This window comes from Artemia sp. Qi Xiang Cuo, chromosome 12 (assembly GCF_049724085.1).
Source record: "Artemia sp. Qi Xiang Cuo chromosome 12, ASM4972408v1, whole genome shotgun sequence".
NCBI classification, from domain to species: Eukaryota; Metazoa; Arthropoda; class Branchiopoda; order Anostraca; family Artemiidae; genus Artemia; species Artemia sp. Qi Xiang Cuo.
The window spans coordinates 69,155,020-69,400,296 of record NC_142805.1 but is presented as its reverse complement, the minus strand read 5'-3'; the positions used below and the strand labels follow the sequence as shown (position 1 = coordinate 69,400,296).

At 35.7% G+C, this 245,277-nt stretch overlaps 3 protein-coding genes across 3 annotated transcripts; 2 read left to right on the top strand and 1 right to left on the bottom strand.

The window, feature by feature from the left end:
* Window positions 1–30,922: 30,922 nt before the first annotated feature.
* LOC148946445 (carbonic anhydrase-like) lies at window positions 30,923–129,158 on the bottom strand. The gene is made up of 9 exons (XM_089098469.1): window positions 129,095–129,158; window positions 105,059–105,144; window positions 92,372–92,462; window positions 73,610–73,660; window positions 68,335–68,499; window positions 50,281–50,419; window positions 38,120–38,225; window positions 35,580–35,810; window positions 30,923–31,833 (listed from the first exon to the last, which is right to left on the bottom strand). Exons 3-9 carry the CDS (start codon window positions 92,421–92,423, stop codon window positions 31,660–31,662), a joined length of 918 nt encoding a protein of 305 aa, XP_088954595.1. The 5' UTR covers window positions 92,424–92,462; window positions 105,059–105,144; window positions 129,095–129,158; the 3' UTR covers window positions 30,923–31,659.
* A 13,579-nt stretch (window positions 129,159–142,737) lies between these two features.
* Window positions 142,738–146,482, top strand: LOC148946444 (uncharacterized). Its single transcript, XM_089097702.1, has 2 exons — window positions 142,738–142,779; window positions 145,616–146,482. Exons 1-2 carry the CDS (start codon window positions 142,738–142,740, stop codon window positions 146,480–146,482), a joined length of 909 nt encoding a protein of 302 aa, XP_088953828.1.
* On the top strand, window positions 144,600–173,326 carry Elp4 (Elongator complex protein 4). Its single transcript, XM_089098005.1, has 5 exons — window positions 144,600–144,818; window positions 151,695–151,846; window positions 162,076–162,283; window positions 165,666–165,883; window positions 173,007–173,326. Exons 2-5 carry the CDS (start codon window positions 151,823–151,825, stop codon window positions 173,280–173,282), a joined length of 726 nt encoding a protein of 241 aa, XP_088954131.1. The 5' UTR covers window positions 144,600–144,818; window positions 151,695–151,822; the 3' UTR covers window positions 173,283–173,326.
* Window positions 173,327–245,277: the final 71,951 nt, after the last annotated feature.

Here is a 245,277-nt window from a genome sequence, read left to right as displayed (position 1 = left end):
GGTTGTCGTAAAACTTCAACACAGGCTCATTCGATTGGAAATTCGAAGGGCTAGTACCCTTTTTAAAAGTCAAAATTGATTGTAGGGCCACTAGCCCCCCCCCCCCCACCCATCATTCCCCCAAACACATCCAATCAAAATTTTGAGATAGCCATTTTGTTCAGCGTAGTTGATTCCCAGATAGAAAATATGTTTTTTGACGAGGACACTCCCCCAAAACCCTCAGGGCAAGGGTTTTCAGTTATGCCCTGGGGGCATATAAGGTTTTTATAGAAGGCATTGTCGTAGAAACTTAAAAAAAGGCTCATTCGTTTTGAAATTCAAAGGGCTTGTTCCCTTTTTAATAGTCAAAATTTATTTAAGGGCACCTAGCCCCCCCCCCCCCACCCACGCCCAACAGTCCCCCAAACACATCCAATCAAAATTTTGAGATAGCCAGTTTGTTCAGCATAGTTGATTACAGACAGAAAATCTGCTTTTGAGGAGGACACTTCCCAGAACCATTGGGGGAAGAGTTTTTAGTTATGCCCTGAAGGCATATAAGAACGATGTCGGCACAATGTACTATTTATTATTTTTTCTTTTAGGACAGGGCACCATATCGAAAAGGTCGTCGTAGAAGCTTCAAAAGGGGTTCATTCGATTGGAAATTGAGAGTTCTAGTGCCCTTATGAATAGTCGAAAGTGATTAGAAGGCAGTTAGCCCCCCCCCACGCCCAGAATTCTCCCCAACACATCCAATCAAAATTTGGAGATAGCCATATTGTTCAGCTTAGATGATTTCTAAATAGAAAATATGTTTTTGACGAGGACACTCCCCCATAACCCTCAGGGCAAGGGTTTTAAGTTATGCCATGGGGCCATATAAGGTTTTTATAGAAGGCGTTGTCGTAAAAACTTCAAAACAGGCTCATTCGATTGAAAATTCAATGGGCTAGTACCCTTTTAATAATCGCAAGTGATTGGAGAGCAAATAGCCTCCCCCCATGCCCATCATTCCCCCAAACACATCCGATAAAAATTTCGAGATAACCATTTTGTTCAGCGTAGCTGATTTCCGGTTATAAAATATTTTTTTTTGAGGAGGGCACTCCCCTACAACCCTTAAGGCATGGGTTTTAAGTTATGCCCTGGGGGCATATAAGGTTTTTATAGAAGGCGTTGTCGTAGAAACTTCAAAAAAGGCTCATTCGATTGGAAATTCAAAGGGCTAGTGTCCTTTTTAATATTCGAAAGTGATTGGAGGGCAACTAGCCCCCCACCCTCCCACGCCCATGATTCCCCCAAAGCCATCCAATCAAAACTTTGAGATAGCCGTTTTGTTCAGCGTAGTTGATTTCCAGATAAAAATATGTTTTTGAGGAGGACACTCCCCCACAACCCTCAAGGCAAGGGTTTAAGTTATGCCCTGGGGGTATATAAGGTTTTATAGAAGGCGTTGTCATAAAAACTTCAAAACAGGCCATTCGATTGGAAATTTGAAGGGCTATTACCCTTTCTAATAGTCGAAAGTGATTGGAGGGCAACTAGCCCCCCCCCCACGCCCATCTGTCCCCCAAACACATCCATTCAAAATCTTGAGATAGCCATTTTGTTCAGCGTATTCGATTTTCAGATAAAAAAATCTATATTTGAGGTGAACACTCCCCCGCAACCCTCGGGGCAAGGGTTGTAAGTTATGCCCTGGGAGCAGGTTAGGGTTTTATAGAAGGCGTTCTCGTGGAAACTTCAAAAAAAGGCTCATTTGATTGGAAATTTAAAGGGATCGTGCCGTTTTTAATAGTCAAAAGTGATTTGATGGCAACTAGCTCCCCCCCAAGCCAACCATTCCTCAAAACAGATCCAATAAAAAGTTTGAGTTAGTCATTTTGTTCAATGTAGTTGATTTTCTGATAGGAATTATGTTTTTGATGAGGACACTCCTCCACAGCCTTCCGGCCAAGATTTGTAAGCTATGTCCTGGGGGTATAAAAGATTTTTATAGAAGATGTTGTTGAAAAAACTTCAAAAAAAGCTCATTCGATTGGAAATTCAAAGGGCTAGTGCTCTTTTTAATAGTCTAAAGTGATTGAAGGGCAACTAGCCCCTCCCCACGCCCATCTTTACCCCATTAACATCCAATAAAAATTTTGAGATAACCCTTTTGTTCAGCGTAGTAGATTTCCAGATAGAAATATATTTTTGAGGAAGAAACTCCCCCGCAACCCTCAGGGCAAGGATTATAAGATCTGCCCTGGGGGCATATAAAGTTTTTACAGAAGGAGTTGTCGTGGAAACTTCAAAAAAGGCTCATTCGATTGGAAATTCAAAGGGCTAGTACCCTTTTTAATATTCAAAATTGATTGGAGGGCAACTAGCCCCCCCCCCCCCACGCCCATCAGTCCCCAAAACACATCCAATCTAAATTTTGAGATAACTATTTTGTAGAGCGTAGCGGATTTTCAGATAGAAAATATGTTTTGAGGAGGTTACTTCCCTACAGCCCTTAGGGCCCGGTTTGTAAGTTATGCCCAGGGGGAATATAAGGTTTTATAGAATGTTTTATCGTAGAAACTTCAAAAGACGATCATTCAATTAGAAATTCCAAGGGGTTGTACGTTTTTGTCTAGTCGATAGTGATTGGAGGGCAGATAGCCCCCCCATGCCCCTAATTCCCCCAAACACATCCAATCAAAATTTTGATATAGCCATTTTGTTCAGCGTAGTTGATTTCCGAATAGAAAATATTTTTTTTGAGGAGGACACTCCCCCACAACCCTCAGGGCAAGGGTTTTAAGTTATGCACTGGGGGCATATAAAGTTTTTATAGAAGGCATTGTCGTAAAAACTTCAAAACAGGCTCATCCGATTGGAAATTCAAAGGGCTAGTGCTCTTTTTAATATTCGAAAGTGATTGAAGGGCAACTAGCCCCCCCCCCATGCCCCGCAGTCCCCCGAAAATATCGACGCGAAAATTTACGATAGCCATTTTGTTCAGCGTAGTAGATTTCCAGATAGAAATATATTTTCGAGGAGGAAACTCCCCCACAACCCTTAGGGCAAGGAATATAATCTATGCCCTGAGGGTATATAAGATTTTTATAGGAGTTGTCGTGGAAACTTCAGAAAAGGCTCATTCGATTGGAAATTCAAAGGGCTAGTGCCCTTTTGAATAGTCGAAAGTAACTGGAAGGCAACTAGCCTACTTCACCCATCAGTTCCCTAAACACCTCCAATAAAAATTTGGAGATAGCCATTTTGTTCAGCGTAGTTGATTTCCACATAGAAAATATGTCTTTGAGGGGGTTACTCCCCTACAGCCCTCAGGGCAAGGGTTTAAGGTATGCCCTGGGGGCATACAAGGTTTTTATAGAAGGCGTTGTCGTAGAAACTTCAAAAATAGCTCATTAGATTGGAAATTCAAATGGCTAGTGCCCTTTTTAATAGTCGAAAGTGTTTGGAGGGCAACTAACCCCCCCCCCCACACGCCCATCATTCCCCCGAACACATCCAATCCAAATTTTGAGATAGCCATTTTTATCTGCGTAGTTTATTTCCAGATAGAAAATATGTTTTTGAGGAGGATACTCCCCCACAACCCTCAGGGCAAGGGTTTTAAGTTATGCCCTGGGGGCATATAAGGTTTTTATACAAGGCGTTGTCGTAAAAACTTCAAAAAAGGCTCATTCGATTGTAAATTCGAAGGGCTAGTAACCTTTTTAATAGTCGAAAGTGATTGGAGGGCAACTAGTCCACCCCCCTCACGCCCATCATTCCCCCAAACACATCCAATCAAAATTTTGAGATAGCCGTTTTGTTCAGCGTAGTTGATTTCCCCATAAAAAATATTTTTTTGAGGAGGACATACCCCTACAACCCTCAGGGCAAGGCTTTTAAGTTATGCCCTGGGGGCATATAAGGTTTTTATAGAAGGTGTTGTCGTAGAAACTTCAAAAAGGGCTCATTCGATTGGAAATTCAAAAGGCTAGTGCCCTTTTTAATAGTCGAAAGGGATTGGAGGGTAAACAGCCCCCTCCTCCAACACCCATCGTTGGAGAAGGGGGGCTACATCCTCACAACCCTCAGGACAAGGGTTATAAGTTTTGCCTGGGGGTATATAACGTTTTTATTGATATCTTTGTCGTAAAAACTTGAAAAAGGGTTCATTCGATTTGAAATTCAAAGGGTTAGTACACTTTTTAATAGTCAAAAGTGATTAGTGAAATCTGTTGTTGTTGTTGTTGTTTAGACCAGTGCACTTCACATCGAAGGAGCTGTCGCGGGAACTTCGAAAGGAGCTCATTCGATTGAAAATAGAAAGAGTTGATACCCTTTTTAATATTCAAAAGTCATTGGAAGGCAACTAATCCCCCTTCCAGTACCACCCTTCAACACACATCCTCCCATTTGCCCATTATGTTTAAAAACTAAACGTGGCCTTAAGATTAAACAAACAATACCGGAAAAAAAATTCTTTTTTTAATTGAGACTGATTAAAGAAGTGACTTTAAAGGTTACGGTCTGGTTTATCAACCACTCGAGACATTAATTTTGAAACAATATTTTTCTCCAAAATGTATTTAAAAGGTACTCTACTCACCCTTTAAGGTGGAGTCTGATATATGCTCAGAACTGGTAGAATTGAGGCCATGTTTTTCACTATTTTCTAAATCCCTTTAAATCATTTTTTATTTTTTAGACTGAAAATGGCTGTTTAAACCTAGTGATATATGAGTTTCCAACCTATCTATACTACAGAAGATATTCACAAAACAATATTAAAAACACGACATTAAACATCACTATTTGAGTCAGAAGCCATGGCGGCACTTGTTGTTGCAGATTTTCTGTACCCTTTTCCAGTCATTAGAAGTACCTAACGATTTTAGGAAAACCTTAATTAAGTCACTTTATAAGAAAGGTGATAAAAGTGAGTATGGTAGTTATTGAGGCATTAGTCTCGTCTCTGTAGGTAGTAAATTACTTAGTAATATGATACTTTTTAGACTGAGAGATGCCTTAGACAAAGTTTTAAGAGAAGATCAGTGCGGTTTCAGAAAAAGGTAGAGGATGTGTCGACCAAATTTTTCACTCTTAGGCTAATAATCGAGAAGGGCCTGAGTTTTCAAACATATTTGGTCCTCAGTTTTATAGATTATGAGCAAGCGTTCGATTCTGTTGATAGATGAGTTGTAGTAAAGGTTTTAGCCTTGTATGGTATACCAGACAAATACATTAAAGTGATTAGTACTATGTACGAGAATAAAACTGCTGCCCTTAAGGTAGGAAATAAGGTTAGCAGCTGGTTTTGTATTAAATCAGGAGTTAAGCAGGGTTGGGTTCTGTCCCCCTTTTTATGGATTATTTTGATGGAATTTGCCTTAAGGAGCAAAGGAAAGGCAATGAGAGATCAGGGAATCAAATGGGGAGGAAAAGGTCTCCTGGACTTTCCATATCCTGGAGACATTTTGATGTTAAATTTTGAAAATTTGTCGATCCTCTTGAAACGAGTTTATCTGTAAAACAATGCATTTTATTCTCAGTTTTTTAAACATGAGTTTTTTTGCGATTTAGCCAACAGGCTTCAATAAAAAACTCACACTGTCTTTATGTCATCAATGCTGGTCTTCAAAATTCAGAAATTTTACAAATACAAGTACCAAAGAAGAACTTCACTGGTCATGAGATAAAATTGTTTTTTAATTACATGATCAAACAGTTCGTGGTAACAAACTGTAGGTAAGGAGCGAACCGGCTCAATAGCAACCGAATCTCTTAAAAACAGGATTTTTATACCATAGACATATCAAAAGACTTGCCTTTTTACGCTGATTTCAAATATATAAATTTCACTAAGTTTAGTTTTACCCATCAAAGGTTACGAGCCGGAGAAAATTTTCCTGATTTTTAAAAAAAGAGAGAAATTTATATAAAATCAAGTGGTCTTAATGAAAATCACACCATCAGATTCAGCGTATCAGAGAACCCCATTGCTAATGTTTCAAGCTTCTATCTGCGAAGATGTGAATTTTTTTATTTTTTGCCAGAAGAAAGATCACAGATGTGTGTTAATTATTTTTTTTTCCCCAGGGGTGATCGTATCGACCCAGTGATCCTAGAATATCAAGAAAGGACTCATTCGAACGAAAATTAAAACTTCTAGTGCCCTTTTCAAGTGACCAAAAATTAGAGGGCAGCTAGGCCCCTCCCAAGCACCTTTTTCCCATAATCGTCTGATCAAAATTTTGAGATAGGCATGTTGTTCATCATATTTTAAAAGGCCCAATAAACATGCGTTCGGTTATAACATGATCCCCCCCTCCCACATCCCCCGGGTATAGGTCTTTAGGTTATAAATTTTTCCGTTGTTGGGGCATAGTGTTTGTTATTGAGATGTATGCATACATTATTGGGTGGGGGGAGGACACATTTTCTTCTGGGAGGTTTTCCACGGGTAACTTTTCCATGGAGAGAAAATTTTCCAAGGAGTAAAATTTTCAGGGGATATTATGCACTGGGGGAATTTGCCAGAATTCTTATACAAAGTTTTTTTTTTATGTCTTGCTTTCTCTTTTCCTTCTCAATTTTATGCACGGAGTGGTTGAGAGTAATTGTCGGGGGTAAATTTTGACCGGGATCGAATTGTCTAAAGAATATTTCCGTGGGGAGAGGGTATCTCCGTGGAGGTGGGGCCAGATTTCCTGGTATTATTTAAAAACGATCAGAAATTAAAAAAAAGTCTTTTCAACTGAAAGTAAGGAGCAATATCAAAACTTTAAAAAGACAGAAATTGTTACGTATATAAAGGGGGTTACCCCCTCCTCAACACTTCGCTCTTTACACTAAAGTTTGAATTTTGTCCCAATTCTATAAGAATGACTCCCGAAAGACAAGGACCGTTTAATTAGAACAATAGGCTAAGACGCTTTTTTAAGAGTATTAAATAAATAAAAACAAGTTTTTTTAACTGAAAGTAAGGAGCGACGTTAAAACTTAAAATGAACAGAAATTATTCCGTATATGAAAGGGGCTGTCCCCTCCTCAACGCCTCGCTCTTTACGCTAAGCTCTTTACGCTAAAACTTAACGCTCGCTCTTTAAGTTTTTCATTGTTTAAACAAAATAGAGTTGTGAGAAAGTCAAACTTAAGCGTAAAGAGCGAGGCGTTGAGGAGGGGACAGCCCCTTTCACATACGAAATAATTTCTGTTCGTTTTAAGTTTTAACGTCGTTCCTTACTTTCAGTTAAAAAAAGTTTTTTTTATTTAATTTTTGAACGTTTCTGAATTAATGCAGGTTTTGATTTTTGCTCACCGTACATGAATAATAAAAAAAAATTAAATATTAATTTTACTTTTATTTGGTTAAATGGCTTTCTCGAAACCTATTTAATTTTATTTACGAGCGTTTTTATTAGTAATAAATATACGTTACTTACGAATTAACTTACGTAACGAACCTCTATATTCTTATATTTTTAATACGTATATTAGAGGGTTCGCCCCCTAGTCAATACCTTGCTCTTTAAGCTAAAGTTCAAATTTTGTTCCAATTCTTTAAAAATGACCCCTTAATCACAAATGCCGTTAATTAGAATAAATAGCCCCCCTCATTACCAGAAAAAATCCTTTCTGAAAACGTCTGTATACTTCCCAATAACCAATACTATATGTTAACATTGGGTAAAGTTCATAACTTTCAGCCCTCCCCCCGGAGACTTTGGGGGGTTAAGTCATCCAAAAAGACATAGTTACCATATGTTCGACCATGCTGAACAAAATGGCAAAATTCTCAAAATCTCAAAATTTTGATCGGGTGACTTTGGGAAACAAATTAGCGTGGGAGGGGGCCTAGTTGCCCTCCATTTTTTTTGTCACTCAAAAAGGGCATTAGAACTTTTAATTTCCGTTCGGATGAGCCCTCCAACGATATTCTAGGACCACTGGGTCGATACGATCTCCCATGGGAAAAAAAAAAACAAGCAAATAAACACGCATCCGTGATCTTTCTTCTGGCAAAAAATGCGAAATTCCACATTTTTGTAGATAGGAGCTTGAAACCTCCGCAGTACGGTTCTCTGATACGCTCAATATGATGGTGTGATTTTCATTAAGGTTCTATAACTTTTAGGGGGTCTTTCCCCCTTTTTTTAAAATCATCCAAATTTTCTCAGGCGCGTAACTTTTGATGGGTAGGACTAAACTTGATGAAACTTATATATTTGAAATCAGCATTAAAATGTGATTCTTTTGATGTATCTATTGGTTTCAAAATTTTCTTTTCTACAGTTTGGGTTACACTTGAGCCGGATCGCTCCTTACTTACAGTTCGTTACCACGAACTGTTTGACTAAAAAACTTGAGTGCAAAGAGCAAGGTGTCGAGGAGGGGCAACCCCCTTTATATACGTAATAATTTCTGTTCGTTTTAAGTTTTCAACAAGTAAAATGAATCATTTTATGCAATTCTGAAAAAAAGATAACTTCAAAGTTTGGTAACTACAATTTTTTTGCATAGATAGATATTTATTGCAAAACAAAAGCCTCTTTGGGCCATGGCAAAAACAAACACAGTTGCATATAAAGTCAAAACACATGATAATAACATATATAACAATAACTAAACATAGCCCCTAGCAAATAAAAATAAAATTACATAACAATTGCAACACAAAAGCACACATAATACTATAAAACTAACTCACATAATTACACACAATGTCACACACATAATAATAATAATAATAATAATAATAATAATAATCGTGTATTCAAAAGCCTTTCTACAGCGCCATAAACACTAAACATCAAATATAACCGGAAAACAAAAGTAAAACTCCCTTCAGCATTTTATTCCAAACCATAACAAATCTTCTTCACAATAGTTCCTTTCTTATCTTTAGTGCCTGATCAAAAAATCTACATAATCTACACATGAGGCTAGGTACCGTCTGAGACAACATGCCCCGAAGTGAAAAATTACTTTTCCCCAAAATACCCTCCCTCAAATCGGTAAGCCCCTGGCACCGGCACAGAAAATGATCCAGATTTTCCTCTTCGATATTACAAATGGGACACGTGTACCTAGACGCCGGGAACCCCTTACCTCTCTCAAATACTTTACTCCTCCATCTTAAAGGCAAACAGTTGGCCCGCAACTGCAACCAATAGGACAAATACTTACTTGGCAAATAAATTTAAAATAAATCTCCTGGCCAAACACCTTTTTAACATCCTTATAAACGCTTAATGTCTCGGATCTCTCAATTTCATTCCCCCATGTCTGTATCTCCTGATCTTCTAATCTTTGTTTAACTATTCCTATTATATCAATCTGACTATTAGCGGGGCCTCTACCATCATTTCATATATATGACAATCCTAATCTGTTTAATAAGGATTTAACCCTAAACGGCCACGACCTCTTACGCCCTGAAGAAAGCCTCTTACGCCTCTTACGCTCTTCATAGGCCTCTCTAATACGTTTACCTCGTGGTACCTGCACTATCTTCATCCAAAATCTAACTACCTGAACCAGCCTATGTTTAAGGAGCGAAAAAAGCCCTAGCTCCCCTTTCAAAAACTGGGTATGCGTAGTTCTATGGAGGCCGAAAAGCCTTTTGTAATAACTTACCTGAAGGGTCTCCAGCTGTTCTGCCGCTTCCATCCCCCATAATTCCCCACCATAATGAATAACTGGCATAATCTTCGTTAAGAATATTCTCTTATGCATTGCTAGACTTTTAATACCCATAACTGTACCATTCCTAAAAACCGTCGATATAGCCGATTTCCCCCTTATTACTGACTCTTTAATGTGGGCACACCAACTACCATTATTTTGAAATACAAAACCTAAATATTTCGAATTTTTAACTATCTTTATTTCGTCTCCATTAAACATAAACTTACTTACCATTAACTTACCATAAACTTACTTACTTACTTACCATTACTTACTTACCATAAACATAAACTTACCATTACATTCTTCCTCCTTTCTCTTACCCAAACCTAACTATTTCTGTCTTCTTAACATTAAGTTGGAGCTTCTTCAGATCTAAATAATCTGCAACAAGATCTAACAAAATCTGTAATTCATGTGCAGACTTAGCTACAAGTACGCAATCATCAGCGAAAAGCAAAACTGAAAATAATTTTGAACCAAGACCCACTGTCGGAGCCCACCTTCTTTCCAAAAACTGAAGTAAATCATTTATAAAAATAGAAAACAAACGGGGGAAAGAGCACTACCTTGTTTTACCCCTTTACGGTTTCTATATACTCTAGAAAAACCCTGATCTATTACCTTTACTACCGCCTTAGTTCCGCAATACATGCTAGGAACTAACCTCACAAAAATACTAGGTAAACCTTTGCTTCTCAGAATATCTACCAAAAGCCCCCTCTCAACATTATCAAAAGCTTTTTTTAGGTCTAAAAAAGCTTCATATAGACGGCTAGTCCCTCTTTCATACTTATCGACTAAAGCTCTAAGCACAAATGCCCTATCTGCTGTACTATAATCTTTCCTAAATCCTCCTTGCTCTTCATTTATAATCTTATTTTTATATAACCACCTATCTATCCTCCTATCTAAAAAATTTTCTAACACTTTACTAAAAACTGGTGCTAGAACTATGGGCCTATAGTTATCATTCCAGCTAGGGTCCCCCTTCTTAAAAAGCGGTATAACAACTGAAGTTTTCCATAATTCTGGTCACTTACCTGTAGATACAATATTATTAAATGCTATAACTAATATCGACAAAAACACCGACACAAATTTCTTAACCACCCAGGCTGGTATCCCATCCAAACCTGGTGCTGAACCTCCTTTCATCTTACTAACTACTTCTCTAACCTCCTCTCTAGTCACTTCCCCTACTAATTCATAATCATTCTCCTGCAGCGGGAAAATACTTTCACCTGAACATGAATACTGACTGTCCTCTTCTAGCCCTTCACTGTCTCCTTCTAAATTATCAAAATAACCAGGCCACGACTCCGGCGAAGGAATTCGACCTGAAATATTAGCTCTTTCCTTTCTCATTCTACTCCAAAATTCTTTAACATTCCTTAGTGTAAAATCTTACATCATTTTTTTCATTTCTAAACTATCCCATTCCCTAATTTTCCTCTTCAGCAATTTCTTATATTCCCTATTCTTAACTCTATAAAAATTCAACGCTTCTAACCGCAAATCTTCATCCTGGCACTGCCTAACAATTTCTAATTCTGTTTCTACCTCCTGCTTTAACCTTCTACATTACTACTACTACTAACAACTCATCGCAGCACCAAGCCGCCTGAGGCCAACACAGCTACGCACGCTCCTCCTCCACCCCAATCTATTCAAAGTCTCCCTTTTTACACCCGCCCATGAAGTTCCCATTTCCTTTAAATCTGTCTTTAGTCCTCCCACCCCAGACGGGGACGACCTGCTTTCCGTTTAGCCCTAGATGGTTGGCCGAAAAGAACAATCTTCGGTAATCTGTCATCCTTCATCCGCACAACATGCCCTAACCACCTCAACCTTTCTTTCATTATAGACCTAGAAAGCGGTATTGAACCACATTTTTCGTATAGCCTATTGTTTGAAATACAGTCAGTCAGCCGGGTACCCAGAACAATCCTTAAGCAATTTCTCTGGAAAACACCTAGCAAATCTTCATCCGCTTTTCAGAGCGCCCATGCTTCAGAGCCATATTTGACCACTGTCATCACTGTAGCTTCTAATATTCTAATCTTTGTATGCAGATTTATCTTCCTATTCTTCCAAACTTTTTTCAACTGTGAGAAAACACCCTGGGCCTTGGCTATTCTATTTTTAACATCTTCACTGCTCCCATCATCTTTACTAATAATACTACCAAGGTAAGTGAAGCTGCCCACCTGATCAATCTTTTCATTACCCAACGTCACCTTTTCATCTTCACTTATTCCTAGCCTTAGTGACTTAGTCTTCCTAACATTAATTTTCAAACCAATACTAGCACCCTGAACTCGCAAAAACCTCTAAAACTTCATTCATTTTGCTCACACTTTCATCAAGGATGCTTAAATCATCAGCATAATCCAAGTCCAGGAGAATTTTTCCTCACCCTTTGATTCCCTGGTCTCGCATTGCCTTTCCTGTGCTCCTTAAAACAATGTCCATCAAAATAATCCATATAAAGGGGGATGGAACACAACCCTGCTTGACTCCTGATTTAATACAAAACCAGCTGCTAACCTCATTTCCTACCTTAACCGCAGCAGTGTTATTCTCGTACATAGCACTAATCACTTTAATGTACTTGTCTGGTATACCATACAAGGATAAAACCTTTACTAAAGCTCCTCTATCAACAGAATCGAACGCTTGCTCATAATCAATAAAACTGAGGACCAAAGGTGTTTGAAAACTTAGGCACTTATCAATTATTAATCTAAGAGTGAAAATTTGGTCAACACATCCTCTACCTTTTCTAAAACCGCACTGTTCTTCTCTTGAAACTTTGTATACGGCATCTCTTAGTCTAAAAAGTATAATATTACAAAGTAATTTACTACCTAGAGAGACCAGACTAATGCCACGATAATTACCACACTCACTTTTATCACCTTTCTGATAAAGTGGCTTAATTAAGGTTTTACTAAAATCATTAGGTACTTCCTCTTTTTCAAAAATTATATTCATAATCTTCAATAACTTATTTCTAACCTCAGAGCCACCATATTTAAGAAACTCATTTACCACCCTATCAGCACCTGGAGCCTTATTATTTTTTAATCCTTTTAGTACTGTTGCTAATTCCTCCTCACAAAACAAATCTTCCTTCACATCCAAGGTATCACAAACTTTTTCATTTTCCTCTATATCTTTTCCTGCAACTCTATCTCGGTTATCCAAATTCTCAAAATGTTCGGCCCATCTCGCTTTAGCTTTTTCCTTATCGCTAATTGCTACCCCTTTCCTATCTTTAACTCGGACAAGTCCGGATTGACTACTATCTCTCAATTTGTTAACGTGCCAGTACAATATTTTACTATTATGCCGTCTAGCTGCATCTTCTAAATCCTCGGCAATTTTATCCATGGCCTCCACTTCACACCTCCTTAGCTCATATTTCAATGCTTTCTCCACTTTCTTTACATTTCTTTTGTTTTCATGCGATCTATCACTCAGATAATTCTTGTACAATTACTTTCTCCTTTCTATTAAACCTAAAGCTTTTTCACTAATATTCTTAGCTGCAGTTCTAGCATTCTTCCCTAATACACCTTCAGCAACTTCACAAATTATTTTTCTAAAATTATTCCAACCTTCTTCCACATTATAAAATTTTAAACTCTCAAGTTTAGTATTCAACTGTTCCTGGAAAGTTTCTCTCAAATTCTCATCCTGGAGTCTACTAACATCATAACTTCCCGGGAGGTAATTACCCTTCCGATATTTCCGCTTTAAATTAACCCTTGACACTACTAGATGGTGATCTTTACTTTTAACATCAATAACAGCACTCCTATATACCCTAGTATCTTGTATTGATCCTGCCAGTCTTCGGTTTACTATAACATAATCAATAAGGTTTGCTCTCTTACCATCACGTGAATACCATGTTAGCTTATGAGCCATTTTATGACCAAACACCGTATTGGTTATAACTAGATTGTTATACCTACAAAATTGCAAAAGTCTGTATCCATTACTGTTTTCTTTTCCTACACCAAATTTACCTAAGCTGGGATACCATCTATCCTTATTTCTACCAACCTGGGCGTTAAAATCTCCCAGTAATAACATCATATTTCTACCTGGAACCCTGTCTATTTGCTCCTGTATCTGTAAGTAAATTTCATCTGAGTCACTAGTATCTCCATCAGTCGGTTCTACAGGGACGTATACTACTATAACTGGTACCCTTAACTTTCTGGTCATAAAATGAGCAATTAGTATTCTATTATTAATACCATCCCAGCCTAAACAAGACTTAGCAGCTTCCTTATTCATCATGAGCCCTACTCCCTGTCTATGTAACCCATCCTTCCTGCCTAAGTAAACAAATTCTATATCACCTAATTTCAGGCTTCCTACCCCTGGGATATGAGTTTCTGAAACTCCTAATAAATCCAGTTCGAATCGTCTGAATTCGTCAGTCAAAATGTCAATACGATAGTCATTTTTTAATGTAAACAAATTCTATATCACCTAATTTCATGCTTCCTACCCCTGGGATATGAGTTTCTGAAACTCCTAATAAATCCAGTTCGAAGCGTCTGAATTCGTCAGTCAAAATGTCGATACGATAGTCATTTTTTAATTTCTTAACATTCCAAGTTCCAATTTTCATGTTCTTTAAATCATTGAAATTTGTTTAGCCTCAGGAAAAGCAATGATCCCGGATACCAGTGCAGGACGGGGATCACATATCTTCTCAAGTCTACACCAACGTGCTTAAGTTGGCTTAGAACCGGACAGAAAGAAGTCAGTAGAACCTCCATGAATGGATGCTGTGTGCAATCCTAGGCCCATCTTGGTCATAATATGGTTTTTAGCACTTGATAATGTTCCTCTATCAACAAGAGTCGAAATCCTGAACAAACAATCTCAAGCCTATTACCTCCGACTCATTATATATTCATTCCTATAAATATTATGCAACAATGGGGAGGTAACCCGTAATAGGTAACTTAGCTAGGAAGAGGTTTTTTAGCCCAAAAACGCCCATCAAAACATACCATTCCCAGAAGAATTGTCCATTAATCAGAATCCCATGCGAATGCTGTGTCGTTTACTAGGCTATAATTTCCTCGAGGGTCACCACTTTTCAAGCGGGATTAAAGTTAATCGCAATATCCCGAGTCATGCTAATACCCCGAAAAGGTCAAGGCAGCCCTTAGCATAGGCCGTTGTCTAGATATCTGAATCTTACGTCCTGCCATAGTTGTCCTCCTATAGAGGATCCTCCCGCGCTGGTGGTCTGCATCACCATGCAATTTAACCCATTGCTGGGAGAAGGTTTGCAACTCATGGAACTTGTGGACAAACCAGTGGGCCCTTTTGAGTATACATTTGAGGGGCCTTCTTCCTCCTCCTTCTGTATTTATGACCCCGGGCAAGGGTGCCCCAGATTCTATTATGGACCCCCAGGGACAAGGTCCCCCCTTGGTCAGTGCCTCCTATGGAGGTACCCTACATATCTGTAGAGCTTTCCCCTATCGCCACCTAGGGACACGCTGAATGGCCCGGGGGAGGCCAGATAAACGGATCACTTTTGTTTTGCAAAGGCCATAACTCAGTGACATATTTAACCTACTACTTATAAATATACATAACTCACTGACTAGGCCTATATAAGTTTTATACACAAATATATAACTCAGTGAAATATTTAACCTACTACTTATAAATATGTGTAACTCACTTCATAATATCGATTAGGGTGCTGACTTTTCAATGACGTCATATAGATAGAATATAACCACTAGTGTCCTCATACTATAAATTAGAAGAATGATATGATGTTGAATATCACGTTTGTATTATAATTTTAACGTCATTTACCATATGACGTCATTTAGCAATATAGAAGGATACGTAAACTCAAGTCAGCTTATTACATTAAAATACTTCAACAGAAGATTTCGTTATTGAAGGAAAAGGTCTGGCAAATAAGTATGAGTTCTAGTGAAGTGACAGAAGATACTCCAAATCAAAGTGGAGTTGATCGCTTCAACAGTGTAAGTATTGAAGGAAGAAAGTTCCGGGAAAAAGAGGAACGAGATAAACTAACTAACATGCTTCAACTTGAGATATTGGAATTGGAAGAAATTTGTTCATTATTGGTAAATAAATGCCTTAGGGTTCCAGATGAAACTTTCAAAGTAAAACAAAGGTATTTAAGCGAGGAATTGTCCAAAGAAAAGGAGAAGGTCGATATTCTCAAGAGTCAAATTTAATAATAATATTTAATAATAATATTTAATATTTCAATAATAATTCAATAAATTACATATATTAAAGTTTAGTACAACAAATTAAATCTTACAAAGTCAAAATCCATTTAAAATTACGAGCAAATGAATAGCAAGATACCCGGAGCTATTAGAATAGAGCTTGGTTCAACTATTAAATTGAGCATCCTGTGCTGAGCGTGAGGGTTGTGGGAGGTGGAGGGGGATATTTACTGCAGCATTAGCGGTGAATCTGGCTGAAACCAAGCGTATAAGGCATTCACCTTATCCACCCGAAAGCTTGTTTACGCTATACTACTGTCGTCTGCAGCAGCTCATTGCTGACAATTTTAGTAATAATCTGACAATTTCTCCTTCTCTCACTGTAAAAGTCTAAAGCCTACTGCGTCATTGGCGCTTTACTCAAAACTATGTGCGTCTTGAACCTTCCTAGAAAGTGTAAAAACTTCAAATTAAATATTTGATGTATAAAGATATTAATTATTGAAAGAACCATCAGTTCAATAATTTATTTCGCAGTAATTTAATTTTCGTTTTAAATGCTGTAAGAACTGGAAAAGAAATCATTTGTAATATGATTCATTTTCAGTTAAGTGCCAATGGCGCAGTAGGTTTTTGGTTTTTATTTACAGTTAAGAAAGGAGGAAGTATCCAAACATTTGTTTGTAGTGAAACTATTTTCGTCTTGAACAACTTTAAAAACAGCTAATAAATTAAACTGAATATTTGATGCATAATGATATTAATTGCTGAAAGCTCATCAGTTCAAAATTTTACTATAATTTTAATGTTTATTTTCAATATTGCGAACAAAAGAAAATATTTGTCATAAAATTGGTTTTCAGTAAAGCGCCATAATCAGAGGCAACGCTATAGTGTTGCCTCTGATTATATTCACTATATTCAATAAATAGAGATTATGCTAACTTTAATAAAACTGCTATACAAAATGAAAAAAATAAATAAAAAATAAAAAATGGCCCTCTGTTTCCAACATTGCTCGACATTTTTCTCAGCCAGGGTTAATCTTGGTGATTCGAAAACTGACTGAAGTACCTCAACATCAACTGATTGACGCATCAACTGACTCGACTGACTCGACTACGGCATCAAGCCGTAGTCGAGTGAACATCGTACCTGCGCTAGTTTAGTTATTGTGGTAGTTTGAAATGTGTGCTGCAATAGAAAATCCCGCCAAATGTGAAGTGCGTGCTGTTATAAGGTTTTTTACAGCCAAAGGATACTCTGCAGCAGCTATTCATCGTGAGCTTTGTGCCGTGTACGGACCAAAAGTTATGAGTGAAGGAGTTGTCCGTGAATGGATACGTTTATTTAAAAGTGGACGAGAAAACGTTCATGATGAAGAGAGGAGTGGTAGACCATCCTTGGTGACGGACAAACTTGTTCAGACATTTGATGCAAAAGTTCGTGAAAATCAACGTTTCACAATGGTGGAGTTTTCTACTAATTTTCCACAGATTTCTAAGACTCTTTGTTAAAAAATAATAACAGCAAGATTGAGTTACAGTGAGGTCTGTGCCTGATGGGTGCCAAAAGTTCTTACTGACCACCACAAAACTCAAAGAATGGCCTCTGCATTAGACTTTCTGTCATGTCTTGATGACAATGGAGAACCCTTTTTAAAAAGAATCGTGACCAGTGACGAAACCTGGATTAAGTACGTGAACCCTGAGACAAAAGAACTGTCAAAGATGTGGGCACATTCAGATTCGCCTACCAAACCAAAAAAAGCCCGGCAAGATTTTTCTGCCAGAAAACTGATGGCAACGGTGTTTTGGGATGCCAAAGGGGTGCTGTTGGTTGAATTCATGGAACGTGGGACGACCATTAATCAAGAAGTGTACTGTGAAACACTAAAAATATTAAAACGGGTTATACAGAACAAACGCTATGGTATGCTGACGTCTGGTATCGTTTTTCTCCACGATAACGCCCGTCCTCACTCTGCTCGCAGAACAACAGCCCTTCTTGAGTCCTTCAAGTGGGACGTTTTCAACCATCCACCTTCCAGCCCAGATCTGGCGCCAAGCGATTATCACCTCTGCATGCATATGAAGAAATGGCTCGGGTCCCAGCGGTTTGATGACGACGAAGAGCTCAAAGATGTGGTCACAGGCTGGCTCACGGCACAAGCAGGTGATTTTTATGCAGAAGCAATTTCAAAGCTTGTGAAGAGATACGATAAGTGCCTCAATCGTTATGGAGACTATGTCGAAAAATAGTGCAAAGATGTAGTTGTAAGATGTATATATTAAAATATTTTTACTTAACTTGGTGTATTTTTTTCAATCAACCGGAGGTTGGTTTCTGAGTTGCCCTCGTATAATAGTCTATAAACAAATCTGGGCTACATATTTGCACATTAGGGGGGGGGGGGTAGCAAAAAATGTATTAAATACGTAACCTAACCTAGGTACCTACCCCCCCCCCCGAAACCCCAAAAAACAACAGTTTAAATATCATAAACGCAATGAAAACCACGCTTTGCATTGTATTTCCCTATAGCGGTCTCTTGCAGTTAACCTATCTGGCGATTTTTTTGTGACTGGTTTCTTTGCACAAAATATTATGTCATATATAACAATATAGGTACTCCTTCGTTATACCTACTCTTTTATATATGTCAAACTGTAGACGCGACGAAAAACCCATTTTTACGGTATGATTCAAGACACAGCTGCAGAGAAATACAATGTATAGGGTGGTTTTAATTGCTTATAAGTTATTTAAAGTGTTGTTTTTGGGGTTCTGGGGGGAAAGGTACCTAGGTTAGGTTACGTATTTAATATATGCTATAGCTTTGCCCCCCCCCCCCAATGTGTAAATATATAGCCCGAATTTGTCTCTAAACTATTATATATTCATCCTATTTTATTTCATTAGCATTAACCAAACTAGCAGTATATAAAAGAGTAGATATAACGAAGGAGTGCTACAATATATATATATATATATATATATATATATATATATATATATATATATATATATATATATATATATATATATATATATGCCCCCCTAATTTGTAAATATATAGCCCAAATTTGTCTGTAAACTATTATTTATTCATCCTATTTTAATTCATTAGCATTAACCAAACTATATATATATATATATATATATATATATATATATATATATATATATATATATATATATATATATATATATATATATATATATATATATATATATATATATATATATATATATATATATATATATATATATATATATATATATATATATATATATATATATATATATATATATATATATATATATATATATATATATATATATATATATATATATATATATATATATATATATATATATATATATATATATATATATATATATATATATATATATATATATATATATATATATATATATATATATATATATATATATATATATATATATATATATATATATATATATATATATATATATATATATATATATATATATATATATATGCAGTTGAGCTAGATCGCCTTATTCTAAATTTCTTCTTACTGTTAATTTCTCTTAGCAGGTTCCTTTGTCCGTAAGAAAGACTTTCAATCTGAGGAGATTCCCCTTGGGTGGTTGGTTTTTGTTTTTATTCCACTAGATTACCAACCATCACGAATCCAAGTGTCATTATAGCTTCGTTTTCAATCGGTAAGACTTGATGTTGATACACAGAAAGATGTTTTTGTAAATCTTTGGACACCGGAAGTGAAGTGTATAAGAAAAAATGCTGGGTGACTGCTTGTCTGTCCCTTATCTTGACTATGAGGACCAGATCAGGGTGAAATAAAATATTTGTAGATCAAAGAATAAAGACAAAAGTACAAAAATACTGGATTGTACCACATTGTACCATAATTTTGTAAAATGTACCATATTTTATGGGATTGTACTAAATTGTACCAGTAGAGGTGAAATGTACCAACATGGTACAATTGAACCACGTTTGGCATCACTGCTACCGGCCACTGCCCGTAGTTCAAAAGCAAAATCTTTATAAAACCCTAATGACAAATAATCATTACGTGACGTAGCTTAATCAGAAATGGATAGTACCTGTTTAAATAATCTTGTCGTCTGACTCAACTAGAAGAGCTAGTAAACGTTAGGAAAAAAGTAGACATAATAGGCATTAAAGGAAAAAATACTGTGAATGGAAACAAAAGCGAAGCTTGCAGACTGCTTGCGTTCGTGCAGACTGTCTCCTTGAAACTAGAAAACCAGCATTTATCTTATTCTAAATCCAGCGTATACGCGTTTTTCCATTGAATTTTTGTAGTATTCCTCTAATTCTAAGACATTTTCCGTGGTTCAATTGTTAGCTAACAGTTTTTTTAGAACTCCGGAAACAGATGTGTTAAGTAACAAAAAAATCTCTGCAGCCAATTCACGGAAACGTAACAATTGAACGAGAAATTTTAAAATCGCAAAACTGGAAATAAAGTTGAAAATTTCACGGATTGTTATGGGGGTCAAAGGACCTCGAGGCAGGATAAAGCAGACATTAAGAACTTGTTGAATATAAGAAATATTAGCAGTTCACAACTCTCTAACAATGTTATAAGCACTGAAATTCGTCATCGTAGTTTGCTATGTTACCTATTTTTTGAATATTTGGATTAGAATTCTCGAACAGTTTTCACCAACAATGACTCGATTTGTCAGAGAGATTCTCAAACCATGTTAGCTAACAATTTTGTTTGGACAACAGAGGAAAATTTTTGGGAAAACTGATAAATAACAGTTCTTGTTTAGACGGTGGAAAAAATCCTTTCATTGTGTCTTGAAGACACAAAAAATAGTAGTGGTTTTCCTTTTCTGCACAGAAATTCTAAATTCAGGCAGAAAAGGATTTGATGGCATTTGTTTAAAAACAATGCTGGTTTTCAATAATTTCAGGTGGAATAGAGATTAATTAATTAACTGTTTCCATGCCATCAGTCGCGACAAAATTTTCACATGCAATCCCTAAACCCCTAAATACCATCAGTCCTGCGAAAGTGATTGAAGGGCAACTAGCCCCCCCCCACGCCCATCATTCCCCCAAACGCAACCAATCAAAATATTGAGATAGCCATTTTGTTCAGCGAAGTTGATTTCCCGAGAAAAAATATGTTTTTGAGGAGGACACTCACCCAAAACCCTCAGTGCAAGGGTTTTAAGTTCTGGCCTGGGGACATATAAGGTTTTTGTAGAAGGTGTTTTCGAAGAAACATCAAAAAAGGCTCATCTGATTGGAAATTCAAAGGGTTAGTGCCCTTTTTAATAGTCGAAAGTGATTTAAGGGCAACTAGCCCCCTCCCCCCTCTCACGCCCCTCAGTCCCCCAAACGCATCCAATTCAAATTTTGAGTTAGGCATTTTGTTCAGCGTAGTAGATTTCCAGATACTATATATGTTTTTGCGGAGGACACTTCCCACAACCCTCGGGGTGAGGGTTTTAAGTTATGCCCTGAGGGCATATAAGAACGATGTTGGCACAATGTACTGTTTATTATTTTTTCCTTTAGAGCTGGGCACTTCATATCGAAGGGGTCGTCGTAGAAACTTCAAAGGAACTCATTCGATTGGAAATTGAGAGTTCTAGTGCCTTATTAATAGTCGAAAGTGATTGGAGGGCAATTAGCCACCCAGCGCCTATAATTCTCCCAAACACATCCAATCAAAATTTTGAGATAGCCATATTGTTCAGCGTAGTAGATTTCCAAATAGAAAATATGTTTTTGAGGAGGAAACTCCCCCATAACCCTCATGGCAAGGGTTTTAAGTTATGCCCTGGGGGCATATAAGGTTTTTATAGAAGGCTTTGTCATAGAAACTTCACAACAGACTCATTCGATTGTAAATTCGATGGGCTAGTACTCTTTTTAATAATTGAAAATTATTGGAGGGCAACTAGCCCCCCAAGCCAATCATTTCCCCAAACACATCCAATCAAAATTCTGAGATAACCCTTTTGTTCAGCGTATCTGATTTCCGGTTATAAAATATGTTTTTGAGGAGGGCACTCCCCTACAACCCTCATGGCAAGGGTTTTAAGTTATGCCCGGGGCCGCTATGGTTTTTAAAGAAGGCGTTGTTAAAGGGACTTCAAAACAGGCTCATTCGATTGGAAATTCGATGGGCTAGTATACCCTTTATAATAGTCGAAAGTGATTGGAGGGCAACTAGTCCCCCCCCCACACCCATCATTACCCCAAACACATCCATTCAAAATCTTGAGATAGCCATTTTGTTCAGCGTAGTTGATTTCCAGATAGAAAATATATTTTTGAGGAGGACACTCCCCCACACCCCTAAGGGCAAGGGTTTTAAGTTATGCCCTGGGGTCATATAAAGTTTTTATAGAAGGCGTTCTCTTAGAAACTTCAAAAAAGGTTCATTCGATTGGAAACTCAAAGGGCTAGTGCCCTTTTCAATAGTCGAAAGTGATTGGAGGGCAACTAGCCCCCCCCCCACGCCCATCATGTCCCCAAACACAACCAATAAAAATTTTGAGATAGCTATTTTGTTCAGCATAGTTGATTTTCTGATAGAAAATATGTTTTTGAGGAGGACACTCCCCCACACCCCTCAGGGCAAGGGTTTTAAGTTATGCCCTGGGGGCATATAAGGTTTTTAAAGAAGGTGTTGTTGAAAAAACTTCAAAAAAAGGTTATTTGATTGGAAAGTCAAAGGGCTAGTGCTCTTTTTAATAGTCGAAAGTGATTGAAGGGCAACTAGCCCCCCTCACGCCCATCTTTACCCCATTAACATCCAATCAAAATTTTGAGATAGCCCTTTTGTTAAGCGTAGTAGATTTCCAGATAAATATATATTTTGAGGAAGAAACTCCCCCACAACCATCAGGGCAAGGATTATAAGCTCTGCCCTGGGGGCATATAAAGTTTTTACAGAAGAAGTTGTCGTAGAAACTTCAAAAAAGGCTCATTCGATTGGAAATTCAAAGGGCTCGTGCCCTTTTTAATATTCGGAATTGATTGGAGGGCAACTAGCCCCCCCCCCACGCCCATCATTCCCAAAAACACATCCAATCCAAATTTTAAGATAACCATTTTGTAGAGCGTAGTTGACTTCCAGATATAAAATATTTTTTTGAGGAGGATACTCCCCCACAGCCCTTAGGGCACGGGTTTTAAGTTATGCCCTGGGGGCATATAAGGTTTTATAGAAGGCTTTGTCATAGAAACTTCAAAAGAAGCTCATTCGATTTGAAATTCAAAGGGCTAGTACGCTTTTTAATAGTCGAAAGTGATTGGAGGGCAACTAGCCCCCCCCACGCCCATTATTCCCCCAAACACATCCAATCAAAATTTTGATTGAGCCATTTTGTTCAGCGTAGTTGATTTCCAAATAGAAAATATTTTTTTGAGGAGGACACTCCCCCATTACCCTCAGGGCAAGGGTTTTAAGTTATGCACTGGGGGCATATAAGGTTTTTATAGAAGGCATTGTCGTAAAAGCTTCAAAACAGGCTCAATCGATTGGAAATTCGGAGGGCTAGTGCCCTATTTAATAGTCAAAAGTGATTGGAGGGTGACTAGCCCCTCCCCCCCACGCCCCTCAGTCCCCCAAACACCTCCACTCAAAATTTTGAGATAACCATTTTGTTCAGCGTAGTAGATTTCCAGATAGAAAATATGTTTTTGAGGAGGTTACTCCCCCACAGCTCTTAGGGCAAGGATTATAAGCGATGCCCTGGGGGCATATAAGGTTTTTATAGGAGTTGTCGTAGAAACTTAAAAAAAGGCTCATTCGATTGGAAATTCAAAGGGCTAGTGCCCTTTTTAATAGTCGAAAGTTAATGGAGGGCGACTAGCCCCCACGCCCTTCATTCCCCTAAACACATCCAATCAAAATTTTGAGATAACCATTTTGTTCAGCGTAGTTGATTTCCAAATAGAAAATATGTTTTTGAGGAGAAAATACCCCTACATCTTTCAGGGCAAGGGTTTTTAATTATGCCCTGGGGGCATATAATGTTTTTATAGAAGGCGTTGCCGTAGAAACTTCAAAAAAGGCTCATTCGATTGAAAATTCAAAGAGCTGATGCCCTTTTTAATAGTCAAAAGTTATTGGAGGGCAACTATCCCCCCCACGCCCATCATTTTCCCAAACATATTCAATCAAAATTTTGACATAGCCATTTTTTTCAGCATAGTTGATTTCCAGATAGAAAATATGTTTTTAGGAGGACACTCGCCCACAGCCCTCAGGGCAAGGGTTTTAAGTTATTCCCTGGGTGCATATAGGGATTTTAAAGGTGTTGTCGTAGAAACTTCAAAAAAAGCTTATTCGATTGGAAATTCAAAGGGCTAATGCCCTTTTTAATAGTCGAAAGTGATTGGAGGGCAATTAGCCCCCCATGCCCATTATTCCCCTAAACACATCCAAGCAAAGTTTTGAGATAACCATTTTGTTCAGCGTAGTAGATTTCCAGATACAAAATATGTTTTTGAGGAGGACACTCCCCACAACCCTCAGGGCAAGGGTTTTAAGTTATGCCCTGAGGACATATAAGAACGATGTTGGCACAATGTACTATTTATTATTTTTTCCTTTAGAGCTGGGCACTTCATATGGAAGGGGTCGTCGTAGAAACTTCAAAAGGGGCTCATTCGATTGGAAATTGAGAGTTCTAGTGCCTTATTAATAGTCGAAAGTGATTGGAGGGAAACTAGCCCCCCCTCCAACGCCCATAATTCCTCCAAACACATCCAATCAAAATTTTAAGATAGCCATATTGTTCAGTGTAGTTGATTTCCAAATAGAAAATATGTTTTTGAGGAGGACACTCCCCCACAACCCCCAGGGCAAGGGTTTAAGTTATGCCCTGGGGGCATATAAGGTTTTTATAGAAGGCGTTGTCGTAAAAAACTTCAAAACAGGCTCAATCGATTGGAAATTCGGAGGGCTAGTGCCCTTTTTAATAGTCAAAAGTGATTGGAGGGCGAATAGCCCCCCCCCACTCCCATAATTCCCCCAAACACATCCAATCAAAGTTTTGAGATAACCATTTTGTTCAGTGTAGTTGATTTCCAAATAGAAAATATGTTTTTGAGGAGGTTACTCCCCCACAGCCCTTAGGGCAAGGATTATAAGCGATGCCCTGGGGGCATATAAGGCTTTTATAGGAGTTGTCGTAGAAACTTAAAAAAAGGCTCATTCGATTGGAAATTCAAAGGGCTAGTGCCCTTTTTAATAGTCGAAAGTTAATGGAGGGCGACTAGCCCCCCCACGCCCTTCATTCCCCTAAACACATCCAATCAAAATTTTGAGATAACCATTTTGTTCAGCGTAGTTGATTTCCAGATAGAAAATATGTTTTTGAGGAGGAAACACCCCTACATCTTTCAGGGCAAGGGTTTTAAATTATGCCCTGGGGGCATATAAGGTTTTTATAGAAGGCGTTGTCGTAGAAACTTCAAAACAGGCTCATTCGATTGAAAATTCAAAGAGCTGATGCCCTTTTTAATAGTCGAGGTGATTGGAGGGCAACTATCCCCCCCCACGCCCATCATTTTCCCAAACATATTCAACCAAAATTTTGAGATAGCCATTTTGTTCAGCATAGTTGATTTCCAGATAGATAATATGTTTTTGAGGAGGACGCTCCCCCACAGCCCTCAGGGCAAGGTTTTTAAGTTATGCCCTGGGGGCATATAAGGTTTTTAAAGAAGGTGTTGTCGTAGAAACTTCGAAAAAAGCTCATTGGATTGGAAATTCAAAGGGCTTGTGCTCTTTTTAATAGTCGAAAGTGATTGAAGGGCACCTAGCCCCCCCCCATACCCCTCATTCCACCGAAAATATCCAATCAAAATTTTAAGTTATCCATTTTGTTAAGCGTAGTAGATTTCCAGATAGAAATATTTGTTCTATGAGGAAACCACCCACAACCCTGAGGGCAAGGACTATAATCTATGCCCTAAAGGTCTATAAGATTTTTATAAGAGTTGTCGTAGAAACTTCAGAAAAGGTTCATTCGATTGGAAATTCAAAGGGCCAGGGCCCTGTTGAATAGTCGAAAGTAATTGGGAGGCAACTAGTCTGCCCCACTCCCATCATTTCACTAAACACATCCGATCAAAATTTTGAGATAGCCATTTTGTTCAGCGTAGTTGATTTCCAGATAGAAAATATGTTTTTGAGGAGGATACACCCCCACAACCCTCAGGGCAAGGGTTTTAAGGTATGCCCTGGGGGCATATAATGTTTTTATAGAAGGCGTTTTCGTATAAACTTCAAAAAAAAGAACATTCGATTGGATATTCAAAGGGGTAGTGCCCATTTTAAGAGTAGAACGTGATTGGAGGACAGCTAGCCCCCCCTACGCCCATCATTCCTCCCAAAACATCCCATCAAAATTTGGAAATTGGCATTTTTTTCTGAGTAGTTTGTTTTCACACGTAAAATATATTTTTGAGGAGAACACTCCCCCACAAGCATCAAGGCAAGGGATTTTGTTTATTCCTTGGGGGCATAGTAGGCTTTTGAACAAGGTGTTGTCGTAGAAAATGCCAAACAGGCTCATTCGATTGGAAATTCAAAGGGCTAGTACCCTTTTTAATAGTCGAAAGTGATTGGAGGGCAACTAGTCCCCCCCCCTCACGCCCCTAATTCTCCCCAACACAGCCACTCACAATTTTTAGATAACCGTTTTGTTCAGCGGAGTTGATTTCCAGACATAAAATATTTTTTTGAGGAGGACAACACCGGCAGCTCTCAGGGCAAGGGTTTTGAAGTTATGGCCTTGTGGCATATAAGGTTTTATAGAGGGCGTTTTCATAAAAACTTCAAAAAAGGCTCATTCGATTGAAAATTCAAAGGGCTAGTGCCCTTTTTAATAGTCGAAAGTGATTGGAGGGCAGCTAGCCCCCCCCCCCACCCATCATTCCCCTCAAAACATCCGATCAAAATTTTGAGATAGCCATTTTGTTCAGCATAGTTGATTTCCAGATAGATAATATGTTTTTGAGGAGGACGCTCCCCCACAGCCCTCAGGGCAAGGGTTTTAAGTTATGCCCTGGGGGCTTATAAGGTTTTTAAAGAAGGTGTTGTCGTAGAAACTTCAAAAAAAGCTCATTCGATTGGAAATTCAAAGGGTTAGTGCTCTTTTTAATAGTCGAAAGTTATTGAAGGGCAACTAGCCCCCCCCCCACGCCCATCATTCCCCAGAAAACATCCAATCAAAATTTTGAGATAGCCATTTTGTTCAGCGTAGTAAATGTCCAGATAGAAAAATATTTTCGATGAGGAAACCACCCACAACCCTAAGGGCCAGGACTATAAACTATGCCCTGAAGGTCTATAAGATTTTTATAGGAGTTGTCGTAGAAACTTCAAAAAAGGTTCATTCAATTGGAAATTCAAAGGGCTAGCGCCCTTTTTAATAGTCGAAAGTAACTGGAGGGCAACTAGCCCACCCCACCCATCATTTCCCTAAACACATCCGATCAAAATTTTGAGATAGCCATTTTGTTCAGCGTAGTTGATTTCCAGATAGAAAATATGTTTTTGAGGAGGTTACTCCCCTACAGCCCTCAGGGCAAGGGTTTTAAGTTATGCCCTGGGGGCATATAAGGTTTTATAGAATGTGTTGTCGTAGAAACTTCAAAAGAAGATCATTCGATTAGAAATTCAAAGGGCTAGTACTCTTTTTAATAGTCGAAAGTGATTGGAGGGCAACTAGCCCCCCCCCCACACGCCCATCAGTCCCCCAAACACATCCCATCCAAATTTTGAGATAGCCATTTTTATCAGCGTAGTTGATTTCCAGATAGAAAATATGTTTTTGATTAGGATACTCCCCCACAACCCTCAAGGCAAGGGTTTTAACTTATGCCCTGGGGCATATAAGGTTTTATAGAAGTCGTTATCGTAAAAACTTCAAAACAGGCTCATTCGATTGGACATTCGAAGGGCTAGTACCCTTTTTAATAGTCGAAAGTGAATGGAGGGCAACTAGTCCCCCCCCCTAACGCCCATCATTCCCACAAACACAACCAATCCAAATTTTTAGATAACCGTTTTGTTCAACGTAGTTGATTTCCACATAGAAAATATGTTTTTGAGGAGGACACACCCCTACAACCCTCAGGGCAAGGGTTTTAAGTTATGCCCTGGGGGCATAAAGGTTTTTATAGAAGGCGTTGTCGTAAAAACTTCAAAAAAGGCTCATTCGATTGAAAATTCAAAGGGCTAGTGCCCTTTTTAATAGTCGAAAGTGATTGGAAGGCAACTAGCCCCCCCCCGCCCATCATTCCCCTCAAAACATCCGATCAAAATTTTGAGACAGCCATTTTGTTCAGCGTAGTTGATTTATAGAAACAAAATATATTTTTAAGGAGGATACTCCCCCACAGCCCACAGGGCAAGGGTTTTAACCTAAGCTCTGGGGTATCTAAGGTTTTTATAGAAGGCGTTGTCGTAGAAACTTCAAAAAAAGCTCATTCGATTGGAAATTCAAAGGGCTAGTACCCTTTTCAATAGTCGAAAGTGATTGGAGGGTAAATAGCCCCCTCTCTCCAACGCCCATCGTTGGAGAAGGGGGGCTAAATCCTCACAACCCTTGGGGCAAGGGTTATAAGTTTTGCCTGGGGGTATATAACGTTTTTATTGAAATCTTTGTCGTAGAAACTTGAAAAAGGGTTCATTCGATTTGAAATTCAAAGGGCTAGTACCTTTTTTAATAGTCGAAAGTGATTGGTGATATTTTTTGTTGTTGTTGTTTTTTAGACCAGTGCACTTTGTATCGAAGGAGTTGTCGTGGGAACTTCAAAAAGGGCTCATTCGATTGAAAATAGTAAGGGCTGATGCCCTTTTAAATAGTCGAAAGTGATTGGAAGGCAACTAATCCCCCTTCCAATACCACCTCCCCACGCCCACCCTCCCATTCGCCCATTATGTTTAAAAACTAAACGTGGCCTTAAGATTAAATCAAAATGCACTGTGATAATGCTAATTCCCAATAAGGCATCTCAGCAGTATCCCAAGAACGACTGAGGGTATTATGTTCAAGCTTTCGGGGTTACTTCTGCTCTTAAAATTTAACAAAATCAAAATAGCGTAAGTGTATGCAAGCTATCGAAGAAAGTAAACATATTTTTTGGCGAACGGTATCAAGTTTACTAGATTAAGGACTACTATTTGTGTCCAGATTTTTAAAAGGGTGCATGTTGTTAAAAATTGCTGAAAAATTTTCTCCAGCATACAAATAGCAGGCCAAACTATAAAGTCTCAATAAAAAGAACAGATTTAAACTGTTATTTTCTTTTTCATTGAAAAGACTAGGTCAATATAAAAAGAACAGAAATTAATTTAAAAAACCTTTTTCCACAAAATGAGTTTTTCAAAGAAAAGTAAAGAACTCCATTAAACTAAAAATGAGCAAAAATAATATCAAATAATCTACCAAGCGTGAAACTACCACATATCAGCATCGATAAATAAAAGGAACCAAAAACGAACAGAAATTACAATAATTAACCGAGTCAAACTCAAAACAAGCAGAAATGAACATAAGTTGGGCGCAAAACCCTTATGCCTTCCCAAGGCCTGAACAAAGTTTGCACTTTACTGAAAAAATATAAATGGTTTTACTTTCATATCTATAATAAATCAAATAATATTAACATTTTGATTACTAAATATCAGTATATGTATATTAAACTGACAATGCTCATTTATTTTTATTTTTTCAGTAAAGTGCAAATTTTGTTCTGGCCTTGGGAAGGCATAGGGGTTTTGCGCCAAACTTATGTTAATTTCTGCTCGTTTTGAGTTTGACTTGGTTATTTATTGTAATTTCTGTTCGTTTTGGGTTTGTGAATACCATGAAATACGGGAATACGTAAATACCATGTTAACTTGCGGGCCATTTTATGACCAAACACCGTATTGGTTATAACTAGATTTCTATACCTACAAAATTGCAGAAATATGTAGCCATTACTGTTTTCTTTTCTTACACCAGATTTACCTAGGCTAGGATACCATCTATCCTTATCTGTACCGACCTGGGCGTTGAAATCTCCTAGTAAAAATACCATGTTTCTACCTGGGACCCTGTCTATTTGCTCCTGTAACTGTAAGTAAAATTCATTTGAGTCATTAGTATCTCCGTCATTCGGTTCCACAGGGGTATATGCTATTATAACTGATACCCTGAACTTTTTACTCATAAAATGAGCAATTAGTATTCTATTATTAATACCTTCCCAGCCAAAACAAGACTTAGCGGCTTCCTCATTCATCATGAGCCATATTCCTGTCATATTCCTGTCATATATATATATATATATATATATATATATATATATATATATATATATATATATATATATATATATATATATATATATATATATATATATATATATATAAAAATATATATATATATATATATGTGAACAATTTATTACACTCCAAAGAGGTGACTACTACTGTAAATGCTTAAGTGTTATAGCTTGACTGCTTGAGCTTCATTGTTTCTTCTATATTGCATTGGAAAAAACAAGTAAAATTAGCTTTGCTTTGTTTTTTTTTTGCTATTCTCCGCTTTCACTAGAAATTATCATATTTATCACGCTAAATTGGTCTCAAGTTGTTACATGTCTCAGAAACTCTTTTGCTGGATATAAAGAATTCGCTTGTAATCACGTTATTTTATGATTCCATAGCTAAGAATTATCCTCTTCAAACTCAGTCCACTCTAATAATCAGGTAACCTTTTCGAAACATAAATTTTAAAATTTGGTCCCTTTATTTTTACCCTGGAGTTCCCGGCTTGGCTCATTATACTCTGACAGTTTTTTTTTCGATATTTCTTTGAATGTCATTTATCTTTGACATAAATTTGCTCTAAAGTAAAAAAAGAAAAAATTAGCACGAGATTCTGGGCAAGAAAATTTTCGTAAGGAAGTCAGCAAACTCAGTGCAACTAATTCTTCTCAGTAAGCTAGAGTAACTTTCACTTTAGATGAATAAAAGTAGATTATTATTTTCATCAAATCATAGAGATAAATTCACATAATTCAACACTAAACAATTACTTAAGGCATCATAATATGGCACTAATCTTGGATTCGTGAATATTACTCGTAGGATTCATTCTATTTCTGCCGCTCATGCATAACCAGCTGGCAATATTGCTAAATTATACGCTATTAAGCCAAAAGAGCTTTGAGATAAAGACACAAGGTTTGTACATTACGATATCCGCCTTTGAAAAACCGATTTTACTAGATCTCAGTATTCTAAAACCGGTTCTCTTTAGGTCAATTATGAATGAATGCAAGGCCGTACCCAGGATTTTTTTTTGGAGGTGTTTAACTCAATTTTTTTTTTGGGGGGGGGGATACACAAAAAAAAATAAAAAAACGCATACAAAATTTGTTTATATCTATTTTTGTTACGTTTTCACAAGTCAGACAAACATTTCGGGGGGGGGATCCAACCCCTCGAACTCCCCTCTGGGTACGGTCTTAGATGAATTAATCACATTAAAGCAATGGCCTGAAGTCCAAGTCTTTTCCTAGTCACTATAGAAAGACAATTCGAAAATACCTAAAAAGAGGAGCGTCAATTTGCCGAGATGCAAGGTTTTTAAAAAAGTTTGTGCAGATTTCAAATAATCAAAGATAAATTTTGATGCAAATCACAGCACTAAAAATTCCTAAAGCTTATTGGGACAGTTTTTGAATGATGAGTGCAGCTGCAACGGTCAGCACTGAACTGGTTGTGAAGGCTGCTCCTGCGCGAACATAGACGGTTCGAGTTCCTAAATTCTGCGGAGGTCTGAAATTATCCACTAGAGCCGATCCATCTTCAGCCAAGAGCTGTCTGAATTCCTTCAGCTGCAAAGAAACGAATAAATCATGTACCGATAAAATGAATCGTTCAGTCTATTATCGAACTCCTTTATAAGCCGTTCAAAGGCTAGTTAGACAGAACTCAATCATTTAACGGATAAAAATAAATAAATGAATGTATCTTAGCAGATCTAAGCAGGAAGCAAAGCCTATATATTATCAAATAAATTGTATCAAGCATCAAAGTCAAAAATCGGAGAAATAGCAAGAAATACATAAAAACGAAGAATGAAACAAGTTAGAGAAGGAAATGGCTATAGGAAACTACCCTAGCTTGGAAAAATTACAACACGATAAACAAAAAAAGGAATTTATAAATACTGAATCTCAATTTGGTTTCATACTTAGTTGCAACTGGGTATCCTTCTGATTTCACTCCAACCACGTCAACAGATCAAACGGTTTAAAGGTTTAAGCACCCCTTATAATCTTTAAACCAATTATCAACCCCTTTATTCAGTCTCTTGAATATGAAGAATGATCCTGAGAGCGTTTTAAAAAAGCTTGGTATTATCGGCTTCTAAAAAGATTACTTCTTGTTCATCATTTGTTTCCCTTAATTCTTATTCTAGGGGAAGGTTATTCAGAATCTTTAAAGCCGATGTTAATCAAGTGATTTTACGTTAAACCAGAAAACGAATCGAAAAGAGTAGACTTGGTGAGACTGGCTTCTAAAAGTTCCACGCTGAAACAGGGTTGTCAACTAGTATCTTTTCGTGTTAAATGCACTATTTTTTACCTCAGAGGGAATACGGAAGAATGAAATTCACAATTTTTGGGCGTCAGTTTTCTTTCTCTTTAAACGTCAGTAGTTGGCATATTCGTCAAAAGTGTATTTAACCAAAGGAAAAGAGTTGCCAACTTGCACACTTTTCGTGTTAAATGCACTCTTTTTTCCTCAGAGCGGATTCAGAAGAGGGGATGCGCAAATTTTTGACTTGTACTCATTTTTAGCATAAATCACTCTTTTTTGGCCTTGATTTGCGCTTTTTTAGAAGTCACCAGTTTGCAACCCTGCCCAAAAAACCTATATAGTTAGATATTGTCTTTCAGAAGATTTGAATTGTTGTTTTGTTATAACTATAGCAACAATGTTTTTGGAGAGCAATAATGAAGCTACTAATGTTATGGTTAAAATTTGTGCTAGGTTATAGATTTACTGTCGTTTCACTTGTGTTAATATAGTCTTATATTGGTCTCACCAATTGCAATACCAACGTTTCATCCAAAAGTAATTCGTAAACTGAAAGGAATTCGACTCGGTGAGATTAGCTTCGGAAAGTTCAATCCCTCAAATTCTAAATAGCTCGAAGTTGTAATTTCTCAGCACTTAAATTAGTTTCTCAACTGCAAAATTTAATTTTTTTGAAAACATGTAACGACGAAGACCACCCACCCTTTCCATCATAAAAACAAACAACTGGAAAAACAATAGGGAATTTTTCTAAGGCTGCGAATCTAAGACAGTGAAATTTGATCAAATCTTAAATGAATATTTCGGCTTTATATCAAAGAGCCGTCCTCAGCTCTTTTTGCTTGTTTGTTTTTATTGAGGACAAAAACGGAGTTATTGATACTATTTTCAAAAAGTTTTGGTAGTTCAACAATTTTAATTTTAATTGACTTGTGCTAATTCAGTCTTCTCCTGTCTTGCCAACTTAAAGAAAAAACGATAATAAGAAAAAAAAATTTATATATATTTGCTTGACGATTACTTTGTTATTTGCAAAAATATATTTCAATAAAATAATATTTCATTAGCACTAAGAAGAAGAAGATGAAAAAATGTATCTACAGACATGTTATTTCCAGGCATAAGTTGACAAAAGGAATCTTTAATTAAACCCAAGAAGAAGAAAAGTAACGTTTACGAGGCGTTTACATATACTCTTTGATTACTTTGCTATTAAGCAGTAATAAGGTTGAGATAAAATTATCTTTGATCAAAAATAAGAAGAACAAGAAAACAAATATTTGCACGGAGAAATTATTTTTTCTTGCTGATTACATTGCTATCAGTATTTGTACTGATATTGTAAAATAATGTAATCTTTCAAAACATGAAATATATTGTGAAAGATATATATTTATTGCTAATTTCATAGCAATAAATATTATGGTTTCGGGCAAAAAAAAAAGTTAGTGTCCGTCCATAACTCCATATATTTTATTGATGATTGATTATAACTGGACTTTTATTGAGTTTATGGTTGATGATTGACTTTTATTGATTTTAAGTCTTGCAAAACCGTCAAAACTCTAATCAAAACCAAAAAGAAGGAAAAAATAACTAAAAAAAATTAAAAAACCTGGTGCTTAAGATATTCTTAGTGATTATGTTGATATTTCTAATGATAATTTAAAATAAAACTTCAAAACGTGAAAGTGAATGTTTGCTAATAATAAAAACCCTTTTTCTTGATATAAAAAGAAAATTACCAACATTATTTTGAAAATCGTAGCTTTCAATTAACTCTTATCGATTTCATCTCTTCCAAAAGCTCCCTTAGTCATAATTGAAAAAGTGAAGTAGCAGTGTCCTTGGAAATTTTCCTTTGAAAATTTTAAGAAAAAAAATCGAATCTCTAATGCTTTAATTGTTGCTAAGGTTAAATATTTTGATTGACTAAATCTTTAAACAGTCTATAACAGTTGAACTATTCCCGATTTCAAGTCTTTTTTTCTCATTTGGCAAATTTTGCTGAATCACAGAAGTCATCGGTATTTTTTTGTTCTGCCAAATTACTTCTTTTTCTTCCCCTTTAGACAAGAAACTACTACTGCTACTAACAACTCACCTCACTATCATGCCGCCTGAGGCCAACACAGTTATGCACAGTCCTCAATCCCAATCTATTAAAAGCGTCCATCTTTACACCCTCCTAGGAAGCTCTCATTTCTCTTAAATATTTCCTTACGACATCTTACCAACCCAACCGAGGACGACCTGCTTTTCGTTTAGCCCTTAGACAAAAAACTGCTATTTGATACTTGAACTCCGTTTACTTTGCCTAAATTCTGTTGTTTATAAACGACTTTTATATTTTCATTCTTTCTTTTCTGTGTTGTCTTATTCACAATAATTGTTATATATGCAATTGCTTCTGTTAGTGTTTATTTAATATTTTCATTTATTGTACGAATGCAACAGCGCTATCTATTTAGTTCCTCCCTCTTGATACTTTCAAGCATTGCTGTAAATTCTTGTGTATGCTGTTGTGTTTTTTTTTTCTTCTTTTTTTTACTGTATCTTTAAAATAATTTGTTTAGCTTTCGTTTTAAAAAAAAGCTCATTATGCTGATTCTAAACATATAAGATTCATCAAGTTAGCGTTAATAATCAAAAGTTTCAAGGCTGAGAAAATTTACCTGATTTTTGAAATAGGGGGAAAACTTCCCCTAAAATGAGCGATAAATGATCCTAAAATCCCCTAAAATGAGCTTCTGTTGAGGAGGAGCAACCCTTTCATATACTTAAAAATTAATGTTCTTTTAAGTTTTATTTTTGCTCCTTATTTTCAGTTGAAAAAACTTGTTTTTTCCTATTTAATAAATAAGTGGAATTGAATAAAGTGACAGCTCGTTACGTTATTTTCTGAAGCCAGAAGTTATACTGAAGTTTATATAAACTATTTTTCTTCACGGCTCGTATGTACATAAAACTTTGAAGTTGCAAAAAGAAAAAAAAATACTGTGTAACTATACCAATACAATCCAATGTTAAGTCTCACCTGTCTGTCAGAAGCAGTAACTGGTGTCTCAAACATTGTCCAAAAGACAACTTCATTACAACTTGGAGTAGTGAGGGATCCATGGTATCGGTAAAATTTGGACAACTCTTCAGGCAGAACATCCTTCAGAGCAAAGTCAAGCCCCATTCCAGTAACATTGGCTCCTGCGTCTTTGACATCTTCAAGAAGCCGAAGGAATGGTTCCATATTCTCGTTATCTTTTTCGGTCGCCTTAACAGAATATGATATATTTTAATATAAACCCTTCAACATATATTACAATTACATACACGCTTAAAGAGTTGGTAGAATCATGGGTGTGGCAAGGGAAGGGAACAGGTGGGAAAAACCCACCCTGCAATCTTTCTGCAAAGATTTCCGTTCTTTTGACTCATCATTATTCCAAGATCTCGCAGCTCACGGATGTTAGCAGAAAATGTGAAGGACGCCATCTTTCTGCCATATTGAACAGTGATGAGAGAACTTTGATGATATATTCATCTTTGTGCTTAGACCGCTGATCAGAGCAGAATGATGAAACGCGTTTGCAAAAGAACACTATAAGATGTAAGAGCTTAGTGATAATATTTCAATTTTAAGCGTTCTTTGTCAAAAGATTTAATATCTTAACAAAAAGATAAGTAAAAGAACGGCCCTATTTTTTCTGGGATGAAGATTTGATTCCATTTCTTGTTAAAAGATCATGTGCTACTACGCATAAAGCTTAAAAGCTTTAAGTACTACTACAGTTTAAAAAGCTGATAAATAGAAGAATTCAATAAATAAGGTATGTTGTCAATTTTCAGCATTTAGTAAATCATGGAAAGTAGGTACCTAGTACCTACCTGATAAAAACAATGTTTATTACCGTATAGATTGAGGCAAGAATTACACAATAAACATCATTCTGTAATCCAAGATTAAACTATTACTGTCTACACTCTGACAGCCTTATTTATATACCGCAGATATAAATAGCTATAGGAGTAATCTCACTATTGTAAATATTTTTAAGAAAGCAGAAAGTATAAGGATTAACATATATGTTATGTCCAATTACACTATTGCAGAAGGTAGCATAGTAATTTATTGAATTCAGTATTTGCTTAAGGGTTAATTTTAGATTTAACATGAAGTAATTTAACAAAGGTAAACAAATATTGTACCAACTCCATTTTTTCAAAAAAGCTTATTTAATAAAAGATGTAAAGATATTGTTTTAAAAAATCAACCTATATTCAAAAACAAAGTTTTGAAAAATGTCCTAGGGATTAGTTCAAGTAACAAACCTAAACGACTGAAAGCATCAAAAGTTTTTCATAAAATCTTGTCACAATAATATAATCTAGTTCATTTGTTATTTCAAATTTTTAATCCAGTTACTTTTCTGTTTTTTTTAATTTAGCGCCTGCAACTACCAAAAAGAAGAAATGCATATGTCGGTCATTTTCATTATAATTGAATTCCCAGTTTCTCCTAATTTTGTAAGATACACATAGTCGCGTAAGTCTCCACTTAGGCTACCCAATTAAAAAAGTAATAAAACAAAACTGAAAAAATAATTTTCAATGCGTTTTGTGATTCGAGGCTAATTATTGAATATTGAACAGAATGTTAATTATAGGAATATTTATTTGGTCTCCTTGAATAATTGATATTTCAAGATGAACTATCTATAATCCTATCTAAATGTTATGTCTTCTGATCCTATGGTTGTACTGGATCTAGGTGATATAATTAACAAAGGAGATATTTAGGGAATCTGCTAAATGTAAGGTATATGGATTAACTACCCATAAAAACTTTCTCAATAATTAATCCAATATGTTACACAGATAGGTACATATATTTGCTGCTACTGTTTTTATCGAATCCAGAAAAATCTCATTAATGCAAATTTAAACCTGAAGAATGTTACATACAGGGCCGTCCCGTATGGGGAGGGAGGGGGACGCCCCCCCCCCAATGTTATTGGTCACTCGAAAAAAAAATCGGTAAAATCTAATTATTGACAAAAACATTCGGTCAAAATAACCAGCCAGTCGGTAAAATCTCTAGCCCCCCCCCCCAAAACATTTGGCTAGTAACGACACTGGTCACAGATAGGTGAAAGAATGCAAATATGGAGTATGCTGTCCGCTTTTTTCCGTTCCACTGAAAACAAAACAAAAAAATCTCAAGATAAAAAAAATCTCAAATCTCACAACATTCCGTTAAAGGCCTTTAATTCCTAACCCCAAAAAAGTAAATTCTGGGTTAACTCTATATGCAAGGTAGCCCTTATCCAAGGCTGTATCCAGGGGGGGGGGTTGACCCCCCACCCCCAAAAAATGTTTGTCCGACTTGTAAAACCTTAACAAAATTAAACATAATTTTTTGTACGTTTTTTTGTACCCCTTCCCCCGAAAAAATTCCTTATGTAAAACTCCTCCTTCCCCCCTGAAAAAAATCGTGGACATGACCCTCTCCTTATCTCTTTATAAGTGTAGCTGGATATGTAACAAATTGACAGATAGAGCAAAATCACTGTAAACATTCACCTCAATAAAAATTCCAAGAACAGTCAAACCATCCTTATTTCCCAGGGCTTCACCCAGATTTCGATATTTCCTGTTCCAGTGAACCAAGTGCAATTCTGCAGCATAGCTAGAATGAAAAAAAACAACATGATTTTCGCAGGCCTTAAGGGAAAAACGGATTAATAACAGTTTCTCAAAACGGTACTATCTAGGAATTCATAATTAGTGAGTTGAAGGGTAAGAAAGTTGAAAGATAATTAAAACATAATTTAAAAGATACGAAGCTAATAACGATTGTTTATCAATCTTTGGAGCTCAACCTCATAACTCGATCAAAAATTTAATTGACGACATATCTGAGCATTATTGCAACTGATAATTTTATTAGCATAATAAAAATAGTTTATTTTTATTGTGATTTAACAAGTTTCCAGCTGTCTATCACATGTTGTAGATCTTGGAACAATATTCTTGCCACCGTATGTGGCATACTTTCATTATGCCACGCCTGTACACACCGTCTCTGGTAAACGGTGCTCGCAATTCAATGCACACGGCTTTTGAAATTAGGTAACTGCTTGCTGTGATTCAAAAGCAGTTGTTCGTAAGAATAAAAGTTTTTTTTTGGGTTTCTGAGACACAATGAAAACAATATTGATATCTGCACACCCTTTTTCAGATATATCTGTTAGTCAGAAAAGAGGATATAAGAGGTTTGAAAAAACGACACAATGACGTGATTTCACAACTATTAGAAAAGAGTTTATTTGGGAAAAGTTGGTAATGGACCAACCAAAAAGTTGGTTGGTCTTGGTCAACCAAAAAGTTGGTTACCAACTTTTTATTCCGGTAAAAAGTTGGTAATGGACAAGTGGTAAAATGTTCCTCATTACCAAATATGCGGAAAACCAAAAGTGGGTGTTTTGTTTCGAGATAAAATGGCATAAGTTTGGCTTGTATATGCTGCAGTTTAGAAATAAGAGCACAAATTTTGTTGGGTTTTATGTTTTGGGTGTCACGTTGATTGCGTTTCAGAAATTAAAAGATAAAGTAGGTTTTAAAAAGAAATAGTCCATTTTAGTTTCCCTTGAAGGAACATATCATTATTTTTTGTTTTATTAAAGAATTATTTTAGGACATGTTACTTTAAGAGTTTTATTGAGTGAAAAATTTTGCTTTTTTATGTTTTCTTTTGAAAAAGTTATAATTTTCTATTCTACTCGTTTTGCAACTTTTTTTTTATCATGTGTTTTTATATCAATTGTATTTTATACTTATTATCTTTCAAATATACTTCATTAAGTTCATCCATATTTTTTCGTATTTTTATACAATTTATTCCACAAAATCAATTGTGCCATCTTCAGTTGAATCTAGAAATTTCAACCAAAAGTGGCTGAAAATCTAAGTTTTGTGCTTAATTAACTTTTAAATATGACAGAAATGTGGAGTATAATTAGCTCATTAGTGTCTATTTGTAGCTCATTATTAGTGTCTATTAGTTAGCTCATTAGTGTACCCCCGATCCTCCTCTCAGAATCTAAAACACATTGATCGCTAAAAATATTTCTTTTGCTAAAAAGGATAATGTGATGATACTTGGCACAACGAGTGTAAATCTTTGCTTTTTCTTAATGGCTTACATAACCAAGTGGCATTCCTTCTATTACAGAAAAGACATAACACTGGAAACCATTTCTCTAAATGTTTATCCAAGTAGAAGTCTGTAACTGCTGAATAATTACTATCTCATTGATTGATGATTTCCTGAATTAGATTAATATCAAATTTCCCAGTTTCCAATATGTTTACGGGGATATTGTACAGTGCTTCAAATGAATTAAAAAAAAAAAATCATAGATGTGTTTTTCAAAAGGGCTAGCCTCCAAAAGGCTTCTGAGTGTTTGTTGGAAATTAAATCTGTTTTATTTTGCTAGAAATATCACCTTTTTCCGAAAATAAAGTAAAAAACTTGTTCAAAAGTGAAATTTTTTAAAGAGAAGTAGAGCGCTAGATCAAGCCAAAGACGATTCACACAATGTTTCAAACTTAAAATGGCCAATAATTACCATAAATGTATAAATGAGACTAAAACCAAACAGAAATTGCAAGGAACAATCAAGTAAACTTAAAACGGTAAGGAATTACCACAAATAGGGGCCTTCTTAAGCCTTCTAAAGGTCAAAGCGTCATTCACACTTTACTAAATTATTCAACTGAGTACGCTTGGCCGTTCCTGAGATATTGTAGATACGCCATTCTGACAACTAGGATGCACACAGTGTCTTTTTAATTTATTTTGATATCCACCTCAACAACACCTGAAAGTTTCAAATTAGTACCCTTACTGGTTCCTGAGATATTCCATTTACGCCATTTTGGTATCCTGGATACAACTATTGTCTTTTCATTTAGCTCATCATCTTCCTCAGTGTTCCCTGGTAGTTTGAACTTAATACTCTTAGCCGTTCATAAGACATGACAGATATGCCATTTGGATAATCTGGATGCACACAGAATCTTTGGATTTAGTTCACCCTCCCCCTCAGCATTCCATGAAAGGTTCGATTTAGCACCCTTACTGAGGTACTTCTGATATACTGCGGGTGTGCCATTTTGACGACCTGGCAGCACATAGTCTGTTATTTCGCTTCTAAACTATGCTAAAAACCATGAAAAAAATTCCAAGCACTAAACCACAAGGAGCTTATAGTCTAAAAACATTACTTTTATTTGTATTAGAAATTAAAATTGTTTCGTCTTTTCCCCTCCTCCTCCTCCCCCCACTGAATTGCAATTTCTCTTGTCCCACGCCTCCCTCTTCCTTTGTCCAACAGCGCATGGAACTCCATCCTCCAAGCCTTTCCCAGAAATGTTGAGTGTGCCAAACAGTGCCTTTTTAATTTACCTTCACCCTCTACTTCAAGTCAAAATTTAGTATCAACTTGACTCTCTATCTCTCCAATACTCCCTTTAAATAACAACTTGATTTCTTAAGCCGTTCCTAAGACATTTTAAATAGTTGGTAATCTCAGGTGCCCAGTGTCTTTTGAATTACCCGGGTACGTTTGTTGTTTCTAGAGTGAACTCTTAGGAGGCCCTGAGAATCTTGGAGTGGTGAACAATCCGTAGGAGCTCGTTCAATGCACAACTATTCAAGGCCAACAAATATAAAACGAATTATTTCTTGTCGCTGAAAATGATCTTGAAAATGAGGTAATCGAAAACCAAGAACCAAACATACCTCCTTTTTCTAAAATAAAATCTACATGTAAACAATGACAACTTGCATAGCTTATAGTTCTTACCCCAGGGGCTGAGTAATTCAAGAATATGCTTTCATTGATGTTAAACGGATGCATAGGTGTTCTAAAGATGTTCAAATGTTCTAGAAATTTAGGAAAAATTCAGGAAATCAGACTTCACGGGTTTGTCGATATCGATATTTAGTTCGAGGAAAATTGGCTCCGGTAGGAAGTGAGGTTAGTAGCTGGTTCCGCATTAGATTAAGCAGAGTTGAGTTCTATTTCCATGTATATGGATAATTTTCATGTACATTGTCTTAAGGAGCACATGAAAGGCAATGAGAGAAAACGGAATCAAATGGTGAAGAAAAACTTTCCTGGATTTAGAGTATGCTGATGATTTAAACATCCTAGATGAAAATGTCAGCAACATGAATGGTCTTTAGAGGTTTTACGAGTTCAGGGTGCTAGAATAGGTTTTAGATTTAATGTAAGAAGACTAAGTTTGCAAAATATGGCAAGGGGGAGGGATCCTGAGTACTCATCCCCCTTGAAATTCAAAATTTTCTGAATCTTCTGGTTACATTTTATTCAAATTAACAAATAAATTTGTTTTTCTTTTTTTCCTCGAAAGGACAATTCCTCCATTCGTGCCTCAATGCAAAGAATTTCAAAAATAATTGACATATTCCATAGGAGTCTTTTTTTTATACCTGATAATATCTCAGGCTGAAATATTTTGTCCCTTATTCATTGTTCAAAATTGCTTATGTGAAGTTTGTGGCTAGGTAGAAACTTTGCAATATATCCAAAGGACCGACAGACAAATATAAATAGGTATCCATTGCGAGGGACCAAGTACTTACCCCCTCCCTAGAAAAATCAAAATGTACAGTTTGCGAAATTTACAATACTTAGTAAAATTCTGGAGCCTTAGGCAAAAAATTGAAATCCCCACTTTAGACTTTGAAAAGTGTTTTTTTTCAGATTTAACCCCCAACCGTTGAAAATTTTTATGGTTGCCTATATAGAGGTAATTATTTACATGTTTAGGTAATTTTGGGTTGAGACAGTCGGTAATTTGTTGAACTAAAGCAATTCAGATGCAGACAAGCTCAATAAAAAAGAAATCTTGACCAAACCCTATTCCAAGTGGTTCTGTATGTACGTTGTTGCTATACCAGCAGAACATATACATCATTGGACTTGCGCAAAAATATTGCGCAATGATTGGTCCAATTGGTATGATCAGTAATGTGTTAGATTTTCTGTGTAAAATTAATAAATATGGCAGGTGCTTCTTGGCTGACTTTCTCGTTTTATGTACTGGTCCTTGTTTTTCAGGTTCTTTGTGCAAGTCTCAGCCATGCTCTAAACATCAGATTTAATGCGATTGACCAAGACTTTTTTTTTTAACTAAGTGGTTCATACGCTAGCTGTATTTCTCCCAAGGGGTCAGTCACTCTGCAATATCTGGTTTACATACTGGAGCTCCACTTACTCCGTTAAACCTAGCAAAATTCCGCCACGCCCTCCCTATTCATGCATCGCACTCAGAGCTTCCACTTTCGAATCTTAAAAATCGGGGACAAGTCTTAAGAATTCGGGGAGTTTTCAGGGACAGGTCTTCAAGATTCGGGGAATTTTCGGAGAGAAAACAAAATGGAATTTCGTTGCGAAAATTTGGGAGCCAATATTGGTTTTAGCTTCGTTTTCAGGATGAACGTTTTTATGGCTTGGATTCAAGTAGTAAATCAAGCCTTTTACAGAATAGGTTTTAGAGCCAAACCACGGGATTAGAACCAATAGCTGAAAACGCTTATTGCTGACAGTGCGGCAAAAACTTCAAAATTGTTTAAAAATAAAAAAAAGGCTGAATTACACTCTGGAACTCCGTTGATTTAGGTTTTACAATATCTTTGTTCCTTTATTCTCTAAGCACGAAAACGAGACTTTTATGTCACTTATTTTCAGAAAGATGACAAAATAAAGTATAGACATGCAATAATTGCAAACAGAGCAATAACATGTGAAATGATTTTTACACCAGGGGTTTAATAAAAAAAAAAAATCACCTGAAAGTAAGGAGCAGCATTAAAAATTAAAACGAATAAAAACGATAACATAATAAGGGGAATTGCCCCCTCAAAACACCCGACTATTCACGCTGAAGTTTTATAGTAGTTAAGCTTCTTAACCTATAAGTAAGGGGCAATGTTAAAACTTAAACCAAACAGGAGATAAATTTAAAAAAAAGTAAATTTAAACTTAAATTAAAAAGGGAATTTTGACGACAATTGATGAATTATTGGTTTTTCATGCTGATTCTCAGGTTCTAGGTATCCCCCCTCGTAAATCTCGCCACGGAAAAAAATACTCCCAAAAAAAATACTTCCCTTCAAATTCCCTATTTTGCGATCTTGTACATAGTCTATAGCAAAATTTTGCCTCATTAGGAGGAGACAGGGCGGGGCAAAGGGGTGGTGCAATTTTTACGGTAAGAAGATTATTTTAGGGATAGTTTTAAAAAGAAATACAATTATACAACATTTTTCTTAAATTCTTTTGTTTCTATCTCATGATTAGCCTTCATATAGGGTTACTAATTGTCCAAGCCTTAGAAGTTGTAAAGGTAGGCCTAATTATCTAAATAAATTTACCAGGCTATCCCTAATTTGAGTAAGATATATTTTGCGTAAAATTTCCTTCGCCCAACTAACAGCTTTGGAAGACCGTAAAAAGATCCTTAAACTTCAGTTTAAATTATTATGTCCACTGAAAATATTACATGGGTGAAGGGACCAGAATAATAGTTGTGAGGGGAATGGAAGGTGAATACGCTTGAGGACAAAAGGTGGTACGACAAATACAATCCTCAAATAAAAAAGAAAACAACCTAATTTTTACCCATCGAATGAAAAAAAAAATTAAGCGTTAAGAATCCCTGGCAAAAAGATCAATTCCTTCAATATATCATGCATTCAATCATTAGGTATTAAACATTAATACAGTATGTCTAAAACCAAAAATAGCAAAAGAAAACAAAATTTAAACTTACAATTCGGCTTTTAAAAATATTCTCCTTTAGAAATTCAATTTCAAAATCCAACTCAAAGTTTGTGATACCTTGGATAAGAAGGAAGATTTGTTTTATGGGTGAGAGTAAGTGACTGTCCTAAAAGGATTAAAAAGAATAAGACTGCTGGGGCTAGTATGGTTTATAGGTATCCCAAATCTTGTAGCTCTGAGGCTAGAAACAAGTTATTGAAAATTATGAATATGACTTTTGAAAAAGGGGAAGTACCTAACGATTTTAGGAAAACCTTAATTAAGCCACTTTATCAAAAAGGTGATAAAAGTGAGTGTGGTAATTATCGAAGCATTAGTCTGGTCTCTGTAGGTAGCAAATTACTTAGTAATATGATACTTTTTAGACTGAGATGTGCCGTAGACAAAGTTTTAAGAGAAGAACATGCGGTTTTAGAGAAGGTAGAAGATGCATCGACAAAATTGTCACTCTTAGGTTAATAATTGAGAAGTGCCTGAGTTGTCAAAAACCTTTGGTCCTTAGTTTCATAGATTACGAGCCATTCTTCGGTTCTGTTGATAGAAGAGCTTTAGCAAAGGTCTTATCCTTGTATGGTATACCAGGCAAATACATTAAAGTGATTAGTGTTATGTACGAGAATAACACTGCTGCAGTTGCAATGAGGTTATTTCCTGCATAGGCAGGAAATGAGGTTAGCAGCTGGCTTTGTATTTAATCAGGAGTTAAGCAGGGTTGTGTTCTATCCCCATTTATAGGGATTGTTTTGATGGATTTTGTCTGAAGGAGTACAGGAAAGGCATCGGGAGACCACGGAATCAAATGGGGAGGAAAATCTCTCCTGGATTTAAGTGATACTTGTGATTTATGTATTCTAGAGGGAAAGTTTGTACAAAAGGAATGAACTTTTATAGGTTTCTCGAGTTCAAGGTTCTAAAATGGGTTTGTAAATTAATGCTAAGAGGACTAAGTCACTAAGGCTAGGAATAAGTGAAGATGAGAAAGGTGACGTTGGGTAATGAAAAGATTGATCAGGTGGGCAGCTTCACTTACCATGGTAGTATTGTTGGTGGAGATGGTGGGAGCAGTGAAGATGTTAAAAGTACAATAGCCAAGGCTCGGGGTGTTTTTTCACAGTTAAAAAAGTTTGGAAGAATAGGAAGATAAGTCTGCAAACCAAGATTAGAATATTAGAAGCTACATTGATGACAGTAGTCAAATTTGGTTCTGAAGCATGGGCGCTGCGAAAAGCAGATGAAGATTTGCTAGATGTTTTCCAGAGAAATTGCTTAAGGATTGTTCTGGGCACCCGGCTGACTGACCGTATTTCAAACAATATGCTGCACGAAAAATGTGGTTCAATTCCGCCCTCTAGGGCTATAATGAAAGAAAGGTTGAGGTGGCTAGGCCACGTTGTGCGGATGAAGGATGACAGATTGCCGAAGATTTTTCTTTTAGGTCAACTGTCTAGGGCTAAACAGAAAGCAGGTCCTCCTGGTCTGGGTGGGAAGGATGCCATAAAGAAAGATTTATAGGAAACGGGAACTTCATGGGAGGGTGTAAAAAGGGAGGCTTTGAATAGATTGGGATGGAGGAGGAGCGTGCGTAGCTGTGTTGGCCTCAGGCGGAATTGTGCTATGGTAAGTTGTTAGTAGTAGTAGTAATAGCAGTATAAGGCACAAAACGACAATCGAAAAAAAAAAATGCCTGATTAGTGAATGGAAGTCTTGCCACTCTGATTCAAAGTTTAACGGGCTAGTAGCTGAACTACGGCGGCTGATGATCAAATTGAATCTATTTGTTGTTGTAGGACTATAATTGTGTAACTTAGGGTCCTTTTCCCAAAGACAATCGACGGAGGAGGGTCATGTCATCATCATCAAAATCATAGTTATTGGACCTTATTCAGCAAATACATGCGTAATTGACTATTATAAAACATTGAGTTAATAAAAGTTTCTATTATAAAGAGTGAGAGCATTAAACTATATTTGGTGAAGCTGAACTTTTGCGAAAATGAGGGGGGAAGGGCGTACATCAAGGAATAGTCCTTAAATTTAGAGATTCAATTATTTGTTGCTATATGAATTTCTTCCTCTTAAGAACATTCGATATCTTAAAAATCATCAGATATGAACAATAGCTTTCAAATGAGCAATTAAACATCTATCTAAGAAGTTCTGGTAGACCACTAGCCCCAGCTTTTCTGCTTGAGACATGGCACCAATACTGCCTTTTTAGTGCTATTTGGCACTTACGGATCGTGAAATTTATAATGAAAACGTAGATATCAAAAATCGCTTTTATGTGAGCTATTAAACATCTGCCTAAGATGTTTTCGTAGCCCACTAGCCCCACCCTTTGAGAAATGGCACAAAAAGTGCCATTTTTAGTCCCATTTGGCTCTTGCAGATGGTGGAATTTATCAAAAGCATGTAGACATAAGAAATAGTTTTTGAATGAGCCATTCAGAATCTCTCTATGATGTTTTGGTAAACCGCTAGACCTGAAAAAAAAGAAAAAAAACTCTGGGAACAGATTAGTGCTACCCATGCAAAAAAGTGATTTTCCCTGTTGTTCCAGGCTGGGGACTGTAATTTCCCTGTAAAAGGTTTCCGACTATGCTGACTCCAATGGTATACTTTTCATTTTGATCTGACGCCATTTTTGAGGGTTTCAGGTTTTTTTTCAACATCACCATACATTTCTTTTCGCAATAAACTTTTACTTTTAAGACGAAGCGAAATAATATTTACTACTCCTGAATCAGAGTCAGATGGCAATTCTTTTCACTAAGCATTTTTTTTCGAAATGCTTTTTTTAACTTTGAGTTACTATTGGTTGTTGTCCACTCTTTACTAGGCTGCAGCTATAGCTTCTACCATGATTAAATAAAAAAAAAGTTTTTTTTAACTGAAAGTAAGGAGTGACACTAAAACTAACTTAAAACGATTAGAAATTATTCCGTATATGAAAGGGGCTGTCCCCCCTCAACACCTCGCTCTTTACGCTAAAGTTTTTTATTGTTCTACAAAATAGAGTTAATAAAGAGCCAAACTTTAGCGTAAGGAGCTAGGTGTTGAGGAGCGGGCTGTCCACTTCTTATACGGAATAATTTTTTTTTGTTTTAAGTTTTAACGTCGCTCCTTACTTTCAGTTTAAAAAAACTTTTTTTTATTTAATTTCTGAATGTTATTGAACTAATACAGGTTTTGATTTTGTCTCACAGTAGATCAATAACTAAAACAAAACTTGCATATTAATTTTACTTTTATTTGGTTAAATAACTTTCTCGAAAGTTGTTTAATTTTATTTACGAACGTTTTTACTAGTAATAAATATACATAACTTACGAATTAACATACGTAACGAACTTCTATATTCATATATTTTTAATACGTATACTAGGGGATTCTCCCCCTAGTTAATACCTCGCTCTTTACGTTAAAGTTCAAATTTTGTTCCAATTCTTTAAAAATGACCCTTAATCACAAAGGCCGTTAATTAGAATAAATAGCTCTTATAAAAAAACTAAAAAAATCTTTGGCTTAAAGAGCGAGGTATTGACTAGGGGCGAACCCAATCATATACGTAATAATTTTTGTTCGTTTTAAAGTTTTGGTGTTACTCCTTACTTTAAGTTGAAAACTTTTTTTTAATTTAATTTCTGATCGTTTTTTAAATAATGCTGGGAAATCCGGTGCCCCCTTCATAGCAACGTGCCTTCCCCATGAAAACTTCTTCCATGGAAAGAGCCTCCCACATAACCCCGACCCCCCCCCCCACTACCAGAAAAAATACCCCCTAAAAACGTCTGTATACTTCCCAATAACCAATACTATATGTAAACATTAGGTAAAGTTCATAGCTTTCATCCCTCCCCCTGAGGACTTTGGGGGATTAAGTTATCCTAAAAGACCTATTTATTATATTTTCGACCATGCTGAACAAAATGGCTATCTCAAATTTTGACCGGGTGACTCTGGGAAAAAAATGAGAGTGGGAGGGGGCCTAGTTGCCCTCCATTTTTTGGTCACTTAAAAAGGGCACTAGATCTTTTAATTTTCGTTTGAATGAGCCCTCCCACGATATTTTAGGACCACCGGGTCGATACGATTACCCCTGGGAAAAAAATAAACACGCATCCGTAATCTTTCTTCTGGCAAAAAATGCAAAATTCCACATTTTTGCAGATATGAGCTTGAAACCTCTACTGTAGGGTTTTCTGATACACTGAATCTGATGATGTGATTTTCATTATGGCTCTATAACTTTTAGGCGGTGTTTCCCCCTTTTTTCGCAAATCAGGCAAATTTCCCAGGCGCGTAACTTTTGATGGGTAAGACCAAACTTGATGAAACTTATATATTTAAAATCAGCATCAAATTTTGATTCTTTTGATGGTATTGGTATCAAAATTCCGTTTTTTAGAGTTTCGGTTACTATTGAGCCGGGTCGCTCCTTGCTTACAGTTCCCTACCACGAACTGTTTGATACCAGACAAATATATTAAAGTGATTAGTGCTATATGCGAGAATAACACTACTGCGATTAACGCAGGAAATGAGATTATCAGATGGTTTAGTATTAAATCAGGAGTTAAGCAGGGTTGTATTCTACCCCCTTTATATGAATCATTTTGTTGGATTTTGTCTTAAGGAGCACAAGAAAGGCAATGGGAGACCAAGGAATCAAATGTAGAGGAAAAAATCTCCTGGACTTAAATTATGATGATGATTTAAGCATCCTAGATGAAAGTGTGAGCAAAATGAATGAACTTTTGGAAGTTTTGAGAGTTCAGGGTGCTTGAATAGGTTTGAAAATTAATGTTAAGAAGACTAAGTTACTAAGGGTAGGAATAAGTGAAGATGAAAAGGTGACTTTGGGTAACAAAAAGATTATTCAGGTGGACAAGGTGGACAACTTCACTTACCTTGGTAGTATTATTAGTAAAGACGGTGGGAGCAGTTAAAAGTAGAATAGCCAAGGCTCACGGTGTTTTTTTTGTAGTTAAAAAAAGGTTTGGAGGAATAGGAAGATAAGTCTGCAAACCAAGATTAGTATTTTGGAAGCTACAGTGATGACAGTGGTCGAGTATGGCTCTGAAGCATGGGCGCTCCGAAAAGCGGGTGAGGATTTGCAAGATGTTTTCCAGAGAAATTGCCTATGGATTGTTCTGGGTACCCGGCTTACTGACCGTATTTCAAAACAGTAGACTGTACGAAAAGTGTGGTTCAATCCTCCTTTCTAGGGCTATAATGAGAGAAAGGTTGAGATGGCTAGGGCACGTTTTGCGGATGAATGATGACAGATTGCTGAAGATTGTCCTTTTCGGCCAACGTCTAGGGCTAAACAAAAAGCAGGCCATCGGCGGTTGGGGTTGGGAGGATGTCACAAAGAAAGATTTAAAGGAAATGGGAACTTCCTGGGAGGTGTAAAGAGGGAGGTTTTGAATAGACTTGGATGAAGGATTAGCGTACATAGTTGTGTTGGCCTCAGGTGGCTTGCTGCTACGGTAAGTTTTTAGCAGCAGTTAGTTGTGTTTAAATGAAAGACATTATTGGACGTAAGAAAATGCAAAATATAGCTTTTGAATTTTTGAAAAGAAATAACAAAACCCATTTATATTGTCAATTTAAATAATAAATTATTTCGTCTTCTATTTCAGTAGAATGTTATACTTTGCGTCAATCAATATCTTAACTTTTCTCTTTTTATTTTTTGATATTATCTTGTGTAAACGGTGTTTAACTTTTTTTTATTGCAGGGGTTCTGATGACCGTATATACAAACGTCGTTATGCAGTGCAAAAATAGAATGAAAACACAATACATAAACAAAGATATCTTGGTAAAAACCATATATCTACATCAGCTACAAAAACAATCTACCTTGATCCTCCAAGGGTATGTTCAGAGCCTACTGAATTATTTGCACCCCAATGGAAATGCATCTGAGCAAAGTTGTATTTTCCAATCAATCCTCCATCAGCTATGTAGGGTGTCCTATCGATGTCCATAGACAAAACGGCTGAAAAGAAAAATTATTGATGAATTTGTCTGATGCTATTGTAGTAAACGCATTAATATTGACTTTGCAAACAATTACATTTTTCACCAGCCTATCATACCAAATGGATGATGATAGAAAGTTGGAGTTGGGTCGATTTGACGCCAAATTTTGAGATATGGCTATCAATTTTGATGACTAAAACCGAAGTGATGACACCCATTTCAGTCTCAATTGTGCACCTGAAGCCATATTTTAATCAGAAGGTTTTAAAGGTGCGAAAAATACGCCTCTAGGTCTAGGGGCAATATGATACGCGCAACCCCTGGGTAAAACGATCCACTAAGCAAGTAACCACTCTTAAGAAATAGGGTTGATAAAAAAAATTGTTGTCGAAATGTAGACATGTTATGCACTATTGGAATGATGATTAAGCAAGGGTGTTTATCTGCACAATTGCTGAGCTTGGCGACCCAAGCCTCCCACGACTTCTAAAATTTGGAACTGTTCAGCCTCTTTTCAGGACTGTTCAGGGACCTCAATCGAGACAGAGTGAATAGTTTTTCAAACATTGTGCTTAACTTCAGTTGGTATCTGAAGGTATTTTAAGTCGTTAACTACAAAACATGAGGCTAAAGTTTAGATTTTTGCCAAGTTCATGCCGCCACCTCCTTCGGCAAGGGCTCTAAATTGCTCAATTGTTGAATACATGACTGTATAAAAATTTCAGTAAATGTAACTGCAGAGCCCTAGGTTCCAAGCCGACCAAACAACCAAAACTTCTTAAGTTTAGAAGTTTTGGTTGTTTGGGTTTTTGGTTATTCTTGAGTTTAAAAGTTCTGGTTGTTTAAGTTTAGAAGTTTCATGTTACATCTCTTTCGATACTTAAATGCTTATGGATCATCGACAATAATCAGATGACTATCCTAAACTAAAACACATGGTGTTCATTGATGTGTCTGGTGTGAAGGACTCTTCGGATTATGTATTTTTTATCTCCACACTTAGTGCTCAAAGCAATCTCCTGGGGCTAACCCTTTAAATATTTTCGGAGACCGCACTGCCTCTTCATGATGATAAATAAAAGTTCAAATAGGGATAAAATCCTTTTAATAGACAGTGATAAATTTCACAAAAACAATATATATTTCAGTGACATATGCAGTGACCATCATGTGAAATTCATCACTGTTTGTGAAATTTATCACTCTATTAAAAAGATTTTATCCCTAATTGACCTTTTATTTATTGGCTAAACCTCTCCCTCCTAGCTTGATAAGTGTAGACATTATGTACCTCTCAATACTCATGATTCTTTAGTGGCCATTTAAAGAGTATATTTGGAGGTAACAGTGGACTTCACCTTATAATAGGGCCGTTCTTTTACTCATCTATGTGCTAAGTGACAAAGAAAGCTTAAAAGTGAAATCTTAGCACTAAGATCTTACATCTTATGGCGTTCTTTTGCAAACGTCTCATCATTCTGCTCTGATCAGCGGTCTGAGAACAATGATGAGTATATCATCAAAGTTCTCTCATCATTGTTCTATATGGCACAAAGATGGCGTCTTTTACACTTTTTGCTAACATCAGTGAGCTGTAAGATCTTAGAACAAAGATGAGTTAAAAGAACTGAAATCTTTGCAGAAGGATGTGAGATCTTAGATGTAAGATCTTAGTGCAAAAGAACGGGCTTAATACTCCGCCAGCATCACTAGCCCCCAGCCAGCGTTTAACCCCTAGCCTACCCCCGTATCTGTAGCAAAATTTATCTTTTCAAATGGATTTACATAAAGATTACCTACTTTTTAAATTTTTTTTTGTCAATATATTGACAACAGATTAAATTGCTAGAGTCATTATACAACTTGTCAATGATGTAAGGTTTATTAGTAATATTTGAATATCATAACTTGTATTTGAAGAGATCTAAACTTAATTCAGATTGCCTAAATAGTGTAGATTTATGAAAGGATTTATAAATCTTTGTATTTTGCAATTCTCATTATCTAAAGTAGTTTAAAATGTCAGCTTTTTTATTTACCGTGAATCAAAATGTCAACTTTACTACATATTTTCGCAATAGTCTAAAGGTTTAAGGTGAATACTTCATGACTTTGATCCGTATTTTAAAATGTCTAATTCCATGCAGTCTATTTTTATTTTTTTTTATTTTTTTTTTGGCTAGAAACTTTTTATTCATTGGCATGCCGTGAAAAATAAAAAATATTCACGCAACGTACCAGGCAATTATAAAAGTAAAAATTATCAGGAAACTTTTGTTTTTTTTTGTGGGGGGGGGGGGAGGTGGGCTAACATTTTTCAATGGACAGTTATTACCTTAAGTCATTTGCGTACATTTTAGTCTTTATTTTTGCACCTTGAGGCTTAATCCCCCCTCCCTGAAATATTTGTCCGACTCGTAAAAACATTAAAAAAAAAATAAAAAAATTGATGTGTTCTATAAAGCTTTTTTTAAAATATCAAATATTGTTTTTAACATATTAAATATTGGAGTAACCAGTATCAATATTCCTCTAATACCGAGCATTTCTAATCAAACAGCGACCCGGCTCAATAGTAACCGAAACTCTAAAAATGTTTGATACCAATAGCTACATCAAAAATATCAGATTTTTATGCTGATTTCAAATACATAAGTTTCATCAAGTTTAGTCTTACTTATCAAAAGTTACGAGCCTGAGAAAATTTGCCTTGTTTTTGAAAAAAGACGGAAACACCCCCTGAAAGTCATCGAATCTTAATGAAAATCACACCACCAGATTCAGCGTGTTAGAGATTTTCAAGCTCCCATCTGCAAAGATGTGGAATTTTGTATTTTTTGCAAGAAGAAAGATCAAAGATGCGTGTTTATTTATTTTTGTTGTTTTCCCAGGGTTGATCATATTGACCCAGTGGTAGTAGAATATCGCGACAGGGTTCATTCAAATGGAAATTAAAAGTTCTAGTGCCCTTTTTAAGTGGCCAAAAAATGGAGGGTAACTAGGCCCCCTCCCACGCTCATTTTTTCCCAAAGTCACCGGATCAAAATTTTGAGACAGCCATTTTGCTCAGTATGGTCGAAAAATATAATAGCTAAGTTTTAGAGGATGAGTTAATCCGTCCTCGGGGGAAGGGCTGCAAGTCATAATATTTGCCCAATGTTTACATATAGAATTGGTTTACTGGGAAGCATACAGACGTTTTGAGGGGGATTGTTTCTGGTGGTGAGGGGGGGGGGTCGGGGGTCATGTGGGAGGATCTTTCCATGGAGGAAATTTTTATGGGGGAAGAGACATTGCTATGAAGGGGGTGTCAGATTTTCCAACTTATTAAAAAAACAAGTGTTTTCCACTGAAAGCAAGGAACAACATCAAAACTTAAAACGAACAGAAGTTATTACGTATATGAGGGGGTTTGTCCCCTAGTCGATATCTCGCTCTTTACGCTAAAGTTTTATAGTACTTTCATAAGAGCTATTTATTCTAATTATACGGCCGTTGTGATTAAGGGTTCATTCTTAAAGAATTGGAACACAATTCGAACTTTACCGTAAAGAGCAAGGTGTTGACTAGGGGGCGAACCACCTAATATACGTAATAAAAATAGAAGTTAGTTACGTAAGTTAATTCGTAAGTTACGTATATTTATTACTAATAAAAACGTTCGTAAATTATATTAAAAGTTCTAGTGCCCTTTTTTAGTAACCCAAAGAATTGGAGGGCAACTAGGCACCCTCCTCCGCTCCTCTTTTCTCAAAATTGTCCGATCAAAATTTTGAGAGAGCCATTTAGCCAAAAAAAAGTAAAATTAATATGCAAATTTTGTTTTAATTATTCATATACTGTGAGCCAAAATCAAAACCGGTATTAATTCAAAAATGTTCAGAAATTAAATAAAAAAAACAGGTTTTTGTTTTTTCTCAACGCTTCGCTTTTTACGCTAAAGTTTGACTCTTTCTCGCAACTCTATTTTTTGAAACAATAAAAAACTTTAGCATAAAGAGCGGGACGTCGAGGAGGGGACAGTCCCTTTCATATACGGAGTACTTTCTGTTCTTTTTAAATTTTTGTTCTGTTCTTTTTAAGCATCTCAAAAGTCTTGGCAAAAATATTTGGAAAATCAAGTAATCGATTTAAAATTTGTATGAATGTTGCAGATAAATTTAAGCTTTAGGGGGTACCAGTACCTGCCTTAAGGTTGCAAAAGCTTTGAAAAGTAAAAAACCAGCCAAAATAAATGGATAAAGTTCTGAATAAAAAGAAATGGAACTGAAACTCAAAGTAGCCCAAAACAATATTTTTTATTTGCGTGCAGAAAAGCATTAAAAGACAGAGAAAAAAAATATATGTATACGCATAAATTAATCAAATCAGACAGTAGCACTCAACACTTTGAAATCATACCTTCCGTGCTTCTAAGACATCCGTCAATATCTAGTAAATTTGGTTTTCAATCAAAACCGGTTGGCTAAGTAAGCAAAATTCTCAAATATTGTTTATAACATATTAAATATTGGAGAATGTAGTAACCAGTATCGATATTCCTCTATTACCGAGTATTTCTAATGACTAGTCAGGATTCAGCCTAAATAACTTTAACATGCATTAGCCCTACTCTTGGGATTTGAGTTGATCCAAAAGTTCTGATTCTTGCTGAATTAGCACCAAGTTCTAATGAGTGGTCATTGGTCAAGTTGATCAATTTCTTAGCCTAGGCCATCTCTTAAAACCATTCCGAGGAAACTATTCTAGAGAACTAGATTTAAAAATTAGAATCAAGAGAGGAGGTAAGTTTTTACGATTGAAAGTATTTCCAAAGATAGGCAAAAATTAGTATCTATCATTTGTTTTGTCCGGCAAATGGCAACAGCATAAAGAGCCATATGCTTATTTCGACATTTTTTGCTTTTTTTACCTCTAGAGGTTTGATCCATTTCTTTATATTTTTTTCTGTTTCTTCAATAAGTTCAATAGGTGGGGCTACTTTATAATTTGTTTCTAAATTAGTGTGTTGAAATATCAATAAAAGTATATTTTCTCCTTTGTCGTTTCTTCTACTCATTTATTTTCTTTTCTATTTGACTAACTTTATCTTTGAAATTTGGCGATCGCAGCATTTAGATCGCAGCATCCAAGAGGAGGAGTGAACATTTCTGATTTAAAGTAATTTCAAAATAGGCAAAGTTTCACAAAGGTACGATCGACGTTGTGTTTGTTATTACATGTGTTTTTATTTTACCATTCTCTCATTGTTTTCAAATGTTTGAGCAATTTTCTTTTATCCTATCCTTCAATGCGTAAATTTGCTTTCCATTTTGTGCGAATATTTTATCATTTGGGTTAAGTGGTAATAATAGATTATTTGTCCTTTGCTTTTAAGGTTCTACTGATGCTTTGTTTTTGTTGTTTTTTTTAGCTACCGTAAACTTGGAGATGTGGATACGTGGCAACCCTTTCCTTCTTGAACAAAATTTCTCCTCTTTTTTGAAGGCTCCAGTGATAATTTGGTTGTTTATTCCAATTACCGTAATCTTGGAGATGTGGATACGTGGCAATCTTTTCTTTTTTGAAGGAAATTTCTCCTTTGTTTGTAGGCTCAATTGATAATTTTTTTGTTCTTTAGCTTCTGTAATCTTGGACATGTGGATACATGGCAACCTTTTCCTTTTTGTAAGAAATTTATCCTGTTTGTAGGCTGCACTCATAATTTTGTTGTTTTCTTTAGCTACCGTAATCTTGGAGATGTGGATACGTGATTATTTGTCCTTTGTTTTTAAGGTTCTACTGATGCTTTGTTTTTTGTTGTTTTTCTTAGCTACCGTAAACTTGGAGATGTGGATACGTGGCAACCTTTTCCTTTATGAACGAAATTTCTCCTCTTTTTTGAAGGCTCCAGTGATAATTTGGCTGTTTATTCTAATTACCGTAATCTTGGAGATGTGGATACGTGGCAATCTTTTCTTTTTTGAGGGAAATTTCTCCTTTGTTTGTAGGCTCAATTGATAATTTTTTTGTTCTTTAGCTTCCGTAATCTTGGACATGTGGATACGTGGCAACTTTTCCCTTTCTGAGAGAAATTTCTTCTTTGTTTATAGGCTCCATTAACAATTTTCTTTTCTAGCTAGCTACCGTAATCTTGGAGATGTAGATACGTAGCAACCTTTTCCTTTTTGAAGGAAATATTTTCTGATAGTCTTTCAACGATCAGTTATAATTTTATTTGGCGTACTTTCTGCTTTTCGAGAAAAATGTATTGATCCTATAGGTAAGTATATAGATATATAGATTACGTCTATATATTTATAGCGTACAGATAAGATATATATGCACGGAAAAATCCTGATAAATTTGCTCCAAAATTACTTCCACCCAAATTTTCTCAGATCTGAAGGATGCGGACATCCATTCCAACCCATTTAAGTTGAGCCGCGTTTGGATTAGCATCACCATCAGCACGAGCTGGAATTTTGCGTTTTGATATGATTTTCTGTTGACACGAAGGGTGTTCGATTTGCAAAATGTAAATTCCATGTCGACGTTATGTCGTTTTTCGACGACAAAAAATCTTTTGTTTGCGGAAGTTATACACTGAAGTGGCGAATTCAAGATGGAAGTTGAATCGATGACATTTCCTTAGAAAAAAAAGGGTTTCTTTGTCTTCAAGACTGTAAGGAACATCAGAATCAGTTAATCGACTGAATGAAATTTGATGTTTGGTTAATTCTGAATTCAATTTTTTGTTGGAACTAGCATAAAAAATACGTTTAATTTTTATTCTCAGTCAACATGAAAGGCACAAATTAAACGTTGCAGAACAAAATGTCGACATGATGTCGATTTTCCATCGATATTATAATGCTAAATCAAGCGCAGACTTTGGGCTTGGAATCATTTACGTTTTTTTTTGTATTGTAAATCCCTTTTATTTTTGAATATACATATCTGAATGAAAATATCTTCCTTTTCACTCATTGTTACATATTATCATCAACATTGAATGAGTTCGGTTCTAGAACTGCACGTTTTTCAGTCAGGCTATATTTTACCATACCAGTATTTTACTGACCTAATTACAAATAATCATAGAAAAGGCAGGAATTTGTTTGCTGTGTTGCATTTCCTTTTGTTTTTACTATTTTTGTCTTTTTCTTCAATTCAGATCTTTTTTAAATGGATTATGAAACCCTTTTTTATTCAATTGGCAAACCAATTCATTTGAACGTGTCCACTCTCCAGCATCTGGTGCACACCACTGGGCCCAACTTGTCCCATCAAGTGTAGTCCGCTCCCGATCTCGCCGTGCTTTCGTACCACGCGTTCAATACATTTACGATGCACGGTGAACCTCTCGCACAGCGGAAAAAAATCACTTGTTTCAAGAAACACAGTAATTCTATGACATTATTAACTTAATTTTCGTTTCTCTTCAGGGATTACCCACTATTATCCACCTGCTGTGCATCTCGAAGCGTCTCTTGCTCCACACTCCACTGCATGTCATACATTTCCGGTTCAGTGCACTCCTTCGCTCCGCGCGTAGAATACCCCACCTTTTGTGCGTGATTATTGAAAGTGTACAGACCTTTAACTCCAGTTCATTTTTTTTCATTTATTTGGTAATAAATACATTTTCATTATGAGATTAGCTAACTAATTAATTCGGACAAATATTGAAGTTTTTTTTATATCATTTGCAAAAGATTTATTATTTACATAGCTATTTACAAATATTGAAGATAGGTTTACACAGCCTATCACAAAGGGGAACGCACAATGACTCTTTTTTTTCAAAAAATGTGACCAGGGACAGATTCAGAATTTTTTCGTGGGGGGGGGGGCAGAGGGGACCAACGACAGTTGGACTCCCAAATCAATATTTTTTGAGTCTCCATCTCCGTAATTAGTGCAAAGTGGATACGCCTTTGAATGTGATTAGCCTTTGGCACGATTTTGAATAGACAGGTTATCTTGTCTCATGCGAAATCATCTTTTAAAACTTGGCAATTATAGAAATATGCATATTCCAATAGTAAAAAAAACCTTTTCGCTAATTAGGAGTTCTGTAATATTTCCGGTTGAAATTCGTTGCTACAAACATCTAATAAAAACGCAACAACAGTTTGCGTCTTAAAAAAAAACCTATCAATTTTCTTTTAAGAAATAAATCAATACGAAGGTGCCAAGAAAAAGAAAAAGTAATGACTAGCTTCCCAAACTTAGTTTTGAGCCTGAAGATTGCTGAGTAAAAAGGATCTATCATTGCCAACTTTTTTTTGCCATTTTTTCCATATTTTATTTTTAATTTTTAAGCAGTAATAAATTTCGTCCAATACTATAGGCAATCAAACTTGAACTATATATATATATATATATATATATATATATATATATATATATATATATATATATATATATATATATATATATATATATATATATATATATATATATATATATATATATATATATATATATATATATATATTAAAAAACTTTTTCCACAAAATAAGTTTTCCAAAGAAAAGTAAAGAACTTTATTAAACAAAAAATGAGCAAAAATAAAATCAAATTATCTACCAAGCGTGCAACTACCACAAATAAGCATCGATAAATAAATGAAACCCAAAACGAACAGAAATCATAATAAATAACCGAGTAAAACTGAAAACGAGCAGAAATTACCATAAGTTGGGCACAAAACCCCTTTGCCTTCACAAGGCCAGAACAAAATTTTCACTTTACTGAAAAAAATCTAATGTTTTTACTTTTATGACTTTAGAATTGAAAAGTTGTAGTAAACGTTTTATTGACTCTATTGCCAGTGAAAGACTATTGAAAGCCTTCGTAGGCTAACTGACGACTTTTTTGCTTCTAATCCAGTTTTATTGCATGGGTTTTGTGTTTTCAGTAAAGCGCTAGTTTTTCAAAATTCTACAAATATGGACAAATATTACGACTCATTTTTTTATTTTCATATATATATAGTATATATATATATATATATATATATATATATATATATATATATATATATATATATATATATATATATATATATATAAATATATGTTTTAAACTTCAACTTCTCTCTTTACTTCTATTAAAAAAAACTACTTTTTTTATAAGTTGATGTATTGATACGATCTTATATAATAAGTGTATTTCTTTGATATCTCTATGTATATTTATTTTTGTTGAGGCTCTGCTCTAATAATTGGCAATTAATAGCATTTTTCAGTGAAAAGGAATTCAGTTTGCCCGGAGAAACATGCTGAAAATGTACGATCACCTAGGAATAAATACTACAAATAAACACTTATTCGTGATCATCCTTCTCGGAAAAAGTACAAAAATTCACGCAATTGTAAATAAAAGTTCGAAACCTTCGTAAGAAGGTTCTCCAATATTCTGGATTTGACGGAATAATTTTCATCAGGATCCCTCCCCTTCTTGGAAATGCTTAACCTTCCTTTCTCAAAAACACGGCAAACGTTTTCTGGATCATAATTGTTGGTGGTAAACTCAATGAATTTTAAATAATTAGAATCAACACAAAAAATCAATTTGTTGATGTGTGTTTCTTATCAAAATTTTTCTTTTAGAGCCCCCTCGAATTTTAGACAAACAAAATTGCCCCCCTCCCCTTCCCTATGATTTGAATAATATTTTTTTTGTATCTTCATTGAACCAAATTGAAAAAAGTCCCCCCCCTAAACTTTCATGAATTAATGCCCCTGTTCTTTGTCCAGAAATCAATAGAGCGTTCTCTGTCACTTTTGACAAAAACATTTACAAAAATATTTAGCAACACTATCGCGTGACGTTTTGCACCGGGGACCTGAAGCTATTCTCCGCCTGTGTGGATCTCTGTTTGTGTCAGTTTACAGTAGGTTCCATTAAAATTTGGCTAATTCTAAGCGTAGTTTTTGGTTAAAAGGATCTAATACAGCTTTCTTTAAAACTTTAGTTTACAAGAATATGGGTACATTCCAGGTGGAAAATTTAACTTAATGTGTATTTACTTAAAATTTAATACTAATTAACTACGAACTTGGAACGATTTATTAATTAATGCCGTAATACGCATTAGAATGATTATTAAAATATGAGCAATTTCAATGAGTAAAATATGGGTAAAATATGAAAAACATGACGTTGATTCTCATGTTACTCATTAATTCTTATAAATTTGGTAATTTCCCTTCATTTTTATTAACTTGATGATCACTGAGCAGAAAATAATACACTCAATATGCTAATTAACCATATTCACAAAAATTTAATATAGATTTTAAGACGAGGTTAATTTTTAATCATTCCAGCTGTTAGTTCACACACTTGGAACGAACAATTTAATTCTTATTAAATACCAAGGCTCTATCCAGGGGGTAGGGGTTTTGACCCCCCTCCCGAAATGTTTGTCTGACTCGTAAAAACATAACTAAAATGGATATAAACAGATTTTTATGCGTTTTTTAGTTTTTTGTCTAAGCCCCCCTCCCAAAAAAAATCCTTACGCAACCCCCTCCCCCAAAAAAAAATTCCCGGATGCGGCTGTTTGAATTTCGTTGTTAGCTTGAAGAGGCTGTTTTAATTAGTATGGAAGAAACTATATTGGAGAGGGCTACTTTAACTAACTGTCTTTCTAGGGGTCTTATTTCTAATGGATTCTACTCGTTAATATGTCAGAGACTGTCCTTTGCGGATCTTTTATGACCCCCACGATCCGTGGGAACAAGCCCATTCCCAGCCTTCTCAAGTGCATAGCCTACTAACCGCCCCTGGAACTTTTGTCTCAATAAATTTGTGTCAAGTGTATATTCTAAAAGTTTGTCCATGTTTCACCTTCTGCTTAACTGTACATATACCTTTTATGATTAATCAATAAAGACAATATCTTGAAGTAAACATTCTTTACTGTTTCAGAGAACTTACATCAGCCTATACAAAGTATACAGGTTTACAACGGGCAACATACTCACATGTGCTTAGAATTTATAGATTTGAGTTTAAAACAAAGATCAGTAAATGACACTGGTAGATTAAAATTTTTTATTTTTGTAACTAAAAAGAATATTCAAATAATATTTGTTGAACTTTAACAGAGAATTGGCTTTTTCTTTGAAAAGGGATGTAAAAAACCTCTTTTTTTCAGAGATTCATCTATTTTAGAAATCACCAGTGAAAGATATTACAGTTCAAAACAATTATGACTAACTCTTTCAATAGTCTTTAAAGAGAATATGCTTTGGCCGGCTCTTGCCTACAATTTACCATATAAAAAAGAAAATACGGTCACACGGTGTAGAATATTTTGAAAGTGGCTAGCCCCTCAGTAATCAGCATAAGAAATGGATCAGTTAATCACTCTAAGCCCCTCCCCAACTTATATCTGTGCCTCCATGAACGCTAGACCTGGACCCAGACCCAGCCGGGACCCGCAACTTTATGTGCTCAAAATCATGATACAAATTTTGAAATGTACGGGTTTGATATATTAAAATTGTTATTTTCCTCGTTTCATAACGATCGTGTATTTTCCTCGTTGCGATATTTAAAGCAATCAACGGCTTAAAGAAGCTATAATTATTTTTTTAAAATAAGTTCTACAGTTCAAATTACGAAATGCAAATAGCTAGCATATTTGAATTCCAACAGTTTTTTCCTGGAATTCAAAACCAGAGTATAAGAACTTGTACTAACAGAAAGGTTTTTAGATGATATATACCAAACAACACAGGCGTTGACTCACGAAAATGAAGGGGACAAGGATTTTTTTTTCTTAACAAAAATGATATTTTTTTAAATCGAGGGGGGAAAATTCAGCTTTTTTCGATTTCGTCAATGAAAATACACACAAAAAAAGTACTTTTCAAAAATCTAATGAGGGAGGAACGATTAATTATCATTTTTCAGGGATAGAACCAGGGTTGCTAGGCCCACTTGCTAGCTACACGACTCTTTAGAGCTTGGGATCCGCATTAAAAAAAAGAAGAAAAGAACGTCAGTCTTGTTTCCAATAAGCTGAAACAATGGTTTAATGGAAGGGGGAGAATTCAACAGAGGACAAGGTCTTTAATTACCTTTGTTTATTCAAAAAGTCAGCGTTTATATATGATTTTTAGCGTTTTGAAAAGTTCCGAACTTCTGAAAGGTGGAGAGCCCCAGTCTACCTCATCTTGCTGTGCAATTTTTAATTTGAAAAACCAATGTAAAACATTACTGACTATGTCGTAGAGAAAAGCCAGGCGATGAGATAAAAAGAGCATTTTCAATCTACAAAACGCAAGAAAATAAAAAAAGACATCCAAGACATGTTTTGCCTTTTCTTAAGATAAATGTTGTACCTCATGTTATAAAATACCGGGAAATATTTTACTTGAAGGCTTTTCAGGTGACCAGGGGTGGATACATAATTGATATTTCGAGGGCATTGATAAAATTTGGCTCTGCCATCGCCATTTTCACTCCCCCCAACCCTGTAATTTGTGCAATCTTCAACCCGCTGTGGAGGGAGGGGGTATGTACCCCTAAAATCACCCCTTGAACCCGCCTCAGCGGGTGACTCCCAAACAGAAAATTGGTGATAGCTAATCAGAGCTGGTTTTAATAGATATTCTTATAGACATGAGATGTGTGTTATGGGAAAATTTTCTTTCCTAAGCGAAGCCAGATTCTATTTTCCAAGCCTGCTCCACCTACTTGTACATATCCTGGAGTGTCACTTATTCCACCGTTTATGGCACATTTCTACCACACTGTACTACGCCAGCGCTGGCACCAATTCAAGGAAAATTAGGAGAGAGGTACAACGCATTTTTAAATATCTAGAGGGGGAATTTTTTTCCTTTTTAAAAATACAAAAAAAGGGGTTTTTCGATGAAAACGCTTAAAACAGTTTTTTTCAAAAATCTAAGGGGCCAAAGAAATCTAAGGGGACCGTAATCCCAAGCCCCACCCCACCCCACCCCTCACCCCTTCATTGACATTCCTGTACGTAAGAGGCGTTCAAACCAAGTTTGGGACAATTTTGCCATATATGGCATGTACCACCTGGTATATATGGATTTAAGAAGTGGGGGCTTCTCATTATTTTCTTTTGAATTGCCTGAGGTAAAGCAATTCTTATGAAACACATGTTTGAAATTGGCCCATAAAAGCGTCCTACTTGAATGGAAATGTTGGCACGAATGACATTCCGCAGTCATAAATTTGTTTAAAGTTTTGTTATTCTAAGGATTCAAACACATTAGATGCTCTCTTGGTTTCAGAATTCTCTAAAGAAAATAAAGCCAGGAAAGTGGCAATCAAAAGATAATATTAAGAGAAACTAAACGTAAATGAAAAGTTTTTGATAAAAGTAGAATTTTAAAATTTGGGGTGAAAATAAAAACTACCATTTCAGAATAGGGTATGCAGTAAATTAATCAAGCGCCTATTAACACAGCCGGGATACCGTCAGATGGCTAATTTGACAGTGTATATATATGTTACCGTGAATGTCCGAAATATGGTTAATATCGACATTCACCAGTGAATGTTCGAAATTCCTTTTCCTCTGCTTGGATTCAATTAGCTTTGCGAGTCACCTTTTCCAGTCTTATGCAGGCTATGATGGTAAAGCTAAAGTTAGGTTAGGTTGAATAATGCCAGTCTAGGTTAGATTAGGTTATATTAGGTTAAATTTGGTTCTAAATATCAGAAATGGGTTAAAAACCTAAGCTAAGCTAATCTAATCTAACTTAACTTGTCATTATCAAACCTTACATTAAATTGAAGAAGTTGACTAGCAACGCTGACTAAATCCAAGGAAAAAAAAGTAATTCTGGACATTCACCGGTGAATGTCGACATTAACCAATTTGCGGACACTCACGGCAACATATATACAATCTTGAAATTAGCCAACCAACCAATCACTATAACTGATAAGTAACAGTTTTTCTAAGAATTTCTTAGAACCTATAGCCTATATTTACAGTGAATATACCCCCACCCATGGGTACCCATAAGGGGGACAGGAGTGGGCACCAGCCCCCTCGTGGCTGAATAATGCTGCCTTATTTTTATATTTTTGTTTTGAGATTTCTATTATACAGCATTAAAAGTGCCAATTAGATCAGGTAAGCCCCCTCCTGAAATTCAGCTTATGGGCGCCCTTGCCCCCATCCCTCTATGTGCAAATATATACCCAAAATTACATCCTGAATTCAAATATGATATTCATTTGCACCACAAATGAACTTTACTCCCATATTAGCCATATGGTGGATATTCCACACAGCCACGATAGGATAGAAATCAGCTTTTAGTTCATTCATTAAGTAAATGTTATTGCCTAGCAAAGTATTATCAAGACAAAATGCATTTGAATCGTCCGGTGAAGTATTCTAATTCAATTTGTTTTACCAGATTTGAAAATGCTATCAGACTGCTCCAGAAGTGAAGTTTCCACAAAATAGCCTGTTAAGTTTTCTTAGGTAGAATGTTTGGTATTTCAGAAGAAAAAAAGTTGGAAAAATGTGCATTCAACAACTCTGAGCCCTTCACACTCATAATGTTTCATCTCTGCCTCTCTTTCCTTTTTACTTTTTCTGTAGTTGAAACCCTATTAAAGCACTGAATTTAAAAAAACCATGTGGCACAGATTAAAAATTTAGTGCACCCCATCTCTAATATGAAGCTGATCTTCTGGAGCACTGTTGATTCTAGAGAGCTGGAGTTCTTAAATTTGGGTGGAGAATGAATTTTCAAGTATAGTTTTAGATGAAATGTGTCAAAGTAGTATTATGTAAAGTAAAAAAAAATGCATCCAATTCTAAAGAGGGTGTGAGGTCGTGTTACAATATTCAAAAGGTTCGGGGACCTGGAAAGGGGTAAAAAATGTTGAACCAGAGAGCAACGCCGTACCTAGAGGAGGGGTTAAGGGGTTTAAACCCCCTTCCCGAAATATATGTCTGACTCGCAAAAGCGTCACAAAAAAGGATATAGACAATAATTTATGCGTTTTTGAGGCGTTTTTTGTGTAAACATCTCCCCCCCCCAAAAAAAAAACAAAAAAATACTTGAGTAAAATACGCCCCCCCCCCCCCCGAAAGAAAATCTTAGATACGGCCCTTTTGGAAAGGCTGTGGTAACTAAAAATTGACTTAAATGACCATTCGTTACGGGCACAGTTTATAGATAATTCTATAAACTGTGGTTACGGGTCAATACAGTCTTATACTACATTTTTGTGGAAACATGAACATGCTTCGTCAACTGACTTTCTAATCAAATTGTTTTGTAGTCAATCCTTTTAAAGGAAGTTTGAAATATTATGAAAAGTAGAAGCAATAACATTAATATTCAATTCCTAGCATAGCAATAGCTTCTGGCAAAGCCCGTGCAGCAGCTATTAGCCAATAATTAGTACAAATGTTGGTATAAGTTCTGAGCTAAACAGGCAAGAGCGGATGATTTTTTACGCATTTGAGGGGGGGCAATAATAAAAGTTTGAGGGGACGAAGGACAATAATAAAAGAATTCATTTTACAATTTGAATAAGAAATTCCAAGAAATTCAAAAAAACTGAGGATTTTGAAGGGGAGATGAGCCCCAAGCCCTTTCCCTTGTGTACGTCCCTGGAGCTAAGTTACAACTGATTAGAAACACAACCATAACATTTTTCAGGGGCGGAATAATACCAGGACTTAACTTTTTACCTGGACATAGGTTGTATTATTTGTCATTTGCTCTGTTGATACACATCCTTTTATATTTTATTCTTTTCCAGAGGGGAGGGGGGGCATCATCATATGAGGTTCATATATTAGGTATGTTTCAAAGCAGAATTCTCTGACAGTGATCCCGGACAATTTCCGCAAATAATAAAAGCAGATATTTTATTTTAAATAGTTTTTTAATTAATACATAGACAGGTTAAAAATAGCACATTTTTACTAATGTATCAATTTTAGAATCGTTCTGGCCTAGGAGACGAATTTTTCAACTCTGGCCCGATGTAAAGAGAATGGAAAACTTATGAGAGATGGATCTTCGGCAACTTTCCGTGAAAAGGCAGGGATTTAAATGCAAGCGCCACCGCTAGTTTAGTGTCTGATGAAGATTAAATATGTAGAAAATTTAAAATAATACCGTGGGATTAATATAATGAATCTACAAGGCTTTTGAATTAAATCTGAGCTTTTTCTTCCGGTGTTACTTCCGGCTCCTATCTGCAAAAATGTGGAATTTTGTATTTTTTGTCAGAAGAAAGATCACGGATGCGTGTTTATTTGTTTTTCTTTTTCTTTTGGTTTTCCCAGGGGTGATCGTATTGATCCAGTAGTCCTAGAATATCGTAAGAGGGTTCATTTGAATGGAAATTAAAAGTTCTAATGCCCTTTTTAAGTGAACCAAAAAATTGGAGGGCAACTTGGCCCCTTCCCGCGCTCATTTTTTCCCCAAAGTCACCCAATCAAAATTGAGATACCCATTTTGTTCAGCATAGTCGAAAATCTAATAAATATTTCCTTGAGGATGACTTAATCTCCCAGTATTCCCGGGGGAAGGGCTGGAAGTTGTGAACTTTGCCCAGCGTTTACATATAGTATTGGTTAATGATAAGTATAAGGACGTTTCAGGAGGGATTTTTTCCTGATGGGGGGTGTCGGAGACGGGGGTTACGGGGGAGGATCCTTCCATAGAGGATGTTTCCTTGGGGGAAGGGACATTTCTATGAAGGGGGCGCCGGATTTCCCAGCATTATTTAAAAACAATCAGAAATTAAATAAAAAAAACTAGTTTTTTAAACTGAAAGTAAGGTGCAACATTAAAACTTAAAACAAACAGAAATTATTACGTATATGAGGGGGTTCACCCTCAAGTCAATACCTAACCCTTTTCGCTAAAGTTTTTTTTAGTACTTTCAAAAGAGCTATCTATTCTAATTAACCGGCCTTTGTGATTTAGGGGCTTGTGATTCGAACAAAATTCGAAATTCGAAAATTCGAGCGTAAAGAGCAAGGTATCGACTAGAAGGTAAACTCCCTAATATACGTAATAAAACATACGAATACAGAAGTTCGTTACGGAAGTTAATTCGTAAGTTACGTCAGAACAAAATTTCGAGATAGCCATTTAGCCAAAAAAGTAAAATTAATATGCAAATTTCGTTTAAATTATTCATGTAGGGTGAGCCAAAATCAAAGCTGCATTAATTCAAAAACATTCAGAAATTAAATTTAATAAAAACAAGTTTTTTTTAACTGAAAGTAAGGAGCGACATTAAAACTTAAAACGAATAGAAATTATTCCGTGTATGAAAGGGGCTGTCCCCTCCTCAATACCTCGCTCTTTACGCTGAAGTTTGAATCTGTCACACAACTTTATTTTTTAAAACAATAAAAAAAAACTTTAGCGTAAAGAGCGGGGTATTGAGGAGGGGACGGCTCCTTTCATATACGGAATAATTTCTGTTCGTTTTAAGTTTTAATGTCGCTCCTTACTTTCAATTAAAAAAAAACTTGTTTTTTTAATTTAATTTAAGTTAAAATCTAGTCTCCACAAAGTAGGTCCAAGATAGGTAGGAAAAATTTTTGAAGGTTAAGAAGGCTAAATAACTTTAAGCTGCTAGGCCCATTGATAACAGGATTCTTTTTTCCATGCCTTCACTAAATTTTGGAGTAACTTAAAAGATAAGAATGTACCAGTTTAGGAGAGGCTAAAATGAAGGAACAATGTCATCAAACTCTAGATGGAGTTGTAATTCTCCTTTTCAACACTAGCTCTAGCGCTAGCTTTTACTTTTACAAGTTTTCGTAGCTCTTTGATCCATTACAGAAACACACTGAAATTTCTTCATCAGAAGACATTTTTCATTGGATGGACTTGAAACTCGGATGCCGAAGTGAAATTCAATTCCTGTCAGAACCTACATTTAAAGTGAACTCACCTGTATGTCCGTTATTTTTCATCGTTATTCGTTTTGGCCTCGCATCGTAATTGACTAAGAAAATTGGCTGAAACTTTTCTGGCACTGCTTCCGATGGTACAATATCTATAGGTGATTGCTCTGTCCCACCACATTGAGGATCAACACTGGACCAATGATCCGGTCCTGAAAGAATTTTTTTAGGGGAACGAAACGGTAATCTTGGTATAAAAGAATGATAGCCGGGGTAACAACATTCTAACCCACAAATTAATTTCTACTAAACAGCATAATATTAAAGTTAAACACATAGGCCTACTAATGAAAATTCTGGTATAAACTAACAATAAAGGACTGCAGTATTTCGTGTGTCCACGATGCAAAAAAAGGTTGTAACATTTTTTTAAAAGTTAATTATGACGGTAGTTGGACTTTATATGAGACAGTGGTGACGGCTTCAATGCTAATTGGAGAGCACTTTTAAAACGTGGGCTATAACCCAAATGTTTAATTAGACTAGACAGGGATGTTCGAATTTATTTGAAAGGGGAGTAACTAAAGAGGGAACCAATTTGAATAGGGCAAAAATGAATAACTCACTACGATTAAGATTACTTTCAGTTGAAAAAGACTTGTTTTTTTTATTTAATTTCTGATTGTTTTTTAAATAATCCCAGGAAATCTGGCCCACCTCCACGGAGAAGTATTCTCCCCGTGGATATATCCTCTAGACAATTTAGTCCCGGTGAAAATTTCCCCAGGACAATTACCCTTTACAACTCACCGCGTAAAATTGAGATGGAAAAGAGAAAGCAAGAACTATAAAAAGAATTTTGTATAGGAATTCAGGTAAATTCTCCCAGTGTATAATTTCCTTTGACAAGTTCAGCCCTCGGAAACTTCTCTCCCCATGGAAAGTTCCCCGTGAAAAAAAAAAACAGCAGAAAATTCATAATCCATCTCTAAAATATATGCAGGTTTTCTAACAATGCCTGCTATGTGTAAACAATGGGCAATTTTTATAACTTAAATAGCTTTCCCTTGGGGCTCTGGGGGGTTATGTTATATCCATAGGCACAGTTATCAGGCCTTTCAACTATGATGAACAAAATGGATTTCTCAAATTTTAATCGGACGATTTTGAGAAAAAGGGGTGGGGAGGGGGCCTAGTTTCCCTCCAATCTTTTTGGTCACTTAAAAAGGGCACCAGAACTTTTGATTTCCGTTTAAATGACCTTTTTCACATATTCTAGGACCACTGGGTCGATACTACCCCCCCTGGAAAAAAAATATCACACAAATAAACACACACATCCGTGATCTTTTCTGGCAAAAAACTGCAAAATTCCATTTTTTTCAGATAGAAGCTTGAAACCACTACAAAAGGTTTTCTGATATATTGAATCTGATGGTGTGATTTTCATTAAGATTCTGTGACTTTTAGGGGATGTTTCTCCCTATTTTCGAAAATAAGGCAAATTTTCTCAGGCTCGTAACCTTTGATGGGTAAGACTAAACTTAATTAAACTTATACATTTGAAATCCGCATAAAAATCTGATTCTTTTGATATATCTGTTGGTATCAACATTTTGTTTTTTAGAGTTTCGGTTACTATTGAGCCGGGTGATAATTATCATAATTATAGTTTGGTGAATGGACAGATCTAAGACTAATGGATCTAATTATATGAATATGTTGTCACTTTGGTGCAAGTTACAACAGCAAGCGTTTTGCAAATCCATTTTTCAGTGATACTATAAGCCTTAAAACCCTCTTTGGGTTGCTGGTTTTCAGTTTTTTCATGGATCTTTGCACTTTGAAGATAAAGCAGGTCTATTATAGATAAAGCAGCTATATTAGATTTACACTTTATTGCTTGCAAACAATGAATTTTAGAATGTAGTTAGTGAATGAAAATTAGCTACAGTTTCGTAACTCATACGTTTTTGCAACTTACACGTCTAACGCAACTTACGGTATTTGATAGCTTTCCAACAGTTTGTGGTGATGAACTGTAAGTAAGGAGTACTGCATATAAATTTAGACTTTATTTTAATTTAGTTTGCAATTTTAATTTAGATTACATAAATTTAGATTTTATAAATTTATAAACTATAAATTTATATACAGTGGTAGGAGCGACGCGGCTCAATAATAACCAAAACTCTAAAAGATGGAATTTTGATATCAGTAGATACATCAAAAGCATCAGCTTATCATGGTGATTTCAAACATGTAAGATTTGAAATCATTACGTGTAGTGTTACCCATTAAAGACTACGAGTCTGATAAAAATTTGTCGAATTTCCAAAAAAGGGCTGAAAAAGGCAAGGAATCCTAATGAAAATCACATCATCAGATTCAGCGTACCAGAAAATATTACTGTAGAAGTTTCAAGCTCCCATCGGCAAAACTTTGGAATTTTATATTTTTTGCCAGAAGACAGATCACGGATGTGTGTTTATTCGTTTGTTTATTTTTTTCCCAGGGATGACCTCATTAAATCAATAGTCCTAGAATATGGGTAGAGGGCTCATTAGAACGGAAATTAAAACTTCTAGTGCCCTCTTTAATTGACAAAGAAGATTAGAGGGCAACTAGCCCACCTCCTACGCCCTCCTTTTGTTGTCTGATATAGTTTTTTGAAATGGCCCTTTTATTCAGTATAGTTGGAAGGTCCAATGACTATGTCTTTGGGGATAACATGACCCCCTACAGTCCCTGAAAAAGGTCTGTAGGTCATGACATTTGCCCATTGTTTACGCATAGTATTTGTTACTAAGAAGTATAAAGACATTTCTGGAAAGGGAGGGGGAATTTCCTGCTCGGGGAATTTTCCATAGAGATGGTAGCTTCTGGTGGGTGCACTTTCCATAGGAAATTTTACACAGGGGGATTTTGTCAGAATTCCTGTACAAAATTCTTTTTATTTGTCTTACTTTCTGTTTGCTGACTCAATTTTACATGTGGAGATGTTAAGCGGAAATGCCATAGAGAATTTTGACCGGATTGGAGTTGCGTAGAGTGTCTGTCCGTAGGGGGATGATTTTACACTTGAGAAATTTTCCATGGGGAAGTTTTCCGTGAGATAAATTCTCTAGGGGAAAGTTTCTTCAACAATAACTTTCTACCCGGAAGCAAGGGGGTGGGTATTTGCGGGAGAACGTTTACACGGAGGAGGGAATAACCGGCATGATTACGTAGGAGAAGGAATTGTTCATGGATGGGGAACCGGATGTCCCGGTATTATTTGAAACGATCAGAAATGAAAAAAAAAATTCAAGTGCAAGTAGGGACCAACATCGAAACTTAAACGAAAAGTTTGAATTTTGCCCCAATTCTTTAAGAACGACTTCTGAAACACAAGAGTCGTTTAATTAGAACAAAAGAAGCTTTTTTTTAAAGTACTACAGAAAATTAGCCTGAAGAGCGAGGTATTGAGGAAGGGCAATCCTTCTCATATGTAATAATCCCTGTTCCAAAAATATATGACAAGAATAAGCCAATAAGTGCAACAGATCATTTTCATGACAGAAAGTCCCATTTTAGCTGGTGTACTAAGTTTCACAGGGATTCTAGACCTTAGGAGGCTTACGCAAAGCTGGGAAGAGTAGATTTCTCCTTGCCTTAAGTCATGTGTAAGCGAACTGAAAGATCTGATCAGAAGAAGCCTTGCCTTTTTTTCCCATATTAGTCTCTTTATTAGTAGCCATAAGACGATTAGAAATTAGATCAGCTCAAAAAAGCTCAGAGCTAAATAATTAAAACTGTAGAACGGTAGCTACTGTGGTAGAAGGATGTGATATGATAGGATGCGCGTCTAGTAAAAACTACAACTGATAACTTGCTGCAGCACCGAGCAGCCTGAGGTCAACAAAGCTGCACGTGCTCCTCCTCTAGCCAAATATATTCAAAGCCTCAGTCTTTAAACCTCCCAAGAAGTTCCAATTTCCCTGAGACCTTTCCTTACGACATCCTCCCACCCTATTCGGGGACAAACTGCTTTTGCGTTTGACCCTAAATTGTTGGCCGACAAAAACAATCTTTAGCAATCAGCCATCCTTCATACTCAGAACGTGTCCTAGCTGAAGGCCTGTTTCATTTATAGGCCATTATTCCAATTCAGTTTTCATCATTCCACATTAAAGATGTTTTTAAGGAATAGGGTTAATTGAAGAGAAACTTCCTTCACTAGAAGTTCTGATAATTCCAAATAGAACTTGATTAGATGACCATGTTAGAAATAATTCCTTAAGCAGACGAAATTTCAAATTAGAATTGTAAAATGAGAACAAGGGCGTATCTAAGATTTTTTTTTTGGGGGGGGGGGTATCTTGTTCGAGGGGAGTTTTTTTCGGGGGGTGGGGTATAAGAACTTTTAAAAACACATCAAAACTTGTTTATATGCGTTTTTGTTACGTTTTCACGTGTCGAACAACCATTTCGGGGGGGGGGGATCCCCGTCCAAATCCCGTAACCCTCTCCCCTGGCAACGACCTTGCATGAGAACTATATGAAAAAGCATTGTAATGATTCCTAAAAATTGAATAGCTAGTTATGAGAGCAAAATCAATAGATTTGGCTAATAAGCGAAGCAGATTTACAAAAATGATATGAAAAGAAATCTGATGATTTTAGAACCCTTCGGTAACTTCTAGAATATCTTTATCAATAGTTCATGAATACTTCTGAAAGATCATGAGCCTCAGCTATTTTGAGGGGACTTGTCTGCACGGGGCGTTCAGTCTCTGCCTTTCCCATTTTCAGAACTTGGGCTATTTAAGATTTTTTCTTAGTATTTTTCATATTTTGCGTATATATTGTTTGCTTTCGGTGTTTCTACTTCAAGTTCTTCCCGATCCTCAAGTTTCTGTATGAATTCCTGATGTTGCAGGCAAAACAATGGCCTTAAAACATTTTTGATTTTGCTGGTGTTTGCAAATCCAAACCTTGAATTAGCTTGGTCTACTTTAAGGGTTGTTCCCTCTTTATTGTCGAATGCACACCCCTGAACAAGACTTGTTCCACCACGCATGGCACACTCCGTTCCACGCTTAGACACACTTGCGCTACATCACACCTGCTTGTGCCACACATCAGACAGTGTCATCCCAAGTTGAACTTGCCAGATGATGTACACAGAATTTTTAAAAAGCGCAACCCTTCAGTTCTACTTTAATGACAAACATTTTAAATGTGAAATGACCATGTGCTATTATTTCTCGCGGTATTGACCCTGCTCTGTATTGATATAATATTTAATTTTATTACTATGTATTGGCGCAAATCACTCACCGTTGTCTCCAGTGTAGCCCCAACTGATCCCGTGCTCATCCGCGAATGTCACTGAAATGAAAGAAAATTCTATTTCATTTAAAAAGAGTAAAACAGAATAAAAAGATAAAATTATATATAATGAACCTTGCAATAGAAATTATCAAGAATTTTATCAAGATTATACGTTTTGCAACTAGAATAAAACAGTCAAAAATAAACTTGACTTTCAGAAGACCTCCCGACGACTAAGGTGGCTCACTAAAATCGGTGCCAAAAGGATAGAAAGTGAATAGAAAAACAATAAGCCGATGGACTAGATTTCGATGCCAAAGCTAAGGCAAATGGACCCTACCCGTTTTGAAATACAGCTTTAACGCCAAACTAATGGGTAGAAAACAATATCCTTTTAAGCGTTTCCTCGTCTCTCTAGGAAAATTGGCGCAGTACCTAGCCAGGGCTATCGGCGTTAATAAGCTTTTTCCAAATTATTAGTGGATTATATTTGGTGTGCAGCTTGTATATTTGACATGTATGATCTATGTGTTAACTGTGTAAACGGGAGAATTAACATCCTGGGTTGATACAGGAGGATACATTTCAGAGGCAACGCTGTAGGTTTGCCATAGTAAAGGCCATACGGCTCCAATGTTTTTTTATTTATTATTATTTTTTTCCTCAGTCACTTCATATGGAAGGAATCGTCGTATAAACTGCAGAGGGGGCTAATTCAATTGGAAATCGGAAGTCCTAGTACCCTTTTTAAGAATCAAAAGTGATCAAATGGCAACTACCCCCCCCCCCCATTGCCCTTTCCCCCCAAATGCATCCGATAAAAATTTTAAGATAATTATTTTGTTAAAAATAGTTCAAAAATCACTAAAAAAAAACTCCGGGGTCAACACAATCCCCCAGGACCCGGGGACAGGCGTTGTAAGTTATGTCTTGGGAGCATATATGGCTCTTAATAAAAGGATGTTCCTATAAACTTCAGATAGGGCTCATTTGATTGGAAATTGATAGTTCTAGCTCGCTTTTTAAGAGTCAAAAGAGACCGGAGGGCAACTAGCTCCCCCAGGCCCTTTTTTCCCCAAATACATCCAGTAAACATTTGAGATAGCCATTTTGTTAAAAAAAAAGTTCAAACATTATATAACGAAAACTCCAGGGTCGAAACAACCCCTCAAGGCCCCAGGGCAGACGTTGTAAGTTATGCCCTGGGGGCATACATAGTTCTTATAGAAAGGATGCTCGTATAAACTTCAGAGAAGCCTCATTTGATTGGAAATTGAAAGTTTTAGCTCACTTTTTAATAGTCAATACAAATCGAAGGGCAACTAGCCCCCCCCCTGCACGGCCTTTTCCCTCAAATATATCCGAGGAAAATTTTGAGATTGCAATTTTGTTAAAAATAGTTCAAAAGTCATATAAGGAAAACTCCATGGTCGACACAATCCCCCATGGCCCAGTGGCGGGCGTTGTAAGTAATGCCCTGGGGGCTTACATATTTCTTATAGAAGGGATGCTCGTATAAACTTCAGAGGCCTCATTTGGTTGGAAACTGAAAGTTCTTGTTCACTTTTTAATATTCAAAAGAGATCGGAGGACAACTAGCCCCCCCCCCCCTTAAGCCTTTTTTCCCGCAAATACATACGAAAAAATTTTGATATAGCCATTTATTAAAAACAGTTAAAAGATCATATAACGGAAACTCCAGGGTCGAAAAAATCCTCCAGAGCCTAGGGACAGGCGTTCTAAGTTATGCTCTGGAGGCATAGATGGTTCTTATAGGGGGGATGCTCATATAAATTTCAGGGAGGACTTATTTGATTGGAATTGAAAGTTCTAGTTCACTTTTTAATAATCAAAATAGATCGAAAGGTAAGTAGCCCACCCCCCACCCTTTTCCCCATACATCCGATGAAAAATTTAGATAGCTATTTGGTTAAAAATACTTCAAAAATTATGTAACGAAAACTCCAGGGTCGACACAACCCCCCAGGACCCGGGGGCAGGTGTTGTAATTTATGTCCTGGGGGCTTATATGGTCCATATAGAAGGGATGCTTGTATAAACTTCAGAGATGGATCATTTGATTGGCAATTGAAAGATCTAGTTCACTCTTCAAGAGCCAAAAGAGATCGGAGGGCAACTAGGCCCCCCACGCCCCTTTTTTCCAAATTCATCCAATAAAAATCTTGAGATAGCCATTTTGCTAAAAATAGTTCAAAGATCAGGTAACAAAAACTCCAGACATCACTACCCGTCAGGGCCTGGAGGCAGGCGTTGTAAGTTATACCCTGGGGGCATATATGGTTCTTATAGAAAGGATGCTCGTATAAACTTCAGAGACGACTCATTTGATTGGAAATTGAAAGTTCTAGTTCACTTATTAAGAGTCAATAGAGATGAGAGGACAACTAGCTCCTCAAGCCCCTTTTTCCCCAAATTCATCTTATAGAAATTTTTAGATAGCCTCTCTGTTAAAAAAAAAAGTAACGTTGAAACCTCCAAAAACTGCAGCACCAGTTCCAAACCCTTCGCAAAAAAAAACTCCAGGGTCGCAAAAAAAACCCCGGGCCCGGGGACAGGTATTGTAAGTTATGCCATGAGGGCTATATGGTTCTTATAGAGGGGATGCTCGTATAAACTTCAGAAAGATCTTATTTGATTGGAAATTAAAAGTTCACTTTTCAATAGACAAAAGAGATCGGAGGGCAACAGCCCCCTCACACCCTTTTTTTCCAAATACATCCGATAAGAATTTTAAGATAACCATTATGTTAAACACAACTCCAAGATCATATAAAGAAAACTCTGGGGTTGACACAACCCCCCAGGGCCGGGGGGAAGGCGTTGTAAATTATGCCCTGGGTGCATATATTGTTCTTATAGAAGGGATGCTCATATAAACTTCAGAGAGGGCTCATTTGATTGTAAACTGATATTTTTCGTTCACTTTTTAAGAGTCAAAAGAGATCGGAAGGCATCTTAACAACCTCCCCCACACGCCATTTTTTCCAAACCCATCCGATAAAAACTTTGAGATAGCCATTTTTTTAAAACTCCGGGGATCAACACAGCCCCCAGAGCACGGGGGCAAGTGTTTTAAGCTATGCCCAGGGGTCATACAAGGTTTTTATGTGGAGGTCGTAAAAACTTCAGAGGTGGTTCATTCGATTGGAAATTGAAAGTTCTAGTTACCTTTTTTGAGTCAAAACGGATCGAAGGGCATCTACCCCCAACCCACACACACACACACCCTCTTTTCCCCAGATGCATCAAATCAAAATTTTGGGATTTCCAGTCTGTTTGAAATAGTCCAATGATCAGATAACAAAAACATCGGGGTCAACGTCATCCCCCCCAGAGCCCTTGGGAAGAGTTGTAACTTACTCCCTGGGGGCATATAAAGTTTTTATGGAAGAAGTGGTCGTAAAAACCTCGGAGAGGACTCAAATGATTAGAAAGCGAAAGTTCTAATTCCCTTTTTAAAAGTAAATAGTGATCCAATGACAACTAGCCCCACCCCTGCCAACCCTCTTTTCCCTAAATGCACGCGATCGAATTTTTTTGTATAACTATTTAGTTCAAAATATATAAAGATCATATAATGAAGACTCCAGGGATAACACAGCCCACTAGAACTCAGGGGCAAGTGTTGTAAATTGTGCCCTGGGAGCATATAAGGATTTTACGAAAAGGATGGTAGTTAAAACTTCGGAGGGGGCTCATTCGATTTTAAATTGAATGCTTTATTGCCTTTTTATTAGTCAAAAGTGATCGGAGAGCAACTAGTCCCCCCCCCATCGAGGTCCCCTTTTCCCCAAATACATCTGATCAAAATTTGAGATAACTATTTTATTCAAAATAATTTATAGATAGGGTCTTATGTAAGGGGTTGTCGTATAAACATTCGAGGTAGCTTATTTGATAGGAAATCGAAATTTCTATTTACCTTTTTAAGAGTCTTCAAAAATGATTAGCAGACATATACAGCTCCCCCCCCTCTTTTCCCCAAATTAATCCGATCAAAATTTTGAGATGACCCTTTTTTTTAAATAGTCCAACGATCCGATGACAAAACTTCGGGGTCAACAACGCCCCCCCCCCGAATCTGGGGGGGGGATGACTTATGCCCTGGGGGCAGGTTTTTACGGAAAAGGTAATCGTATAATCTTCGGAGGTGACTCAAACGATTAGAAATTGAAAGTTCTAGTTCCTTTTTAAGAGTCAAAAGTGATTCGATAGCAACTAACCTCCCCCGCCAGCCCCAAGGCTATAATGCTTCATTTTTTCCCAGAGGCACTTCAAATAGAAGGGGTGGTCGTATAAACTTCGGAGGGGGTTCATTCGATTGGAAATCGGAAGTTATATTCTTCACTACAAACAAAAGTATGGATACTGTCCATTCCCCTGACGGTAGAAGCATAAGGCCTACTCCGTATTTGGTTCTTTACTAAAACCAATTATATTACATTTATTTTCTTTTGTACTTATTACAACATTGAAAATAAAATGAAAATGGCAGTGAAACCAGACCAAGATTTACCAATAGTTCTGCTAGGCCCTGGGGCTTTCACTATTGCCAAAATTTTGAGGATTTCCCCGAAAATCTTGCAAAAGCGGCAAAAATGCTTGGGCCTATAGAAGCGTCAAAGCCTTAAATCCGGCCCTGAGTGAAACAAAATCTTGAGCTGGTGAGCTTTCAGCAATCAATATCAGTATATATCAAATATCCAGTTTAATTTAATTAGTTCTTGCCAAAAGTATTAATTTTGCTAGAACTAAAAACATATTTTGGAATAGAAAATTATTTTGAAATAGCTAATTTTTAAAAACTTGAAACTTTGATAATCAAATACAAATAGAAATTAATTAAAACAAAAACTTCCCGAAAACTAAGTTTTCTAAAGAAAAGTAAAGGCCATATTAAAATTAATATAAGAAGACAGAGAAACATAAAATTACTCAAACCCAAAACGACCAGAAATTAAAATTAAAGAATAAATGAAACCCAAAACTAACAGAAATTAAATAAACATTCATAGCAAAAAAAACAAACAATAGGTAGTAATATAAGTGAATAAATAAATATTAAAACGAGTTAAGCTTAAGTTGAATATGCAAATCAAGCTTAATACGAACACAAATATTTTGCTATTGAAGTATGAATGAAATCCAAAACGAACAGATAATAAATAAACAATCATAGCAAACAAACATACAATAGGTACTAATATAAGTGAAATGAGAAAATAATTCTTAAAACGAGGGAAACTTAAATTGAATATACAAGTCAAGCTTGTAAGGAAGAAAAAATCTCTACAAACAAGAGTTTGGGTTTTGCCTCCTTCTCTGTCTGTATTAAATAAAAAAACAAGTTTTTTTTAACAGAAAGTAAGGAACGAGGTTAAAACTTAAAACGAACAGACATTATTCCGTATATGAAAGGGGCTGTCCCCTCCTCAACGCCTCACTCTTTACGCTAAAGTTTGACTTTCTCACAACTCTATTTTTTTTAAACAATAAGAAACTTTAGCGTAAAGAGCGAGGCGTTGAGGAGGGGACAGCCCCTTTCATATACGGAATAATTTCTGTTCGTTTTAAGTTTTAACGTCGTTCCTTATTTTCAGTTAACAAAAACTTGTTTTTTTTATTTAGTTTTTGACCGTTTTTGAATTAATACAGGTTTTGATGTTGGCTCACCGTACATGAATAATTAAAACAAAATTTGTATAGTAATTTTACTTTTATTTGGTTACATGGATTTCTCGAAACTTGTTTAATTTTATTTACGACCGTTTTTCTCAGTAATAAATGTATGTAACTTACGAATTAACTTACGTAACGATTATCTATATTAATATATTCTTAATAAGTATATTAGTGGGCTCGCCCCCTAGTCAATACCTCGCTCTTTAAGCTAAAGTTTGAATTTCGTTCCAATTCTTTAAAAATTACCCCTTAATAACAAAGGCCGTTATTTAGAATAAATAGCTGCTATGAAAATACTAAAAAATATTTGGTGTAAAGAGCAAGGTTTTAACTAGAGGTTAAACCCAATCATACACGTAATATTTTCTGTTCGTTCTAAGTTTTGATGTTACTCCTTGTTTTCAGTTGGAAAACTTGTTTTTTTTATATTTAATTTCTGATCTTTTTTTTAAATAATGCTGGGAAATCCGGCTCCCCCTTCATAGTAATTTCCCTTCCCCCATGAAAACTTCCGTCATGGAAAGATCTTCCCAAATAACCCCCGACCCAACCACCCCCCGACTACCAGAAAAAATCCCCTTTGAAAACGTCTGTATACTTCCTAATAACTAATACTATATGTTAACATTGGGTAAAGTTCATAACTTTCAGCCCTCCCCCCGGGGACTTCGGGGGATTAAGTCATCCTAAAGGAAATAGTTATCATATTTTCAACCATGCTGAACAAAATGGCTATCTCAAAATTTTGATCAGGTGGCTTTGGGAAAAAATGAGCGTGGGAGGGGGCCTAGTTGCCCTCCATTTTTTTTGGTCACTTAAAAAGGGCACTAGAACTTTTAATTTCCGTTCCAATGAGTCCTCCCATAATATTCTAGGAGCACTGGGTCGATACGATCACCCCTGGGAAAAAAAACAAAAAACAAAAAACAAATAAACACGCATCCTTGATCTTTCTTCTGGCAAAAAATTGAAAATTCCACATTTTTGTAGATAGGAGCTTGAAACCTATACAGTAGGGTTCTCTGATACACTGAATATGATGGTATAATTTTCATTAAGATTCTATAACTTTTAGAGGGTCTTTCCCTCTTTTTTCGAAAATCAGCCAAATTTTCTCAGGCGCGTAACTTTTGATGGGTAGGACTAAACTTGATGAAATATATATATATATTTGAGTTCAGCATTAAAATCTGATTCTTTTGATGTATCAATTGGTATCAAAAACCCGTTTTCAAGAGTTTCGGTTACCATTGCGCCGAGTCGCTCCTTACTTACAGTTCGTTACCACGAACTGTTTGAAAAGTCTACAACATACTGCATGATTGGCACTTTACTTAAAACGATTTATATTACAAATATTTTATTTCATACTTACTGCAATATTGAAAATAAACATAAAATTTTAAAGTAAAATTAAATTTTGAAAGAATGAGCTTTCAGCAGTTAATATCATTATATGTACAATATTCATCTTAATTTTATTAGTTCTTTCCAAGACTGTTCAAGACAAATGTAGTTTTGCTACAAATAAGAGTTATTGCCCCCTTTCCTACCGGTAAAAGTCCTTGGCCTACTGTGTCGTTGATGACCTTCTTAATACGAGTTATGTCACAAATATTTTCTTTTCCAGTTATTGCGGCATTGAATATGAAAATAAAATTACAATGAAATAAAATCTTGAACTGACGATCTTTGACCAATTAATAGCATTATATATCACACATTCAGTTTGATTTTATTTGAACTTTTCAAGACTGTTCAAGTTCAAGGCACATATGATTTTCAGTAAAGTGCCAATGACGGAGTAGGTTTAAGAGTTTTACAAAGTGAGAGAAAGAGGCAAAACTTAAATTCTTATTTGTAGAGATTTTGTTCGTTTCAAGCTTCATTTGCATATTCAATTTAAGTTTCAAATTTATTTACTCATTTATATTAGTACCTATTGTATGTTTGTTTGCTATGATTGTTTATTTAATTTCTGTTCGTTTTGGGCTTCGTTTAAAGTTCAATAGCGAAATATTTTTGTTCGTTTTAAGCTCGATTTGCTTATTCAACTTTTCTGATCGTTTTGAGTTTGAGCAATTGCACGTTTCTATTTCTTCTGATCTTAACTTCGAACTTCAGCGCCTGATATGCGAGATCATTAACTGACATGTTGAATGCGTGTGTTGCAACGGTTTCCGAATGCTTCTAGGGTGCGAGTTTTTTCGGCCTTTAGAGGCCAAGTTTCACAGTCGTATAGCGAAAGTTAGAAAGAGAGCAAGAGCATTAAGTTACTTAAGTTAAATGTTAAGTTAAGAGTTACTTAAGTTAAATGTTAAGTTAAAAGTTAGTTAAGTTAAAAGTTAGTTAAGTTAAGTTAAATTAATATGGCCTTTACTTTTCGTTAGAAAACTTCTTTTCCGGAAAGTTTTTTTTTTAATTGATTAAATCAAAAGCCTTCTTTTATATATTCATCGTTATATACATGACACTCATTATACTTTCTCTTTGAATAAGTAATTAATAATAAAAAAAATGGTAAGTTCTAAGTCCATGTTCATAATTTGACGGCGATTCCAAATTTAATCTTATCACATTTATGCAACAGATATCCGCTGAATTTAGTTGAACACTATGCTTTGATCCATCATTTCTCAAACCAGCAAGCACGTGGTACAATATGGACGAGATTTAAGATTTGAAAAAATATTGATGCTGCATGTTTTTTTGCCTCGAGTCAGCGAAATTTAAGACCGCCAATTCTTTTTCAGATTATTTGAAAAAAACTACGTTTTCTAAAGAGTTAAAGAGGCTGAGTCACAAGTTCGAACCTTAAAACGTACAGGGATTAAAAGGTACAGTTGGGGGGCTGCCGCCCCCCAAACCCCCTGCTTTCGCAGCCTTTAAATAAAAAAAAATTGTTAAACTGAAAGTAAGGAGCGACATTAAAACTTAGAATGAACGGAAATTATTCCGTATATGAAAGGGGCTGTTCCCTCCTCAACGCCTCGCTCTTTACGCTATAGTTTTTATTGTTTAAAAAAAAGAGTTGTGAGAAAGTCAAACTTTAGCGTAAAGAGCGAGGCGTTGAGGAGGGCACAGCCCCTTTCATATACGGAATAATTTCTGTTCGTTTTAAGTTTAAGTTTCCAGATACCTCGCTATTCTTCTGTAATTTTTTAGCGAATATATATCTAGAAATAATTGTTTTCTGACTTCAAACTGTTCATACAATTTACAACCCCCCCCCCCTTATGTGCAAATATATAGCCCAAATTATATATTTCCCGTATATTCTGTCACTTGTCTTTGTCTTCTCTTGCACTAAGCTGAAAAAAACTAACAAAGAAACCGGTTTGTTCTCGAGTTTTACACAGCGTAAACTTGAGTGAGTGGCCCATAACACACGAGTAACAAAACTCCTTTCCCTTACGGAAATAAAAAAATAAAACTGAAATAAAATTCTCAAATTTGAAAAGCCTTATTTTCCACGGGTGGGGGGGGGTATTATCTGGGAGAGGGCATTTTCCACGGAGGGGGGAGGGGGAGGATATTTTCAGGGAGGGTAATCGCCAGGGGAAGGGGGTAAACGCCGGCCACCGATTATGTAATGCTTTATCAAAATTCTGCAAGTTGTTGAAAGTGGACTCTTTCGAAATTTATGGAATAGTTCGGTTGCTCTCAGCCACCTATGTTTTTATTTCATGACTGAGAGTGTATTTTCGTAGGGATACCATTTATTTGTTTGTGTAGTTGAGCGTCTTAGGCTGAGCAGGTCAAGCTCCTTTCGTTGGTCGTCAGGGTTGCCAACTTTCTGTAAATGAATATGTCCCTTAAGCATCCAAAAATGTGTCCTTTTCAGCCAAACTATGTCCATATTTTGTTAATATTATGTCCATAATATGTCCAATTTTCCATCTTGAAATCTTAAAAGCTAGTTTTTTGACGACTTGTAAACCTCTTTCAAAGTGGTCAGTTAACATCGAATATAATGAAAACGAAAAAGATTCATTTAGTTCATCCATAAAAATGAACTAGTGTGAAAGCACAAAAGTCATAACAGTAATAAATCTACTTGTGGGAGCTTAAGGCTCATCTTCCTACGAGAGTTCCTCTTGACAAGTATGAGGGTCAGCATTTTCACTTCTTTTGGTAACTTTTTGCCAATCACAGCATTTCTTACGCATGTCACAAGGTACATTCCAGGAGCAAGCGACGTTGCGGAGCGCTAAGTAAGCTGGGTTGCCCTTCAATCGGGGGCGGGGGGGGGAATCCCCAAAGGCATATTTATTGGACCTTTGAACAATGCTGAACAAAATATATGTCTACAAATCTTATTGGCTGCTGGTTTTCGGAACTGATGGGCGCGTGGAGGGGTTGCCCTCAAATCACTTTTGACTCTTATAAAGCGAACTAAACTTCATTCAAATGAGCCCCATCTGAAGTTTATATGACTACCCATTCCATAAAACCTTATATGCCCCTGGGACATAACTTACAACCCTTGTCCCAGGGCTCTTATGGGTTGTGGAAATGCTGAGGGCATTGTTATATGTTCCTTAGACCATTTTTAACAAAATTTATATCTCAAAATTTCTGTTGGATGAAACTAGAGAAAGGAATACGTGTGTGAAGGGGGGGGGGGGTTACTCCAAGGGTGGCACGGCCCCTGTGTTTTAGGAATCGTTCTTAAAAAAGTAGACGAAAGGTCAAACATTAGCGTAGAGAGGGGGGCATTGAGGAGGGAATAGCCCCCTCATATACGGAATAATGTCTGTACGTTTTAAGCGTTAATGTCACTCCTTACTTTTGGTAGAAAAAACTAGTTTTTGTTTTTATTTCTGATCGTTTTTCAGATAATCCCAGGAAATCAACCCCCTCTGTGGAACATTTCCCCACGAAAAATTCCTCTATATAAAGAAAAAAGGCAAGAAACAAACATTCTGTATACAAATTCTGGTAAATTCTCCCCATGTAAAATTTCTCCTGAAAAGTTCACCCCTAGAAACTTCCATCCCAATGGGAAATTCTCCTCCATAGAAAATCCATACCCAGAAGATCTCCTTCCTCCCTTGGAAAATGTCGACATGCTTCCCTATAAAAAATACTATATATAAACAATGGGCAAATTTCATAGCTTGCGGCTCTACCTTTTGTGGTTCTGAGGGGTCATTTCATCTCCAAAAAAGACATATATATTTTACCTTTCAACAATACTGAACAAAATGGCTATCTCAAAATTTTGATCAAACGAATTTCAGGAAAAAAGGGTGTGGGACAGTGGCTAGTTGTCCTCCAATTTTTTGGTCGCTTATAAATGGCACTAGATCTTTCAATTTTCGTTTGAACGAGCTCTCTGGCGATGTTATTGTACCAATGGTTCGATATGATTACCCTTGGAAAAAGCAACAACAACAAATAAACGCGAATCCGTGGTGCTTCTTATGGCAAACACTTTAAAGTTTCATTTTTATAGATAGGAGCTTGGAACCTCTACAGTAGGGTTCTCTGATGGCGTGATTGCCATTAAAATTCTTTGACTTTTATGGGGTGTTTTTCATCTTTTACGAAAATTTGGCAAATTTTCTCAGGCCCACTAATGGGTTACACTGTACTTGAAAAATATTATATATTTGGAATCAGCACAATAAGCTAATTTTTGGTACATCTTTTGATATCAAAATTGATTCCAGATCATCAAGAATCTATTTTTTTTCTTTTGCTAACTTTTCATTTTCAGTAATACTTGATAAATAGATGTGTTTGCCTGACTATTGGAAGCCGGAAGCGATTGTTGACTAAAAAGGTGCCTGCTTTCCTATTATCTTGACTGTAGCGTAAAATCAAGGAGAAATAAAATCGTTTATAGATCAAAGAATACAAACTTGTAAATAATTTCAAGAGTATTTACAAATAGTTGTCTGCGGGAAAGAGAAAGCAACTCTGAAAAATAATAACGTTTGTAAAAAAAATTAGTAGAAAATAAGTAGTTAAGTAAATTTACTGATTTGGTTAAAAATATCATTTTTTTTTTTTTACAAAAATATGTATCCAGCGGGGAAATATTCCATTTTGTCATAAATTTGCAAACTATGTCCCAAATTTCTAAAATATATCCCTTTTTTGCCCTAGTATGTCATTGTGTCCCGGCACACAGGAATATGTCCTTTGGAAATAAAATATGTCCAATTGGCAACCCTGTTGGTCGTATCTGAACATGAAATAACACTACACCCAAAGAGTAGAGAGAAAAATTGTTTTCCTTTTATGAATAGCAAATATAAAAGCCATGCTCAGATAGAATTTGAGAAAAGAAAGGGTGACGAAAAAAAATGACTTTCACTTTAAAAAACCGAAAAGTCAAAATTTTAGCACCATGAAATTATTTCCGGCTATATGATATACATAATACCTAATTCAGGCGACACGCTAGCAATCTTTTTTCTTTGGGGGGATATTAAAATGAAACTAACAAAAGCATGCAATTACATGAGAAATATCTCTATATCGGGGGAGGACTGAAGACTCCCTCATGTACTTGCGAACCGCTTCTAGGTGATATCGTCTGTCTCTGCCGCTAGGTTGCAACTTCAGAAAAAGTTTAAAGATTCAAACGGTCTTAACATATTAACAGTTCTTTTTTCCATTACCTCGCGCCTCTCAAATTAATTGTCCCTTTTCCAGCCTCCATCAGCTGCTTACAAATTAGTGTAAAAAAATATGTAAGTTAAGCAAAGATGCAAAAAAGTGCAAATTTTGTTGAACTCTACATGAAAGAAAATACTAAATTAAATAGACATATTTTTCAACTTGCTGCAGCACTAAGCCACCTGAAGCCAAAACAGCTGCGCACGCTCGTCTTCCGTCCCAATCTATTCAAAGCCTCCCTCTTTACACCCACTCAGGAAGCCCCCATTTCTCTTATTTCTTTCCTTAGAACATTTGGCAATCTGTTATCCCTCATCTGTAGAACGTACCCTGGCCATCTCAACCTTTATCTTTTTATAGCCCTAGAAAGCGGGATTGAGAATCGCACTTTTTGTACAGCCTACTGTTTGAGAAATGGTCAGGCAGTGCTATTTTCAGCATCTTTAAGTATCTATGCCATCTGATTAAAAGTATTTTTACTCCCTGGACTTATCTTAGCTTTATTCATTCACGGAAACTGCGACTTTCTATGATTTTTCTTTTGTTTGTTTTGAAATTATGGAGTTTTTTGGACAGCGTCATATTTTCATCAGTGTTGCCATATTGAACCTATTCAGACAATCAGACTTTACTTTCGTTGTTCTTGGTACTTTAATGTTAGTGGCACATTAAAGTACTTACTTTTGTACTTTGTACTTGTGGCGGGAATCAGGCGTTTCCACCTCGCCCGGCATCGATGATCTTGGAGACCTTCTTGGACCATGTTGAGCGATCTTCTGCCAGCTGCTCTGCAAAAGTAAGCCACTGAGTTGACCATCTGTGTCCGAACTTTCTGAATCCCCCGATAGGTTCAAGGTCTGATTTGGCCAGGTTCCACCAGTTTTTCCTCTGTCCTCCTTGGCGTCTCTTCCAGGAGCTAATAGGCTCGACTAGAAGTATTTGGCGAGGCAAGTATTCTGGCGGCTTCCGTAAAACATGGCCCAACCATTTCAAACGGCGTTCTTTAATAGTGAGCGCAACATCTCTCTGAATATTAAAGTACCAAGAACAAAAACTGCTGCCGCCACTGACAGTGCAGAAATTCCAACATTGCTAGAAAAATTGAAAGTAGGATTTTTTTGCAAATTATGTTTCACACTTAATTTGGGATATTAAAAAAAAAAAAAATTAAAAAATAAAAATCAGTAAAGTAATATTAAGTACTACTATTAGTAGCATTATTAGTAGCATTAAGTACTACTATTAGTTTAATGTAGTTTTTCATTTAAGTGTTTTATGATGATCGCTGATCAAAGTTTATGTTATTTGTGCCTTTCATTTATGCCATTTTACTGTGTTCATGGCCGTATATTTGGCTTTAAAACACACTTCTCTTTCTATCTATCTAATATGCAGAATAATTGTGCCAAACACATTTTGCATGCAGACCCGCTATACTTTACCCCCCTCCCCTAATATGCAAATATATAGCCCAAATTTATTTCTAAAGTAACGAAAAACTAGTGTGTTCTCGAATTTTATACAGCGTAAACTTGAGTAATAATAATAATAATAATTTATTTACAACCCACTTTTATACAAAACAAGCGGAGTAAATTACAGTAAAAAGAAAAAAAAATCAATCAAATACACAAAAACAAAGATGACTTAAACCTTAATCACTGACAAAAACACACGGATAATATTATGGTTTGGGCCTAGGGACACAAAGGCATGTCCTGTTAAATTATTACTAAGCAATTCAAACGATTGGATAATGTCGGTAGCACGATACTTCTCAACAATACGTGTATTACGATATGAAGTGGGAAGTTACAGTAAAAATTTGCAATATCTAAAATAAGCGATAGGCATCTGGCGAAAATCATTCTTATTCAATAACGAATACATTCCACTTAAAAAACAAGACAGAATGGTCACAATATATGGATTACGTTTTAGCTAAAGCTCGACGTGAATATTTTCCACGGTTAGGTACAATTTTCGCATATCCGATCTTCAACTTTTCTTTAACATCTCTCAGAACTTGAAGTCGCAAACAAGTGAGTGTAGAACAAATACTAATTCCTAACCACCATAAACTCGTAACATTGCGAATTACTGAGGGTCCACAGGGCAAATTATGAGCTGATGATTTGGGACTGAAAACTAAATATTCGCATTTATCACCATTCAAAGAAATACCAACATCCCGAAACTTCATAAAAATACGTTGGACAGGTAATGCCAAAATAGACTTGGTCCAGCTTAAAACTAGCAGGTCGTCCGCATACGCAATATAAGACATATCAGATAGATTATAAAAATACGAAGGCTTGATTCCTAACAACACATTTTGAATGCATTATGCAAGCTAAATAGATAAGATGATAGCACCCCACTCTGTCGTACTCCAGATTGAATTGGTATATTACCGCAGTACCCTGTACCAGATTTTAAACGAAGAAACGAATTACTATACCGAAATTTAAGTACATGTATGACAAAAGGGTTCACTCCAAACTCTGACAAAGAGTGCCACATTTGTGCATGGCAAATACTATCGAAGGCTTTAGATAAATCCAAAGCGCAAATATGTAATTCATAACCTTTAGACAAGGCATCATAAAGAGTTGAATCTAAAACCTTATGTGCATGTTGACACCCAATACGAAGTAGAAATCTAAATTGGTTAGAGTCTCTCTCAGTTCGTTCAATAATATATGGGAGCAAAACATATTCAAAACTTTACTAATATTGCAAGCAACAGTGATGGGCCTGTATTAACTGCAATCAAAAGAGTATCTTCCGTGTTTAAGAATCGAAGTTACCGTTCCGCAAAGGAAAGAATCAGGCACCATTGACAAACTTAAACAGAACTGAAAAAGAAACTGGAGCTGAGCGACTAGTGCCGGACGATCACAACGTAAATGGTGAGCGCTAATCCCATCAAGATCACTTGATTTAGACCTAAGTTTAAGCATACAATTAGCAATACTTTTAGTTGAGACGGGAATAACATGACGTTGCAAAACTTAGGTGGCAATAATTTAGAAACTAAACCCTGAAAATGATAATAAACACTATGCTCAATCTTATAAAAATATTTTTATAATGCCCAAGCCAAGACGAATCCGGGATAACATCACTGATCCCTAATGAATCAAATTTGGACGTATTAATAACTTCTTTCCATTGTATTACCCTTTTAGGGAACTCAGCACCATTATATCGAACCAAACAAAGATACCGTTTAAACTCCGCTTCTGTCTTACTCTTTATTTCAAACACTTAGCCTCGCAAGGGCCACCCACGCGCAATCCAGATGCGAATGTAGGGTTTAACATGACTTTTACCGGCTTGAAGACGCGGGTATTCGCTCCATATCCGACTTCCTGATTGGAGTTCAACCCGGACAAGGGGGATAGCCACATCCTGAGCCTGTTTCGTGCACATAACTAAGTGAAGGTAATAAACATTCAGTTACACTCTGGCTTGTGGCGAAAAAACACTCGTGCACTGTACATTAAAAGGGATCTTGACGCAGGACAACAGAGCTGTTAGGGTAGAAATATATAAGGTCCAATTGGCTTTGCTCCACTCTCACTTCATACACCATTTTTTATTAGCAGCACAAGGATGATTAGATGGATCAGCGGTTAGTGTCACAGTAAGGGAAAGGTGAAGGTGGTCAAAATCACGTTCTTCTCCGTCGACATTAACGACAGAACAGGGAACATCGACAGAGCAAATACAATGATCAATATTGGTCAGTACCACTATTATGAATATAACTGTAATTAAGAGCTTTGGGTACTTTGCGGTAACCAATAGGCAACGAATCTAAAACTAAGTTGGTACGAGTAGAGGAGCTATAAATATCACAATTGAATTCACCTATCGTTAGCCAACGATACCCATGCTTTTCAATATTGCATAACAGGGTTTTAAGGGACGAGCAGGCATTAGAAAACTTAGTAAGTGAAGCTAGACGTTTCTGGTCGCAGGGAAGATATACATTTATAAATACAAGATGACGTAGTTGTATTGCCATAATACTATCAGAGGATTGAAATAAGATAGGTGATAAAGGAGTAGCTAATTGTTTAATAACACATGCAAGGCCCCCGGAAGGTCGGCCTTTTGTTTTTCGGACATTGGTGGTAAAAACAATTTAGGGGCTACTTCTTCGTAGAGAGTTAACGGAGATGGCGGGAAGTAAATGATCTTGCCAGAACAAAATGTCAAAATCATTTATTTTTTGATTTAATTAGCCATCTTTATCTTTCGTGCCATTGATATCAAAAGAACAGATTGAGACAGACAACTCGACAGTCATTTCCTAATCATATGTTTGCTCAGGACATCACGCAGAATACGACATTTTAGGCTATACGATGCGTGATTACCCTCACAATTTGCGCATTTTTGATCAAAAACACAGGGGAATCACGGGATGACACATGAGAGCCGGCACAGCGACTGCATTTTGTTGGCTTATCGCATTTGGTTTTCATGTGGTTGGGAGATTGACAGTTATGATAGCAAGGGGGCGGGCGCAGGAATTCAGAGACCCGGAATGATTCATAACCCACCTTGAGCCCGAGTCGTAGGCTATTACTCTGGGCTACAGCATCAGTAAAGGTAATTTTCACAGCCAGGGATTTTCCCAAACGTTCAGCGTCGATGACACCTTCACATTCCTTAAAAACTATCGCCTCATAATTAGCGGGCACCCCCTTAACAATGTCATGAAATTTCTTTGCTTGCATCATGACGTCACAGCTATTCAATACGGTTGGAACCGCATCGCTGAAAATCTTTGCTGCAGATCAAAGTATAATCACCTACGGAACAAGTACTGACAAAACCTATCCTCTTCACACAAAAAAAGTGACCCTTTGTATACCTATGCGAACCTGGGAACTAAAAACCGTAGTTACACAATTCATCCCGGCCACTCGTCGCCTGAATCACGCTCTAGCATAATTATTGGCCGGAGTAAAGTACTTTGGCTCGGAGCGATTAAGTAGTACAACATTTTGCGTCTAGAGGCGCTGAGGTACGCGGGGTCACTTTTGGAGAGTTTTGTCAGTACTTGTTCCGTAGGTGATTATACTTTGCTGCAGATTGACTATATCTGAACAAACAGCTTATCGCCAGAAGGCTTTATGCTGTGAATAGCTTCATGGCCAGGGATTTATTAATAGCAAGAGCCTGTTTTGAAGGGTCGTCAAGATTGGAATTTGGAAAGCCTTAATTTTCCACGGTTTTTTTCCGCGGGGGGATATTTTCCGTGTGGGGGTATTTTCCGTGGCAGGGGGGGGGGGTAGTTTCCGGGGAGGGGTATTTTCCAGGGGATGGTGGTAATCGCAAGGGGGGGGGGGTAAACGCCTAGAACCGTACTAGGATATTAAAAAAAACTGTAGCAAAGCAGTATCTTAATAAAAATATCATTTTATAAATCAGTGTATAGTATACCAGACAAGGTTCTAGGCGTTTATCTGGTACTATATCTGACCCCATTAAGGAGGAAAAGGAGTACTGTTATGGTAGCTACCATTATATTTAGAAAGAGTTAGGAAACTCTTTAAGAGGTATATTAGGAAATCAAATGGTAGGCTATTACTTTGTAGTTATTATAGTCTTTCCTCTAAAAGAGCCGATATACTAGACTGTTCTCAAATATAGCTTGTTAACGATCAATATTTGTATCTCTAATTATTTTCCTGAAAACGGCAATATCGTTTTTACAAAAACTGGCATACTACTATTTTCCGATGGGAAAAGTCGATCTAGATAGGTCGCGATTTTAGGAAAATTCGCTTCCCCCTAAAATTTTCATTAATATTCTGCTGACTGAAATTAGATACCCCTCTGCAGGTTAAAACCTTGGGCATAGTTTCAAGCCATAATTTCTTCGTTAAAAAATCAGCTGATTCCGAGCTTTTAGAGAACACATTCTCCCTTGATAGCCGTGAAGTAACTTTTGGATTCTTAATTGCTTTTCATTAAATGCTATGTATTGCGCCAGAAAATTAAATTAATAATTCACTTACTAGGGGTAAGCTTCGCTCGGTGATTATTTTTCATTAAATACGATTACTCTTAAAAATATATTCGTTTGTTTTCTGTTGTAAAAAACGACTTATTTAGGTCACGACTTTGAGAAAATTCGTTTAGGGCCTCAATTAATCTTGGAAAAACAGTTTTCTTTCACAAATATCCAGACATCCAACACCCTAATAGTTTTACTGTCTACAACATACAAAATAAGATGAAGTTAAAGTTTAAAAGAAAATATAATTCTTTTCACCGAGCGAAGCTTGGTCCCCCGATATTATTTTAGAAAATTATTATAGAATTCATAGTAATGTCTCTGTAAATACTTAAATTTGTTTGTAAAGACACATTTTGTATATAGATACTAAATCTAATTACTTGAAAAAAACTTACCTGTAACAAAAAACAGGAAAATCATGATTAAACCTGCTGCCCGATAAGCCATTTTTCCAGTTTCGAATTGCTAATTCAAAGCTTTGAAATCCTAAAAGGAAAAAGTGCCTTGGTATTACCGGATCTTAATCACTCTAGAGACTGAGCAATAATTATCCAAAAAAAATAATGCTTGATTATCAAATTTGACCTCTTATCAGACTTTTCTAAACGATTCTAATAGATATAAATCTTATCAGCCTTTTTATGCTTCATCAGTAATTAATATTGTTTTAAGTAGTATTAGCAATAACTTGTATGACGCATACAGTTAAGCTCAAATGACATGAAACAAAATTAAAAGATTAAAATTAAAGGAATATATTTATTGCACTTAAAAAATTCATTGAAAAGCTGATAAAAAGATATTTGGATCTAAGAAAAAATTATAAGTTGTTGCAGGAGTGTCAAGTTTTTCCTTTCTCCACTAGATTTGGAAAAATTTTTTTTTTTTTGTCTTTTCATGGAAAAATACTTTTTTTTTGTATTTTCATCAGAAAAAAAATCGAAAAAAAGGTAGCACATTGCCCCAACTTTAAATTAAGAAATTCATTTTGATCTCTCCTACATTTTCGTGAATTGTCCCTGAATTGTCATCGAACACTGCAAGTTTTTTGTTCGTTTTTCTTTTGGAGGGGAAGGGTTCCCCACTAAAACAAAACTTCTATTTCTTATAGAAAATTCCCACTACTAGTCATAATGAAAAGGGGAGATATCCAAGAGTATGAGTAACTTATAAGAGGGGAAACTGGCAGTAGTATCGATAAAAAAAACTATCAACGCCATCTAGAGTGTGGTGACAGTTGGCATTTCTTCAATTAATTTAATTAATACAGTCGGCAAAATTAAGGTAGAAAAGTGTCTGATCTTAGTTCCCGACAGGAAAAATGATTGCAAAGCTTAAAAAAATGCGATGTGACGCCATACATTTGATGGTGTTGATAGTTTTTTGTCAATGCCCGCACCACTTTCTGCTCTTATAAGTTACCCATACTCTTTCGTAGATATTGTAAATGTACTTTGAGTTCACTGAGCAGAAATATATTAGACTCAATTTCCTTTTTTATGACATCAAAGATTTCGGTGATTAGTACTAATCTAGTTTCTTTAGTTAATCTAGTTAATCGATCTCTGAAATCTTTTGAAGAAACGGAACAGTTTCGCAACTTCCTACAAAGAGAAGCGGGTATTCATTCTCCCTCCTTATAAGAGAATTTAATATTCCCATATTCTAAGGTTTTACTATCTACTCGAACTAAGGTTAGAATTTCTCCGGAATTTGAAAATAATCAGTTAATCAAAATTCAAACCAATGGCGTAAATTGGGGGGAGGGGGAGGGGTAGGGCCAAGTTTAAAGCTTTGACGCTTCTAGGCCCAAGCGTTTTTGCCGTTTCGTTTTTACGATATTTTCGGATAAACCTCCAACAATTCGGGGATAGTGGAAGCGCTGAACAGAACGCAACTGATGAATTGACGCCACTAACTGAAACTAATCAGCTATTGTATTTGGAAAATTCAAATTTAAACAAGTAAATTCAAGGAAACAAGTTTCTTCTTTTTCACAGTATCGTATCTGGAAGACAACTACTTTGTATACATTATCTATAATACTTAAAATTATTATATTTTGGTCTTCTAAATATCGGTTTTATGAAACAGGAGCACAGGGCAAATGTCTAGGCAAAGGTTTGTAGCCTTATTGCCACCTATACACATTGAAACCGCAAACACTTTCTATTGGGGATAGGAGCATCGTTTCAGGGGGTAAGGGAGGAATTTGCCCCCCCCTTAGTAATTAGGATAGAAAAAATTACTTTATAGCCCATGCGCCTTGACTATCCGGATATGGACCCATCTCCCCCCCCCGCCAAAAAAAAATGCTGGAGCTACGTCCCTAGTTGAGGAGCTACTATAAACCCCCTAGAATTCAGTCCTATTGAATTTTTAAAACAACAAGATGGAGCCAGGGGGTATTCAGACATGATAAAAGTTACCCTAAATAGAAAGGGCCTTCTACCACGTTTCTCCCAGTTTAACTTTTGGTTGTTGATTGCGCCTTACTGAAAATATTATATTTTCAGTATTGTTCGGTTGATGAAAACATAAACACTTTTTGTTCTTTTTTATAATAAATAAACAATTTATAATAAATAAAACAATTGTAATTATCAATTCGTAATTTGTCGTGTTACACTAATTTTTAGTGTTGTATGAAAGTAAAGAGAACTAGAATGCAGACTTGTAAAAAATTGCATGAAAATACCCCCCCCCCCCCAACCAAAAAAGGAAACTATTTGAAGGCCCTGTTTAGCTCCTTCTTTATTTAATGTCAATTCAAGGATACATTTAGAATCATCAAGAGCTAATAAGCTCAATCCCCTTCAAAAGTTTCCAAAATCGGAGGAGGAATAGGTTTGTGCGAAACGTTTAGACCAAGCCTACAGAAATACTCTTCGATTTGACAGTAAGTTGTAGACACGATTAGAAGTTTTATCTTTTAGGATGAAAATAAAATTTGCTTTCTATATTTAAAAGGGGTCAATAGGTGGGAATGCCGCCACGATATCACAGCAAAGAAGTCTACTTTGCAAGGGTGGGATATGGAGGGTTGATGAAACAATTCCTTTTTTAAACCAATGTTTTCTTAAGACTAGGTATTTATAAGATTTACTGCGTCCGAGCTACTGAAGCGGTAATGCCAGTTCACGATGAAACTGTAGAGGGGAGCAAGGATTTTTTAATGATATACAAAAAAAATATGTGATTTTCAGAATATTTGGGAGAGAATAATTTAGCTTTTTTCATTTTTAAGGAAAATACCAAAAAGAGAGCTATCAAAAATCCCTCGTTGGCACTCCTGCTTTGGACACGTTCCGAAGGTGCCACTGCTGCCAATTTATGAAAAATTAGGGGCAAGGACTTTTTTCTCTTTTTTTAAGTGGAGCCCCAAATGAATGATATTTTTCAAAATCTAGGAGGGGGCATTAAAAAAAGAAAATCCCGAAAACAAGTTTTTCCTAATACCCACAATTTGTAACCCTGCTTTGAAAATTATCTGAACGCGCCAGACGGTTTGACTACTTTACAATAGAAAAATAAATAAATTTTCCGAAACTTGCCAAAAATCAAAACTAAATAATAATGTTAATAACTGATTTCACGGGCAAAATACCTTAGGTACATTTTATCCGGTGATAATAAACTAATTGTAGAAACCCCGGCACGGCGAAAAGTACTGGTTTATCTGAATTAAGTAACTGTTGTTAATTTTCGCTCGGTTGATCACATGTTTTTTATAATAGCTGGATGAGCTTGATGAACGGGTGAAACGGTAGCTCTGTTGCTTTGGATATATAAAGAAGATTTTGTAAAGAATTGAAGTATGAGAAGGACTTATTTATTGTGTCAAGGTTTATGCTCTCTGTGCAAATTTTTGGTATGGTGTTTTCTCCAGCCCTACGGTAATAATGTTTAAAATATATAACTATAAAATTCTGAAAAAATAGCACTTCAGTCAAAGCTGAGCTTGCTTGAATGCTTTTTTTTATAGAATTAAAATTGTTTACTAAAATCAAGGCCATATCCAGGTGGGGTAGGGGTTTTGAATTCCCTCTCGCCTCGAAATGTTTATCTGACATAATAAAAAATGAACATAAACAAATTTTTGATGCGTTTAAGAAATTCAGTACCCCCCAACCCGAAAAAATCCAGGATACGGCCCTGACTAAGATCCATTGATTTCCAGGGCACTGGAAGATCATTGAGAGTCTTGTATATAAATCTTTTCTTTTCTACAGGCTACTTAAGGAATTTTCTGCTCCTATTCTTTTTTTGTTGCGGTGGGTTTGGGTTTTGAGTAATATACTTCCCCCCCTGTCTTAGTAGCTTTTTTTAGTAGTTTTTCATGATTCTAGAGTTATAAGAAAATATTGCGAGTCAGCTTATTTGAACCAGTTTTTTATATGTATGGTGCATAAACTGGGAAATAACAATTGGTTTTTATTTTAATTTTCGATTTCGCCCTTTAATTCACTAAAAAAACTTTTTTTGTAGGAGTTTGGTAGGGGAAGTTTTTGTAGGAGTTGTGGTTTGTACAAGATTTGAAAAATTCATGTAAGAATGGTACAATGTCTAGAATATGTATTTTACAAATGTTTTTCACTAGAACACATTTTAACAGGCGTGGCAAAGATAATTAATGCAGGCTTGCCTATTTACGAAAACTTAGGGGGAACAAGAATTTTTTTTTTTAGTTAAGATACAAAAAAAATATTTTTCAAAATCTAGGAAAAGCCATTTTTTACTATGTTTTTCAATGAAAATAACAAAAAGGGTAAATACGCTCTGAGACCACACAGGCCATACATAGCGCATAATAAAAATGGTTTTTCAAAATCCAGGGTTGGGGATTTCAAGAATTCTAGGAGGATGGCAATGGCCACCTTCTGCCCATCCAAGTGGTGCCCCCGAGTTGGTAGCACTGAAAAACGACAGTGCTTGTGGTGATGACAGTTAAAAACAATAACACTTTTCGCAATGACAGAAACAAAAAATAATGACGTCCTCTCAATAGCAGGTAGATACAATTATACTTTGACCAATGACAAAAACAAAACAATTACGATAATTTTTTCCGTGACATAGGAAAAACAGTTTCATCGGTTTGCTGGTTATTTCTAACAATGTGTTACGAGGTAATAGTCTTTTTTCTGTTTTGAAACTCGTTACAACTAGTGTTATTTTGCAGTAAAATTTGGAAAAGGCAGTTTCAAGTTTAAACGAATGACAAATCGAAAGCCAATTTGTCCTTGACACCTTGTTATTTATGCGGCTCACAAATACAAAAAAAAACAGTAAGGGCGGGGTTCTCAGTAGTTTCTGCAGTTTCTGCACATCACAGTCTATATTCTGTCTACTGTGCTGCACATGTTACATTTTAAAATACCGCAACTCTGGGTTAACGGCAGAACTTTATCGCAAAATTTTGTAAAGCTCAGGTGGTAAATTTACTGAATTACATCAGGTGGTGTATTATTTGCTGAATTACAAAAAAAAATTACCAATAATATTGCAAATCTATGGGATGCTCAAATCTCTTTTGGCATGGTTATAGGTGCTTACCACCCCAGAAAATACCCCCCCCCCCCGCGGAAAACACTCCCCAGAAAATATCCCCTGGGAAATAGCCCCCCAGAAAATATTCCCCTTGAAAATAACCTCCCGCAGAAAATAATCCCCCCGGAAAATAGGGTTTTTCAAAATTTGAGAATTGTATTTGAGTTGTGTCTTCTTTTTTTTTTAGTTTAGTTGAGAAGTGCTAAGGAAAGTGAAAAAGAGGAATTTGCACACCATAAGTATATTAAAAATTTAGAAAAAAGCCGCAGTTCAATTTCTTTTGAAAAGAACTTTATATTAAAGTATACAAAGTTCTGTGAGAGCGGGCGCCTAATAAAAAAAAGGAAGAAAAAAACAAAAAATGGTAAACGTAGGCGAAAAATCATCAAAATTAAGCTAAAATCATATGGTATCAAAAAGTTGAAGAAGGTTTAGCTTTCCTTTGGAAGGATAGTTGGCTTTGGGAACCAACAAATTCTTATTGTTTAAGCTTTTACGGACGAAGGTGTTGTCAGATTCTACGATTTAGTTTTTCTTATCTTCGAAGTGTGAAACTGCCACAAATCACCATTAACAAATAAATTAAACCCAAAACGAATATACCTAGTCAAACTCAAAACGAGCAAAAGTTAACACGAATAGGGCTAGCAATCCCTGCGCATTCTCAAGACCTGAACATAATTTGCACTTTACTAGAAAAAACAAATAACCGTGGATTGTTAGTTTAATATCCATATTAAAATTATTAAAATTTTCTCTGGGCTGAAAATTCCTCCAGACAATTCCCCTCTCCTGCAGAAAGCTCCCCCAGGAAAAGTACTCGTATGTTTTCCGCTAACAAATAATATCTGTAAGTTATGGACTAATTACAAAACTTAAAAAAGGCACTTAAACTTCTACTATGGGGATCTCTGATGGTTTTGTAGTTATGGAGGGAGAGAGATAATTCAAAGGATGCATTTTAATGCTAAAATATCCCAGCTCTCATTGAGCTATCAGATAAATACAGAATTAGTTCTGTGGGAGAGATGAGGAGAGGGTGATGTATTTTCTGCGTTTTTTCCACAGGATTCATTTTCCGGGGAGGTATTTTCTGGGGGGACGCCAGCCACCCTATTGCGTATATCTTTGGGTATCATTACTTGTGCTAAAATGTTTCGAAGAATGGCTAGCAAACCAGACGAGAGCTGCATACTTTTTCGTCTCGCCATTTCCACAGCCTTACGCATTTGTCAATGTTACGTCTACATACGTCTCTAGATCTTTGGTTGAAAGTTGAAACAAGTATATTTTGGCAGCTGTTAGAAGTGGCCAAACATTCTTAACCCGGAGAATCAGAGATGTCTAAAAATAAATTATATGGCGAGCCAAAACCTAAGATATTAGTCTTCACTGACAGGGGTGTCCAGTATTTTTTTTTTTTGGGGGGGGGAGGTTTACAAAAGGGCTTTTATTTTCGGGGGGGGGGACGGTACACAAAATGAACTAAAAAACGTATAAATTATTTTATTCATGTTGTTACGAGCCGGGCAAATATTTTGGGGAGGGGTAGTTCAAACCACCTAACCCTTTCCCCCTTGGGCCTGTTCATAGGTAGCAATGATGAACTCGACTGGGAGGGGGATTACATCCCTGGTAGGGGATTGAAGAAGTAGCGAACATTTCAGCGATGTTTTTTTCTGTGCTCTTCTTTACTCTGTCAGTGAAGCCATTTGGGGGCGAAAAATAACGATTTTGGCCCGATAAAACTAGCGAGTAGGAATGTTGATCCAGTTAGTCAATTGATTAAAGCTACCGTATAGGTGCTTGTATAAGTCTCGCGTTTTAGGAGTTAGTTTCAGTTTCAGTCATGAAATTAAATTTTTTAAACCATTTCTGCCATTATGAAGACTGGTGCAAAAAAGGAAGAGTTACTTCACATATTTGGCACCGATTGCAGAGACGTACCAAGAAAAATAGCTCAGACCCCTCGAAATTTAATAGTTTTCTGAAATTCTGGGCACTTCTTATTTAAACAGTGAAACAAAGTTTGTGTTTCTATCATGCTCTCCCCCCCCACCTGCCGGAAAAACTGGCTGCTTACATGCCTGACGGATTGAAGTTTTCACTTATATATTGTTTTCAATAGTAACATAGGACCGAAGCAAGGTAGCTCACACTTACCTAGGCTAGGTTTTATTTATTTATTAATTCCACAGTAGGTTTTATATAAAGCAGGTGGGCCCCAATTTTGAAATTACGGAATATGGCATTTCAATGCTTTTGTTTGCAGATGATATTGCATTGGTGGTAAAATCAAAAAGAAGACATACAGACAAAATTAGATCCTTCTTTGGATTACCTGGACCTCAAAAGGCTGCATCTAAATAGTGATTAATTATTAAATTTGAATTAATTTTTTTTTTTAATAAGCTAAGAAATAACACTAAGAAGTCATTTTGGTTTTCAGCAAGACCACATCCAGGGGGGCTGCCGGGTTTGAATCCCCCCTTGGCGAGATTTTTTCCTGACCGGTATAAAAGTAAGAAAAATACATATAAATAAATTTTTGATGTATTTTGTAAAAATTTTTTGCCCCCCCTGAAGAAAAATCCTGAATACGCCTTTGGTTTTCATCATATGAAAAAAATTTCAACCACTGTTGCAAAAAGCATAGCAGTCATGTTCGCTTGAACAAAATTAACAGCTTAAGAGAGGCCAATAGCTTAAAGTGTTCAATTTCAAAAATAATACCAAATTTTCCTTACTGTTGGACCTGGCTAAGCCAATGAAGTCTTTTCAGCTCCAATACTGATTTAAACGAATACACGGTACCTTAATCTCGTCATGAAAGAGGCTTTACTTTTATTGAGAAAACGAAGGTATATAGAGATTGGTGGCCGGCGTTCTCCCCCCCGGAAAACAACCCCCACGGAACCCCCCCCACTGGAAAATGCCCTCCCTGAAAATACCCCCCTGCACGGAAAATACACCCCCTCCAACGGAAAATACACCCCACCCCCGCACGGAAAATACCCCCCCCCCCCGCGGAAAAAATAAGGCTTTCCAAATTTGATTGAGTTTTTGAAATTTTATTTTTTCTATTTCCGTAGGGGGAAGGAATTTTAGTACTTGTGTATTATGCGACACTCACTCAAGTTTACGCTGTATAAAACTCGAGATCAAACCGGTTTCTTCGTTAGTTTCTTTCATCTTAACATGAGACAAGACAAAGACAAGTGACAGAATACCTAATTATATATACAGTGGTTTGAAGTCAGAAAACAATTCCTTCATGGTATGGCCGATTTTCCAATTATTAAGTACTATTATTAGGTTAATTTAGTGTTTAATTTAAGTGTTTTATGATGGTCGCTGATCAAAGTTTATGTTATTTTTGCCTTTCATTTATGTTATTTTACTATGTTAAGGGCCGTATATTTGTCTTTAAAATAAAATTCTCTGTCTATCTATCTAATATTCAGAATACTTGTACCAATTTTGCATGCGGACCCGTTATACTTTAACCCCTTCCCCCCCTAATATGCAAATCTATAGCCCAAATTTATTTCTAAAGTAAGAAAGAAACTAATAAAAAAGCTGGTGTGCTCTCGAATTTTATACAGCGTAAGCTTGAGTGAGTGGCGCATAATACACAAGTCCCCCTACGGAATTCGTTCCCCCTACGGAAATAAAAAAAAATAAAACCCAAATAAATTTCTCAAATTTGGAGCGCCTTAATTTCCAAGGGGAAGGGGGGGGGTTTCAGGGGGGCAATCGCCAGGGGGTAAACGTCGAGAGCCTTATTTGAAATCAGCATAAAAAGCCAATTCTGTTGATGCATTAGTCATTGAAAATTCTGTTTTTTTTATAATTTCGTTTGCTTTTTGGCAGAGCCATACCTTACAGTTCGAACTGTTTTATGGAATAACGACCGTGGCGCACGAACATGGGCATAACGACAGAAAGCGAGATTGTTCTTCTTAGAGATTTAATGAGTATGCTAGAATACCAAGAGACCCAGCGTTGGGGTGTTGGTAAAAGTGCTTCGACCCGTTTGTGTTTCTATACAAGAACTAAACAGAGTTCGGGTAAAGATAATTATTTGTTAAAAATTATCAATTAAGTATATAAAAATTTTGATTCGAATGTGAGCCAATTGTCACTACCGTTTAATTGGACGGAATTTACTTTTCCACCTAGATCCCGAATCTACCCCTGTGCGATATTTTGGGGGAAGGTCAGGCATATTTTCTTGTTAAGTGCAATGAATTGGTGAATTTAAGGGGGAATTTTGTTTAATTGTGGTAATCTCGAGCTGTCATTGGGGATCCTTAAATCAACGTCAAGACACACAGTGTCAATAGGTAATCTTATTTTAAAGACCGTAAATATAAAGTTGCATTTATTTGTATCAGTGACGATGTAAAGTTTGATTGTATGAGTTTTGTATGGCTTTATGTTTATCAGCTTTGAAATACACAGCTTTCGTCAGCTTGTATATATATATATATATATATATATATATATATATATATATATATATATATATGGAAAACTTTTGGCTCGTTTACCTATTAGCTAACAAAAAAAGTCACCATGTAGCCTATCCACATAGCCTGTCAATAAGCTAACAAAATTTTGTATATATATTCAGATGAACAGTTAAGCATCAGTTTTTCCAATTTGTAATTCTAATCCGTTAAACTTAATCTGATTGCCGTATCTGCCATTTAAGTATGCCATTTAAGCAACACACAAGACTAGTTGGCTAATAATAATGTATGAAAAACAGATTTGTAACTTTAATTATTATATGTCTTCTATGGTGGACCAGCGGAAATATGATATCTAGCAATGCGTCAAAATTTTGTAACAGATTGAAGATTTCAAGAACAGATGCGTTGCAAAAAAATTTTTAAGTAAGAACAAATAAAATGATACATTCTGTCACAGACGTAGGGGGCAGAGGTCCTCTAAAATCCTAGAATTTTCCGTATTTACAAGCTGTTATTATACAAATTATCAAATAATGTTTGTTTTTTGTTATTTATCCCCCCCCCCGAGGACAATTCCTGCGTAAGAGTCACCATCCTTTCATCTTTTTTGAATGTTCAAAAATAAATCATAATAATACAAAAAATATTATCACGATAATATCTTCGTTATAATTCGTTTTTTTTCCTATAATCATTATAAAATATATCCTTTTGATTTTATTGAGTTTCGCTTGTGGTAAGTTTCCGCAATACAATCACATTGTTTCAGAAACAAAATGTTCAATAGCAGCACCTTTTAAAATATGATTGTTTCTCCTGTGTTTCGTGCAAAACTTCAAGCCAGTAAAAAAAAAAAATTTGATTACGAGAAATCCAAAAACTTTTTTTGTAATCCCTCTTTTCCTCTGTAATCCCTATCCATCTGTCCCCCCTCACTAGTAATCCTTCTGTTCCTTTGCGAATCTACCATGGTTTACCATTGCCGAAGAAGTGTGCTAAAATATTATAATTCCACTGCTGTTGGCAATTTTGATTTCTTGGGGGGGGGGGGGGTCATGGGATTGGTAATCAAAAGTTCTGCTGCCAATTTTAAGAGTTAAAGTGATCGGTGGGTAGATACCCTCTCCCCCACACACGCACGTCGTATTTTCCCGAAATACACCTGATATAAATTTTGAGATGGCCATTTGTTGTCGTATAAACTTCAAAAAGGGCTTTTTCGATTTGAAATTGAAAGGGCAAGTGCCCTCTATAACAGTTAAAAGTGACTGGGGGACAACCAGCCCTTCCCCACGCTCATCATTTGCCCAAACACATCCGATCAAAATTTTAAGATAGCCACTTTCTTCTGCGTAGTTCTGGAAATTATGCTTTTGATGACACCCCCCCACATTCCTGAGCAGGGGTTGATCCAGGATTTTTTTTAGGGGGGCGCAAGATAGGTTGACCCGATAAACTTGCGTTAGGAGCAAGTTTAATTAACGCAATCATGCGTTAATTAAGTAAATTACACTACTTTAGACTACGTTAGGAGAGGGTGCATGCCCCTCGCCCTGGATCCACCACTGGTCCTGAGGGCAAGTGTTGTAAGTTATGCCCCGATGATATACAAGGTTTTTATGAGAAGGGTCGTCGTATAAACTTCAGAGAGGGCTCACTGGGTTGAAAATCAGAAGTTCTAGTGCCCTTTTAAGGAGTTAAAGTGACCGAAGGACAGCTACCTCTCCCACATCGTGTTTTCCCCAATTATTATTTTCGTTTAGTGTGGGCTGTGTTTCGCTATTTAATACCGGCGGTCTTTTTTTGTTAATATAAAAAAAATCCAGAAAGCAAAAAAAGGTCCCCGATAGGTTTTGAAAAGTTCTTTTTTCTATCTTCATAAGAGAACAGACCCCCCCCCCCTACATTCTCATGAATTGGCACCGATGACGGAAAGAAGTGATAACAAAAGATTTAAAGGAAATTCGGACTTCACAGGAGGGAGTAAATAATGAAGCTTTGGACAGCTTGGGGTTTAAAAATAGCGTGCACAGCCATGTTTTGACGTGATTTGTTCTTCTTCTTTATGTACAGATTACAAGCAAAAAATTCGAAAGTTCAAAACTGTCCAAAACTGAGGATTTGATAACTTTTGCTGTGTTTCGTTGAAAAGTCTTATGCAATAATTTCAACAGAATCGCAAGGAGAACGTTTACCGTTTTCTCCACTGATTTGTTTCTTCGAGTCTACTGAAAATTTACCGATTTTAAACGAACATTTGTCCGATTTTTCAAAAAAAATGGAAGTACTGACGTGGATATTCCTTGCTTCTCTTTCTCGTTTTTCTTTTTGGAAAGCAAACTTAGAGGCCTTCAACATACTCAAGATGGGAGTTACTTAAAATGTTTGATTTAGAGTTGGATTTTTGCAACCATTCTCATTGAAATTCAACTCAGACTAAAAGGTGTACGTCCCCAATTGCATAAATATATCTAGTGCATAAATACCTTTGGATAGGCTGCAAACAAAAGACTTATGCGGTAGATATGCTTTTATTATGTTTTTTTTTAGCTATACACATAGTCATGAGTGATATCGATCCAACCCGACCGAAATCAATATTTTACATAAAATCTGCAACTGAAAAATAGTTTTGGTTCCGTATAACGAATCAATATTTTTCTAAATATTTTCTATTTTCCTGTTTGTTTTGCCAAATATATATGCCCCGTAGGCTGCAAGCGAATCAAGGACGACAAACACTATAAATATTTCGGGCGTCACGAATCGATACAACCAAATCTTTTCAATGTGTTTTGTCTTCGTTGAGGTCCCCTTGTCCCTGTCTACCGTCTTTGGAGATTTCTTGAAAGGTGACTGAGGTAAGTTTGGACGGTGAAGGAGTGCTTGCTTTAAATTAAATCTAAGGAGAGATTTTCTGAAGAAAATTACGGGGAATATGTTTGTTTTATGCGTACCTGCAAAAGCTAGATCTGTCATCGGACAGGAGGCAAAAAATACTTAATGACAACTAATTAAGTAAACTGTCAAAAAATAGGCTCAGAAGAGACTTACCTGAATTGTTTTCCGCTAAGGTCTTGAACACAGAGATCTGTAAAAGAGGTCAGTGTACGGCCTGCAACCCAAGTTGGAAATCCAACCTAATTAAAAATAAAATTATTAATTATGCAAGTTGAATTAGGGTCAATGAAGTAGCCTTTACAGCCTGACCTCTCAAATTCAAGCCTTCATTAACATGACTGAAGTCTACAATTTGCGGACTATATATAATATTTTTGCATAAGCTGTTTTTCCCCTGCTATGTATTTAGGGATATGACTTGGAAATCCACAAGGATTTAAGGTTATTTAACTTGGAGATTAAGCGGGCCTCCAGGGGTCTTCAACTCTCCATCAGCTAGTTTACATCTTGTAGCGGTACGAGTGGCACACTTCTGCCACGCTACATCTCTTTATTCCCGTTTAGCACAGTTCTACTACGTGTGGCGCGTGCCAACAGGTGTACACGATTTGAGAGAGTAGGTGACCTCTGGTGGGCCTTTATGGCTCTTTTTTCTGGACTTTGTTCGGTAGACTGTATTAGTGTTATTTACATTGAACAAAGAAAATAGTATTTAAAACACGATCCATCACGTAGTACCACACAAAAAACTGACAATATGCTTGTATTTTTGCCATTTTACAATTGAATGTTAAACCTTAGCAAACATTTTATTTGTTGGGCATTTCGTATTTGTCAAGCGCCATGATATCGGGAAAAGCTTTACTTATTCCTACAACTCATTTTATCATAAGCAATATTAATCCAAATGGAAGCATATTATTGATATACAATCATAGCATAGCCAACAACTTTTTTAAGATCTCATCTAATCGCTTTATATGAAAACAAATGATAGATTTAGTTCTTACCAACCTTGGAATACTTACATTTGCCTTGCAAATAAAGTTGGGAATCGAAAGTTATTTAATTTTCAGCAGAGGATTATGCGAAAATAATAGGAAAAATATCGGATGGTAGGAGGGGTCATGCCAAGAAATTTCTACTGAGATGTCAGAGGAACACACCTTGACTAGCCAAAAGCTGCACAAGAACTATAAATAAAAAATTTAATTTTACATTTTTTTTCTTATACAGGGAAAAAGGTCGTTGACTTTTCCTATGTCACCCATATCATGATTGCCCCCGTAGGGGCTAAACAGTAAAGAGCGAATCCTAGCCCATAGTAACCGAAAATCTAGCAACGCTTTTGAAAAAAAAAAATTGTGAGCCAAAGGTCGTGGCCAGACATGAAAGTACCTGGTCGTTCTTTTCGCTGCTTGCAAGTATTTTGGATTCAAAGGTTTTTTTCCTATCTCTTATAAAACTTTTATCAAAACTATAATTGATTGCCTTGCTAGTGTACGTAAATTGAAGGGGTTTAAATCCATTAAAATGGGTAGAAGTGGCAGATTGCATGTCACTTATAGTGCTTGTTCTGCACCCTTTATGTCATTTGTACTGAATTCTTTAAAAGAAGTGTCGTCTCGTTAGGGCTAAAACAGACAAAAGCAAGGACGTAAGTAAGATACGTTTTTCAAGAACTCTCAGCAGAAGCGTAGCTAGGGTTTTCAGCACCCGAGTACAATGTCGGTTTCGTACCCCCTCCCCGAACATCATCACAACTATAATATAAATAAACAACATACACTTTATTTTTAGGCTGGATAGAAAGCAATTCAATTCAATTTATCCGAATAAAAACATAACACAAACATCAATAACAATAAAGATCCTACAATTTGTAAATGGGAGATTGCTGGGCAGCACTAGAAACGCACTTAGGGATTATAAAGGCTCTATTGGATGAACGGAGACAGTGGAATAGGTTAGTAGTAGTAGTAAGGCCATATAAGATTGAAAACCTAAACGCAAACCTACACCTGAGGCATAGATATGTGTGTAGGTTTTCAAGTAATTGGGTTACCAGGGTCATTTGCCTAGTACAATGACCTTCCGGTTTTTCTGGTAGGTAATTCTAATCTAGAGGTCAATACATCTTCCAAAGAGGAACGAGTACGCAATACCGGTCCTAGTGTGATTGATTTTTTGGACAATTACCTTTAGTCAAGAAGAGTTTGTTAGGAGTGTGTCGTTGCTAAAGCTAACTCTCATTAGAAAAAAGGGGTATAAAGCTTTTTTGTTTTTGATAAGAATTGCACAATGAATGTATCGTTTGACGTGAGCATTTTTTATGAGCCAATCAGAGGTTGTTCAATATACGATAACTTAATTTACGGTTGGGATTTGAATAAAAGTAATGGTTAACTTATTTACTAGCGTGTATTGGACTTCCCAAGTTTTTTGCTTGCAGGTATAGATATTCACTTGTTATTTGATTGCATGTATATGACTTCCAATTTTATTCGAATGCGTCTATAGGAATCCCCTGGTTATTTGCTTGCATGTATAGAAATTCCCATGTTATTTGCTTGCTTGTATAGGAATTCCCATGTTATTTGCCTGCATGAATAGGAATTCCCTTGTTATTTGCTTGCATGTATAGGAATTCCCATGTTATTTAATTGCATGTATAGGAATTCCGATGTTATTTGCTTGCATGTATAGGAATTCCTATGTTATTTGCTTGGGTGTATAGGAATTCCCATGTTATTTGCATGCTTGTATAGGAATTTCCTTGTTATTTGCTTGCATGTATAGGAATTCCCAAGTTATTTGCTTGCTTGTATAGGAATTCCCTTGTTATTTGCTTGCATGTATAGGAATTCCCATGTTATTTGCTGTTAAGTCCATTGCTTTGTGTTTTTACAACCAATCATGTTACACTCCCCACGGTATTTTAAAATATTTTTTGTAATAAAATGATACACGAATCCACTTCCCCGCTTTTGGCTCCACTTAAAGTGATTCCAGTTCTGAATCTGCTGGCACCAACCCAGGTTCCAGTCCCAATCCCAGCTTCAGTGATTCTGGTCCTCTTAGTTTCGGTTGCGCGACTTCTGCTCCCTGATACCACCGTTCCGATTTCACCAAGCCAGTTCCAATTTACATCAGTTCCAGAATTTATTATGCAGCTGTCCTCGTGGCAATCTATGGCTGGTCATTGACAGTACCTAGTTTATTATAGTTGGGGGGTCATTTTGAAATGGTTTTATATATTTACCCCTGTAAAATTAAAACTTTTAAAACATACAGAGATTACCTTCTAAAAAGAGGGCAACCCCCTCTTTGCATTTTAGATGACAGTTAAGTTTTAACATCACTCCTTTGTTTTAGCAAAATATTTGATCTATTTCTATATTTTTTCATCTTTAATTTCATATTTTCTTGATTTGAATATTTTAATCGACAAGTATTTTTTACTCTGTTAGAACTATTTTGGATTTGTGGTAAGTATTTTTGTATTTTTTAATAATAATTTATTGTTTTGTAAGAAATATTTTGGATTTCTTAGAAATTTTTTAATTTTTTAAGAATTATTTCGGTTTCGTAAGAAAAATTTAGATTTTGTTTGAACTTTTTATATTCTGTAAGAACTATTTTTGATGTTGTTAGAAATCTTTTTGTTTTGTAACAAGTATTTCGAATTTTGCAACAACTATTTTTTATTCTGTTAGTACTATTTTGGATTTGTCTAAAATATCGTTGTATTTCGTAAGAATAATTTTTGTTTTTTAAGAACTCTTTTAGGGTTTTGTTAGAACCTTTTGTATTCTGTAAGAACTACTTTCGGTGTTGTTAGAATTTACGTGCTTTGCGACAAGTATTTCATATTTTGCAGAAGCTATTCTTAATTATATGAGAACTATTTTGGATTTATGTAAAGGATTTTTTCTATTTTTAAGAATAGTATTTGTTGTGTAAGAACTATTTCCGATTTTCTTACAACTTTTTGTGTTTCGAAAGAATTGTTTCTGCTTTGTAAGAATTATTTTTGGAGTATGTTTGAATTTTTGTATGCTATAATAACTACAGGGTGTCTAAAAAAAAATGTACTCACACTTAGAAGAGCGAGAAATCCTTTGTTTATGAATATACAGCAAAATGGAATAGCTTCGAATATAGAAGACACATATGACTAGGAATCATGTTCATTAAGACGTGATTCATTAATATGGTTAAGGACACTGTTCAAGCGTCTGCACTGGAAATGCCACATTCCAACACCAATTCATGCCCTAAACGAAGACGATCCTGACCGGCGAGTTGAATTCTGTGAATGGTACCTGGCGAAATGTGCAGAGTTTCCACACAAAATTGTTTGGAGTTATGAGGCAACCTTTAAATTAAATGGCACCATTAATCCCCATAATTGCACGTACTGGGCTCCTGTAAATCCTCATGTAACACTTAAACACCATTTCAACTTGCCAAGAGTAACAGTGTGGTGTGGGATATCTGCACTGGGCATCATAGGGCCATTTTTTATTAATGGAGCGGTTACTGATGAGAGCTACCTTAACTTGCTTCGGGAGTTTGTTGGTCCACAAATTCCTGAGATGTCTGGTGATGACGGCGAAATTTACTTTCAGCAAGATGGTGGACCTCACGCCCTTGGACTTCTTTCTGTGAGGATATCTCAAAGACGAAGTTTATCGCACCAAACCAAGAACAAATGAAGCTTTGAAAATGGAAATTGAAAGACAATGTCGCAATATTCCTAATGACCTGTTTCGTGATGTTTGCGAATCCCTTGGTGCGCTTTATCCGCGTTGTCTGGACAATAATGGCCATCAATTCGAATATTTGCGAACATAATTCCTTAATCACATTTGTCTTCTATATTCGAAGCTATTTCATTTCACTGTATGTTAATAAATAAAGAATTTCACGTTATTCTAAGTATGAGTACATTTTTTTAAGACACCCTGTTCTGGGACGTTGTTAGAAATTTAGTATCTTGGAGCAAGTATTTGGTATTTTGTACAAAGTATTTTTTATTCTGTTAGAACTATTGTGGATTTGTGTAAAGTATTTTTTGTATTTACTACGACTAATTTTTGTTTTGTAATAACTATTTTGGATCTCTTAGAACTTTTTAAATTTTTTAAGAATTATTTCTGTTTCATAAGAACAATTTAGATTTATTTTGAAAGTTTTATATTCTGTAAGGAATATTTTTCATGTTGTTAGAAATCATTTTGTTTTGTAACAAGTATTTTGAATTTTGCAACAACTATTTTTTATTCTGTTAGTTCTATTTTGGGTTTGTCTAGGCAATTTTTGTATTTCCTAAGAATGATTTTTGTTTTTTAAGAACTATTTTTGGATTTTGTTTGAACTTTTTGTATTCTGTAAGAGCTACTTTCGGTGTTGTTAGAATTTTCGTACTTTGTAGAAAGTATTTCATATTTTGCAGAATCTATTTTTAATTCTGTTAGAAGCATTTTTGATTTGTGTAAAGCATTTTTTCTATTTTCAAGAATAGTTTTTGTTGTTTAAGAACTATTTTTGACTTTCTTACAACTTATTGTATTTTGAAAGAATTTTTTCTGCGTTGTAAGAATTATTTTTGGAATAAGTTTGAAATTGTTGTATGCTATAAAAATTATTTGGGATGTTGTTAGAAATTTAGCGTCTTGAAGCAAGTATTTGGTATTTTGCACCAAGTATTTTTTATTCTGTAAGAACTATATTGATGTTGTTAGAATTTTGGTGTTGTGTCACAAAACAAAATATTTTGTTTTGTAGCAACTAGTATTTTGTATTTTGCAGTAGCTATTTTTTTTATTCTATTAGAAATATATTTGATTTATTTTGAACTTAATGTTTTATGTGAGAAATACTTTGCGTGTGGTTATAATTTTTTGTATTTTATAACAAGTATTTTGTATTTTACCACCAAAAAATTCTATTTTCTTAAAGCTATTTAGGATTTGTGTAAAGTGTTTTTGTATTTTTTTAGAATAATTGTAGTTTTTTTAAAACCAGTTTCGAATTTTGTATTCTGTAAGAATTATTTTCGATGTCATTATAATTTTAGCGTTTCGTGACAAGTGTTTCATATTTTGCAGTAGCTATTTTTTATTGTTTTAGAACTTTTAATAATTTTATTTGTTTAAGAACTATTTTTGTTTTTCTTACAACTTTTTCTTATTTTTCAAGAATTGTTTCTGATTTGTAAGAATTATTTTTGGAATATCTTTGAATTTTTGTATGCTATAGGAACTATTGGGGATGATGTTAGAAATTTAATGTTTTGAAGCAAGTATTTTGTACTTTGCTCCAAGTATTTTTATTATGTTAGAACTATTTTGGATTTGTGTTAACTATTTTTTATTATTTTAGAATAATTTATTGTTTTGTAAGAAATAATTTGGTTTTCTTACAACTTTTTATATTTTTTAAGAATTATTTATGTTTCGTAAGAACAATTTAGATTTTGTTTGAACTTTTTATATTCTGTAAGAACTATTTTTGATGTTGTTAGAAATCTTTTTGTTTTGTAACAAGTATTTCGAATTTTGCAACAACTATTTTTTATTCTGTTAGTACTATTTTAGATTTGTCTAAAATATTTTTGTATTTCGTAAGAATAATTTTTGTTTTTTAATAATTATTTTCGGATTTTGTTTGAACTTTTTGTATCCTGTAAGAACTACTTTCGGTGTTGTTAGAATTTCCTTGCTTTGTGACATGTATTTCATATTTTGCATTAGATATTCTTAACTCTGTTAGAACTATTTTGGATTTGTGTAAAGGATTTTTTCTATTTTTAAGAATAGTTTTTGTTGTTTAAGAACTATTTTTGATTTTCTTACAACTTTTTGTATTTTGCAAGAATTGTTTCTGCTTTGTAAGAATTATTTTTGGAATATGTTTGAATTTTTTGTATTCTATAATAACTATTTTGGATGTTGTTAGAAATTTAGTGTCTTGAATTTGGTATTCAAATCCAAGCAAGTATTTGGTATTTTATACCAAGTATTTTTTTATTCTGTTATAACTATTGTTGATTTGCTTAAAGTGTTTTTGTATTTACTACTAATAATTTTTGTTTTGTAAGAACTATTTTGGATTTCTTAGAACTTTTTACATTTTTTAAGAATTATTTATGTTTCGTAAGAAAAATTTTGATTTTTTTTGAACTTTTTATATTATGTAAGAACTATTTTTGATGTTTTAAGAAATATTTTTGTTTTGTAACAAGTATTTCAAGTTTTTAAACAACTATTTTTTATTCTGTTAGTACTATTTTGGATTTGTCTAAAATATTTTTTTATTTCGTAAGAATGATTTTTGTTTTTTAATTACTATTTTTGGAATTTGTTTGAACTTTTTGTATTCTGTAACAACTACTTTTGGTGTTTTTATAATTTTCGTGCTCTGTGACAAGTATTTCATATTTTGAAGAAGCTATTATTAATTCTGTTAAAAATATTTTGGATTTGTGTAAAGGATTTTTTCTATTTTTAAGAATAGTTTTTGTTGTTTAAGAACTATTTTCGATTTTCTTACAACTTTTTTATTTTTCAAGAATTGTTTCTGCTTTGTAAGAATTATTTTTGTAATAAGTTTGAATTTTTTGTATGCTGCAATAACTATTTGGGATGTTGTTAGAAATTTAGTGTCTTGAAGCAAGTATTTGGTATTTTGCACAAAGTATTTTATATTCTGTTAGAGCTAATGTGGATTTGTGTAAAGTATTTTTGTATTTATTACGAATAATTTTTGTTTTGTAATAACTATTTTGGATTTCTTAAAACTTTTTGTATTTTTTAAGAATTATTTCTGTTTTGTAAGAACTGCTTTGGATTTTGTTTGAACTTTTATATTATGTAAGAACTATTTTTAATGTTGTTAGAAATCTTTTGGTTTTGTAACAAGTATTTTGTATTTTGCAAGAACTCTTTTTTATTCTGTTAGAACTATTTTGGATTTGTCTAAAGTATTTTTATATTTTGTAAGAACTATTTTCGGATTTTTCTGAACTTTTTGTATTCTGCAAGAACTGTTTTCGATGTTTTTAGAATTTTTTCTATTTTTGAAAAGCATTTTATATTTTTTAGTAACTATTTTTTATTCTGATAGAACTATTTTGGATTCGTTTAAAATATTTTTTCTATTTTGTAAGAATAATTTTTGTTTTGTAAGAACTATTTTGGATTTTTTAGAACTTCTTGTATTTTGTAAGAATTATTTATGTTCAGTAAAAATTATTTTTAGAATACATTTGAACTTTTGTATTCAATTAGAACTATTTGGGATGTTGTTAGAATTTTCATATTTTGAAGCAAGTGTTTTGTATTATGTAGCAAATGTTTTTAATCTGTTAGAACTATTTCGGATTTGTGTAAAGTAGTTTTGTACTTTGTAAGAATAACTTTGGTATTGCAAGAACCATTTTGGATTTTTTTAACTTTTGTGTTTTTTTTTAAATTATTTCTGATTTAACAAACCATTTGAGATTTTTTTTTAACTCACATTAAAATTCGATCGTTAAAACTGAAAAAAGTTTTTTAATTTTCAAAATAGTCCTAGCATCAAAATAATGTGAGTTTCTTTTATATTGTTTCTTTTTCGTTGTTTTGCTGAGGACGGCCCTTAGATATAGGGTCGAAATATTCATTTAAAATAGCATTCCACTGTCTTATAAAATTTTCCCTGTTGTTCTACTTATTGTTTATGATAGAAAGGTAGTGTGGTCTTCCTCACCAGTACAGATACTTCATTCAAGAAACGTGATTAGACACGTTTTGAAACTACATGCTATTTGTATGCCTTTCCTTGGCACCTTTCCAAACGAGCGGGGATTCCCCACTGGTTCCTAAAAATTGCAAAAAAAGTGAGCAGTATGAAACCTCCCCGTTTCCAACCGGACGGTTTTTTTAGAGAGCACTTGGGAGAGATATTCAAAGTCGACAGAACTTTATTTCATTTTTTTATGGTACATTTAGAGGAGGTTCCGGGCGCGCCGGTAACCTCGTCTTAATGAACCATAAAAAATGAAATTCAAAATAGTTCTAACAATAAAATAGTTCGCAAAATACAAAATACTTGTTACAAAACCAAAAGATTTCTAACAACATTAAAAATAGTTCTTACAGAATATAAAAGTTCAAACAAAATCCAAAGCAGTTCTTACAAAACAGAAATAATTCTTAAGAAATACAAAAAGTTTTAAGAAATCCAAAATAGTTCTTACAAAACAAAAATTATTCGTAATAAATACAAAAATACTTTACACAAATCCACAATAGTCCTAATAGAATATAAAATACTTGGTGCTAAATACCAAATACTTGCTTCAAGACACTAAATTTCTAACAACATCCCAAATAGTTATTATAGCATACAAAAAATTCAAAATTATTCCGAAAATAATTCTTACAAAGCAGAAACAATTCTTACAAAATACAAAAAGTTGTAATAAAATCGAAAATAGTTCTTAAACAACAAAACTATTCTTAAAAATATAAAAAATCCTTTACACAAATCCAAAATAGTTTTAACAGAATTAAAAATAGCTTCTGCAAAATATGAAATACTTGTCACAAAGCACGAAAATTCTAAAAACACCGAAAGTAGTTCTTACAGAATACAAAAAGTTCAAACAAATTCCAAAAATAGTTCTTAAAAAACAAAATCATTCTTACGAAATACAAAAATATTTTAGACAAATCCAAGATAGTACTAACAGAATAAAAAATAGTTGTTGCAAAACTTGAAATACTTGTTACAAAACAAAAATATTTCTTAAAACATCAAAAATAGTTCTTACCGAATATAAAAAGTTCAAACAAAATCAAAATTGTTCTTACGAAACATAAATAATTCTTAAAAAATGTAAAAAGTTCTAAGAAATCCAAAATAGTTCTTACAAAACAAAAATTATTCGTAGTAAATACAAAAAAACTTTACACAAATCCACAATAGTTCTAACAGAATAAAAAAATACTTGGTGTAAAATACCAAATACTTGGTTCAAGACACTAAATTTCTAACAACATCCAAAATAGTTATTATAGCATACAAAAAATTCAAACATATTCCAAAAATAATTCTTACAAAGCAGAAACAATTCTTGCAATATACAAAAAGTTGTAAGACAATCAAAAATAGTTCTTAAACAACAAAAACTATTCTTAAAAATAGAAAAAATCCTTTACACAAATCCAATATAGTTCTAACAGAGTTAAGAATATCTTCTGCAAAATATGAAATACGTGTCACAAAGCACGGAAATTCTAACAACACCGAAAGTAGTTCTTACAGGATACAAAAAGTTCAAACAAAATCAGAAAATAGTTCTTAAAAAACTAAAATTATTCTTACGAAATACAAAAATATTTTAGACAAATCCAAAATAGTACTAACAGAATAAAAAATAGTTGTTGCAAAATTTGAAATACTTGTTACAAAAAAAAAAGATTTCTAAAAACATCAAAAATAGTTCTTACAGAATATAAGAAGTTCAAACAAAATCTAAATTGTTCTTACGAAACAGAAATAATTCTTAAAAAATATAAAAAGTTGTAAGAAATCCAAATTATTTCTTACAAAACAATAAATTATTCTTAAAAAATAAAAAATAGATAACACAAATCCAAAATAGTTCTAACAGAATAAAAATACTTGGAGCAAAGTACAAAATACTTGCTTCAAAACATTAAATTTCTAACAACATCCCCAATAGTTCCTATAGAATACAAAAATTCAAAGATATTCAAAAAATAATTCTTACAAATCAGAAACAATTCTTTCAAAATACGAAAAAGTTTTAAGAAAAACCAAAATAGTTCTTAAACAACTAAAATTATTAAAAGTTCTAACACAATAAAAAATAGCTACTGCAAAATATGAAACACTTGTCACGAACCGCGAAAATTATAATGATATCGAAAATAATTCATACAGAATACAAAATTCAAAACTTGTTTTTAAAAAACCACAATTATTCTTAAAAAATACAAAAACACTTTACACAAATCCTAAATAGATTTAAGATAATAAAAGCTTTTGTCGTTAAAATACAAAATACTTGTTAAAAAATACAAAAAATTATAACCACAAGAAAATTATTTCTAACATAAAACAGTAAGTTCAAAATAAATCAAATATAGCTCTAATAGAATAAAAAAAAAAGCTACTGCAAAATACAAAATACTAGTTGCTGCAAAACAAAATATTTTGTTTTGTGACACAACACCAAAATTCTAACAACATTAATATAGTTCTTACAGAATAAAAAATACTTGGTGCAAAATACCAAATACTTGCTTCAAGACACTAAATTTCTAACAACATCCCAAATAGTTCTTATAGCATACAGCAAATTCAAACTTATTCCAAGAATAATTCTTACAAAGCAGAAAAAATTCTTGCAAAATACAAAAAGTTATAAGAAAGTCGAAAATAGTTCTTAAACAACAAAAACTATTCTTGAAAATAGAAAAAATCCTTTACACAAATCAAAAATTCTTCTAATAGAATTAAAAATAGCTTCTGAAAAATATGAAATACTTTTTACAAAGTACAAAAATTCTAACAACACTGAAAGTAGTTCTTACAGAATACAAAAAGTTCAAACAAAATCCAAAAATAGTCCTTAAAAAACAAAAATCATTCTTGCGAAATACAAAAATTGTTTAGACAAACCCAAAATAAAACTAACAGAATAAAAAATAGTTGTTGCAAAATTCTAAATACTTGTTACAAAACAAAATGATTTCTAACAACATAAAAAATAGTTCTTACAGAATATAATAAGTTTAAACGAAATCTAAATTGTTCTTACGAAACAGAAATAATTCTTAAAAAATATAAAAATTTCTAAGAAATCCAAAATAGTTCTTACAAAAAAAAAATTATTCGTAGTAAATACAAAAAATACTTTACACAAATCCACAATAGTTCTAACAGAATAAAAAATACTTGGTACAAAATACCAAATACTTGCTCCAAGACACTAAATTTCTAACAACGTCCCTGAACAGGGTGTCTCAAAAAAATGTACTCATACTTAGAATAACGTGAAATCCTTTATTTATTAACATACAGTGAAATGAAATAGCTTCGAATATAGAAGACAAATGTGATTAAGGAATTATGTTCGCAAATGTTTGAATTGATTGCCATTAGTGTCCAGACAACGCGGATAAGGCGCACCAAGGGATTCGCAAACATCACGAAACAGGTCATTATGAATATTGCGATATTGTCTTTCAATTTCCATTTTCAAAGCTTCATTTGTTCTTGGTTTGGTGCGATAAACTTCATCTTTGAGATATCCTCACAGAAAGAAGTCCAAGGGCGTGAGGTCCACCATCTTGCTGAAAGTAAATTTCGCCGTTATCACCAGACATCTCAGGAATCTGTGGACCAACAAACTCCTGAAGCAAGTTAATGTAGCTCTCATTAGTAACCAATCAATTTATAAAAAATGGCCCGATGAGGCCCAGTGCATATATTCCACACCAAACTGATGCTCCTGGCAAGTTGACATTGTGTTTAATTGCAACCTGAGGATTTGCAGAACCCCAGTACCTGCACTTATGGCGATTAATGGTGCCAATTAATTCAAAAGTTGCCTCATCACTCCAAACAATTTTGCGTGGAAACCCTGCACATTTTGCCAGGTACCATTCACAGAATTCAACTCGCCGGTCAGGATCGTCTGTGTTTAGGGCCTGAATTGGTGTTGGAATGTAGCATTTCCAGTGCAGACGCTTGAACAGAGTCCTTAATCACATTAATGAATCACGTCTTAATGAACATGATTCCTAATCATATGTGTCTTCTATATTCGAAGCTATTCCATTTTGCTGTATATTCATAAACAAAGGATTTCTCGCTCTTCTTATTGTGAGTACATTTTTTTTTAGACACCCTGTAGTTATTATAGCATACAAAATTCAAACATACTCCAAAAATAATTCTTACAAATCAGAAACAATTCTTGCGAAATACAAAAAGTTGTAAGAAAATCGAAAATAGTTCTTACACAACAAAGACTATTCTTAAAAATAGAAAAAATCCTTTACACAAATCCAAAATAGTTCTAATAGAATTAAGAATAGCTTCTGCAAAATATGAAATACTTGTCACAAAGCACGAAAATTCTAACAACACCGACAGTAGTTCTTACAGAATACAAAAGGTTCTAACAAAACCCGAAAATAATTCTTAAAAAACAAAAATTGTTCTTAAAAAATACAACAATATTTTAGACAAATCCAAAATAGTACTAACAGAATAAAAAATAGTTGTTGCAAAATTCGAAATACTTGTTGCAAAACAAAAATATTTCTAACAACATCAAAAATAGTTCTTACAGAATATAAAAAGTTCAAACAAAATCTAAATTTTTCTTACGAAACCTAAATAATTCTTAAAAAATTTCTAAGAAATCCAAAATATTTCTTACAAAACAATCAATTATTCTTAAAAAATACAAAAATACTTACCACAAATCCAAAATCGTTCTAACAGAGTAAAAAATACTTGTCGATTAAAATATTCAAATCAAGAAAATATAAAATTAAAGATGAAAAGATATTGAAATAGATCAAATATTTTGCTAAAACTAAGGAGTGATGTTAAAACTTAACTGTCATCTAAAATGCAAAGAGGGGGTTGCACTCTTTTTAGAAGGTAATCTCTGTATGTTTTAAAAGTTTTAATTTTACAGGGAGAAATATATAAAACCATTTCAAAATGACCCCCCAACTATAATAAAATAGGTACTGTCAATGACCAGCCATAGATTGCTACGAGGACAGCTGCATAATAAATTCTGGAACTGATGTACATTGGAACTGGTTTGGTGAAATCGGAACGGTGGTATCAGGGAGCAGAAGTCGCGCAACCGAAACTAAGAGGACCAGAATCACTGAGGCTGGGATTGGCACTAGAACCTGGGTTGGTGCCAGCAGATTCAGAACTGGAATCACTTTAAGTGGAGCCAAAAGTGGGGGAGTGGATTCGGGTATCATTTTATTACAAAAAATATTTTAAAATACCGTGGGGAGTGTAACATGATTGGTTGTAAAAACAAAAAGCAATGGACTTAACAGCAAATAACATGGGGATTCCTATACATGCAAGCAAATAACAAGGGAATTCCTATACACGCAATCAAATAACTTGGGAATTCCTATACATGCAAGCAAATAACAAGGAAATTCCTATACAAGCATGCAAATAACATGGGAATTCCTATACAACCAAGCAAATAACATAGGAATTCCTATACATGCAAGCATATAACATAGGAATTCCTATACATGCAATTAAATAACATGGGAATTCCTATACATGCAAGCAAATAACAAGGGAATTCCTATCCATGCAGGCAAATAACATGGGAATTCCTATACACGCAAGCAAATAACATGGGAATTCCTATACATGCAAGCAAAGAACTTGGGAATTCCTATACACGCAAGCAAATAACATGGGAATTCCTATACACGCAAGCAAATAACAAGGGAATTCCTATACATGCAAGCAAATAACTTGGGAATTCCTATACATGCAAGCAAATAACATAACCATTTCTTTTATTCAAATCCCAACCACAAATCAAGTTATCGTATATTGAACAACCTCTGATTGGCTCATAAAAAATGCCCACGTCAAACGATACATTCATTGTGCAATTCTTATCAAAAACAAAAAAGCTTTATACCCCTTTTTTTCCAATGAGAGTTAGCTTTAGCAACGACACGCTCCTAACAAACTATTCTTGACTAAAGGTAATTGTCCAAAAAATCAATCACACTAGGACCGGTAGTGCGTACTCGTTCCTCTTTGAAAGATGTATTGACCTCTAGATTAGAATTACCTACCAGAAAAACCGGAAGGTAATTGTAATAGGCAAATGACCCTGGTAACCCAATTACTTGAAAACCTACACACATATCTATGCCTCAGGTGTAGGTTTGCGTTTAGGTTTTCAATCTTATATGGCCTTACTACTAGTAGTTGAGGAGGAATATTATTGTGGAAAGCAGAGTAAGCAAGCGGTAAGTTTAGTTTTTGTATGATTTGATCTAGGGGAGCTATACCAAAATTTGAGTACAAATCATGGGTTTGATATAGACGGGAAAGCCGAAAAACTACTTTAATGGCACGGTTTTTTAGTGAAAGACCGGTTTGTATTTCCCCAAACTGATCCGTAATAAGAAAAGTAAGGAATAATAGAGGGTAACTAGGTTGTCAGGAGGAAGAAAATAATTCACATGGTTAATCATAGCTACTTGTCTCAAAATTATTGCTGTGATGTAAGAAATATGATTAGAGAATGACAAGCATGAGTCAATAAATACACCAAGAAACTTTACAACCTCCACCTGTGGGAGGATGTCAGAAGAGTACTTGAGACCAAGAGCAGGTTGGATTACGTGTTTGTTGTAGGGATTTTTGAATAATACTAGGCCTACTTGACTTTTTTTGCTATTGATGGTCATGTTATTGGTAAGGCACCACGCCTGGACTCTGTTCAAAAGGACTTGGGCAGAGGTTATAGCCGATGGTAAAGTTGTCCCAGTGATGAAGAAGTTGCTGTCATCAGCAAATATTACAGGAAACACTGAAGGGCCCAGGTCCATAACAAGATCATTGATATATAGGAGAAATAAAATCGCGCTTAGAACGGAGCCTTGCGGGACACCCTTCCGAACAGTTAAGGGCTGAGAGGATACCCCACCTAAGCTCACACTCTGTACCCTTCAAGATAGATAAGAGTCAAATCAAGAGAGGGGAACACCACGAATACCGGAACTATTTAATTTACTTATTAAAATATATGATAGACCGTGTCAAAGGCCTTAGAGAAATCCTAAAATAAGCCCAATACAGTTTTTTTAAGGTTGATTTTTGAGCGTATGAACTGTGTGGCGTCAATTAGAGCACGAGAAGTTTAAAATTTCGGCCGAAAGCCATATTGGTGAGAAGGAATCAAGGAAAGGGAGTGCTGACTGCCAAACAGAAAGGAAAACAGACGTCTGAAGATAATTCTCTCGAGCACTTTGGATATAACAGGAAGAATTGAGATAAGACGATAATTACCTATTTCAGTTGGATCACCCTTTTTAAGAACTGGAATAACAATGGGTGACTTTAATAAATCAGGGAAAATTCCGTGGGTTAAAGATAGGTTGGCAATGTGCTCCATGGACTCGTAAACAAAAAGAGATATTCGGGTCTTCCGGAGCTTATTACTTAATCCAAGACAGTCATGTGTAAAACTAATAGGGAGAGAACCTATGATTTGAAGTATCTCATTGCAATCAGTTGAGGAGAAAAACATGGATCTAGAATTGAAGCAAGGGAGTACAGCCTGTAACGAGGGGCGGGAGTCAGTATGAGGGACAATAGAAAAATAATTATTAAATGCGTCAGGTACATGTAAAGGGTCAATTAATCTGTCATTTGTGTCTTTAAGGCGAATAGGCATTGACTTTGATTTTCTATTTTTTGAGATTATATCATTAATGGTAGACCAAATCTTTTTCAGGTTTCCTTTGCAGTTGAGAATTTTTGTATAATAGTAATTTTTCTTCGCTTCATGGATGAGCTTAGTGTATAAGTTTTTATAATTTGATAGGTCAATATCCCTACTGGTCTTACAGAATAACTTATATAATTTATTTTTACGATATGAGGAGACAATGAGGCTATGTGACATCCAGGGGCATATAGGGATAGTTTTCCGGTTAGGTTTACGAATAGGAAAAATTGAATGGATATTCTTACTTAGCCGTTGTCCAAAACCATTTGTGGCAGAATTTACCTCATGACAATTTAAAATACCTGACCAGTCAATGGTTCTTAAGCAATCAATAAAATGGGTCATATTTGCAGAGCTGTAATTTGTATTAGGTGTTGGGATATTAATTTTAGAGCGTTACGGTAGTGGTTGCGAAGGTAGTGACAAGTAAATAGGTGTAAATAGAAAAGTGGTCGGACAGACCCGAAAATATTATATTTGAGGACAGGTCATTTCCCAGGGATGCAGATACAAAAAAACTGTCAATTAACGTTAAAGTTGATCTCACAGGATCAACTCTACTGGGGAAAAAGATTGTGGGTAGAATACCCATTTTTTTTTTATTAAAAAAAAAGTGTCAGATTCAATATTTTTACCAACATTGAGTAGGTTACAATTAAAGTCCCCAAGAACTATTGCCTTTTTATGGGGTAGATTAATGTAATTAGAGAAATCATTAAACAGATTACAAAAACATGAGGTCGGAAATTGAGGAGGCTTATAAAACAACGAGAGTATATAAGAATTTTGGCCAATAATTATGCTAACAATAATTGAATAAATACATCTGAGATTTATTTGTGTAGAGAAAATAGATTTGCACTCTGATAGCCTGGTAAAATTTACATTCGAACGGAAGTAAAAGTGAGATGCCCCCAGAACACTTAGTAAATCTCCTGGGTATATGGATTATTTGGTAACCAAATTATTTGGATTATTGGTTATCGGAAAGCCAAGTCTCTGTTAATCCTATTACGTCAAAAGGGCAAACATTATTGAATGAAATTAAATCTTTATATTTGAGTCACTTATCCCGGATGCTTCTCATGTTGAAACAAAGAACATTAATGGAGTTATTATTGACTAGTTTTGGCTTGACATTGGTAGCAAAATCGAGAATATCAAGGTATTTACAATTAGCATGAGTTAAGGTACCATTGGGGCTGCTTATAGGGTTGGCGTGATGTTTTCTTTCTATATCGGAATTATTACAAGCAATACTATTAGAAAGGGACAAATTACTTAAAAACGAAAAGTCACACATTAATTAGTCGTCAGAAATTATTGTTGGGTATCTTCTCGCTTGGGTTTTGCTTTGAACATCATCCTCGCCCGAAGAGACTTCGCGAGGGGTCGTCAATTTCTGTGTTACTGTGTTGATCGTTTTTTTTTTTCTACGGCTTGGGACTTCTACCATCGTTTCAGGGGCTGGCGATTCTTTCAAATTTCTGGGGGACTTGGTAACAGTTGGGATCGTAGGAAATGTTGAGTTAGAATGGCATTCCATGCCTTCTTTGAAGGATAAAAATTGGACCGCAGCTTTTTGCCAGATTTCCTCTCCTAGGAGCGTAGTAATGGCCTTTTTTAAAGGATATTTTTAAGTTTAACTGGTTCACTGTCAACCTCGATAAGGTGGGAAACTGCGAGGTATGTGGCTAACCTTTGCCATTCTTGATTATAATGATGCCTAACTTGTGGATGCGATAAAACTGGAAGTTGAGAAGAGGAAGGCTGCGATTTGGTGTTATGTAGAGGAAATTGAGTGGAACATTGGGTAAATGTAAAGCCTTTATCTATTGAGCGGGGCTCCCACGGCGTCCATAAAGTTAATAAACCGTTTTCCTCTCATAACTTCATTGACTTTATGGTTGTCAAAAAGAATTTAATCTTTATTTAACATTTTCCAAAAGGCCCGGAAAGTCCATTGAGTAAGGGAAAACTTGTAAGAATTTTCAATTCAGATAAAAGAAACTAGGCCTAATCAAACGGCATGTCTTAAACTTTTTTCTTTAATATGAGAACCATTATAGCAGAAGACTTGCTTATTTCACTAGTGAGAAAAAAACTCTTTGATATAAAGTTCCTCACAAAGGGAACACAAGGACATAATTGGTGTTGAAAATACATTCAAGGAAATAAGTGAAGTAATGTGTCAAGAATTGGGTCCTCATTTTTATCTGTGAGCCTTCTTTAGTAAATTTTAAAGTAAAAACAACATCTAATTTGAGAGCAACTCGTTAAACTGAAAACGTTATCAAAAAATAATGTTAAATACATTCAAGAATGAACGTATCAATAATCCAAAACAATGACTTCAAAAAATATCCATAGAATCGATAAGATAGAATGCATATATGAGCGCGACGAACTTTACGGTATGTAACTTTGCTGAATACTTTATTAACTTTATTGACGCCGTGGGAGCCCCGCTTTGGGGATAGGACCTGTTTCCTCTGGTCCTTTGAAACTTCAGTTTGGCTATGTAAGGGCGACTTGGAGTTGGTTGTCTAGGGATTGTAGCGGCCACAATGGAGCAGGGCAAGTTCAATCTCACAGAGGTTCGGAGGACCTCGGCTCTCTTGTGATAGGCCGGACAATCCTAAACGGAGGCTGGACATCTGGAGATGTGGTTCGCTCTTTACTAGGTTGCATATATTACTGTAACCTTGATCTCAAAGTTTGTATGTAAAACTAGCCTATGTACAGTTTAAACGTAAGGGCTAATGGCTAAAAGTGAGCCTTTCCTTAGAAAGACACCTTGACCAAAATGAGTTCATATTGAGGTAGTGAAATAGATTTCATCACAATAAATTACCCTGACGTTCTGCAAACCAAAAAATTTGGCCCAAAGTATTCAAATTGGCATCGGAAGAAAATTTTGATGATAGCTAGTTTATTTAATAGAAATCAAAATCGGATTTGTAGTCTAAAAAACCCTCTTATTAGAGATTAGGTTTGGGTAAGAAATTGGCTCTAGAAGTTGGTTCTATTACTAGGCAAAGACCTGTACAAGTCAACTCTGGGTAGTACATACACTTCTGCTGCTATTGACATGGATTTTTTCATATATACGGCAAACAGAAAAAAAAATTCTAACAGAAAACCCAATGCAAAAAGAAAAACTTTTTTTTGCCAAAAACTAATCTAAGTAAAAAAAAAACAATTGCAGTTTCTTTACGTTTTAAAGTAATATGGCAACACTGTCGGAAAACAAAACGATTAGATGTGTCCCTAACCTTTCAATTTCAGAAAATGGTATATCATATCCTTGTCTGCTAATGTGTAGGCAAGGGGGTTTGATGCCATCGACCTCCTCCTGAAGTTATAATTTTTTCAAGGTTCTCCCCACAGTTTCTTACATTTTTCATGTAGTTCACTTCTTGTTTTATTTTTCAATTTCTCTTCTTCTCCCACTGTCGTGTACTTTTCTTAACACATGCCTGTTCATGAGGGTAACCAGGGGCTGAGAGACGTGGAAGCTCTTTCTTATGTTAATTAAAACTATTTTTATGTACTGTACGTGAATTATTTTTAAAATATTTTTAAGTGCAATAGCCAATCAAGTAAAGGGTGAACTTTTTCCCTAAATCCTAATCTGTCCTCCAAATTTTGTTGAGCTTCTCGTCTTCCAATGAGTCAAATTACAAATTGATTTCATGCGAGCAATAAAACTCACCTAAAACCAGTGATAAATTAATTGTTTAATATATAACTCACTAATAAATTAATATTACCATCGCTTTGATGGACTTGGTCTTAAGGAGCAGAGCAAAGACAATGTGATCACAGAATCAAAGGGGAAGAAAAACCTTTTCTGAACTTGGATTATGCTGATGGTTTAAGCATCCTAGATCAAAGTGTTTGCAAAACTAATGAGCTTTTAGAGGTTTTGCGAGTCCCTGGTGCAACAATAGGTTTGAAAGTTATTGTTAAGAAGAATAAGTCGCTAAGGCTAGGAATAAGTGAGGATGAAAAGGCGATGTTGGGTAACGAGAAGATCGATCAAGTGGACAAACTCACTTACCTAGGTATTATTATTAGTAAATAAAAATACTACCTATCAGTAAAAAATAGTCAAAGCCTGGAGTGTTTTTTTACACAGTTGAAAAAAGTTTGGATGAACAGGAACATAAGACTGGGAACCAAGATTAGAATATTGGAAACTATAGTGATGACAGTGGTCAAGTGTGGACGCTCAGAAAAATGGAGGAAGATTTGCTTGATGTTTTCAAAAGAAATTGCCTACGGATTGTTTTTGAGTATCTGACTGACTGACCATATCTCAAACAGAAGGCTGTACGAAAATTTTTGTTCAATCCCTCTTTCTAGGGCTATAATGAGAGAAAGACTGAGACAGATTACCAAAGACTGTCCTTGTCGGCCAACCGTCTGGGCCAAATGAATAGCAGGTCGTCCCCAGTTAGGGAAGGAGGATGTCATAAGGAAAGATTTAAAGGAAATGAGAACTTCATGGAGGGTGTAAAAAGGGAGGCTCTGAACAGGTTGGGATGGAGGTGGAGCGTGCGTAGCTGTTGGCCTCAGATGGTTTGGTCCTACAGTGAGTTGCTAGTAGTAGAAGTAGCAATAGTAAACGCCCCTCCCACAGTAATTACTGGTTTGGACCTTAAGGATTTAGTGCCGTCACACTTACTTTGTGTTCCCTCTGAAACAAGTGAATTTGTCACAAGCCTGCAGCTGTGACTTGCAACAAAACGACAGGTATTTATACCATTGGATTCATTAGTTTCAGATCTGTCCATTCTCGAAGCCCAGGGCCATATCCAGGGGAGTTCAGGGTTTAATCCCCCCCCTCAATAAAGAAAACTGTCGGACTCGTAAAAACGCAACAAAAATGCATATAAACAATTTTTTGATGCTTTTTAAGTTTTTTTGTAACCCCCCTCCCTGTAAAAGTACTTTCCAAACCTGAGACTCTGGGCAGGTGTGCCTTTCCAAAAACTAACACACAAGCATATGTCCAATAAGAGTCATACTCCCGCCATTTACCCGTGCCATTTAAACGTTTGCCTCTTAATTACTCGGACTATCTGTCTTTAGTTTTTCTACAATTATCCATATCTTGATGCCTACTGCAAAATACTTGATTTTCAATTCATCCACCGAAACCCTGGATACGCCTTTGACCGAGCCAGAATGATTATTTTACCTAGACTTTTTCTTAGAGAAGGATGCTAATTGCTAAAAAAAACGAGAATTTTTTCATTTTTTCAGCGATATCAGGCCAATTTTCAACGTTTATTTAATCTAAGAAGCCTGCACACCGGATTTCAAAAATGTAATTCGGTAGAAGGATAGAACTAACCCTCAGCTATGGAGTGATAGTAAAATTTTTGTCGTTCGTTGATTTATTGAAGCCATAGGAGAGCCGAAAAATAGCAAACCAATACTTGTACAGGGAACATAAGCCTCATTTTGTTCAGTAGGGAGAGCCGTTTAAAGGGGGGGCAACCAGGCCAGCTTCATTGGGTGCCATGGGGGGCAGGGGCATCGCGAATGGAAGTGTGCTCATTTTGATCAAATTTTTCACTTTGATTCGGCTTTTTTTGCTCATATTTGTGTCGATAGGGGGTGCTATAATTAAGTTTTCCCCGGGCACCACCAACCCTAGGAACGGCTCTGTCGGTAAAGACAGGAGAATTTTAATTGGAGACTCGAGTAATTTTTCTTCTGTATAGAGCATGGCAACGGTAGTATTTCTTCTATTTCTTCTTCTAAAATTGTGCACCTTTAGAGAGGTGGGTGCTCGCAACCTGGTGTATATCACGGGACTCCACGCTCGCCACCCAGTTCTGGCAAGACTGGCACAGTCCCCAAAACGCTTGGCACAGTTCCGCCACGCTTGGCAAGCGCCACCTGGTTTACAAGATTTCTGAGAGAGAGACTCCCCCATCTTTAGAATTGGTAATTATACAAATCATACGGCCCAAGTCTTACCTATGTAAGTCTCATTTAGCTAATAGTCTCTAATGTTTTTGCGGGTATCTGTTTAGAAGGTCCCTCCACGTAAGAAAACAATGTAAAAACAATTATTACGTCATGATGTGCCAAAAAGTGCATTCAACGGATTCTCTATGCGTAAACCACTTTCATATACATAGCCCAAATTATATGTTCAATGAATTTTTCCAATTCTTGATTTCGTCAAAAGTGACCTACGGTAAAATGCATTGAACATATATAATTTGGGCTATATATTTGCACATTAGGGAGTGGGTGGCGACAAAAACAGTTACTCATTGAGAGTCTGTTGACTATATTTTTTAGGCATCTTATGAAGTAAGAATTTTTTATTATCAAGTTTTCTCGTGGAGTGAAACTGCTAAACAGATACCTTTTCTGCGAATTAGAGCAACCAACCGCATCTCTCTATACGAGAAAACTCTTAATCTTTATGGCTCATCTGAGTAATTTTATTGAACCTCTTAGCCTCCAGTACAAAGTATAATAACATTATATTTTTGTTTACAAGTCTTATCGGATATGGCCTATTAGCAACCGCTATCTTGAGTATAGTAATTGGTTTTCCAACTCATCAGAATTTTAATTGTTATTCCGCTATACTAACATGTTAGTCTTGTAGAGCATATGCGTATCTAAAGTAGAGGAGTCAGTCGTCTACTTTGTCCTCGGCCCTAGAGTGGGCTCTTCTTCAAGCTCATTGTAACTCCTTTGTTTCTCATCAAGACTTCTTAGCGTCAATTATAAAGATGCCATTTTTCGCCCCTTCTTGAATTTAAACTGGTGAAGAGGGTACATTTATGTAGGCCTATATATAAGCCTAGTTAAAAATCAACTACTTTTTAACACAAGGAATATGTAGCTCGGCAACACGTTGCACCAAGTAATTGGGACAAGGAGATACGCATGGGAGTCCCCCCCTCGATCCTTTTTTTAATTTCTTGGCACTTCTTGTTCGAATTATTAAATAAAATCTATCTTAGGTATTTTTTCGAAGACTACGCGTTTTTTTATGACGAAAAAATAAACGTTAAAATAGGGATAAGTCCTTTTAATAGAAAGTGAAAAACACATACAAAAAATTATGGATATTTCGACCACATACATAGGTGATCTTCATCAGCAGGAAAACTAAAGTATTACAATTAAAACAAACTGTATGTATACAGGATAAAATAATTACTTCCGGGTTCCGGGAAACTATTTGTGACCTGGAAGTAGCTATATTATTCTGTATAAATATAGTTTGTTTTAATCGTAATGCTTTAGTTTATCTGCAGATGACGATCACTGATGAATGTGGCGGAAATACTCAGAACTTTCTGGATCTGTTTTTCACTGTCTATTGCAAGGACTTATCCCTAAACTTTTATTTGTTCGAAAATCTTTTTTATTATTATAGCCCGTCTCCCCCCCCCCGCCTTCCGAAGAAAATGATGTGTATGTGCCAGATATGAGGAGGATCATTAAAGTAGAGTGGTTTAAATTTTGAGACGTCAAACATTACAAAACATATTGTTCTCTCTAAATTTGGTAAAATCTGAGTTATCTTATTTTAGAAAAAAATTTATTCATAAAAAGTCAGATATTCGAATTCATTGAAAGATATTAGAATTTACCTCTGAAGTTGCCGGTTTAAAGATCCTTATTGGAGCCACACTTTCCGGAGACTGAGAAAATTAATCCTGAGAACCTTAGAAAAATACTCATTAACTCAGAAGAACCGTTTCTATATCTTGAAAACCTGAAAATTATATCAAGAACAACTCTGTTGTAATTCTTGGCCTATGAATACCAATGTACACCAATTCCTTAATGAATACCAATTCCTGCATGTTCACTATGTCCTGGGAGTACGTGTACGGCCTAAAATAAGCATAGGCCTGGTAATTATAAAAAAAAACTTTTCGTTGGAACCCTTCATGATCTTCTGTAATGATGATAAGTTGGGGTATTATTTTTATAAATTAGAATCGAATTCTGTGAAAAAGTTAGAAATATTTCAATTGAAAGATAGCAATTTCAGCCTGAAGTGCCCTTTGAATTAATTGTTATGCTGATTTTTTATACATGATTATTATGTAGCATTAATGATTACGTGCATGTTTTCTTTTTATAGTATTAAACGGTTGTTTCCCCCTGCCAGTAAAACCACAACGGTGGTATTTATATGATTAGAATGCTACTTTTCATTATTTTACTTCTTTATTAAGAATGTTTAAATACTTAGAAACAGTACTTTACTTCGAAACAATATCTTTGTCTTATCAACAACTATTATATTAATTACTTATTAATTATATTATTACCTTATGTGGGAAAAGACAGGATAATCCCTATAAATTACTTATTTTTGTCAAATAATTGGTAGTGATGAAATCAAACAGGCCATGGTAACGAACTGAAAGCAAAAAGCGACTTGTGGTAATAGTAACCAAAAGTTTTAAACAAAAGATCTTTGGTAACAATATGTACATCAAAAGTATTTGGTTTCATGGTGATTTAAAATATGTAACACTAGTATGATATATCATATACCTAATATTCTTCTAATATATCATATACCACTACCTAATATTCTTCTAATATGTTTCTCTGACGCTGAATCCTAATGAAATATACCAAAGTAAGATACAAATATAAAGCTTTTGAAACAAATTTGGGCTATATATTTTTTAACATAAGCAGGGGGGTAAAGTAGAGCAGGTCTGCATGTCTGATGTGTTAGGTACAATTATTCTGCATATTATGTAGTAAGAATTACTTTTTAACTTCACACTGTCCAAATACTTTCCCCGACCCCCGCACTCCAATATGCAGATATATAGCCCCAATTATATATTTTCCATCTATTCTTTGTCTTGTCTTGCACGCTAAGCTGAAAGAAACTTACGAAAAAAAACAGTTCTATAGTGCGTCAATGATTGAACAACTTGAGCGGTAGTGGGTTTATCATAAAAGTACCGTAACATGGGCGCCGGCAAGAGGGGTCAGGGGGCCATGGCCGCCTCCTGGAAATTTGGGACTATAAAGTAATTATTAGGAAACCAAAGGAAAGAGAGTAGAATAGGGAAAAACAATGGAAATGATATGTGTTGCCCTATTGTTGGTTGCCTGCCAATAGATTTTGACCCTTAATAAGGAAAATATAAGTTATAATTTGTGACTGAGAGACCCCTTTACAGTTTCCCAGAAGCATTTTACTATGTGGTTTGGTTGGAATAACAAATCAAGTTCTTCATAGTAATGAATGGTAAGTAAATAACGATCCTTGTCAATAACGAAAGTATAAGAGCCTAACTGTTGAATGATATTCAATAAAATAATCAGCTTTTTAAGGTGATCCTAAAAGTGTAATTTGTTTCTTGTGTACTCACGAAAGTTCGTATAATTATAGAAAACACAAGGAAAGCAACTTAATAAGGGGCAATTTCGATAAAAAAAAGTATGCCGTCAAATTTTGCTTGCATTGCAAGAGTACGCGTGAGCTGATACATGAAGCCACTATAAATTAGAAATGTTTCCCCTGAACGGAATCCTGGGAATTTATATATTTTCCCCCTGAACTGATACTTTTTTTATGGTTATTACTTTTTTTTTCAGGAGTGATTGTGTGTATCTAGTTTTCGCATTGAAAAAGATTTGATTTTTTACAGTTACAAAATATAAAAGTGTCAAATATATTTTTTTTTTTTGGTATTCAAAATTAAATTAAAAATATTGAATTGAAAACTTTTATTTGACTTTCGTAATCTTAGTTCTAAGTTTTTAATTTGAACAAACTAATTTGATAATGCGATACTTTTTACAAACACTTAGTCTAAAGGCATTAAATATTTTGGTGTTTGATAACCAAGTTCTAAACTGTCGATATTGTTAAAAAAAATATATATCCAACGATTCGACATTGCTCAACAGAACTGAATGCAGGGAGTTTATATCTTAGTTTTTGTTAGTAGGCTATTGTTTTATGTATTTTTTTGTACTTATTTACTTTTTTCATTTTTATATACTTTTACTTTAATCATAGGTGGTCTCTAATCAGAGGTGGGGGGGGGGGGGAAGTAGACTTTGCCTCCCCCTGCTGCACCATCAATACTTTAAATATTGTATTTTTTTCAAAAAATATTACAATTTAAGCTTGTTTAGCCACCCCTGGCCATGCCACCTGGGATTCATGCCCCCTCCAGCCCGCGATCCGGCCCTGGGGCAGCTTGAGCGTTTTTATACCAGAAATAATTCAAATGATGAAGAAAAAACTGTTTCTAACCAATAGCAGAACGCGAGGGGTTTGTACAATGTGCATTCAATGCTATATATGACTAGAACATGTACTAAGTTACGTACATAGAACTTTATGAAGTGTATAAGTTTCCTTTGACGATTTCCTTAACACAAGTCAGTTGTGACTTTTTAGTTGTTAATGCAAGTGAGTTGTAAATAATAAAAGAATGCGAGGGAAGCTTAAAATGTGTATTCAATGTCGTACATGACTATAACATGAACTCAGTTATGAACATAGAACTTTATATAGTGTATAAGTTTCTTTTGATGATTTCCTTAACACAAGTCAGTTGTGACTTTTCAGTTGTTAACGCAAGTGAGTTGTAAATAACAAAAGAACGCGAGCGGTGTGTAAAATGTGCATTCAATGTCGTATATGACTATAAAATGCACTCAGTTATGTACCTACAACTTTATAAAGTGTCTAAGTTTTCCTTTGATGATTTCCTTAAAAGAAGTCAGTTGTGACTTTTCAGTTGTTAATGCAAGTAAAATTGTAAATAATAAAAGATCGCGAAGGGTGTGTAAAATGTGTATTCAATATCATACATGACTATAAAATGTACTCAGTTATGTACATAGAACTTTATAAAGTGTATAAGTTTCCTTCGGCGATTTCCTTATCGCGAGTCAGTTGTCAACGCAAGTGAGTTGTAAATAATAAAGGAACTTGAGGGGTGTGTACAATGTGTATTCAATTTCGTATAGGAGTACAACATGTGCTTAGTTATGTACATAGAACTTTTATAAAGTGTTTAAGTTTCCTTTGATGATTTCCTTAACACAAGTCAGTTGTGACTTTTCAGTTGTTAACGCAAGTCAGTTGTAAATAATAAAAGAACTTGAGGGGTGTGTAAAATGTGCATTAAATGTCGTGCATGACTACAACATGTACTCAGTCATGTACATAGAACTTTATAAAGTGTATAAGTTTCCTTCGACAATTTCCTTAGCACAGGTCAGTTGTGACTTTACAGTTGTTAACACAAGTCAGTTGTAAATAATAAAACAACTTGAGGGGTATGTAAAATGTGTATTGAATTTCGCTTTTGACTACAACATGTACTCAGATATGTCCATAGAACTTTATAAAGTTTATAAGTTTTTTTTTATTATTTCTTTAACACAAGTCAGTTGTAACTTTTCAGTTGTTAACGCAAGTCAGTTGCAAATAATAAAAGAACGCGAGGGGTGTGTAAAATGTGTATTAAATGTCGTGCATGACTACAACATGTACTCAGTCATGTACATAGAACTTTATAAAGTGTATAAGTTTCCTTCGACAATTTCCTTAGCACAGGTCAGTTGTGACTTTACAGTTGTTAACACAAGTCAGTTGTAAATAATAAAACAACTTGAGGGGTGTGTAAAATGTGCATTGAATTTCGTTTTTGACTACAACATGTACTCAGATATGTACATAGAACTTTATAAGGTTAATAAGTTTTTTTTATTATTTCTTTAACACAAGTCAGTTGTAACTTTTCAGTTGTTAACGCAAGTCAGTTGTAAATAACAAAAGAACGCGAGCGGTGTGTAAAATGTGCATTCAATGTCGTGCATGACTACAACATGTACTCAGTCATGTACATAGAACTTTATAAAGTGTATAAGTTTCCTTCGACAATTTCCTTAGCACAGGTCAGTTGTGACTTTACAGTTGTTAACACAAGTCAGTTGTAAATAATAAAACAACTTGAGGGGGGTGTAAAATGTGTATTGAATTTCGTTTTTGACTACAACATGTACTCAGATATGTACATAGAACATTATAAGGTATAAGTTTTTTTTTATTATTTCTTTAACACAAGTGAATTGTAACTTTTCAGTTGTTAACGCAAGTCAGTTGTAAATAATAAAAGAACGCGAGGGGTGTGTAAAATGTGCATTAAATGTCGTGCATGACTACAACATGTACTCAGTCATGTACATAGAACTTTATAAAGTGTATAAGTTTCCTTCGACAATTTCCTTAGCACAGGTCAGTTGTGACTTTACAGTTGTTAACACAAGTCAGTTGTAAATAATAAAACAACTTGAGGGGGGTGTAAAATGTGTGTTGAATTTCGTTTTTGACTACAACATGTACTCAGATATGTACATAGAACATTATAAAGTATAAGTTTTTTTTTATTATTTCTTTAACACAAGTGAATTGTAACTTTTCAGTTGTTAACGCAAGTCAGTTGTAAATAATAAAAGATAGTGAAGGGTGTGTAAAATGGGTATTTAATGTTATTCATGACTAAAACACGTGCTCAGTTATGTACACACAGCTTTTTAAAGTGTACAAGCTTTGACGATCCCTTTATCACAAGTCAGTTGTGAAAGAGCTTTCCGTCCTAAAGTTATTCAAATCTAGGCTTAGATATTCGCTAAGCCAACAGCATCTTGAATCTCTTCTTCTACTCCTATTAAAAAGGAAAAAGTTGAGTCAATAAACAGTAATTTACTCATCAGTAAGCTTTATGAGTGCAAAGTGCTGAGTTCAAAAAAGTTTCAGAGGTCTAAAGTATCAGTCATACAAAACTTAGCCTAGTAATCATCTACTTTGTTTCTGGTATTGTGCTTTTTGAAGATTCAGCCCGATGCCGCTTATGAAGCACAGCCTCTGTCTAAGTCTACTTGTATACTATAACTAAGTTATTTAATAAAATGTTTTATTGTACATTGTATTATAATATTGTACCTTTTTATTACACCGGATGTCCCAAACTTGCCCCCTCCCCTTCAGCGCTTCCTTTTGGGAGCTGTTACATTTACAAAACTTAATTAAAAACTGACAACTTATTCCCATACTGACCAATGGTTGCGTTGTGCATGTACCGATCTCCTGATTCATTTTATTGTTACTGTAGGCTTACTACTACAAAATGAGAAAATATTATTCTTGTTCAAATAAGACCTGTAAGAGTTGGAGCTAGACACAAAGGGGAATATGGTTGTCTGTAGTCTAGAACAGCGGTTTCTCAAACTGTGGTATACGTACCCCTTAGGGGTATGCAAAAAGTTTTAGGGTGTACGCGGCCGGACAACAAAGAAAAAAAAAACATCCTTTAACTCTAAGACTGGCAATTTTATTTATATTTTAGCTACAGTTTACTTAGCACCAGTAACTGATAAGGGGTTCCTAAAATGTTTTGTGGGTAAAAAGGGGTATAGTGTCTAAGTAAGTTTGAGAACCACTCGTCTAGGACATGTAAGCGATCAACAAATCAGTTATTTATTGTTTAAGTTGAAAAAACTCAAATTTTCTAATTTGTAAGCTATAGTAATCAACTTGTTACTTTTTTGATACGTTAACATGTGATTTTCAAGGGTACTGTATCAAGTTCTCTGTATTTGCTGGAATTTAATACTATGTTATGCAAATTAGGTTGGATATTGGTTCTGATTTTCACATTTTTTTTGTCATTAAACTCATTGTAAATGATAATAATAATAAAAAAATTATTTATTTACCCACCATCTACAAAAGATTGTTGTGGAGCAAGAAAAAAGAAAAAATTAAACACATCAATAAACAGAAACACTTAAGTTATTATTGGTAGAAAACGACGTCTATCCAATATTGCTTTTGCCACAGACTTTTCACGGATTCTCGGCCACTCTTTTACTGAATTCATAATTCCAAAATTAGACGGAATTTTGGTGCCGCTTAGGAATGAACAATAGAAACTTTGTGCATCTAAAATAGCACATATTCATTTTTTGGTGCCACTCTTGGTAAGTAGGATAGACGCACGGGTGAGCTAAATAACGTGAGGTTGGCACACTGAACGATAAATTGAAGCAAGTGATATTCTGCAGTATCACCACCGATTTGGATTAACAGTCCTGTAAGCACGTTTGATGGCGGCAGTTGTGTGCTTCACAATGGTTTGCCTAGTTCTGTGGAGCGTTCCTAAAATCATTAAGCCGGTGTATTTCAAGTCTGACACAACAGGAACTGAATAATTTCTAGCAGGAACCGAATGACTTCTAAGGGTCGCTTTTTACTGTCACTTTTAGCCGCGTTGAAAGTTAGAAATTCGCGCCTTCCGATATTAATAAAAAGTCCGATAGGTTGAAAATCTCGTTGCAGTCCATTCAGATTATCTTGCAAGTCTGCCTTCGATCTGCTGAGAATAAGAACATCTTCGGCGTAAGCTATATAAGATAAGTCGGTACCGTGAATTAGAAGAGTTGAAGAGATGTGGTTCAGAATCTTAGAGATTGAATGTTTGAAAATGCCAGGGCTAAGAACACAGCCTTACCTCACGCCTCTTTTGACTTTAACGGGTTCTGAAACTGTGTCTCTCCATTTGGCAGATACTGTCCAGTTTGCATACCAAAATTTTATAGTTTTGACGATACTCACACTTACGCTGCAGTGCAATAGAGCGTCAAAAGGTTGCACATGATTTATTTCATCGAACTCTTTCGATTAATCGACGGTGCACATATAAAGTGGTGACTTTTCTTTCAAGATCCTTTCTAATAATCGATATTCCTCTGGGTGACCAAAACCCTTTCTGGAATCCAAGCTGGTTATCTCCAAAAAGCCCAGTGTCTGGCTTGGGCAAAATAGCATATTCAAATATGTTAATCAGAATACAAGATGCACTGATAGGTCTGTAAAATTTAGAATCATCCTCTTTCTTTGCAATCGATATTATAATTTGATTTAGGAACGGTCAGGAACTATGCTCCTGGTGATGAACATCTGGAAAAGAAGTTCAAGATGAAAATAGAACGTCCAAGCCATCTAGAAACATCCTCTTCATAATTTTTGCTCATGACAGGATTTTTGATTCCTTAGAGTGACGTGTAATAAGAATCCCAATCATTCATAGTCAGAGAAGAACTAGGTGAACTTCCATAAATTCAGATTATATTTTGCCGCGATGTCTTGTTTCCGGTGAAATGTTGCCCGATAATACGGCATTTTTTCAGCTTGGCTTTGTACTTGCATTTAGTGTTCCACTTCACCTCATAGTACAGTAATAATACGGAAAAAAATGCCCGAACCAGGAACAAATTGATAAAGTAATGCTTTCTTCACCATCCGGACCAGAAAAAAGCACTGAACAACATATCCAAAATCTTCATCTCTAACCCGTTGCGAAATTTGTTTTTTTTTTTTCGCTATTTTTATTACATTTATTTTTATTTTTCATGAAAAAATGAAATGTCACGAAATGAATGGTTGATATGTTCAGCTGTATCAGAATTTAGAGCTGAAGCCGTCTCTGACGTTAGTTTTTCTTATAAACGTCAAATAAAATGAAAAAATACATTTTTAGTAAAAAAAATAGCGAAATTTTGCTATTTTTGGCAAAAAACTAAGCGATAACCATGATATCTTTTGTGTGTGTGTGTGTGTTTTTTTTGTCCGTTCGTTTGTCTATTTTCAGTATACATCCAGATCTTTTCAAGCTAGCGTGATTACTTTTACACATGTTCTCAACGCCATTTTGTGGCAACCGAGCTGCAGTCTTATAAAAAGTTATCTCCGCTCCGGATCGTACAAAGAATCTCATTCGGGTTTGTAGTCTACTGATATAGATGCTAGGGTAGGTTCTTTCTTACCGAACCGTAGATTTCAGAAGGTAAGAGAGACCTTGCTGGCGATGCGAGGTTTTGTGAACTGCCGATATAACTTCAGCCCTCTCCCCCCATCACAGAATCGGCTTCCCTATCCCCGCCCCCCTAAACAAGATGCTGCCTACGCTCATGATGAAGCCGCAATATCAGCCTTGGTTTACTTAAAAATTAAGCATTGAAACAGATTATATGTTGAACCTAATCTTCGAATAGAATTAACACCGTTACCTCGTAGTTGGAATTTTTGTATGATGACACTTTTTTCTACCATTCCAAATGGTGCTAACATAGGGAATAATTCCCTCTTCATTTTCAACTGGCCACCTTACTTCTGTCCCTAAGAAGAAAAGACCCTAAAGTGAATGCTCATCATATCGATCAATAACGGTAACCACAACCTCTTTTAAATTTTTGAAAAACTGATGATGCCTGAACTTATTGATAAATGTTATATGCCTCCACGCCAGTTTGGGTTTCAGAAAGAAACAAGTTGTGCTCATCCACTGACGGTACTGTCATCAGTTTTGGTTGATACTAAGTCGGAAGAGTAACTTGTTCTAGGGTGCCATTTTGTCAGTCGGGCTATTGATTCGATTATTCACGCGCAAACCTCCATTGAAATTTACGAAGGCGTGATCAGTACTTGTGTTGTTCGTACTTTGTATGATATTCATTCTCATCTAATCACCATAATCAAATTGTCTGATGGAACAATCACAGAGATAGTCATACTTTTCTGCCGTGGTGTAAGGTAAGGTGCCACTACATCCTCAGTCACGTTTAATAACTGAATTCTGAACCCACGGTCGCAAGGGGTTTGTTCTTGTATTTTAGGAGGTATAAACGTATCCCTTATTGCGTATGCGGATGATGTTTTCCACCCCAGCCGTACGCTATATGCGCTCGAGAAAAAAAAAATCAATTTTGAGTCGCAAATATTCAAAAATAAATCTCAATTTTAACGCTGAAAAGTCAGACGTCGTAAATTTCGACAGTGTTCCTGTTCCCGAAAGCCTTAAAGTTAATATCGATGGAGCGCTCGGCTGCTCCTAAACTGGAAATGAAATATCTAGACCTCCCAATCGGCGACTCTCCTAATGCAACTAGAAAGCTTCTTATCCACCATATACAGCGCCGGAGGTCCAGCGCCTAAGGCAGCTTATTATCTAATAAACTATGTTTTAATTGCCGGCTATTAGCTAAACTGTATAACCCATGCATGTTTCCAAATTTTCTGTACTTGGGCCTATGTGGCCTACATTCTTGACAATAAAAACGAAACAACTCCGACAAATATACTACCGATATCCAAAGTATCTCCTCGGCCTCTCATCTTGGGCAAATGATTCTTGGGCCACTTGTTGTAGACCCTAATGCTGCCATTAGCAGTTGCATTAAAGTGTATAATCAGCAGATCAAAGGACACCCATGGTGTTCCATTTTAAAACAGTAAATGGATGGCGTTTTAATTTTTTAATTATTGTGCTTGTATTTTGTTATGAATTTCAATTTTGTTTTACTTACCTTTTTCATTATTTCTGTTTATTTATTGTATATCCCACTAGTCATTGTATTTACAGCGGGTCATACATAAATGCAATTCATTCCAAATTTCCTTCATTTACTAAAGTTTTAAATGAATGCAACTGTTAATTTTTTAGTTTATTGTATTTTTATTTTTAAACAGATACCAGGATTTTCATTTAAAAACTTAATTTATTTTGTAAATAATTTTTTCTATAAGGTGGGTTGTCAAAGATTCTAATCTTCGAGCCGGGCCGCCATAAACAAAGTTTACACAACACTGTTCTGTTTTATTGTATTGAAGAGCAATGCTACTGTTTTTGTGATTGATAAAGTGAGGTAAGGGAAATCCGAAAAATTCCAATTTGGGAATCCTTAAACTTAGAAGAAAGATTCCTGTGCAGTTTGCCATGTTTTGGTTAATCTTCTAATTAAAAAAAAAATTTCTAGCCTACTGCACAGTATAGCAGGAATCCAACAAAACTGTTTTCAGAGCTGGATCAAAGTACGCTTGCCAGGGTGAGGGGGGTGAAATTCCCTTATTTAACCGACTTCTAGGTCGTGTTACACGACTGTTTCATATTATTACCTATAGGTGCATAGACTTATCTATAGACTTATCATAGACTTTTCGCTTTTGAACTTATCTACGGAAACAATTAAGAAATAAAATGCGCAAATACGTCACTACGAACAGTTTCAACATTCAATAACATTTTAAAATGGCATTGATATACAATTACAAAGTGTCAATATAAAATAAATTGATATACAATTACAATTACAATAACAATTGATATATAATTACAAAATGTCAATATAAAATAAGTTAAATAGTTTTTATAAGTTATCTATACGCTTTGTTTCAATATACTCTGCACCTTGAAATGAGTGTTGCTTCCGTATCGCCGAATTGTACCCAATAATTTCTGGAAATGTTTAAAATTGTATTTTTTTTATTACTTCAGTCTGGTCATGTGGTACAACTCCTAGGCTAATTAACCTGTTTATTTCTCAACCTGGAATTTATCTTCATTGAAATTCATTGGACAGAATGACTTTTTTCTTTCCCGAGCCCTATTCAAAAAGTGTCTGAATTTTTTTTTTTTATCAAAAAATCATTATAAAACAAGCTGGGAACCAATTATCAATCATTTCTGGGGTAGACCAATTTTCTGGGGTAGATCAGAACCGATTTTCTGGAGTAGACCCGTTGTAAAAGCATCAAACATCACCCAATATGGGTGGACCTATCTCCAAGTCTATATACTCTTTTCTTTATACTCTTTACGTATGAGTCGGATAGAATCCCAACTTTGTTTTCAATTTTTGTCCTCACTGTAACGACCAGGGATGGAGTGGACTTAATACCTTCATGTTTTTTGGCTATTTGAAGGGAAAATGTCAGTGAAATTTTTGCCAAAATGGTTTGAATGAAAGCTAAAACTATGATTTTTGGTTCTAATCGACTGACATAAATTTTCCACTTACTTTGTAGTATGATGAATCTCTACAAAATGATGACTGAGAAAGGAATTCACAACATTCTAAAATGCTCTTTATAAAACAGGTGCATTGAGATGTCTGCATTATTTATCCAGAGGCTTGACTTTAAGGACAACTGTCAAAACAAGATGGTCCAAATCTCTGACGATTATTTCTGTTGAAATCACCCTCTGGATATGTTCTAAAGCTTTTGACAAATTGTATTACAATGACAATTAAGTCGTTCATTTCGAACTCAGATATTTTTTTTTCTAAGGTTTATGCGTAGCTTCTAGCATCTCAATTGTGTCGATGATGTTTTTCTGCTGTTCTTCAAGTATTTCTATTGTAATGCTAACCTCCTACGTGACATTTTTCACAAAAAGGCAGGAGATCGAGTCAAAGTTGAGAATTCTCTTCAGAAGATTGCTGGCTCGTGCTTCTATCTTCGTTTTTGCATTTTTCATCTATTTTTTCACTAAAGCTAAGTCTACTGCTTGTATATTTTCAGCCTTTGCAGTCCATTAGGATGGTGATAAGTTCAGTAGCGGATCCAGGTGAGGGGTGTGGGGGCACGCACCCCCCTAACGTGGTGACAGATTTTGCGGCCGGGTTATATTAGTAAGACACGGCAAATGACTTGATACAATTTGGCGCTGAAGAAACTTTAAGTACTATAAAACAAGAATCCAAGAAGCTGAATTTCACAGTATGATATTTGACAATGTATGTATGTATGTATTTATTTATGACCCATCATACAAAAAGAAAAAGAAAGATGGAGTACATTCAAAACAAAGAAAAGAGAAGAAAATCAAACATTCAAAAGCAAAAACCAACATTAAACATCAAAAAATGACCTTTTGCCATTCATGGCCAGTTTCCTTACTGCACATATGAGCATTAAGCTCACATAGCTTGACACATGGATCCGATAGGCTATATTTTCTTATGAGGTATGAGTTACGGGTCCACGGGGGGACTCGCAGTAGAAACTTAGCATATCTAAAACACGCACGCTTCATTCTAAGACGATCAAGTTCACTAAATATTCGGTAAAACGGCACTAAATAAAGAATATGTGGCAGGGCTACACTATTATAAATCCTTGCAAGAAGGGCTCTATTTGAATGGAAATTGGGAACTTACAATCGCACCATATGAACGACGGATTTTACTCTCCATATTTTCCAACATTAGTTGCTTAGTTTACTTAAGATTCGTACCACTTGGGAGACCAAGATATGTCAACTTATCAAAAGGATCTACTCCGGTACGATTCAAATCTATACACGCATCATCAACTCATGTCACACTTAACTCACTAAAAGTCAAAAATACACATTTTGCTGCGTCTAGGGAAAGCCCAATTTCACGGTAATTTTCAGAAATTCCTCGGAAACATTTTTCTATTCGCAAGTGGTCCTACTAACATTAAGAACATCATCTGCATAACAAAGTATCGATAAATACACCCCTTTATGAATACAACACGAAGAAAGTTGGCACTGCACTAGCAATGTTGCATTATTATATATTGTGGGTGAAGTAATCGCACCCTGTTTAACCCCAATGTAATTTGGTATTTCTTTGGTCAATAAATCATTTCCAGGAATACTTATTTTAGCTTTCATTTGGAGGTACACGTAAAGAATAGGTCTAACTAAATCTGGCGATACTCCGCAGTGCAAAGGCTCATTTGTTGCTCGGGGATGCGAAAGCGAGTCAAACGTTTTACTAACATCATGCGTTCAAAAGGCTAGGGTCCCACCAGACTCAGCTGAATCAATCAATAAATTGCACAAACATTTTAGAGTATGGATACATCCCAGCTTAGGCTGGAATCCGAACTGATATGCAGGTGTATAGCAAGTAGAACGTAGACTATTAATTATAAGCAATTCAAAAATCTTAGCAAATACACTTGAAACAGTTATGGGTCGGTACGTTGAACACTCATATGGATCCTTCCCTTTTTTAAGGAATGGCAAAATAAGACCTAAACAAAAAGAATCCGGGACTACACCACTGCAAAAAAAACATTTGGTAAAGCAACGAAAGATGAGAAATCAGCTTATCACACGCATGTGACGCAAACACGGCTGCGTCACATACCTCATAACTTAGTCTTTCTCCGCGCTATGATTATGACAGCAGTACTGTAGAAGACTTCGTAGGATTTATGGAACTTCCCGAAACTTGACTTGACTTTATTAACCAAAAACGCTATACAAAAAGTTAGTAAGGCTAAGTAAATAAAGCTAATTTTTTCATTAAAGCTAAGTCTGCTGCTTGTATATTTACAGCCTTTGCAGTCCATCAGGATGGTGATAAGTTTTGGAGATTGAGGCGGTTTTCAATGGAAAAGAGGTTTTCTTTAATGATGACAAAGCGATTTGTAGATGAAGAGAGGAACAAATACATGGTTTGGTGGATAATGAATAATTTGCTATCAAAACAGATGAATTGCAACTATGTTCTATAATGGAGTCTTGTATGTGGCCCTGACAACATTAGAAAAGCCTCTTTCCCCCTTTTTTTAATTATAAAACCTAAAACGACCCTTTCCCGAAAGATTATAGGGGTTGTGCCATCCCTAGAGGAACATTCATTGTACCTTTCGACTATTTTGAAAAAAGAGCTACATTAAAATTTCGATCAGATGTATTGAGGGGCGTTTCAAAGGGACTGGGTAGTAAAAAGGGGGACGGCACATTTTTGGAACTTTTGACAGCTGGACTTCCAGAATTATAAATTTTGAAGCATGAAAGCTCATCAAACTCGATGAAACCTGTCTCAAGCTAGACAGTGTTAAAATTAACCATTTTCATATTTACTGAGATCTTTGTAGTGATGATGTCGTGTCTAGAGGCACATTTTTGGAACTTTTCACAGCTGGACTTCCAGAATTGTAAATTTCGAGGTATGAAAGCTCATCAAACTCGATGAAACCTACCTCAAGCTAGACAGTGCCAAAACAAGCCATTTTTTACGTTTACTGAGAACTTACAAAATGTGAAAGCATTTCAGTAGGAGGATAAACAACCCAGACTGTATTTGACTGGTCAGGTACAAAAAACGTCTTATACGGTTTAGCAAAAGGTAAGGGATGCACCACTACCTTTAAGACAATTCTTGATTGTCTCAGCTTTGAAAGTAAACTATCAGACTCGCGTAGAACATGTTGTCCTCTCTTTCAGACCTGAAATAAAATTTTTGTATTTGTACTAGACTCTTAGGAAACAATTCTGGAAAGGTAATTTGGAAATCCAAGACTCTGATTTATTTTATTTTGGTAGCGAAATTTTCGATGTTTACTTATTTTTCAGAAATGTCTTTTGCATAAAACGCTTGGGTTTAGAGGTAGACTGAAACAAGTCTACCTTTGTGATGTCTATTTTGGGAACGTGGAACCAACGCCGTTTTTTTAGGATAGGCAAAGGAGAGGAATTTTAAAATTATTGTCATCAGGTCATCTGACAGAAAGGATATTCAAATTTCAACCCAATTTGCTTTATCAAGCCAATTTGTTCTGGATTTCGGGTGGCTATACCCATTCTCACCATTGTGAACATAGGGTCTTTAACTGCTCTCATCATCAGCTCTACCAGGAAAGGATTACAGATCTCATAGAAATTTGATGAGAAATAAAGGCAAGTGCCCTGTTCATCTGTTATGAGTACATTTACTAGAAGAGGATATCATATTCTAACAAAAATTACTGGGAGCTAAGAGTTAAACTTGTAGTTGTTCCTTTCATGGTCTGTACTTGATCCAACTTGTGCGCAAGGGGCAGGCATCAAAAAATTGCCCCATCAGCTTAAATACTAAGCGGCATGGTGGAATTAATTAAACAGAATTTGATAAATATATTTCAATAATGAATTAAAGAGAAGACTATTTCTTGTTGTGTCATTTGTTGATTTTCTTTCCACTCTTTCCCAAACGCTAAATGGAAACACAGCTTCAGACAATTCCTTTGAAAATATGTATATCATCGTATGCATATCTGCCTTAACCTTTCAGAAGGTAAAATTTAGATTCAGGGGCTTTCTCATTCAAAATGCTACTTTGAGATATTACAGACTATGAGCTTTTTATTTGATTTTTTAATGCACTGTCAGTCAAGATTGAGAATCACATCAAGCAATCGTACCACAAGAAGTGACAGAGTAGATTCGCTGTGGTCGTTTCATAAAGTTCATATAGATGACGTTTAGCGCAAAATAAATTGAAAATTCCTCACCCTGGAAAAGTCTGAAATCCTGCTGCTGCTCAATTTCGTCCTGAGGTCACGATGCAAGATAGGCTGGATAATCAATCATTATCATAGAGTTGAATATCATGACATTCCACAAAAAATCGCTTGTTTCCTCTGGGAACTCTTATTCTGTGATAAAAGGAAAGCTTAGCCATGGATCTTGAAGATTGGATCTGGTGTACCTTCACTTGACAGTTTCTTGGGTATTAAGTGTATTTCTTTCTACAGGCTGGCTTAGGTTCTTATATCCTAGGATGGAAATTGGGTTGTAAAAATGGTTGTAAGCCTAGAAGATCAGCACTACACAAGGAAACAATTCTTACTTCATAATATGCAAAATAATCCTAGTTAACATATTTTGCAGGGGAAGATCACTTCTTTTCTTGTAATTTCAGTTTTTCTATCACATTTTTTAATGATTATGTCTATTCTTTAAGTCTTGAGAATTGTTTATAAACAAACACTCAAGTGCCTTCTACCTAATTGAACCTAGGCTAATTTATCAGTAAATAATTTCCTAGATCACCCAGCTTTTCCATTTACAAAAAAAATAAGCAAGAAAAAATGTGGTTAAAGTTCTACAAAATCATATTATTGAGTTAGGACAAAAGTGAATACACCATTCAATGCCTATTTTTTATGATGATTACAAATATAATAAGCATTTCTATTGGAAATGAATTTCAGCCCCCCCGTATATATGCCAATTCAGGGTTAGGTGAAGTTCTACAAAATCATATTATTGAGTTAGGAATAAAGTGAATACACCATTTGATGCCTTTTTTATGCTAATTACGAATATAATAATCATTTCTATTGGAAATGAATTTCAGTCCCCCCCCCCCTATATATGCCAATTCAGGGTTAGGTTAGGTATAGCCTATATGGGGGGGATGAAATTAATTTCTGATAGAAATGATTATTATATTTGTAATCATCATAAAAAAGGCATCAAATGGTGTATTCACTTTATTCCTAACTCAATAATATGATTTCATAGAACTTTACCAAAAAGAGTTTTAATTCCAAACTCTTTGGACCTGCCGCTTCTGACGAAGACTGCAATGCCCTGCAACAAGACTTAACAAACCTCTGCCAATGGGCCTCAACTTGGACACTAGAGTTTAACCCAAGCAAATGTAAAGTTTTACATCTTGGACTGAACAACCCTTGCCATAGCTACCATATGTTGGACTCTACTGGTGCTATAACACCCATCCAAAGCGCAGAGGAAGAACGTGATCTCGGGGTAATCATAGATAATAAGCTGAAGTTCCATAGTCACTGCCAAACTCAAGCCGCAAAGGCAAACAAGATCCTAGGCCTAATCAAGCGATCAGTGACTAGTCGCCACCCCAGGGTCATTAAGAAGCTTTACACAGCCCTTGTCCGCCCTCATCTTGAGTTTGGGATGGCAGTTGCAAACCCCCACTTTAAATGCAATGCAGAGTTGCTTGAAAAAGTCCAGAGAAGAGCTACTAGGCTCCCATTTGCCAACCAACAAATCCCATATGAGCAACGCCTAGAAAAGCTTGATTTGCAAACTCTGACCTACCGTAGAAAAAGGGGGGACGTAATTTTGGCATATAAGTTGATGAACAGCAGTGTTATCAAGCCCATTCTCGAACAGGACCAGTCTAGCAGAGCGCGAGGTAACCCCATAAAAATCCGCCAAAGATTCAGCAGAAAGCGTGAGAAATACAACTTCTTCACCAATCGCGTTGTTCCGTTGTGGAATTCACTGAGCGATTCAACTGTTTCCGCAGCTTCAGTTAACAGCTTCAAGACTGGCGTTGACCATGACTGGAGGAACAAGCCATGGAGGACGCAGTGGGATGAGCCTGCATCCACCACTAGGGTCTATTAGTGTGTGATATTCAACTGTCCTGTATACGTGTAGGATGTGATGATCCATTAATGAATTGTGCAACGAACTCCTGTCAATACTACCTGGCGACATCTACAGGTTCCTGCAACCTTAGTCGCTAGAAGATGCGATTTAAGGTAATTTAAGGTAATTTCAACAAAGCAGTGGAACAAAAAATAAATAAAAACAAATAACACTTTAATTAAAAAATATTCCAAATATTTTGGCCCCGTATCCAGCAACCTTTCTCAACAGGAAAAAAACAAACAAAAAGAACAAAAAAAATGTTTTTTAAAAAATAACACACATAAAAAAAACATAACAACTAAACACATGAAGAAGAAAAGAAAAATAATAAGAACCGCTCATAAACAAACTTCCAGCACTGACATTATAACACAAGAACAAAATCAAAGCTATATATTATGAAGTAAGAATTGTTATCTTAACAAGTTTCCTTATATAGTGCAAATCCCATAGGCTTATACCAAAAATATGGGCTACAAGTGTTTTATGTTTTTTGGTCAGTTTTATTTTGCCTTCCTCAGAAGGAAACACAATAAAATTCTCAAAACTTCTTTAAAAAAATCAAAGTAGCCTATTTGCTTATATCATTCCTAAAAAAAAGTATTGCATATTATGAGGTAAGAATTTCATTGTTTTAGTTTTCTTTTGTTTCTTATATGCTATTAGGACTATGGTGTGGGGGAGGTGCATTGTCAGGAAAGTGTCCATGGCATATGAAAACAGTAGCCTATAAAGTAAAGAATCTATTATATTACTTCTGTATGTTTTGTGATATTTCCTTCACAAGAGGCTATCCACTAAATATTTACTGTCATCTAAATTTCAACAATAAATAATTTATCATTTTTTTCCTTTCTTATAAGAAAGGAAAGGATAAAATAATTTATCCTTTCTTCATTTTTTTTTTGGGGGGGGGGGTAAAATTCTAGCTGAGAGTCTTTATGGTATCTTGAAAAAATTAGGTGAACAAAACTTTTGGAATGAATCCAGGGCCTAAAATATAACCTAGGAAAGTTTTGTCAAGGTATTGTCACAAAAATGTGTTACAAAATTTTTTTACATTAATTTTGAGTTTTCAATCCCTTCTTCATTGGCTCTAATTTTTGAAAATGCAACTCCTGTTATTTCAGTAGAATATTAAGCCATGCCAAATTCTTTTTTTCCTAAATTTAAAATAATAGGTAACCAAAGGTTCAAAATCTTGTAAGTTCAGATTGAATAAAGGTATGAGGCTCAAAACACTTTTCTTGTACCCAGAGGCATAAATCGCCAAAGTGTTTTTTTTTTTGGGGGGAGGGGGTGATAATGTGTTCATACCAGCTAGCTGGTCATTTTTGCCTACTAATTCAGGTGATATTGCTATTAAAATTACATCCTACACTGGGTGGCAGACTAAAGCCACATGCATAGGGCCCCTTAATTTTTTGGGGCAAAAAACTAGGCTTTTAATTTTTATAATTTATTTAGCAGAAAAAACATGACATTCATAATTATTTTGCATTTGAAACGCTGATGTGTTCTTTTTACAAAGACTAGGCCTACACATATAAAGTATTTCTGCATTAAAGTGAGTGCTGTCATCCCCATGAATATATACCCAACAGTCCTTTAAAACTTTGTTTAAATTAAAATTATTTAACCCAGGAATATGTATATCATAGTTTTGTAAAGTGAGTCAAACATAGCTATTTAAGATCAGTGTCTCCTGAATTTATTACATCTTATGTTAGTTGTCAATAAAAATTGTGCAATTACAACTTGAGTATCTAGACTTGATTAGAGATAGATTGTTTTGAGTTCATAGTTAATATTTTCAAAAAATTCTTCAATAAAATGTTTTATAAAAGTATTTAATTGTTAATCAATACGTTATATAATGTGAAGTATCAGAAATAGCAATTATGTCTCACAATTCTTTCTTTTCTTTTGAGTTCCTATAAATATTTAAATGGAAGTGAAGAACAAAAACAAAAATAGACTGAGATAAAGTGGCACAACAGATGAAAAGGTTGTTGGATAAATTTTAACTGTAGATGGAGAACAGTTACAACAATTGTCATTGTTTTTACAAATTTCACCTGCTCAAACTCCAGGAACATCATTTGTTTCCAAAACTATTCTACCAAAAAAATTAAAAAATAGAGTAAAAACAGCACAAAAAACCAAGCAATTTCATTTTAGATCAAAATCATCTCAAAGTAATGATGAAACTAAGAGATGTGTTAACGATTTTGCCATAATTTCTTTACAAACACCATGCAAGAGTACAATATTACATAAAAAATTTGCCAAAATCATTAAATGGATCTTTGGAATCATCTTCTGTTCAATGCAATAAAGGCTAAAAACAAATCACAAAAACATTAACTATTGCCTCCATATCCTGAACAATTAATAGTGGGGTGGAAGTTAAGAGGTTGATTGGCTTATGCTTAAACCAACAATTTATTGTACTTTTACATCTGCAAATTATTTTTCAAGGAAACAACACTAGTGACAAAAAGGAAAATAATTGGAAAAATGCACTTAAAAAGATGTCAGAGCATGAAAACTGCATTGACCACATTAACTTTATTTAATTTTTTTATAAAAAGATCATTGACACTAAACTGGAAAAATAAATTAGAAGTAAAAAAAAATAGAAGGAAGTGCTTAAATGTTTGGCAGCAAAAATTAAAATATTCCTCAACACTCTTAAGCATTTCATGGCAAAAATTAAGTATTTATTAGTGAAATAATGGTAATTATATAGGTACTTTTGAATATTTATCTGAATACAATCCATTTTTGTGAGAGCACATTAAGAAACATGCTAACAATAGTACTGGTATAAAATATTCAAAGAATTTATTTCCATTATATCATATGATTTACAACTCACAATAGTGAACAAAATACAGGAAGCCACATTTTACTCTATAATTATTTATTTAGCAACTGATATATGTCTTGTTGATCAGCTGACTGTCATTATTTGCTATGTTTTTCCAAGTGGTATAAAAGAAACATTTTTTGAGTTTCTACTGATATTTTCTCATACTGGTGAAAACTTGGAGAAAGTTATTTTATAATTTTACTATAATTGATCTCCTAATTTAAAGGTGATTCTGAGAATTTATTTAACTAATAAATTTGGGTAACTAAATTAAATAAATTTTATTTAGCCAATAAATTGCTCCAGTAAGCAATACAAGTGGCCAAAGATCAGTATCAGTAATTGCCACAATAAAAAAAAAAAAAAATTAAGATCCACATTAGACCAATAAAAATTATATGGTTTACCAATATTGCACTTTATATAGAAAAGGAGCTATTAAATAACTATTAATTATGAAAAACTAATTGACAAGTTTGGATAATTAAGAGCAAGAAAAAAACTAATATAACTAATCAATCTGGGTGTACTTGCTTGAGTATTATTTTTTGTTTTAATAAATTATGTTGGTTTGTTTTAATAAATTATTTTATTTTTTCCCCTGTTTTCTGGTAATCCAACTATTAAATTGAACTACATACTGTTTGCTTTAAAACCAAACGCAAAGTATGTGTCAGGGCTGGAAAAAAGTTATGGCATTACATTTTTGCCTAGAGCCCACTGTAGCCATAGTCTGCCACTGCTTACGCCAGTGTGAAGATAAGGATTATTGTGAAGGCTTTGAATTAGGAATCAAGTGGTACGTTTCATTTTTTCTATCTTTTATTTCTATCCTATAAGCAGGCCTGGTTTTACCAATAGGCCCAGGCCTAGGGGCGCACAATGCCAAGGGGTACAATAAACTATCACTGAGCAGTTTTTTTTCTTAATAAAAACTGGATTGATATGATTTATTGTCAAAATACCAGGTTCACTCTGCTGCTGTGCTATGTATTCACAGAAAAGTGACTTTAGAACAACACAGGAATTCTGTAGCCACTTATAAACTGTCAGATGCCTCTCAAGAATGGCAGCTGAGAGTTTGATATCTCCTCTGTCTTCCACTACTTTTGGCTCATCAGTTGTGATCTGTTCAGTGCTTCCACTTCCCCTGAATTTTTGGAGATTTCACCAAAAATCTTGTAAAAACAGAGCAGCAAAAACCCTTGGGCCTAGGACCGCCAAAGCTGTAAATCTAGCCCTACCGATGAGTAACCTTAACCCACAAAAGTGAAAGTAGCAATTATTGTGTCTGGAAAGAGCATTGAATAGATAATCTGATAGTATATATATTTTTTTTGTATCTGTTAGTTCCATAAAAAACAGACATTTGAATTAGATTTAGAGTACAGTAAGAACTGTACTTAATTGACCTTAGTAAGGGCCAAACTTAGATATAAGATTGTCTTAAGATTTATATTATTCTATTCTCCATTCATAGCCTTCACATTAATAGCCTCCTTTCCACTAGTGTTCCAGCACATCCCCTTATTGGGTCACTTAATAGCATATACAGCCTAGGGCTATTTCTGACCTTATTAGGGGGACTGGACTGGAACACAATTATGACAGCGGTGATTATTATATTTGGGAAGAGGGTAACATTCTAGTCGATGGGCTTTTCTGACGGAAACACTGTCATAAAAATAATAAGAGTAACTTCACCTCTAGCTTCACCTCTTCCACCTCCAAAGTGCATTGACGTGTGATACACTTGAACTCCTCTTTTTAATGACATTGAAACTTCCAGAAACAGATCAAAAGCAGAAATAAGGCCCAGATTAAGTGTTTTATACCTCATGCCTATATTGCTATACCTGATTTACAGAGTTTTAAAGAAATGATTAAAATGTGTCTTCAATTTCAAGGTAAATCATAATATGGCTTAATATCCTACTCAAATAATTAGGATTGTGTTTTTAAAACCTAGAATAAAAGAAAAGTTGACTCAAGCAAAAGTTCAGAGAATTTTTTTTGCAACATTAAAAAGGACCCACATAGGGACTTTGCCCCCCCCCCACCCAGAAGCCAAAACAATACAATTATTTTGTTTACACAAAATACCAGGTTCTTCTTTAGACGCAAACAAATATTTTTCTAATTGTATTATTGCTCTCTGCTTTAGAAAAACCTTTATGGGGTCCTAATCTAGCTCTCTACTGACAAGTTATTCCTTCATGAAGAAGTTCAGACTCAACTTCGTAAATGCAGGTAAAATCCAACCCATTTTTGGGAAAATTTTCATAGTTTTTGAGGTTTTGTCTTTTTCAGATGATGGCATTCCTGTTGGAGGTCTAGTAATATTGATTGAAGATGCATCAGCATATTTGGCCAGGAATTTTGCTCAGTGTTTTCTAGTAGAAGGACAGAGAAATGGTCATGAAAATTTATTCTATTCCATGAATCATGAGATGCTAAAAGAGGTAGGTATTAGTTTCAACTTGATATTGGCTAAACTAGATCATAGTTCATGATCATTATTGTAATGAGTCTGTAGATGCTGATTGTATTTCATTGTGAATTTCCTTGTTGATGTCTCCCTTTGCAATAACAAAGGAACTGTTGTATTATAGCACCCACAGTCTTAATCCAAAAATGTTCATCAGAATCAAGTGTGACTGGGAGAAACCTCCTTATTTCTATGATTATCTTAAAGTTTGCTGAAATAAGATTTGGGCCTAAAATAAAAGCTTGAAAAATGTATTTTTATAATGGCTTATTCAAACTGTGGTAAAAAAGGATTTAGTATAGGATAGTAAAAACCTTCTGTGGGGTTTTTATTGAGAAAAGATGACTTTTTGATGCTTAAATCTCATAAATTTTAAATGGTTACTTAATTAATTTAGCACCAGTACAGCTCAGATATGTTTTAATGACCTTTATTTCTTGTTAGGTAAAAAAAATAGTCATTTATTTATTTATTAATTCCAGAAGGCGATTAGCTTTACCAAGCTTGTCGCACTAAACGTTATAACAATTCATGACAGCGCTGAAACACACTCTATGACAACTAACACAAACATAAAACTCCATGAAAACAACACACTCTATTAAAACATACAGGTCACAAAAATAACTTATACAAAAAAAAGTGTTTTCAAAATAAATCGTGATAAGACCTAGCATGGAAATCCGTAGAGGCTAAACTACTTTTGAAAGACTCGATCGTGATAGTCGCAACTGTTTCCGATGGAAGTGCATTCCGAGTCTTTTGAAAGACTGTACTGTGATAGTCGCAACTGTTTTTGATAGAAGTGCGTTTTAAGTCTTCCACATTCGGCTAGATAAAGAGCCTAATCTTTTCTCTGGACATGGTGGGTATATTTTGTGTTGATGTTGACTGGTACTACTGTGTTCTGTCAAAGTGGAGAAGTGAGTTAGAGTGGTATTATCAATTTTCCTAACAATGCGGAATGTATGTATTAGGTCAGCTCTATCATGTCGGAACTGAAGACTAGGCAACTGGTAGTCTCCGTGTTCTCTGGTGGTATGGTAGATGTTTCAGGTAAGGTATAAGTTTGGTGGCTCTACGTTGCACTTTCTCAACTCTTTCTCTATCTCTCTTATTAAGGGGACATCATACTGATGAGCAATGCTCAAGTATTTGTCATGCATAAAATGAAATCAATGTATAGATACATAAAGTGAAATCAATGAACGAAGATTAAACTTGGAAAATGTACGATTTAGACTTAATAATTAGTAATTTGCCGATTAGGTGATATCCGATGCATGTTTATAAAATTTAAGACTCGAATCGAAGCAAACCCCAAGGTCTTGAACATATTCCATCGCATATATTTGGAATCAAAACAAGGGTTTATTGTCTCTAAATACTCGATTTTTTTTCTAATGCTTCTTAATATTGGTCGAAAGAAAATCCTATGAAATTTCCCCCTCCCCCAAAGAAAATCATCTTATACACCCTTACAGTTTGAACCCTAATTTATTGAAAATTCCGTATTAACTTTTATGATTCTGGTTTTGATTTTGTAACAGTTTATTATTAACACTTATTGTTGTAACAGTTTGTTCTAACAAAGTGTAAGTATGGAGTGAATCGGCTCAATAGTAACCAGAGCTCTAAAAAATAAAATTTTGGTAAAAATTGATACATCATAGGAATTGGCTTTTTATGCTGATTCCAAATATATGAAACTAATTAAGTTTAATGTTACCCATCAAAAGCTAAAAGCCTGAAAAAATTATCCTGATATTCTTAAAAGGCTCGAGTCATAAAAAGGGCCCCTAAAAAGTCGACCTATCTTAATGAAAATCATGCCATTAGATTCAGAATATCGGAAAACGGTACTGTAAAGGTTTCAAGGTTCTATTTATGAAAACGTTGAATTTTTAGCCAAAAGGAAGATAATGGCAACCGTGTTTTATGTTTTTTTTCCCCAGAGGTGATTGTATTGAGCCAGTGGCTCTAGAAGATCAAAAGAGGGATCATTCGAACGGAAATCGAAAGTTCTAGTGTCCTTTTTAAGTGATTAATAAGATCGGAGAGCAACTAGCACCAGTGACACCCCCATTTTCCTCCAAAGACATCCAATCAAAATATTGAGACAGCCATTTGATTTGGCATAGTTGAATGGTACAGTAATTACCATTTGGGGATGACAAAAGCTTCATAGCCCCTGAGGAAAGGACTGTAGGTTATTCTTTTGGGTGAATTTTCCAGGGAAAATTTTACTCACGGGGGAGCGGAGGGAAGGGGATTTCTTGGCATGATTTGGAAAAGAGTCAAAATTAAATAAAAAGCAACAACTTTTCCAACTGAAAGAAAGGAACAAGAATAAAACTTTAAGCGAACAGACATTGCTCCGTATCTAAAGGGGGCTTCCCCTTCTTCAACCCTCGCTCCTTACGCTAAAGTTTGAATTTTTGTCACAATTCCTGAAGAAAGACTGCTCAAACACAAGGGCTGTTGAATTTGAATGAGAGGTATTGTAAACAAGTTTAAAACTTTAACGTAAAAAGTGAGCGTCGAGGAAAGGGTAGCCGCCCTCATATATGGAACAATTTCCGTTCGTTTTAAGTTTTAATGCCGCTCCTTACTTTCAGTTGAAAAAGAAATGTTTTTATTCAATCAGTTTGTAAAATCTACGATTGTACTATATTAAAAACCGTCGCTCTAAATGAGTTTTTATGCCTTGTTTTCAATACTTTAATATACCTCCTTGAAGTTCAATGAAATTTGAATTTATTATTGTATAATACTAGTTTAGTCCAAAACTAAATCCTGCTGTCAAGATTAGGGTATATGAAAAATCTTGATGCATATTTTTTTTTTAATTTGTTTCTTTTACTTTACATTTCAGACACATGTTTTTTTTTGTTTTTTTTTGTCTTCAAACTGTATGTTGTTTATCTTTTTTTTATTCTCTATATTAGCTACTTCCTCTTCTGCAAATAGAATAGAATATGATTTATTGGTTAAAATAGCACAAAAGCTAGCATAAGCACGTCAGAACAACTACAATAATAAAACAGATGTTAGGGGATAAACATAAAACAAAAAATTAATCAATTATTAAAATGGGAATCAAAATGTGCTAAAATAGCACAAAAGCTACCATAAGCACGTCAGAACAAAAACAATAGTAAAACAGATGTTAGGGATAAGCATAAAACAAAAAGTCAAATCAATTATTAAAATGGGAAACAAATAGGGGACAAAAGAGTTTTTGTACCTCATGGTCAACATTTGGGGACACAGGTCCAGTTGGGTATTTGGAGCTCTAAGTAAGTAAGTATGAAGGCACTAAACCCTTAAGGTCCAAACCGGCAGTGCTGATCTCCGTTTCATTGCCCTTCAGCCAGGAAGTGCAATGGGGGGCTTTGGAGCTCTACAGGCATTCTTTGGCTTAGCACATTTTGGCTTAGCACATTTTGTCTAATTGATTGTATAATTAATGTTTTGTAGAATAATAAAGCAAAAAAGAAACATCTAGGTCTTTGTGTTGTTTGACCCTGTGTCACTCTATGAGATAGGAATTTAAATCCTTAAAAAGAGGAAAAGTCCAATTCTTTTACAGTCTCACATCGTTGAGAACCCATTTTATGTTCCATACCCATCAGAAACTTCGAAAAGGGCTCATTCTATTGGAAATGGGAGTGGCTAGTGCCCTTTTTAATAGTGGAAAGTGATTGGAGGGCAACTCGCCCCCCCCCCCCCTCACGCCCATCATTCCCCCAAACACATCCAATCAAAATTTAAAGATAGCCATTTTATTCAGCGTAGTTGATTTCTAGATAGAAAATATGTTTTTGAGGAGGACAATCCCCCACAACCCTTGGGGCAAGGGTTTTAAGTTGTGCCCAGAGGGCGTGTAAGAACGATGTTGGCACAATGTACTATATATTGTTTTTTTCCTTTAGAGCAGGGCACTTCATATGGAAGGGGTCGTCGTAAAAACTTCAAAAGGGGCTCATTCGATTGGGAATTGAGAGTTCGAGTGCCCTTTTTAATAGTCGAAAGTGATTAGAGGGCAACTAGCCCCCCATGCCCATCATTCCCCCACACACATCCAATCAAAATTTTGAGATAGCCAGTTTGTTCAGCGTAGTTGATTCTCACATAGAAAATAGGTTATTGAGAAGGCCACTGCCCCACAATCTTCAGGGAAAGGGTTTTAAGTTATGCCCTGGGGGCATATAAGGTTTTTTATAGAAGGTGTTGTCGTAGAAACTTCAAAACAGGCTCATTTGATTGGAAATTCGAAGGGCTAGTACCCATTTTAATAGTCGAAAGTTGTAGGAGGGCAACTAGCCCCCCCCCACGACCATCATTTCCCCAAACACATCCAATCAAAACTTTGAGATAGCCGTTTTGTTCAGCGTAGTTGATTTCCAGATAGAAAATATGTTTGTCAGGAGGACACTCCCCCACAACCCTCAGGGCAAGGGTTATAAGTTATGCCATGGGGGCATATAAGGTTTCTTATAGAAAGTGTTGTCGTAGAAACTAAAAAACAACCTCGTTCGATTGGAAACTCAAAGGGCTAGTGCCCTTTTTAATAGTCGAAAGTGATTGGAGAGCAACTAGCCCCCCCCCCCCACGCCCATTATTCCCCCAAACACATCCAATAAAAATTTTGAGATAGCCATTTTGTTCAGCGTATTGGATTTCCAGATAAAAAATATATTTTTGAGGAGGACACTCCCCCACAACCCTCAGGGCAAGGGTTTCAATTATGCCCTGGGGGAATATAAGGTTTTTATAGAAGGCGTTGTCGTAGAAACTTCAAAAGGGGCTCATTATATTGAAAATTCAAAGGGCTAGCGCCCTTTTTAATAGTCGAAAGTGATTGGAGGGTAACTAGCCCCCCACGCCCATCATTCTCCCAAACACATCCAATCAAAATTTTAGATAGCCATTTTATTCAACGTATTTGTAAGTTTTGGAAATTAGGTCTTTAAGGATGACAACCCCTCCCCCCACAGCCCTCAGTACAAGGGTTGTAAGTTATGCCCTGGGACATATAAAGTTTTTATTGAAAGCGTTGTCGTACAAACTTCGAAAGGCCTAATTCAATTGGAAATTGAAAGGGTTATTGCCCTTTTTATTAGTTGAAAGTGATTAGAGAGCCATTAACACCCTTCTCACGTCTACCATTTTCCTAAACACATCCAGGGAAAATTTTAATATATCCTCTTTGTTCAACGTATTTGAATGGTCTGGAAATTAGGTCTTTTAGTATGATTACCCCCTCAGAGCCCTCAGTTCAACGAGTGCAAGTTTTGCCGTGGGGGCATATAAGGTTTATATAGAAAGTTGTTGTATAAATCATAGGCAGCGCGATCGCGCTGCGTAAGTAAAGAACGGGGACACTCGAGAACGAGACAAGAAACGGGGACTAAGTAAAGAGGAGGACACTCCCCAACAACCCTCAGGGCAAGGGTTTTAAGTTATGCCCTGGGGGCATCTAAGAACGATGTTGGCACAATGTAGTATTTAATAATTTTTTCCCTTTAGAGTAGGCCACTTCGTATCGAAGAAGTTGTCGTAGAAACTTCGAAAAGCGCTCATTCAATTGGAAATTAGAGTGGCTTTTGCCATTTTTAATAGTCGAAAGTGATTGGAAGGTGACTAACACTCCTTCCAAGCCCACTATTTCCCGAAACACATCCAATCAAAATTTTGAGGTAGCCATTTTGTTCAGCGTAGTTGATTTCCAGATAGAAATTATGTTTTGAGGACAGTCCCCCACAGCCCTCAGGGCAAGGGTTGTAGGTTATGCCCTGGGGAAATATAAGGTTTTTTACAGAAGGCGTAGAAACTTTAAAAAAGGCTCATTCGATTGGAAATTCAAAGGGCTAGTGCCCTTTTTAATAGTCGAAAGTGATTAGAGGGCAACTAATCCGCCTCTTACGCCCACCTTTTCCCCAAACACATCTAATCCAAACTTTGAGATAGACATTTTATTCAACGTAGTTTTAAGTTCTGGTAATTAGGTCTTTGAAGATGACAACCCCCCACAACCCTCAGGGCAAGGGTTGTAAATTATGGCCTGTGGGCGTATAAGGTCTTTATTGAAAGCGTAGAAACTTCAAAAGGGCTCATTCTATTGGAAATTGAAAGGGCTAGTGCCTTTTTTAATAGTTGAAAGTGATTGGAGAGCGACTAACGCCCCTCTCAAGCCCAACATTTTCCCAAACACATCCAATAAATATTTTGATAGCCATTTTGTTCCACGCAGTTCAAAGTTCAGGAAATTATACCTTTTGAGCAGGACACTCCCCCCACAGTCTTCAGGGAAAGGGTTTTAAGTTATGCCCTGGGGGCATATAAGGTTTTTAGTGAAATCTTTGTCGTAGAAACTTGAAAAAGGGCTCTTTCGATTGGAAATTCAAATGTCTAATGTTCTTTTTAATAGTTGAAAGTGATTTGAGGGCAAATAACTACGCTCTCACCCCCACCTTTTCCTCAAAAACATCCAATCAATATTTTAGATAGCCATTTTATTCAACGTAGTTGGAAGTTTTGGAAATTAGGTCTTTAAGGATGACAACTCCTCACTCCCCCCCCCCCACAGCCCTTAGGGCAAGGGTTGTAAGTTCTATTTCAAAAACTTTTATCGTTAATTCTGGTGTGCCTCAGGGTTCCGTGCTTGGCCCACTTCTTTATCTAATTTACGTTTCTACTATGTATTTTTATATACCAGATGTACTGGTAACGTCTTTTGGTAATTACACAGTGTTTACAATTGCAACTGCTTGCCTCAGCCAGTTAATTGAGATGACAAATAAGGGCATCGCTGAATTGATAAGTTTTACAAATTCTAGTTATTTGGTAGTGAATATTTCCAAAACAAATTTCATGACATTTTGTAGAAATGGAGTTTCATGTGTTTTAGATAATAAAATTGTTTGTAATAGTGAATTTTTAAAGCATATAAATGGTGTTAAATACTTGGGGTTTAGTCTTGATTTTAATTTAAGTTGGAAATCACATTGTGATCTTGTGGCAGTTAAGATTTCAAGAGGGTTGGGTGTGATAAGAAGACTAAAAAATCAACTACCGTCAAATGTTTTACTTTTACTATATCATTCTATTGTTAGCCCTTATTTATCGTATGGTTGCATGCTATGGACTAGTAGTTTTATTTCAAGTTTTAGAAAGCTCCAAATTTTACAGAATAAAATAGTTCGTATCTTAGGTAATTATATTCAGTTTGAAAATAGCACGTTGAATTGCTTTACAAGTTTGAAAATTTTAAATATTTATCAGTTACGGGATTACCAGTTAGCAATTTTTATTTATCAATGTTTGAATAATTGTTCCCCGGAGGTATTTTGGGAATTTTTTAAAGCTAATTCATCCTATCACTGTTATGAGACTAGAAATGCGAATGACCTTGCATCTGAGCTCCGGAATACTCAACGTGCTGCGTTTCTGCCTCGTTTTGCGGGACCGGGAGTGTGGAATTCCCTTCCGGATGCTATTACACAAGCTGATAATGTAGGCCAGCTCAAGAGTAGATTGAATCGTTACCTTTTGGGTTATAAATTGAATGTTTAGAAATTTGAATAATGTTTGGTATGAAAATTATTTGGACGGACAAAGGTCGCATTTTCGCGAAATTACCCAGCCAAAACGCACGGAGTCGGCTCTATGGTCTAGCTGATATTTATTGATTTTGTCATAGTTGATTTAGTTAGAAGTATCTCACTTTTTTTTTTACCTCTGTTGTTGCTTTTTTTTTTTTTTTTTTTTTTTGCGGATGTTGTAAGGATGATGGGTGATATTTCTCACTTACGATTTATAGAGAGTAATCCTTTTAGAGTAGATGTTCTTTATGATGATTTAATTCAAATGCTGATTTTGCCCCGCAAAGAGATAGTTGTTATGTGAACTTGTAGCTTTATAATAATAGATTTGAGCTATCGTAAATAAACCTTCTGTTTTTTGTAGATGGCTGCTGTAAATTTGTTTGTATTTTTTATGTTAAATAAATTAATTTGAATTTGAATTAATAAATATCTGAAATTTCTTCTAAAAAAAAAACAAACTTCAAAAGGGCTCATTCAATTGGAAATTGAAAGGGCTTGTGCATTTTTTAATAGTTGAAAGTGTTTGAAGAGCGACTAACGCCCCTCTCACGCCCACCATTTTCGCAAACAAATCCACTCAAAATTTTGAGATATCCATTTTGTTCAACGTAGTTGAAAGTTCTTGAAAAAAGGTCTTTTAGGATGATAACCCCCTCCGAACCCTCATTGCAAGGGTTGTAAGTTATGCCCTGGGGCATATAAAGTTTATATAGAAAGTTGTTATAGAAGTTTCAAAAAGGGCTCATTTGATTGGAAATTGAAATTGCCCTTTTTAATATTCGAAAGTGAGTATAGAGTAATTAACCCCCCTCTTACGCCCACCATTTCCCTAAAAATATTAATCACAGTTTAGAGATAGCCATTTTGCTCAACGTAGTTGAAAGTTCTGGAAATTATTTATTTAAGGATGACAAACCACCCAGGGGAAAGGTTGTAAGTTCTGCCCTGGGGGTATATAAGGTTCTTATAGATAGAGTTGTTGTAAAACTTCAAAAGAGGTTCATTCAATTGGAAATTGAGAGGGCTAGTGCCCTTTCTAATAGTCAAAGTGATTGGAAGGTAACTAAACCCCCTCTCACGCCCACCATTCCTCCAAACACATCCAATGAAAATTTTCAGATAGCCATTTTGTTCAACGTAGTAGAAAGTTCTGGAAATTAGGTCGTTGAGAATGACACCCCCCCCCCCAGCACTCAGGGCTAGGGTTGTAAGTTGTGTCCTGGGGGCATATAAGATTTTTATTGAAAGTTTTGTTGTAGAAACTTCAAAAGGGCTCATTTGATTGGAAATTGAAACGGCTAGTGCTATTTTTAATAGTTGAAAGTGATTGGAGAGCGACTATCGCCCCTCTCACGCCCACCATTTCCCCAAACACATCCAGTCAAAATTTTAAGATAGCAATGTTGTTCTGGAAACCTGAAAAGACTATGTCAATATAAAACGAACAGAAATTAATTAAAAAAGCTTTTTCCATAAAATAAGTTTTTCAAAGAAAAGTAAAGAACTCCATTAAACCAAAAATGAGCAAAAATAAAATCAAACAGTCTACCAAGCGTGAAACTACCACAAATCAGCATCGATAAATAAATGAATTCAATACGAACAGAAATTACAATAAATGACCGAGTCAAACTCAAAACGAGCAGAAATTAACACAAGTTGAGCGCAAAACCCCTATGCCTTCTCAAGGGCGGAACAAAATTTGCACTTCACTGAAAAAATATAATTGGTTTTACTTTTATAACTTTAATAAATCAAATAATATTAACATTTTGATTACTAAATATCAGTATATGTATATTAAACTGACAATGCACATTCATTTTTATTTTTTCAGTAAAGTGCAAATTTTGTTTTGGCCTTGGGAAGGCGTAGGGGTTTTGCGCCCAACTTATGTTAATTTCTGCTCGTTTTGAGTTTGACTCGGTTATTTATTGTAGTTTCTGTTCGTTTTCGGTTTCATTTAGTTATCGATTCTGATTTGTGGTAGTTTCACGCTTGGTAGATTATTTGATTTTATTTTTGTTCATTTTTGGTTTAATGGAGTTCTTTACTTTTCTTTGAAAAACTTATTTTGTGGAAAAAGTTTTTTTTAATTAATTAAATGAAATTAAATCAGGGAGTGATATAAATTCGTGATTCAGCGTGCAATCACGTGTCAGCATAAAGTTGTATCAATGTATTTGGCGACTTGGTAAAAAAAAGAAAAAGATACTGTAAACCTGTTGCTTTGGACTCTAAAATCAATCCTTAAGGGCTAAGACACAAATGGGGAAATAGCTGAGCAAGCGACCAAACAAAGAGAGAGAGAGAGAGAGAGAGAGGAGAGAGAGAGAGAGAGAGAGAGAGAGAGAGAGAGAGAGAGAGAGAGAGAGAGAGAGAGAGAGTTTGTTATTAAAATTAAAATACCCAGTTGCCTGTTATGAAGGTCGTTATGAGAAATATTGCATGATAAATGATTGTCTTCCAAATTTGTGCGAATTAATGTCATTTGTAGGCTACGTCTTTATTTTGATAAGTGTGCCACTAAATGCGCACCTGCCTTGATAGAACTAAGTTTTTCTCAAACTACATTTTTGATATAAATTTTTAGATCCACTCTTTGACTACCAAGGCAGTACCCAGTGGTGTGCCTCGACAATTGGTAGAGGAAAAAGAAGAGGAACTTAAAATAGCTTGGAGGTATAAAAATCTGCCAAAAGTCTCAGAGGGACATGTGCATATGGAAGAAACAAAAGAACTCTCTAGTTTTTCCCCCATCCAAATTTGGGAAACGAAAGAAAATGATGGCGGTGATAAATGTAAGTTACCTCTTTGAAAGAGTTAATGGAGTAAGTCGCAAAAATGACTATATCAAGGGTAAATGAACTTTTATTTTTGAAATGGCTCTCCCAACCAACATTGCCAAACTTATATTTCTTGTAAAAAGAAAAAAAAAATAATGCTAAAAAAACTTTATTATATAAAAATACCGAGATCAGTTGTACAACTGAATAATTAGTTGGTAGAAAGAATGGTTTGAAGCAAAATCTTCTCTGTGGGGAGGGGGGGGGGTTATGTGACCAGGGTGCCAATAATTTACCAAATTGACAATTTTATTAAAAAAAGAGTGAAAAAAAGAAAAAACACGGAATTCGGGCACCAGAAAAAATCTTGGGGGAGGGGGTCGTATTCTCCCCGACCCCCTGGATCCGCTGGTAACCGATAAATTTAGTGCTTGGGCTCTTCTGTCTTCTTTTCTTCCAAAAATACTTTCATGATCGTTGCCGGTTAAAAATATTTAGCAAACTCGATCTTTACAAAAGAGAATCAAGAGAATTGAAAGTAGTTTCTGAAATAATCATAGATTTGTTTGTGATAACTTATCAGTTTGAATGAATTGATCGTTTAATATAGGTATCAGAACGGTCTGCCACCAGACTGTGCCATCTAATGGCCGTGCTAATGGCCTGAAAGCACGGAGAATACTCGTATACGTTATTTAGCATTATAGTATAGTCCATCTATGGTATCTGTGCTATATACCTTATCTCTGTGATCAAGAAACATTAATAAAGGTCGATCAGGAGATTATATCGATAAAAAAAATAATGAAATATACAAGAAGCTTAACAACCGTGTTAGATCCGTTAATAAAATTTAAATGCCAAAAAATTGCTAAACATATTTGATTAAAAATAATCAATTACGTATAATAAAACAATTCAGAGGCCAAACATATTAGAAGACTTTGACTTGAGTTTATTTAACATAATAAATAGAAATATAAACCATTACAAATATAAATCACTACAACTATATACAACTATATATATACACAAATATAAATCGCTAGCGAAAAAAGGACAACGTAATAAACTGGTAAAAATTGAAATATAAATCCCTTATCACAGATTCAAAAGACTCAAAATGAGAGACCATGTAAAGTTGAAAGGCGTATACATTTTTTTGAGAGTATAATACAAATAAAATTATGTTGTCGATTTGAAAGTTTTCGGAAGAACGAACAAATAGATGTTGTGAACTTTTCTCAAAAATAGTACGGTATACAGAGAACGATATATGCAATACTGTCTAAAATGTAATCCCTTTTGACGTAAATTTGTTTCGGAAAAGAAAAATAATGACACAAATCTCGTATCTGTAGCCTAATAATAACCTAGTTAATTATGAAAGATAATAAATAATCATAATATTAGAAAAAAATAAGATAAAAATAATTTAATTAGTATAAATTAATAAGTTAAAGAAATAAATAAATTTTATTGATCAATAGATATGGAAATTAATAAATTAACATTGAAAATGAGGTCACTACAAATGATAACCTAATAATTTGAAGAATAGCCTAATGGCATGGGTGCCTTTGATTTGAGAGGGAAACTATTTGAAAGCATTGGAAAAATGATAAGATTTGGTGAAAGTAGGAAAGAGGGGTCTGGCCTGCATCGTCAAAAGGTATTTTTCTGCTTCCAGATCAACATTTTATTTATTTCATTATGGTTCTATATTATGAAATACTTTGATAATTGCAATATTAGATACTATATTATTAAATATGATTATTACATTTGTACATGTGCGAATCACACACACAAATATATATATATTATATATATATATATTATATATATATATATATATATATCCGGACTTGGCCTTGTTAAAGATAGGAATGGGGTCGCAATTAGCGATAAGGAAAAAACTAAAGAGAGATGGGCCGAACATTTTGAGAATTTGCTTAACCGAGATACAGTGGCAGAAAAAAATATAGAGGAAAATGAAAAAGTTTGTGATACCTTGGATGTGAAGGAAGATTTGTTTTGTTAGGATGAATTAGCAACAGTACTAAAGGGATTAAAGAATAATAAGGCTCCAGGTGCTGATAGGGTGGTAAAGGAGTTTCTTAAATATGGTGGCTCTGAGGTTAGAAATAAGCTACTGAAGATTATGAATATGATTTTCGAAAAAGGGGAAGTACCTAACGATTTTAGGAAAACCTTAATTAAGCCACTTTATAAGAAAGGTGATAAAAGTGAGTGTGGTAATTATCGAGGCATTAGTCTGGTCTCTGTAGGTAGTAAATTACTTAGTAATATGATACTTTTTAGACTGAAAGATGCCATAGACAAAGTTTTAAGAGAAGAACAGTGCGGTTTTAGAAAAGGTAGAGGATGTGTGGACCAAATTTTCACTCTTTCTCTTTCACTCCAAAGTTCAGGGTGCTAGAATTGGTTTGAAAATTAATGTTAGGAAGACTAAGTCACTAAGGCTGGGAAATGGGAACTTCGTGGGCGGGTGTAAAAAGGGAGACTTTGAATAGATTGGGGTGGAGGAGGAGCGTGCGTAGCTGTGTTGGCCTCAGGCGGCTTGGTGCTGCGGTGAGTTGTTAGTAGTATATATATATATATATATATATATATATATATATATATATATATATATATATATATATATATATATATATATATATATATATATATATATATATATATATATATCATATATATATATATATATATATATATATATATATATATATATATATATATATATATATATATATATATATATATATATATATATATATATATATATATATATATATATATATATATATATATATATATATATATATATATATATATATATATATATATATATATATATATATATATATATATATATATATATATATATATATATATATATATTGTAGACCTGATCTTTTAATGGACCTCAAAAAACTATTCAGTGGTGTTCGGTGACTGTAGTGACCATTGGAGTGTTCTTCTTTGTCTCGTAACGTGGGTTTCGTCTTTGTCTAGCGTCCATCGTTCATAGTCTATCGAAATTTTCCAAGAACCTTATTGCGTTGATTTCAAACTCTTAGATGTAAATAAACGAAAGTTTGGAATTTTCCTAAAAAACCTAGTAACAGAAGGGAGTTTATTTGTTTGATTGTTTATTGGAAACAAACATATAAATAAACAAACAATAAAGCTTTTAATTCTGTTTCATTTACATTAAACGAAGTTTCTTATGCCGTGCCCTGTATATATATATTATAAAAAAAAGAAAATAACTAGTCAGATTAAGAGAAGGAGAAAGCGTCCCAGAACAAAAAACTAAAATTAATATAGATCTATAAAGTTAGGTTGATACTTATATTTATTCTTTCAGATACGGAGTTATTAAAGGCTATTTACTCCAAGGCAAAATGTTTTCAGGTCAAACCAGGTGATGTTGGAGAAAAGAACGTGTTACGTGTTGCCATGGTTTCACTCGGAACGGCTTTATGGGGAAAAGAAAATCTTTTGAAATTTTTGGTTCTTCTCAAAAATGTTCTTCGAGTCTCTTGTGCTTCCTGTCTTGTCACCATACCTTCGTTTGTTGTAAAAGTAAGTTTATTTATTATTACGAATTATGATTTATATTATATAATTATAAAATATTATAAATTATAATTCTGTTATTTATTTATATATAAGTGTAAAGCGAAGTATTTATTGTTATAAATAGTTTGTTATACTTTGGGCTTTACTTTATATTTTACTTGAATATTTTCGATGAGGGGGTGGGGGCATACTTTCAACAACAAGAAAATGTGATGAATCATTTTGAAATTGTATAACTAGTTAAAACTTAAATCTTAAGAAAGAAGAGGATAGGTTTGAATGCCATTCAGGTGAATTTGGTGTTGCCAAAGAAGACAAAAACTACCACTGTCTATCAAAAATGTACTGCTTAAGGAATATGGAATTGAATTCGTGTTTTCGGACAAAGATAATCAATTAAATGCTACAAAAATACCCCAATGTGTTAGAATAAAAATAGGTGAATTTTAATACTGAGATGAAACTGAACAGAGACATGTTAAGGAAAAAAAAAGACTTGATAATAATAATAATTTAATGTTACCCTCTGTAAACACCAAAAATGCACTAAAGAGGAGTATAAGAAAAACAAAAAGGACACAGACAAAAATTACGCATAATTACAAAAATTTCACATCATTATTGACAACTTTAATTTTTAAACATTCATTCAGCATGAATCAAACACTATAAGATTTGTTTCTTTTTTTTCAAATTAATTCAGTCGGTTTTTTTATTTTCTTCCTCACATGTTTCTCTTCCTTTCCGGCGTGAACTCGGGTAGACCTTCAGATATATGTAAGTTAAAAGAGTTTTTTCAAATAGTGAAGTAAACGGGAGTCGTCCAAGGTCTTGTATAGATTTTGCTCCACTAGAAAATGAAAGTTTAGAACTCTCATCTATTTGACGGTGAGATAATTAGAGGTAATGATTTTCAGATTTTTCAAGTTGATGAATACCCCAAATCCCATAACTATTTTACAGATTCAGATATACCAGAATCCTTTATTTCGTTTCATTTTTCTATGGTTCAACCAAACTTTCAAGGGCTAAGCTCTTCTATGAGTGATATTCAGCTTATAAGTGAGGTTGTCCAGCCTAAAATTTTTAGTCCGGTTGAGACGTTTCTAAACCAACAGACGTCTACTCTAGTTGATCTTCCAAATTATCATTCATAATTCCTTTATTGTAAGAAGAAGAAGAGAGGGGGGACAGAGGGCATTTTATATAAGTGATTCTCTACACTTGTTTCGAAATGATAACTTGACTGATGTAGAAGGAATTTTGAATTTATTTTTATTGAAGTAAATGTAGCTAATAAATTGGTGAGATTTACAGGCCTCCCTCCGGATCAATCCGGAATTTTTTGCTCATCTGGAAAGTATTTTTGAGAGGATAACCCAATCAGAATATTTTGAGTTGTTCTTGATGGGTGATTTCAATATCGATCTCGGTCTTCCATTAAAAAAAATGGTTTTTCTGTCGATGATGGCTGAGTTCGGATTATATTCGTGTATTACTTTTCCGGCGGGTAATGCCAGACGCAAACGTATCGTATGAGACGCAAACGTCTCATACGATAGTTGACAGTATTTTAGTTAAAGTTTCCCGACTTCTGCTTCTGTTTTAGTTTCAGATATGTTGGACCATTACCCCATTTTGGGATCGTATTTAGTCCCAGAACATGAAATTTTAAGTCACCAGATTAACCAAAATTTGAAATTTCTGAATTTATCGGATGATAATATTAAACTTTTTAAAGAGGAAATGGGTAAAATAGATTGGTCGTCATTGTATGTAGAAAATATGTGATTACCGCTTTCCAGTTGTTTCATTGTATTTTTATGGACAAAACGGAAGAATGCTGTGAAGAAAGTGTAGTCCGTAACTCCAGGAAGTTTTTCCCACGGCGTCCATGGGTTTCTAAAAGTCTTCTTGACTGTATAAACAAGAAGATGAGAATATAGAAGGATTATTTAAGTGAACCAACAAAATTTTCATTAGATATCAAAAATATAATAACTTGCTTCGTAAAATTCTAAGAAATGAAATGGAAAAGTATTTTTTTTAATAGATTCCAGATTTATGGGAACAATGGTAAGAAAATATGGAGTGTTACAAAATCAGTTTTAAAACCTGGTTCTAAAACTTCTGGTGTGCAAAAAAAATGGTCCAAAAGGGTGTAGCTATAGAGAATGAAAGTGAAATTCCAGGGATTTTAACATCTTTTTTTAGTGAAGTTGAGAGGGAAACGATAGATGAAGCTCCGATATCTCGTCACAGCTATTTTCTTCCTCCTTCGTGTAGAAATTCGATGGGGTTCTTTTCAGTTGCTTATTATGATATTGTAAATTTAAGAACGAGTCTGAAAAGCAGTTCTTCATCAGGATATGATGAAATTAATGCCAAAATTGTGAAGGAAAGTGCTCAAGTTCGGGTTGAGCTACTTACTTCTTGTTGAATCTTTCGTATGAAACAGGTACTTTTCCGGATGATCTAAAAAAAGCGAGAGTAATTCCTCTTTTTAAAGGAGATCCATCAGATGTGTCTAATTATAGGCCGGTTTCACTTTTATCTACTTTTTCTAAATTTTTTGAAAAACCAGTGCATAAACAACTTGCAAATTCTTTGGAATTAAAGGTTTTTCTATAATTCGAGATAATTTGGCTTTCGTCCCGGCCACTCTTCAGAAGATGCTCTTGCTTCGCTTTCGTTTTTTATAAATAAAATGATGGTTCACTGTAAAATTCCTATGGTAATACTTTTGAACACAAAGAAGGCGTTTGATTGTATGTCCTACGATATCCTGCTTAGTAAGTTAGACCATATTGGGGTGAGAGGCCATCTTTTTTCATGGTTTCAAAGTTACCTAGGAAATTGAGAAATTATAATTGGGAATAATCATACATCTTCGAAGACATTGAATTGCGGGGTGGCCCAAGGTTCTATTCTTGGCCCTCTCTTATTTATTATTCACATTAAAGACTTACATTTTATTTTCGAACCCCCCCCCCCAGTTTGTTGCTGCAATTTGTGCCCTCAGACTACATTCTCCAGCTCAAGTTCGGATTCGAGTTCAGACGAAATGCTACAAGGCTTTGCAGATGACACAGTCATTGGATGTGCTAACGGTGATTTTGAGATACTGATTTATAGACAGCAACAGACGATGGAGTTTGTTTACTTGTGGATGGATGCTAACAAGATGACTATGAATGTGAAGAAATCCCACGTTTTGCTATTTTCACGAGTAGGAAAGCTCCAGCCCAGATTTCCAAGCGACTAGAGGCATGATATAGAGACCATAAAATTGATTTGTAAACTATCTGGGTGTGGACGTGCTTGATGAAAATTTTCTTTCAAATAACATTCTACAGCGGTGGGCCTAAAAATTTCTAAAAATCTGGGAATATTAAAAAAACTTAAGCATTTTTTTCCTGTTAAGATCTTTCATCTTCTTTATTTTTCGCTGATACAGTCCCAAATCCGATACTGCTCCCTTGTCTGGACGGTGACATTTAAATCCCATACATTATGGTTAATAAAATAAATAAAAAAGCATTATACCTAATTAACGAAACAGATTGTTATTTTCTTTAGATTGTTTGGTCTTTTTTAATTGCTCATTTTTTTATCTTACAAATACTTTCATTCTCTACTACCAAAATGCTTTTCATGATTTTTTTCTGTGGCTAAAACACGCCAGGGAAGATCACTGGATAGAAGCATGTTGGTTGTTCTGTATACGCTATATGTTCGGTCAGTTGTTTCACTTGACATTTTATGTTCACGAGTTTGGAATGGCCTACCAGAGGCAATTAGAAGCAAACCGAGTCTTACATCATTTAAAGTAAATCTAAAAAAAACATTGGAGTAAACATCATAAGCATTAAGTAATATTAAGTAATTTAAAATTATATCGAATAAAAGTAAAAGAAAATGGATAAATATTTATTATTTTAGTATTAATTTTGACAGCGATATCAGATCTTGCTTTCTCCTGTTAAAATTGAGGTTTAAGTTTTGTTTTAGTGTTTTTAATTGAATTGTTTGGAGGGAATTTTAGTTCATGCTGGCTGGCAAATGAAGGAACGCCACTTATTGATGTAGTTAACACTGTAATTTAATGTTTCCTTAACAGGATTGTCCTAGAGGGTCCAATTAATATGGATTATGGGTCAGAATTTATTTTTAAAAAGTATTTGTAAGTATATGTAATTTAAGCGTAATATACTATTGAAACTGATCTGAATTGAATTGTCCTTTATAGTCTGATCACCTGCACATTTATTACATTTAACAGGGTTCTTAAAGTTCCTTGCGAAATACCCAAATCCTTGGCAATTTAGGCACTGCTTAGGCTTTTCAATTGACAGAGTCACTCGGAACTGGCGTGATATTTTAATGCGGGGGGGGGGGGGAGACTGCTGCAGCGGCCGACTCTTCATCGATCAAATGAATGACCAGTCCAATTTTTTTCTAACTATGTGTTTTTCTTTACTTGCGTAGCCAATTTTCTGCACAAATTCACGCTGGTTCTTCGGGTTATGCGCGTTAATATTGAAGAAATGTTCGTACAGGGATGGTGGGTGGTTGACTTGACGGAGCTGAAGACCAGACAGTTGAGACTGGAGCCTGTTAGCAAGTTCCTTGCTTTTCCACTAAAAAAACTAGCATACAGACACGCTCGTTTAAGCATGAGGCCACAATCGTAGGATCATCATTTGGAAATGATGGCACATCCGAGGAGTCTACGATGACAAAAAGCGGGTGAAGCTCGTTGTTTGGCACTTAGTCACTAACTATTTCACAAGGATCTGACAGGAAAGACTGCGTTATAATGTAAAGTATGAATTTGTTGTAAATAAAAACGTTTTACTCTGCAATAGTCGTGGCAATGGTTATCGACTATCGACAAATAGCCGTGGCAATGGTTATTGGCTATCGACAAATAGCCGTGGCCATTGGCCGTTCAAACCAGAGATAGGCGTGGTCTTGGTATAAAGTTTTTCAAGTTAGTTTTGTTACTATACGCAATAAAGTGTGAATATTAGTTGTTAGAATGGATTATCGTAGGTTTATGATTCTATACTAAATAATTTACCATTTATGCAATTTATCAGTTTATTCCAGTATCTTCGTCAGTGAAATAAAACTGAGGTAGAAAAATTTTGTGGTAGAATCTGGTCAGAAAAATTGGCACAATTTATCTCAAAGTATTGGTAATGCTGTTTTTGAAATAGTTCTACCTGTAAGCTAAATTGTACGAAGTGGTTATGAAAAGTATATACAATGCTCGAAGAGGTTACGGAAAGTTGTTCAGAGCATAGGTTCATGTGCGGAATAAGGGGGTTAAATTTATGTGGGATGGGCAGGAGTTGTAAAAAAAAGGCAAATAGAAAACGAAAAATTTTAAATATGTAGAAAAAGTAGATTGCTCAGACATTTTTGACTATATCCTTCCAATTTCCCTACTTATTCTCCAATGTATAACAGCAGTGGAAGATATCGAAACAGTATGGAATCGTGTGTCACTGACTTTATCATTAGTTGATCTTGCGCCCTTCTTTTTCCTAAGTTTAAGTCCTCTTTTATCAAATTGAGATTTTCCTTTTTTTTAAAGCTCGTTTTGTTTTCACCCCTGTTTAGTTTAAGCGTTCGATGAACTTTCCTTTTTTACTTATATTTAATCTATTCACTGATTTTTCCTCTCCAGATTTTTTCCATTTCCGACCCTTATTTCATATATTTCGCTGTTTTTATCCTATTGTTTTTTTATCGTTTGACTGTTTTTTATTATTTTTACCTGTTTTTTTGTGTGTGGGCGTACTATTTTATAGATGTTTTCCAGAGAAATTGCCTACGGATTGTTTTGGGTGTTCAACTGATTGACCATATCTTAAACAGTAAGCTGTACGAAAAGTGTAGTTCAATCCCGCTTTCTAAGGCTATAATGAGAGAAAGGGTGAGATGGTTAGGACACGTTCTGCGGATCGAGGATGACAGATTGGAGAAGATTGTCCTTTTCGGTCAACTGTCTAAGGCCATACCAAAAGCAGGTTATCCCTAGTTGGATTGGAAGGATGTCACAAGGAAATATTTAAGGAAAATGGAACTTCCTGGGAGAATGTAAAGAGGGAGGCGTTGAATATATTGAGATGGATGGAAACCGTGTGTAGCTAAGTTGCCTCAGGTGGCTTGTTGCTGCAATGAATTGTTAGTAGTAGTAGTAGTATACCCCTGAATTTTGTTTTGAGTGATAATGTTTTGAGTTACATGCTTAGTAATGAGCGAATTTTCTTTTTTTGAAATGAGACATAATTTTGTGTTTTTGTTGTTGTTTCTTGTCTTGTATTTGCAATACTTTTATCTTTATTAATGAAGCTTGTTGCCATTCAGTTTTTTTTTTCTGCACTTGTTTATTTGACAAAAAGCGCAAATCGACATTTCTTCTAAAGCCATTTTCGAAACAGAAATTTAAGTTATCCTAAGAGGACGGACTGGATCCTAATTACTCACCCCCCCCCCCCCGGTATGTACATGTTTGTGCTGCATAGGGTATTTTCACAAGCTGTAGCAATGTCAAAAATCAGTATTTTTTTAATTTTCTGCACAGTTTTCTTGTAGACCCGAATTGGTTTCTAAATAGCTCAAAAGTTAAATAGAAGATGTTCCATTATTTGCGACAAAATTGTCGAAGCATTTTTTCTTCTCTGTTTTCTCTATCGCTCCGTAATATTCACAAATTCATTTTAATCATAATATCCTTTATTAAATGTTACCGTATCACGTCTGCCATAGTTCTACATTCGTTTGCAGGGGCGCCAATTCACGGAGATGCAAGAAGGGGGGGGGGTCAAAAACTATTTTGCCGTTTTTTTTATAAAGATACAAAAATTTCAAAATATTAGGGGGCAATTCTACTTTTTTTTGAAAAAAAAATATGAGAAGAAGCTCTTCAAATTCTAGGGTGGGGGGGGGGGGGATTTGCGCCTCTGGTTGCATAGTTATTGTTAAGTCGACAGTAGGTTTGATATTATTTATTTCTCTTGGCTGAAATCATAACTTTCTATACGCTATTCAATATTCTTCTTCTTCTTCAATCCCTTTATCTTCTATCTCTGTTTTCATTTTTTTTTTTTTAAAGTTGGATTCCAATCTGTTGTCGTCTATCCGCAACTTATCTGACATCTACATGGCGTTCCAGGATATTGATCCAGATGTCCATGAAGAGCTGAAAGTTTATAGTGCCGTGTTGCAACTAGACTTTCCAAATACACTGAATGCTTTTCATGTTAACTACCCCGATACGAAAGATTTGGCAGTTAGGATATCAAGAAATCAGTTGGTTGTGGAAAAGGTGCATTTAATCCCAGGTATTAGAGTGGACGAACGGAAGCCTGTATCCAGGGTTGATTTTTAATTAATTCTGCGTTATTTTTAATTAATGCAGGAATTTTGAATTGATTGATTAGTTTAAAAAACTCCGTGTTTCTTTGACTGTATTTAGCTTTCTATCAGCCTTCTTCCTGAAAAAAAGATGTATTTTTGGTATATAAAAAGGTTTTCAGTATTCTAAGTGCAGCTGTCTCCCAGTGAAAGTTGTCGTTAGGCTAGTTTCTTCAAGTAGTCACAGTGTAGTTCCTTTAACTAGTTCTAGGCTAATTTAAGCAATCCTTAGAGTCTTAAAACTAGGCTCCAAGGATGATTCTAGGTTCTAAGAAAAACTTTGTCTCTCTATAAATGATATCATCCCTAAAGGAAAAAAAGAGACATCCCTAAAGGAATGCTTTCCATTTGAAACAGGGATTTTTCCTGTTTGTTCTTTTGCAGTTTATTTTCCTGTTGCTGAAGATCGGGGACTGTAATGGCCCTTTTGGTTCTCAACTTTGTTGAATTTATTGGTACAGATTTCATATAAAGTCCACATCATCTTCGAGGAGTTTCAGGCTATTTTTCGAAATTCCCATAAACTTGTTTTCGCAATAAATTCCTACCATTAAGAATAGCCGAAATAATGCTTACTAGTCCGGTATCAGCTTCAAATGGCGATTCTTTCTCAGCTGACAGTTAAGTAAGTAATGGGACTAACGACGCTTCTTGACTACTAAGGTCCCTGTGTCGGCCGTGCTACGTGTTGCTATAGCCGGGTAAGATCTCTGGGGCCCGTATTACCAAGCTAAGGTCAAACCTCCTGAGCCACAACATAACTCACCTGACAGTTTATTTTTCTTTTTTTTGGATACTATGTGTTGGAGTTCGTTCTTTACTAGGTTGCAAATATCGCTTCAATCGTAATCTTTAAGTGAATTGGCATTCCGCTTGTTTCCGAGTGGGTGCCAAAAAGAAAGAAATCTCTACTCAGTGAAACTGATTTTAAATAAATAAATTTTTTTATATAAATAACAAATAAAAAATTACCATTCTAACAAATTTATAAAATTCCTGTACTGCTAAAATGTGTCATTGGAATTCTTTTTTTAGACAGCAAAGTTTTTTTCCGGGATTTTTCCAAAACATTAGAGAATCTGGCTTTTAATAAGTTCTAAAATCGCTAATAAGGTCGCAAAATCGCTAGGTTGTTTTACCTTGATATAATCTACCGTCTTCTCTTTGAACTCAGCCTCAGAAGGTTATCCTTAATTTATTTTTAATTGTTTTCCAGAAGAATGTTCTTAGTCTAGCTTTCAGTACTCGTAAGGGTGCATTCAACAAGGTCGTGGGAGAAATTTAGTTCGGCCCAATTTGTAGGTTTAAACTGAAAGAAATATTTTCTTAGACCTATTAACACGGGTAAAAATTTTGATTAAGTCATTTAACTATGAAAAAAGAAACATTTTATACAAATTTCAATAAAAATCTGAATATTTCGGCTTCACATACGGAAGCATTTATAACTGTGTAGGAAAGGGGGAAAAAACTTGAAGAAAAAACTTTTGTCACCTTATTACCAGCTTATGTGGGAAGACCTAGGTCTAAGTTAACAAATTAATATATGCTGGAAAATAAGATAAGACGATTATTTCCACCTTTTTTAATCTAAGAAAGAATGTTAGGCCAAGTTAGTCTTGGTTAAAGTAGTACAGGTGAGGCTATTTGGTAAAAACGGGTATTCGGTAGTTAGGGTATTAGGATGCTTTATAGAGTATTTGGTAATATTTTAATAGTGACAGTCACTAAAACAGTCCCTGGAGGACGAACTTCAAAGAACCACTTAGCAAGAAATTTTTCAAAATTTAAATTGAGATTAGAGCCAAAATTACCTCATTTATGCCAACAAAGCAACCTTCGCCAGCAATCAAACTACTGTAGCATGGGGTACGAGTAGTCCTACTAACAGATCACTGCAGCACCAGGCCTCCTGAGGCCAACATATCTGCGTACAGCCCTTCTCTATCGCATTCTATTCGAAGCTTCACTCTTTACCCCTCCCGTGAAATTGAATTTTTTTTTTTTTAATCCTTTCTTATAACTTCTTCCCATCCCATTCGGAGAGGGCTTGATCTTCATTTAACCCCAAATAGATGGCAAAAAAAAATCTTTGGTCTTTAAATCGTCGTCATTCATTCATAAATGTGGCCTAGCCATCTTCACCACTTTCTGACATTACAGCCACAGAAAGTGGGATCAAACCACATTTTTGGTACAGCTAATCGTTTGATACACGGGAGTACCTAAAACTGTCCATGGACAATTCCTCTGGAGAACATTAACAGATCTTCCTCTGCCTTTCGAAGTGCCCACACTTTAGAGCCATACCTGACCATTCCCATGGCTTCCAACATTCTAATAGAATCTCCCAGGCTTATCTTCATATTCTTCCTATTTTTTTTCAATTGCGAAAATACACCCTGCGTTAATTCAGTTTTTCCTTCCCATTTGACGTCAGGTTCTCCCTTAGCATTTGCTGTGTTCCTTAATACGAAGTCCATCAAAATAATCCATATAAACGGATATAGGACACAACCCTGTTTAGCTCCTGAAAGATATACGAAACCAGCTACTAGCCTCATTTCCTACCTTAACCGCAGCAATGCTATTCTTGTACATGGCACTAATTACTTTCATGTACATATCTGGTATAACACCCAAAGATTGGATCTTAACTGTATCTTTACCGTCAGCTGAATCAAACGTCCGCACGCAATCTACAAGACTGAGTGCTAAAAGGATCCGATGATTCAGAAACTTCTTATCATTAATCTAAAAATGCAAATTTGGTTGACACATCCTCCCCCTTTCCTTAAACCATACTGCTCTTCTCTTAAAACTGCATTGACAGCATCTCTTAATCTAATAAGTGTTTCTATGCTAAGTAATTTACTTCCTACTTAAGATAAAATTAGTGCCTCTGTAATTGTCATACTCACTTGTCACCTTTCTTATAGAAGGGTTTAATTAAAGTTTTCCTAAAATCACTGCGTACTTACCCTTTCAAAAATCATATTCATAATCTTTAGTAACTTGATCTTCCTTCACAACCACCATATTTAAAAAATCTCTTTACCACCCAATTAGCACCTGAGGCCTCATTATTTTTCAATCCCTTTAGCACTATCTCTAACTCCCCCTCGCCTAATATTCACTTCCAAATTGTTGAACTATTTTTCATTCTTCTCTATATCCTTTTCCACATCTTTACCATGATTTAACGCATTCTCAGAATGTTGTGCACTTTAACACTTCCCGTATCACCAATTGAGGCCAAGTTCCTATCTTTAACTGGGACCAATCCAGACTGACCATTTCTTTTCTTCTTCTTAATATTTTACTCTCTGGCTGTATCTTCCAGATCCTCGGCAATTTTGTCATTGACCCCGATTTCACTCCTCCTCACTTCACACTTTAATGCCCTCCCTTACTTATTTCCACCCTAGGATGGATGGATGGATGATAGACAAAATCTAACAACAAGTGAAAACTACATCATTTCTTATACAATCCAGAAAAATGCTTATGTCAGCTTTGCTGCCTCTCACTCAGACTACCTGTCTTGGTTTTGTTTCCGATTGGCCAATGGGTTAATGGCAGCTTGATTTTAATTCAAAAATCAACCTCTCTTATTCTCATCTGGTCTATCATGCAACAAAAATCTTGAACTAACCCCTCCTCTTTTCTACCAACCTTACAGCAGTTTCATTATATTCATGGTTGTGTTTCTAACTTTCCTATCTGAGACATCTTCCGGTACTTTGCAAACTATTTTGCTGAAGTTGTTCCGAACATCTTCTACATTGACCAGTGGCAGATCGAGGGGGGCGAGGGGGGCGCCCCCCTAGCGTAGTATAAAGTAGTGTAATTTACTTAATTAGCTCAAGTGTGCGTTAATTAAACTTGCTCATAACGCAAGTTTATGGGATCAACCTATTTTGCGCCCCCCACCAAATTTTTTTTTCGGATTAACCTATTTTGCCCCCCCTCCCCTGAAAAAAATCCTGGATCAGCCCCTGACATTAACAGACTAAAAACTCGTCGGTTCCATATCCAACTATTCTTTGAAAGTTCCTCTTAAATTCTCATCCTGGAGTCTGTCAACCATATAACTACCAGAAGGAAATTACTCTTCCTTAATTTGATTTGGGAATCGAGTTCAATGATTTCTAGCACTCTAAAAGTGACCAATAGAGGACACTATACAGTTCCCTGTATAGTGTACTATGCAGTTAAAGGGCACTGTAGACAGTAATATTTACTTTCAAAACCACCCCTGTCTACCCAAGTGTTCTATATCAGTCCTGCCACTTTTCGATTTACAGTTACAATAAAAAAAAGCATCATAGTAGCCATGTTAATTCATGGGGTACAACCATTGCAATTTTCCTTCCCTACATCAAATTTATCTAGGCTAAGATACCATCTATCCTGATTCTTGCCAACCTTGGCGTTCAAATCCCAAAATTTAAAATATCCCATTTCTGTCTTGTATCCTGTGAATTGGTTCCTGTAGCTTAAGGTAAAATTCATCCGAACCACTTCTGTCTCCATCAGGGGCTCTACAGGGGCATATGCCACTATGACTGATACCTTGCATTTTCGGGTCTTAAAGTGAACACCTGGTAATCAATTATTAATACCTTCCCAACCTAAGATAGAATTTCAGTTTCCTTATCCATCTTAAGCACTGGTCCCTGCCTATGGGTCCCATCATTCCTACCTCAATAAACAAAGTTCACCTAATTTCATGTTTTTCTAATCCTGGGCAATGACTTTTTGGAATCTTAACAAGTCTGGTTTAATTAAAAAGGATATGTAGGCTATTGCGTTGCTCCTCTAATACCTTTGTTGGTGAAGTCGTCAAAAATTTGCTGCAACAGGTCCTGTTGTCCAAGCAATGTAAATCTAGTTTATGTTCGTTTTAAGTTTGAATCCCACTCTTTAGTTTTATTGATAAAAAAAACATTCTGCATGCATTTAATGCAAGGACAACATTAAAACATAAAATGAGCAAAAAGTCCCTGAACAAAAAGGGGGCTGTCGCACATTGGTGCCTCCAGGAAGGGGTTATCCCCTCCCCTCATCGGGAAATAAGAAGACACTTAAAATGTATCAAACAGAGGAAAAACAGAAATACTTCCATTTGAATTTTCGTACAAAAAATCTCCTAATAGTATTTGCCCCTCCCCCACTTAAAAACTCCCCGGTGATTGTTACTTTCGGGGCCATCCCTCCCCCATTTAAAACACTGATATTGTTGCTTGCGCTTTACTGAAAAGAACAAATTTCTTATATTTCGTTGAGAACCAATCAAATATTTTTGGTATGGATTGAGTGTCTTTTGGATTATTAGTAAGTTCTAAGCAACCAGTTAACCGTTATTAGCTACGGATCGTGGGGTGACAGTCCCTGCCTTTTTCAGGGGATTTTTTGCCTGTTTTAAGTTTCAACGGCGTTTTTAACTTGTATTTGAACTTGTTTTTTGTTTTTTTAATTTAATTAAGAATAGGATTGATATCTATAATATTTTGAAACTGTAGTACAGATGTAGTGTAGAGGTTTAGGGGTAGTAAGTGCCCTTGTATATAGGATGATATCTAGATTTAAAAAAAGCACTGAAGGACAAAAAGGAAGTGGGGAGTTTCCAACGAGTAAAATAAAGTTTCACAAGGAGGATTTACAAGATGAACTTAAGTTTCAAGTCTAAAGACTGAAGTTTCAAAAAAGTGAAGATATTGGTTAGGCTCTCAATTGCGTGGTCTAGCAACGCGGTAATTCTGTAGCAACAGCAACATAATATCTAGTTTGAGGATTAAGGACGCTTCTTCACTACAAAGGTCATTGCGATGCCACAGTGGCAGCTAGGATTGAACTCCGGGTCCAATATTACCAAGCAAAGTTTAGTCCACTGTGCCACCACAGGATCAATAGTCGAAAGCAGCAGCAACAGCATAAATTTTAATTTAAGTCTATAATTTGAATTTTCAAACCATCGTAGACCGTCACAACGGAAAGACGTCATTTCGTTACGAAATTGTACGGTAAAGACGGAACTTGTACAACTATCAGTAAACTTAACCTTCCAAAGACAGCAAGTTAATCCTGTGTATTAACTAAATAGAGGATGTCATGCATTTAGCTCAGACAGAACAGTGATAACAGGTGCGGTCTATGAATCTTTTGATAGCATTTTGTATATAAATCTAAAAAGATTTTGGGGATCCTATTTTCTTTAGAAGCAATTGGTAATTACACGGTCCAGTGCTGTAAGCATCTCAAATTCGGTCTGTGTTTGACTAAAACTTAATTTTCTTATCAACATAATTTATCATTCGAAAGCCGAAAGTTTGGCAGAATAAAATATAAAAGTTTTCAGGGGAGTAAGACAAGTTTACCATGATGCATAAGATTTCATGGTCAGAAGATATCACCTCGGCTGGGCATGTTCACTAAAGTTACTCCAGAACTGCTTATTTTTTTGAAAGCTCGAATGTACGGATAAAATGACCACCAGATGGGATCTGGTGGTCATTTTCCACTCACTTGCCACTCATTTTCCAAATCACTTGCCACTACACAGAAAATGAACTAAGTCTGAGGATGCTACAAAAAATCTTGTCGCAAGTTAAAAAAAATCCAAGATCGCAAAGTAAAATATTGTAGTTTGAATAAGCTCAAAATGAAATTATCTAGAATCACTAACCTTTTTTCCAAGCAACAATACGTACATCTAAAGCTTAATAACTCACAAACGGCTCACTTTCAAAGATTATTTTCAAATACTTTCATCAAAAAAAACTTTTAGACTTTATTTTTGCTTTTCTATACAAAAGAGAAAGTTTCGTTTTGGACACAACTTCATATTGACTAGTTCTTGTTAGTAACACGTAATTAAGACTTCTTTGTTTGGATAGACTCCTATCTCCAAGATATAGTTCTTAAAACATCTTAAATGAACTGGAACAAGTCATTGATATTAAAGCTAGTAATCACTCAAAGCCTAGGCTGGTTGCCCGGTAATTCGAGCTAGACTCTCAGCCGGGCATACCGTTTTTGTAGTTGTATTTAGTTTGTAAATAAAAAGAGCCCGAACCTATAGGTTAACGCTCCTTCTTGACAAAAAAAAGGTCCTTGCTTCGGTCCTGGGCCAGCTGGGACCGAATCATAGGTCCCGCATTGCCAAGCAGAGACCGATCCACTATGCCACAAGAGTGGCACAGTACTTAGAGTGATTCCTACACCTAATTGCTAAAAGCTTGCTTCAAATTGCGTTAAACGAACTACCGAACTAAAACTAATCATTGAAACTGAATCCTTCAAAGTAAATCACATAATTACTAAATCGAATTTTCCATCTCAAACCAAAGAGCAAAAGGAAAATTTTTTATTTTGAGTTTGACTTCTAAAACAGCATGGGGGGGGGGGAGGTAATGATTATAATGGAATGAAGGATGTTTCACACACTAGGGACGGACGGCGAAAATACACTTGTGCGTATATAACAGGTTGCTCTTTAGACTACACGTATGACAAAGCCTTGAATAACACAGGAAGAAGTTAAAAAACATTCATGAAAGTCGTAACAAATTCCTTCTCGCACGTTTCCAATGCTAGGAAACAAATTGAAAAATCACATAATAAAAAAAAACTTGTAAAAATTAAGGACACATTTTCACTGGTTACATTTTTAACAAGTCTTTTTTATACTTCAATAGCACAAATTAATACAAATAACTTCGGGAATTAGAAGCGTTCAGTAGGTAGGATAGATCCAATACGGACCATAATACGGACCAATCAAAATGTTCGGGAAATAGTTACACGAGATTCATTTAAATAGGAAGATACTGGACCTTGGAAAGGTCTCCGAAAAAAGATTGTTAATGCTTAGGAGTGCTAGTAATATCAAACTCTCCAGTTTCATAGTGTTCCTATCGCAGGTGTAATTGGCCTCCCCCTTAGATAAATGCTAAACACTCATATGGAGGAGTTGAATGAAACAGTTCAACTCTTACGCGAGTTCAACTCAGTTCAACTCAACTCTTACGCGAGTAATTTTTTAACGTCACAGTCCCTTGTAAACGGTTATCTACAAGTTTACCTAACTTGTTTTGACTATCTTCGTAGCCTCTTATTTTCATTCCTGGAGAAAATTTACCCCCCAACAAAGGCAGCAAATAACAGAAGCGGGGGCGTGGGGACTTGAAGGGAACAGGGGAACTTTCAGGAAGGTGTAGGCCCAATTTTAAAGTTGTATTTTTAGGGATACCGCAACAGCTTTTATGGGATTGAACGGTTCAGACTAATCCCAGATGAGGGGAAATACTACCCCCTGCCTCTAACCAGATATGCTACAAACCAATGTGCAAAGTGATGGTAATATTTTTTTCAAGCAAGATGAATTATCTTGTTTGCTTCTTGGACGTAAAAAATTGAAATACCACGAATGTCGTCAACGTAATGTTTATCTAGCTTAACACTGCGAACAATGTATATAATATATTTTTGTTTTAACGACAGCTATTGAAGTAAAAAAAATAGAATAGAAAACACACTTAATATTTATCAGTAGGAGACATGCAAATGAAACATATCCTTAAATTTGTTCATCAATTCTCACTAGGGCCAAAATTAAGTTTGGTCCTCACTAGTTATTCATCGCCTTTTTTCGTTTCTTAAAAAGACCATGTGACTAAAAAGATTTTCGTTCTTTTTACTGACATTAATTTTCACACAGGAGAACAAATTAGCTGAAATTTAACTTCTCCTTATTTTTAATGGCTTAGAATTTCAGCTGTAAATGCTTAAAATCAGCCTAAAATACTTTTAAGCTTAAAATGCATTGATAATGCTTAAAATAAGTAAATTTATTATATATGCGAAGAACGGCAACTATGATCATGATTTGTTTCCTCCTTATCCCCTTTACCTAATTTTATCTTTACTGCTAATTTTATATTAAAAAACACATAAACTCTTTCTTTCATCTGAAGCATCATAAGTAATATAAAGATTTTCTGGATTATACCTCCCCTGATCTCTTAGCGATAAACCTCCAAATCTTACTTGAACCGAGAATACCTTATAATGTTTTGGAATCGGACCTTGATCTTTAGTTATGTATAGTTCAACTACAGTCAACTTCAAACGTTTCATCCCTCCGTAATTCTAGCTACTCAGACCCTTTTACCCTTGAACCCTAGTTGAGTTTCCGGAAATCTTGTCACTGAACAGAGCCATCATGTAGTCACTTAGGGATGTTGAGAATTTCACTCATGTATTTTGGAATTTTCGATAAAAACAGTTTTATTATATTTGAGAAGAACTCCATTTAAATTCGTCTATTTTTGCATTTAATCGTAAATAATGACGGTAAATCTCTAGAAGATAACCTTTTGTTTAATTCTGAAGTCTCAGTAGGCAATGAATGCAAACTATCCAAGTGGTCCTAGAGCTATGTACTAGGCTGCATGTGCAAGCTGATTAGCCTATATCCAGATTTCTTAGACAAGGGCCATGTTTTTAATTTTCAAACATTTTGCCGTACCGATAAAGAATCAATTTTTCATCGTTCGGACCTTGTCAGAACTACAGTCAACTGCAATCAAATACCGTAGTTCAGGGCCCAAACGTACAATTAAGAATTTGATTAAGCAGAAACGGTGAATCGGTTATCGTCCGGCGCGGACGGAGGATTTTGTTGTTTTCGTGGGAGGAGGTTAACTTTGTCAACAAAAGACCAGCTGACTAAAGAGAAAAAGAAAGAACATCTTCATATAATTCCGTGGTAAATTTTTCACATAATCTCTTTAGAGCTTCACTCTTTATTCACTCAATCAAGTTTCTATTTCTTTTAGTTTTTATCATTAGTTAATTACAACTATATTGTTTCATAGGAAACTTAATAGAAACAGACTAAGAAAGTTTTCAGTGAAGAAAAAACAAATTGAGTCTTGCAGGTTGTCAGATTAGGTGGTTCGTTCTCATTCTTTAAATCTCGTTCTCGTTATAATTTCATTCTTTTTAGATTCATCTTTTCATTTTTCTTTTGCTTATTTTATTCTTAAATAATGACAAAGACCACACTGCCTTTCCAGCATACAAAATACAAGAAGATGATGAGGAATTCTCTGAAGACAGTGATTAAAATATAAGCAAAGTGAATTTTTTGACGCAATTACCAATAGCAGTCTTCGGCGGAATATAATATAAACACTAAAACAGAGATGCTGAATAAATCTAACCCAAAGATAAATCTATAGTATTTCTAAGATAAACTAAAAAAATACCGGATGAAATAACGTTGAAATAGGAAAAAAAACACCTAAAATTCGGACAAAGTGAATTGTAGTTCATTCAATTTCTTCAGAAAAATCCTCATTAATGCCCCCTTCTAGATTTTGAATTTTTTTTTTCGTATTTTCATTGAAAAATACCCTTTTTGGTATTTTCACTGAAAAAAACTGTGTCAATTAAAGAAATCGTTTGCCAATAGTTTGAGCCTATAGCCTATTTTGAAAGCTGATCGCATTATTCCTTAAGTAACTTTTAGGGGGAGGGGGGGCAAATAACCCCGCCTTCTTAAACCTAACTGGTTCTCCCCTATTCCTTTGCAACATGTTAAGCCCTTAAAAAGAACGAAAAGCGAAGCCTGTAAAAAGCTTAAGTAATGAAAAAAATTCGAGAGATTTTTTTTATTATCTTAATACTAATGAAAAATTATTTTATAATTTGGACAAGAATTGCCCATAAATAAAAAAAAAAAATTTCGGGGAGGGGGGACTTTTACAGCTAAATTATTTCCCCGGAATATTAGACCTGAATAATATTAACGTTTGGTCATTTTATTTATTTGTCTGTGGCATACTTTTGACAGAGAATCGCACTATTCTTTAAGCATATGTCAGAAGAGGAAGCCAAATAACCCCGCTTTTATACTTGACTGGTTATCCTCCGCCCCTGTGCGACATTTTAAGCCAATGAAAAGAACGATAAGTTAAGTCTCATCCAATTCGTTTTCCTGCGTTAAATCTAAGCCAGTAAAAAAAAAACAAAAAAAAACAATTTTTGCTTTACAAGATTTCACAAGCACTCCCTCTGTTTCTCTGCAGTGTAACAATCCCATTTCTTCTGGATCCAAAGCACGAAAGTAATTTTTTTTTTTAGAGAAGGAGGGAAGGGGCGAGGATTCGATTGTTGTGAATGTTACTTGTATTTTTTTTTATTTAACTGACACTAAAATTTATGCTTAACACAAACTATACCCATTTCACGATTAGAGAGTTCTGTATTTAGTAGTAATTTACTGCTCGTAAATTAATTTTCTTTTTAGCTCAGAGAAAGAAAATGGAAGAAGAAAAATAAAAAAAAGACACAGCAAAAGATAAAAGAAAAAGAGACATACTGATATGACCTTGATTGTATAAGCAACCTAAGGAACACTTAGTTGCTCGCAATGCCATCTATTGTATGTTTTTTTCTGCGGCATTTAGTTATTCTTTGGTTTAAACTGCTGCGTTTTCACGCCCTCTTAAACATGAGGGCTCAAACGTTGCGCCAAATTCTTTAAAGTATCAAGAACATAAAAATAAAACATCTTTTGTCACCCATGGACCCATCTTCGATCTATCCCCACCTGAAAACCGCTATTTCCTAAGATTTTTCTGTTTTTTTTTTTTTTTTTAACCATATTTCCGTCAGTGTTGCCACGTTGAGCCGCGAAAACAACAGTTAAATTTCAGTTACACTAAGTAGTTAAGTTTCACAGTTCTTTTCGACCGCACAAATTGAAATATTAACAATCGGTCGATTCCCAAAGGCAACAAAACCTTCAAAGGAAAGCTACACCTTCTTCTGCTTGATACCCTATGTTTTTAGCTTTTTTTTTTTTTTTGTTGATTATGCAAAATTTGTTCTTATGCATTTTTCTTACGTTTTTATGGGCTGGACAGAAATTTTCAGGAGGAAGGGATCAAACTTAGTCCCCTCCCCCTTGATACGGCCTTGACTGTGACCCATTCTACAACTAAGTGAAAATGAATCTTAAAAAAGAGAATAAAGAGTTTACCCTTTCAATCAATGTTAATTAGTATACGAAATGGCTAATGAATTAGCCAATGAAAGTGGGTGACATCCATAAGAACGTGCTTATTCTCGTTGGATGTGCATCAAATTTACTATGATGTATTCGAAAATAAAGTAATTGCAGCGATATTGTCGGAAACATTTCAATAACAAAACATGACGAACTTTTGATGAAACAGGGGCATCACTAATTTTAAATCGGTTGGGAAAAGTGGCTAGCTTCATTCCTCGATGCAGCCTCTATGCTAACGGGTATGGTTTCAACTGATTCTCAGTATTAGCGTCTATTGAATTCCAATGTTGGAAAAATCTTAGTGTGAATGGGCCTTTAGTTGATCGCAATGCCATCTCGAAAATTTTTACCGTGCATCTCTTGCAGATAAGTTTCGTTTGGCTGCATACAAGTTTGAAAAATAAACTTCTGAAATATCCCCTTCGAAGAATATTCCTCTAATATCGCTATTATCTTAAGTAAGAACAAGTTTTTCCTGATAGGCCTGTACATTTTTAAAATGTCTGAAACATGTATGTTTTTGATGCGAGGTAAGAACGTTCTCTAGGTTTGAAAACTATAAAACTGAAGGGAATTGTGTTGTTGGAGGGAGGATTCCTCGCGTTTTCAAAAGGGAGGGTTGACACAAATATTTAGAAAAATCGTTCTGTGGTTACGTTTCTACCACAAGGGGGTACTTGTTAAACTTAGTTTCAAAACATAATATTTTGATTGAACAGTAGGATAGGCGAAACTTAGCTGGGGTTTTATATTGCGTAGAATGGGACAAAGAATTGCTACCAGCCACTTTTAACGTGTTGCTGGTTCGGATGTGATCATGCTTTACGGATCAGACATTCTGCGCTAGAAACCCCAGTGAGAGCTCAGGACAAAAGAAAGAAAGTTTTGTACAGCGAAGAGATCCGTTAATTTGTTCTTATGCTTACTTAAGATAATAGCGATATTAGAGGAATATTCTTCGAAGGGGATATTTCAGAAGTTTATTTTTCAAACTTGTATGCAGCCAAACGAAACTTATCTGCAAGAGATGCACGGTAAAAATTTTCGAGATGGCATTGCGATCAACTAAAGGCCCATTCACACTAAGATTTTTCCAACATTGGAATTCAATAGACGCTAATACTGAGAATCAGTTGAAACCATACCCGTTAGCATAGAGGCTGCATCGAGGAATGAAGCTAGCCACTTTTCCCAACCGATTTAAAATTAGTAAAGGAGGAGCCACTCAAAATATTCTTCAGGAAATTACACTTGACTAGGTTCTTAAATTTTTACTGAAAAATGTGATAGGTCCCTCTCTTCCCCTCCCATAACTTCCCCCTGTTTCCTACCGCAAAGGCAAAATCTAATCAAAATTATGCACCCCGGTAACCGGTTGCACCCCGATAACCAAAATGGTTGCACCCCGGTTCAATTAATTTAAAGATCTGACATCGTTGTTGAACTTTCAAAACATACTTCAAGCGTAATATAAATTTCGATTCAAGCACAAGAGGGCTCAAAATTTGTATCCCCAACCCTCCCCTCTCTAACAACCGGTGAATTTGTTTAGTTGAATAAACGTCTCCGTGGTATCGTGAGTTCTTGATGTCAAACCTATTAGCCACAATTTATTTTATTACCAGTATTGGCTTGTTTGAACAAGTAAATTATCAATTAAAAAGAGTAATATTTGATCACTTTTGGAACAGACAATATGTTAGTTCTCATCACTAACGCCAAAATCTGATCGCAAATGCCAGATTTTGGAAGGCTGAATTCAGTGTCGAAAAACAATTTTGGTGTGAACGGGCCTCAATTTGAAAAACAGAGGCAACAATGATTTTGAACATTATGCTGATCAAATAAGAAATAGAAGTAGGGCAGTAAACAAAAATGCAAAACTGTACAATTCACTGTCCACATTGTGGGTCGCACTGTAAGAGTCTAACGATTGACGGATCACTTTTCGCGCCTTCTATAAACTCTTCTAGACTTAGTTTTCCATCCATGTTTTTGTCCATCTGGCGAAATATCTTGTCCGTTCGTTTCTCTGGTGTCGCTTCATCATCAGGCATTTTCATCACTGAACCCACCATCTTGTATATAGCCTATTAGTATATAAAATAATATAGCAAACATTAAAATAAATACTAAAATAATATGATAAATACGAAATTGAATTTGATATTAATAGGCTACATAAATATAATTTTTTTACATTTAAATAAGAGCTTTCAACCATAGCAAAATTCAACGTAATACAACTGGTTCAACCATGAAATTTGTCAAAAAGTGGACTAAAAACGGACCAACAAATTAATTATTCACACAAATTTCCTTAAAAAAGAATGGGAACTAATAAGAAACAAAACTTATCGCTGAGAAAAAAAAAACATAAAAGCGAACGTCATATAGCGTTCGTAAGACAGATCCTAATACTTAAAAAAAAAGGAAAAAAAAGATGCAGTTTAGGCAGAATGCTGTAGTAGCTGCCACTTTTCTTGGTTTTCAAGCCAGTATATTTTCCTTGCTGTTCAAGCAAAGGGATTCAAAGTTTCCTATATAGAGGTTTCGAACAAGATTGTTCTAATGGTATACTTTTTGTTTTGATCTGAATCTATTTTTAGGAGTTATGGGTTATTATATTGCTTAATATTGGACGTGATCGTCCTTTACTAGGTTGCTAGCTACCGCTGCAACCCGGATAGTGAAAAACCTAAACCAAATATTGTTTGTATTATTTTTATTTATTCTTTTTTTTGTTTTACATTGAGTTGTATATAAACGACTCACTAACTCAACAAGGGAACACGACTCACTTTTATCCACCAGTAACATAACTTATAATTTTTTAGCTTGAATTTTATCCTTTTTATTGCGCCTTTTGGACTATAATATTTTAATAAACAAAATTTCATCTAGTTTAGACACGCTATAAGTTTTCCTGGTTCTGCTAGGTAACACTGTACAGTCAGCAGTGACGACAGATGACGCTGCGCTGGTAGTTTTTATTCTTCTTATGGAGAGAAAATTCATTTTTATTAAATATCAATATTCACAAAAAAATCATATCAAACAGACCTACCACGTAAAAATCTATACAGATTTGTTTGTAGCAGGACTCACTATTTTACTCACTTACTACATATACAAACCATAAACTTAAACCATAAAATATTTTATAAGCAGCAGACAGAATTACAGAGTGGTCTATTTTTATCAACGCTAACAGATATAAAAATATGTCATTTTGATCGAATTTCTTTCGTATGAAGTCTAAATGTGACTCCTCTGTATTAGCTTGGCGATAATCCATCATTTTTTGAATTTTTAAGGCTTATTTTAACTTATGCATATTAGACAAGAAATTTTTTCTGTGACTAAGCTATTTCAGCCATGAACTTCTGAAGGGGCACGAGCCTTCTAATCTTACAGACTGAAAATAATTGCATGACTTGGATTTCAACCATGTGTGACACCAGCTGCGAAACATCTACTTATTATGTCTTAATTATGGACATCTCTACTGGGTGGGAAGAAATTGTAAATAAGGTTTTAAAGGAATTGGAGCTTCATGGGGGGGGGGGGGTAAAGAGTAAATCTTTGAATAGATTGGTCTGAAGGAGAAGGTGTGTTGGCCTCAGGCGGGTTGGCGCTGCAGTGAGTTGTTAGCAGTAATAATGGAAATAGCTTTGCAGCATAAGTCTAAAATTTGTAATCAACAAGAGCAAACATTCTTGAAATTCTTTCAGTTTTCCTTCTATCCAGTCTGTAATTTTGATTGATTTTCTGGTCTTTAAAATAAAACTAAAAATTTTCAGGAAATTTTGGAATCAATATAGAAATCAAATATTATATCACAATCTATGAAATCAATGCAACGCTAACTGAAGCATTTCACAAACAGCTTATATCACAAGTTCCGTAGAATTTTTTAATACAGTTTTATGATGTAACATCATTTCTAAAACAATTATAAAAGTTTAACTTTAATTATTGGAGAATTAGGCATTTCAATGATGCTAACTTTCTTATTGAAGGATTCGTTGGAGCATTCGAGAAGTATTCATGGGATTCGAGAAAAAATTATTGACATATTTTTCGACATGAAACAGGATAACATGAATATTTCCATTAATAAATTTAGTAAATAATAAACTTATATAATAAAAATCGCTAATTAAATGAATTTAATGAGGTATAAATTTAAAATAATGATGATTGTAATAAAATTAACCATATTTCATTCGATAAGAAGTTTTTTTAAGCCTTGGTCAAGCTTATCCGAACATCATTAACTGAGGAAAATGTACAAATTATCATGGGTGGTTAGAAAATCATTCATGTTCTTCAAAGTGACTCAAACGAACAAACGGTTATTTTCAAATCAAAACGACTTAGTAGATATAATTGGATTCCTCATACAAACTGGCAAAATTTAAAATCCATCGAGGAACAGGTAAACATGGAGGTATTTATTACAGGGGGTTGCTTTATTGCCTGAATATCCAGTCATGCATATATGTAACCAGGGTTAAGAGAGGGAGGGAGGGTAAGCTGGATCAAAAGAAAGTTCAAAAGGTAGGAACCATTTTGGATTTTGAGAAGTTGAACGTCATTTAAGTACGTTTTGTAGCTTAAAATGCTTAAAATAGTCAACAGATAGTGAAACCTAACAAGAAAACGCGAGTTTTGAGAACGATTGACCGCGGAGAGGCTTGAGTACCCAAATCTGGTCACACCCATTCAACAAACTTTCTTTTAAAATTTGAGAAAACCAGTTGTGTCGCAGATAAAATGTTACTTCAGTTAGGATTAAAAGCCATTCTTAGAAGAAATTACAAATAAAAATTCAAGTTGCATCATCAAGTTCTAATTTTATTTTGGCCTGTATTGAATTTTGTCACCTTTAAATTAGCGTTCAAGTGTCAATAAGATTGTTACAAATGGAGAGTGAAAAATTCAAGAATAAAACAAAAATAACTGAATTTAATTTTATTTGGAAGAATAGCACAAAAAATCATCAAGTTAATATCAAGATACTCCCACTGTTTCTATTGAAGCAAATATTGGACGCTTGAAGAAGTTGAGGGTGATAATTATTGTATCGGAAATATAATGAAGAAATATTGCAAAAGCGGACTAGACGCATAATAGTATCGATATCTGATGTTTTGTAGTCAATTTGGTCTAAATTATTTTCTAGTTTCCTTTGAAGGGCAAGTTGACATTTTCTAAAATCACAAGATTTTCTACCCCTCCCCCCTCCCCCTCTAAATTTGGTCAGACGTGTAGAAACGTATCAAAACGCATATACAAAAATGATGCGTTTTTAAAGCTTTTAGGAAACCTTTCCAAAAAACATCCTCTCCCAGAACAACTGTAGCCAACAAATGCACTTACTTTATATTTTTACCACTTGGTGAATATCTTCTGTTAACCCTTGTGCTCTTAAAGGTTTTGTGTACATGACTGATGATTCTGCCATTAAAATAAAATATACTGGCAACACTGACTTTAGGCATCTTAATTTGAGATAAAAAAAAAGTATTGTCTAAGGATAGATTTTGGTGCTCATATGAATGACCGTATATGAAATAATAAGCTGCACGAGAAATGCGATTTGATTCCACCTTCTAAGGCTATAATAAAAATAAAGATTAAGATAGTTAGGTTAGATTCGACGCATGAGTGAGGATAGGTGGCCGAAAGTTATGCTTTATGGCCATCCAGCTGGGACCCAAACGGAAAACAGAACGTTCTCGAATGGGATGGGCAAATGTCAAACGAGATAATTTAAAAGAAGCAGAAACTAAATGGGAGGGAGTTACAATTGAAGCCTTCAGCAGGTTGGAGAGAAGGAGGAGTGTAAGAGGCTGTGATGGCTTCGGGCAGTTTGGTACTACGATGGGTTATAAGTAGTCTGTAATCTGAACACAATCTAAAAAAGCGAAATTTGTAAATTTCAAATAACTTTTTTTTTTAAGAGCCACAAAAACGTTTTTAGGCGTTTATCAAAAGTTACCTTGTCGAGTTGTTACTTCAAAGAAAACAAAAACAATTCTGCCTAAATTGGCCATCGAGTCTATGTAGGGATTAATATGGCATAAGGCATACTATTGTTTGTGTGTTTGGTCATGAACAAATCTCATGTTATCGGTCCTAATCCAACCAGAGGTTGATCACATAAATTCCAATTCAACACTTGCCTAACAAACTTTCAATCAAGGACCAGTCACAAATTTTTAGGTACACAAAGGGCCAATAGAACTAGTCGATTTAAAAAAAAAACATTTGTATTAAAATAAAGCCAAAAATATCTACCTTTTATTCAAGAGCTCAAATTTGATGCTTTTGCAAATTCATGGTTTTTTCATTAATTTTTATATTTACATGCATATATTTTTTAAATAGTGCAAATTCGGTATTGATTGCTCCTTTCAAGTTCATCCCTCCAATCCTTTGGTTGCGATAAAAAAAGAAGAAAAAAAGTAAAAAAAAAAGATATTGCCCCTTAATAACAAATATCATAGCTGAAATGACTATGTATCTGATTGAAAAGAGAAGAAAAACTTGAAAGGACGTATCTGAAGCTGAAAAAAAAGAGCGATCCCCATTTCAGCTAAGTCAGGTATAAACATTCATTTTGAAAATAATGGAAAGCTTTGTTTACAATCAACTTTATGCGTCCTCACCCTTTTGTTCTTTCACTAATAGGATTTCCTTCCGAAAGATATTTTTTGTCTAAACAAAAAACAATTGGGTTTACAAAAATTCGATCATGTTTCTAAGGGAGAGACTACCACTTATCATCTTTGTGTAAAATGGAATTTCATCGTAATTCTAGTTCTGAAGAAGTCAACAAATAGGCATAAAGTAAACTTTGAAGTAACCAAACAAATAAGATCATTCTTTGTCTTTGTAGTAAAAGGTGGGCCTATAAAGAGCCCATTTCTGGCAAATTGGATATTTTCAAAGCTGGCGGAAAGGGCCAAACATTTGATAATCAGTGATTTAATAATTTTTAATAGTTAACAATTAAAAGATTTAATAATTCATTCCATTTATGCGATACATTTGATACGTATTGATATGTCTCTCATGTGAACCAATCAAGAGTTTCATATTCGACCAACAATAAATTACCACTAATAAAGAAACTTTGGAATACTTACTTTCAAAAACTAATAGTAATTAAACAAGAAAATTAATACAAATAATAGTGTATACAAATGTGACTCGATTCTCAGCAAATACTCAGCAAAGTATTTACTTTAGGCGGAGCAACAGTGCAATAACTAGAATTTATCATAGTTTAGGAATTTTGAATGTTAAAACTCATTTTCATACTTCCTGGAATACGTTTGATTCAATCACTACACTCTGTACGTCCCTTAATATTCAATCACACAGTTTTCCGAGCAAACCAGCTTATTCATGTGTAACTCAATGAGGCAAAGGGGGGACCCTTTCAAAGCCGTTAGAAATGGTACTGTCTTTATTATTCAAGCGAAACAGGTAAGAAATTAAACTCCTAGATTAACATAGACTGAAGCACATATTCCCCTTGTTTTTATATCCTCGAGGTCATTAGAAAGTGGCGATGGTGGTACCTGGGGTATATAGTGCGGACGGGTAGTAAAAAGCAGCCATATAATTTATGATGTTGGACGCCTACTATTCTCTGCAATTTAAGCGAATCCCAAGTAAATCTTGGCAGATTAATATAGGGGGAGGTGTAGTTAGCAAGGATTTCAATGGAGGAGCCAGGGGCAACAATTGGGAGAGGGGGGGGGGGAATTGCTTCTTCTAGATTTGGTCGAAAGCTTAGGAAAGATCGCGTTTTGGTCGAAAGCTTAGGAAAGATCGCGTAGAGAACTTTTGGTGGTGTCTTACGCACCACCAGGTGTAGAGACCTTAAGCACAAGCAAGTTCTTTAATACACTGTGAAGAGCACACTAAATTGTGGCAGTATGTTATACTGTCACGCAGCATGTCTTGCTTCCACTATCGCGTAAAGTTGTGTAACCCTGATGTAATTATGTAGGATTATTTAATAACACTGTCAAGAGCGTCAATTCGCAAAATAATTAGTGGGGGGAGGGGCAAAATGTATTTCTCAAAACATAGGGGGCGATTTTGTTGTTTTTCTCCTTTTTTTTAACGAAAAAGGGCATTTTTCAATGAAAATACCAAATTAAGATATTTCTACTGTCACTCACACAATATAAATGTGACACATTTTGCCATTATCGATAGGGCAGTATGTGCTACTTTGTAAGAAATCGCATGCCTCATCAGACATATTCCAACACATTTCTAAAGGGGTTTTCCCATGCGTTAAGAAAAAAGGATTAAAGAAAGAAATATGATTAGCCTCGATAAATATGGCTTTAGAATTGAACCTTGTCATACAAATTGAGGCATATAGATGAGTAATAACAATTGCTTATGTTTTCTATAAATTCATCGACGGTGCCTGACCGATACCAGTGTTGCCACCTGGCCAAGAAAAAAGAATTGATGAGAACATCGTACAGAAATCACGAGCCTTAAAACTTATAGCTAAAAATGTGAACCTACTGAAGTTGTGCCTTCATTTCGTTCTATTCTTTTTGTTAGAAAAGATTAACAGGCTAGGAGAGCGGCTTTTCTAAAGGAAACACTATAACAACAAAAGAGTAGCACCATTCGGTTCCCAATTGACGCTTTTTCCAAATATAAAATTCGCTACTGAGACAGTACACCCCATCCTTCCCCAGTGATGGATCTGGCCTCTCTTGTACCCGGGACAAAATCTTGATTAGTGCCCCTGCCCCTGTCTCCTTAAATATTCAGGCCAAATTTTAACAAAATTTTCATTTGTTAACAAAATTTTGCAAACTGCACCGCCTTTACATCAATACAGAATGATTATAATCGTTAGATTGTTTATTTGAAATTTTGCGCCCCTAAAATTTCTGTGCCCAGGGCAAGTGCCCCCTCTGTCTACCCCTAAAACTGTCTCTGCTCTTCCCCCTAATGGTCTCAGATATAGCCCTACGTAATATACAAAACTAAAAAACAACAACAGTAAAACAATGAAATTCTTCCTTGATAATATGCAGCATGTTTCTATTCATCAGATTTACATGTTTTCTTCCAGTGTTATTCAAATTTTTAAGTCATTTTTAAATAAAATTTTTATCCAATTAATCTCGATTCTTTTGCAATCAGATAATACTTTTGGCAGGCCAGGAATACAAATATCCGTTAACAAACAACTACTTCACATCATGAGATGAAAAATAACGGTGAAATATACGATTTAGGGTTAGATCGGAGACCATTAGAAGGTGGGGTGGGGGTGCATTGGCAGAGTAATGAATATAATGTTTGGAAAGAGCGTCCATTGGGGAATGAAATGGTATTACTCTCGAAGGCTATCACAGTCACCTTCACAGATGCAGTGAATCAGTTTCAGAACGCTGTGAGGAGCAGGCAGCATATCAGTCATAATGAGTATATATCCGTTTGACGAAAGTTTCCAGACCTTGTCTTCAGGTTCTTGAGCTGCCGCTGGGCGAAACCCTGTCATCATTTGAAAATTAACACACAGGTTCAGGATGGACAAAACTAGCCGCACTGGCTGATATGATGTGAACAGATGGTGTCAGAATTCTGGTTAAGATTCAACGGATCTGGTTTTGTACAAGCAGAGAAGAGGCTTGTCGCCTGCCACAACCAGTTCTACCTTGTATGCTGAAGAGCAGTAAAACATTTGACTGGCTTTAAAAAAACAGCTGTGGTATTCAGTGCTGAAGCTTTGCCAGCATCGTGCAATTGCGAAGTATTGTCATACCCTGAAAAGGTGTGGACGAACGACAGTGACTTTGTAACCTCTGATGGTAGCTTCATCTTCAAGCAGCAGATGTCAAAAAAATTTTGCAGAGTCAGCAGGAATTCCCGTCTGGAAATTAAGAGATGTTTGCTTGGGTTTTGCCTAGTGTATCAGCCTGACCAAAAAGTCGGTATCATTTCCAATCAAGCAGGTCTCCCTCTTCTCGGCTGAAGCAGGTGCAATTTTTGCTATTTAAACGTCAGCATCTATAGTGTCGAACGTCAGCATCAGAACTTTTTAATTTTGATGCTATTTTCAGTCTCCCCGGACTTGAATTAATAGAAAGCGACCTTTCAATTATATAATTTTTCAATTATGTATTATATTATTATAATACTGTTACCGTGAATGTCCAAAATTCGTAAATGTCGACATTCGCCGGTGATTGTCCGAAATATCTTTTTTTTTCTCCTTGGATTTAGTCAGGGTTGCCAGTCAACTTTTTCAGTTTAATGCAAGGTTTGATGATGACAAGTTAGGTTTGGTTAGGTTAATTTAGGTTGGGCTAGGTTAAGTTAGGGTTTTAACCCATTTCTGATATTTATAACCAAATTTAACCTAATCTACCCTAAACTAAATTAACATAAACTAACCTTAACTTTTACCATCTTAGTTTGCATAAGACTGAAAAACATGACTCGCAAAGCTTACTGAACCGAAGCAGAAAAAAGGAATTTCGAATATTCACTGGTGAATGTCGACATTAACCAGATTTTGGAAATTCACGGTAGCAATAGCACAAATGGTATTTTTACCCTTCTGACCTCATCAGGGATTCGAGTCCTGGTTATTTAATTGGGAACGGGGGTCAATGGTGTCACCCTGTAAGCTCAGCCAGAGTCAACCCAGCCTCTACCTGGAGAAATCCGGGGGGGAAACATGGGAAGTCGGATGATTTGCCCCCAACCACGCACTGCATTCCTGGCCGATGGCATTGAATCAGGAGATCAGTACCTGCACAACGCAGACCAGTGGTCACCATGCAAAAAAGTTTAGTTTAAGTGTAAAGTATTTGGAACGTAAATTCGAGAGGGCTTTTTCCGGTGTCTTGTTTCTTACAGATTTGGCCATGTATATGTCAACGCGAACAGTCCAGGGGGGTTTTTCGGACTAAAGCTAGTCGTGGGAAAGGGGTTCGTTCCCAGGCATGGTTGAACAACCAATACCTGGAGCTTCCGTTCCAGGAAATTTATATTCTACGCTCATTCTTAAAGGGAGTCCATCGTTCGCTTTCGTCGTAGCTAGTTGTTCTTGAGCTACCTGATTTTCTCTGTGTTTCTTCTCGCGTTCTTCAATAAAGACCTTATACCAACGTCTATCGTCTATCTTTGGAATTTATGTAAACCATTACATCTGTCAATTATAAAAGGGAATACAAATAAAGAACTAAATAGAGGTTTACAGAGTGGTGATAGCAGAGGTTTATAGAGTGGTGGCAAGCGGATAAAACTAGTGGAGTATATATCACTAGTGGAAAACCTCCAATTGACATTTGAGTGACCGTTATAAGTACTTACGACATCTTATGCTAAATACTGGCAACATATTGAAGAGTATTTTGCCCGCTACCAGACTGTGATATTGAGCTGCAAATACTGCAAAAGACTGATTAATAAGACATCGAAACGTTACGAGCTATTGAACTTCCTTCATTTCAAAGCGCCTTCTTGAGAAACACTTTCTTTTAAATGAATATTTTGAAATAGGCTGTTACACAATGCCTAATATGGATTCCCTCGCGAGAGCTTCTACCTACTTATTAAAATTTCTACAACTGAGAGTCTCTGGTTGATTTCTACCTTCACTTAGCCATTCTACGGTTGGTGGTTTATTTTACCTGATTTTATACAGTCGACGTGTGATCTACATTTGACAGTTTCCAACCAAAATTTAACATTTTGAATTCGATAATCGAAAATTAATTCTCAATTGTGACTACATTTGACGCTAGTGATTTAATTGAAACCAAATACAATTGGATCTGGAAAGGAATATCTTTCGTAAGTGATTTACCACGGCTAAACAACCCAGTAAATTTTATTAGACCCTTGTTGTTAGAAGTGAAGTTATTGCCCAAAATTTAGCGTCCGTAATTAAAGAACGGTGTTTAAAACAAATATTTAAATTTTTAGAATAACTGCTTTTTCAAATTTTAATCTCAAGATGTCAGTTTTTATTCCTATTCTCGATCCGGCGGAAACTGGATATAACAAAAAGGTTGCTTTTGATTTTGTAAAACAGTGGAGGGGAAATGGCATATTTCCACCTCTTTTATTTGACCCAAATGATCCTGATTTCGATCAAGATGAACTTTTTGATTACCTTCAAAAGATCAAGACATGGGTCCCAACAAACCCTCCAATTCCCCTGAGCACCACCCCAATTAATCCTCCAATAGAACAGCTTCAACAGTCCCAAGTAATAAGATCGCTAATTGACCCTCTTTCAGTAATAACGCCACTCACAAAGGCAGAAAGCGGAAAAATAATTGAGTTTGTTTCGCAGTTACAAAAATTTCAGTTGTTGTTAAATTGGTCTGATTCAAGAGCCTTACAGACTGCGTCACTTTTGGCCCATGGGTTGTTTCGCCCCTTTTTTGAGGATCTGGATCCCTCGATTACAAATTTGTCAAGTTTAAAACGTGAATTACTTGTAGCATATGCCCCAGGCAAAACAGTAGGCAAAATGGTTGCAGAGTTTGTAGGCGCGATTCAATTTAAGGATGAAACGGTATATCAGTTCTATAAAAGGATACAAAACTTAGAAAGGTCATGTAGGGTGTCCTTAGAAGCCAGTGAGGACGGTTTAGTCTCTGGAAGACTTGCTCTTAATGCATTCATGAAGGGGATCGGACCGTCATACAAACGCTATTTCTTAGAGCCTAGCGCGGATAGGTTTGGTTTAGAGGATGCGTACAAGGTTGCAAAACAAAATGAATAGATAGAAAAGGTAGTGAGAGACCTAGACACGCCTTCTTCTTCTAACGAATATCTTTCTGCTCTGATGAGGGTGAAATTGGGACCCGAAGATGAAGGTTTTCAAGGCCGTGGGAGAGGAAGTGTTCGTTGTCGGGTAAGTTACGATAGGGGGCATAGTAGGGATAGTTATTCTGATGAGAGAAGAAAAGAGTGTCTTACTTGCGGGAGGAGACACAGCGTTACGGAATGCTATCAAAAATGCGGATCCAGGAAAACCAGGTCACCCAGCGGTTAATTGTTGGGATAATAGGTCGTATGAAAAGAGGGATACGCGTCATGAAAATATACAGTGCTATTTTTGTAAGGAATATGGACATATTCGAGCCCATTGCGAAAGAGCGAATACTCGTAGAAGTGATACTCCGGGAAACGAGTGAACCGACCAAAACTGGGGGAAATGGTTGGTAGTAAAATTATACCCCAAAATATTCCTACTACTAATTTAAATGTTCAAGTTAAACCAATAGAGCAAATAATGTTAGATTCCAGTGATATTTTAACTAGCAATAGCAAACAATTCAATCACCGTCGGGGGGGGGGACACCACTAAGAAGTTATATGCTATATTGGGTTACCTGCCAACCTAAAAAATAACATTCAGTTCCCAATGCTCCAAAAGATCAAGCTAGGTGATATAGAGTGTTCGGCATTTTTAGATTCAGGTTGTCATAAGTCGACAATTAGCGAAAGACTGTTTAACCGTATCCCCCATAAATTTCGACAGAATTGTATGCCAACGTTAGCTCGTATAAAATCACTAGGGTCCGAGTCACTGCCAATTACTGGGAAAGTCATGCTTCTGCTTTGCGTTTCCGACAAGAACCGGCAGAAGCGTGTAGATTGGGAGTTTTTTATTTTTCCTAATGTGGATTATGAGGTAATTTTCGGATGGGACATTTTGCATGCTCTGAATTCCACAATTAACCTCCATACAAATACCATTATATTTGGGTTATCAGCTAAACAGAATAACCCCTGCAATTTTCAGTCGTTTTGTACAGGTAGTGTTGTATTACCAAATGCCGTTTCAGTTGGCCCCGGAACTATGAAAATTATTCAATCAAACTTTAGATCCAGAGATGGTAATGACGTTGCAAACAGTTTTACAATTTTATTTTACCCTTCAGATGATTTAGTAGACAATTTGAAATGTTCAGTACACGTGGTCACTAGTAATACTAGTTTGGTGGCTATCTTAAATGATAGGGACACGGTAATGAAACTGTCTCGCCGGACGATTGTAGGAGAGTTTGAAAAAATTTCTAATGAATTGATTGAGGCCACTACGGCAGATATAAAAATAGAAACCGAGATAATTTCGTCAAAAAAGGAGGAATGGGATGATGATACTCTTATTAACGGTTTCCAACTAGATTATCTCACTGGTAAGCCTTTACTGAAAGGTAAAGTGCGCAGCCTTCTAGTTAAATATAAACAAATTTTTTCGCACCATAGTTATGACATAGGAAAGAATGACCTTTTTAAATACAAGGTTGTAGGCTAATTGATCCAAATGGTCCACCTCCACAACCAAAATCATTCAATTTACCACTTGCCATGCAAGACGTCCTACAAAAGCATATCGCTGCGCTATTAAAGGCTGGCGTCATCAGACCTGGACGGAGTGAATTTTGTAGCCACGTTTTCCTAATTGGAAAGGTGAAAAATGGTGAGATTGCTCCAAATCACAAATGAAATTAGGATAACTCGAGAATAATTTGGGATATGAGAGGTATTAATAAAATGATCCAAGATCCAGCGTGGTCTATGCCTCTTGTCAAAAATGTCCTTCGGAAATTAAGCTCCAAAAATAAATACTCCATTTTGGACATGAATCATGCGTATTATAATGTCGAATTAAATAAAGATTCACAAAAATATTTTGCATTTAACTCACCGGAAGGAAAAATGTACAATTTTACGAAGTGTCCACAAGGGTCAAATATCTCCCCTCGAGCCTTTAGTCAGTGGGCTAGCATTTTATTTGATACCGAAACTTTTGGAAATATTGTGACATTATGATGATATTTGTGTTACGAGTAGGGGTGACGATAATGATCATTTGGCAAACGTTGAAAAACTTTTTGAAAGGCTTTTGCAAAATAATATTAAATTTTGGATTAATAAACGTTTATTCTTCACTGAGTGTCTTGAACTATCAGGAGGTGAAGTGACTCCAGCGGTCATTGCACCACTCAAAAACACAATTCACTCAATATAAGTCGTTCAACCCCCCAAGGATGTCGCGAACCTTAGATGTTTCTTATGAATGACAAATTGGTACCTGCTCCTTTTATTTGAATTACGCAAAATTATCGGCACCACTAACGAAGCTACTCAGAAAAGATTCAAAATGGTCTTGGGGAAAAGATGAACAAGAGAGTTTTGACTCGTTAAAAATGGAAATAAGCAACCCAAATTCTGTATTTTTAGTGTTTCCTGATCTATCAGAGAACGCTTCATTTTGGAATGGCGGTAGATACATCCGGTGATGCTTGTGGTGGTCTCCTACAGAAAGACGACACCGGACGGTTTAGGCTAGTCTCCAGATTCAGTAAAGTTCTTTCGCGCCAATTTAGTAAAATGGATAACATGTCCGGTGAGCTCTTCGGTGTGGTACAATATATAAAACACTTTGATTACTATATCGGGGTATGGTATGTTAATCTTATAATCGATTGTAAAGCAATTACATTTCTCTGTAAGTGTAAGGATAGGTCATCAAAGCTGTATAGAATTTCGCTAGTCTTAGACAGTCCCTTGTATCACAGGCACCATATACCAGGGAAAACACACGCTGCCGACATATTATCTCGACCAGCGAAAGAGATTGTAGAGGCTACTAGACCCTTTTCAATGACGGATGATGGGTTAGAATTTTTTGCCGCACCAGCAAAATTGAAAGAGATTAATTATTTAGGTTTAGACCACAAACATATGGGAAAACTTCAAAGAGAAGACGCCACATTAAAAACTTTAATTGAATATCTTGGGGTGAAAGGAAAAAGGTCTGTATAGCTACCCAGGAAAAGTGAACTGGTTTTGAGGTCCCGTGGGATGGTACTGATGCCTCACGGGATGGTTTTGTTGCACTGCGAGATGGTACTGATGCCTCTCTGGGTGGTTTTGCTACCCAAGAATAAAGAGCTGGTTTGGATGTCCCGAGGGATGGTACTTCTGCCTCACTGGAGGGTTTTGTTGCTCTGCAAGATGGTTCTTTTGCCTCACAGGACGGTTTGGCTACCCAGGAAAAGAGAGCTGGTTTTCTTGTCCCGTGGGATGGTACTGATGCCTCACGGGAGGGTTTCGTTGCACTGCAAGATGGTCCTGAGGCCTCGCAGGGTTGTTTGGCTACCCAGGTAACGTTGTCTGTGCGTGAGGGTCCTTTGGATGGTTCGACTGACTCCCGGGATGGATTCGGCTCTCCTTGAGTTGGCACGGAGGCCTCTCAGGGCTGTTTGTCTAACCTGAACAAAAGTGCTGGTTGTGATGTCCAGTGGGATGTTCCAGTGGCCTGAAGGGCGGGTTGTTTTGCCCAGAAAGATTTTGATGATTAATAGCGGGCAAATTTAACTACACAGAGAGAAGGACCTAGTTGTTAGGTCTCGAGATATGGGGATGATGCCTCGCAGGAAGGTTTGATATCTCACGGGATGAAGTTCTTGTTGAAGAAACAAGGACAAAATTGGAAAAAATACCATGGTTGAAACATCTTGTCGATGGAATGTTCATGAGTGATGGTGTATTGTACTGCAAATCCAGTATGAATGGAGAACTAGAATGTGCACAAACACCAAAACTGATAATCCCCGAAATGCTGATTGACACTTCGATAAAATTAGCTTATGAACATCCCCTAATAAGTGCAAATTTAAGTAGCCAAAAGACGCTTCAAAATCTCTAGGCTTATTATATTTTCAAAAATATGGGAAAAAGAGTAGACCTAGTTTGCAGAAATTGTCATGTGTGTCTCCGGAAAAATAAATTCCATGAAATCCCCCATCCACCGTTAGGTCGGAGTGAAGATCCTTCTCATGTCGGTCACATGTGGAGTATGGACACTGCTGGACCATTACCGAAAACGGATGAAGAGTTTGATCATGTAACAGTAGCTGTAGAACATTTCACGAAATTTGTTGTTCATGAGAGTGTAAAGAATATTTCCGCAAAGTCGACTTTGAAGTTTTTAAATGAAAAAAATATTTCTTATTTTGGGTTATTTGATATATTGCTCACGGATAAACATGCAAATTACCGTTCTAAAGTGGTGGAGGATTTCTGTGCTAAGCACAAGATTGATCACCGATTTTCTAGTGGCTATAACCCATTTTCGAATGGGTTATGTGAAAACCGAGTAAAGGCTTGCAAAAACATATGCAAGGCCTACTGTTATGAATCCGAGTCTAATTGCTCGGAGTATATTCCAAATATTCAACTGGTACTCAATAGCGCTATTTCATCAACCACAAAATTTCAACCATTCCAACTTGTGTTCGGTCGACAACCGATTTCCTATCTTGATTTAAAGTTACTGCGACCGAGACGGGACGACTTCAACAGTTACGAAGAATTTGCAGCTAGCCAAGTCCAACAGCTTTTCTACCTCCATAGTACTTGTCGCAAGGAAATCGAAAAATCAAGAGAAGTTCAGGCCGGACAATATAATAAAAACAACACAAAAATTCCAAGGTTGAAAGAGGGAGACATTACCTATGTTCAGGATATGACATGCAAAGGGTTAAAATTGAAATTTCGCGGTCCATATATAATAATAAAAGTAATACAACCAAACCAAGCTTTCCTACTACAGGAACTATACGGAAAGGGCACCAGAAGAATAGTAAACATCAGACTAATGAAACCAGTCAAAGACCGCTCCGTATTTCTTGCAAAAAATCCAGAGGACTCTGAGTATGTAAGTAATAAACCAGTCACTAGAGAATCGGAAAATAAATTAAATGATGTTGGGCGCTTAGGTCAGCGTTTAAAAGAAATTTCTTTATGTATAGATGTACCAGTAGCACAACAACAAAGGTTAAGAAAAAGGTAACTCAAGCACCGCCTACTTAGAATCAAGAAGCCAAAACGGGGAATTAACAGTCCAGGAGTCCAATACCACCAACCCATTATTTGTGGATGTAAACACAGGGGATACTCACCTTGACATAACTAATGTATCTACTATTTTGTCGAAACATATTAGTCCTACAACTAATACTATCCAGGAGAGTAGCACCAATAATAATGTAGAGATATCCCCAGTAGCACTGCCATTTGTTGAACCTCAAGCTAGTAAAGAAAAACCAAATAGGTCTAAACCGAGGCGTTCCGCAGCAATAAAACCCAGAGGATTTTATTGGGAATAATATCTTAACGTCATTGCTGCATGGTATGATTTTTAGAGTTTCTGCAACTTCATTTATTTGTCGCTGGTATTTTCAGGATTAATTAGCCTTTCCCGGTCATTCCTTTTGCCCTAATTCAAAGTTTATACATAATCCCAACTTTCCTTGTCCTCATCAAATTCAGGGGTATGGGGAACAAGTCTATTTTAAATTATACAAAGAAAAATGAAGTGTTAAAATATCCAGTTTCCGACTACTGTTATTGGTGTGGTTCGTTTATACTATATAAATTTTTACTTATGCAAGTATTGTGTAGTGTTTATATTATGTAATTCTTTACTAGTTTATGCTGAAGAATATTAGTAGGTGAGAAGTGAATAATTTGGGAAGGGTGTTGAATGTTTTGAATTCAATTAAAGTTTGGGGGTTTAATGAGAAGGGGATAAGCCAAATTTGGGACATTTAACTTAAAACAGGTGGGAGAATCTGTAAAGTATTTGTAACGTAAACTTCAGAAGGCTTTTTTCCGGTGTCTCGTTACTTACAGATTTGTCCAGGTATATGTCAACGCGAACAGTCCAGGGGGGTTGTTCGGACTAAAGCTAGTCGTGGGGAAGGGGTCCGTTCCCAGGCATGGTTGAACAACCAATAGCTGGAACTTCCGTTCCAGGAAAGTTACATTCTTGGCTCATTCCTAAAGGCAGTCCATCGTTCGCCTTCGTCGTAGCTAGTTGATCTTGTGCTACCTTATTTTCTCTGTGTGTATTCTCACGTTATTCAATAAAGACCTTATACCAACGTTTATCGTCTATCTTTGGGATTTACGTAAACCATTACATCTGCCAATTATAAAAGGGCATATAGAAAGAACTAAATAGAGGTTTACATAAGCATTAGGTAGACCTAGGAAATGTGGTACTAAGTGATGGAACTTTTCAATTCTGAGGTTATTTTCGGTTTTCCCCAGACTTGAAATAATAGGAAACGACCTTTCAATTGAAAAAAAACTGCGCAAGTTAAGATTCTGATTGTTCACACCCCCCCTCCCTCTGACTTCGCTTAGGGTGGAAATGGGGTATTAAGTAATGGAATTTTCCACATAATCGGTATTCTGAACTTGAATTAATAGAAAACGACCTTTAAATCAAGAAAATATTTCATGCATTTAAATTCGAGACCCCCCTTTTCCCGCCTTTTTTCCGAGAAAATAGGGATATTTCTTCACGACCGATTTTTGGATATGTTATTAAGCGAATATTTCTGAACATATTGCCGCTAAAAATATTTTTGTTGCTCAAATACCGAGGTTTGACCTTTTTTTCGTAGTTTCCTGGACCGCAAAAGCTATACACGCTCTAGAGCCCGCTTCATTAGTACGAATCATGATTCATGAGTATCTAGTGTGATGATCGGAAACTGATGACAAGATATGCGAATAGTTGATTTAAAAGGAGCTTCGTATATTTAATAACGATTCTTTAATTTTGCAACGCAATAAAGACAAAAAAAGAAAGAGAGATGAAGAAGATACCGTAACGAAACTCAATAAAATCAACGAGAATAGATTAACCCTTTTGTTATACACGTCAAAATGTTGATAATGTAAAACATGTCACTAGGAACTGTCACAAGAATCAGTCGCGTCGATTAGGAACGGCAAGGAGGGCATTTGCCTCCTAGATTTTGAAAGATATATTTTTTGGGTTTTTTTTTCATTTAAAAATATATTTTTTATAATTTCCATTAAAAAAATGAAATTACAAATCCCCCCCCCCACCTCTCCTAGATTGTGAAAAAATAAGTTTTAAATTACTCTAACAGGGACTTAAATAGACACGCAACCAGGTAAATCAAAAGACGTTATGTGCCCCTGAATTTTCAAATGATTTACAATAATGAGGATCTTCAAGACACTGGACGAGACAACTCCATCAATGATCCAGAAACACCATTAGAGTAATTACAAGAGGGACACGATTAGGCTACAAGAATTACAAAAGACTAAAAACAGTAAAGTAAATATTAAAACAAAATCTAAAGAACACCTTTATCTCCAAGTGTACTAAAAACTAAGAAATAATTTTTCTTGCTACCAGGAAAAACTAAAACTTTTTTAAGAGTTTTTTAAGGATTTTTTTTAGGGAAGGGGTAATAATAAAAATATATTTTATTCGATAATTTGAATAAAAAGTGAAAAGAAAGCCATGAAAATTTATGATTTCGAAGGAGGCACGCCCACAGCCTCTCCCCTTGTGCGTACGTACATGTCCACACACTTTAGTTTTTATTCGCAACAAATTTAAATTTTCCCTGGTCGCAACAAAAAGTTTTTCGAGTTATTAGAACATTTAGAAATACAAGTTAATTATTATCTAAATTCTGTAACTTTTGCGATCCCGAAAAACACGTTTACCGACAGCTCTACGCTGTATAATTTTCTTAATAGTCCTATCACGTTCAAGATATCCCAAACAAACACGATTAGTCAATCGTAGATCCCAGACAAAATCGATCGTAAATTGATAAAAATGAGGACTTGCCGTAAAATTCTGCTGCACAACTTGAGCCTTAGAAGCAATGCTATCTTCCTTATTCAGGCTGAATTCATAAGGGATTACCCTTCCATATCTCCATAAACTGGAGACAATACTAATATATTCTGTATAAAATATCTTTTTTGACACCTCCCCCCACCCCAACAGAAAAAGTGATTAAAAGTACCCAAAGAAAGTGGCTAAGCAAAAAGTAGTAAATTATCAGCGCTTCCAAAGCGTTTAATTATCTACTTTTTTCCAGTGGTTATTATCTCTTTTCATCCTTTTAGAAAAGAAGAAGAAGATTATACAGCTTCTAGAACCAAATGAATTGGTGATAACTCACCAGAACCTATCAATACTGTCTACAATATCTACGTGCATTCAATAGGAAAGGAATTAATCAACTATGTAATGTATGTTAGTTTCTACACAAAAAACTTCTGAAATCCCAAATGACGGATTCTGGTCTTATATATCTACATCCTATAGATAGCAGATTCTATTTACAGATACAATATTCTGAGTATCTGGTTAAATGATAGACGTCCTGCGTTGGCGCAGTGGGATTGCTCTCTGCTTGGTAATTAAATAAAAAAAAAGATGTTTGGTCAACCGAAAGTAAGGAGCAACATTAAAACATAAAACGAACAAAAATATTACGTAAATAAAGGGGACTGTCCCCTCCTCAACACCTCGCTCTTCACGCTAAACTTTTTAAGTACTTAAAAAAACGTCTTATTGTTCTAGTCGAACGGCCCTTGTGTTTCAGGAGTCAATATTAAAGAATTGGGACACTATTCAAACTTTAGCGTAAAGAGCGACGTGTTGAGGGGGGAATCCCCTTTATATACGTAATAATTTCTGTTCGTTTTAAGTTTTAATGTTGCTCCTTACTTTCAGTGGACAAAAACTTGTTGTTTTTTTTTATTTAATTTCTGATCGTTTTTTTAAATAATTGCAGGAAATCTGGCCCCACCTCCACGGAGAAACTCCCTTTCCACGGAAATATCCTCTAGGCAATTCCATCCGGTGAAAATTTACCCCGGACAATTAAAATTAACTACTCTGCGCGTAAAACTGAGACCAGAAATAGAAAGCAAGACATATGAAAAGAGTTTTGTGTAAGAATTCTGGCAGATTTCCCCAGTGTATAATTTCCCCTGACAAGTTCACTTCCTGGAAACTTCCCTACCAATAGAAAATTCCCCCGTGGGAAAATCCCCACCAGAAAATTTGCTCCCCCACCCTAAAATGTATGCCTACATCCCAATAACAAATACTATGCGTTTTCTTCTGACAAAAAAAGTTTTCTTCTGACAAAAAATACATAGTTCCACTTTTTTGCAGATCGGAGCTTGAAACCTGTACAGCACGGTTCTCTGATACGGAATCTGATGGTGTGATTTTCGCTGAGATCACTTGACTTTTAGGGGTTGTTTCCTCCTTTATCGAAAATGAGGAAAATTTTCTCAGGCAATCTTTGATGAATAAGACTAAACTTAATGAAATTTATATATTTGAAATCAGCATAATAAGCCGATTTGATACATATATTGGTTTCAAAATTCCGTTTTTTAGAGTTTCGGTTACTATTGAGCCGGGTCGCTCCTTATTTACAGTTCGTTACCACGAACTGTTTGATACGGGACACTCAGCCCGATCACATCTGTAATAACCCGCTATAGGATCCGGATTTTGATTCCGGTGACGAAAATATGCAAAAGCATCTCCATATTTATCCAAAGAAGAAGAATAGTATATACCCTGCGAGAAAAACATTCTAACTGTCTTCTCAAAAAAGTAGCCCCCCCCCAAAAAAAAAAATAAAAATAAAGGCGCCTTCTTTAAAATGAAAAAAGAACCATTAAGTTTTGCACAATAATGAATTCAGTTTTGGAAAAGAAAAATTTAAACAGTATTTTTGAATTCCGCTTTTTCCCAAATAGAAATCTTGGCGACAATGTTTATGACCAAAAACGGCAGATCTGTCAAACAGTTCGTGGTAACAGACTTTAAGTAAAGAACAACATCTATACACATACTAACCGAACCACTAGAAAATGAAATTTTATTGTAATAAATATATCACAAGGATCTCCTTTTCCTGGTGTTTCCAAATCTATTCATTTCAACTTGACTCCCAAAGTCACTCCAAGATTATCTCGTTTTGATTACCTGGCAACGCATAGTTTCTTTTGATTTACCTCCCAACTGGAAATCATGGCGACGATATTTATGACTAAAAACGTAAGATCTGTTAAGTATTCCGTGGTAAGTAGCTGTAAGTAAAGAACAACTTCTGTCTATACTAACCAAAACTCTAATAAACCAAATTTGATGATAATAGACATGCCAAAAGAATCATCTACTTATGGTTATTCCAAATGTGCCAGCCTCAACTTGATCCCCAAAGCCGTTTCCAGGTCATTGTATGTACGCCATTTTAATCCCCTGACAACACATAGTGTCTTTTGATTTACCTCCCAAATAGAAGTCTTGGCCACAATATTCAGGAGACGGAAGCGTCAACAGCCAAAGTGGTAAAGAGACTTGAAAGTATCTTAATTTTTAAGATAAATTGATTATCTTTTTAAGAACTTTGCTGTGTAAAGCAGTGAAAAAAGTATATATACCGTCCTAAGAAAGTTTGAACAAAGAAGAAAAGAGACATTACTTTCCTATTGCTACGTGGTAAAAAAAAAAATGTGCCTTAATTCCATTGGTTTACATCTGTGACGCATTTTCGTAAGCCCATCATCATTTTGACTGATAACCATTGTATGTTATACATTATTCCTTATTTTAGGAGAGACAAATAAACCCACCCTTTTAAAACATAATTGGTTTTAAAAGTTTCTTTGTGAAATGTTGAGACAGTAAAGGAACTAAAATTCTACCTGATTGGTTCTTATGTTCGACATTTTAAACCAGTAAAAAGGACAAGCACTTTTAGAGTCATATGATTTCAAGGGGGTTACGACCTGCTAAAGAGAGACTCCGTCCCCCTGAGGTTACATTCCTTGTTGTGAATTAGGTGAGATTGAAAGGCGTCGTTTACTCAGATGACTCCGCCTTTGCTTCCTATATTAATAGTATAACCCGTAAATCTAAAACATTTCTGCGAACTCTCTTCTTCGGGCATATCTGTCCTATGTACACCCCATCCTCAAATACCCTTTTCCTGTCTGGGGCCCGTTAGTACTAATAACCGCCTATTTAATGCAGGAACTAGATTCAGTCCAGAAACGGGCAACCAAGATCATCCTGAGTAATAGAGAAATTTCCTACCACGATGCCGTCGTAACTCCTGAACTCTAAGGTCTAGAACTCCGGCTGGGCAACCTTATCTCGGGGTTTGTCAAAATTCTACTGGTACTTATGCATTATACCACCAACACTCAAGAAGTGAAGTTAGGTTAATCCTAGATAATTTCGGAGACCACACTGCCTTTCCATGACGATAAAAAAAAAGTTCAAAATAAGGATAAAATCCTTTTTAATAGACAGTGTAAAATAAATTTCACAAAAAAATAGATATTTCGGTCACATATACAGTAAGTGCCATCAGTAGTAAAACTAAACTAAAGCAATTTAAAACAAAAGTTTATATACTAAATCAAATAAAACTACATATTGTTTAAATCTCTAATTCTTTTCAAAGCAAAGGCGGAAGCTAGCCTCTTTGACCTTCTTGGATTCGGTTCATTAGCGTTCAATGACCTAACATTTGGACAAAGGTCAACTACATTGGGTGAATTGAACTTTACTCTGTCAGATTTTAATAAATTATCATAGATAGAGTTTAGCCCATATTCACCTGTATCCCGATTCAAAGCAATATTCTTGAATAAGATTTTCTTTATTTCAAGAGTTTCACGAAAATTTTACTTTAAACCTCGATCCCTAGAAATCAAAGAGACATTCTCGAACAAAATAAAATGGTCTGGAAAATTAAAAATATGTTCTGAAAGGGCTGAAGTAAAATCTTCAGACTTAGAATCTTGCTTTAAAGCCGAAGAAATAGAATCTTTATGTAGAATCTTTATGTAAAATTCTTTTAAGTTACAAAGCAATGGTCTAAGGGTTGCTTTAAAGATTAATAATACTTTGGGTAGTTTTTTTAAATTCTGGGAAGGATCTAACCTCATTGGGGCAACAAAGTGGGGTATTTCAGATCCCATGTACTTGCGAAAGCTCATATGTGGGACGTAATAACCAGAGTTTGAAAATGAGATTATTACAACATAAAGAAGGTCAAAGAGGCTAGCTTCCGCCTTTGCTTTGAAAAGAATTAGAGATTTAAACAATATGTAGTTTTATTTGATTTAGTATATAAACTTTTGTTTTAAATGGCATTAGTTTAGTTTTACTACTGATGACAGTTACTGCATATGTGACCGAAATATCTAGTATTTTTTGTGAAATTTATTTTACACTTTATCCCTATTTTGAACTTTTATTTTAGGCTAATCCTAATGAAAAATACCAGAACATGATGAAAATATAATCTTTAAAAACAAATTTGGGCTATAACTAACCTAACCACCACCCCCACCCCTAATGTGCAAATATATAGCCCAAATTACACAATTCCCATGTATTCAATCATCCGTCACTTGTTTTCCACTGAGCGTAAGTCAATTGTTTCTTAATACAGACAGATAAAACCGGTTTGTTCTTGAGTTTTACACAGCGTAAACTTGAGTGTTGGCGGTATAATGCATAAGTATCATTCTGCTTTCTAATCGTAATCACTGTGACGCTTACCCCCAGAGGCCGAGGCAAACAGCCATACTTTTGCTTGTACCTTCAGCAGGATTAGGCGTTTTTCCACCTCACCTGTTATCTGAGATTCAGATGTTTTGTGGGAATTTGTTTAACTGTAAGCACCTCAGACTCACGGCGGTACGGTTTTCTGTGTAAATAACCCCCCCCCCCCTTCTCTCTCTCTCTCTCTCTTTTCTGTTTCTCTGTGGTGTGAATAAAAAAATTGAAGCAAAAGAAAAGAAAAAAAGTATCATAGAGTATCGTACTTCCAATTTTATTTTAAAGCTATAAATGACAATCTGTTGATTGTCTTGTCAGAATCTGACACAGGAGTCACATGACAGAGGCGATCCAATCCCGGAGAGCAAAAGAAAAAAAACAATAATGCCATCTAGCATTTGGTGCTTCTTGGCATTTTTTTCAGATATCCCAGGTCATTTCTGGCCAAAGCTACTTTCTACTTGGGGGTATTACAGAGAACAGTGCTTTAGCACAAAAGGTTACGTTAGAAGCCATCCCAAGCTCAAAAGAAAGAAAAAGGCGAAGATAAACTGTTTGAGGATTAGACAGCCGAGAAAGCCTAATATGATTGTCTTAAGTAAGAAGCACTCAGGATTTACAATTTGAAGAAAAAGCTTTAGTTTATACTGCACATACGTAGATAATTTCTTAGACCACACTGCTCTTCCATTTACAGAATTTAAGAGAGAGAGAGAAAAGGGTATAATTTAAATAAAACAGCGGAACAAAACAAAAGAAAAAAATAACAAAAAACTTTAAATAATAAAAGTCCAAATATTTCAACTCCACCTCCGGGAGCCTTTGAAACGAAAAAAAAAAATAAAATTAAATTAAAGGCAACAAATAAAGAAAAAGATAAACAAAGAAAACGAACAAATAAACAAAACTAACGTCTTAATAACCTCCAAAATACTGCAATCAATACGTTTTTCTCTCTTTTAAATACTGCATATAAGTTTTGAATTATCTTTCCTGAAACACTTATTCTGTTAACGGGTGCTACGGAAGATGTATACAAAATCCAAAAAAGCTTAAAAAAATAACGAAACCACTCGAAAAAAAAACAGATCAAGGACTTTAAACAAAGAAGATATTTCGATGCTTACAAATTAACCATAACGTACGGACTTAAACTTTCCCTAAGCAGAAATGTGAATAAAAATGGTTCATTAGTTAAAGACTATGTCAAATAATAAGGGTTACGGAAAATATGGCTCCGTCGCACTTTCTGAGGCTATAATGAGCTAAATATTAAGGTAGCTTGGTCACGTTTTACGAATGTAGGATGATCGCAGAAAAAAATGTGCTTTTTGGCCATCCATGTAGAGCTAAACGATAGTAATTCGTCCCAGTGTTGCCAGGTGCTTGGTCTAAAGTTGCACAGCCTGAAAGTGAATTTTCGCCGAAAGCTTCATTTTTCTAGTGAAATTGCGTTTTATGAGCGATATTACCCCTCAAAAAATGAGCCGATTCAAAAAATTCAATGCGCAACCGCCTAAAAAAGCGCCAAAATGGCGTAAATACGCCCCATCCGGCCACTCTGATCCCTCCCTGACTGGGGTGGGAAGTGATAATAAGAAAGGATTTATAGAATTTGAACTCCAAGGGAGAGAGTAAAGAGTGAAGCTTTGGGGAAATTGGGTGACGGAGGAGCGCCCGCCATTGAGTCGGTCCCATTTGGATTGGTGGTGCAATAAATGGTAGTAGTATTAGTTCAAGATTATAGGAAAAACTGGAACTTCAAGGGAGGGAGTAGAGAGTGAAGCTTTGGGGAGATTGGTGGCGGAGGAGCATACGCCATTGAGTCGGTCACATTTGGATTGGTGAATGAAAGATCTTAAGCCGAACTGGCCAGCCATGACAATTAAAATAATTAATAATTAAAGTAATTTACAGTTTTTTTTATTTTTCCTCAGTTACTCTGGTGTCCTCACTGAAGTAACTCTTTATTAGCATCTTTTCCCTACGTGGATCAGTTTGCGCCGATTGTACATTTTTGTTTTTTTGTTGTTTTTTTTTTTTTTTTTTGGTTGGTGGTTTTATTGGTTTTTAGTTTTATCTTGTTTTTGTTTTTTTATCTTGTTCTTCTTGGGGGTCTTGCGTTGGGAATAAGCCGGGTTGTTATAATTGCGACCTCTAAGGAGGTGGGTTTGTATTTTTTTTTATTTTATATAACGTGGCCACAGTCTCGTTTGTTTGTTTTTTTTTTTATAGATTTTTCTCTTTGTTGGTTATTTGGATTGGTGGTGCAATAAGTGGTAGTAGTATTAGTTCTAGATTATAGGAAAAACTGTAACTTCAAGGGAGGGAGTAGAGTGTGAAGCTGTGGGGAGATTGGGTGGTGGAGGAGCATACACCATTGAGTCGGTCCCATTTGGATTGGTTGTGCAATGAGTGGTAGTAGTATTTGTTCAAGATTATAGGAAAAACTGGAACTCCAAGGGAGAGAGTAAAGTGTGAAGCTTTGGGGAAATTGGGTGACGGAGGAGCGCCCGCCATTGAGTCGGTCCCATTTGGATTGGTGGTGCAATGAACGGTAGTAGTATTAGTTCAAGATTATAGGAAAAACTGTAACTTCAAGGGAGGGAGTAGAGAGTGAAGCTTTGGGGAGATTGGGTGGCGGAGGAGCATACGCCATTTAGTATGTCCTATTTGGATTGGTTGTGTAATGAGTGGTAGTAGTATTAGTTCAAAAATAATGGAACAATTGAAACTTCAAGGGAGGGAGTAGAGAGTGAAGCTTTGGGGAGATTGGGTGGCAGAGGAGCATACGCCACTTAGTCGGTCCTATTGGGATTGGTTGTGCAATAAGTGGTAGCAGTGTTAGTTGAAGATTAATGGAGCAATTGAAACTTTATGGGAGGGAGTAGAGAGTGAAGCTTTGGGGAGATTGAGTAGCAGAGGAGCATACGCCACTTAGTCAGTCATATTTGGAATGCTCGTGTAATGAGTGGTAGTGGTGTTAGTTCAAGAATAATGGAGCAAACTTCATGGGAGGGAGTAGAGAGTGAAGCTTTGGGGAGATTGGGTGGCAGAGGAGCATACGCCACTGAGTAAGTCCTATTTGGATTGCTGGTGCCATAAGTGGTAGGAGTATTAGTTCAAGAATAATGGAACAACTGGAACTTCAAGGGAGGGAGTAGAGAGTGAAGCTCTGGGGAGATTGGGTGGCAGAGGAGCATACGCCATTTAGTCGGTCCTATTCAGATTGGTTGTGCAATAAGTGGTAGCAGTATTAGTTCAAGATTATAGGAACAACTGGAACTTCATGGGAGGGAGTAGAGTGTGAAGCTTTGGGGAGATTGTGTAGCAGAGGAGCATACGCCACTTTGTCAGTCCTAGTTAGATTGGTTGCGCCCTAAGTGGTAGTAGTATTAGTTCAAGATTAATGGAACAATTGGAACTTCAATGGAGGGAGTAGAGAGTGAAGCTTTGGGGAGATTGGAAGGCGGAGGAGCATATGCCATTGAGTCGGTCCCATTTGGATTGGTTGCGCAATGAGTGGTAGTAGTATTAGTTCAAGATTAATGGAGCAATTGAAACTTCAAGGGAGGGAGTAGAGAGTGAAGCTATGGGGAGATTGGGTGGCGGAGGAGCAAACTCTATTGAGTCAGTCATAATTGGATTTGTTGCGCAATGAGTGGGAGTAGTATTAGTTCAATATTAAGGGAGCAATTGGAGCTGCAATGGAGGGAGGAGAGAGTGAAGCTTTGGGGAGATTGAGTGGCGGAGGAGCATATGCCACTTAGTCAGTCCTATTTGGATTGGTTGTGCAATGAGTGGTAGTAGCATTAGTACAAGATTAATGGAGCAACTGAATCTTCAATGGAGGGAGTAGTGAGTGAAGCTTTGGGGAGATTGGGTAGTGGAGGAGCATACGCTATTGAGTCGGTCCCATTTGGAATGCTGGCGACATGAGTGGTAGTAGTGTTAGTTCTAAAGTAATGGAGCAATTGGAACTTCAATGGAGGGAGTAGAGAGTGAAGCTTCGGAGAGATTGAGTGGCTGAGGAGCATACGCTATTGAGTTGGTCATATTGGGATTGGTTGCGCACTGAGTGGTAGTAGTATTAGTTCAATATTTATGTAACAACTGAAGCTTCAAGGGAGGGAATAGAGAGTGAAGGTATGGTGAAATTGGGTAGCGGAGGAGCATACAACACTGAGTAGGTCCTATTTGGAATGCTTGTGCCATGAGGGGGAGTAGTATTAGTTCAAGAATAATGGAACACCAATTTATACTTAACCATTAGTCGAAAAATTAGAGAGAACGACTTCAAAAACTTTCAAACCATTATTTAATAATCCAACATCTACTTATTTGTCCACGTAATTGTGCTCATTGAAGTATTCAGGCGTACAAGGGTAAGTATTTCCTTTAGCTGGAGACAAAACAAATCTTTCATTCGTTGCATTCAAAGAATTCTACTTAAGAGATTTCTTCTTTTATTGCCAGAGGCCTCTTAAACCACAAGATTCCAAAGACAGTGCTTAAAGCAGCGATCAAACGAGGATTAAGGACATTCTTTGATTGGCACTCGAGGGAAATACAAGCCTCGAATGGCACCAGATAAAAATAATTACATTTGGGATAGGCTAAGGAAGAGAGAAACCAATTACGATCACCCTTTGAAATTGACAGACGATAATGCTTGCATTTAAGAGAAGACTATCAGCATGATGGGTGCCATGTTTTCTACCTTTTGGTCAAAGACTACGCCATGCTTTAACAAGGTTCGGCTCTACAAGTTTCGCCCAATAGTTTTTTCGCCTAAATGCAAATAACCATCCTCAGTGAAATAAGAGAAAAACTAAACAAAGCCGTGAAAATAACTCACCATCAAAAAAACATTAATGAAAAAAACAAAAATAAAGTAAAAGAACCCTAATATTTACTTGATAGAAATTCATCTAAAACTCGTTTTTCTTTTCCTTAAATAACGGGAGTACTGGTAAGACCAAGTTTCTGATTAAAATTTTATTTTTACTGAGGAGATTTTAATTGTGAGTATTTTTTTGGTTTTTATTTCTTCATTCTTCACAGCCTTAAACAAGTCTTCATTCACTGAAACTGTTTTATTTTTGCATAATAATAGGATCCTTATTCATGAACCCAAAAAGAAAGAGGAATAAGGGAAGGGATAGACAACGGCAAGAACACGGAGCACCGGCGACAAATGCTGCACTTATGGAGAAAGAATCCAGCACTAGAAAACCAATATAAGAACGTCTTTCTTTTGTTTTTATTTGAGAGAACTTGTTTTTTTCACTTTGTTCGATTGAAGAACCATATCTTCAGAGATTCAATCTTCAGAAAATCAAATGCATGTCCTGGCTATTGGTTGCAAAAAAAGACGTAGGCTTGGTCTCGGCATCAAGTTTTAAAAACAAGATTTGTTAGTAAGAAGTATAAATCTGTTCGGAACTCTAACAGTCACCCCTATGCATATTTTGTCGCAAAACACTCTTGTCTCCAATGCAATCACAAGAAAAAATAATGAAGTTATAACATATTTGAGACGGAGTTTCCAAGTCAAGATCGTTAATCCATTAATCTTATTTGTTTCAAAAATCTTAATTTTTCCACGCAGCAGGAATTTTAAGTTAACTCTGATGTCTTAAAAAGGCAGTTTCAAATACGGCCAAATCAGATTTTTGATCCGGTATCGAAAATAGATTATAAAACGTATAGATGTATAATAAATTATATATTTATATTAGCAAAAAGACGACTTCGCTGGCTTTCTGCCATCTCTCTCCACCGCTCGAGACTTCGGCCCTCGCAATATTGTCTGACACCATCTCTTTCCGGTCTTTGCGGTTGGCAGCTTAGGCCTTTGCCCTCGCGTGCTTGTTATCATGACGTTGCATTTCTGTATTTTTGCTTTGTTCTTTCTTTATTTTATATTTTTCATATACTTATAACCTAGTTTGCATTCTCATGGTTCAAAAATCATTCTACAACGATTTCGTCGTTTCTAGCTGGAATAGTTTAATTGCAAACTCACTGGAAGGGCTGACAAAAACACACTTGGTAGTGTAGCAGGCGAGAAAACCTTTGTGGATAATTTGTCTGAGTACCAGACACTTTCTTTTAGGTCGTTCTTTGTTATTGGTGAGGCTTCGGATTTTCTTAGATTTTTCAAGTTTGAATTTGTAGTACACGCAAGAGACCCGAAAGCTCAAATGTATAAATTTACGAGGATATTATGCCGGAAGATAAAATGAGTACATAACTATTTCTGCTTCTTCTTTGATGGTAGGATACTGAGGTCGTGGTTATTCAAAATTCATTGTGTGACAATTTCTTCAAATTGGTACATAGCCCATTGCCTTAAATTCAACGAACCCTAACAATTGGTCTAACTCGATTTCTTCTATTGCATGTGCTCTAAAAGATATTTGGAAGTTCTCGGTTCTTCCACAATAAACTGTATATCATTTTGTCACTTGAAAAATTGCTAGAATTAAAATTTAATATTTTTTTTCTGTATTTGGAGGGCTGAAGCGATTTTAAAGTAAAACAACTTCTGTCTGGAGGCCTGAAACGTTCTTTAAAGAAAAAAAAAGGCACCAAAAACAGTAAAAAAAAAAAAAAAAAAAAAAACGAAACACATTTTGAGCTTTTACGCACTCATCTAATTTGTGTACAATGGTCAAGGCTTTCGATTCAACGCACTCGACTTTTTTATCGTGCCCCCATATAATTAAGTTTTTTTTGAAGATTTAGCAGTATCGTCATTTGCCAAGCCAATACGGCAAACAATATTATGTCCTTCCAGCCAATTCATAAGGCTTGTTCGAACTTGGGTACGCTTTGACTCGCCCTGCAAAACCCCATTGAGCAGTACTGGCAGCTATTTCTGAGGAGAATGAACTGCTGCTCAATTTTCGCCTGTCCACTGACAAGTTTGTAAGACAACAATGTAAAATGCCCACGTCAGGTTACCAACAAGAGGATATACCCCATACCAGGTACCGGGAAGGGATTTATAAGACGCTGTACCTCTATTTGAAATGAGTTCCCAAGGGATTTTCTCCTTGAAACTCTATCTGGTGATTCCTCTGAAAGGAAATTAAACAGAGACAGCTCTAGGGGGGGGGGGAGAATAGGTAATTGGTATATTAGTGGCAAATCAGGCCCTAAAATATTAGCAGCCTGGTACCATGAATTGTGTCACAAAAAAGAAATAAAGCAGACCACAGGCAAATTTGTCGCTAATTATGAGAACAGTTCGGCTGAAGTACTTGAAAAGACGTTATTTAACATTTTTAGTCACTGGAATACTTATAATTAGTCACAAAATACTTATAATTAGTCACAGAAATCACAGAGTACTCGACACAAACAATTGGCCCATTCTGCTTCCCTGTATATTATGTGAACAGATAGAAGTTCCTATTTTTTTCCAAACTGAGTTGTATCTTACCTCTCAAATTTAGAAATAGTTGGAATTGACCTTTATTCCGAAATTGAGTCATTCTTGAAGACCATATAACAAAATTCTTTGGACAAGTAACTGTTGAGGAGGGCTGTGCCCTCTTCAACGCCTCGCTCTTTACGCTAAAGTTTTTATTGTTTAAAAAAAAGAGTTGTGAGAAAGTCAAATTTTACCGTAAAGAGCGAGGCGTTGAGGAGGGCACAGCCCCTTTCATATACGGAATAATTTCTGTTCGTTTTAAGATTTAATGTCGCTCCTTATTTTCAGTTTAAAAAACTTTTTTTTTTAATTTAAAGGCTGCGAAAGCGGGGGTTTGGGGGCGGCAGCCCCCTCAACTGTGCCTCCTAATCCCTGTACGTTTTAAGGTTCAACCTTGTAACTCAGCCTCTTTAACTCTTTAGAAAACGTAGTTTTTTTCAAATAATTTCTGCACGTTTTTGTACAGTTTATTACTTATTATTGCTTGACTAACTGTTAGCTGATTTGACAGCTTGCGGGCTCTTCTAGGAAAACGAGCCCAAGCTTTCGCAGGCTCTTATAGGAAAACGATCAGATCTCGCTTGTAGCAGATTCTTATCGGAAAATGAGGTATTTCGTAAATTTAAATTCGGGGGATGATTTTTCGGTATGACTCTATCAAAAGGCCCGAACGGGTTGACTTCTCCTATGAATGAGTCCTCATTCATCTGGATCAGTTGCCAACTGTGGCCTGTAGGCTTAGATAACAAAAAAAAAAGAGAAATGAATTTTAAGTGGTTATATTTGTTTTTTTGAAAACAGGGAAGGAGTGATGGGATTGAGCTGAAATTTCGAGGATAAGCTCCCGGGCCCTAGGAAAGCTTAACCTCTAAATTTCAGCCGAATCGGACAACGTTAAAGGGGGGCTGTGGTGGGAGGGTCGAAACTTCCGGCCCAGTTTACCCCATGAAAGTCGGAGGAGGATGAAATTTTGCACGTTTCTTAGTTTGAGTTTGGGCTACAAAATGCGATCACCGCCGTCTCACTGCGACCTCTAGGACCTGAAATCGCTTAACATTGTGGTGGGTCGCCTCTTTATAGAGGCACAAGTATGCCTCCTTGATAAGTTTCATCTAGTTTAGTCCTACCCTGAGAAAGTTTGGCTTATTTTCGGAAAAAGGGCGAAACACCTAAAAGTCATAGAATCTTAATGAAAATGGCACGATCAGATTCAGCATATCAGAGAACCTTACTGTAGAGGTTTCAAGCTCCTATCTGAACAAATGTGGAAATTTGTATTTTTGCCAGAAGAAAGATCAAGGATGCGTGTTTATTTATTTTTTTCCCCAGTGGTCCTTGAATTTCACAAGAGGGCTCATTCAAACGGAAATTAAAAGTTCTAGAGCCGTTTTTAAATGACCAACAATTGGAGGATAACTAGGCCCCTCCCTCGCTCATTTTTTTTCAAAGTTATCTGATCAAAATTTTGAGATAGCCATTTTGTTCAGCATAGTTGAAATATCTAATAACTATGTCTTTGAGGACGACTTAATCCTCCACAGTTTTCTGGTGGGGGGGGGGGGGTCGGGGGATTGGTTACGAGGGAGGATCTTTCCATGGAGGAATCTTTCATGGGGAAGAGAATTTTCATGAAGGGGGCACTGGATTTCCATGCATTATTTAAAAAAACAATAAGAAATAAAATAAAAAAAACAAGTTTTTTCAACTGAAAGTAAGGAGTAACATTAAAACTTAAAACAAACAGAAATTATTACGTATATGAGGGGGTTCGTCCCCTCGTCAATACCTCAATCTTTAGGTTAAAATATTTTTAGTAATTTCAAAAGAGCTATGTATTCTAATTAAACGGCCTTTGTGATTCAGGGGCCATTCTTAAGGAATTGGAACACAATTCGAACTTTAGCGTAAAGAGTGAGGTACTGACAAGGGGGCAAACCCCCTCATATTAAGCATACGAGGAAGTTCACTCCTTGCAATAGCTCGCTCTTTACGCTAAAGTTCGAATTTTGTTAAATAATGGTCAATATAAGCAATAATTTGTTTGTGTTATTTTCCGGACAATCTTAGCATTTAATTTTACCTTAAGCACCTTCAAAACTATGATTTATAATAAACCAAAGATATAGTATGTCTTCGGCTTGTGGTTGTTATTAAATAATAATAAAAAGCAAGTTTTTTCCAACTGAAAGTAAGGAATAACATTAAAACTTAAAGCGAGCATAAAATATTACGTATATCTTTCAAAGTTCTTGTCTTTCATTCATTTCAGTCATTTGAGAATTGCTCAACTTGTGACTTTCATTTTCATAAAAATGGTTTCAAGCTCTTAGGCTGTTTTGATAATAATAATAATAACAATAATAATAATTTATTATAAGCCAAAAAACAGGCCATACAGCACAGTATTCTTAAATACACTCAACATGAAAAATGAAATAAATATCAAGTTTCACTCATTGATGTCAACGCTTCATTTACATAAACGCTTCATTATTATTATTATTATTATTATTAGTTTAAAAAAAAGTAAAACTAACAGGCAAATTTTGTTTTAATTATTCATGTACGGTGAGGCAAATTCAAAACCTGCATTAATTCAAAAACGTTCAGAAATTAAATAAAAAAAGCAAGTTTTTTTTTAACTGAAAGTAAAGAGCGATATTGAAACTTAAAACGAGCAGAAATTTTTCTGTATATTAAAGGGGCTGCCCCCTCCTCAACACCCCGCTCTTTACGCTAAGTTTTTTTTTATTGTTTTATAAAGTACAGTTGTGAGAAAGAGTCAAACTTTAGCGAAAAGAGCGGGGCGTTGAGGAGGCGACAGCCCCTTTCGTATACGGAATAATTTGTGTTCGTTTTAAGTTTTAATGTCGCTCCTTATTTTCAGTAAAAAAAACTTGTTTTTTTATTTTATTTAATCTGGATAAGGTAGTGGCGCAGTGGGATAGATCTCTGCTTGGTAATACGGGATCCGGAGCTTGAACACAACAGCAGTAACCTGTTGCAGGCACAACAATTTGATTTCCGGCAATAAGATAATGCGAAAACGTCTCAACAGCAATCCAAATAAGAAGAAATAGACAATTGGCTCGGCCCTAACCAAATTCAAATCGATCAAACTCAGTTTTGGCTCGATCCCGTTTTGGACACTAACTAAATCTATTTTCTGAACGGCTTTGGTTTCAGCTGATTCCCGAAGTCAGTTCTAGCTAAACCTCGGTACAATACTCATAAAATCTTACTGTGAGATTTCTTCTCACAGTGAGATTTTATCCAGACAAACAGAAAATTCAATTTTTCTGGAATTCAATTTTTAATTTAAAAAAAATCCTCCATATCCAGGTATGCCACTTTTGGTAGTAGCGAATCCCAAATTTGAAAAAAAGAAGAAAAATAAAGAGGAGAAACGCGGGTGAAAAACTAGCAAAAAGTAAGCTGGAAACATATGGCGACAAAAAGAAAGCGCTGCTTTCTTTGTAGGTGTAGCTGTCATTAGGAATTAACAGATTGTTAATGTTTCAATTTTTATGGACAAAAAGCATTGTTGAATTTAGCTACACAGGTTTGCTTATTTATTGTCACTATTCAACGTGGCAACACTGACGAAAATATTCTATTGTTCGAACAGCTTCATAATGTTGAAACAACCAAAACAAAGTCACAGAAAATTTGAGTTTTTATGACTCTTTTGAAAGAAGATGGACACAAATTCCCGACGAGTCACCCGATATCATATAACAGCTGGTTTTTAAGACTAAGATCATTAGACCGTCCCAAATCAACCTGAACTGTTCCATCCTGAACGTGAACCATCCTGAACTAAACCATTCTTCCAGACCATCCCAAAAAGGTAGTTTAGGACTGAGAGACAAATCCATTAGAAAAAAAGATTTAAAAGTTCTTCTGTTTACTTTTTGCGGCCAAACCCTCTGATACACATTACAGAGGTGTAAGTTTTGGTTTTAAACTCAATTTGAATATGAACAGAAAAAAAAAAAAACATGAATAACACCCGCTGCAGATATTCATTCAACTTGCTTTCTATTATAGTTTCCAAAAAGAAAAGAAAATAATTTCTGAAAGGTATGATTTTGCAAGCTTCAATGAAAAAGCTGGTCCTAAATAGGGGAATAAATTTCCTAAAGGAAATTACGATTTCGACATCAAGATAAAAAGTAAAGTAGGAATCTTCAATAGAAGACCAGACTAAAAATCCTATTAAACAGATATTAAAAAAAAAACTATGTAAAATAAAAAACAAATGAAAATAAAGGAAAAAAAACTAGGTATTATCCCATTATGCGGGCCTCTCGGGTTAATCACTATAGAGTAGGCAATGATAGCAAGGTTTTGATTGCGTATACGATATTAAACTGTCGTTTTTTGGGGTAAAGGGGGAGGGGGGAAAGGTACCTAGGTTAGGTTACGTATTTAATATATGCAATGCTTTACCCAACATCCCACTCCCCTAATGTGCAAATATATGGCCCAAATTTGTTTCTAAACTATTATATATTCATCCTATTTTATTTTATTTCATTAGCATTTACCAAACTTGACTTAGAGAGGCCCGCATAATGGGATAGTACCAAAAAACAAAAGAAAATGCAATATGTGCCTTGAATAAAATATCAGACTAAAAATCCTATTAAAAATACAGAAAACACTAAAAATAAAGAAAAAAAGAAAAACGGGAACAAGTTGAGGGTTATGTTCCCTGTGCAGTTTTTAGCACGTTATTTCTCTGCTCTGCTAAGGTTTTAAGGTCTGCTCTGCAACAATATAAGCATGTTTTCCTTTTGATGCATGTTACAGCTGCAGGCTTTTCGCAACGTGACCTGTTTTGGAGGGAAGATATACCTTTAAAAGACAGAAAACTAGGCACGAAATCTTATATCAAACAGTTCGTGGTAACCAACTGTAAGTAAGGAGCGACCCGGCTCAATAGTAACCGAAACTCTAAAAACTAGCGTAAACTAGCGTACTAGTAAATTAGCATAAAAAATAGAGTTGTGAGAAAGAGTCAAACTTTAGCGTAAAGAGAGCGGGTCGTTGAGGAGGGGACAGCCCCTTTCATATATGGAATAATTTTTTTTCGTTTTAAGTTTTAATGTCGCTCCTTACTTTCAGTTAAAAAAAACTTTTTTTTATTTAACTAAAAGTTAAAAGACGAGACTTGTAAGCTAAAAATTTTGAAACAATGACGGACTAAATGAATATTAGAATGCTTGTGAGCTTACATCAGGAAAAAGGGAGCTCTTTTTGCTATGCTAGAATTGTATTCTCATTAGTCCCGAAGCATGACAGCACTTTAAACCGAGGAAAGTATGAGGAGGGGACGCTCAGAATATAAAACATTTGAATGAGTAACTTGGATCAGAGAATAAAGAGGAATATAAGGAAAAAGAACACCAGGGCTAGTTTCACTTAATATAGCGCATTGCGCTATTGGAATACCAAGATTATTCTTAATAATAGCTTATAAGATTGAAAAGTATATCGGTAAGACCAAATAGAAATATGCTGGCCCCCAGCCCCCCATTGCACTTCCTGGCTGAAGGGCCACGAAAAGAAGATCAGCACCGCCGGTTTGGACCTTAAGGGTCTAGTGTCTAATGATAAGGGGTACACCCAATGGGCCAGGGAAGCCATAGAAATTAAAAAACATTAGACCTTTAGACTCCATTAGACTCCTTAGACCTTTTTTGTAAGCATTTAAATAGTTTTGATAATAATATTAAATTTACAGTTGAATTTGAGGATAATAATAAATTACCTTTTCTGGATATTTTATTAATTAAAAGGGATTTCCATTTACTTTTCTCGATTTACAGAAAACCTACGCACAATGATAGGTATTTAAATTTTCATTCTTGCCACCCTATGTCGGTGAAAAGGGGGTTGTAATTTCACTAGTGGATAGAGCCTTTAAAATCTGTTCCCAGGAATTTCTGGATTCAGAATTGTTATACTTGAGGGATATTTTATTTTGTAATAGTTATCCAATTAAGTTCATTGATAAAATAATTGAAAATAGACGGACCAAACATAGTAGTAGGGTTATTGAGGTTTCTCAGTCTTTAGATTTAGTTGTATCAAAAAGCTTCATTTCATTACCATATGTACCTGGTTTGGGTGAGAAACTTTCACGGGTTTTACGTAAGTTTGGTATTGATACATGTTTCCAATCGCTGAGGCCAATGAGTAGTTTTTTTTAGTTCTGGTAAGGATTTAACTCGGGGAAATTTAGTAAGTGGGGTGTATAAAATTCCGTGTTCTTGTAGGAAGTTCTATATTGGTAGGACTCACCAACAATTTGTTGAAAGGTTTATTGAACACCGTAATTCAATAGAAAAAAACCCTACAATTAAGCAAGCCTCCAGAAACTTTCGTTTCAGCTTTAGCAGAGCATATTTGGCTTCAACCAGACCATTTTGTAAAATTTGATGAAGCCTTGGCTATTTCTAATGATAAGGGGTACACCCAATGGGCCAGGGAAGCCATAGAAATTAAAAAACATATGTTTGCTAACCTTTCCATAAATAGGGACACGGGTAATTTAAATATTGACCCAATTTATGATAACCTTCTAAAGAGTGAATCAATTATCAATAAGGGAGTAAAGATTTTAAATAATCACCAGGGGACTATTTTACCTGTTAGACCAAAACGATTTGCTTCAGTAATAGCTAACAAAAGGATTATTTCGCAACTGAATAATTAAAGTAATTTACAGTTTTTTTATTTTTCCTCAGTTACTCTGGTGTCCTCACTGAAGTAACTCTATTTTATCATCTTTACCCTACGTGGATTATTTTGCGCCGTTTTTCACGTTTTGTTGTTTTTTTTTTGGTGGTGGTTTTATTTTTTTTTTGTTTTATCTTGTTTTTTTTTTTTTTGTGTCTTTCGTGCTTAATACCCATTTTTTTTAAAAATGCGTAAAATACAGTGTTTTTTTTTTATTTTTTTTTTCTTTTCTCGCCCCGGGCCAACTTATGGTTTTTTTTTTTTTTTTTTTTTTTTTTAGAGATTTTTCTCTTTGTTGGTTTTTTATATAAAGAGAGAGAATGATTCTAAGTCAAAAAGGACGTTTTAGTTCCACTGTTTTTTTTTAACGAACTTTACTAAGCTACATCATTCCTTAAGTGTATATCAGAAAGGAAATCCAAATAATCCCACCTGTTTTACCCGTTGTTGTATTTATCTGTTGTCACTGTGTCCATGTTCGAGCCAATAAAACGAACACCTATTCGTCTTTTTTGTATAATATTTTAAGCTAGCATAAAAGAAAAATTTTCTGAGTCACAATATTTTTCGTAGTGAAGTCTCTGTTTCTCTATGGTAATATTATCTCAGAGAGAATAAAAAAAAGAACAAGTTCACGTAAAACTAAAAAGCAAGCAGCATTAAAACTCAAAATAGACAGAAAATAGACTACATATGAGGTGGGAGGGGAGGTTATCACGATATTAATGCCCCACATCCTTTTTGTGCAAGAGTTCGACATGTTTTCAGAGAACAATTTAGGGTACAAACAAAAAACGGCATGTTGGCAATTACAAATATTTTATTTACCAATTTACTCTCATTCAAGTAAAAATGTTCAGCCAAACAAAAATAAACAATCCCCTTAGTTTTGGAAGCAGTATGATTTAAAAAAAATCTCTTTACTTTCTCTTCCAACAAATGGTTTGTTTTTATTTATTTTCTAGAGTTTTTTTTGTAGTGACAAAGGCAACTGTTTATGCTTGCAGATAAATTACTAAGAAAGGCCACACACTAATAAATGGGAGAAGGCTACCGCCTCCTTAAGGTCCACCGCTATGCTCAATTTTAATTTTGTGTAACAATGTTTTGCGAATGATAATCATGCCCGAGTATTTCCCGAGTAATCATCCATGGCATAAGAGGAAATGGCATTCCTACCAGTACTTTGGTTTTGCGGCTCAAAAGTGTTTTCAAGACGTTCGACCTTTCTCTTTCCCCTTCTTGTGATTGTTTGCTATCAAAGCAAAGCTGAACTACTTCATTCTCTTTTTAGGACTCCTTTACAACGGAACTCATTAAGACAGCACACTCACAGACTTTTTGGATACGGACTTAAAAGGGGATAAACAATGAGCATTTCTTTTGACTAGTTTGTACAAAAAGCTGCCCTATGTCATTCATTTAACTGAATAACGATTTGTTCCGCAGCGTATTATTATACAGATCCTGGGTGACCACGGATGAGGACAAGAGGGTAAACTAGTGCGGAATAAGACGAAATTCGAACTAAAACCTGAATTGATTTGATACAAAAAAGGCGTTTTCCACTGAAAAACCAGATTCTTAGCAATATTGAGAATTATCAATGGAATAAAGTAGTTTATAAAGTTGGATTGTCGATTTTAGTTTATTAACCCAAATCTTGAGAGGGATAAATCAACAATCTTCTTTTCGAGCAAAGTTGTCGAATTCGCAATCTAGTTCATGAACTTATTATCCTGACAGTCAGTGGAACAGTGTTTTCATAATCTGGATTATCAGCGGAACGGAAAATTTACAATTCAGATTACGATTTTACAATTCGTTTTGTGAATAGAAAAGGCCTAAAGTCAACCACCTTGCAAGTCCTAGCTAATAGGTGGTATCCTTGTACAGTCGTCAAAGAGGCAAAGCAAGCTTTTGTTGTTGTTTTTATATAGTCAATTCTTTTCTCTAATCCTCTATGTGGTGCTCGCAAATAAAAGCGTTTTTTTTTTGTTCTTTTTTTATGGATGTGTCTGATTATTATTTCCCAAGCACGCTGTGGATTATTACTCTCGCCCACAGTTTGTTCAACTTAGCTTAGAGATGGCGGTCTGTATTCAAAGGATCTTCTCTTCTAATTCTCTTCTTTAATCTTCTCTTCTAGTGTTATCTCCAAATGGGGTTGAATCCCTTGATTATTGGTATTCACTATATGTTTTGGCTGGATTGTAAAATGTCAGCTATACAAGCAGTTTTCTCATTGGAAACTAAGTGTTATTATTGGATATTACCAGGGAATTACCTGATAGAACGAAAATTTAGCTTAAGCGCCTTTCACTTGCAGTTAAACGCCATTCTTAAGCAGAGATTCTAAATGTAATGACAAAGAAGCTTCCTGTGGCAGTATTGAAAATCTAAGAAACACAATTCTAAATTTTAGAACTGAATGTTTAGTTCCCAAGCGACGAACTTTCCATGTAATTGGAAATTTCTTGGATACTGCACTGACACGTGTCTAGATATGTAAGTCTAACTAGACACTCGTGTGAGCGCCACTTAACATAAAAAACACTTCCCCTTTCTTTTCTTCTTCTCATGATTGCTTGCTATCTAAGATAGGACTACTTCTTGCTTTCTGGAGACTACTTCTATCCCTGTCAAGAGCTTATTCACAACGGAGCTCCTTAAGATAAGGAAAACATAGAGCTTCAGATCTTTTCAATATGGACTTAAATGAGGACAAATAGCGTACATTTTTCTGGACAACTTTAAATACGAAGGATTTTTTATAATCTTTATTAGACGCGCTGAGGAGTAAGTTCAATTACTCATCAGACACTTGACACTTCCACAATATTCATGGTCGAAGAACATGGAACGAATCTCGCCTCTTCAAAGGCAAAAATTTGATCAAAAATTTATATTTATTTTGCTAAATGAGAGCCAACCCACGTGGCTTAATGGTTTAGTCAGAATCATAAGTTTAATTTTTTCAAAAAAGTTGAAAATGAAAGTATTCACGCGTTTCTACATCTACCTGCATTATTGGTAAGGCTTTATAGGTCTAGGAAAAACCAGTTAACTTACATATAAATACGCCAAAGGTATAAAACAAACCCGGCTAGCTCGGTAGGTAAAGATGTCAACTCCCAAAGAGACTCAGTCAAGCTCGGTGTTGGGCTTTTATTTGCGTTGATAAAAAGTAAAATATTGAGAATATCCTCCTTTTGAGTTTTGCGAAGTAAAAGATCGATATTCCAATATTTTTGACGCAAGGATGGATACAGAATTTGACTAAAGAGGAGAGGGAGGGATATTTTTCCGTCGTAAATTATTGTCTCCAAAGTAACAGTTTTGGCAAGTCTATATTTTTTTCATCTTACGGCGAGGGGGCGGGAGAGGTCAACTTGAAACTTCCCGATTTTTTTGCTATGGGGGTGGGGGGGAGAGGGTGAAGAGATTTCAATTTTTATGCTACAGGGGGGGGGGAAATATATGTGATCGGTACTCCTGTATTATTCAGAACACACTCGAGAAGTGAAGTTACTACTGCTACTACTAACAACTCACCGCAGCACCAAGCGGCCTGAGGCCAAAACAGCTACGCACGCTCCTCCTCCATCCCAATTTATCCAAAGCCTCCCATTTTAAACCCTCCCAAGAAGTTCTCATTTCCTTTAAATCTTTCTTTTTGACGTCCTCCCACCCCAGGCGAGAACGACCTGCTTTCCGTTTAGCCTAGACGGTTGACCAAAAACGAAAACCTTCGGCAATCTGTCATCCTTCATTCGCACAACGTGCCCTAGCCACCTCAACCTTTCTTTCATCATAGCCCTAGAAAGCGGGAATGAACCACATTTTTGGTACAGCCTACAGTTTGAAATACGGTCCGTCAGCCGGGTACCCAGAAAAATCCGTAAGCAATTTCTCTGAAAACATCTGGCAAATCTTCATCCACTTTTCAGAGCGCCCATGCTTCAGAGCCATATTTGACTACTGTCATCACTGTAGCTTCTAATATTCTAATCTTGATTTGCAGACTTATCTTCCCATTCTTCCAAACTTTTTTTAACTGTGAAAAAACACCCTGAGCCTTGGCTATTCTACTTTTAACATCTTCACTGCTCCCATCTCTTCACTAATAATACTTCCAAGATAAGTGAAGCTGCCCACCCGATCAATCTTTTCGTTACCCAGCTTAGCCTTTTCATATTTACTTATTCCTAGCCCGAGTGACTTAGTTTTCTTAACATTAATTTTCAAACCTATTCTAGAACCCTGAACTCGCAAAAGCTTTAAAAGTTTGCTCACACTTTCATCTAGAATACTTAAATCAATAGCATAATTGTCGAGGAGAGTTTTTCCTCCTCATATGATTCCGTGATCTCCCACTGCCTTTCCTGGGCTCCTTAAGACAAAGTCCGTCAAATTGATCCATATAAAGGGGTATAGAACACAACCCTGCTTAACTCCTGATTTAATACAAAACCAGCTGCTAACCTCATTTCCTACCTTAACTGGACAAATGTTATTCTCCTACATAGTACTAATCACTTAATGTATTTACTGGGGATACCATACAAGGATAAGACCGTCGCTGAAGCTCTTCTATCGACAGAATCGAAGGGTTACTTATAATCTATGAAATTGAGAACTAAAGGTGATTGACAACTAAGGCACTTCTAAATTATCAACCTAAGAGTGAAAATTTAGACGACACATCCTCTACCTTTTCTAAAACCGCATTGTTCTTCTATTAAAACCTTGTCTACAGTATCTCTCAGTCTAAAAATGTAACATTACTAAGTAGTTTTCTACCTACGGAGACCAGACTATTGCCTGGATAATTACCACACTCACTCTTATCACCTTTCTTGTACAGTGGTTTAATTAAGCTTTTCCTAAAATCGTTAGGTACTTCCCCTTTTTCAAAAATCATATTCATAATTTTCAGTATCTTATTTCTGATATCTGAGCCACCATATTTAAGAACCTCATTTAACACACTTCCAGCAGCCAGAGCCTTATTATTTTTTAATCATTTTAGTACTGTCGCTAATTATTCCTAACAAAACAAATTTTCCTTCACATCCAAGAAGTATCACAAACTTTTTCATTTTCCTCTATATCTTTTCTTTCAACTCTATCTTTATTTAGCATATTTTCAAAACATTCCGCCCATCTCTCTTTAACCCTTATCTTGTCGTTGATCTAGGCACCGCGCCTAAATTGAACTGGTCCAAATCCAGACTAGCCAATCCTCTCAATTTATTAACATGTCAGAACAGTATAATACTGCTATGCCGTCTAGCTGCATCTTCCGATCCTCGGCAATTTTATCCATGGCCTCCACTTCACACCTCCTTAGTTCATATTTCAATGCTTTCTCCACTTTCTTTATATTCCTTTCGTTTTCATATGATCTATCACTCAGATAATTCTTGTACAAGTCCTTTTCTCCTCTCTACTGTTCATAAAGGTTTTTCGCTAATATTCCTAGCTGCAGTCCTAACTTTCTTCTCTAAGACACCATCAGCAACTTCACAAATTGTTTTCTTCAATTATTCCAGCCATCTTCCGCATTGTCAAATTGCAGACTTTCAAGTTTAGCATTCAACTGTTCCTGGAAAGTTTCTCTCAAATTCTCATTCTGGAGTCTACCAACATCATAACTTCCCGGGAGGTAGTTACCCTTCCGAAATTTCAGCTTTAAATTAACCCTAGACACTACTAGATAGTGACCTTTACTTTTAACACTCATAACAGCCCTCTATATACCCTAGTATCTTGTGTTAGTCCTGCCAGTCTTTGGTTTACTATAACATAATCAATGAGGTTTGCAGTCTTACCATCACGTGAATACCATGTTAACTAGGGCCATTTTATGACCAAACACCGTATTGATTATAACTAGATTGTTGTACCTACAATATTGCAAAAGTCTGTATCCATTATTGTTTTCTTTTCCTACACCAAACTTACCAAGGCCAGGATACCATCTATCTCTGTTTATACTAACGTGAGCGTTAAAATCTCCTAGTAAAAACATCATATTTCTACCTGGGACCCTGTCTATTTGCTCCTGTAACTTTAAGTAAAATTCATCTGAGTTACTGGTATCTCGGTCAGTCGGTTCAATAGGGGCATATACTATACTACTACTATAAGGGATACCTTGAACTTTTTAGTCTTAAATGAGCAATTAGTATTCTATTATTAATACCTTCCCAGCCTAAACAAGACTTAGCAGCTTCCTTATTCATTATGAACCCTACCCCCTGTCTATGTACCCCATCCTTCCTGCCTGAGTAAATATATTCTATATCACCTAATTTCATGCTTCCTACTTCTGGGATATGTGTTTCTGAAAGTCCTATTAAGTCCAGTTCATATCGTCTGAATTCGTCAGCCAAAATGTCGATAAAATAGCCATTTTTTTACGTCGTAATATTCCAAGTTTCAATTTTCATGTTCTTTAAATCATTGAAATGGCCCAGGGAAAAGCAATGCTCCCGGATAACAGTGCAGGACGGGGATCACATGTCTTCTCAACTCTACACCGAAGCACTTAAGCCAGCTTAGAACCGGACAGCAAGAAGTTCCAGGAACGTCCAGTATGAATGGAGGCTTTGTTCAATCCTGGGCCCATCTTGGTCACAATATGGTTTTCAGCACTTAGCAATGTTCTTCTATCAACAAGAGTCGAAATCCTGCACAGACAGTCTCAATTCTATTACCTCCGACTCATTATATATTCATGCCTACAAATATTATGCTACTACGGGGAGGCAGCCCATAGTAGATAAATAAGCTAGGAAGAGGTTTTTTAGTCCAAAAACGGCCGTCATAACAGACCAAGCCTATCCTAATCCTAATGAAATATAACAAAATATAATGAAAATACAATAATTTTATTTATATAATAATATATTTGGGCTCTATATTTGCACATTAGGGGGTATGAAGGTAATGTAACCTCCCCTTACCCCCTCCCCCTAATGTGCAAATATGTAGCCCAAATTATACAAGCCCAATGCATTTTGTCACCTGTTATTGGTCTTTGTGGCTATGAAACCGGTTTTCACAGATCGTACATTCAGCAAACTTCTCGAGTGTGTTCTGAATAATAAAGGAGTACCCTCTGATCCTCTGATATATCTATCAGAGAATATATCTCTGATATAACTCTGTGCCTGATGTCCGAGAGGTTTCACTGTTAGTCTTAAAGACATGCGTATTATGCATTTCTAAGATATTTGATGAGGTAAGTTCTGAATTTATGCTTGATGTTTGATGAGGTTAGTTATGAGGTTAGTTATGAGGTAAATATTTTCCATCTGACACTTTCATTTATGTTTTCGCGTTCGTTTGTGCATCTCAGGCCCTCAAAATCTTCGTTTATTTGAATTTAAAAAAATTGAAAAGGGTTTCTCAACATGTTGACATTTTAGAGGATCTCAAGTAAGATGAAACCATGTTTTTGGAGTGCAAATTTCTGTATTATCTTCAGAACGATTTGAAAAAAACTTTCAATTTTTACATTCTTTCACTCTAAGGGAAAACCTCAAAGGAATACATTTGTTAGGGTTTAAATAAACAATTGGATGTCCCTTAACTTCTGAATAAATAATAACGGATCCCAGATTCATAAGACCCTAAACAAAGGAGCACCAATAGATAGGGTGATTTCTGCTCAATTTACGTGAAAAAAAAAATCAACTGTTTATTTAACCTTTATCAGGGGCGTATTCCAGGGACGTATCCTGGATTTTTTTTTTTTGGGGGGGGGGGGTACAAGAGAATTTGGGGGGGGGGGCAGGGGTTACAAAAAAAACTTAAAAACCACATCAAAAATTGGTTTATATTCATTTCTGTTACGTTTTTACAAGTCGGACAAACATTTCGGGAGGGGGAGGGTTCAAACCTCCAAAACCCCCTCTCCTGGATACAACCTTGGCTTATTCACAGTGGGGCTTCTTAAGAAAAACAAGGAATTATAACTTAAGATCTTCTAGATGTGACTTACAGGGGTTGACCCAAAAGAGACTTATTTAAAAATAAAATTACGTATTTTTTTCATTTTAACACTTTTAGAAGTTGAAAATCGAGAATATTCTTTGGATGGGGTGAATCGTAAATATCATTTTGATAAAAGGGCTACATAACGGTTTTTGAACTAACCCCAAGTGAGAGGCTTTGAAAATTATTCGTCAGCATGTAGAACTGTATATATTGCTCCATTTGCAGCTCAAGCGGCATATAGCTGCGGCAAGTTAATGCTAGCAGGAAAGAATTGACATTTACGAGTAACGAAAATATTTTTTCGTCAAATATTTTTTGAATATTTTTTGAAATATTTTTCGTCAAATATTTTTTGAATATTTTTTGAAATATTTTTCGTCAAATATTTTTTGAAATATTTTTTGAATTCTTTGGAAAATTTAGCTGAAATCTCTGCCTTCGGTTGCTTGATCATTAACTAGGAAGTCGAAAACACTGAAAATACAAACCCAGTATTCTAATTTAGTATCAAATTCAATACATTTCGACGGCAGGGGGAAGGGGTGATCAGGCTTGGAACAATCTTTAATAACCATTGTTTGTAAACAAAACAGCGCCTTCATATCATTTTCGCATTTTAGGAAAAGTTTATACAATATACCACCCCCTCAAGTCATGTTTATGACCTTAATAGCATTCCCTGACATGTTTAAAGTTTTGAAAGCTTCCACGTCTGGGTAAAACTTTACGCAGGGATGAAAGCAGTAGGGAGCAGGGGTAAATCCTTCCCACCCAGCAAACAAGAAGACAGTAAAAAGTATAAAAATAGCAAAATAAGAAAAATTCTCATTAAAATTGTGTTAAAAACAAAGTTTCTGGTTGGACTTGCACCCCCACCCACTCCCTCGGAAAAAAAAGTACACGTCAACTACAATCTTGAAAAATATTGAGATTAGAAATCAAAGATTATAATTTGGAATTAGGTTCAGTGAAATTTTATGGGGAGGGTGGGGGCATCTGTAGAAACAATCTTTTTCTTACATCATATAACAAAAATAGCGCACTTTATGTGATTTTTGAAATTCCGAAGGAGTTTGAACCAGGTACACTCCCCTCCAATCATGTGTACGGCCTTACTAGAAATCTCTAGCATTTTAAAAATAACAAGACCTTCCAGGTCTGTGTGAAACTAATAATATTACCCATGCACGCAGACAGGGGGGGGGATAACCCCCGGCAAACAAGAAGACATTCAAAGTGTACAAAAACAAGAAAATGAGAACGAATCGCTCTCATTTCTTGGCAAAACAAAGCTCCCGGCGGCGCTTGTCTCAGCCCACCCCCTTCTGGGGAATTCCAGGCGAAATGTTACTAGAGCGACAGAGAGAACCCATAGAAATAGTAGTTTCTGGTAGCTACATGAGCAAAGCCACTGTCGTCGCAGGCATTTATTTCAGACGGCCTCAAAATTTTTGTAGGGTGGAGTTAGCTCTTAAGTACCTTTCCTTCAAGGTAGGGGAGGCGGCTAGGAACTTTTTTTAGGCCAACCTTTTTAAAAGTTATCGCGAAAATTGGGCCAATTATAGGGGTCCACTGGAATATGAAATCAAATATACATTAATAGACTAGGATGACCAAGTTCCAGACAGACGGCTCACTAACACAGTGATCTGTAAAAATGGATGACCATAGTAGCTATTTTTATTTCGGCAGAGCTACTTCTCTTTTGAAGCGAATATAATCCCCAGAAAATATCACTACACCTTTCGATATTGAATCTTACTTCAAGATCTATATACTTGCCTCCATTCCCTATAGAATCACCCGGCTTATAACGAGAACAATAAACGCGCCCAACTTTTATTATTTCTTTTCTAGTACCCTTTCCTGAATCCCTTTTTAAATTGTTCCAATATAAATAATTCTTTCATTCCCTCGCACAAATGCTGCATTTAATCTCCAGATTGCAACAGCTGAGGAACTGTAATTGCCTTCCCCTTATTGTTCAGCCTACACTGACCTGTTAATTATTAATTTCTGAGAGAGCAAACAAACTGCACGAGGAGGGCTAATATTAGACCACGCCTAAATGGCTAATTTAGCCACTCTATTACACGTTCATTTCAAATTAATCCAGGTAATTGTCACACGACTAAGAGAAAAGAACTCCACGTTTTTCATTAGGCAGCCTATGCATGGTGTCTTCATTATTTAACTTGTATACTACTACTACTAACAACTCATCGCAGAACCAAGCCGCCTGAGGCCAACATAGCTACGCGCGCTCCTCCTCCATCCCAATCTATCCAAAACTTAAATAGATCTATTATTGATAGAATAATACATTATACAGCTTGAACAATAACTATTATACCTCCCCCCCATCACATCTTAGAAATTTAAAAGTCAGATCTGAAAACTCTATTTATTTTCCGAAAACCACGATAAGACCCGAAAAACACCCTTCCATCTTGCTGTCTTTATAGGAAAATGCGCAAATGACAAGTATGCTGGGATTTATTTGTGGGGAAACTTGGGGTAAATGGAATAGAAAAAAACAGTGGGAAATGTAGGAAATAAATAAAAATAAAACATACAGTGAAACTAGTAACACTTCTCTAAATGGCTAAGCTTTGAAAAATTGAAATTAGTTAACTAAAAACTCATTTTCTACCCCTCTCATCTTCCAGGACAAAATTACTGGTTTGTCAAAAAATTCCCCATTTTTTTTTAATAATTCCCTTTTAAATTATTACGAGTTCCCATAACTGGTTGCTGGATTATTTATTAGCTTACAATGAAGAAAAACAAAAGCAAAAATATTTTTTTTTTTACTTTTATATGTTAGAACATACAGGGTGCCTGCTGCAAGGTATGTGGAAAAAATATCTAAGGAACCAAGCATTGGACGAAAACCTATGCATTTTTGTTGTTCATTTTCTTTTAGGGATTGGCTGGGGGTCGTGCAGATAATAGCTTGGCTTTTAAGGGTGAACATATCCTCTTTCATGGGGCACTGAGGACCAACTTCTAGTTTCAAAAAACGGAGTCGATGGAATATTACTCCTTTGAAATACGGGAAAGGAAGTTCGTTTTCCCTAAAATAAAATTAGACAAAGCCATGCTTCACAAGGCAAAAACCACAGAACTACCAATCTATAATAGACTATACCTAACGTAAAGTTTGCTACGCTCCTTGAACTTTTTCCTTCCATACCACCGCCAAAGATTCCTTGGGTGTTTGAAGCACGCAAAACCGGTTATTAGGCCTATTACCACCAATGATTTCCACCCTTTTTGTTAGGTCCCTCGTGGCTGTTATTCGGCTCGCGTTTTGCACTGTTTTTTTCTATTCCGCCTGGTATATATATATACAGGTACTTGAGAACCAAGGATTGAATCAGACAATTGTCGGACATAGCTTCACTAGTAATAGCTATCATAGTGCTAAGATTACGAAGGCAAAGTGGGGCAATAGATACAGCGGAGGAAACTTCAAGTCCTAAATAACACCCTTCATAAACGGTACATATTTGGAACTTGAAAGGGAAAATAAACGGTAAGGTAAGAAATTGGAGATTTCGAATTCAAAAGACAGGCAAGCTCACCATCCAGTAGAGTTGTCAGAAAGGGCGCATTTGCACAATTTGGGCGCTTTTTGAGATGGTAGTGCATTGATTTTTTCCCATCGACTCCTTTCTCAAAGCGAATTTGTTTAAATTTTGCTTTTGGCGCATTTTCGCTTGACAAATGGGGCTTTAAGGGCATTTTTGCTTTTACTGCAGTATAATATACCACCAGCAATCTGGTAATACTTCCATCCAGTGCTAGTCTTTCCGCCCCACAACAGTAGCTACATCTTTCTGTAAGCTCCTTGAACTGCTTTTGATTGATCATCTGAACATGAAGCGTTCAACCCTATCAAATCTGATTTCAATCACGTCTTGGTTCTGCCCATATCGTGTCCTTCATTACAAACACATTGATCGATGCTAATGCTTCAAGTAAAATTATCCTGCTCGCAGGTCACGACGACGTAAAACATTTGACTGTTCAGTAAACGCTTCTATACTAGTCCATGCAGCAAAACGCGGGGTGATCTATTCCTATGTTGAAACCCAACATGATATGTATTCTAAAGCTGACGGCCTCGAAGTGCACCACTCTCCTCTGTCGATACAGCACCTCTTTTGCTCTACCAAATCGTTTACATATAGTATCAGATACTTATGTATTATAGCCACAACACTTAAGAAGTGAAGTTAGCTTAATCCTAAGGAAATATAACTAAATATGATGAAAATATAATACTTTAGTGACAAAATTACGGATGGTATTTAAATAGTTTCTTACTTAACCTGACGAAAATACCAACTCTGTATATAAAATATTTAATTAAAATATACCGACATTGTAGTTTATCTCTCTCAGTCTAAGCTGATTATCACCGAGTACATACTGAAATACAGTAAGAAACTGGTTCTATTCAGACCAAGAACTTGAGGTGACTATAATACATGAGTACCTAATATCATTTTGGGAAATCCTTACAAATCTACTAAATCAACTTTAGAACAGTTTTTTTTTCACTTCACGAAATATCTACTTTGTTTCCCCCCTTAAGACCTTAATTCACATCTTGTTAGAAAATTTAGGTTCTGATCCCATTATTTCTCTAAAAAAGCATGTTGCTGCATACAATACTCGATTATCAAAGCTAAACCATCCATGGTTTTGGCTAGTGACCAATTAATTCATCTAAGTATTAATTGTGTTTTTAGTGTTTGCTTCTTATTTGGGTATTGAAGATAAGCCATCCTAGGCCTTGGTACTGTCCCTGCAAATTATCAAAGTGTTTGCCGTGTTTAGTGTGGTTTTTATGCTCTGTCTTTTTTCTCCTCTGAATTACAACTTTTCCAATAAATAAATCCAGCCAAAGCCATCAAAACGGTGATGTCAAGCCCTATTGCTGACTGATCCATTAAATGATAATTTTCATCTAGGCTATTTTTTAAGACTTTTCAATGTCGGTGTTGGTATGCATAGAACGAAAAATTAAGAGAGAAAAACGGGTTTAATTTAAATAAAGCAGTGGATAAAAAAAAGAACAACAACAAAACATTAATTAATAATAAAAAAAGGTTACACGTCCGGGTGCCTTTCTCAACAAAAAAAAAACAACGTTAAATAAGAAAAAACAGTTTTTTAAAATAAAACCATCTAAAAAATGACAAACTAAACACAGGGGAGAAAGAAAGAGAGAAAAAAACAGCAACAAATAAATACAACTCACATTCTAAACACTTCCAGAACTGCTGTTACTCACTGAACAAGACAAAAGCGAATGTTTATATTCGCTTTTGTAATTCAAAATGTATTACATTTTGTATTAAATGTATTACAAATGTATTTGTCTGACAATATTCAAAATATTGTCAGATAAAATGTAATTCTCCTCTTTAAAATCAGTGGATAAATGGGATCTATTAAAAATGAAGACTATATTTATTTGAAAATAAAGGTCATAAAAGTAGAGATGCCTCATGAGCTCCGATCAGCACACCATATATGGGCATAGAGTCATTAGTGAGAATGATTGCGTAATCGGTCAATGACCTCTTTCTCCAGGTGTGTTTTTGGCACGCTCTCAACGAATGTCAATGTTGTTATTGTTTCCGAGGCCAAATGCCAAGGTCAATGTTGTTGTTGTTTTGAACAGAGTCATTATAGAGAACTCGTGGTTAATGGGGTCAATGTTATTGCCGTTCGAAGCAAAGTTAATGACACTTCCTTCCTGTTCGAGGCAGATGTTATGACCCGGAAATAGTATTTGTTATTGTTGTTTGAGGCAAATGTTGTTGTCGTTCGAAGCAAAGTTAATGACACTTCCTTCCTGTTCGAGGCAGATGTTATGATCTGGAAATAGCATTTGTTATTGTTATTCGAGCAAGATGTTATGAGGTTCCCGGAATCAGTTAATTAATGTCTGACAGATGACGTCAAGTTAATTAATGTCCTTGCATTTCCAAAGAGAATTGTCACCGAGAAACAGTTAGATCACACATGATGTCATGATTGATTGATTGGCACAAAAGGGGAATTAATTTGTTGTTCTATAGAGAATTGATTCACGAAAGGGAAATTAATATGTTGTTTCTAACAAGAGAATCGTTTCCGAGCAGACGTATTGATCTTAGCGCGCGAAAAGGATTCCAAATAATTTGAAATGCATTGGCGCAGAGATGCCAAACAAAAGGAACATGCCGAAATTCCGTTTAGGGATAATTTTGGCGAAACTGTTTTAGCTATTTTATGGAACTATTTCGGCAAAACAGCTAGTGACATTTTAAAAGGTGATTTTTGAAGAGATTTTGGAAGAGGTTTTGAGTGTGGTCGTTATAATACACAATTTGTATTTTAACAGTGTTGTTAGGTCCTCTAACCCAACCCCAAAGGCTTCTCATATCCCACCCCAACCCCGAAGGGAGCCACCGGTCCTCAAAGGTCCACCCAGACCCCCCAAGACCATCCCCGGGGCCCCCAAAGGCCCATCGAGCTCCCGAAGGACCAACGGGATCCCAAAGGCCCGCCACCGGTCCCCAAATGTCCCCCAGGCCCTCAGCTGCCCACGCTGTGCCCCGAAGGAAGCCCCCTGGTCCTCAAAGGCCCCCAAGCTCTCAAAGGGCCACCGGAGCCCCCAAAGGCCCACCCAGACCCCCAAACGCCATCCCCGGGCCCCCCAAACGCCCAACGAGCACCCGAAGGACCAACGGGATCCCAAAGGCCCTCCACCGGTCCCCAAATGTCCCCCAGGCCCTCAACTGCCCTCCCTGTGCCCCGAAGGACGCCCCCCGGTCCTCCACGGCCCCCACCTCGCCCCAAGGGCCACCGGCGCCCCCCAAGGGCCACCCACCCCCCACCAGGCCCTGCCCCGGCCCCCCACAGGCCCCACGCGCGCCCGCAGGCCCAACGGGATCCCAAAGGCCCTCCACCGGTCCCCAAATGCCCCCCAAGCCCTCCACGGCCCTCCCGGTGCCCCAAAGGCCCTCCCTGTGCCCCCAAGGCCCGCCCTGGGCCCCACAGGCCCGCCCCCGGGCCCCCCAAGGCCCTCCCAAGGTCCCAAAGGGCCTCCGGAGCCCCCAAAGGCCCACCCAGACCCCCAAAGGCAATCCCCGGGCCACCCAAAGGCCCTCCCCAGGCGTCCAAAGGCCCACCCACGGTCCCCAAAGGTCCCCCAGGCTCCCAACTGGCCCCCCGGACCCCCAAAAGCCATCCCCCCGCACCCCAACGGCCACCCGCCGCCCCAAGGCCCAACGGGGTCCCCAACGGCCCCCACACCCCCAAAAGGCCATACCCGCGCCCCAAAGACTCTCCCCAGTCCCCAAAGGTCCACCAGCCCCCCCAAAGCCCGCCCTGGGCCACCAAGGCCCTCCCCCGGCCCCCCAAAGCCCCCTCGAGCTCCCCAAGGACCAACGGGCTCCCAAAGGCCCTCCACCGGTCCCCAAATGTCCCCCCGGGCCCCCCCTGGCCCCCCCGGACCTCCCAAGGCCCCCCGGGCTCCCAAACGCCCCCCGGGCTCCCAAGGGCCCACCCCCGGTCCACAAAGGTCCCCCGGGCTCCCAAAAGACCGCTCAATCCTCACGGGCCTCCGGATCTCCAAACGCCCTCCCTGGGCCCCAAAGGTCCTCCCCCGGTCACCATACATGCACACACAAACTTACAACCACACAAAAACTTACACACACACACAAAAACTCACACACACACACGAAAACTAACACACAAAAGAAAACTTACACACACACGCCAAAACTTACACACACGAAAACTTACATGCACACAAAAACTTACAATAACAAAAAAACTAAAACACACACACACAAACAAAAAAAAATACACAAACAAACAAAAAAAAAAAAAAAAACACAAATTAAAAAAAATACACACACAAAAAAACTTAAACACACACACACACACAAACACACACAAAAAAAAACATCAACAAACAAACACTTTAACACAAACGTAAAAAACATAGCACACACACACACAAAAACACAACTTAAAAACACAAACACAAAAGAAAAATTAAAATAAAACGCAAAAAAAAAAACAAAAAAACAAATACACACACACACACACACACAAAAACTTACAAATTCACACTATAAAATACATTCACAAAAAAAATTACATTCACAAAAAAAATTACAAACACACAAACACACACACAAAAAACTTACACACACACACACAAAAAAACTCACACACACACACAAAAACTTACACACACACAAAAACTTACACACACACACACACAAAACTTACACATGAACAAAAAAAAACACACACACAAACGCAAAAAAAATTGCACACACAAATACACACACACTCAAAAAATTTACACACACACACACACACACACACGAAAACTAACACACACACTCCAAAACTAACATACACAAAAACTTACACAAGCACACGAAAACTAACACATACAAACAATAAAACATACACACACACACAAAAAAAAACACACACACGCACACACAAACACAAAAACATACACACACACACAAACTTACCCACAAACAAACACACACAAACAAAAAAACTAAAAAAAGCACACGAAAACTAAAAAGCACACAAAAAATGACAAGCACAAAAAACATTACACACACACACACACACACACAAAACTTTAAAACACACAAACACACACACACGAAAACAAACACACACACGCCAAAACACACACACACACACAAACACTTACACACACACACAGACACAAAATATAAAACATTAAACAACAAAAAATCACACACACATGAGAAAAAAATTACACACACACACACACACACACGAACTCTTACAATAAAAAGAACCCAATTAAAAACAAACACGAAACGACACACACACACACACACACACACACACACAAACTTAAACAAAAATACACAAACAAAAAAAAAAACAAAAAAAAAAACACAAACATACAAAAACACTAAAAAACACACGCAAAAATTAACACACACAAAAACTAACACACACACACAAAAACTAACACACACACGCAAAAACATACAATCACACAAACTCTAACATGCACAAAAAAATATACACACACACAAAAACTTACACACACACACACAAAAAAATAACATCAACACAAAAAAGCTAACACACACAAAAACTTAAACACACCACCAAAGTCTAACACACACAAAAACAAACACTCACACACAAAAACTAACACACACACTCAAAAAATTACATTCACACACAAACTAACATGCACACAAAAACTAACACAAACTCACAAAAAACAACACACACACACAAACACAAACTTACACACACACACACAAAAACTTACACACACACAAAAACCTACACACACACACAACACACACACAAACACACACACAAACACACACACACACACACACACACACACAAACTTACACATGCACACGAAAACTTACAAGCACACAAATACTCACACACACACACACGAAAACTTACTCACACACACCACAAAACTCAAACACACAAAAGCTTAGACACACAAAAACTTACACACACACACACACACAAAAAAACAAACACACACACAACAAAAATTACATGCACACAAAAAATAACACATACACACACACACAAACTAACACACACACACAAACACAAAACTTACACACAAAAAAAAAAACTCACACACACAAACCAACACAAAAACTAAAACAAACACACCAACAAAACAAAATAACACAAACAATATCTAAGACACAAAAACTATTACACGCACACAAAAAAACTTACACACACACTAAAAAACTTACATGCACACAAAAACTTAAATGCACACAAAAAAATACACACACACACAAAAACTCACACACACACACACACAAAAATAACACAAACACACAAACTTACACACAAACAAAAAATTACACACACACACACACACACACACACACAAAAACTAAAAAAAAAAAAAAAAAAACTTAAAAACAAAAAAACACTAATAGACAAAAAAAAAAATACACACACACACAAACAAAAACATACAAAAACACGCCAAAACTAAATAGCACACACAACCTTAAAAGCACACAAAAAATTACACAAACACAAAAACTGACACACACACAAAAAAACTAACAAACACACAAAAAACTTACACACACAAAAGCTTACACACACACACACACACATACGCAAAACTCACACACACACGCACAAAAACTTACACACACACGCCAAAACTTACACACACACACACACAAACTTACACACACACACACACACACAAAAACAAACAAAAAAACACAAAAAAACTCACACACACACGCAAAAAAACTAACACACACACACACACACACAAACACAAAAAAATTACACAAACACACACACACACACGAACACTCACACACACACGACAAAACTTACAGACACAAAAAAAATTACACATGCACACGAAAACTTACACACACACACACACGATAAATTACACACACTCTCAAAATAATACACACACACACACACACACACACAAACTTACGCACACACAAACAATTACAAACACACACACACACAAAAACACACAAAAACATACACAAGCACACTAAAACTTACATTCACACAAACACTAACATGCACACAAAAACTAACAAAAACAAACACACACACACAAAACTAAAAAACACACACACACACACACACGAAAACAAACACACAAACAAAAACTGAAACACACACCCCAAAACTAACACACACACACACACACAAAAACTTACACATGAACACAAAAAAACTCACACACATGCACAAAAACTTACACACATACACAAACACACTAAAAATTAATCACACGCTACAAAACTTAAAAGAAAAAAAAAATAGACACAAACAAACCAAAAAAAACCCAAAAAAAATCAAATACACACACACACACACACACACACAAAAACTTACACACACACACACACACACACACAAACTAAAACAATCAAGCCAAAACAAAAATGCACAAAAAAACTAACTCCAGCACGCACACAAAAAAACAAACATGAACAAAATAAAAAGAAAACACAAACTAACATGCACACAAAAACTTACACACACACAAAAACTCACACACACACACACACAAAAAACTTACAACCACAAACAAAAGCTTAGACACACAAAAACTTACACACACACACAAAGGCTTAGACACACAAAAACTTACACGCACACACAAAAACTTACACCCACACGAAAAAACTTACATGCACACAAAAAATTACATTCACAAAAAAACTTACAAAAACGCACAAAAACCAACACACACACACACACACACACTAACACACAAACACACAAAAAAATAAACACACAAAAAAAATAACACACACACACAAACACAGACACACAAACAAACACACACACAAAAACTTACACATTCACTCGATAACTTACATGCACACAAAAACTCACACACACACACACGAAAACTTACACACACACAATAAAATACTTACACACACAAAAGCTTACACACACACAAACTAAAACACACACACACACACACAAAAACTTACACACACACTTCAAAAATAACAATAACACAAAAAATTAAACATACACACAAATAAAAAAAATAACACACAAACACACCAAAAAAAATAAAACACAAAAACACTTAAACAAAAACACAAACAAAAAAAAACACAAAAACACACACACAAACAAAACTTAAACACAAACAAAACAGATTACACAGACAAAAACTAACACGCAAAAACCCACAAAAAAATACAACCGAAAATAATAACATGCACAAAGAAAATAACATGCACACAAAAACTAAAACACACACAAACAAAAAAACACAAACACACACAAAAAAATAAAAAAAACAAAAAAAATTAAACACACACAAAAAATTACACAAAAAAACACATAAACAAACACACACAAAAAAACAGTCACACAAAAAACTTAAATAAAAAAAAAACCTATTATAACCAAACAATATTACACACACACACACACAAAAACTTACAAAAAAAAGACTTATATAAAAATAAAAAACATACTAAAAAGCGCACAAAAACTTACACACACACAAAAACTTACACACACGCAAAAAATCTGAAACACACACACAAAATCTTACAAACACACACGCGCAATAAAAATTACACACACACGCAAAAAATTACACACACACT

Coding starts and splice junctions, on each gene's coding strand:
- LOC148946445 (XM_089098469.1), bottom strand. CDS start 92,423: ATGGCTTATCGGGCAGCAGGTTTAATCATGATTTTCCTGTTTTTTGTT. Junction 73,661..92,371: donor TTTCCTGTTTTTTGTTACAG/GTAAGTTTTTTT, acceptor CTTTCATTTCAG/TGACATTCGCGGATGAGCAC. Junction 35,811..38,119: donor TTCTTGGAATTTTTATTGAG/GTGAATGTTTAC, acceptor TATTCTGTTAAG/GCGACCGAAAAAGATAACGA.
- LOC148946444 (XM_089097702.1), top strand. CDS start 142,738: ATGACAAAGCGATTTGTAGATGAAGAGAGGAACAAATACATG. Junction 142,780..145,615: donor AAGAGAGGAACAAATACATG/GTTTGGTGGATA, acceptor ATGATTTCATAG/AACTTTACCAAAAAGAGTTT.
- Elp4 (XM_089098005.1), top strand. CDS start 151,823: ATGAATCATGAGATGCTAAAAGAG. Junction 151,847..162,075: donor ATCATGAGATGCTAAAAGAG/GTAGGTATTAGT, acceptor ATAAATTTTTAG/ATCCACTCTTTGACTACCAA. Junction 165,884..173,006: donor TACCTTCGTTTGTTGTAAAA/GTAAGTTTATTT, acceptor TTTTTTTTAAAG/TTGGATTCCAATCTGTTGTC.